We start from the raw sequence: 288,358 nt of genomic DNA on the forward strand, positions 1-288,358 counted from the left end.
CAGATATTTACATTACGATTCGTAACAGTAGCAAAACTACAGTTATGAAGTAGCAACAAAAATAATTTTATGATTGGGGGGTCACAACATGAGGAGCCGTATTAAAGGACTGAAACATTAGGAAGGCTGAGAACCACTCTAAAGAGGCAAATAAAGGATAATTTAAGCATTTAATTGAATAACAACAGTAAGCAATAATGAGTAATCTGAAGTAAACTCAGTCCTATCTGCTATACCTAGGAGGAGCACAAAGACACATTCCAAGAACAATTCCGTGTTTTGAAGAAATCACAAGCACTCAGAATTCTCCTCACACGACTCTATTCTTGGACCATGTCCCGATACATAATGTATATAAGAAACACCTATGTACTTTAAATATATATGCCTTTTATTTTTCAGTTATCCTACAATAAATCTTGGAAAAAGATTCCTAAAGTTAAAAATAGAAAATAATTAGCATTGGTTATCTCTGAGTACTGAGGTAGATGGTCTTAATTATTTCCTCCCTTTTGTCCTATTTTGTCTTATAAATTGCCTGTTATTTTAATATTTAATATAAAAATTCAAGCTTGAGGTGTAGTTCAAAAGTGTGTGCCTACATAGTATTCCTGAGATCCTAAGCACAATCTCCAGCACTACCGAAAATACATAAGAAAATAAGTATAAAATTAAGTAAGTAAGGCCTGGAGAGATGGCTCAGCAGTTAAGAGCACTGGCTGCTCTTCTAGAAGACCTGGCTCAGTGGTTAAAAGCAGTCATGGTTCTTGCAGAGGATCCAGTTCAATTCCCATCACTCCCATGGTAGTTTAGAGTCACCTGTAACTCCAGCTCCAGGAAATCCAACATCCTTTTCTGGCCTCTCTGGATACCAGTCAAACACATGATACACACATATATATGCAGACAAAACACACATGCCCATAAAACAAAAAATAAGTCTTTTAAAAAGAAAAAAGAAACATTTCTAATAAGGGTTCAATGGTTCTGATTTATTCCTCAGCACTTAAAAAGGAAAAACAAAACTACTGAAGTGTCTATTTCCGGTCACATACTCCATATCCCAACTTTGACTCCTTCAAATGGGCTGCTTTTCTGAACATCTGCTTCATTTTTAAGTTTTTTTTTTTTTAAAAAGCAAAACAAAACCAGGAAGTCAATTTTATATCAAAGAATAGTACACATAGAGCACAACTGAAATAAGTAATAATAACTATAAACTAATAAAAATAGGTATTAAATATGATTTTACTAAGCTAGAAAACAACTTTCATTGGAAGAGTTCTTTACAAGCACGGGTAAGTGTTCTTTCATGCTTACATCCTCTCCCCAAGCTTTTATCTCTTCCATCTCACCCAAACAGCTGTTTTAGCATCACCAGTGACCTCCATGTTGGTACGTTCAATGACTGTGTTGCGGCCTTCATCTTACTTGTCCTGTTTCCAGCATCTGAGCTACTGATGGGCTCATCACTGGTCTCTAGGAAACACCTGCTTCATCTGACCTTAGGGTCAACCTCACTCCTGGTTTCCTCCTCAGACAGCTCCAGCTCAGTCCTCTGCTGTTTCTCTTCTAACCACTGGGGGCATCTGAGTTCTCCTGACTGTGTGTGAGTGCACTTCCTGGAACACCTCATCCAGCTGAGTGACTTTAAGTTCCATGCCTACACTACCTCCTCCATCTCCAGCTCTAGCCCTGGACTCTTTTTATGTAACTCTAATGGGCATTGCACATTTCACATTTCCAAAGTGTGGTGATACTTTATTTGTGCTGAAATGTGGTGATGTTTTATTTGTATGTTAATAAATAAAGTTTGCCTGGAGATCAGAGGAAACAACAAGCCATTTTAAGTAACACAAAAGTCAAGTAGTGGTAGCACATGCCCTTAATCCAATCACTTGGCAGGCAGGGTCTCTGTGTTCAAGGCCACACTAGGGAACAGAACCACACGTAGTGAGTGACACACACCTTTAATCCCATAGAGACCTGGAGGTCTGTATAGACAGGCAGTGACAATGAGGTAGCTGGGCTAAGAGCCAATGAGAGGGCAGAATAGCAAGGCAATAAAGGCCCAGTTAGACAGGAAGTAGCACACTTTGGAAGCTGCAGCGTGGTGAGGTAAGGTTAGCTGGTGGCTATTCCTATTTCCCTGATCTCTAAGGCTTTCATCTCTATATTTGGCTCCATGTTTTTTATTTAATAAGACCGCTTAGAAATTTGTCTACACCAAAGCTAACTCTTAGCCTTCCCCTTCACTGAAGTACTCTGATGGCACACTTTCATCTCTTGACTCCCACTGGACTCCTCCAGGTGCTTAGGGAAACGCTCGGAGTTATCCTTAGCTCTTCTTACACCACGTATAATCTACTGACAAATCCTGGCAATTCCACTTGCAAAATACAGTGGATTCCACATGGTTAGCCCACTGTGGTGAAATCTGCAGTGTAGTTTCACCACGCAGTCAGAGGCTCCTCCTAGAGGTCAGGTCATGCTCTAACTCTGCCTCACTATTCCCCACTGGACTCCCAGCTAAAGGGAAATGCTCTCAACCTCACAGTGGCCTATGTACAGCCTGACCCTTGGCTCCTGCTCATCCCCATCTCCTTATGCTTCCTCTCACTCTGGCCACTGGCCTCCTTGCTTGTCCTTGACTATTCCACATACATTCTTATACTAAGGCAGTTGCTGTTGCTTCTCCTAGGATGTTCCCTCATGCCATGGTTTGGAAATGCAATCCCTACTGTGAGCTACTAGGAATGGGAACTTAATCTACTGTGCTTACAGCTGGGGCCTTTGGAAGATATTTAGGATAAGGTCATCAAGATGAATGAATCCTAGTGGCTTCCTGAGAGGCCAGGTATGAACACATACACAAAGCACACAAATCATGCTCATTGCCTCTTGCAATATTATGCCTGATTCAAGCTCAGCACACTAGACAAAATCATCAGCCCTGAATCTCCAGAACTGTGAGCCAATATAAGCTTCCTAACCACCCCCTGTAGGCGATTTTCCATTTTGTGTCTGAGATGATAGAGTGCATGTGTATACATGGGTATGTATGCCCATGTCTACGTGCCAAAGGTCACCACGGGTGTCTTTGTCACCGCCTGCACTATTCCCTTGAGAACCTGGAACTTGGGGCTTTGAGGCTAGGCTGATGGCCGACAAACCAGTGATGCTCTTGCTGTCCCTCTGCGCTGCCCTTCTCCCACTGAGCCATCTCCACTGCCTACTGTCTTTAGTTCAGCCTTCCCTTTGTTGTTACTGCATTAGATGTGGTCTCATGTTGGCCAGGCTGGTCTTAAATGATGAATCCTACCACCTCAGCTTTTCAAGTAACTGGTGCTGTATCATATGCCAACATACAAGGCATCCTAGTTTCACCAAGAGCAACTCCCAGCACTTAAAAAAAGTTGAGTATTTGCCAGAATGAATAACCTCAGTCCAAGTAAATGTATTGGGTACTAAAGGGAATTAAAATTAATGTCAATGTCTAATATCTGGTTGGAAGTTAACTGGATATTAGTAATTAAATTTAACTTGCAAATTAACCAATTAAGTTATGCCAAATCTATAATAGCCAATAGTCATGAAAGCTAATATTCCCTTTAAAAGTTCAAGTCATATTTTACAAAGCTACTTACTAGATATTGACTATTCATTAATTTAATAATACTTACTTGACGGCTAATATGCTAGGCCGTCAAGGAGCTTAGTTAATTTAGTTTACCTAGTCAAAACTTAGGAAAGGAATAGCATTTACCATATTGTTTTTATGGTAGTGGAGATGAAACTCAGGGAGCTTAGTTAATTTAGTTTACCTAGTCAAAACTTAGGAAAGGAATAGCATTTACCATATTGTTTTTATGGTAGTGGAGATGAAACCCAGGGCCTTATACATGTAAGGCAAGCTCTACCATGGGTTCCATCTCCAGCTCAATAGAGCTGATCTCATAACCTTTTCCTCCAGAGGTGAATGAACCAGGGAGAAGCCTGAGTGCTTGACACCAACCCTCACCACAAGACTCTAATGAAGGTACACACGGAACTGCAAGGCCATGATGGGGAGAGAAAAATAGGGGCTGTGGTGATATATTGTGTACCCTAATAAGATTTGCCTGAAAATCAGAGAACAGAACAAGCTACTAGATTAAACATAGAGGCCAGGCAGTGGTGGCACACACCTTTAGTCCCAATACTTGGGAGTCACACGCCTTTAATCCAGGCACTAAGAAGGAAGTGATGGCTAGGCAGAGAAAGGTATATAAGGCATGAAACAGGAACTAGAGGTTTTTCAGGCTGAAGATTCCAAGAGGTAAGACGTGGCAGTGGCTTGTTCCTTTGTTTCTCTGATCTTTCAGCATTACCCCAATATCTGGTTCTGAGTTTTATATTATATAAGACCTTTTAAGATTTGAGCAACAAGGGGCAATTGGGTCAGGCAGGAGGTAAGGAGGTGAGGTGAGGAGGTAAGGAACATCAGGGGGAGAGAGGGAGACTAGAAAGACAGACAAGGGAGGGTGCAAAGAGAACAATACAGCTTCTAAAAGACAACAAAGGGTGTGGTGCTGGGGATGTCTTTCTGTACGCTGTGAATGTGTTCCTCTGATTGATTCATAAATAAAACACTGATTGGCCAGTAGCCAGGCAGGAAGTATAGTATAGGTGGGATAAAGAGAGAGGAGAATTCTGGGAAGGGAAGGCTGAGTCAGGAGATGCTGCCAGCTGCCGCCGCCATGAGAAGCAAGATATAAAAGTACAGGTAAGCCAAAAGCCACATGGCAACTTATAGATTAATAGAAATGGGTTAATTTAAGATATAAGAACTAGATAGCAAGAAGCCTGCCACAGCCATACAGTTTATAAGTAATATAAGTCTCTGTGTGTTTACTTGGGTCTGAGTGGCTGCAAGAGCCGGGTGGACACAGGAAAACTTCAGCTACAGTGTGGTGGTACTGCCTGTGACGTCAGCATTTGGGGGCGGAGTCAAGAGGGCTGTAAATTGCAGGAAACTCAGGCTGTACAAAACTCTTTCAAAAAAGTGAAGAACAGGGCTGGTGAGACGGCTCAGCAGGTAAAGGCACCTGCCAACCAACAACCTGGATTCAATCCCTAGAACCCACAGAGTAGGAAGAAGAGCCAAGACTTCACAAGCCGTTCTCCAACCTCCAGATTTGAGCCATGGGAAACACACACACAATACACACCAGCCATTTTCCGACCTCCAGATTTGAGCCATGGGAAACACACACACACATACACACCAGCCATTCTCCGACCTCCAGATTTGAGCCATGGGAAATACACACACACACACACACACACACACACACACACACACACACACACGCGCGCGCCATTCTCCGACCTCCAGATTTGAGCCATGGGAAACACACACACACACATATAACCCAGAACTCACCTTGGTTCCTGGCTAGCCAGTGTAGACCCTGTGACACGAACTAGCTTTTGTTTCCCAACCCTAAATTATCAATTTGTCCCACCTTCAGAAATTACCCTTTACCCAGGTAATAAGTCTGAGTAGTTTTCTTCCTGTATCTTTAAACAGACTCAACTTCACTGTATATATTCCAAAGGAAAATATTTCAAAAAAGGACTTTATTTGTTTGTAAAAGCATGAATAAAAATCTTGACACACTAAGGAAGTTACAATTGTACAGGTGTGCTCAGTCACAGCTTTGGTAGACTGACTTCCACGTGCTCACAGTTCCACCATTCTGTTCCTCAAAGTGATCGTGCTCTAAACACACCCCACTGGTGAGTTAGTTCCTGGACTCAGAACGGGAAAACACTGGTGATGACACCACTCAGCCAAGAGTCCCCAAGATGACGACGAGACGTCTGTTCATATCGACCAGGGACACCAACATACCACCTCCTTGGCAGAGAGCTGAACCTGAATTTGAAAGAAGAAAGTCTAGGCAGTCACACAATATTAAAAAAAGAAGAAATTTCGTGTGTGTGGAGGTCAGAGACAACTAGTAGGAGTCGGCTCTCTCCTTCCACCCTGGAGACTGAACTCAGGTCATCAGGCCTTTGCCCTCTGAAGCATCTTTTTTTTTTTTTTTTTAAAGATTTATTTCTTTATTATATACACAGTGTTCTGTCTGCATGCCAGAAGAGGGTGCCAGATCACATTACAGATGGTCATGAGCCACCATGTGGTTGCTGGGAATTGAACTCAGGACCTCTGGAAGAGCAGCCAGGGCTCTTAACCTCTGGGCCATCTCTCCAGCCCCCCTCTGAAGCATCTTGTCAGCCCCTAAATCTTATTTTTATACTGAATGCAAAGAATAAAAATATGCTAGTATAAAAATAATAGTAACTTTAAAAATTAAGGAATACTAGCATTGATCTGTTCTATTAGAATTTAAAACATACTACAAATTATCAAATCATGTGTTAAACTTTTCATTAAAAAGTAGTAACTGGGGGCTGGAGAGATGGCTCAGTGGTTAAGAGCACTGGCTGTTCTTCCAGAGGTCCTGAGTTCAATTCCCAGCAACCACATAGTGGCTCACAACCATCTGTAATGGGATCTGGTGCCCTCTTCTGGCCTGCAGGCAGAACACTGTATACATGATAAATAAATCTTTAAAAAAAAAAAAAAAGTAGTAACTGCTACAATCTAATGAGCATTTTTTCAATACAATAAAACTAAAAATTACTCACTCAGAATTACAATTTTAAGTGTCTCGAGTTAAAAAATGAACTAAAAATATTAGGGCCTCTAGAAAGTTACAATAAGAACTCTATATAAATAGCCACCATCCCAGAGCCATGCCTGTCTGCTTCCTGCCATGATGATCACAGACTAATCCTCTAAAACAGTGAGCAAGCCCCCAGTTAAACGCTTTCTTCATAAGAGTTGCCTTGGTCATAGTGTCCCTTCACAGCCACAGAACAGTGACTAAGACAATAGATAATGCAGTGTATTGCACACTGCATCATTTATCAAAGTGGGAGGGGGGTGTCCTGGAGAGACGGCTTAGTGGTTACTAGCACTTACTGCTCTTGTTAGAAGACCTGGCAACTTATAACCACCTATATATAACTCCAGTTTCATGGGATCCAATGCCCTCTTCTAGTCTTGAGGGCATCAGGCATGCACACAGTACATAAACACACATGTAGGCAAAACCTCCAGACACACGAAAGTTTAATTTAAAAAGTGCATGTGGGGACTGGTGATAGGGCTCAGTGGCAGAATGTTTGCTCCCTACATGTGTGAGGCCCTAGGTTCAATCCCCACTGCCTCAACTCCCCACAAAAGCAGCAAGCCTGACTGGCCAGTGGCCAATGACACTGCAATTATCCTCAAACCCTAAACCAGATTCTAAACCAGTAGTGATACTGCGTATCTATAATCCTTGCACTCTGAGACCGAGGCAGGACAACATGGAGTTGAAGGCCAGCCTCAGAATCTTTTCTCATAAAGCATGTTTTGCCCACATAACCAAATCAACCACCAGATATTTGGGACATGACACTTTGTCATCATGAAAATTTAAGTGGGGATAGTTCAATATTTAATCTAATTTTCGGCAGTCTTTAGTGGGGCTGGGGAAAGAGCTCAGCAGTTAAGAGCACTTGCTATTCTTCTACATGACCTGAGGTCAGTTCCCAGCACCATGTCACGGAGCTGACAACTACATGCAACTCAAGCTCCAGGGGATCCAACACTCTCCTCTGGCTACACATAGACACACACACACACACACACACTTTTAAAAAATAAAACGTCTTCAGTATAGTTTTATATAAAACTTTTTGACATTTCAATTTTTAAATGTTCAAAACACTCATTTTCCACAAACTATGAAAGTTTTGCAAAGGTAACATTAGTTCTTACTTACTGCTTAATTTGTATGTGAGCGCTTTCCTTCTTTCTTATTTTGTCTGAAACCCTGTAAGAGCAAATGAAAAGTTAAAAGAACGGGACACACACTAGATAAATGTGAATAAACAGTTCAAACCAAGCATGAGAGCAAGCATGGGGCGGGGTGGGGAATGGGGGTGGGTACAAGAAAGGAGGATCAGCAGTCCAAGGCTGTCTCCAGTTTCACAGGAGTCTAAAGCCAGCATGGACTGCAGTAAACCCTGCCTCCTGCTGGGGGTGGTAACCCATGCCTTTAATCCCAGCACTCAGAAGACAGAGGCAGGAGGATCTCTGTGAGTTCAAAGCTAATCTGGTCTCACTTAAAAAACAAAACAAAAAGCCCTTAAGCCCAGCTTAGCGATGCACACCTGACAAGCCCAGTGATCAGGAGACAGGCAAGAGGATCTTGCCTTCAAGGCAGTTGGGCCAGTGCAAGGCTAAACTACACAGTAAGACCCTGCCACAAAAACCAGGAGACTGGGGACACAGCTGGGGGCTGCAGCATTTGCCTAACGTGCAAGGCTCTGGGTCTGCTCTCCAGCACTACAAGAACAACCAAATAAATAGTCTGTTTCATGTGAGATATCGTACTAATTTTATTTAATAAAATGCCATCAGAAAATAAGTGTATTTTAAAAAGTAGTCTATAGCATTCTGCTGTGGGATGTTCTGTATGGCGAATGTGTTGCTAATTAGTCAATAAATAAAACACTGATTGGCCTTTGGCTAGGCAGGAAGTGTAGGCGAGACAAGGAGGAGAATAAAGCTGGGAAGTGGAAGGTTGAGTCAGAGAGACACTGCCAGCCAACAAGATGAGAAACAGCATGTGAAGATGCCGGTAAGCCACCAGCCACGTGGCAAGGTATAGATTAATAGAAATGGATTAATTTAAGCTGTAAGAACAGTCAGCAAGAAGCCTGCCACGGCCATACAGTTTGTAACCAATATAAGTCTCTGTGTTTACTTGGTTGGGTCTGAGCAGCTGTGGGACTGGCAGGTGAGAGAGATTTGTCCTGACTGTGGGCCAGGCAGGAAAACTCTAGCTACAGCATTCCCATATGCTTTAAGGGTGACTGAGCCAAGCTGGGCATGGTGGCACACACCTGTAACCCCAGCAACTGGGAAGCTCAAGCAGGACAACTGCTACAGTTTGGAGGGCAGCCTAGGCTACAGTGATTCAGAGAAACCTGGGCTACAGAGTGGGACCCTGCACCCCCTGCCAAACAAACAAACAAACGAACCCCAAACAACAGAAACAAAAAGTGACAATCACCAAGTAAAATACTAAGTTGGAGTTCACCTTTCCTCCCTGCACTGTCAGTGATATCCTGACCAGTGACGTGACCTCACTCACTCACTCACTCACTAAAGCGGAGGGTGTAGCTCAGGGGACAGCACTCGCCTCCCAGGTGCAAGGTCCCACAGTCTGTAACCCAGCCCCCCATAAACAAAGGAACAAACTGAAGAACTCATTAAATTCCAGAACTCACTAAATAGAAAGTGCTAGAGTTTAAGAAAAAACTAAGTCCTCAAACATTTATTGTTTCCTGGTCAGACTAGCCCCAGAGCCCTCCTTTCTTACTTAAATGCCATCTACATTTATCCATATGTGCGTCTGAATTGACATCCAAACAGCCATAAGATGTAGCGAAGTGGATTGTTTCCCAGGAAGCCCACAGAGCCCATTTACATTCCTGCAATAACAACACTTACTCATTCAGGTCCTGCTCTGGTTTCTACAAATGAAGAGGTGAGCACTGGCCTCCAAGCTCAGTCAATACTCTGACAGGGCAGGAAGACCCTGTAGCTTGGGCCACACTGGGCAATGGCAAAGAATTGCTCACCTAAGTCAGTGGTAGCTTCAGAGGACTTGGGCTACTGTGAAGCCTGACTTACACGCTTGCTTACTCCTCTCAAAGGTATAAAGCCTTCAGGATGTCATGCTCCAGGAAAGCACAGGTCCCACACCTCTGAAGGTCACATGTTTATATTTTAAGTTAAGCAAATTAATCTAATGAAATTTAATCAATGCACACATACAGATGATACTCCTAAAAGGAAAACATTTCTCTGGCTAGCTCTAAATTTGGGGCAAATACTCCAAGGAACACTGCTATGCAACAACTACTTCTTAGAACCAGAATAAAAAAGTATTTTGAACAGGGTGTGGTCTAATTTCAGTGCTCCAGAGGCAGAGCCAGGAGAGTAGAGGCCAATCTAAACTATACAGAGAAAACTTACAGAGAGTGAGAGAGAGAAAGAGAGGGAGAGAGACAGAGAGAGACAGAGACAGAGAGAGAGACAGAGATAGACAGAGAGAGAGAGAAAGTGTTTAATCTCAGCACTCAGAAGGCAGAGGGATCTCAGTGAGCTTGAGGCCTGCTTGGTTTAGGTAGTGAGTTCAAGATCAGCCCAGTTACAAAATAAGACACTGTCTTAAGACAAACAAACAAAAACAAAACCTCTAAGCCACGTGAATTATATCTAAATAATGTTATTTAAAAAGAAAAATAGGGGTTGGAGAGATGGCTCAGTGGTTAAGAGCACTGGCTGCTCTTTCAGAGGGCCCGGGTTCAATTCCCGGAACCCATATGGCAGCTCACAACAGTCTGTAACTCCAGTTCCAGGGGATCCAACATCCTCACACAGACATACACGCAGGAAAACACCAAAGCACATAATATATATAAATAAATCATTAAAAAATTTATTTTAAGAAAAACAGCATATTTATAGCAACACACTTTTTTAATTTTTATTTTCTGTGTATGGGTGTTTTGCTTGCATGTATGTTTGTGTACCACATGCAGGCAGGCCAGAAGAGGACATGGGATGCCCTAGAACTTGAGTTATAAACTATTGGGAGCAGCCATGAGGGTACTGGGAATTGAACTTAGGTCCTCTAGAAGAGTAGCCAATGCTCTTAACTGCTATCTCATTTCTCCAGCCTCAGAAACATTTTTACAGCCCCAAATTGACAACATAGTCACTAATAGTAGAATGGATCAACAGATCACTCTCGTATTTATACAATGGAAGGTAACACAGCTACAACCACACACAAGAATGTAGATTAAGCTCTCCAACTAAACACTGAACTTCAAAAAATGGCCACGCTGGGGTACAGCTCAGTTGTAGGGCTTGGCCACCATGTACAATGCCCAGGGTGTGATCTCTAGCACTTGGAAAATCCAGTAAGAACCCAGGTACAGTAGTGCAACTATGTCCAGGAATGATGGTGCACATGCAGCCCCAGCTCCTCAGGAGCTAAGGAGATGATATGAGCCCAGGAGTTTGAGGTCAGCCTGAGCAATACACTAAGATTCAATCTCACAAGGAAAAACAAAAATTATCATCCCCAAAGCAGAAAAACTGAAACTGAAAACTACCTTAGGTGTCACTTAAATTTTAAAACATCATCAAAATGACCCGACAGCACCAAGTCTTCCTTTCCGCGGTTGCCTGGTTTGTTGCTGAGCCAGCGTCCCTGGGCATCCATGCTAGCCTGGAATTTATAATCCACCTGCTTTAGCTTTCTGAGTGCTAGAATTACAGGTATGCATGGCCATTACAGAAGTCTGAACTGATCACGTGATGGTGCACACCTTTAATCCCAACACTTGGAGGCAGAGGCAGGCAGATCTCTGAGTTCAAGGCCAGCTTGGTCTGCAAAAAGAGTTCCAGGACAGCCAAGGATACACAGAGAAACCCTGTCTCAAAAAAGGAAGAAAACAAAACAAAACAACAAAAAACCCCACATACACAAAAAAACCAGAAGTTTGAAATAAACTACAATCATCCTCAGGAGGGCGGATGAAAGAGGACTGTTCATCTTTAAACTCTAAGGTAGTCTGAAAACTACAAAACTACCTTAAACTTTTAGTCTCCACAAAACGAACCACATTTTAGTCACCCAGGAACTGGCTCGAGGGACAAAAGTTGTACAACTGCAAAGAGCATGCACATCAAGAGATTCCCAGGGAATCCTTACCATGTAATAGCCAGTATGGTAGCCACTCATGTACCATGAGATCAACATACTTCCCAGGGCATCAGTGTCATCCAGACAATCTGGAGATATGGGAGGAGGTGGAGGGATTATCTAGAAATGGAAAAATCCAATTAGGAAAATATTGAAATCCAGGGATTCATTTTACACAGATACTAGTAGATATTAATTGCACCCATTCCTACACCCCATGAGATGATTTCTATTTAATTTTTAAAAAAATCTAGCACTGGAAAAAAGCCAGCCATAATAATAAAAGATCAACAAATTTAACAAAGATCAGAAATAGTTCACATTTAATAAATAATATGGTTAGACTATTTTTGTTCCATTATGAAACTATACATGAGACAAACATAAGAGACTTGGTTTTTCACAAACCACGCACACACAGGACCACTATCACCACCACCACCCACCCACCAACCTACCCACCCACCCACACAGAGCATTTTTAAGGTCACTGTAAAGAACGATTTGAGATAAGACATCTGCCCAAATCCCACCCAAATACAGTCTGCCCAAAAGTATCCTTTTAACTACTATTAATATCTAAAAAAAAATCTACCATTAAAAATCCATTAAAGGGGTTGGGATTTAGCTCAGTGGCAGAGCGCTTGCCTAGCAAGCACAAGGCCCTGGCTTCGGTCCTCAGCTCCGGAAAAAATAAAAGAAAACACCAAACAAACCAAAAAAAACCTTCCATTAGGGCCAGTTGATGGTGATGCACGCCTTTAATTCTAGCACTAGTGAGGCAGAGGCAGGCAGATCTCTGTGAGCTCAAGGCCAGCCTGGTCTATAGAGCAGGTTCCAGGACAGCCAGGGCTATTACACAGAGAAACTATATCTCAAAAAACAACCCAAAAACAAAAAACAAAAACAAACAAACAAACAAACAAACAACAAAAAAAACCAAGGGGGGGGAAAACCCATTAGGATAAAAACAAAACAAAACAAAAAAACTCGAAACAAACAAATAACAACAACAAAACAAGCACAGGGCAAAGCGAAATTATAGGACCAGAAGCTAGCATCCAAGTACTCCAGGAGGGCACACAATCTCTTCTGTATCATGAAGCACAGGCCTTTCTAACAGAAGCTACCACCTCAGATTGGATACCAACTACTGCAGGAAAGAAACACACAACTGAGCATGGAGACAAGACCAAGAGAGCACTGGCTCTGGGTGACAGAAGGGTCTTCAGAACAAAAATCTGAGGTAAATTTTTACCCGTTAGAATATAATCTTAGGGCTGGAGAGATGGCTCAGCGGTTAAGAGCACTGGCTGTTCTTCCAGAGGTCATGAGTTCAATTCCCAGCAACCACATGGTGGCTCATAGCCATCTGTAGTGAGATCTGGTGCCCTCTTCTGGCCTGCAGGCATACATGCAGGCAGAATACTGTATACATAATAAATAAATCTTTAAAAAAAAAAAAGAAAAAAAAAAAAAGAATATAACCTTAACATACTCCAATTTCCTATATTCTGCAAACTTCCAAACTGCCTATAGAAGCTGTGGAGTTCTTCTGTACTTACTGGTGGTCCTGAAGGGAATGGAGGCATCCAACATGGCAGGAAGGGGGGAGGGGGAGGTGGCGGTGGGCCATTGAATCTCAGGCCTGGCTATAAAGAATATTTCAAAGGAAGTTAATATTTTAAAGGAAAATTCCTTCCTTCACTGAAAGGAAGAGTATTCAAAACCAAAGTAATAAAAATTAGACATGGAGAGCTGGTACAGCAGTTAAAATCACCTATATTCACATACACAAACCCACACACAGACATGCACACATACATACACATAATTAAAAAGAAAGTAACTCTTTTTTTTGGTTTTTCGAGACAGGGTTTCTCTGTGTAGCTTTGCGCCTTTCCTGGAACTCACTTGGTAGCCCAGGCCGGCCTCGAACTCACAGAGATCCGCCTGGCTAACTCTTAACTAAACGGTAGCCTCTAGGATTTTTTCCATTTCTTTTCTCTAAACATTTAGTAAGTAAAGTCACAGTAAAGATTTGTAACTGCCTAACACATCAGTATTTACCAAGATGATTTAATCCCCACTATCACATCATCTTTTTGTAGCTATCCTGTTAGTAGGTCCACAAAATGGCTCAACAGATAAAAGGTACTCACCACCCAGTCTGACAGCCTGAATTTGATTCCGAGGACCCACCTGGAGGAAGGGAACCAACTCCCACAAGTTGTCCTCTAACCTCCATATGTACACAGCACCCACCCAAATAAATAAATAGAAAAAAGGAGGGGGGCTGGACAGATGGCTCAGCAGTTAAGAGCACTGACAGCTCTTCCAGAGGACCCAGGTTTATTTCCCAGCACCCACATGGCAGCTCACAACTGTCTATAACTCCAGTTCCAGGGGACCTGACACCTCACACAGACACACACGCAGACAAAACACCAATGCACATTAAATAAATAAATATAGATAGATAGCTAGATAGATAATTTTTAAGAAGCTGTTAAAAAAAAGTTCTAGAGGTCATATTACTTATATAAGCTAATTTAAAGTACACTGTAAAAAATACCCAAAAGACAAGGAATATATTAAGATTCAAGAAATTCTACTACAAAAATGACCTTTAATTAGAAAGTTACCATAGAAAATCTTTTGTTGTTTTTCACATTTTCTAAAATATAATTTATTTCGCTGTGTGTGGGTGCATGAGTGAGCATGTGCTCACGTGGAACTTGACGAACTTTGCAACCAGTTTCTCCCCTTCCACCAAGAGGCTCCAGGGAGTCAAGCTCAGGTTAGCAGGCCTGCGGCAGATGCTGTCACTCACTCAACTGCCCTCTGTCCCTTGTTTTCATTTTGGGCTCTAGTTTTGTCTTGTCTTCCTTTTTTTTCTTTAATCTGCATCACTTCGTAGCCCAGGCTGGTTCCAAACTCAGTAATCCCCTCCTCCAGCCTCTCCAGTGCTGAGAGCTGACAGGCAGGTCACTATGCTCATCTCTCAGAGAATCTTAAGAAAAGTGTTGAAGGCTGGGCAGTGGTGGCGCACGCCTTTAATCCCAGCACTCGGGAGGCAGAGCCAGGCGGATCTCTGTGAGTTCGAGGCCAGCCTGGGCTACCAAGTGAGTCCCAGGAAAGGCGCAAAGCTACACAGAGAAACCTTGTCTCGAAAAACCAAAAAAAAAAAAAAAGAAAAGTGTTGAGTCATACATGATTTTTAAAAATTATTATCTGGGGGTAGAGAGACGGTTCAGCTGGGAGAGGGCATGCCACATAAGCATGAAGATCTGACTGTGGGCCCTCAGCACCCACAGGGCAAAACTGGACAAGGCAGCATACACATCTAGAATCCCAGCACTGGGGAGGTGGAGGCAGGATCCCAGGGGCTCTCTGGCAGCCATTCTGCTGAATCAGCAAGCGCCAAGTTCACTGACATACTCTGTCCCGGAAAAAAGGTGAAGAGTGATTGAGAAAGATGCTCAGTATAGAGTTCTGGCCACCACATGCACAAGTCAACACACATAATATGCACACATACAAACACTTAAGAATACACACACATGAATTATCTAAATATCGTACGCTCTGAGGAAAAATATAGCTGCTTGGTACCAAAGAACTAGCTAGTGAAGGTTCTAGCCATAACCTAGACTATAATAAAATTCTTTTTAAAGTGGACTTCTACTACTTACAACCAAAACAGCCATAAAAAGTATTAACATTTTAATACTACAATATAAGCTGGGACAAAGCAGGTGTGGTGGCTGGCACATGCCTAGGATCCCACAGCAGGTGGAGGCACACAGATCTGACATTTAAGGTCATCTTTAGCTGCGTGAGACCAGGTACCAAACCAACAACAACAACAACCAACCAAACAAACAAACAAAACCCCAGAAAACAAAACAAGAACAAACAACAATCAACGCTGGGAGCTGCCTGAGATGGTGTCCACATTACAGGACTCTTTTCCCACATACCTATTACAGGTGACTCCGAACAACAGAAGTCAGGCAAGTACAGAGCAGTCAGTTTCTACCTTAGGAAAGTACACCAGGGCTGGTGAGATGCTCAGGAACAAAAGCAGCTTGCTGCCAGGACTGATGAGCCCAGTTCTATCCCGGGACCCACATGGCGGAAGGTGAGAGCCTATACCTGCAAGCTGACTTCTGACTTCCACAGTAGCATGTGTGCAAATACACACACACACACACACACACACACACACACACTACATAAATGTGATAAGAAGGTTTTTAAAAATAAAGTGTACTAGTTATTAGTCTACTACCCCATGGCAATCTGGAGAGGTATTTACCCCCACTCTTCACTTCACTCTTGCATTTCCTTTTTATGGATTCTGGCCTGGGAAAAGCAGTTTCACAGGAAAGCTATAAATTACTTAATGGAAGAGCAAGGGTCCCAGGGGGAATTACTGCCTTCATAACTAATTTTCTGAACAGAACGCTTACCTTTCCTGGTCCCAGTCCTGACCCTGGCATTGGGGGTGGTGGAGGGAGAAACGAGTTCCATGGAGCAGCTTTGGACTTGCTGTGTGGTTTACTTCCGAGGGATCTGGAGGAGTTTTCACTGTCATCTGTTGAAGCTTGACTTTCATTCTTTATAAAGAAAAACAAACATTTTTGCTATGAGGAGGCAGAGTACTTGCCCAGCATTTGTATGGCCCTGGCCTTCTTTCTTAGCAAGAAGACAATGAGAAGAGAATAGGGAAAATGAGAATGTTATATAATGCCTCAGTGGGTCAAGTGACAACTGGTTATAATGCTTTTTCTGTATTTAGTCTCCGCCTTCAGGAACAGACATATTCATCACCTTACCTCCTGAGTGCTCTGTTCTGCATGATTAGCTACTTCACAGGTTGGGGAAAGGAGATCAGACAGATTTTGCTCCTCTCTGTTTCCATATCCAGTATAAACCACAACACAGGTTTCTCTCTTGAAATCAATGGAAGTAACAGTAGCTGGGTAAACACAGCCATCTTCTGACCAAATGGCAGAACATTTGTCACCAACTTTCCACTACGAAAGAAATGAAAGACACAGACGTGCACACGTTACTTCTTTGGAAGAGAACAAACCATCATCCAGCTCTCCAACTGCAATTCCAACCCTCCCATCTACTTAATTACCGACACTACTCTTAGTGCCCTGCATCTCCTTTTCCCAGACAGACGAACAGCTGTAATAATAAACTGCTGTAATGTACTCTACTGCCTAAATGTGTCATGAAGAACAAACACATCCAACCCTGACCAGAAAAAAGCAAGTGCTCCTCAAACGTCAATACCCTTCCCCTTTGGGTAAAAATGAACTGGCTAATGGGGCATCAAAATATTTACTTAAAAAAAACCCAAAAAAACCCAAAAACCAAAACAAACAAAAATTTTAGCTCATCTACAGGGCTTTGTTCTGGTTCAGTGTGGGTTTGATGCTGGGATACCCAGTGCTGGGTGTGTACTAGGCAGGTGCTCTACCACTGAACTATACTCCTACCTCAGACTTCTGCTTTTAAATTAGCAGACCTAGTTACCAAAACTCCTGTTTTTCCATAATAGTTTCTGGATTGTTGAATTGTGTGGAAAGAAGAGGGGGTGGGTAGAGTTACTGATCAGCTACACAACACACACTCAGCATGCAAGGAGCTCTGGGTTTAATACCTAGCACCACAGAAGGAAAAAAATATACATGATTGTATGTGTGTACATCATCTCTCCATCTCTATCAACTTTAGGAAACAACACTGCTGACTCAGTTTACAGCCTCATTCACTCTAAACAGCATCAGCAACCCTCTCCCTCAGGCTGGGCAAGACCCTGTTTAATAAATAAATAACCTGTTTCAAGGGAGGCGTGGCACTCTTCTTTTGGTTTTTATTCTTCTTAGCAGGTTTTCTTCTGGCTGTGCCTTTTGGCTTATCTGAAGTGTCACAAACGTCACCATTCTTCAGAGCATGCTATGAAAACAGTAACAGAAATAAATGCACGTGCTGTGGAGGAATACGTTGTTAAAATGTCACCATTCCTAACATGACCGTTTCCACTATAAGACGATCTCAAGGTCCCATCACCTAAGAAAGCCTCAATTTACTCAGGGCTCCCCCCCCAAAAAAAATGTATGACATGAGGAAATAAAGAAAAGAGTAGTTCAACATTTCATACCTTAAAGGAAGCCACAGCTTTATCATAAGCTTTTATCAATGCCGTATCATCCCAAATGTCAGAATCATCACTCTGAAGTGAAAAAAGAATACAAATAGTTTATGGGCAGATAGCTTTAATTAAAAACATATGATAGAAAGTACTGGGGGATGGGGGATTTTGTTCACGGCCCCCAGTTCAATCCCTAGCACTACTTGTAGTAATACATGCCGATAATCTGAACATTCAAAAGGTTGAGGCAGGAGGATTGCCAAGGCAAGCTGAAGACAAGCCTGGACTACACAGTAGATTCCAAGGCAGCCTAGACTACAACACAAGACCCTGTCTCAAAAAACAACAACAACAACAACAACAACAAAACTCCCCAAAACCATGACCTGCAAATTATAATGGCTCATATCTGTAATCTATAATCCCAACACTTGGGAGGCAGATACAATAGGGTCACCAAGAGTTCCAGGCCAGTCTAGTCTACATATTGAATTCCAGGGCAATGTGGCTACAGAATGCAACTAATTCCAAAAACAAAAGAATGAAACAAATTTTAAAACCAGGTGTGGTGGTACACCCCTTTAACTCCAGCACATGGTTGGCTGAGGTAGGTCAATCTCTTTGACGCCAGCCTGGTCTACATGGAGAGTTCCAGGCCTGCCAGGGCTACATAGTGAGATGTGTCTGAAAACAGAGACAACAACAAAATAGAATCTTCAATAAATAAGATTACCCTTGGGAGTACAGGTATGCACCACCACACTGGGCTTGAAGAAGATATTCAGATGACAAATAAGCACAGGAAACTGTGTGGCTTAAGGAGAGAACCAGACCACAGGGCTATGCTGAAGCTAAAAGGCAAAGGAACGGCTGGACTGTCCCCAAAGATGGGAAAGCAGCATTGCCAAATGTTGCCTTGAATCTCTTCTCCCACCCTACACTCCAGGCAGAAAGCACACTTAGCATGCTAAGAGGGACCTCCTAATGTTTTAAACTTTGTAGATGGAGTGTGTTCTGTTTCCCAGGTTAGCTTCAACCTCACAATCCTGCCTCAGCCTCTCAAGTAGCTGGGATTGTCACAGGCACGGTCCACCAGCCAGGCTCTCATTTTCCGTTATATTTAAAAGTCTTTATTTAGCCGGGTGGTGGTGGCGCACGCCTTTAATCTCAGCACTCAGAAGGCAGAGGCAGGCGATCACAGTGAGTTCAAGGCCAGTCTGGTCTATAGAGTGAGTTCCAGGACAGCCAGGACTGTTTCACAGAGAAACCCTGTCTCGAAAAACCTAAATAAATAAATAAATAAATAAAAGTAAAAGTGTTTATTTACTCTTACGGAGTCTCACTGTAGTTTAGGCCTCGAGTGCACTCTGCGATCTTGAATTCCTCAGCCTCCTGCCTCCATCTCCCAAGCGCTTGTGACTGTAAGCAAGCACCATGAAGCCTGGCTCTGACCTTCCGTCAGACACACTTGACACACCACAAGTCTTCCTTGTCTTCCTCACCTCAGTGCATTGCAGTAAGTAGCAACTTTTCAGCTATCAGTTACCCTTCTCTCTCAAATTTGCTTACCGACTATTATCTGGGAAACTTGGTCCTTCTAGTTACAAAGCTCTATCTAGAACGCAGTATTTTAGTCTCACTGCTAACGTCTGCGTCTTGACCTACATTTGGAGCACTGCAATGCCCCCTAACTGGTTTCATTGCTTCTGCCGGCCTGTCCCTGTGCCCGCACATCCCTCACAGTCACCCAGGACCAAAGCGCGGCTCCCAGCCACTCGGGCGGATGGGGAGCAGCATGTGGATCCTTCAGTCACCCAGGACCAAAGCGCGGCTCCCAGCCACTCGGGCGGACAGGGTGGCAGCATGTGGATCCCTCACAGTCACCCAGGACCAAAGCGCGGCTCCCAGCCACTCCAGCGGATGGGGTGGCAGCATGTGGATCCCTCACAGTCACCCAGGACAAAGCGCGGCTCCCAGCCACTCGGGCGGATGGGGGAGCAGCATGTGGATCCCTCACAGTCACCCAGGACCAAAGCGCGGCCCCCAGCCACTCCGGCGGACGGGGTGGCAGCATGGGGTCCGAGCGCGCACCGGTTCGGCCTCGGCCAACGCTCCGAGCTCGGTGGGTGCCGTCGCCGGGCCGCGCCACCCGCCGCCTCACCTGGCCGGTGCCACGTCGGAACAGCACCGCGTCCTCCTGCTCCGAGCCTGCACCGCCGCTGCCCATCGCCATGGCAAGTTACCGCGGACGCTGCCGGGGCTCGCCCCGTGACGACTTCCGTCGCGAGGGCTGCTGGGACCGGAAGAGCACGGTGGCCCGGAGGCAGCCGGGGCTCTTCCGCACGCTTTAGGCACGTGGCTAATGCGCTACCAAGTCACGCCTGTCACAGCTCTCTCCTCCTCGTTCTCCCCTTCCCTATCTCCTAGCTCTTTCTCTTTTTCCCCCTCTCATTTTCTTCCAACTTACTTTCTTCCCTCCACGCCCCCCCCATTTTTATTTTTTTTCCGTTTTTCAATCAGGGTCCCACACTTGTAGTTCAGCCTCGCTGTATATAGCCCACGCCAGCCTTTGCTACCTCAGCTTCCCGAGTTTGGGGATTACAGGTTCTGTGAAATTTGCTTTCCTTTTTCAACAATAGTTCTAGTATAAAGTAATGGTAATGGCAGGTAACCCGATAAAGCTGCACAATAAGGGCGTCCTCTGCTTGTTGGTTCTTGAGGCACGCAACAGTTATTACGGTATGGACTGGTATAGGGCCTTCCATTGCAGCGTTAGGTGTCCATTTCATAGTGGGTCCCAGGTGAGGGAGGCCGACCGTCCCTTGGTCTGGCATGTCTGGTGAGTTCTTGGGTCTGGTTTTCCTGATAGGATTTTAATACACCCATGTGCCCCCATAGTTTTGATTCATCCCGATAAGTTTACAGATTGACTCCCTTGTCTGTTCTCGGGAATAAGTCACTTATCAATCCGTACTAAATGGTTCCTGACAGATGGTGACACTTCTCGGTATACCCAGAGTCTGCAGTTTCTTCCCCCAAATGGAGTTAGAAACTGTTGGGAGGGTCGAGTTTCCAGAGGCAAGCAGGTATGAGTTTGGGGCCAGCCTGGTCTACATAGGAAGTTCAATGTCAGTCAGAGGTTCACGGTGAGACCCTGTCTCAAAATAAAATGGAGCCTCCCAGGGCAGAGCACAGCCTGGCAAATACCACTTGTTTTATACTATATGGAGCAACTTAGACTAGGGTATAGCCAATAGGGCAAACCAACAGGGCCCAATGAGATTTCTGGGTTCTTGTGTCCCAGAATAAAAAAAATCAGAACAGGAACCTACCAATAGTGATGGTAGGTTTGTTAAGAAAGAGTGTTCCGAGCTGTAGAAGTGGGTAAAATATCTGGGAAGGGTACTGTAGTGTCCTGTCAGAATCTTCTGTCAGTCCTGTCAGAACTGTGGTCCCAGACATCTTTCTAAGGAAAGATGATCAGTTTTCTATAAATTCTATGCTAATTAAGAAAGTAGTCTGTGCCTAAGAAGGACCATAACCCCCACCACCCAAATGGCTGGAGAGGAGCTTTTGGTTCCCTTGTAATAGGAGTTGGGATCCTTATATCATAAGGACTTTAGTTTGAAACTGTCATAGCCAAAAGGTAGGAATTTTACAAGACTGAAAATACAATGTTTAAGCAAGAGTAACACTATAATACTCCCAAGGGCATCAGAAAGGGCCAGAGCCAGAAAATCCATTTCCATGCTTGTTCCAGGAGAGCCATCTGCATGTAGCTTGTTTTCTGGGGTATCATCCCCCAAATGAGGGACTAAGGGACTGGTGACATGGAGAGCAGTGGAACCCTCACACATTCATGGTGGGATTGAAAATTGGCTTGGTTATTAAAAACAAACTAAAAACAACAAAACACAACTATTTCATGGTACCGTTAGTGTGTGACTCAACACCTAATATCAGGGATTTATGAGAAATGTGGCAGGCCATTTTCACATTGTGCAAACATAGTATACTTACATAAACTAAGAGGCCTACATGTTTCCTTTATTTTCTTTTGTTGCTGAGGCTGTAACTTGGGACTTCACCCATGCTAAGTACATGTTCTATCACATGTGCTGTCTGTCATAGGAAAATGCTACATAACAGGAGCTTTGTAGTCCAGGTTTATCTCAAGGTCATGGTCTGCCTTAGCCTCCTCAGTACTGAGATTACAGGAATAGAGTAGCACAGTGCCCAGCATCATGCAATGTAGATTTCATGAAATACCTGCCAAATATGTCATCTGTCACTGACTTCAAAGTCATTATATGGCAAATAACTGTACCTTCAGAAAGAATATGCACACCTCATGAAGAAGAAATTCCATTGCTAGGTATTACTTCATAATTATTATTGCTTATGACCACCACATTTCTATTCTGTAAATGCTTATATGGGGCTGGGTATTAGCAGTAAAATGCTTGTCTAGTATGCACAAGAACCTGGGGTTGATCCCCAGTGTTGCATGGAGAAAAAATTATGCTAGTATTATTCATAATATTCATAATAGCCTTATACTGGAAGCAATGCAAGTATCTGGGAAAAGCAGAGTGCCCCAGCTAACTTAGGGAATAGTCACACAACAGAACACTGTACAACAATGTCTCAATAACAAAAACCCATGATTTTTTTCTTGAAAGAAGTGAATGTATAAGGTAAAAGCTGTATGAAGTATTAGATAATTCTAGAATTTAGATCTTTGTAGAATTTAGGCTGTTTGTCATTCTGTTGCTTCAGTGGTTTTTGTTTCTTTGAGGCAGGGCCTTGATAGGTAGCCCAAGCTAGCTTCAAACTCAGGCTCATCCTACTGCATCAGCCTCCCAAGACCTGGGATTATGAGTATTCACCGAGACATCTGTTTTCAGTGGTACTTTTATGGATGGGCCATCTCTGAAATATGTTCCAACTTGTAATTATGACACAACAAATGTGTTAGCAGATAAAGTTTTACACTGCACTTTAATAAATGTTCTGAGTGTTTAGTTTTTGTGGTTGTTTGTTGTGGCACTTAAAACATTTTCATTGATTTTGTTATTGTTGTTGCTGTTTTGTTTTTCAAGACAGGTAGCCTTGGCTGTCCTGGAACTTGATCTGTAGACCAGGCTGGACTTGAACTCACAGAGATCCACCTGCCTCTGCCTCCTGAGGGCTGGAATTAAAGACATGCTCTACCACCGCCTGGCTTTGAATTTTAATGAAGTATTTTATTTTTCAGTCATGAATGTAAATTTTTTAATTTTTATTTTTAATTATGAGTGTGTGTGTGTGTGTGTGTGTGTGTGTGTGTGCATGTAAGTGAAAGTGCCCACAGAGGCCAGAAGTGTAGGAGTTACCCAGGAGTTACAGTTACAGGTGGTGTGAGCTGCCTGACATGGGTCCTCTGCAAGAGCAATACATGCTTTTAACTGCTGAACTATCCATCCTTCTGTTTGTGTGATATAGTGTCTCACTCTGTGGCCCCAAACACATGCTAATCATCCTGCTCAGGCCTCCTGAGTGTGAGATAACAGGCGTGACACACTATACCAGCTTGGTTTTTGTTTTTTGTTTTTATTTATTTCTGTATTTACTTATTTATTGGGCCTTTTGAGACAAGGTTTCTCTGTGCAGCCTTGTGTTACAGGATATTGGACACTGTGTGAAGGTGTGTTGCTGTGATTGGTGTAATAAAAAGCTGATCAACCAATAGCTAGGCAGGAAGTATAGGTGGGACTTCTGGGCAGAGAGGGGAAGTAGGAGGAGGAATCTAGGCATGGGAGAAAGACACAAGGAGACACTAACGAAGCAGAATTTGTAGTACACGACAGAGCGTAGATTAATAGGAATGGATTAATTTAAGTTATAAGAGCTATTTAAAAACAAGCCTAAGATAAGGCCAAGCTTTCATAATTAATAAGTTTCTGTGTTATTATTTGTGAGCTGGTGGCCCAAAGAATAATCTTACTACAGCCTTGGCTGTTCTGGAACTCACTCTGTAGACCAGGCTGATCTTGAACTCACAGAGATCCACCTGCCTCTACCTCCTGAGTGCTGGGATTTAAGGCATGCACCAATACTGTCTGGCTTTGTTTGCTTTTGAAATAGGTTGTTATCATCTAAAGAAATAATGGATTTAATAAAATAAGTTAACATCTGTTGTGGGATAATCTTTTTGTACACTGTAAGTATGTACATTGTTAATAAAGAACTGACTGGCCAATAGCTTGGCAGGATTTTGGGGGCAGAGAGAACATTAGGAAGAAAAAGGGCTAAGCCAAAGAATCTTGAGGAGATGTGGAGAGAAGGAGATGAACTTGCCATACTGAGAAAAGGTGCCAAGCCATGTGGCAGAGCATAAATAAGAAATATGGGTTAATTTAAAATGTAAGAGCTAGTTAGTAACAAGCCTTAGCTATCGGCCAAGCATTTATAATTAATATTAAGTATCTGTTGTGGTTATTTGGGAACTGGCTGGTGGTAAAGAAAAGCCTACAAATATCTGCCATGATTACAATGCATCACCTCTTGAAACCTCTGACAGAAATGGTAGTACTATACAAATCTCATAATCTGGCAAATCTATATTAGGGGTCTATTGCTCCAGAAATGTGTTTGTTTTCATTGTATTTGTATTTGTATGTATGCAAGTGTCTGTCTGTGTGTACACCACCCGTGGGAGGTGCCCATTGGAGGCCAGAAGAGGTTATCAGGTCCCCTGAAGCTGGAGTTACAGTTGAGTGTGAACCACCTGATGTGGGTGCTAGGCACTGAGGAACCTGGAAGAACCAGGGAACCATCTCCAACCTCCCACGCCTCAAAGCTTTAACTGCTCAAAGTTTATGTATCTTCTAATGTATAACAACCATCAAATCATGTTAAACTTTTATTTAAACATTTTTATTATATTTATGTATTTACTTACTATGTAGGTGGGTGTGAGGGAGTGAGTTCTGTCCTTCTACCATGTGGTTTTGGGGGATCTAACTCAGGTCATCAGGCTTGTGCAGCAACTGCAACTTACCTGCTGAGCCCTCTCTCCTACCCCAAATCACATTTTAAGTGTGTGTTCTTTTGTGTGTGTGGTGGTAGGGATCAAACTCAGGGCCTCAAGACCAGAAGGTGGGCCTAGGGATATAGCTGGTTGGTGGACTGCTTGCCTAGCAAGCATAAAGTCCTGTGTTCATCTCCATTCCCTATTACTGTGTAAACTGAGCATAGTGGGCAGCCTGTAATCTCAGGTTTTGGGAGATGTCAGGAATATCAGTAGTTCAGGTCATCTTTGTGGTGATATTCTGTTGTACTCTAATAAAACTCGCATGAAGATCAGAGGACAGAGCCAGGCACAGAGGCCAGGCAGTGGTGGCACACACCTTTAATCCAGGCACTCGGGAGGCAGAGATCTGTCTGGATCTCTGTGAGTTCAAAACCACCCTGGACTACACAGGATTAATCAACTTTAAAAGAGAAACAGCCAGGCAGTGGTGGCACACACCTTTAATCCCAGGACTTGGAAGTCACACACTTTGTTATTTTGTTTTGGTCTTTTCAAGACAGGGTTTCTCTGTGTAGCTTTGGAGCCTGTCCTGGAACTCACAGAGATCTGACTGCCTCTGCCTTTCAAGTGCTGGGATTAAAGGCGTGCGCCACCACCGCCCATCTTGGGAGTCACACCCCTTTAATCCCAGCACTAGGAAGGTTGAGACAGGAAGTCATATGGCTGGGCAGAGAAAGGAATATAAGGCAAGAGGAGACAGGAATTAGGCCCTTTCAGTTGAGGACTCAGAGGCATTCAGTCTGAGGATTCGTGGAGACAGGATCTACTTTTTCTGGCTGAGGAGTTGGCAAGGTAAGAAGTGGCTGTGGTTTGTTTCCTTTGATATTCCAGCATTTACCCCGTATCTGGCTCCAGGTTTTTATTATAAGATCATTTGGGATTTGTACAACACGTCTTCAGCTAAATATCAAGTTCAAAATCAGTCTGGGATACAGGTGACCTTATCTAAAACAAAGCAAAATTCCTATACCCAGCCCCAAGTCCCAGGTTTTTGCGTATGCATGTGTGGAGGTCAGAGGTCAGAGGATGATTGAACGAGTCTTCCTCAACTGCTATTTGCCTTACTTTTCAAAACAGTTTTTTTTAATTAAATTTTTAAAAATAATTATTTTGTGTGCATTGGTGTTTCGCCTGTGTGTATGTCTATGGGATGGTGCTAGGTCCCTTGAAACTGGAATTATAGGCAGTTGTGAGCTGCCATTTGGGTGCTAGGAATTGAACTCTGGTCCTTAGGAAGAGCAGCCAGTGCTCTTAACTTCTGAGCCCTCTCTCCAGTCCTTAAAACAGTTTCTTATTGAACCTGAAACTTGCTGATTATGCTAGCCTGGCTGCCCAGGAACCTCCAGGGATCTTCCCATCTCCGCCTCCCCATCACTGGGATTATAGGTGCATACCAGCATATCAAGCCTTTTATGTGGATGCTAGGGATCTGAACTCGGGTCCTTGTGCTTGTATGGTGAGCGTTTTGCTGACCGAGCCGCCTCTCCAGCTCCTCAAGTCCCAGGTTTTTGAAGACATTCAGAATATGACATTCATTTAAAATTTGTCTAGGTCTTAAGTAGAGCTCTCGCTGAGTCCTCTAGTTTGGTTCCTACCCATGTAGTTGATCCTTCTGGTTTGTGCCAGCGTAAATTCTTGAAGCAAACCATCTGGTTACAAAGTGAAAATTATATAGATGGAACTTCAGTTGGATCATAGTTTTAAACTAGGGCAAGTACTCTAATGTTGGCTACACCCCAGCCCTACCAGAGAAAACTTACAGATCAGGGCTCAGCTGGGAAGGCCCAAGCACACGCCTGACAATCTGCGTTCCATCACCAGTTCAGCTGCCCCATGTCAAAAGCTGGATGTGGGCTTGTGCATCTGCACTCTGAGCATGCATGCTGCAAACGGGGGGAGGGGGGTGGGGTGGGCAGAGAACTGCCAGGACAGCGGTGCAGCAGCAGACAAGAGACCCTGCGGCTGGCAGATGGAAGAACTGACCCCTCAAGTGACTTCCTCCAGGTCCCCCCACACACACACACCTGACACAAATTTGGGGGTGGGCAGTCAGATGGCTTAGTCCATAAAGGCACTTGCCCCTGAGCTCTGAGTCCCTAGAGCCCCATGGTGGAAGGTGAGAAGTGACTCCCCTGTGTTGTTCTCTGATCTCTACATGCCACTGTGGCACACATACACACATTAAATAAATATTTAAAACTTTAAGAAATTTTATAATGGACAAAAACCTAAAGATCTACTTTAGGCTAGCATTGTGGCGACACTTAATGATAACAGAACTCAGAAGGCCAAGGCAGGAGGATTGCTGTGTGTTTAAGACTAGTCTGGGCTACAGAATGAAATTGTTTCAGAAAATAACAAAATCAAACTACTAAGGAAGTGCATGACCTGCTGTGGGATGATGTGTATGCTGTGAATATGTGTTGCTCTGATTGGTTGATAAATAAAATGCTGATTGGCCAGTAGCCAGGCAGGAAGTATGGGCAAAATAAGCAGACAAGAATTCTGGGAAGAGGAAAGCTGAGCCAAGAGATGCCAGCCAGCTGTCCAGGGAGCAGCATGTAATGGCACACAGGCAAAGCCATGGAAAATGTGGTGACATATAATTAACAGAAATGGGCTTAGTTTAAGTGTAAGAGCTAGTCTGTAGTAAGCCTGAGCTAATGGCCAAGCAGTTTTAATTATTAAGCCTCTGTGTGATTATTTTATAAAAGGCTGCAGGACTGTGGGTGAGAGATTTGTCCTGACTGCCTTTTTTTTTTTTTTTTTTTTTTGGCCAGACGGGACACAGGAAAACTTCCAGCTACAATGACCATGATTCCAGATTTATATGAGATCATACTCCTGAATCACATTACCCATTGTTGCTTGCATCTGAAGTATCTCCCAGAGCTCATAGTTGGATGCTTCTTCCCCAGCTGGCGGGCCTGTTTTGGGAGACTATGGAACCTTTAGGAGATGGGGTCTAGTGGAGGAAAGAGGTCATTAAGGATAGGACTTTCAATGCTAAGCAGGTTCCTCTCCAGACGTGGATTCTTGGTGCGATGAGAACAGCCTCTGCTATGTGCTCTTCCTACCATGACCTGAGCTGCTCTGCTCTGCTCTCCTTTCTATGAAGGAGTGAAACCCTCTGAGACCGTGAGCCAATTTGTTCCTCCCTCAACTACTCCTTGTCAGGTACTGTGGTGCTAGCAATGCAAATGTAACTAATACCTAGTTAATACATCACATATTACCTATTAATGAACTACATAAATGTTCTCTGTTGATAAAAATAATATTCACCAGTATATTACATGCATGGTCAGTACTTTATTCTTTGAAGAATGGTCTTAAAACATCATAGTAAGTAAGGCTGAAAAGTAAAGTTTAAAACAGTCAGTTTTATAAGGATAAGTTATGACACATGTAACCATTAGTCACTCTGAGAAATTTTGATCTTAGAGCTTATGATGCACCCCACTGGCAATAGCACCCGCGTTTTCCACAAAGCCAGTCATCATTTTTCTCTTGTCTGCATCGATTTCTTCTCATTGGCTATCTTCTGCTTTTGCTGCATGATCTCAGAGTCCCTGTAATAGAGGAAAAGGTATTGAGTTTTCACAGGAAAACTAGTTTTATGCTATCATTGTTTTTTATACATAACCTTTTTGGTACATTCAAAGACAACTTAAAAGAAGAAATAAACAGTCATGTTTCCATTTTCATGGATGAAAACAAACAGAAGAGCAAAGACTGGAAAGAATTTGAACACCTTGCTACTGTTATCATGGCCTTGGGCAAATCTCAAAGCTCTTTCATTTTGATGGGGAGAACGGAAAGGGAGGAGACAAGAGTCCCACTGTGTAACCATGACTGCCCTTGAATTCACTATGTAGACCAGGCTGGCCTCAAACTCATGGAAATCCACCTGCCACTGCCTCAGTGCATTTAGGAAGTCTCCTACATTCGCTAACAGATACCTAGGACTACAGTATAAATGTTATAATTCTCTGCTGTTTAGTTCTGTTGTTTTTATTTTTTTGAGACAGGGTTTCATGTAGCCCAGGGATGGCCTTTAAACTGATACATAGTCAAAGAGACTTTCAACTCTTGATCCTCTTGTCTCCACTTCCTGAGTGTTGGAATTACAATGATCCAGCTTTTTTAAAGCCCCAAATCATATAATCAATCTTGAAATTTACTCTAAAGAAATTCGTGGTATTTGAAGAATTTTCTTGACCTTTGCATCTCCCTGGTTGAATCTTTACATGTTATGTAACTATGAACTACGGGCAAATTACCTTAGCTAGGTGATCCATGAGTTAGTAGGACCCAAATTTACACATATATTTTGAAATGCCTTTTTTTTATAGTTACTGGTTGCTGAATGTGGTAGTGCACTCCCATAACCCAAGCTCTTGGGAGGTAGAAGCAGGAAGATCAGAAGCTCAAGGTCTGACTCCACTACATGGGAAGTTCCAGGCTAACCTGGGACAGGTGAGTGCTTATACATCCTCTTCCTTTAAAAAAAAAATCCCACAAAACTGAACAAATAATATTTAATGACACTAGGCATCAAATCCAGGGCCTCATTCACAGGTGAAGTACTCCATATTTTTAAAATATACGACAAAGCTACATATTCAACATCCTTAGCTGGGTGCGGCAGTTCACACCTGTAATTCCACTACATGGGAGGCTAAGATTACTACCACTTCTAGGCTAGTCTAAGCTATGTATTGATTTCCAATCAAGCCTGAGATACAGTGTGAGGCCTTGTCTCAAAAGGAAAAAGAAATCAAGCCAAACCAAAAACACCTTCTCTGAGCCAAGCCCTACTTGCTTTTGTTTTTTGGCTTAAGTCCAAAAACTTCAGTTACTATCCCCATGTTTCTTATTAAAAAGCAGAAAGGGGACAAGATGGCTCAGCAGTTAAGAGTTCAGTTTCCCCGAGTTCAGTTTCCAGAACCCACATGGTAGCTTATGACTGTCTGTAACTTCAGTTCCAGGGGATCCAATGACTTTTCTGACTCCATGGGCATCAGGCATGCAGGTGGTACACATACATACATGCAGACAAAATACTCATACACACAAAATAAAAATAAGCCAGGTGGCGATGGCACACACCTTTAATCCCAGCACTCAGAAGGCAGAGTCAGGTGGATCTCTGTGAGTTTGAGGCAAGCCTGGTCTACAGAGCGAGATCCAGGACAGGCACCAAAACTACACAGAAAACCTGTCTCGAAAAACAAAACAACAACAAAAAAGTAAATCATTTTTTAAATTACATTTAAAAAAAAAAAAGGCACAAGACTAAATAATTTGCCTCAAATCACACAAATACCAAGGTCTGGCTAATTTCAAAATCAGGGACCTTTCCTATGTTGTTAACACCTAAATTTAGAATTAGATTTTAATTCAGTGTTGGCTACTTCTATAAGAGGACACGTCTACAAGCACAATACAAAGAAAGAAGGAAAAACTACAGAGGAATGAATTAAGTGGAATTAAGAACAATGAAAGTTCTTTTTCCTCTTCAAACCAAGCTCTGTGGGATTTGTTACATGACCTTAGTAGTTGTCACTCAAGTTCAGAGCTGCAGGCCAGACGTGTTGGTTAATGCCTGGTTCCCAGAATTTACAAGGCTGAGGCAGAAGAATGGTAAATTCAAGTGTGGGCTATAATGAGACTTTGGGTCTCAAACAAAATAAAACCAGAACTTTACTTTCCTATTCTTCACACTGGTGCAAATTCCACTTTTTAGGGTCATAATGGGTAGAGATATGTCATATGTCACATCTAGCACATTTTACGGGAGTATTAACTAAACAAACCATGCTGTTTCTGAACAAGCTAGAATAGATTCCCCAATAAGAAGACCGTTTCAGGGTTACTGATCTATACTCTTTACTCCAAGGTGAGATAACAGAAACCTAAGGCAAGTTTATTGCTTTATTAGTAACTGTCACTGGGGCTGGGGGGATGTCTCAGTCATTAAAGTTCCTGCTGAACAAGCACTAGGATCCATGTTTAGAACCCCCACAAAATCCATGTAAAAAGCAGAACATGGTGGTGTGTGTCTAAACCCTCAGTGGTGGAGGGGAAGGGCTTAGACAGGCACATCTCTCAAGTTCATTGGCCTGTCAGCCTAGCCAAATTGGTGAGCTTCAATATTCAGTGAGAGACCCTGTCAAAATAAAAGGTGGAGAGTGATGGAGGAAAGATCCTTGACACCAGCCTCTGCGCTCCACACTCACACACGTGTGTGTACCCTTATAAGTACCTGAAGCGAGTACACACACATAAACACAGAGTAACTATCATGAAATAAAAGAACCCCATATTTGTTTTTGTTCCTACAGTTTATAGGAGCTACAAGAGATTCTCTGCGAACAGATGACAGCTTCAGGGCTTCATCCACAGTTTGGGAGGATGACGTCAGCACATGGTTTTAGAGCTACACAGATACAGAGTGTTAGCCCTTATTGTAGGCGAGGCCCTCTTCCAGCAAGGGTTTAAGGATGTTCTTCATTTATTCTAAAAACATGGCAGTCAAACTACCACTGACTTGAAAATTCTCTTAGCAGTACTCACCTCTGCTTTCTCTGAGAGGTAGTCAAGCTATCCTCTTTTCTTTTCCCTTTGCTAATTTCCTGGGTCTTTTTCATATTTTTCTGGCGGGCAAGTTCTCTTTGATTTCCACCTACAATGATAAACAGTCATGTTCTTTTCCTATCCTCAAAATTATTAATAGCTAAATTAAAGGGCCTTTAATTATGAGCCTTAAAGTTTTATTTTTATTAGTACGAAAGCAGAGTATCTGGCCAATCCTAATGGAGACTGGTGTGATCAGAATTCAGTACTATCCACATTGGAATATACATGGGATAGTGAAAAACCTATGTGAGCAGATGAAATAGAAGCAGTAAATATTTTTATCTACATCCAAAAAAAGCACATTTTTATATTTACAAAACCATTGAAGCTGGTTTGAATAAAGACAAAGTTTGAGCACACCCAGCTGTAGAGGGGCCACCCACTATCTAGCTGTGGATTGTGTGTTTTGTTTAGAATCAGTAGCTAAAGAAAAATAGAAAATTAAAAAAGTACAAAAACAAAAAAAGAAAGCAGAGTATCCCACAGTTATTCCCAGGTTGGACAAGGAGGAAGCTTAAGTGGAAACACTCAAGAATTTAAGTATATTATCACACCAATATAGGTGTCGACTTGTCGCTTTTAATCCCAGCATGTGGGGAGGCCGAGGTAGGCAGATCTCTGTGTTCCAGGCCAGCCTGGTCTACAGAGCGAGTTCCAGGGCAGCCAGGGCTACCCAGAGAAAGTCTGTCTCAAAAAACAAACAAATAAATATTTAAAAAAAAAACAAAAATAGCCATTCCAGTGGTGGTGTACCCACGCCACACTCAAGATAAGGTCTGTGTGAGGAGAGATGGACAGATCCTCCCCCAGCGCCCAGATCAGCCAGTTCCGCCCACCGCAGTCCGCCGGGTCAAGGCAGCAGAGGCTGAGCTCAAGGACCGTCCGCCCCCTTGGGAGGACCAAACAAAAGAGCCGGAGGGCACCCCGGGCTCCTCCGCACGCTTTCCGACCTCGGGAGCCCGCTCCAAGTCGGCAGCCAGGTCCCGCGGGGCGCTCGCACACGCTCCCGGTGGGTGCGGTCCTCACGCACGCCCACCCACCCACACCTGCGAGGCGGGGACCCGTCCCGCCGGGAGCCAGCGTCCCGCCCGGGGCGCGCGCGCGCGTGCCTGCGTGCGTGTGTGTGCGTGTGTGTGCGCGTGTGCGTCCCGCCCTCCAGTCCGCCAGCTCCCGCTCCCCCCCCCCCACAACCCTCCGGGGCCCCCGTGTCCCTCAAACGGTCCGCACACTCACGGGCCATGCCGACCGCCGGCCGGGAGTCCGGAAGACAGCGACGTGGAGAAACACACCGGCCGCTCGCACGCTCGGCAAGCCGCCCGCCTCCCGGCGCTGAGGAAGGCCGAGCCCCGCGCCGGCTCTCGGTGCGGCGACGCCTCGCTCTGGCAGCCAGCCGCCCCGCCCACCGACCCACAACAGCCGCGGCGTGGCCGGTGAGCCACTGCGCGTGCGCGCCCGGGGGGACGGCTGGCGGACCGCCGGCGACCGCGTCCCGCCCGGCCCCGCACGCGGTGGGCCCGGGGCGGAGGGCGTCCGGGCATCCGGCGCCCGCGCGCCACGCGGGCTTTAATGACACGCAGAGAACACTGGGCGCCTCACTTTGCCACCGAGAACCCCAGCTTTTCTTTGTCTCCCCCGCCCCCCCCCGGAGGGCGGACAGGGCAGGAAGGTGGCTGAACCCTCCTCCGTTTCTAGCAGCCGACCTGAAGGTAGGCTCCTCTACCATCCTCTGCTGGCAGAAACGACCTCACCCGGACGGAAGAGACGGACGTCACCCCAAAGCCCGTTCAGTCGCTGCGATCCCGTTGCCCTCGGCCCGATGGGCGGAACTTGAGGAGTTTTAAGCGCGGTCTCGGGGGTCGGGTGGGGTGCATAAGACCCCGGACCGACTTCCCAAACTACACAAGAGCTGAAACAAGGGCTGAAAACACATAGGGGTGGGGGTATGGCTTGCCTAGCATGAGTGACAGACAGCCTGAGTTCCATCCCCTAGGTTCCCTTCCTTGAGCCTAGACTCGCTTTCTTCCCAGTCCGTTTTTTACAAACCGAGATAGTCTGGACACCCGAAATTTGCCTGGGTATTTAAAAGGGTCTTATTGTGGAGTATTTTGAATATCTACAAAAGTATAGATGATGCTATGGTGCACCACAACGTACATATCACCTAACTTTTACAATTCCTGGCGTGTAGAGTCAACTAATTAGAGAAAATGGGACAAAGTGCCAAGAGATGGAATGACTGGATTGAAAGTGTGGCCATAGAAGAAGAGGAGGAGAAGAGAAGGAAGGAAGGAAGGAGGGAAGGAAGAGAAAAAAGTAGCCCAGTTTTACCAATTAGTCTTGTCAGCTAGGGTATATTATTTCATTTGTATAAATCTCCTTTACCTATAAATGGGGGGGTGGGGGTGGGATTTTACTTTCCTTGCTAATGGATTAATATGAATCTGGTAAAGAGACAATGATATGAGTTCTCTCCATGTTAAAAGTGATACCAGCACTGGGCAGGGGAGTCGGATGGATCCCTAGGGCTCTGTGTTTTGTAAAAGGGGGGTGGGGGGGAGAGGGCGGCCAGGCTACTCACACCATGCAGACAGGGCACGTGGAAAGTTTTATTATTAAAGGGGGAGGGAAGAGAGGAAAAATGAAAGAAGAAGTGTGCACTACCTCAAGGCAAGAAAGAGAGAAAAAAGGAAGAAAGAAGAAGGGGAAGGGTTTTTTCCTTAAAGGGGACTTTATGTAAAATGATGTGGTCAGGACGCTGGGCAGGTCCCCAAGGGGCAGTTCTGAATGCTAACACTGGCCAGCCATCCTGGCCTAGTAGGTGAGTTCCAGGCCGATGAGAGACCATGCCTAAAAAAACATGGACTGCTCCTGAAGAGTGATAGCTAAGGTTGTCCTTTGACCTGCGTGTACACTTGTGCACACATGAAGACACGTGTGCATGCACATGTGCACTTGAGAGAAGTGCTCCATCAGTGCAGTATACAGTAGCTGTGGTGGTTTGAAAGAAAATGGCCCTATTAGGGGGTGTGGCCTTGTTGGAGTAGGCGTGGTCTTGGTGGAGTGTAAAAGGAAGTTTCTGTCCTGCCAGCAACTCCAAAATACCTGGCAGCTGCTTCCCAAATTACCTCATGGAGGCTTATATTAATTATAAATACTTGGCTGGTAGCTCGGCGTATTACTAACTACTCTTATACTTAAATTAACCCATAATTATTGTAGCTGGAGTTTTCTCTCTGGGTCCCGCCAAGTCCCCAGCAGTCCGACAGCCCACTTATAAAATAAACACACAGACGCTTATATTATTTAAACTGTTTGGCCTAATGGCTCAGGCTTCTAGCTATCTAGTTCTTACATCTTAAATCCATTTCTGTAAATCTATACCTTGCCACGTGGCTTGTGGCTTACCGGCGTCTTCACATGCTGCTTGTCATGGCGACACTGACAGTCTCCCTCCGCCTTCCTGTTCTCTCAATTCTCCTCTCTGTTAGTCCGGCCTATACTTCCTGCCCGGCTACTGGCCAATCAGTGTTTTATTTATTGACCAATCAGAGCAACACATTTGACATACAGACCATCCCACAGCAAATTATTATCTATGTTTAGCCACGTGGCTTGGTACATTTTCTCAGTATAGCATTCTCATCTTGTTTCCTCTGCGTCTGGCTGGTGACTCCTGACTCCACCCTTCTCCTTCCCAACATTCTCAGTTTGGCTTTCTCACCTAACTTCCTGCCCAGTTACCGGCCTGGCAGCTTTGTATTAACCAATGAGAGCAATACATACTCATAGTGTAGAAAAGAGTTATTCCACAGCTTTGGAGGAAGCTTGTCACTGTGGGGTTGAGCTTTGAGGTCTCCTATGCTCGAGCTATGCCCAGTGTCACAGTTCACTTCCTGTTGCCTTCAGATCAAGATGTAGAATTCTCAGTTCTTTCTCAGCGCCTTGTCTGCCTGCACACTGCCATGTCCCACCATGATGATAATAGACTGACCCTCTGAACGGTAAGGCACCCAATTAAAGGTTTTCCTTTAGGAAAGTTGCCGTGATCATGGTGTGTCTTCACAGCAATAGAAATCCTAAGACAGCAGCACTCAGTATGTTACCTATTATTTGTTGTTCTTTTAATCCCAGAGAACCTTGCACACTTCTTACCCTCCTCACATCATACCCTGTCCTGCTCAGAACTGCTTAAGGGTCAGGTGTGTGCTTCTACCAGTGAACCCTTTCTGAGTACTCAAGGAGAACGAAAGACTTTCTGGCCCAGTTGTATATAGAGGTAAGAGATCATCCATAGATCAGGAATATAGTGCAGTGGTAGATACTTGTTTAGAGTTTGCAAAGCTCTGGGTTTGAATCCCAACACCTAAAAATTCATAGTAGGAGGAAAGGAGGAACTCATTTTGGTGGAGTGTACTGTAATCCTAACACTTGGAAGACTGAAGGTCTGCACGTTTGAGGCTAACTTGGCCTGCACAGTGAGAAGAGTGCCTCACTTGTTCAAAAAAAAAAAAAATAAGAAGAAGCTGCCAGGCAGTGGTGGCACACACCTTTCATCCCAGTGCATGGAAGGCAGAGGCAGGCAGATCTCTATGAGTTTGAGACCAGCCTGATCTATGAAGCAAGTTGCAGGACAGCCAAAGCTGTTACACAGAGAAACCTTGTTTCAAAAAACCACACCTGCATGAAATATACATAATGGGTTTGGGGTTTTAAGTGTACTTGATCTTGTCCACACATAAGCTGCTCTTATAGCTGCCCCCTGAGCTTACAGGGCTAGCCCAGCCTGGCTCAGGAGCCACAGCTCTCTCTCTCTCTCTCTCTCTCTCTCTCTCTCTCTCTCTCTCTCTCTCTCTCTCTTTATTATATATAATTTAATTTAATTTTAGATGTATGGATGTTTTGAATGAATATGTGTCTGAAATTATATGTTGTGGTTACAAGGATGTACAGTGTGCACACAGAATATGTTGAGAGTTTCTGCCAGAGGGCCAGGAGCATGCCTTTAGTTCCAGCACTCCAGAAAGAGAGGCAGGCAGGTCTCAGTCTTGATGAATTTGAGTTCCAGGACAGCCAAGGCTACACGGTGAGATGCTGACCTGTCTCAGAGAAAAGAGGGGAGAACACTAGAGCAAACTAGAATATTAGTGTGTGTGTGTGTGTGTGTGTGTGTGTGTGTGTGTGAGAGAGAGAGAGAGAGAGAGAGAGAGAGAGAGAGAGAGAGAGAGAGAGAGAGCCCTTTGAAGCCAAAAGAGGATGTTGGCTACCTTGGAGCTGGATTTCGAGGCATCTGTGAACCACCTGACATGGGTACTCGGATGCCAACTCTGGTCCTCGGGATAGAGCAGCAAGTGCTTCACTGCTGACAATCTCTCCAGCCTACAAACTGTAGAATTTTAAAATTACTGCTGACAATAACACCTTACTGCATGACTTGTCTAACAACTGTCCGTAAAGATTAACTTGGGTGGGGGAACTGGGGAGCTGACGCCACAGTAAAGAGCAGTTGTTGTCCAGGACCCACAGGGTGGCTCACACTCATCCATAACTTCAGCACCAGGGCATTTGATGTTATCTTCTCACCACCCAAGGTGCCAGGCACACATGCGTACATGCAAGAAAACTCTCTCATACATATAAAATAAAAATAAACACATCTATAAAAACCAAGAAGAAAAATCTTCATAAATTTTTGTTTTATGCTTTTACTAGTGGGGAATTAAATCTAAATCAGTTTGATTTCCTTATCTACAAAGTTGTGACAACATCTTGGATTCTTAGGTGGGACACAGGATTTATGAAAAGGCCTTGCATAAGAACTTGCTGTGGACAGCTGTGTGTCCCAGCAGTGACTACAAGATTCATAAGATAACTTTGGAATGGTGTTCTTTCACAAGTATTTATTTATTGATTGTTGAAGTCTTGATGTGTAACCTTAGCTGGCCTGGAACTGGCTGTTCAGAACAGTCTATTCTTAAACTCAGACAATTCCCCGGTCTTGGCCTCTTGACTGATGGGATTACAAGCATGTGCCATCACTCCTAGCATTTTGCAATTTCTTGAACATTGTTATATATTTTAATACTGCTGACTGATCCCAAGACCTTACATATACTCAGTACTGAACTGTACTTTCAGGTTTCCTGCCCTTCTGCCTGCTCGCGCTCTCTCTCTCTCTCTCTCTCTCTCTCTCTCTCTCTCTCTCTCTCTCTCTCTCTCTCTCTCTCTGTGTGTTTGTTAGGGTCTCATGTAGCCCAGACTGTATTGGAACTTGATATACAGCTGAGGAAGACCTTGAAGTTATGATCTTCTTGCCTCTGTTTCTCAAGTACTGGGGTCAAGGCACTTCCTACCACACCCAGCTAGAATGTTCTTACAAAAAGTTTCTTTTCAAGAAGATAGAGCTTTATGCTTTTCTGTGTCATGGTTCAATACTGCTTCATTACTACAGGGTAAACCTTAGGGCTGCCTATTTTTTCTTCCCATCATAAAGGCCTTGTAAAACTTTTTTTTTTAAAAAAAAGATTTATTATTATGTATACAGTGTCCTGCCTGCATGCCAGAAGAAGGCACCAGATCTCATTACAGATGGTTGGGAGCCACCATGTGGTTGCTGGGAATTGAACTCAGGTCCTCTGCAAGAACAGCTAGTGCTCTTAAACGCTGAGCCATCTCTCCAGCCCTTGAGAAACTTTCTTACTGCAAGCAACCCAGGACTCTTATTATATCACCCTTGAAATCTCTTTCATTACATTTAATATTCTTTTTTTTTTTTAAGAATGTATAATTCTATCTGCATGTATGCCTGCATGCCAGAAGAGGGCACCAGATCTCATTACGGATGGTTGTGAGCCACCATGTAGTTGCTGGGAATTGATCTCAGGACCTCTGGAAAGAGCAGCCAGTGCTCTTAACCTCTGAGCCATCTCTCCAGCCCACATTTAATATTCTTAATTATCTTGTTCATTTGCTTTGCATTTTCTCATCTGTAACACAGAATGTCTTATTGCTCTGTTGCTATCTCTAAGCAGATTAAGAATACTCATAATGTGCAAAGTTTATAGAGTATAATAATTTTTGATAGGAAATATGTTTACATTTAAGTGTATAAAAGCACATACAGTGAATGTCTTCCTATAAAGTGTTTCATAGCTTCTCTTTCAATAGGTTACCATTTGCAATTTCTTCACACAAGAATTTCAAATTGTTTTGCTCAATTTAAAAGTTCTCGGCAGAGGTGGGGAGTTAGAGCAGTGGCTCAGAGGTTAAGATCATTTCCTGTTCTTTCTGTGGGTCCTAGTTTGGTTCTCAGCAGCCACATCAGGAGTCTAAGAAACACCTGTAATGCTCTGACTTCCCTAGGCACCCACACATAGCACACCCCCTCCATATTCATAAACTTCCTTTTTCTTTCTTGTAGAGTTTGGTAGCACATGCATGCCTGTAATCTCAACACTCAGCACATGAAGGCAGGAAGACCAAGAATTGAAGGCCAGTCTTGGCTATAAGAGACTGTCTCAAAAATCTAAAACAAACAGTTTCTATACTCTGGGGATGCACTGGTGGTAAGACACTGCTCTCATTCTTTTTTCTTTCCTTTCTTTCTTTCTTTCTTTCTTTCTTTCTTTCTTTCTTTTTTTTTTTTTTTTTTTTTTTAATTCGGAGCTGAGGACTGAACCCAGGGCCTTGCGCTTGCTAGGCAAGCACTCTACCACTGAGCTAAATCCGCAACCCCACTATTTCATTTTTGTTTTGTCTTATTTTATTGTCTTTTTGAGGTAAGGTCTTGCTAGATAGTCCAGGCTGGTCTGGAACTTGTCGTGACCTTCCTGTAAGCGTTGGGGGCTTGGACACAAAGGGATCCTGGCGGTAGGAGCCAAGGAATACCACAAAGTCACTGTAAGCATAGCAGCTTATAGCCCTGCTCCAGGGAAAGGTTTCCCCAGTGCAAGTTTAACAACTCTGATCAGTCTCCCAGCGCTGGGATAGTAGGCATGCACCACAAGTCTCTGCATTCTTGCACACTTTGACTCTTTTCGAGAACTCCTTAATAGTCCATAAAAGATTCAGTTAAGTGGGCTGGGGGTGAAGTTCCGTGGTGAAGTACCATGCATGCGGAGCATCTAGCGGTCCTGGGTTCAAACTCCAGCACCGCGCACGGGGGAGGGGGCATTACAAGTTAGAGCCAGAGGATCAAGCTGCTTCCGCGCTCCCTTTTCAGCAACACCTGCGGTCATACAGAAGAAAGAATATCTATCTTTGAGTTAAAAATCTCTGCTTCACAGGTAACCGAAGCTGCGGAGCGTTGCAGTTGCTATGGTTCCCGGCGCCCGCAGTGTGACGTCAGTCGGCGGCGCCGTGTGATTACGTTATGGTTTCCGGCGCCTTTTTGCCAGCCGGGACGCGGGGAGGAGAAACTTAGCTTTTAGTGTGGCGGGGTCATGAAGAGAAGACGGTGGCAGGAGAGCGGAGGAGGCGGAGGGGCCGCGAGATTGCGGTAGCCAGCGCCGTGCTGGTGACTGTGACTGTGTGGGAGGACGAGGGCAGCGGCCGGGGCTGTGGGCTGAGCGCGGCTGTGGAGCCGCCGCTCCCGGCCCCCTGGCTCCGCCATGTTCCGCAGGGCACGCCTTAGCGTGAAGCCGAATGTCAGGCCTGGTGTAGGCGCCAGGGGCTCCGCCGCTCCCAATCTCCATCGTGGACCCGAGGCTCCCAAGCCTCCCGAGCCTGCCACCGAGTCCGCTCCGAAGCCAGCGGCGCCCACAGATGTGCCTGCGGTGGATTCCGGGGGAGCGGAGCCCCAGGAAAAGGCTCCCGGGACCAGGTAAGGTCTTGCAGAACGAGTAGGAAGCCGAACTGTTGGATTTTTACCACGGAGTACCTTGTCTGCAGCAAGCCTTTGATTTGAGCTGGGTGAAACCACTCCTAGCTGCAGTTTAATTCCCTGATCGGAGGGTGCGACTACTTATTCTGTCACGATTCTCGATGAGACCATTTTTTTTTTTTTTAAACAGGGATGGGAATCCAGGTTTCACAATTCTGAAGTGAAGAATAGGCACACTATCACTTGGATACTTAATTAATTGTCCTGGAGTACTTTACATGGAAAGCAGTTTGGGATTTTCATTTTGTGAATATTTACTTTTAAAAAGGAGAGCACCACTGTTGCTTGAATTTTTTTTTCTCCCTCCACGCGGTGATGCGGTTGAACCCAGCGCCTCATGCGTGTTAGGCAAGCTCCCTGCCATTGAGCCACACCTGCAGCATTTGTCAAAAGGGAAGAGACTCATTGCTTATTTTGGTTTCAGTGTGTACTCCTTTATAGTTACTATGTTTCCCGAATTAAGACGCCTCGCGTCAAATGCCACCTTTGAATTTAGGACTCTCCTACTTAGTTTAACAACTCAGCGTAGGCTGTCCTCAGGGATAACTTATTCCTCTGTTAGATGTAGTTAGTAGTACCTCCTTTGGGGCAATATCGTGAGATCAGATATGATTATATAATAAACTGTTTTCAACATGACATGGGAGAGTAGTTCCCCCAAATTTACTGGTTTCAAAAAAGGTGACGAGAACCAAGTGTAGTGTCCTAGCAATAGAGAGGCAGAGGCAGGGGGATCTCTGTGAGTTCGAGGCCAGCCGGGTCTACATAGTGAGTTCTAGAACAGTCAGAGCTACGTAGTGAGATGCTGTCTCAAAAAACAAAACAAACAAGGAAAGATGATAGTACAGATTAAAGATGTGACAGATTAATACTGTGATTGCAGTTTTTATAATATGAAGCGGAAAAAGCCTGTAAACTACTAACAACATCAAGTGACAGGAAGATGGTACAAATTATGTTTGCATAGCAACATTTCTTCTGCTGATCTGAGTTGGTACTGTGTGTTATTTTGATACTTTCAAGGTTCTCCATAATTTCCAAGTTTCTTACTTGAATCTATTTGGAAATTTCTACATAGAATGAAAATACCAATATTAGTCACTGCTCAAAAGGGTTTGGAGATTTTTGCTAACTATGTAGGAATGCATGCTGATTGATATTTTATAAATTTTATAAATCGGCCATAGTCCTAAGACTAGATTATTTACACATACACACATATAAACTTGTTTGTTTATTTTGTGGGTTTTTTGTTTGTTTGTTTTTGGAGACAGGATTGCACTATGTAGCTTTGACTTGCCTGGAACAAAGAGATCCAACTGCCTCTGTCTCCGGAGTGCTGGGATTAAAAGCATGTGTCACCATGCCCAGCAATTTCCTTTTTTTCTAAGACAGAATTTCATGTAGCTCAGGTTGGCCTAGAACTCACTGTGCATGAGAAGACGCCCTTAAATTTCTAGTCCTCCTGCTTTACCTTCTGAATGCTGAGATGACAGATGTGTGCCATGATGCCTGGTTTATGTGGTGCTGGGGATGGGAGCCAGGCCTCTGCATGCTGACCAGGCTTGGTCACATCCCAAGTCCTTTTCCTTATTTAATGAGATCATTTTGTTCTGGGTTTTTGCTAGTTGTAGAAACCAACAGAATATGCATTTAACATATAAAATGTCAATGGTTGATATGTTATATTGTTTTAAGGGCCACAGTTTTGGGTAGAGAGTGCTAGGGACTGAACCCCAGAGCTTTGTGCATATTAGACAAGCAATCTACCATTGACTTCTATCTATCTTCAGCTCTAAGAAAAGAGCTTAAATTAAAAGTCTTTTTGGAGAGATTATTCCATAGATTAAGGTAGCTTCAATTTTTATATAGAACTAACGATAAAATATGATAAAAGTAGACCTTTAAAAATCTCAATTTATATGCCCCCTTCCTCCCCCCCCCCTTTTAAAATTTCTGTCTCTCTGTCCCTATTTCTATCTCTATCATCTATGTGCGTTGGTGTTTTGCCTGTATATATGTATGTATGTCCATGTGAGGGCATCACATCTCTTGGAACTGGAGCTATATGCAGTTATGAGCTACTATGTAGATGCTGAGAATTGAACCAGGGACCTCTGGAAGTGCAGCCAGTGCTCTTAACTGATGAGCCATCTCTCTAGCTCCTATACTCCCTTTTTAACATTAAAATTTTAACTGATACAAAGTAATAATACTTATTTATAGAGTACAATGTGTTATTTCAATATGTATTTAGATTGTATCACAGTATGGTATATCACCTTAAAAGTTTATTGTTTCTTTGTGTTGAGAATATTGCAGATCTTTTCTATAACCATCTTGTGAAAAAAAATTGTTGTCAACCATAGTTATTCAACCATGCTATACTATATTTAGAAATAGATGTTAATGCTATTTTAGAGCTACATCCCTGGTTTCCTTTCTTTTTTTTTGTTTTTTTAGACAGGGTTTCTCTGTGTGCCCCTGGCTGTCCTGGAACTCTCTGTAGAGCAGGCTGGGCTTGAACTCAGAGATCTGCCTGCCTAGTGATGTGACTAAAGGCGTATGCCATTATGTCTGGCTTTTTCTTTTTAAAAATTTTTATGTATATGGGTGTTCTGCCTTCGTGTATGTCTGTGCACCACATGCATGCCTGGTGCCCGTGGAAACCAGAAGACGGTATCAAATCCCCTGGAACTGGAGTTGCAGACAGTTGTGAGCCACATCTGGGTTCTGGGAATTGAACCCAGGTTCTCTAGAACAGCCAGTGCTCTTAATCTTGAGTTATGACTCCAGCCTCATTTCTTTCTTTTTTTTTTTGTTTTTTTGTTTTTTTAGACAGGGTTTCTCTGTGTAGCCTTGGCTGTCCTGGAACTCGCTCTGTAGACTAGGCTGACCTCAAACTCAGAAACAATCTGCCTGCCTCTGCCTCCTGAGTGCTGGGATTAAAGGTGTGCACCACCACTACACAGCTATCCAGCCCCATTTCTGAGTGACTTGTATCTAATCTGTACCACAGCCAATATGACTAGATCTTTTTTTTTTTGAACTAGGGTCTCATGTAGCCTAAGCTAGCCTCAAACTCAGTATGTTGCTGGGGATTATCTTAAACTTCTAATCCTTCTGAGTATTGGGATTTCAGACATGGAGCAAAACAACAATAACAAAAATGTCCAAGCCTCTCAGCTATGTAGTTATTAAAATTGGCTAATTAAGCCTTGTTCTGTGACTTCATTATTGTTGCTGTTTCTTGTACTCAGCATATTATTAGTGTTTTCTGTTGTGCTTAGGGACTCAAGTTTGGTAAAGATTAACTTAAACAGCCTGCCTTAGAATGTACATACACCAAAACTAATATTTCTTTTAGGTTGTTTTTTAGAGTGTGTGTGTATGTGTGTATGTGTGTGTATGAGTGACTCCCACATGTGTGCAGGTGTCCATGGAGGACAGAAATGTCAGATCTTTGGAGCTAGAGTTTCCAGGTGTTTGTGAGGTCCTGATGTTAGTGCTGGGAACTGATTCTGGTCCTGTGGAGGAGGAGTAGTACACTTAACTGGCTCACTAGTCCCACTTGGTTTTGAGACGGTCTTACCTGGTAGGTAGCTCAAGCTGGTTGGAACTCGCTGTGTAACCCTGACTGGCTTCATACTCTCGGCAGTCTGTCTACCTCAGCTTCCCAAGTGCTAGGAATAGAGTCTGAGCTAAGACGAAGACCACATCCAGCTAAGGGAGTTGTAATCAACATAAATCTGAAGTCAGTCGTGGTTTTATGTTTGTTTTCCTTCTGTTTAATGAGACTTTACTGTTTTAAAACTGGCATATAAAAAAGAAGATTCATGGGCTGGGAAGGTGGCTCAGCAGTTAAGGGCATTGACTGCTCTCCCAAAGAACTTGGGTTCAAATCTCAGCATCCACATGGCAGGGAACAACTGTCTGTAACTCCAAGATCTGACACTCTACACAGACTTAACTGCAGGCAAAAATACGAATGCACATAAAATAAAAGTAAATAAATAAGTAAACAAAAGAAGATTCATGATATCCCATTTTTTTAAAATTTCAGTAGTGCTGCAAAGACTGGTGATGAAAATAATGATGAAGAGTCCAGCAAACCGTCCTCTACTGCTGCTCAGAGAAGAAAGCGAGTGTCAGGCACTTCTGGTCCTGTTAAGCCTCCTGTCAGTGTTCCTTCACAGTGTCTTCCCTCACCTACAGTTCCTCACGAGGCTCCCCAGCCAGACCCTGCTCCAGCGAAAGAGAAACAGCCGTGTTCAGACAGATACCGAATATATAAAGCCCGGAAACTGAGAGAAATGCTGAAAGAAGAACTGAGAAAAGAGAAGGTAAGTGAGCAAACTCAAAGTTGAGATGTTGCCTGCTAGATTTCTGTATTTCGGTTAGTATAACAGGCTACCTTTAGAAGAAGCAGCAGCATGTGCCGAAATTGATGGGGGAATAATATCAGATAATGACTCGTGAACATAACGTCTTTTGTAGTACAAAGTAAACCTTGTGAATTTACTTTTTTTTTCAACTGACAGACTTTATTATTATTACTATTTATTCATTGTCTTTTTTTGTAGTGGGTAGGGGTGAGACAGGATCTTGTTCTTTAGGTCACTGTGTGACTGACCCAGCCACCAGAATCTTGTATCATCACGTTTGTCTTGATAGTCATTTTAAAATTATTATTATATTCATTTATATTTTCCACTAGTTTGAGTGACAGCAAAAAGGTTTTTTTTATGAACATGTGGATAGATACACAAGCATATGAAAATAGTTTCCATAAAAATGTCTTAAATGATATGGAATATTTAATTGAATTAAAATAAGTATAATCGAGCAATGTGAATTGGTAATGTTTTAAATTGAACTATGGCAAAAACCTTACGGAATACATACAGTAGAGTGTGTGTCCCTTTTAGTTGATGACAGTATACATGAGCAGTAGTAAAGCTGGCTTTGGAGCTAGAAAATTAGGCTTTATTTCTTACTAGCGGTGTGATGCTGGGTTGTGGTGATATTGTGTTCCCCAAAATATTGTGCACCCTAATAAACTTATCTGGGGTCAGAGAACAGAACAGCCACGAGATACAGAGGCCAGAAAATGGTGGCACACACATCTTTAATCCTAGCATTCCAGAGGCAGAAATCCGTCTGGATCTCTGTGAGTTCAAGGCCACACTGGAAACAGCCAGGCATAGTGACACAAGCCTTTAATCCCAGGAAGTGATGGCAGGAAGCAGAAAGGTATATAAAGTGTGAAAACCAGGAACTAGAGCTGGTTAAACTTTTAGGCTTTTAGCAGCAGTTCAGCTGAGATTCATTCTGGATGAGGACACAGGCTTCCAGTCTGAGGAAACAGGATCAGCTGAGGAATTGACGAGGTGAGATTAGCTGTGGCTTGTTCTGCTTCTCTGATCATTCAGCGTTCACCCCAATACCTGACTCCAGCTTTGATTTTATTTTATTTTATTTTATTTTATTTATTTTTTTTTTTTTAAATTTTATTACTTTATGCGTGTGCATGTTTGCTTGTATGAATGTATGTGCACCACATTTGTGCCTGGTGCCCATGGAGTCCAGAAGAGAGCATCGGATCACCAGCTTTGATTTTATTAATAAGACCTTTTAAGATTCCTGCTACACTGGGTGGCTTAGTCTTCTTGTATCTCTGTCTTTCCTTATCTGTAAAATATTACCAATAATGATACCAATGCCTCACTGGAGGGCTTTGAGTACTGGAGTTTGGATCCCCGCAGCTATGTAACAAGTTGGGCATCCCACAAATAGCTGTAATCTCAGCTCTGAGAGGGTCTAGGATCATTGGGTCTTGCTGGCTTCCACTCGAATAAGTAGAGAGTAATAGAGGGTGACACTCAGTGCCCTTTTCTGGGCTCCATGGAGCAATGCACAGACACACCTACACATGCCCACACATGTGTGCATGCACACAAGTCAAATTACATCATAATAAAACATCTATAATAAAATCTCTAATTCTAATTTTAAAGAAGCTACTAAGGTTATTGTATAATACAATATTCAAGTTATAAGTGATTTCTTAAAATTAGTCATAATTGTAATATTAAAGCACTTTAAGTCAGTGGGGTGTATATTTGAGTTTAGTGTGTCTGAAATTATTCTGTTTATAAAATCTCTGTATATAGAAACAATGGAAAAACAAATTTGCTACAAATGAAAGCCAGAGGCCACTAGATCGTTCAAAAATGACTATGAGAGACTTCATATATTACTTACCAGATAACAATCCAATGACGTAAGTAAATGTATCTATGTTTTTATTTCATACATTGGGTGTGTAGTGATAGGGCACTTTTAGAGTACAGTTTCTTGTTTTTCAGAAGCTTGTTGGTAGGATAAATTTCTAACAAAATGAGGATAGACACATTTTTCTCCTCTGGTGCTCAGGTCTAAGCTGATGTTCTTCTGATTTGAGGTACTCACAGCCATGTTCTATCAAGTCACTACTTTCTGGGATGAAAATGATGTCCTTCCTTTATCTCCAAGATTAAAAGGGGCTTCTGTATTGTTTTAAGTATTGGGATTCTATTTCTTACATACTACGATGTGATATAAAGGAAGGTATAGTTTTTATGCCCTATTTTATTAGTAATGGTGCAATTTGAGTAACAAGTTCTTCATGAACAAGCTTTAATTAAAGTTAGCCTGAGGTAGAAGCAGAAATCTTATAAATCTGCTCCTCGTGTTTTTGGTGGTGTAGGATGTGGAATTAGCATATTCTTCCATATGAACTTCTTTTGCGGTCACCCGGTCTTTGTTGGCCTCGCTGAAGGAAGGGCCAGAAACCCAGGTTTGAGTTTGACAACTAGCTGCTGGAGATGAGTCACCTAGACTGCTTCATTTCCCAGAACTGAGAGTCTCTCTTCACTAAGGAGTTAGAGGGGAGAAACATTTCTAGTCTAGGGCCCAGCAGATATTGGTACTTGATGAGTTTTTGACTGGAAAATCTTCTATTGATTTATTTATTTAGGTTGGGGTGTGTGTTGGGGATCAAGTTCATTCTCGGCCTTCACTGAGCTCATTGCCTAGGCGTAAGTGAAAAAGTGACTGCTGAACATTAGTCATGAAGTGTTATAGTATATTGTATTAAAAATGGAAGCTAAGGGAATTTTCTTCTTGCTATAGATAGAGTTGATAAAATATCAATTTATTAAAAAATATTCTTTTATTTGTACTTAACAGTTCTTCAGTGGAACTAGAAAAGAAAGTTGAACAAGAAAAGAAAGCTGAAAAGTCCTTGGCTCCCACCCCGACAAGAGAGTGAGCATCTTATCTCTTTCTTTTTCAGTCTGTTGTATGAGGTGCTTTTCTGTTGTTGCTGGCCACCATGTTGGGGCCACACACAGATGCCCCACCACTGAGTTATACCCAGCCATTGGATACACTTTTAAAATGAAAGCTAATGTCCTTTCTTCCTTTCTTTTTTCTTCCTTCCTCCCTTTCTTCTTCCCTTCCTCCCTCCCTCCTTCCATCCCTCCCTTCCTTCCTTTCTTTTTTTTTTGCTTATGCATTCGTTTGGCATACGTGTGTGTTTGCACGTGTGTCTTATATAGGCACATGTGTTTGTCTTTCTCAGTTGCTCTTTATTTATTGAGGCAAGGTCTCTTGCTGATTTTGGCTTGTCTGTCTAATCAGCTTGCTTCCAAAATCCCTTGTCTATGATTTTTGAGTGCTGGCTGCTAGGCCTGCCCATTTTTTACATGAGTTTTGAGGATCCAAACTCAATCCCTCACGCTTGTGGGCAAACATTTATCCACTGAACACTCCCTATCCCCAGCCCTCAAATGGAATTTTCTGTTGTACTATAATTACATTTGGTTGGTTCCTAAAAATGGACTCATTTAAGAATAGATGCTCTGAGGATAGCTGAGGCTACATAGAGAAACCCTGTCTCCAAAAAAAAAAAAAAAAAAAGGAAAGAAAGAAATATAGGAGCTCTAGCTGGGTATAGTAATTTATGTGTCTAATCCTTTCCCTTAAGAACCTGAGGCAGGAGAATCTCAAGTTCAAGACTAGCTTGGACTACTGATGTGCAGCATTTTTCATGGAGCAATGTGAGTAAATGTCTACTTGCCCCAGATAAGGTGCTGGTGACAGACCCATAAGGATACTACCAGAGTCCAACTTGGTGAACCATTGAGTTTTATGGGTGTTAATTATCAGGAATACAAATGAGAGGTTACTTACAAGAGCATAAGTTATTTCAAAGACAGCTGCATCACCAGAGCCCAACCCAGCATGGGTGATGACTCATGAAAGCTGGGAACCTAGCACTCTGCCCAGCATGGAGGCAGTTCAACAGGTTGGAGACACCACGTCTCAGTTGGCCTGAGTCTCCTCTAGTCAGCTTGGCTTATCTGAGAGTGTCTCAGTCTTCACTGCTTCTCTGCACTCAGAGAGGGAAGTTCAGTTTTAGGGACTTCCTGAAGCCTTTGAATTGTTAGCTCTTGAGCTTATGAAGCTTTTCTCTAGGAACATCCATGTCTTAAGCTTCTCACTCACACAGAAGGTTCTGTTTTGGAGGAAATTGTCACACAACAGCTCCATAGGGAGAACCTGTCTCAAAACCACACACACACACCACACTCTTTCAGAATGAAAGGTCTGCAGTATTTGTGTAATGAATATGTAATTGACTAATACTATGATTTACATTTACGCTTGCATATGCATGCCTTCGTGTCCATGTGAGTGCCACAGCTTGGGAGGTCATAGGACAGCCCGAGAGTCAGTTCTCTTCTTCCAACATTTGTGTTCCATGTACTGAACACGGGGTGTCAGGTTTGACCACAAGTTCCTCTCTTTGCCCGCTGAGCCATCTCATCTCACTGGCCTTATGAGTTTTGAATTAAAGATGTTCAGATTTTAAGACAGGGTCTCACTGTGTAGCCTTGGCTGGCCTAGAACTTGCTATGTAGATTAGGCAGGGCCCTGAACTTACAGAAATCAGCCTTCTCTGTCTCTGAGTGCTAGGGCTAAAGTCATGTACCACTATGCCCAGCAAATGGAGTTGTTTGTTGTAGTAAAATAGTAGCTTTAAGTGGCAAAAGATTCAAAAGGAACAAAGGGAATGTTGACAAATGTCTTCCCACCTTTGTTTCTTTGTGGTTTAAAAGTCTGTAGTTTCCCCTCCCCCAGGCAACATGTTACCACTTAAAAGAGCACATTTATTTTCATTACATGTGTTTATTGTGTGTGTGCAGTGTGTATTTGTGTGTTTATATGTGGGCACATGCATGCCACGGAGAGTGTGGAAGGTGAGAAGATAGTTTGTGGGAGTCATTGTGTGTTCTGGAGATTGAACTCAGGTCATCCAGCTTTGTGCAAGTACCTTATCCCACCAAGCCATCTCATCAGCTCACCAATTTTTAAATACATCATTCCAGATTTATAATTTATGTGTACTTCAATAAAATATTAAGCAGACATTGTAGTAGAATGTAAGATTTGGATTCACCTTTTGAAAAACTAAGTTATAATTGGATAGGAGCAAGAAGTTGTGCTGGAAGTTTGCCCCTCAGGCTGACTGACTACCTGAGGGCTGGACAAGGTAGTGTACCTTTGTGAGCCCAGCAGTTGAGGGCTGAGGCTGAGTCTAGCATGGAGCCACATAGTGAGGACCAGCCTACCTAGGGCTTCAGAGCAAGATCCTACTTCCTAGACTAAGCAACTCAAAAAGATCTATTAGTATAGATAGTTCAGAAAGCTAGGAAAATAGATTTTGCATATTTTTATCACAAAGCAATGAGAAATGTTTGACAAGATAGAAATATTTAGCTTAATTTAAACATCATACTATATTTTTATCAATGGAAACATCACATGATAGCATTACTGCAATTTTCATGTGTTTCTGTATGAGTTGAAGAGATTAGGGGCCTCCTTAGTGCCAAGATTACATTGTGTACCACCACGACTGGCAGGTCATGTTTGTTCAGTTCAGTTATAGGGAAAGTTTGAAATAGCTGGGGTGTTGCTTTTTTAATAACTTGTTTCGAATCTGGACTGTTCAGGAAGTACTTGTGTTTTGTTGCTAATCGACTATTTACTTTTAGTAGACAAGAAAGTCAGAGCACTCCTGATGCTGACAATAATGGAGAGGAGGAGGAGGAGGCGGATGATGGGCCACTGCTGGTTCCTCGAGTCAAAGTGGCAGAAGATGGCTCTATTATTTTAGATGAGGAAAGGTGAGTTAAGGGGATGGGGCGAGAGGGAGGAGGGAGGGGATGGCAGAGAACACCGGTTGTTTGTCTAAGGAGAGGTTCTGTTTCTGAATCTGTCAGTATAACTCTTTAACCCCACTGTGTAAATATACACAGTGGGGTTAAATATTGGAAACAGAAAGGGGGACTAAATTAATCTGTTATTGTAGCATGTTTTGCGTGAGATGTATCACTGTCCTATTTTCTGTCAACCTGACTTGGTTTTACTCATTCCTGTTCTGTTAACCCAGTCCAGCTGCTGAATCAGCTGTGCGTTATTATCCAATGAGGGTGGAATTCTAGGATTTACTCAGTCTTGAAGTTGGTATTTAGGTTTTATCACATTATTCACTAATTTCACTTTGTTCGTTTGAGTTTTTGAAACCCGGTCTCACTGTATAGCCCTGGCTGGCCTGGAACTCACTTTGTAGACCAGGTTGGCCTCGAACTTTACAGGGGTCCACCTTTCTCTGCCTTCTGACTGCTAGGATTAAAGTTATATGTCACTACACCTCACCCTAATTTCATATTTTGGTATATGGCTGTAATGGACGATCTCTTGGAATCTGAGTTATATGTGATTATAAGCTGTCTGATGTGGGTGCTGGGAACTGAATTTGAGTCTTGGAAGAGCAGCAAGCATTTTTTTTTTTTTAAAAACATACACATACACATATTTGTTTTTTAATCATTGAGAGTTTTAAATTTTGTACATGTTTTGATCATATTTCCAGATCCACTTCATTCCTTTTTAAACCCTTCAAGACCAGTGAGTGCTACCCAAATAATCTTGGGTGTATGGTATTCCTTTGGAGCATGGTCACCTTATTAGGAAATGCATTCATAGAGAAGACTTACCTCTCCCTTTACCAGCAGCTATCGATTGCTATTTGGTGCACAGATAGTGGTGGGGTTTTGTGCTCGACACTCCTCTCTGTGCTGGGATTTGTTCTAGTTCAGGCTTGCAGAGGTCTTTTGCATGCTGTAACAGTCACTGTGTGTTCCTCTGTATAGCTGCTAGCTTGCTCTGTGTCCAGAAGATGTCTCCTTGTAGTCATCCTGGCTCTTACACTCTTTCTACCCTCTCTTCATAGTGATTGTGGAGCCTTGGGAGGAGTACCTGTTACATATGTTGCGTTTAGGGCTGAATATTTTGTAGTCTCTTCTATTTTCTGCACTTTGGCCTGTTATCATCATCTCCTGCAAATACAAGTTTCCCAGATGAGGGCTGAGAGTTGCACTGATGTGTGGGTGTATATAACAAGTCATTAGGAACATCAAGCAATTCCTAACTGCTGATCCGTCTCCAGCTCTAAAGTATATATTTTATAAGGGATTAGTTAATAAAGAGAAATGAAAGGTTTTGAAAGTTTAGTTAGTAAAAATGTATATAACATTTAAATTTGACTATAATAAATATAAATGTAATATTGATAATACATTTTTATATGTGATGGTGATTTTATATGTCATTAATAGTTGATGTGATATTAGCCCAGGAGACAGTAGAAACCGATAGAGTAAAACAGTTGTGATGGCACATGCCCACAATCTCAGCATGTGGGAAGCAGATACAGATGAATACGAAACCTGTACTACATAAAGCCTGGTCTAAAAAACCAGACAGACAGACAGAAAAGCAAAAATGGCAATAGGTAGACCAAAGTTATTTTAAAAATGCTATAATGAAAACAGGTTGACATTTATTTCTGCCTCTTAGGAATAACGTTTGGAAAATACATATTTTGAATTTAAATATCATTTTTTCAAATATATCTTATATTTTTGGTATTACTGCTATGGTAAATTTTAGAATACGGCTAGTTAAATCTCATCTACTGTTGTTTTTCATAGTTGTTTTTAGTGTGATTCTATTTGAAAATGTCTTTCTTTCAGTTTAACTGTAGAAGTTTTGAGAACAAAAGGCCCCTGTGTTGTTGAGGAAAATGATCCTATATTTGAGCGAGGCTCAACAACTACATATTCCAGCTTCAGGAAAAACTATTACTCAAAACCATGGTCAAATAAAGGTAACTCATTCTCACTAAAAGTTGTATGCTGTTTTTTTGAAATGAACTATTTTATGTTTTCTATTAAATCAGACTTCTTGTAAAGAAAATGTGAACTGTCATGTTGTCTTGTGTCCATGTAATTTTATTGGTTCCCCTTCCTCCTTCCTCTACCATATCTTCACTTTACCCTAGAAATCATTTTAAATATTAGCATTTTGATCATTTTGCCTGGGTTCTTCATCTTTTTCAAATTCTATAAAGAAACAACCTTTAGATGACTAATTGACAATGTTCTGTATAAGCACCATACACTAACCATTTGTGCCAGTAGAGCATTCTGTTTCCAGTATTTCTAATCATCATAATGTTCTCCTTGAAAACATTGAATAGTAATGTTTCTGTAGACATTCCCCCAGCAATGAAGGTGTATAGCTAGAAGTCAAGTATTGAGAAGGCTTAGGCAGGAGGATCACGAGTCTGAGGCCCGTCTGGCCTACATAAAGAATCTTATCTCTCTGGGTGGTGGTGGCTCCCACCTTTAATCCCAGCACTTGGGAGGTGGAGGCAGGTGGATCTCTGAGTTTGAGGCCAGCCTGGACTACACAGAGAAACTGTCTCCATTCCTCCCCCACCCTAATAAATAGAATCTTAATAAAAAAAGGATCTTACCTAAAATAAACAAAAACAGACAACAGAACAAAACCTACACAGTACATATTTTATGGTGGTACTTAACTGCTTTTTAATATAAAAATAGAGTTTGTGAAACCCTTTTTAAGCATGGCAGGATATAGGGCAAAAGAAATGCTGTGTGCTGTTCTTCTCTGACTGTTACCATTTCTGTTTCTTCTGAGATAAGTTCCGTCCGGCTTGTCATATCCCCTCACTTCCCTCCTCCTTTGCTCAGCATGTTAGAAACCACCACAACCCCCAGGTCCAGGGGACATTTCTCTAAGTGCTTTTCTGGTTTTCTTTTCTTCTTTTTGCCAGTCACTGGGTATTTTATTTCCTACAGGTGGCCAAACACTAAAGCCCCATCAATTTATATTTTTACCAGTTGCTTATAAAAATTATTATTTTCCAACAGCTTTGCCAATAATAATTTTGTAAGTTTTATTAGCTTATGGAAATACAGTCTTCCAAATTACTCCTTTATCTTAATATACATTTATTTGCTTGATAGTAATAAAGTTCAGCATCTACTATGTGCAGTTTTTTTAAAATTTTTTTTTAACTTAAAACAATTTTTAAATTTAAATATATTTTGATCATATTCTTTCTTTCCCCAAAGTTCATCTAGATCTCCTCCTCCCTATCCACCCAACTTTTAAGTTCTTTGTCAAAAAATAAATGAAAAATCCAGTACAACAGCAAAACAGCGTAAGCCTAGAAAGCAAAATACAACATCACCCAAAAAGGAAAGAAAAAAAAAAACCAAAAAACCCGCCAAACTGTAACCAATAAAAGTACACACACACACACACACACACACACACACACACACACACGCCTGTGGAATTTGTTATTTGTTGGTCAGCTACTGAATATGAGATCTACCCTGCAGTGGTTGATAAACCAGTGTCATTCCATTGAGAAAACTGATTTTCCTTCTCCTAACAGATATAAATGACAATTCTGTTGATAACCTTTACCCTATTGGCTAGGTTTGCATTCATTCATTTTTAAAAAATGTAACAAAATATAATAAGGTCAAACAAAAACTGTCACATCAGAGTTGGAGAAGACAGACAGTCAGGAATCCTATAAGAATATGAAACGAGAAGCCATAATATGTTGAGGACCCAGTGAATACCGTGCAGGCCCTGTGCGTGCTGCTTCAGTGTCTGGGCGTTCAGATGAGCTTTGCTCCTGTTGATTTAGAGGCCTTGTTTTCTTGGTGTCCTCCATCCCCTTTGTCTCTTACCCTCTTTCTGTCTGTCTCCTCTTCCATGGATTCTCTTGAGCTCTGAGGGGAGGGCTTTGGTGGAGACATCCCGTTTAGGGCTGAGTGTTCCAAGGTCTGGCTGTGGGTCTTTGTATTTGTCCTCATCAGTTGCAGGAGGAAGCTTCTCTGATGATGGCTGAGCAAAGAAATGATTTATGAGTATAGCATAATATCATTAGGAGTCATTTTATCACTACATTTTTTTTTTTCCTCTTAGACCAGAATTACTTGATTTTGCCCTAGGTCAATGGGCTATCTAGTCTCAGGTTCTTGGTCACTCAAGCAGTGTTGGATATGGATTCCATCTCATGGAGTGGGACTTAAGTCAGATCAGTTATTGGTTAGTTACTCCCTTCAAATGCTTTTCAGTGTGCTGCTGGTAGCTGTGGAAGTTGTCCCAGGGCTGGTCCTTCATTTCTGTCTAGCAACTACATGGTTCAATAAACTCTATTTTCAGAGACCCCTTATCTCAAGTTTGGTTTATTACCTGGTTGGGTGGCCTTCTCTTTGTCCCAGCAGATACATGTGATGATCAAGCTTTTAGGGTCGCTTTGGAGTAGGGGTATGAACACTTTAGTTGTCTCCTGGGCCACCTACTTCACTTCCATAGTTGTCCCTGTTGGGTACAGAGCAAGAATCCTGACTTGGTAAGTACAGACCAAGTTAGAAGTATTACATGGGGCCGGGCACGACCAGGAAATCTGGTCCTGTCAGATGGGTTTCACAAACTGTGGCTTATATCCCACCAGGCTTGAGGTAGAGTCCAGGCCTAGAATCTTGCACCACACACATCAAGAGTTCTGGAACTCAGCAGTCCTTGTTCCCATAGCCTCCTGAGTTCTGGGATTATGGAATGTACCACCACACTTACCTATGGAGATTTTTTTTTTCTTTAAATGTATTAGGGTGTTTAGAATTCTTTGAATTTCTTTTCAATAAAGTTAAATATTGTATAACTTATTTTTAACTAATATACTTAGGTTATTTTGTCTGAACAGAAAATTAATTTTCAGTTAATCTTTTATTTTTACAGAAACAGATATGTTTTTTTTAGCCATCAGCATGGTAGGAACTGATTTTTCTATGATTGGACAACTTTTTCCTCACAGAGCAAGGATAGAAATTAAGGTAAAGTATACCTATAACATTTATTTGTTAGCTAGGGCCAAAAAATTACTAAGGCTTTTTTCTTTTAACTTAATTTATAGTCATTTGTTCTATATTGTGTGTGTGTGTGTGTGTGTGTGTGTGTGTGTGTAAAACATTGATTCTTGTAAGATTTCTCAATTTTAGTATAGTTATATCTCCTGAACTTTTACATGACTTTTAAAATATATTTGAAGACTGCTGATAAAGATACTGAAATTAAGAGTTAGTTAATGAGGCCGGGTGGTGATGGCGCACACCTTTAATTCCAGCACTCAGGAAGCAGAGGCAGGCGGATCTCTGTAAGTTTGAGGCCAGCCTAGTCTACAGAGCAAGTTCCAGGACAGCTGGGGCTACACAGAGAAACCTTGTCTTGGGGGAAAAAAAAAAGAGTTAATGAAAAGAGAAAGTAGATGTACCAGAATGCTTAAGAGTAAATGTAGCCGGGTGGTGGTGGCGGCGGCGCCCGCCTTTAATCCCAGCACTCGGGAGGCAGAGCCAGGCGGATCTCTGTGAGTTCGAGGCCAGCCTGGGCTACCAAGTGAGTTCCAGGAAAGGCGCAAAGCTACACAGAGAAACCCTGTCTCGAAAAACCAAAAAAAAAAAAAAAAAAAAAAAAAAGAGTAAATGTAGCTTTATGATTATAAAGTACCTTTTAGATTTACCTTTTAGATTTTCTAGAATGATATGAAAAGTGCTTGGGAGGAAGAGGTAGGCGATCTCTTAGAGTTTGAGGCCATCTTGGTCTATAAATTGAGTTCTAGGACAGCCAGGGCTACATACAGGGAAACCCTATCTTGAAAAACCAAAATTAAAGAAAAAAGTGTTGTATATAACTGAACGTCTATTGCTGTCTTAGTACCCCTTCACTTTGTGAGTGACCACTAGCATTGTGAGCAACAGAAGGTGCCGTCAGGTAGACGTGTATTGAACCGGAGAGGATGAGCTTTGTGGTTTTGCTGAGAAATTGTCTACAGGTTTCCTGGGTTGGAATGTATCTAGGTTCTGTCATACTCTGTTGTCAAAGTGTATTCCCAGTTAATAATGAGACATTTGCCCAACCATGTATCTTTCTTTTAATTCCCCATCGTCTCATGTTTGCTACATTGCTAAAATAACTGATCAGAAAGATAAAAATTTGTGTGTCCTTAAAGTAGATTAGATTTGATTGCCTGGGAGCATTATGTAATGGGCATCTTGTAGTATAATGCCATAGCCTCATGCATTTCTTCAAGAGGTGAGGTTCCTGCTTGTATGTATGTATGCATTTATTTATTTATTTGTTTGTTTGTTTAAGAGAGTTTCTCTGTAGCTTTGACTGTCTTTGAACTCACTCTGTAGACCAGGCTATCTTCAAACTTAGAGATTCACCTGCCTCTGAGTGCTGGGATTAAAGGCGTGCCCCACCAGGCCTAGCTCCTGCTTATATATTCTTTATGTTCTAGTGTTGATGTTGGTTAGAAAGAAAACAACATTAAAGTTCTGTGAAGGCTAAAATTTGATTAGAGGTAGAATTTTCTGATAATGTGATTAATTAATAGTTTGTCACTGAATTATTTCTTTCGAAAAACATTTAGGTTCTTTCCTTAAAAGGTTAGTGTAGTTCCAGTAGGTCTTTGAGTAGTGTGAAGAGTGAAAATGCACTATTTCTAATACTAGTGAAGTACATCTTGTTGATTTCTGGATGCTGAACTAACCTTATAATTCATGGGATCAATTCCATGTGGTTTTACTATATTCTATTAATGTATTGCAGAAGTGTGCTACATTTTCTTCTTTTTTTTAATTTTTAAAATTTCATTTTATTTTATGTGTATGGGTATTTTGCCTGCATGTACATCTGTGAACCACATGTGTGCCTGGTGCCCATGGAAACCAGAAGAGGGCATCAATTCACTTAGGACTGGACTTATAGACAGTTATGAGCTACTATGTGGGTGGTGGAAATTGAACCCAGGTCCTCTGGAAGAGTAGCCAATATTCTTGACCCCTGAGCCATCTCTTCAGTCTCCTCACTACATTTTTTTTGAGGAATTTTTATAACTTCATTCATGGGAGATATTGGCTTGCATTTTCCTCCCTCCCTCCCTCCCTCCCTCCTTCCCTTCCTTCCTTCCTTTCTCCCTTCCTTTTGTGTGTATGTATGAAACTGTTTAGATCATAAGTTAAAATATTTTTGCTGAGTGGTGGTGGCATTCATTATTAATCCCAGCACTTGGGAGGCAGAGGCAGGCGGATCTCTATGAGTTTGGGGCTAGCCTGGTCTACAGAGCGAGTTCTAGGACAGCCAGGAATGCACAGAGAAGCCCTGTCTTGAAAAACCATAAATAAATAGATAAATAAATAAATGTAATGGAAAAAATTCTTGTGTCAGTTTTGATGCTAAGCTGTGGAGTTCCTATCTGCAAAATTTTCTTACTTTTCTATTACCATTTTAACTTTCACAGGTTCTGTAGTGATAACCCTCTGATTTGTTTTCTTTTTCCTCCTGTCACTTGTCTGTCTTCTGTAAATTTGTTTTGGTTTATATTATTTTGAGACAGGTTTTCATTTTGTAACCCATGCTGACTTCCAATTTGTGATCCTCCTCGCTTAACCTCCTGATTCATCTTTCTCTAAGGCCTTATTAACTTTAAAAAATCTTTGTAATGAGCCAGACGTGGTGGTGCGTGCCTATAATTCTAGCATTCAAGAGGTGGCAAGAGAATCAGGAGTTTTAAGACCAGCCTTGGGTGCATGAGATCCTGCCTTAAACGACCACAAGTAAACAAACAGAACTCACTAAACAGGTCTGGGGCAGTGTCTTAGATGGGAAAGCCCTTGCCTTGTGAGCTGAAGGCCTGAGTTTGATTTCTGAGCACCCATGTAACATGGAAAATACATGGCAGTGCATGCCTGTGACCCCAAAACTCAAGAGGTAGACAGGAAGATTAAGAATTCAAGGGTATCTCGTAGTTGAATAGTGAGCATGAGGCCACAGTGGTGTACATCGGTCCTTGTCTTAAAAAATATATATATATCTTATATAATATACACTGTGTATAGATATATCAGGAACCATATATAAATGAGATAAACTTGGGTTTAAACTTTTGCTTAGTTGTTTCTGTATAGACTCCCTTCTATTACACTTAAAAACACTTTGGAATAATAATAATGCAAGAGGTTTAACCTTAGGAATATTTTAGGTTCGATAAAATAGTGTTAGCTTAATTGACTATATATTTAACTGTTTGGTGTAATAGTCAAAATTTTTTGTTTGTTTGTTTTTGTTTTTTTCTGACTTTTCAAGACAGAGTTTCTCTGTGTAGCCCTGGCTATCCTGGAACAAACTCTGTAGTCCAGGCTGGCTTGTAACTTAGAGATTTGCCTGCTTCTGCCTCCTGAGTGTTGAGAATAAAGTCATGCATCACCATTGCCTGGCTTAGTCAGCTATTTTTTTTTTTTCTTATTAAAAATCTATTTATTGTGAATGTATCTGTGTTTGTGCATGTGTGTGTGTGTATCTGTATAGGCCCACTCCTACCCAGTAGTATATGCAAGTAATAAGGTCACTCAGTGGGAATTGGTTCTCTCCTTCCCCCTTTCTATCAGTTCTGGATGTTGAACTGAAGCTGTCGAGCTTGGCCATTGACGACTTTCTGTGTGCTGTAATCTATGTTTTATTGTTCATTTCTGCTGTTGATGGTAAAGATAAGATTAGGAGAATCTGTGTGAATCTTTCGTTCTCATTATAAAAAAGTTTATAAATTATATTTATTGGAGTGTGTGTGTGTGTGTGTGTGTTTATGCGTGCGTGTGTGTATGCGTGCACATGCATCATGTGTACGGTACCCAAGGAGGTGAGAAGAGGGCATTAATTCTTTGAATTGGAGTTACAGCCTCCATGTGGCTGCTAGATAATGAACCCAAGTCCTTGGAAGAGCAGCTGGTGCTCTTACCCGTTGAGCCGTCTTTCTAGCCCTCAATCTTCATTTTTAAGAAACTAGAGCTTTAAGTAACTTAGCCTGTTGGCAAAAGTATACCATTTAATACAGAATGGTATGCTTTATAGAATTGCATATTAGTGCTCTCTAATTAGAAATAATCTTTGTTTAATGGCAGAACATTACTATAGATCTTTTTGTTGTTAACAGAATAAATTTAAACGTGAAGAAAAAACAAATGGATGGAGAATAGACAAAGCATTCCGTAAGTACTAAAGCATTTCTTCACAAAGTATTATTTGTAGAGGTTGAAAAATGATCAGCCCTTTGTCTTTGGCTCTAGTGTTTTAGATTTGTCCTTAGATTGGCATAAGAAAAATAATGAAAGCTTCCCCTTTCGGTTTTGTAAGAGTAAGGCCTTGCTATATATTCCAGGCTAGGCTGTAACTTTCGATCCTTTGCCTCAGCTTCCAAGTGCTGGGGTTGCAGGTATGAACCATTGTGCCTGAGTTGTTTTTTTTTTTTTTTTTTTTTTTTTTTGATTGTTTGGTTTTTTTCTTTTTCTTTTTGAGACAGGGTTTCTCTGTATAGCTCTGGCTGTCCTGGAACTTACTATGTAGACCATGCTGGCCTTGAACTCACAGAGATCCATCTGCCTTCCATGTGCTGGAGTTAAAGGCATGCATCGTCCTTCTGGTGTATGTCTGAGTTTTTTTATTTAACAGTGTGAGTTTGGTAATTGGTACAAATCTGTAAGCAAAGAATTAGACAAAATATCCAGAAGCAGGTAAGTAGAGTTTTGTTTTGTTTTCCAAGACAGGGCTTCTCTGTATAGCTCTGGCTGTCCTGGAATTCAGCTTTGTAGATCACGCTGGCTTTGAACTTGCAGAGATTTTTCTGCCTCTGCCTCTTGAGTACTGAAATTAAAGGCATGTGCCACCATTGCCTGGCGTTAAGCAGAGTTTTAAGTCCATGAATCTATGCAGGAACTGATCATGAAAAGTGGCTTTTTCAGTGTTTTATTTTGTATCAATGCATGTGTGGATGTGCATCAGCATGTGTATCACAGTACAACTTACAAAAGTTGGTCTTCTCCTTCCTCATGTGGTTCTGTGCTAAATTGAGGGTGTCGACATGGGCTTGGTAGTCAGTGCTTGGTAGTAACTGCGCCATCTCACTGTTCCTGAGTGCTTTGTCATTGGAAAGGAGCTGTGTTTAGGAGCTAGTTCTTGAAGTAGATTGTGACAGCTGGTTCATTTGTTGTCAGCCAGTCATTGAGTCAACAGCACTGACAACCTGCTGTGTTCTGGGTGCTCTCCAAGATGAGTTGGCAAATAAGGCAGGGGAGAAATACTCTTGGAAAGTCCTGAGTTTAAAATGGGTGGGGGATATTGATAAGCATATTCCAGGTAGAGACTGAGTTCTTTGAAGGAAGAAAAAGGAATTGGGTCCTAATGCTTATTGATCCTTAGTGAAGTTCTTTATGTATGGGGTTAAAGGCATGCATCGTCCTTTAAATTCAGATCCGATTTAAAAGAGCAGTAGGAACCATCTAGCTTCTGATACCTTCATTAAAATTACTATTTTTTTTTTCCTTTAGTAAGTCTACGGAAAGACTACAAGACATCTGTCAATAAAAACAAATTTATGTTTAAAATAGTTTTTCTTAAGTGTTTTGGAAGGTACATACTTTCTATGAAGAAATAATTATCAGCATTTCATAATTAATGTCAGTGTTCATTTAGCCATGAAATTAGCTGTAGTGCTACGTTTAATTACTTATAAGTAAAATAAAAAAAAATTATTTTTGAGACAAAGCCCCACTGTTTGGTCTTGGCTATCCTGAAAACTCTACATAGACCAGGCTGGACTCAAACCCATAGAGATCACCTGCTTCTGTCCCTCAAGTGCTGGAATTAAATATGTACACCACCTTGCCTGTCTAAATTTTTTTTTTAAGAATTGTTTTTTTTTTTGGGGGGGGGCTGGAGAGATGGCTCAGAGGTTAAGAGCACTGCTTGCTCTTCCAAAGGTCCTGAGTTCAATTCCCAGCAACCACATGGTGGCTCACAACCATCTGTAGTGAAATCTGGTGCCCTCTTCTGGCCTGCAAGGATATGTGCAGACAGAACACTGTATACATAAATAAATAAATCTTTAAAAAAAAAAAAAGAATTGTTTTTTTTTTTTAATTTTGTGTGTATATGTTGAGTGCCTGCATCTATGTGCCATGTGTGTGCCTGGTGTCCACAGAGGACAGAAGAGGGTATTGGATCCCTTGGAACTGAAGTTAGCATGTGGTTGTGAGCTGCCATGTGGTTTTGGGAAACTCAACCCATCCCTCTCCAAGGGCAGCAAGCTGAAGCCCTGATTGCCTGGAACTCAGTATGTAGGTTAGGCTGACTGACTTGTTACCAGAGATTCATCTGCCTCTGCCTCCTGAATTCTGAGATCAAAGGTGTGCACCACCATATCTAGCTCAAAATAAAATTTCTTAATGAAAGTTAGCCATAGTGCTGGTTTTAGGGGAAAATGACTCATGTGTGATTTAGAATATCCACTGTGTAGCGTGTGAATTTATTTTATGAGTGGACACCATGGTAGATGAGTGTGTCTGATGCGGAGTGTTCTGTCTTTAGTTGAAAGTATTTCCAGGAGTGGCTCCTGAAAGATCTGGAGTATTGTGAATAGAGGAACTTCTCCATTTAAAAAATGGAGAAACTTTCCACTGGGCTTAACAGATTATCAGAAAATAATTTGTAGATTTCATAGTTTTGTTTTTCTTTCTGATGTAGAAGTAACCATCTTATTAAATAAGAAACACAGAGCCAATGCAGAGATGAAAGCCCAGGAGGTCAGAGCTAAGAGCCTTACCCTTCACTGCTGCAGCTATCCTCTTCAGCAAGAGACCTACTTCCTGTGTGTTTGTCTTTATATAGACTTTCTGTTCTGCCTTCTCATTGGTTGAAAACCCAACCACATGACCTCCTCGTCACTGCCTGTCTGTACAGACCTCCAGGTCTTCTGTGGTTGGTATTGAGATTAAAGGCGTGTGTCTCCAATGCTGGCTGTATCCTTGAACACACAGAGATCCACCTAGCTCTGCCTCCCAAGAGCTGGGATTAAAGGCGTGTGCCACCAATGCCCGGCCCTGCTATGGCTTGCTATTAGCTCTGACCCCAGGCAACTTTATTTATTAACATACAAATAAAATCACATTTCAGTACAAATAAAATATCACCATATTCTGATTTTGATCCTTTGTAGTAGGAAATTAAAGAATTAAAGAAAGACTTCCGTGGGCTTTTTAAAGTTTTATTTTATGTGTATGAATGTATGCATTCATGTATGTTCACCTTATGAGTGTATGGTGTCAGAAGAGAGCATTCTTTTTTTTTTTTTTTTTTTTTTTTTTTTGGTTTTTCGAGATAGGGTTTCTCTGTGTAGCTTTGCGCCTTTCCTGGAACTCACTTGGTAGTCCAGGCTGGCCTCGAACTCACAGAGATCCGCCTGCCTCTGCCTCCCGAGTGCTGGGGAAGAGAGCATTCTATCATTTGGAACTGGACTTATGAATTGTTGTGGTTCACCGTGTGGGTGCTGTGCTGAGAATTGAACAACCTGCATCCTCTGCAAGAATAATAAGTGCCCTAAACCCCTGAGTCATCTCTCCAGCTCCCTTTATAGATTTGTTTTTTGTTTTTGTCTGGAAAGGGTCTTATATTGTAAGTCCTCTAGAATCACCTAAAGATTTGTTCTGGATTCCTTAGGTGCTAGTTCATGGGTGTGGAGAATCAGAACAGATTAGTATTTTAGTATATATCTCCTTTTCTGAGGCATTTTTGTGATCTTTCTGTTCATTCACCAGAGTTTAGATGTAAAGTTTAAGGAAGCATTCTTTTGTAGATTTATTTCTTGTTTTTGTTTTTTTACCTGACTACTCTCTTGCACTATTATGTAGTTCACAGTGGCAGTATTTCTGATTTCATTAGACTGGTTTATATTTACTTCCCATTTTATTGATGCTAAGAAGAATACATTGAAGTGGATGTAATGAAAAGAGGGCATGTTGTAATCATAGGCATTTGGAAGAGGTCTTAGTTATTTCCATTTGTGTTTGGGGGCTGAAAATTGACCCCAGGTTCTTATGCCAGCTAATGCATGTGCTTTACCACTGAATTACCTCCTGGCCCTAGCTTTGCCACCTAAAATAATTGATACAGTAGTTCAAAGTATAATTTGAATTTAACAAAGAATATATCCTAATAACCAGCACCCTAAGTTATGCATGGACTCTTTTCATCAACTCAGAAGACCCTTTGTTTGTCTTCCAGTCAAGCTGTGCTTTGGTAGTTCAAGGGCACTGCTGTTTCCATTTGAGTTACCATGGACTAGTGTGGCATGTTTTAATCGTCTAATTGAATCATACAATATATGATGCTTGGTGTCTGATCTCTTTTACTTTTATTTTTGAGATTCGCCCATTTTATTGCTCGTATAAATAGTTTTATCCTTTTAATAGGTTGGTACAAAAGTAATTTTGGCTTTTACATTGTTGAAATTACCATTTTATATTGATTACATTCTTAAATATGGTTATTATGCATCATATTAATGCAATTTCTCACTTTATGATCTTGTACTATTGACTTATTACCTATTTATATTCATATTATATATTTACTATGAAATCACATTAGACAAAAAGCAAAATCAAGATAGTCTTTAAAATTTTTTTAAAACATTTTATTTTTGTATGCCTGAATGCATGTCTGTGCACATGGGTGTGGTGCCTACAGAGGACGGAAGTGAGTGTTGAATTCTCTGGAACTGGAGTCACACATGGTTGTGAACTACCCTGTGGGCGCTAGGAACTGAACCCTGGAAGAGCAGTGTCTTAGTTAGGGTTGCTATTGCTGTGATGAAATACCATGACCAAGTTACTTTGAGGAGGAAAGGATTTATTTGGCTTATGCTTCCAAATCACTGTTCATCAAGGAAGGAAGTCAGAACAGGAACTCAAACAGGGCAGCAATCTGAAGGCAGGAGCTGATGATGCAGAGGGCATGGAGGGATGCTGCTTATTGGCTTGTTCTTCGTGGTTTGCTCAGCCTGCTTTCTTTTTTTTTTTTTTTTTAAAACTGAAGTAAGATTTATTTATTTACTATGTATACAGTGTTCTGTCTGCATGTATGTCTGCATGCCAGAAGAGGGCACCAGGTCTCATTACAGATGGTTCTGAGCCACCATGTGGCTGCTGGAAATTGAACTCAGGACCTCTGGAAGAACAGCCAGTGCTCTTAACCTCTGAGCCATCTTTCCAGCCCCCTGCTTTCTTATAGAACCCAGGACCACCATGGGCTGGGTCCTCCCACATCAATCACTAATTAAGAACATGGACTTGCCTATAGCCTGATCTTACAGAGGCATTTTCTTAGTTTGAGTCTTCCTCCTTCTGGATGACCTTACCTTGTGTCAAGTTGATGTAAAACTAGCCTGCACAAGCAGCCAGTGCTCTTAACTGCTGAGCCAGCTCTCTGGCCCCTCAAGGGTTTTCTTACTTGACTTCAGAGTGAGTCACGTATGTGAAGAAAATTTGCAACAATAGCAATGCATTTGGTCCAGGAACTGTTAAGAAGTATACTGTTACAATAATGGTTCAGTAAGGTTTGCAAAGAAGAGGAGAACCTTGAAGGTGAGGAATGTAGCAAACTGAGCAATTGGTGAATCTGCCCCTTCTACAACTCAAATGTTGCTGTAGAACCCAGTATGGACCATTCAGTGGTTATTTTGCGTTTGAAGCATATTGGAAACATGAAAAAGCTCGATTAAAAAGTCATCGCTTTGAACTGTCGTCCTGATTTCACACACAGCGTTGTACCATTTCTTTATTGGGTTGTGACATGCAGTGACAAGGGGATTGCGTTGTGATGTATAATAAAGCAATGCCTGACAGTGGCTGGACTGAGAAGAGGCTTCAAAGCACTTCTCAAAGCGTTTTATTACAGCTGAGAAATAGGTCCATCCAGTCCATGAACTGTGCAGCCAGCATTGGTCAACAGTCAGGGCCCGGTTCTTCACAATGCCCAACTTTCTACCACACAACCACTACTGCAGAAGCTGAAACTTGAACAAATTAGGCTCCACGGTTGTTGCTCACTTTAAACCCTGGCTGATCTGGAGCTTACTATGTAGACCAGGCTAGCCTTGAACTCACAGATACGCTTGCCTTTGGAATCAAAGGTGTATGCTACCACACCTGGCTTAGGCCACCAAGTTTTGCTTAATCTGCTGTGTTCACCTGACCCCTTGCCAGTTGACTATCACTTCTCCAGGCATCTCAATAGTTTCTTACAGGGCAAATGTTTTCTACCAGAAAGAAGCAGAAAGCGCTTTCCAAGAGTTCACTGAATCTCAAGCATGGATTTTACACTACAGGGACTAAAACAGAACAAAACAATTGGCAAAGATGCGTTGATTGGAACAATTTCTATTTTGATTAAGAAAGATGTATTTGAACCTATCTAAACCTATTTATAATGACATTAAAACTTGATGCTGGGGCTTTAACCCAGGGTCTGGTGTATGCTATAATTGCTGGACACATTTAGCCCTTACTTGTTAAATTACCTTTTTGTTTTGTTACTGGAAGGTGCTATATATTTACTTATCCATGCTCTGTCTAATAAATAAGTCCATTTGCTTTGGATGTTATACTACTTTGAAAACTAGAGAGCTCTTTAAAAAACAAAAACAAAAACAAAAAGACAAACCTAATTTTTTTCCCTTTTCTTTAAACAGAGGAAAAACGCCCTTTTGACTTCGATTTTTTTGCTCATTTGCTTCAGAAAGTTCTTGCTGAAGAAGAAAAAAGGAAACAAAAATCTACTAAATGTCAGAATTTAAAGGAAAAGGCCTCCAAGCCATGGAAAAATGTAAAAGGTATTGATTGTTCAGTTTCATCTAGTGGTGAGTTGACAGGATTGTGTCTTAGGAATTGAGAGTTCAGATGGTATTCAGGTAGTTGACGTCATCAGAGTGTGCAGTTGGAGGGAATTAGTATTATTATTATTGTTATAATGCTTACATGTACCGGTGTGTGTGTGTGTGTGTGTGTGTGTGTGTGTGTGTGTGTGTGTGTGTGTGTTTGTGGCAGAGGCCTAATACAGTCTGGAGCGATGGCTCAGATGTCAAGAATGCTTTGTTGCTCTTGAATTGGACTGGCCTTCGGTTTCTAGCACCTGTGCTGGTGTGGCTTACAATTGCCTATGACTGCAACTCTGGTGTTTGATGCCAACTTCTAGCCTCTCCAGATTACCGATACACGGTGCGTACACACACACACACATATATTTCAAAGGAAAAAACAGTTTCAGTCTGAGGATGTAGTTTAGTACTTGCCAGGAATGCAGAAGACTGCCTGGATTTGATCCCCAGCACCACAAAATGATAAGAAAGATGCGTAGTTCAGGCAAGAGGATCAGAAATTCATTTCTGGTTTCATTTATATGGTTTGAAGCAACCTGGGATGTATCAGACCTTGTCTCAGAAAGTCAACCAAACAACCTAAAATGATACAAAAGGTACAGTTCTAGAAGTCTTTGTCCTACCTGACATTCAAAGCAAATTCTTGAGAATTCCAAGGAATAAATCCAAGCCCTTTCCTGTGCACATACTGGTGTGCATGTAATTTTTTTTTTAATGAAAATGTAAGCTCATAAATATGCAAATATTTCTGCCACTTTAAGTTTTTATATAACAATATACTTTGAATTCCATCACATTACTACATATAAACTTATTTTATTATTGTTAATTGTTACATGTGTATCCTTTTTGTTTGGGGGAGACAGTACTGGGAGTTGAACCCATGGCCGTGTATGCTAAGAAGGATGTGCTTTACCACTGAGCCTGGACCTGCATGGATTTTTCTAGTGTAAATATTATAACTGATTTCTTCTTTCCCTCTTTTAGTCTATCTTCAGTTTTTGCACAAAAATAACACGACAGAGTATACTTTAGAGTATTTATCATCTTCCCTTTCAGTAAGTTTTCTGTAAGTAATTCATGTATTTATAACAATTTCTCTTGTTTTTAGCAAAAACAGTAACCAGTGAAGAAGTGAATGATGATCCAGACGAGTCTGTAAATAGTAACATTTCAGACCCAGAAGGATCTCAAAAGGATGCTCAGACAGTTGCTGAAGAGGAATCACCAACTCCATCAGGACCGGATTTAGAACAAGCTATGTTAGAGCAAGACCAAAATCAAGAGAAAAAGAGGAGGAAGAACCAAGTTGAAGCTGATAAACAAGAAGCAACAAATCTTGCAGGAAATGTCCCTGTTCAGTCGAGCCCTCCTGAAGCAGAAATACACAAGAGTAAGTTTTTTTTTTTTTTTTTTAATTTATTTATTATGTATACAGAAGAGAGCGCCAGATCTCATTACAGATGGTTGTGAGCCACCATGTGGGTGACTGGGAATTGAACTCAGGACCTCTGGAAGAGCAGTCGGTGTTCTTAACCTCTGAGCCATCTCTCCAGCCCCCAAGAGTACGTCTTAAACACATCCTAGGAACCTCTGTTTTACTAGAAAAGACATGTACGGTAATGTGTATGACAGATGCTATCGTTGTGAATAATAGCAATTACTAATCTTGATAAGTGGTTGTGTACTCAGTACTATGTTACATCTTGCCATCGTAGTTTTAGTTGAAGAGAAAAAACCTAACTGTAGAAAGCAAAAAGAGTGAATCAGGGAGAATTTTCTCCAGATTGTCCAAAGATGTATTATTTCTCTTGTATTCCCATTAACAATCATTGGTAATCACATATCTGTTAATGAAGCTCAGATTTTTATTGTCTGCCTTTATGAGATACATCTGTGAGCCTGTAATAGGCTGTTTAATTTTGAAAAGAGCTAGTAGAATTTGCATTTCTTTTTTCTTCTTGTAGTCTTAGAATGTAAACTGAAATTTAAGTGTAAATTTAATGTAAACTGAAATTTAAGTGTTGCTGGGAGATGAAAACCAAAACTGTAGAGACTTGGGTCCTTCTTAAGAGTTTGCTTTGAGAATGATTACAGCAAATAATAAGGTTGGAGGTAGTAGAGCATGTGCTTAGCATGTGCAAATTCCTGGCTTTACTCTTTAGGAACCCCCTCTGCCTGCCCCCTCAATCCCCTTCTAAACCCTCCCCAATGTGTCTTCCTCCCAGCTTCATTTCCTTTTTAAAAACAAAACAAAAACAACCTACTGAGTCCAGTCAGTGTTGCTCATCCGTGCATGGGTATGGGTCATTGCAGCATAGGCAACCTAACAGAGGCCATACCCTTTAGAATAGAAACTGACTCTTGGGCGTGAGGTGGCAGTGGCAGCCTTTAATACCAGCACTTGGGAGGCAGAGGCAGGCAGATGGCTGTGAGTTTGAGGCCAGCCTGGTCTACCAAAAAAAAAAAAAAAAAAAGGAAAAGAAAACTGACTCTCCCTTCCCCGGTGGCCATTCCCTGCCAGCAGCTCCTCAGCTGAGGCTACGATCTCTTTTGTGTCCCTCCACCACCCATGCTAGACTGTTGACTGGCTTTATCTTGTGTTTGTAAATATAGTTGTTGTGAGTTCATAAGTGAAATGCTCCCGCCATGTCCAGAAGACTGATTTTCAGCAGTCTTCCTCAACCTCTGGTTCTTACAGACTTTCTGTGACCTCCTCTGTGATGTTCCCTAAGTTCAGAGGTGGGGGTGGCTGGGTGCTTTAGTTGTTCATTTAGACTGAACACTCAACAGTCACTTCGCTTTCTGCATTTTAACCATTTCTGAGTCTTCGTATTGACTGTGTGAACTACAAAAAGAAGCTTCTCTAATGAGGATTGAGAGCTGCACTAATCTTCAGTTATGAAGATAAATATTTAAAAGGCAGTTGATACTGTGTCCATTTTGCAAAGTGGTAGGTTATCTCCTGTGGATCCTTAGGATGACACTAGCCGTGGTTTCTGGCCAGGGTTTTCCTGCCCAAGCATGGAGTCCTCCTGTGTGGATCTGACTATAACACTAACCGAGAAGCAGTTATCTCTGGAGCATCTGTGCCACTGTCGCACAGTGGACGTGGCTTGTCAGTTTAGTTGCTGTTGCTTGCGGGTTCCTAAGTGGTAAGACTGTTAATGACTGTCTCCCTCGGTGGCCTGTATAGCACCTTCCAGCACCATGAGAGCTAGCCGGAAGAGAGGGAAGTCAGTAATGGTTTAATAATCAGTTCTGGTAGTTGAAGTAATAGGACTTTTTTTTCTTTTGAGATATGGTCTGATGTAGCCCAGCCTGGCCTAGAACTTACTGTGTAGCCAAGGATGATCTCCTGCTTCTCATGTTTCCAGTCTCAGAGCTGAGATTATGTACATTTACTCTTATATCCTGTTTACTGGTGTCTGTTTTTTTGTTTGAGACAGGGTTTCTCTGTGTAGACCTGCCTGTCCTGGATCTCACTCTGTAGACTAGGCTGGCTCTAACTCAGAGATCCGCCTGCCTCTGCCTCCTGAGTGCTGGGATTAAAGGCGTGCACCACCGTACCTGGTCCATGGTTGTATGACTTATAAGCATTAGAATATTGTACTCTATTGTTGTTTACCATTACAAGAAATATTACACGTAGAGGCCTATGGGATAGCTCAGTGGGTAAAGATGCTTAAGTTTGATCCCAGGGGTCCCCAAGGGAGAAAACCAACTCCTGTTGCTTTCTGAGCGTTGTGGTAAAATACACTCTCATACACACACACACACACACACACACACACACACACACACACACACAGAGTAAATGAGTAAATAAATGAAAAGCAGTTTTTAAAAAAGAGATTATATATTAAAAGAAAACTGGGTAGAGTGGCCAGTGCCTGTAATCCCACCACTTAGGTGTCAGAGGTAGGTAGATAGATAGATTCAGAAGTTCAGGATTATCCTTGGCTATCTAGTGAGTTTGAAGCCAGCCTATTACATTAGCCCCTGTCTCAACCAAAAGAATAAGAGAGATATAAGCAGAATAAATTATCAGTTCTAGCTCTTTTACCGTCTAAAATAATTGGTGAGTCATTTGAGATGTTGGAACTCAGTGGTTCTTCTTTATCATAGGGTTAATATTAGTGCCTTTTATTACACGTATTTATTTTGTGCCTGTGTGCCTGAGATGACTCAGCAGGGAAAAGACACTTGCCATGTAGTCCTGACAACTTGGGTTCAATCCCCAAACCCTCAAAAGTGAAAAGCAAGCACTAGCTCCAGAGTTGTCTTCTGAACTTCATGTGTATGTGATGGAACATGTGGGCACTCATGCACATGACACACATGCACACAGATGATAATAATAAATGCAAAAAACTTTTAAAAGTAAAAGGGCTGAAGAGATGGCTCAGCTATTAAAGGCTAAGGCTTAAACAATAAAACAAAATTTCCAAGGGAAAAAAAACCCTAAATCTTGAATGCTAAGTGTATTATTAATATTTTGTAGGAAAAGACAAATGTTACATATAAATTCCTTATGCTTTAAAATATTGATATCTTTGCTATTTTTTTTGGAATAACATGTGTTTTATATTCCTAGATACATGCCCTGAGGAAGATGAAGGTGAATGCAATAAGGAACAGATACCTTCCTTCGCACAGAACACAGATGACATTGCAGGGTTAGCATCCACTGAGAAGGTGGAGATGAGCGCTGACTCCATCCCTTCCACATGGTATTTCCTGCCTCTTTACTGGCTTTATCCGCATCTTCTCTTGATTTCTGAGAGAGGATTGAAGTCTCCAGCTGTCATTGTGAACCGCACTTCTTTTTCTGTTTGCTTTATTGATTTATTTTCAAACCTTTTTGTTAGGCTCGTACATAGCTAGGATTTGTTGTACCTTTATTAACTTTTAAAAACTATTTCTTTTTATTATTTAATTTTTTTTTGTGTGTGTGTGTGTGTGTGTGTGTGTGTGTGTGTGTGTGTGTGTATGTATGCACATGAGTGCAGGTGCCCACACAGGCATTGAATTCCCCTGGAACTGGAATTATAGGTGATTGCAACTACCTGGTATAGGTTCTAAGAACTGAATATGAGTCCTCTCAAGTAGCAGTGTGTACTGTTAAGTGCTAGTGCACACCTAAAATCCCAGTACTGAGGAGGCTGAGGCAGGAAGATTATAAATTCGAGGTTAGCTTGGGCAACCTATCAGGTTCTTCTAGTAGTTCCTGCCCCCAAAACAAATAAGCACACACACATACAAATCCTCCTGCCATAGCCTCCCAGACACTGGGATTACAGGCATGGACCGCCATGATGTTCAGGTTTAAGTCCCAGCACCCATATAAAAAGCAAGGTTAGTGTTACCCACTGATAATCCCAGTGTAGGAGGCTCGCGCGCGCGCGCGCACACACACACACACACACACACACACACACACACACACCCCTTTTAGTGGTATGAAAATACATTTCTGGGTATCCGTTGTCTCCTGATACATTTTCCCTTCCTTAGTAATCAACAAGACGTCACGCCAGAGTCAAGGGTTGCAGAGTTGCCTGTGTCAGAAGTTGGGAGTGTTGCCTCCTGTGAAGTAAATAATGTTGGAAGTACTTGTACAGAAGAAAGAAATGTTGACCTAAAGAATAAACCACCGTAAGTATTTTATACAGTAGGATTTCTTTTTAAACATTTTATAAAAGTATTAAACATTTTCTTCTCTGATTTTGGGATTAAACCCAGGACATCACACATTTTGGACATGTCTAAGACTGGAAGGCTGAGCTAGCTCCAGCCTTTGATAAACTTAATTTTTAAAGATAGATATTCATTATTTTAAATTAGACATATATATGTGTGTGTATGTGTAGCTAGAGTTTTCCTGCCTGGCCCACAGTCAGGACAAATCTCTCACCTGCCAGTCCCACAACCGCTCAGACCCAACCAAGTAAACACAGAGACTTATATTGGTTACAAACTGTATGGCCGTAGCAGGCTTCTTGCTAACTGTTCTTACAGCTTAAATCAATCCATTTCCATTAATCTATACCTTGCCACATGGCTCGTGGCTTACCAGGATCTTCACATGTGGCTTGTCATGGTGGCGGCTGGCAGTGTCTGTCTCTCAGCCTTCCACTTCCCAGAATTCTTCTCCTTGTCCCGCCTATACTTCCTGCCTAGCCAATGGCCAATCAGTGATTTATTTACTGACCAATCAGCAACACACTTGACATACAGACCATCCCACAGCATGTATGTGTATATATAGAGATAGATACACACACACACACACATACACACACACACACACACACACATGTATGGTGGACATATGTGTGGTGTTATTGTGTCCCCCAAAATATTGTGTACCTTAATAAACTTATCTGGGGTCAGAGAACAGAAAAGCCACAAGATACTTAGGCTAGAAAATGTTAGCACACGCCTTTAATCCTAGCATTCCAGAGACAAATCCCTCTGGATCTCTGTGAGTTCAAGGCCACGTTGGAAGCAACCAGGCATGGTGACTCACGCCTTTAATCCCAGAAAGCAGCCTTTAATCCCAGGGAGTGGTGGTAGAAAGCAGAAAGGTTTATAAGGTGCGAGGACCAGAAACTAGAAGCATTTGGCTAGTGGCCTTTGCCTGGTTAAGCATTTTGGCTGGTTAAGCGTTCAGGCTTCTAGCAGCATTGGGATGAGGACACAGAAGCTTCCAGTCTGAGGAAACAAGACCAGCTGAGGATCCATCAAGGTGAGGTGGCTGTGGCTTGTTCTGTCTCTCTGATCTACCAGCATTAACTCCAATAACTGGCCCCAGGTTTGATTTTATTAATAAGACTCGTTAAGATTCATGCTACACATATGCCTGTGTGTGTGTGCCGGATCCTCTTGGTGCTGTAGAGGCAGTTGTGAGGCATCCCTATGTGGTGCTGGGAACCAAATCCAGGAGCTCTTAACTGCTGAGGCATTTCTCCATCCCCTTGATAAAGTTCTTAGATTACACTTAGGGAGTAGAAGTGTAGATAACTTAATAGGTAATTTTTATTTTTTTATTTTTTATTTTTTTCCGGGACAGGGTTTCTCTGTGTAGTTTTGGAGCCTGTCCTGTATCTCCCTCTGCAGACCAGGCTGGCCTCGAACTCACAGAGATCTGCCTGCCTCTGCCTCCTGAGTGCTGGGATTAAAGGCTTGTGTCACCACCGCCCACTTAATAGGTAATTTTATTGCAGTCTCTAATACACATCATCAAAAAATTTCACTTTCTGAGTTTTTCTTGGGATTTTTTTATTTTCTGTTTCATTATAGAAAGGAAATGCTGGTGGGCCTGTCAGCCTACCTATTAGCAAGCATTGGGTTTGGTTGAGAAACCCTGCCTTAAAGAGTAAGGGGAAAGAGTGATTGAGGAAGGTTCTGGAGGTCAGTCTTGGGTCTTGTATTAGTCAGGATTCTCTAGAGGAGCAGAACTTATAAAATGAGTATATATGTATGTGTGTATACACATGTACACACACATATACACGCATAGATATCAACATACACAGAACGGGACTTTATTAGAATGACTTACAGGCTGTGGTCCAGCTAGTACAACAGTGGCTGTCTATCAGTGGAAGGGCCAAGAATTCAGTAGTTGAGTCCGTGAGGACGATGTCTCAGGTGGTCTTCAGTATACGCTGGAATCCTGAAGAAGTAGGCTCCAGTGCCCAGTGAAGGAATGGACTGTGAGAGCAAGCAGGCCCTAGCAAAGTGCTTCCATCCCCATGTCCTTTATATGGGCTGCCACAAGAAGGTGTGGCCCACTATAAAGGTGGCTCCTCCAACCTCTACAGATCCGCATTAAAGGTGTGTCTTCCTACCTCAGAGATCCAGATTAGAAGTGGGTCTTCCCCTTCAAATTACTTAATTAAGAAGAAATCCCTCACAGGTGTGCCCAGCCCTTTGGGTTTTTGTTAAGATGTAGTGAAGTTCACAACCAAGAACCGCCATCACAGGCCTACACAGCCACCCACATCCACAAATGAACACGAGCACACACGTTCACTACATGCACATGGAAAGAAGAAAAAGGAACAAAACCCATTGAGCTCATGACTGCTTATTTTTAGTAAAGCACACCACATTGAGAATCAAAATTTTAAAAGTAATTTTTGGAATAAACTCTGAATTTGTTTGCTTAAACAGAGAAAGACAGCAGTCTCCTCACCGTTACTTCTTTCAGGGACTTGGAATGTATACTGAAACAAACCTGATTGCAGTGTACTCATACATAACATTTTGCAGGGCTCCCCCCCCCATACTTTTATGTAAAAAGCATATTTTTATAACTTAACAGTGTTTCATCATTTGAATGTACCCTAGTTTGTGTGGTTTGTTCTTTCTTTACTCATGGCCGTATAGATTGTTTTTATAAACAACAGTTATGATCTTATGCTTTCACTTTCATGCTAGTTTGCAGGTATGTTTTCCAGTGAAGGTTTTAAAAATGGAACTGTCTGCTTAAAGGATGTGCGTGCGCGTGTGCGCCACAGAGCACATACAAAGGTCAGGATAGTTGTGGGATTGGGGCTCCCCTTGCAGGGGTCAGCCTCTTGATGGCAAGTGCCCAGGCCACTGAACCAACCACCTCTGTAGTCCCCAGGATTTTATTTTTATGTTATCCAGTTTCTAGTTCTTTTCCCACTTTTTATGAAATCTTAGATTACTCCATCTAAAATTTATAAAGTAACTTTCCTTGTTTTTCTCTCTTCATTTAAATGTTTGATCCACTTGGAATACATTACCAGTACAGTGCAAGCGTTGCAGCTCACTCTGTTTTATTTGTTAACCAGTTTTCCCATCAGAAGTTAGTTTTGTGTAATGTTTATTTTATTTTTGTTTTTTTGCTTTTGTTTTTTTCAGACAGTGTCTTACTAAATAGTTTTGGCTGTCCTGGAACTTGCTGTGTATTCTAGACTGGCCTCAGACTTAGATCCATTAGCCTCTTCCTCCTGAGTGCTGGGTTTAAAGGTGTGCACTCTCAAACCTAGCATAACATTTATTTTTAAGAATTCTCTGTTACGGATTTCAACTCTTCTGTTTTGAGAAACAATCTTTATTATGTTCTAAAATCATATCTAATTTGGAATCACTTTTTGTTTTGTTTCATTTACATGTTTATATATCTTTTGGTACCACTATACATCTTAATTACTGATGTTGGTATATTTTTAACATCTAGTAGAGTAAGTCTCTCTTTCAGCTTCCTTTGCTGTGCTAATCTTCAGGGCTCTAAGGAGCTGTTTGAATTCCAGCTGTCTTATTTTCCAGCTTTTTAGAGTTTTATTTGATTGTGACTACGCGTTGGTTGCAATTCAAATAATATCCTTTTTTGTTTTCTTTTTTTTTTAGAGAGACTGAACAAGCAGAAAATGTTAAACCAAAATCAAGAAGTCGATTCCAGAGACCTAAACCTAATCTGTCAAGGGCAGTTGGGAAGAAATCAGTTGTTTCACAAGATAAACAAGATGAAAGGAGCAAGAATTCACCCTCAGAAACTTCAGCTGAAAAGGTGTGGTTTAAGAGATGCCTGGAAATTAAAGTTATAAAAATATTTTCTAAATAATTACAAATAAAATATTTAGCTTGTAATTTCAAACTCTGTTACTAATAGGAAAATACAAAAACGTAAAATTAGATTTGTTCTTATTAATCTTCGTTTCATGTGTTTCCTTTAGAGTGTGGGCTGTCTTTAGAAAATACTTTTTTTTATTATACTTTTTTTTTTTTTCCGAGACGGGGTTTCTTCTGTGTAGTTTTGGTGCCTGTCTTGGATCTCGCTCTGTAGACCAGGCTGGCCTTGAACTCACTGAGATCCACCTGCCTCTGCCTCCTCAGCACTGGGATTAAAGATGTGCGCCACTATTGCCCGGCTAGAAAACATTTTTAAATAATACTTTAGCAATGTAGTGTAGCTGCATTTACTTAACCATTGTTTCATTTTTGGAAAACTTATGTTAACAATGTAGGCCACTTAATATAATATTGTGAACATTCTAGTATTTTTGTTTTTCAATTACTTCTGTTAAATTTTTAAAAAATTACATAGTGTGTGTGGGTGAGATGGGGCTGGGGTCAGAGGATATCCTGCCAAGGAGTTAGTTTTCTCATTCCATTATGTGGTTCTTAGAGATTAAAGTTAGGCTGTAAGGATTAGTAGCAAGCCTCTTTTCCTTTGGACTCCTCAATTATTTTTCTTTTTTTTTTTTTTAATCAAGGTCTCAGTGTATAGCTTTGGTTTGTCTGAAACTCTATGTATAGACCATGCTTACCTCAAACCCAGAAAGATCTACCTGCCTCTGTCTCCCAAGTGTTGGGATTAGAGGCATATGCTACCATACCTAGCCTCTTCAGTTTCTTCCTTAAAATGGTATTAGTGGTCAATGAATATGAATGTTTTAAAGACTCTTCATGTTGGCCAGGGCCTTCTCACCATGTATAAGATTGTGTGTTTTGTAATACTTTGATCTGTATTTAGAATTTTTAGAAAATTGCTTTGTTATAAATATAAATACTCAAGATTACTTCATTTTAATTCTCATTCAGTGAAACATTTTATTTTAAGTAGCTTAAATGTAAAACATTATATTTACAGAATCACGTGGAAATGGGGAGAATGACTGAAATACCTGAAAATTTTGGGACAGAGAACACAGAAAGAGAGAACCTGGGTGCTGAAATGGTGTCTGAGTAAGTACTTGGGAAGAAATGATCTTCAGGATTGGTTGTAATTATTAGTTTTCTTTTTAATAAAGACTGAATTTTCAACTAGGGTACTTCGAGTCTGTTTTCATTATAGATAGTTGCAAGAAATTTTAATAATGCTCTGTATGCTTGATGTTATAGACTAGAAATGATGGTATGGGTAGGTCTAGGGCTCTATCTGATTAGTGTGTATGAAGCTCTGGGTTCAATCAGGAGCCTCACGTAAGCCAGGTGTGGTGGCATGTGCTGTGATGCCAGCAGTGGAGAGGTAGAGGTAAGAGATGTGGACCTTCAAGATTATCCTCATCTCAGAGTGATTTTTGAGGCCAGCTGTGGTACAGGAGACCAGTCTCAAAAATAAGTAAATAAAGTTTTGAGGGGTGGGATTGGGTTTTGTGTTTTTGAGACAGGTTTTCTCTATGTAGCTATCCTGGAACCAGGCTGGCCTCGAACTCATAGAGATCTGCCTCTTGAATGTTGGAATTAAAAGCACCACCCGAAATAAAATTTTTAAATGATCCTATAAATACATTGAGTTCAAATTTTGTGCTTCCTTCAATTTACTAACATTTTCTAATAAGTATTGTCAAATCAATGAGTGATCAAGATATGTTTGTGGATTGTATTTGTAGCAAGTGATTTTTTTTTTTTAAAGATTTGTTTATTTATTTTGTATACAGTGTTCTGCCTGCATGTATCCCTGCAGGCCAGAAGAGGGCACCAGATCTCATTACAGATGGTTGTGAGCCACCATGTTGTTGCTGGGAATTGAACTCAGGACCTCTGGGAGAGCAGTCAGTGCTCTTAACCACTGAGCCATCTCTCCAGCTCCGCAAGTGATTTCTAAAGGAATATTTAACTAGATATGGATATAAGACAGTCTGTCTCCAAATATAATTGTGAGCAGGAGATTCTGGGCTATTCAGTGAGATGCTGTTCTGTTAAGTCGGCACTGATTATTAAAAAGGGGAAGATATAAAAATAACAAAAGGTAGACTACTGAATGTATTATGAAAAGAAAAAAGAGAGAATATGGTTATGATAAGATAAAAAGGGAGATTATGGAATCTACTTTTAAAAAGGAACTACTTGTTTTAAATAAGATAAGTAATGAAATTTTTTTGTCTGAATTTGTCAAATGTTACTGGACTGGACATTGTTAATATATATAATGGAGTTTTTTAATCTGATCTGTCAAATGTTAATGGACTAGACATCATTAATGTAATTTTTGACTGTGTATATTGTATATACTTACTGGATATAGTTTTTCTTGTATTAGTTATAAGCTTTTTTTAATTTTAGACAAAAAGAGAGGAAATGTAGTGGTATTGTGTTCCTCAAAATATTGTGTACCTTAATAAACTTATTATTTTATTAAGCATTATGTAGTGATGTCCTGAAAGAGAAGTATAGTGTCACATATTGGATTGATACAGATTTTTTCCATTTTTAGAGTGAGATTTTGATGCTTTTTTAAAGACTTACAACTTATTATGCAACGTTAATGGATACATTAATGGGAAATGAGGGATGGGATAACATTTTTCTTGATTCTCCCAAGGACCTTAATATCACCTATTTTTTGGAGGATTCACTTTCTTTCAATGCCTATAATTATGTCTGTCAAGATCAACAGTGAAGAACATTTTGCTAAGCTGTTTATCAGGGTCTTTGCTTAAGGTGTTCATCTATTTCTTCCCATATGGTTTTTAGCATTTGGCCATATGTTTCTTCATTATTATGCACAGGATCTGGCTGGGAGATATATTTTATGTATTTATACGGAATGTCAGAGAAGTGTGGTGATAGCATATGATTTTCTTACCATCAGCTGTGACAGTGAGTTCTGCTTTGCAGTTACATTTTCATTGTCAGTGATAGGGAAGGCATATTGGCAGAGGCAGATTTGTCTGTTGGGAGGGGGATGAGGTGATATCTGTTCAAGAGGTTTTTATAGCTAGGCTTCCAGAATCGTCTGTTTGAAAGAGCAGGCTGTAGATGTATAGTGAATATTTTTCTAGATGTTCTTGAGGATACTTGAAAAATGCTTCCTATTTAACATGATTTACTTATTTATATAACTTTGTGACTTTGCTGTAATCATACTTTCATTTCTTTGTGGTTATAGTTTGAGTGAAAAATCTTGTGTACAGGAAGATGGTCAACCAAAGGTCTTAAGACCTGTACAACTAATGAGGGGCCGAATGCAAAGACTAAGGCCAAATATACAGAAAGCTGCAGAAAGAAAAGAAATTCTTACACCACAGGAAAAAAGAATAGAGAAGAATAAAGATGAATCCTGTGTTGATAGAGAACAAAATGAATCCTGTGTTGTGGTAAGTATGTTGATTCTGAGAACATTTATTAAGCAAGTATATAAGCCTTAATGTAAGCTTTCACTCTTTTAAAATAAGCTTATGTGTGTCATTTATTATATTTGTGGCCAAAATCTCATAGTGAGGAGTTTTGTTTATTGTTAAATCATTTAGATATTTGAGCATTGTACACATGACTCTTGGTCTGCTCTCAACTTACCTCATATGTGGACTTGGTTTTTCCTTGTGCTTCAGATTGAGCCCAGGTTCTCAAGCATGCTAGGCAAGCACTCTACCCTTGAGCCACATTCTCAGTCTCCTTCTGAAAAGATAGTCATATATGTGAGTTTTAACATTGGCTTAAACAAAAAAGTGCTCCTTTTAAGTATAATTCCAAAACCAGATAATGAAGTGTGTGTGTGTGTGTGTGTGTGTGTGTGTGTGTGTGTGTATGTGTGTATGAGAGAGAGAGAGAGAGAGAGAGAGAGAGAGAGAGAGAGAGAGAGAGAGAGAGAGGGGCAGACAAGAGACAGAGACACACACAGGTGTAGAAGACCAAACCTTAGGTCTCTTTCATGCTAAGAAAGCATTCTTGCTACTAAACCATATCCCTGACTCATGGGGTTTTAGATTATTTATATAGTCTTTGGAAGAAAGCAAAGAGTTAGCATGACTTAAGATTTCGTTTCTTTCTGCTATAATTTAATTTTTTTATATCTTAGACAGAGTCTCATGTAGCCCCAGCTGGCTTCCATCTCACTGTGTAACTGATAACCTTGAACTCCGATCCTTCTGCCTCCGCCCAAGTGCTAAGTGTGTGGGCATGCCCCACCATGCCCATTTTTGTGTGGTGCTGTGGAGGGAGCCCAGCACTCTCACTAGCTGCGCTATATCCCTGCCCCGTGTGTCGTTATTTTCTTAGTCTCTTACGTACTTACAACAACAAGAATTTAGAAGTGCAAGCACTGGGAAGGATTCTGACAAGTGAGATGGAAACGGTCGGAAGTAGATGAATCTGAAGCGTTGCTTTCTGATAGGACAGAAAAGAATAGGACTTTAAGACATGGTAAAGATGGGACTTATGGAATATTCAAGATAGCTAAAGGAAAAACGTTAAAATGTGCTTTTTGACTGTTATTTTATAATTTTGACGTTTTTTACCATTTTCTTTATACAAATGAGATAGGATATTTTGTAGTTGGGTTGTTCTCAAGTTCCCTGTGTAGCCCTGGCTTGTTTGCATCTTCTGCATTTACCTCCCAAGTGCCAGAATACGCATCATCATACCTGGCTAAGATAGATTTTTCAGTAAAAATTTTAAAAGTTTTATGTTTCATTGTGAAATCTAAAATATTACAAACTTTGTTACTAAGATTCTTCAACAAATGGAAAATGAGTCAGTTAAGAACTTTCAGTGTGAAGATGTCATACCACAGCCTGAAAAAAAGGATCCTTTGGAAAGTGTGCAGTCTGATGAGCCCAAGGTTCTTAATGAACATCCAAGGTAAGCATTGTTTATCAGTTATATAATTTAGAAATTCTTAGTAAGGCTTTAGAGCTCAATAAATTGTTTTAAACAAATAAAATTAATTATGTTTATTTATTCTGTGCTTTAAGATAGACATGGACTGTATGCGTGCCAGGGAGGTCTGTGGACAACTTTTGGGCATCAGTTCCCTCTTCCCACAGTGCGTTCATTACCTGGGAATGGAACTCAGGTTACCAAACTTAGAAGGAAGTGCTTTACCTCCTGAGCTGTCTCACTGACCCCCAGAAACAAACTAACTGGCCTCTGTGTCTGTGTATCAATTTCGATTATGTTTAGCAATATTTATGGTGCTAGAGACAAGGCTCAGCTCTTAAGATTGCATACTGCTCTTGTAGATGAGCCAGGTTTGATTCCCAGCACCACACCACCGCTCACAACTGATTGCAGTTCCAGTTCTAAGGCATTTGATTTTGATGCCCTCTGACCTCATTGGGCACCTGAATGCATGTAATATATGTATGTATATATACACATGCATACACACACACACACACACACACACACACACACACACACTTAAAAATCTTAAAAAAAAAAAAAAAAAACCCTAAAAAGTGTAAGAGGTTGGTGAGATGGCTTGCTGGGTAAAGAGGCACTTGCTGTCACGTCCGATCTCTGGATCCCACATGAGACAGCAAGAGAAGGAACTCCCACAGGTTGTCCTCTGACCTCCATGTGCATGTGGTGATGCCTGTGCCCCACCCTCACATTAAATAAATGTACAGGTGATAATATATGTATAGCTTTATTCAAAAACTGTGTAGGAATAACTTTGCATGTTAGTTCCTAAGTTAAAGATGATTTGAAGAAAGCTATTTAATATAAACTAGGATCTGAGTTAATAGGACTAGGCTTTTCATTTAACAAGCATATTAATTAGGTGTCTGTATCCAAATAGAAATGCTACTTTTGGTAATGTTTGATTTTTCTAAAATTAGATCTGTTAGATTGTAAAGCACATCCTTTTCATAGCCAAAGTTGCTGTTTATTATTTTACCAAACCAGATTGATGGAATTACTAGGATGTTTATGGTTTGGTACTATTTGAAGCATGTAGATGTAGAGATAACAGCATGGACTTCTATGTATCTGTTCTCTAACATTTACATGTAAAGTCTGGCCTATGATGTATTTTCATAGACCTGTTTAAATAGCATCTAACCTGAAAGGAAAGGCTAGGAAATGAAGGAATTCCTTTATTTCTTGCTTCATCTATTATTTCTTCTTAGTTCCCTTCAACTGTTTGACTACTACTGTGCCCTGTAGAACTTCCTTCCTTATTACACATCTCTGATAATAGATTTTATTTGTAGTTATCTGACAGATTGGTTTTGTATTTATATTATCTAGATTATGGTGTCTTAGAAGAAAATTAATTAAGTTTTTGAGTGTTTACTGAGTTCTAGAATCCTGGTTACTTTTAAAAATTTACTTATTTGTTTGTTTCTTTGTTTTATTTTTTTGAGAGAGGATCTCATGTAGCCTAGGGTTGCTGTGAACTCACTGTGTAGATAAGAATGACCTTGAACTTTTCCCTTTTTTTTAAACCAAAAAATACTTTCTTTAATTTGTATTTAAAATATTACATTTCACATAAAAGCAAAAATATAAAAACCAATTGTTATAAAAATTACACATTTTAATTACATAAGATGTAATTAAACATGATTTAATCACCCAGGTATCATTTTGAGTGTATTGAATATTTATTGCACATTTTTTTCTCCTTTTTATTTATTCTTTCTGTCTTTCACATCACACATCTCCATCCCATTCACTTCCTCATCTCTTTGTATCCACCTTCTGCCCTTGCAACCTCCCTCCCAAAATAAAATGAAATTTAAGAGAAAACGAAAAGAAAAAAAAGAGAGAGAGAGAAGGAAAAAAATCAGTGTCATCATGGAAGCTGTAGTGTGACACAGTGAGTCACACAGTGAACCCTTTTGTCCATGTGTCTTTACTTGCAAGTGTTCATTACAGAGAGGCATTGGTCTGGTTCGAGGTCTCTGGTTTCTGCTACACTATCAGTGCTGGCCCCTCACTGGGACTCCTCTTGGTTGTCCTGCTGTTGACTGTGTTGTGGAGATCCTGCAGCTTTGGGTACAGTCCCTTCATGTGCTCCATCGGATCACAGATGAGGTGGATGTGAAGTTGGCCAACACATAACCCTGATTCTAGGCCTGGGTGGTTGCGGGGTTGGTCAGCTTGCCAGCTCTCCCCTGTCCTCACCACCAAGGTGAGCTCTTCTGCATTGTCCTGGCGAGTTCACCCCTTGCAACAGTGAATAAGGGGTGGGCCAGGTCTCCTGTTTTCTTGGCGTCAGGGTCAGATCCCCTCACCTTCACCTTCAGGGTCAGCTCTACTGTGTTGCCCAGGCATGGCAAAGGGCCACTCTGCCGGTGCTGCAGCTGATGAGGGGCAAGGTCAGCTCTCCCACCTGCCTCAGGCATTGATGGTGAGGTTGAGTGTGGGGTGGGGTAGGAAGAAGGACATCTTTCCCCTGAGCATGGGACCACGGACAGATGAGATTGGATGGCTCTCCCATGCTCACAACATTGGGGCTGGCTCACTCACACCTCTACCAACAGGATTGGCTCTATTGTGCTGCCCAGGCAAGGTGCAGGACCTGTTCTCCCAAGTGTTGCAGCTGGTGGGGGACAAGGCCAGCTCTCCCACCCTTATGACTTCAGGGTCAGCTCTCTCCAGCTCATGCTGCCACATGACAGATCAGTAATGGGGATGGTTAGCCCATACTCACAAACTTCCTGGCTGGCTCATCCACACCTCTGCCAGTGGGGTTGGCTGTATTGAGCTGCCCACTCGAGGTGCAGGTGGTGGTGGACAAGGGCAACTCTCCCAGAACGTTTTCCTCACCCTCTGCCACCATCTCCCATGCAATTGGACTATAGGTGCATACCACCAAGCAGTTTCTGGATATTTGTAATTAATATCCAGCCTGACATTAGCAACTTCCCTCTGTAAAGGCAGTGTCTTTACTGTTTTACCATGTGATACTTCTGGCCTTTAAACATCCAGGAGCCTTGGAAACAATTCTGAGTTTCTGTGTTTTATCTAATTTTGACTTATGTATAGATAATAGGCAGTTTCCCCATTTTCTCTACTCTGAACACTCTGTCCTGTTCAAGATTCTATTGGAGAAGGGAAGGCATCTCAGAACGAAGAACACTTAAAAAATTCTTAGATAAAGTAGTAAGTATTTCTTTGAAACTTAGTCCAGGATATTTAAAATCTTGTATACTTCAACTAAGTATGTAGGTATGTATTTGGAGGTGATTTGAGACTGATGTAGTTCAGGTTAGCTTCAAGCTCACGTAGCTGAGGATGGCCATAAACTTCTGTTCCTCCACCCTCTTCCAGGTACTGGAATTACAGGTGTGTGCACACACACTTGACTTATTCCTGTCAGTTTGTCTGCTTTCATGACAAATGTATGTCCAGGGGATCAGGTCATCAGACTTGGTGGCAAGCGCCTTTACCAGCTAAGCTGTCTTGGGGCCCAGTAGTCTTTGATGGTTTCAAACATGTTTGCAATATATCTCGATCTTACCCACCCCTGACTCCCTCTTCCCAGTCCCCCTGTGACCTCCTCCCCTGTATCTCCCATCTGTTTTTATCCTTATGCCCTCTCCAGTTTTCTTTGTTGCTTTGGAAACCCTGAGTCCAGTTAGTGCTGCTGCTGGAATGTTGACTTGTCGTCTTGTTAGCTTACTCTTGGGCAGGTCACCATAGCTACAGTGCGTTCATGAGGACAGAGGCTGTGCCGTGTCCAGATGACGTGTTTTGCTGCACCCTTCCTCATCTTTCAGCGCTTACATTCTTTCTATCCCGTCTTCATGAACTTCCCTAAGTCTTAAGGGAGTTCCTATAGGTGTTCCATTTCGGGCCCAGCACTCAACAGTCATTTATTGTGAACACTTTGATCAGGTATTTCTGAATTCCCTGTTGCCCACTGCAGCAAGAAACCTCTGACCAAAGCGGATGGCAGCCTTGATAGACTCAGAAGACAGTTGACATCGTGTCCTTTTAGGGAAACAGCAGTGGAAGGTCCCCAGCTAGGGCCTATAACCTCCTCAGTGATGAGCTTTTGAGCAGGTTTCCAATACCAGACATGACTTCCCTCTTGTGATGTAGGTCTCAAATCCAATCAGAAAGTGATTAGTTCTCACACATGTGCATGTGTGAACACACACACACACACACACACTTATGACAGTGTTGCACCATTGGGCACATCTTGCCTGGCAGGTCAGTATTACAGCCTTCAAGGTTCACTGGGTAAGACCATACTGGAATGTAGTGGGTAGCCATTCCAGCTTTGATCTGGAAGTTTCAACCCCCATTGAGGCTTCAGTAACTGTCACGCCTACAAGGCGGGGCCAAGGGAGGACCCTGAAGACCCGAGGTCCAGATGTGCTGGCTCTCTCGGTTCCAGGACCCTGGACGCTGGAGGTAGACCAAGCAGAGTTCTCCAGAGAACACCGCCAGACTGCACCTTTCCCAGACCCTGTAACCTATCCCTTTACTTGTAAGTTACCCCACAAAATAAACCTCCCTTTTAACTACGTGGAGTGGCCTTAATAATTTCACCAATATCGGAATTTCTTCTCCCAGTGCCTGCATAGCATCTTCCCACACTGTGAAAAGTAGCCAGCAGAGAGGAGGCTTTCTGGTCAGTTCAAATTGGTTTCTCTATGTCCTATAATGAGAGTGTATTGTATCTTTAGCAATGGGGTCTTACCATCTAGTTATTGTGAGCAGCCAAGAGCAGTGGTGATAGCTTTAGTTGGTTGAGGGGCCTCTAGAACCTTCCTGACTGATAACTTCATAAAGAAGTATCTCATATCTGGCCCTAAGATGGTTCATTTAATAAACCATGTCCTTGTGAAAGCATTGTCTGCCCATACAAGGTGCCTGTGTTAAAATTCCTTAAAATGTATTTTTTTTGTGTGTGTATGTGTGTGTGTGTGTGTGTGTGTGTGTGTGTGTGCAGTTAGCTTACAGAGTTGTAGGTTTCCATCGGGCTCTTGATACATTTTCAGTTTTGGTCAGTCTGCTCCATTCTCTCTTCCTCCATCCCCCAACCCAATCCCCACATAAACCTTTAACTCTCAGTGTTCCTCCCCCACCTTCAGAGCATACTGTTTTGTCTTAGCTGCTGCTTAGAAAAGTGAAGAGAATCATAAATGACACTGTGAAATGAACATCTTCCATTACTATTAAATTTCCTTTTTTTGATTTCTAATAATTTAGGACTTAATATTATCATTTATTAAAGTTCATGATAGCTGTAAGTGTCTCAGTTAAATATAGTTCAGAAGGCTGTCTTCTTCCTAAGGATCTGCCTTCTGTTATCAAACTCACGTGAAAGGTAGTTTTTTTTTTTTTTTTTTTTTTTTTTTTTGTGAGCTTTTTTTTGAAAGGTAGTTATTTTAAGCAGGAGAAATAACTAATGAAATGTGCCCTTTTACTTTGTCTTTTTTTTTTTAACTTTGATATAGTGGCCCTCGACAGACATTGCTTGTACTGCTTAATGATCCCAGGCTCATTTGTTGGTGGGAGGTGGTTTGGCACTTGAGTGGACTCTGCTAAATTTTTCTTTACTTTTCATTAGCTATCATCTTCCAAAAGTGGACAACAGATACTGTTTAGTTACTCCAAATAGGTTTTAACATTTTTGTTGTTAATAAGTACCATGGGAGGTTGATCTTAATGCCTGTATTCAGGCATCTTTCCCATAGAAAAGTAAATATTGAAGTTCTTTTTCCTAAGAAGCAATGTTTGTCTTTTCATTAATATGTCTTTTCAAAAATATATTACTTTTAATGGACATAGTAATTATAATAATAGAGTATAGTGCTGACATTTTAATTCATATATACAAATATATCAGATCAGGGTAGTTGACATGTCTTTTACTATGGACTTTGTGTTAGGAATGTTCCTTTCTGTTAACTATTTTGATTTAGTCAGATTCCTGAGCCATAGCTATTCTGCTGTTGTTGTGTGACAGACTTTTACTGGGGAGATGCAACACATTCACATCCGATCACCCTAGATAGGGAGCTCTTGAGAGACCAAATTGTTGCACCAATGTCCAGTTTGGTGAACTGATGAATTTTATTGGAATTACGTATAAGAGTATAGGTTAGGGGTTGCTTACAGGAGCAGAAATGACTCAAAGACAGCTATGTCACCAAGACGCACCCCAGCATTGGTGACAGCTCATAAAAGCTAGGGATCTGGAGCACACTGCACGGCCTGCTGGTAGCTCAACAGATTAGACAGTGTGCATCAATTGGTCCGGGCTTTTCAAGGCAGCTCTTCTGGTCTCTGCTGCTTCTGGGGGGCTGGGCTTATCTGAGAGTCTTGTTTGCAGCTTGCCTTGTCTGAGGGTTAGACTAATCAATTTTTACTGTTTATGTACTGTGTGTGTGTGTGTGTGTGTGTGTGTGTGTGTGTGTGTGTGGTGAAGCTGGTCAGTTTCAGGTAGAGTTTATTTTTTCATCCTATTCAGCTGTACACCTTCATCTGCTCTTCAGATTCTCTTCCTGCAAGCTGTTTTCAATGAAACTTTGTAAAAACTTAACATTTATTTGTTCCTATTCAGTGTGTGTGTGTGTGTGTGTGTGTGTGTGTGTGTGTGTGTGTTGGTATTCATGTGCTATGGCATGTTAGAGAGCAAGTTTCACAAGTCTTTCTCCTTCTGTCTTGGGTTCGGGGAATCACCCTCAGCTCATCAAGTCTGCAGGGCGAGCTCTTTACCCTCTGGGCCATCTGTTGTCCCAAATCTTTTTAAAGCTGAGTATATGGTGATGCACTTGTTCAGCCTGACCTGCTGAGTAAATCTAGTTTTCATTTGGTGTAGCTTGTACCCAAGATGAATGACTGTTTTTTCTCCTTCTCTTTCCCTTCTCTTCTTCCTGCCTCTATCTTTCCAGAGTCTGGTTAAGTAGCCCAGGCAGTCCTCAGGTCTGTAAACCTCATGCCTCCACAGCCCAAGTGCTGGGATTTCAGCACACACAATTCAATGACCTTTCCTTTTTCTTTCATTTCTCCTCCTCTTCTTCATCCTGTCACTCGTTGTTCCCCTTCATATCCCCCCCAAATCCCCCCACTGTGTAGTATTGGCTGGCCTAGAACTGGCTGTGGAGACCAGGCTGAGTTTGAACTGAGTTTGATCCACTTGCCTCTTCAGAGTGCTAGGACTAAAGCTGTACTCTACTTCTCCCCACTAATGACCTTACTTAAAAGCTCCCTTTGTATATTTTACTGGATTTGCCATCTGTTGTGATGATTAAAATACAAATCAAAGAGTGCTGCTCTTCTGGAGAGCAAAGCGCTTGATGTAAATGGTTGATTGTATGTAAGTAGAATTCAGCAAAATACGTTTTCTATCCTTCTATCTTGAGAGCATGTGCTCTTAAACTATAGTAACAGAAATCTTCTTTTAAATTGTCTTATAAAAGTATAAAGGGTAGATCTTGTTCTTAGTCATAAGACATTTTCTTACTTGAGTCATACTTCCATCTAGCTATTGAGGTCAGCAGGTCTGTTGTGACTGTGTATGTCTAGGTAAAAGATGGTAGGAGTACAGAGGTCAAAGTACCAGATGCAACTTGAGCTAGCATGATTGCAAATTTCTGCAGAGTTTTTCCTAGCCATTATTTGTCTAGGATGAAGTAACAATTACAGAGGGGTCATTGAGGGTCACTATTCAAGCACAGTCAGCTGGTACTCTGATTGACCTCATTAACATTCTCTACATGTGTCTAGCCATAAATAGATACAAGTAATTATTGTAAAATTCTGTTGTAATTTCAACTAATTGGATTGTTTCTCTCGTTTATTTTCCAGTTCTATCTAGAGAGACATTCGTGAGACTTGATTAATTTTCTTCTTCTTCTTCTTCTTCTTCTTCTTCTTCTTCTTCTTCTTCTTCTTCTTCTTCTTTTTCTTCTCTTCCTCCTCCTCCTCCTCCTCCTCCTCCTCCTCCTCCTCCTCCTCCTCCTCTTCCTTTTTTTGTACTGTGAGTAAACTCAGGGCATAGTACATGTTCAGCATGTAGTCTACCACTGAACTACAACCTCAGTCCTTCTATATGCTTTTATTTATTTATTTTAAAAACATAAAACAAAAAAATCAGGGTCTCTCTGTGTAGATCAGGCTGTCCTAGAACACTCTGTGTAAACTCACAGAGCTCCACCTGCCTCTACCTCCTGAGTGCTGGGATTAAAGGCGTGTTCTACCATGCTGGGTCTTGTATATCATTAAAATTTTATTTTATTTTCATATTTTTGAGACAGAGTTTCTCCATATAACCCTGGCTGTCCTGGATATCACTCTGTAGACCCGGCTGGCCTCAGAGTCACAGAAATCCTTCAGCTTCTACCTCCTGAGTTCTGAGATTAAAGGCGTATGCCACCTCGTTTGGCAAATCTTGAGAGTTTTTAGTGTTTCTATAGGATTTCTTTAACTGTCATCTGTTCAACTGGTGTCTGGATTAAAATTTGTCTCTCTTCTTTTGTAGTATTCACGAGAGCAAGAAAGCAAGTAAACTGAATCTAGCTCCAGTTCTAAGGACTCGATTTCAAAAACCAAAACCAAAACCAAACACAAGAAGAAAAAGAATGACCTCCAGGGAAGGGGTACCAGAGGAGATTCCTGTTTCTGGAGAAATAGCAGTAACCTTGGAAGAAACTGCAAGACCAGACACTTCCCCAAGGGAGAAGATAGCAAATGTAACTATTGCTGCTCTTTCTGCTTCTCCTTCCACTAGGGAATTGGAATCAGATTTCAAAGACACTGGAAGAACTGACACATCTTCTAATATGGAGATGTCAGAGATGACGGATGTCACTGTGGAAATGGAGATAGGGTTGGAAACAATTGGAAGAGAGATTTCCCCAGGGGAGACGGCAGCAGAAATGATTGACATCCCTATGGAAGCAGAGACAGGTTTGAAAGCATCTTTAAATGAGATTTCTCCTATGGAGAAGGTGCCAGAGCTGATTGATACCACAGAGGAAATTTATACAAATTTGGAAGAAACTGGAAGAAGAGAAATATGTCCACAGGAAAATGGCCCCAGGGAGGTCGGTCCAATTAGTGAACCAGAGACAGGCTTGCAAGAAACTGGAAAAGAGTTGCCCACAAGAGACAGGACACCAGATATGATTGATAGCACTGAGAAAAGGGAGGCATATTCAGAAGAAACTGAAAGACGAAAAATACCTGCACCAATAAAGGAGGCAGAGGAGGCCCAAACCGTGGGTGAAGTGGAAACACACCTGAAGGAGACTGGAGGGGAAACTTCCCAAAGAGGGCCGGCAGTGGCAGCTGCAGAGCAGCTGGCTGGTGGGGTCTGTCCATGCGGCAGCACAAGCAGAGAGAAGGCGGGAGTGGAGGGGAGTGCTGTGGAAGAAAAGGAGCTCGACCCGAAAGACACTGGAGAAGGAGACGCTTCCTCGGTAGTCATGGCGTCAGGACAGACGACTGCCGTTGAGGAAACTAATGGAGATTTGAAGGGAGCAGGAGAGAGTTCTGTCTGTTGGGAGAGAGGATCTGGAAAGGAAATGGTGGCAGACTTAGAAAAAACAGAAAAAGTAGATGCTGCTCCAGGAGAACATGAACTAGAGGAGCATATCTCAAGGCAGCCCGAGGCAGAGGGAATTCAGAGCAGCAGTGACAACTGCAGCTCCGGGCCTTCACTGGATAGAAGAGTATGTATTTCTCCATCTTACAATGTTTGAAAACATTCCTCAGCAAGGTTACCAAAATAATTTAACATTGTTACCCTTAAGTCCAAAATACTTAACATCGCTACTAAAAATTTAAAATCTTTTCCAGCCCTAATCTTTTTGTCTCAGGTTCTTCAAGAACTGGTGTAGTCACTTAAAAAGTTACTAATCCTAATGGCAGTTTGAAGTTGCTCATTTAGATAAAAATACATAGAGGAAATTGGACTGAATTTGTAGCAACCTTAGTATAAACATAGGCTGCATATGTTTCTATTTTCTCTGACACTTTACTGTTCCTATTGTTTGTAGTTCATACACTTAACATTTTTGAAGATTTCTTCTTAACGTGTGTGTGTGTGTGTGTGTGTGTGTGTGTGTGTGTGTGTGTGTGTGTTATCTGTGAGATTTGGAGTAGTCATAATATACAATATGAAGGAAGGGATTTCTGGATTTTAAGTTTTCATATTTGTGATTTTTAATTTAACAGTTGAAAATAAGCCTTTGTATTTTTAAATCACTGTTTTGGAAATAAGCTTTTGTTTAAAATATATGAAATGCTTATAGGATTTCTGTTTTTGATGATGTGTTGTGATTCTTTTCTCTAGACTATCAGCAGTAAAATATCAGTGATGCCTACATTTGTGGAAGAAAAAGAAAATACTGACAAGGAAGTGTCAAGTCACTTAAGTCATGTGGAGTCTTCGTCACAGAGTTCTGGACACCATGAAACAGAACCAGGGATACCACTTCCAGATGTCCTAGAGCACTTTTCAGATACTAACTTAAGGTACAAGTGTGTAGGTCTGTGTGCCTTTAAAGAAAAAGAATGTGAAGTTCTCTTTGCTGATTATGTTAAATTAGCAAGTGAGCTTTCAAGCCATAACATAAATTGGATAGTGTTACAAGTTTTAAGATAGTTTATGGAAGATTGGAAGAAAGGATTAAGGCCATTCTGATAGATAGCCAGTGGTGAGATTTATTAACAAATTTTATGTAACACATACTCGTAAGTCAATATGGGTTTGACCAGTACTTTCTTCATGCAAAAAATGATAGGCTTGTACCTGGATTGTTTAACTCAATGGTTTTCAGAGTTTAATGGATAGTTCCATTTTTTTCCGCCTTAAAAAATAGAATTAGACAGATGCAGATATGAGGGTGCATGCTTGTAATCCCCACACTTGTGAGGTAGAGGCTGGAGGATGAAGGACAGTTGAGGGCCAGCCTGGCCTAATAGAGCAGATTTCAAGCTAGCCTAGGTTACAATGAAAAACCGTGTCTAAAAACAAAACAAAAACAATTAAAAGCTTACTGCCAGTCCCTAAGGTTGTCCTCAGTTCACTCACTTTCATACTTCAACTCATTCTAATCATTTGATAATCCTTGTTCCAAAAGCAAATCTCTTCCTCAAGAACAGAAGCCACTCGAAGTTAAACCAGCTCCTTTTCTGAGAAATCGATTCAAAAAACCAAAACCAAACTTATCAAGAGCAGCTTTAAAGAGAGCAACCGCAGAAGCAGAACACTGTGTACTTGGGAAGAAATCAGAAGCAGACAAAATGGAGACCATTGTGTTACAGCAGGACAGTGAACAAGCTGATTCTCCCTCTTCTCAACATGTGAGTGAAGATTAAGGGGGAGGTTTGTCTGTGGGTTTTGTTGTTTGTTGTTACTATGGTTATTAAACCATCAAAAGTTCATGTAGTTTTAATGTCTATAGTATTGTTCTATGCATAGTGTGCTTTGTTATTCCATATAGTTTATGTTAAAATATTGGTTATTTGGTAGGGAAATATGGGCAAATGTGTGTTTTGGAAGGCATCAAAAACATTTTAGGTTCTGCTTGACATTCTGGTGAGATCACCATAGCCAAATGATGTACTGAGTTCCTCAGGAAAAATGGGAATATAGTGCTTTATTTCACTGTTATTAAGGCAACATGAAAAATGAAATGCTGGGGGGCTGGTGAGATGTCCTAGCTGTTAAGTACACTGACTGCTCTTCCAGAAGACCTCACATGGTGGCTCACTACCATCTGCAACTCCAGCCCCAGGGGATCTAAGGCCCTCTTCTGGCCTCTGTGGGCACTGTATACATGTGATGCACAGACATACATTGAGGCTAAACACTCGTACACATAAAATAAAATAGGAAAAGTAGTTTAACTTTCACAAAGTTAGAGAAAGTACAAAAATACAAAGAATTATTCTAAAGTGCAAAATATGAATTTTAATTCTAAAAAGTACTTTAAAATACATTCAATTTAGCCAGGCCTGGTATGCAGACCTGTAATCCTAGTTACTTGGGAAACAAAGATCACAAGTTCAAGGTTTGCCTAGATTATAGTGTGAGTTCAAGGCCAGCCTGGGCAAACTTAATGAGAACCTGTCTCAAAGTAGAAGTTAAGAAGAAAGGCTGTGAGAATAGAGCCCAACAGAGGAAAGCTTTCCTAACATCTGTGAGGTCCTAGGTTTAACCCCAGGACTACAAGGACGAAACAAAAACTAAAAGCCAATTGGAATGGTAACATTTCATTTTAGAGTTTCTGACAATCTTGAGATTGTCAAGATAATCAAAACGTGAGAGCCCTGTATCCCATTCCTTTTTCCTCCCTAATTAATCTAGCAATTTTGAATATATACATATAGATGTATTAGTATTACATTCCACAATTGCCAGCATCCCTTAGCATCAGATATTTCTGCTTAACATAATATGTTAAACTGTTGGGCTCAGTACAAAAAAAAAAAAAGGATTTTTAATGTGGTTATATACTAGAGTATTTAAGGCTAAACTTAGGTGTGGTACGGTCTGTACTTTATAGTTCTAGCTGTCTAAGAGGCTAAAGCTGGAGAGCTGCAGGTCAAGGCTAGCTCGAAAATAGGCAGCAAAGTGAGTTCCTTTCAGTGTAAGGAAATTCAGGAGCCAGGTGTGTGGCACCTGTCTTTAATCTCAACACTGAGAACCAGAGGGAGTTCCAGGGCAGCCAGAGCTATACAGTGAGACTCTATCTTTAAAAAAAAAAAAAGAAAGAAAGAAAGAAAAATAATTAAAAGTTAGTTCAGTGATAGAGTATTTGCGTTGCATGCTTGAGGACCTGATTTCAATGCCCAACAATGTCCTCCAAAAAAATGAACTTAAAATTTAATTTCCTATTGGAATACAATCTTACTTCCAGTGCTTTATTCATCTTTTATATGTGGAGGATGACCCTGAGCCTTCTCCATGTGTATGCACATGTATGTTCTTGTTTACATGGTAGGAAGTAGATACTGCCCCTGTTGTCCACAAAGAATGGGCCAGTTTATTCTTGCACTTATAGCTTGTGAATTTTTTTCTTTTTAAACTTTCTGAAGGTACCTTCCCGAATGGCATCAAGAGAAAATGATAAATTGGGTCATGAGGAGGAGGCTGTGATACTACCATGCATGCAGACTGAAAAGGATTCTTCACTGCCAAATTCATGTGAACCTAAAGAGGATTCTCAGTTAACACAAAACCAGGAAAATGGCTTAGTTGTTCCTATTGGGTAAACAGTGATATTTTCTTAAAAATCTAAGATAAGAGATGCTTTTCTTTAAAACATTTATTTTTTTTCAAGTGCTATAGAGAATAATTGGTCTAATTCATAGGGGGGGGGTCACCTAAAATTGAAAATTAGATGGGATTGAACATCTTTTAATGCCATTTTCTTCCTTCCTTCCTTCCTTTCTTTCTTTCTTTCTTTCTTTCTTTCTTTCTTTCTTTCTTTCTTTCTCTCTCTCTTTCTTGTTAACTGTTTATGATTTATGGAAGGTAGAACACTAAAATATATATGTATATGTGGTAAAATTCCTTCCCTTTTAAAAAATTGGCAGAATACATACATAATGTACAATTTACCATTCTTAACCATTTTTAGTTGTACAAACCTAATGATATAAGTCATAAAGCATTGTCTCATTGTTTGCAGGCAACACCACCATCCATCCCCTGAACACTTTACTTTCCATAAACCTTTTAATGAAATTTGTATTCACTAAAGTGTAACCTCCACTTCCTGCTTCTTCCCCTTCCTTCTGTTGTTGGCACCCACCATCCCATCATCTGACTTTTATACATTAGGTTATTTTAGGCACATCATATAAGTTTATTAACATTTGAGAATTAAAATGAGGTTACTCCTGCTCCACCGCTCCCACACCCCCTTATCGTTTCATCTTTATTGTGCTGGAGATTAGCTGTAGGCTTTACCCTGGCCATGTCTACTTTCCATTTGGCTACATCTCCAAACCTGAAATAATGTTTTTCCCCCCCATGGCTCCCTGAACTTTTATAACACGTTTTTGTGATGAGAAGATATTTCCCTTGAGTGATTTGAAAAAAATATTTTCATGGGAGTTTACTGGAGGAAATTCAAGTTACATGTTCTTCTAGTTGTCAACTTTTTATAGTCAAGCTCTCTCTTCCTCCTTGTCCTTTTTTCTAGGACTCAGAAGATGAATGTGGTCACACAAGAAACAAAGCAAAGTGTTGTCCAAATTACTCTTCCAGTGAGAGGTCGACTTCAAAGACCAAGACCAAATGTACAAAAGGCCAGACAGAGGCAGATAGTAGAAAAAAGTGAACTTGAAGGCTCAACTAAGAATGAAGGATCAGAACTACAAAAAGATGAGACAAAATCCCTGATGAGGGTGAGAGAATTGATCCTTAGTGTGTACTAAAACAACAAATGATAGCTCAGCCTTGGCTTGTTCCTCACATTCTTATTGTTGAATCCACCCTTTGCTGTTTAGTATGTTCTGAAGAGTTTTGTAACTTTCCCTTAGTACTACAGTAGCAATTCTCTAGCAAGAAACAGCAGTTATATCATGTATATGCACTGATAATGGTATACTGTTTCGAATGACAGTTTAACTTTTCAAAGAACCTTTCTTACTTACCCTTTCAGAGAGTGTCTCATTATTTAGCTGAGACTGGCCTTCATCTTCCGGCCTCAGTCTCCTCAGTGCCGTAGTTACAGAAAATACATCATCGTTCCGTCCCGTTCAGCCAAGTTACTGCTTTTTCTTTTGCATTCAGTGTGTAGCTGAGACTGGCCTTGAATTTCTGATTCACTTGCCTTTCCGTCCCAAATGCTGCAATTGTAGGCATGTGCCACCATGTCCAGTTCTGTCTAGTCTCTTCTGTAACATTTACTTAATTTATGTGTGTGGGGGTGGTGGGTATGTGCACATATGTATGTACACATGCCACAGCACATACACAAGGTCAGAGGATAACTTGTGGGAACACGCTCTCTTTCCCATGTGTATTCTGAGGCTTGGAGTCAGGTTGTCATGCCTGGTACTTTTATTCTCTGGCCCTTAATCAATTTCCTAATAAGTATTTTGGTATTAGAAAAAAATAAATCTAAGCTGGGCAGTGGTGGTGCATGCCTTTAATCCCAGCACTCGGGAGACAGAGGCAGGCAGATCTCTGTGAGTGCGAGGCCAGCCTGGGCTACAGAGTGAGTTCCAGGAAAGCTGCAAAGCTACACAGAGAAACCCTGTCTCGCAAAACCAAAAAAAGAAAAAAGAAAAAAAAAAAAAAATCTAAGTAGTATAATGCCCCAAAATGTTAGTCTCAAGTAGTCTTTGGTTTTGCATTCTTTTCTCTGGGTGTTAATATAAAACCTAGATTAAAAGTCATTGTGATCCCCATTTGGACGGAAATATATAGCTAGAGTTTTCCTGCCTGGCCCACAGTCAGGACAAATCTCTCTTACCTGCCAGTCCCACAGCCGCTCAGACCCAACCAAGTAAACACAGAGACTTATATTGCTTACAAACTGTATGGCCGTGGCAGGCTTCTTGCTAACTGTTCTTACAGCTTAAATTAATCCATTTCTATAAATCTATACCTTGCCACATGGCTCGTGGCTTACCGGCATCTTCACATGCTGTTTGTCATCGTGGCAGCTGGCAGTGTCTCTCACTCAGCCTTCCACTTCCCAGCTTTATTTTCCTCCTTGTCCCGCCTATACTTCCTGCCTGGCCACTGGCCAATTAGTGATTTATTTATTGACCAATCAGCAACACACTTGACATACAGACCATCCCACAGCAGAAATACTTAAAAAAAAAAACAAAAAAAAAAAACAGTTAAACTTTTGGTGCTGGGGATCAAAACCAGAGTTTTGTGCATGCAGTGTGCATCTGAACTGCACCCCTAGCCCTAATCAGTGCTAGTTAATTCAAATTCTTTATTTTATAACAGATGGCTTTTAGAGTTGGTGTGTGCAGGTGTGATAAGTGTACATGTGTATGTAGGCATGGGTCAAATGGTAATATAGGGTATTTTCTTTTAGTTTTTGAGATATGGTTTTTCCCTAAACTTGGAGCGTATTGCTTTAGCTAAGCTAGAGAGTGCCAGGGACTCCACTGTCTACCTTTCCCCCAGTGCTGGGGTTACAGATGTGCTCTGCCACATCTGTGTCCCATGTAGGTGCTGGCAATCCAAACACTGGTCCTCTTATTTGTTGATCAGACACTCTTACCTACTGAGTCCTCATCCTAGCCCCCTCTTGGGGCTTTTAAAGTATATGTAAACATGGGATGGTAGTAAATCATTGCACTTCTTGATCTGAACTAGGTGACCTTGTGTGAGCAGCAGAACATGGACACTGGATGCCAAGTTGAGGCCATAATTTTAAAAACCTGAATGGCTTAGGCATGGAGCTCAACAGCAGGGTGTATGCAGATCTTTCAGGTTCAGTTCCTAGCATCCCAAAGAGAAGAAACAAACAGAATGCTCTTTTTATTGATTAAAATATTTTAAAATGTTTTAGTGTTAAAAAATAAATCATATGGTGGAGGGGGTGGTGACAGCAGGGCACGCCTTTAATCCCAGCACTCAGTAGGCAGAGGCAGGCAGTTTGAGGCCAGCCTGGTCTACAGAGAGAAGTCCAGGACAGCCAGGGCTGTTACACAGAGAGACCCTGTCCTGAAGAACATAAATAAATAGATACCAATCATACTCACTTAGTTGTTGTCTTTGCAGGTGAACTCTCACATTGAAAGTGAAGTTGATGCTGTGTCCTTTGGAGTTTCAGAGTCCAGAGTGAATGAAAGTCACAGCTGTGTGGTTCCTGTAGAGAACTTAAATGTTCACAAAAGCAGTGTTTTAGATGAACAGATAAGGTGAGTCTGGTTTAATGAGAAAACATAAACCTTGTCAAATATGTTTCTGATTGTTACATAATTGGTCTTATGTAACAGTGTCCTGAAGTTTGGTTTTCGTGTTTTGTGGTGCTGTTGATTGAACGAACCCACTGCCTTTTACATGCCAGGCGAGTGTTCCACTATTGAGCTATGCACCCCAACCCTTCTTTATTTTATCTGAGACAGAGTTTTGCTAAGTTTCCCACGCTGGCTTTAAACTTGCTTATAGGCCAGGCAAGCCATGAATTTGTGATTCTTCAGTTTCAGCCTTAGTAGCTGGATAAAGCTTGTGCCAGCAGGCCTATTTAAGTGAGGTTTAAAATGTCCTCATTCTGGGCCAGGTGGATGGCACATGTCTTTAATCTCAGCACTTGGGAGGCAGAGACAGGAGGCTCTCTGAGTGTAAGGCTATCCAGGACTATGAAGAGAAACCCTGTCTCAAAACACACACACACACACACACACACACACACACACACACACACACACACACACACAAATTATCTTATTCCTTATTTTTATGCCCATGATTTTGTTGCTTCCCTTGAACTTCGTGATATTTTATTCTTTTTTTTTAAAAATATTTATTTATTTATTATGTATACAGTATTCTGTCTGCACATATCCCTGCAAGCCAGAAGAGGGCACCAGATCTCATTACAGATGGTTGTGAGCCACCATGTGGTTGCTGGGAATTGAACTCAGGACCTTTGGAAGAACAAGCAGTGCTCTTAACCTCTGAGCCATCTCTCCAGCCCGATATTTTATTCTTAAATATCTTTTAAATTATATTTTATTTTGTGGTAGGGGCACATGTGCTACTGTGGGTGTGTGATTAAAGAACAGCTTTCAGGAGTCGGTTCTCTCTCTTCACCATGTAGGTTCTGGGAATTGAGCTTAGTTGGTCAGGCTTAATGGCAAGTGCCTTTACCCACTGAGCCACCTTGCCATCCCCTATACTTAAATATGTTTTCACAGTCATATGTCGTGACATTCTCTCTTGTAGATTGAACCTAATGACTCTAGTACTGAGCTACACCCTCACCCCGTGTGATAGCTTTTAATTAACTTGTTTTTCCAGGTACCTTTTCTGATCCTGAAATGTACTAACCAGCATCATAACCTTGCTAGAACTTACTAGTTTTTCTAACAGAATGCTTAGTAGGATTGGTACCTCTTTTCTGTGTATTTTGAGGGTTGGTTTCTAATGGATAAGAACACACACATATACATATACATACATATATACATACATACATACACACACACACACACACACACACACATATAGTTTGCTTTGTATCTGTGTGTTTGGGGTTGAACCCAGTGTTTTGCTTCTAGCACTAGCAAATTACCTGCCGCTAAGCTATATCCCTAGTCCTTCCTATATAAGTTTTTTCAGTATCCTAATTTAGGTCCTATCCATTACTGAAATACTTTCAGAAGTCCTTAGGTAGCTATTCCAGCTACTTTGATAGCTTTGGCTTTCTTTGAATGTTTAAACCTTGTTTTTGTCTGAATTTTGGTTAAGAACTTTGAGACACTGCCTGTCAATAAGACCTTTCCATGAGCTTTCAGGAATGTGGTAAGATAGACTTGCTGTCAAGCAAGACCATTGTGCATTTGTTCGTGTGTTATAACCCAGTTGAAGCTGTGTTTTAAAGTGCTGTTATAAAATCTGTGTTCAGCTTCTGTGGAAGTTGGGAGTACCTTGTTTTTTCTCTGAAAATCACTTAAAGTTATATGAAACCACTGAATACCATAACTAGTGAGTGAAAGTAAAGAAAGATTAATACTATAAACTGTTCCCCAGGCTATACAGAAAATGGAAGTCATAAAGCTTTTATGTTTTCTGTTTCATGTATAAAATGAGTATTTCATTTTACATGCTTCGTTTTATTTCCAATTTATATATAATCCTTTGAACTTAGAATCAGTTTGAATCAGAATTGTTTAATGTTACGTTGACAGAGAGTTCTGTTCTTGAACATAACTTGTGCTTCATTCTAGGCGTGAAAATAACCCTCCTGTGCCTAGTCCAACACAGCTGATGAGAAGGCGATTCCAAAAGGCTAAACCAAATTTAGGAGGAGCACATCATAAAAAAGAGCAACCAGGTGTAGAAAAAGACACAGCAGACCAGAGCACAGCACCAAAACCAGAAGACCATGTGCTGCAGGAGGGAGACTTGGACATGCAGCTTCCTCTAAAAGTAAGAGTTTGTCCCCTGGGTCAGGGTTGGGAAGAAGAGCAGTAGTCCTTGCTTTGTGCTGCACATATTTCCGTAAAAAGCTGTGATGTTACAAGCTGGTACACATTTGAAGACTGATCACCTGTGGCCTTTTATGTTTAGAGGACTAGGCCAGACTGCTAAACCGTATTAATAAAGATTGTTTCCATGGTAATATTACCTTTTTTCTCCCTCCCCCTTTAAGGAAAAGATAGAGGTTCTGACACCTCTGGAGATTTCAGCAAGAAAAGATTGTGTAGTTCCTGAAGAGTCAAGTTCTGCCAGAGATGATGCTCAGCTGAAAGCTGCACCATCAGGAGGTGCTAGGGACGAGATTGTAGAGGACCATCCTACATCATCTCTGGGACTTGACGAGCAGGGTCTCAGTAAACAAATTAGGTAATATTTTATTTTAGAGACTCAGAATAGGAAGTAAAACGTACTTATTCGTTAAAGAAGTTTTGCCTCAACGTACTAGTCTTTATTTACAAGCCTATTTTTTATTTTTATTTGTAGCAATGTGCAGTTTTTTCCTAGCAAATGATAGTGTGCATTACCACAGTAATAAGAATGCTAATTCTAGTTTGTAAACAATAATGAACAATAACTTCCATAATTTTCAAGAAAGTGGGAAGGAACATAAGTTCTTGAAAAACAACATTGTTTTCCTAATCTGTTTACCCAGTGAGATAAACCAGTACCACTGTTTGATCTCATATTCATTGTTGATTGGTTCCAGATATTTTGTCTTTTAGTGATTTCTAGTTTTGTGTTTATCTCAGTCACCATATCATAGGTATAAGGCCAGTATTAAAAACTTACTGTGCAACATTTATAGATATGTAACTAAGAATTCACTCTGAATTAGATACTAAGAAGTAGTTAGTTCCTTTCTTATTTTCATGGCATATGTTTTTAAAAGAATGGGTAGGGCTAGGGATATAGCTCAGGAGCACATTTATGTAGGCCCTTTGAGGCCTAGGTTCAATTCTAGCATCATAAAATGAGATGTATCTATCATTATCATCACCAGTGCTGGGAGTTGAACTTAGTGTTTCACATGCTGGGCAAGTGCCCTGCCACTGAACTATACTCTTAGCCCAGGATCTTTATTTTAAAAGTTGGAACTGAGATTTTTACTCTTAACAGTTAGGCTTTCATTGAGATGATCCTGGTGCATACATGACTATAACTGTAATTTTGGTTCAACATCCAGCAGTCCACAACTATTGAAAGAATCAAATTCCAAAACTACTCCGCATCGAAGAACAGCGCTCTCTTCTGCCTCTGAGTGTGAGACAGATCACAGTGGGAAAAGAGCATCTAGGAAGATGAGACCCAATGTGCCCAAAGGACGGGGATCGAAACGAATTCGAGGTAAGACTGCTAAGAAGGAACCTAGAGCTTCCAAGTCCGTGTTGGTGACTCTTCGGGCTTCCCAGAAAGAGGATGAAGATGATGCTGAGGATTTTGATTCTGACTATGAGGAAGAAACCTGTCATCTTGCCCCAGAAGAATTAAACAAAGCACCAGTGTTTGTACCTGTTGGTCTGAGATCCCCTGAACCAGTGTCTGCTCAGATCGAAGAAACAATGGAAGAGGTAGTTTGTGTTCTTCTGTTTTGTTGTTTTTTCAGTCTTTGGCACTCACCTCCTTTAGTGGGTGATTATTTCTGCTCTTAGTGATTATTAAGGTCTGTCAAAAGTAGTTTGTTTGGGGCTTAGTGAATAGCTTAAGGACATCAGCAGAAGTGGCCTGCATGGGCATCACTCAGTTGTCACTGTCCTTGCTCTACAAGGGACTCAGTTAACTATGATAGAAACTTGCTTATCTGTAAACTACTTGTATCTGTAAACTGCTTAATCTACCTTTTAATTAATTTGAAAAAAGTTTTAGCAGGTGTTTTTCTATTAACTCTATAATAGGCTTTCTATATTGTGGTTGGTAGAGAAGATAGAATCAATCTCTCTCTTTCTTCTTTTTTTTTATTTTTTATTTTTCTTCTTTTGTTTCTTGTGTGTTGTTTTTGAGGCAGGGTCTCATGTATCTCACATTGCACATTGGCCTTCAAACTTGCTATGTAGTCAAGGATGACCTTGAACTTCTGATCCTCCTGTGTCTACCTCCCCAGTGCTGGGATTACAGCCATGTGCTGCTTCAACTGGTTTAAGAAATGTTGAAGACAGAACCTACAGCTTCATATATATGAGGCAAGCACTTTACAGTAGAGCCATATCCTCAGTATCCTCCCTCCCTCCTTCCCTCTCTCCCTGCCTCCCTTTCTGCTTTCTTTCTCATTTTTATCATTACTCTCCATCCAAAAGAATTCCTCATCTTGCGAAACTGGAACTCTTGTTTCTGTATAGCTCCTGAATTTCAAATCCTCCTCCCTCTACCTCCCAAAAGCTGAAATCACAGGTGTGTGGTGCTGGAGATGGAACCGGGGCTTTTACATATGTGGCATGAGCTCTACCAATTGAGCCACATCCCCCAGTCCCTGCTTCTCTGCTCTTGGTTCTTTTGGAGATAAAGTCAGACATGGATTTGCTAGAATACATGGTAATTCTGTATTTAAGTTAAAGAAAGATGAGTTTTCCACAGTGGCTGTACCATTTTACTTTGTCACCAGTAGTGTTCTAAGGTTCCAATTTCTCCCTCTCTTCACCCCTTCTCACTCCCCCTGCCTCTCTTGCTCCTTCCCACTCCCCAGCCCCTCATTATAAGCGGTCATTCTACAGCTGCAGTATGCCCCACTCCTGGTTTTTTTTTGGTGGTAGTGCACACCTTTAATCCCAGAGGCAGGCGGAGCTCTGAGTTCGAGGCCAGCCTGGTCTACAGAGCGAGTTCTAGGACAGCCAGGGCTACACAGAGAAACCCTGTCTCCAAAAACCAAACCAAAACAAAACAAACCAAAACAAAACAAAAACAAAAACGAAAAAAGCCAGCAGCCATTCTAATGTGAGTAGATGTGAGGTAGAGTACACTCTGCTTCCTCGTCACTGTGGCCTCACAGTCCAACTCTTTGGCTTTAAATTCCTGTTCTCATTCATTTCTTTGTCACTCAGCTGGTTCACTGAGCAGAATATCTGAATCAGTTCTGTAGAAGGATTTAGAATACTTTCTGAGTCATTCAAGCAGAACCAGGAGTTTGCTAAGATGGTGGTAATGATAGAGAAAACAATTCAAGGAATAGTATGTGTGCTACTTCTGTTAAGAAATGATGCAGTTCTCGAGTCTGTAAAGGTGCATTTGTTAATGGAGAGGAAAACCTACCTTTAATTTACTTAGGATTAATAATAACATGTTAAATGTCTAAAGGTAAATGAGTTAGAATTCTTGAAATTAACTGAATAATATTGAAAGTTCAAAGTAAGTATACTGAGTGTAAGTTTTAGTATATGCCAAGAAAATACCAAAGAAAGTTAGTCTTGTGGAAGGACAACTGGTTAATACTGCATGGAGTTTGATCTATGAATCTCCCCCCCACCCCCACCACCACCACCACTTTGGCTGAAAGCTAATTGCTAGTGAAATTAGCTTCCAATAATCAAGCTTTAGGATATGTCTCTGAATTAATATGGAGTATCTTCTTAATGGCACTGTCTTTTTCCCTGTTCTGGCAATCAAAGTTAGGGCCTTGTAGACATGGACTCTGGACTATACTGAGCCTGTCATGATAACAGTTTTGATAGCTGAACGGGGAAGGTTTAAATTGTATTTCCTTTAAGCTGGCTGGAGAGATGGTTCAGCGGTTAAGGGTTCTTGGTGCCCAATCATGAGGACCATAGTACAGATCCCAGCTTCCAGGTCCAGCAAACACCTGTAACTCTAGCTCAGAGGGATCCAACACCTTCTACTGGCCTCTTTAGGCTCATAAATGTGATCATCTATACTGACCCCTACACATACTTAAATAAAGTCAATCTTTTAAAAAAATTATATTCCTTTAACCAGCTGTCAAGTGAAGAGTGTGAGTGAACCTGTTACCTTGGGTATCAGGATTCATGCAACTGTGGGGTGGGGAGAGATGGTTGTTGCACTAGGAGGATAAGGTGATCAATATTTTTAAGCATATTCAGTCATCTCTAATATTTATGATACTGTACAGTTTTAGTATTTTAACATAGTTAATCTGTGTTTTTCTATCGAGGGCAGGGACCAAGAGTATCTAGTTTGACTTTGTATCTCTATGTTTATATGCTTGTATTTTTTATGTTAGCAAATGGAGGAAATTGAGACAAAGTGAAGGGAATGGGAAGTAAAATGCCACCTACTCAAAAGATTAGCTGTAGAGATTTTGAGTACTTGTAATAGACTCTGACCGCTCAGAAAAGTAATGTTTTCCTTTTACTCAGTTGTTAGTCACTAAGAATTGCTGTCATTTAGTTTTTAAATTCTGTAATTGTGGCATATTTCTTCATTCATGTTTGTAATTTATCACATTGAAATGATAACACTTCTCACGACGACAGCTTGAGATAACCATGGATGTTGCAGACCTAGGATGTGTGACTGTTGTTGAACCCCAGCGTTCAGACACGGATACAACAACTCAGGATGTGCAACCAGAAAAAGATCCGCATTCACCATCATTTGTAAGTACTTTGACTCGTATTTTGCCTTTCATATGTTTACCTCCCTAAAGAGTACAGAATTATTTTCATAACTTTGTTTATTTTTTTCCTCTCCTGTAAGGAACTGTTTGTATGAATAGTTGAGACTTGTGAATTATCATGGATTTTAATTTTGATTGTAAAACTTATTTTTGTGTTGTTTGGTAAAGCTCTGAATATCATCATAGACTTTAACCTTAAAATTCTGAGGCGTAAGTCTATGTTAAATAAATGTTACAGCAACTACACAAAATTAACTACACTATTATAAATCCTTGTAGAGATGGATTTTAAAAACCACCAAAAATCCCATGTGTTTTTATTTGGGTCCGTGAGTGCTGTTTTTCCGGCATGTGTGTCTGTGTGTGCGCCATGCGAGTGCAGCCGCTTCCAGGAGGTTTTTCTAGTGGGTCTGCAGAAGAAACCTCCCTTTCCTGTCTTCCTGCCTTTCTAGAATTTACTAGTGTTTTGTCATTTCTTAGCATTCCAACCTTGGCTTCCACTGCCTTCTGACATTCTTCCTGCATTTGTGTTGGGTCTTTTATTGACATGTTGAATTACAGCCAACCCTACAGTTTTGTTTTAAACTGAGTACATTTATAAAGAACTTTTCCAGGGAAATTTTACTTACAGTTTTGGAAATTTGAAATTCAATTTATACTACTTTCCAATTTGAGTGTGTTTTATGTCTGTTTCTTGTATGATTGCCCTGGCTAGAGCCTCTATTGTAAATCAACTTCTAGACATAGTACAAGTGGACATTCTTGATTTGGTCACAGTCTTAGGGGAAAGCAGCCGATCTTATGTCATTAAGTATAGTGGTGGCTGTGGGGTTTCTAGGATGGTCCTTACCTCCTAAGGAAATTCCCTTCTGTGCTGGTTTGTTTTGTGTTTTGTTGTGAAAGGATTTTAGACTTTGTCATGTGTATTTTTTGAGGGTTTTAATTTTTTTTTTTTTGTACAATACAGATGTAAAAATATTTTTGTTACTGTATTTACAAGTTGTAATGGCAGTAGTTTTTGGCTGTTGAAGAAAACTTATTTCCCTGAGATATTTCCTCCTTGATTATCATGTATGGTTTTTATATGCTTCTATGTTCTTCACTAGTATTTCAAATGTATTTATGTTCATATTCGTAGCAGATATTATCTCTGGGTTTTTGTTGTTGGTGGTGATGGTGGTGTTAGGTGCTGAAGTCTTGCTCCTCCAGTACCTATGGTGGAGAGAGAGCGGAAGCAGCTTAGAGGACGTCTTAGCCACTAGGAGCTGAAGAGAGGCGGCAATGAGCAATTGTGGTTCACAAATGCTTGTTTCAGTTGCCAGTGTTTTATAGATCTTGCTGAATAGCTGTTTCCCATTTGTTTTTGCTCTTACAACCAATTCTAGAGGCTATCAATGTTTGCTTTTTAAGTCATGTTTGGTAGTCTTACTGGACAGCAGGTCATTGGTACTCCTCATGCTGCCTCTCTGGACAGCTGTCTCCTGTGCATCATTTATTAAAATTTGTTATATTTTAAACCACTCAGTGTAGAAAGTTTGTGTCCTCTCCCAGGCTTTAGTTTTTATTGGGTAAAAACTGGTAGCAGATCTGACTAGAGTTGAAGGATTATGACTGTGAGGATCTAAGAATAGTTAGATGTATACAGCAATGATGAGGAGACAGAAAATCAGGAATGAGATATAAAAGACTTTGGCCTTAAAGTTATTATTTCTGTTCTTATTTGTGAAGCTTTATGATCAAACGTAAAGTAAAAGTTATTATTATAGCCAAAAATATAGAAAGACTTATAAAATGTGATGCTTAACAACAACAACAAAACCAGAACATTTGTTTGGGGGATGCACTTAGGATGTTACTTATCTTTTCCTTTTTTTTAGGAAATGGTCATAGGTGAACAGACCCAAGAAGAACCAGGTAACTGTTAAAGAGTTGATTAAAACTGCTTGGTTAACTGTAGCATGATGATTAGCAGTGGCAATAGGTAAACAGGACAGCTTTCTAAAGTGTAGAACAATGACATTAAGCTGTTACCTTGATAGGAAGCGGGGATTCTCAGAACCTAACTTTAGAAGGTGAGCCTAGACTGGATAATGTTAAGTAAGGAAGTAGTGATGTTTCCTCTGGAGCTGCACAGTTGTTTAATGTGTGTTTTCAGGAACTAACAGTCAACATTGATGGTCTGTCTCTAAATATGTAGTATATGACCAAACTGCGATACTCGTACTGGGATGGTGGTAGGAAGGTGTTGAAACTGTTTATAGAAGATGAGTGTCTGAGTAGTCTTTCTAAGTGAAGAGACTTCTGGATTCACTGTTCTGTTGTAATGCTGGTCTGTTTCCTCCAGGTCCCAGTGACGGAAGTACGGAAGCTGCCATAACTTTACTTACAATGGGAGACATAGTTTTGCAGTCAGAGGTCATCACTGAACAGGGTGATGGTAAGAATGGAAGAGAGGCTCTTAGAGATCAATTTTGAGATGATGATGCAGTTGCCATATTAAGAATAATTTGGGGGTGGTACTGGAGTGATGGCTCAGCGGTTAAGAGCACTGGCTCTTCTTCCAGGGGACCTCAGAGCAATTCCCAGAACCCACGTGGCAGCTCAGAGCTGTCTGTGGCTTCAGTTCAAGGGTATCTGGTAACCTCACACAGACATACATGCAGGAAAAAGACCAATGCACATAAAATAAAAATAAATTATTTAAAATAAAATAATAATTTGGGGCCGGAGAGATTGGCTGAGCTGTTAAAAAGGCTAGGCTTATAACTAAAATACGTGAATAATTAGGCTGGGCTTGGTGGCCTTAATCCCAAGCCACTGGGATGCAGAGGTAGGCAGATCTCTGTGAGTTTGCAACCAGCCTGGTCTGCATAGTGAGTTCCAGGCCAGCTAAAGCTTGAGAGGAGATGGGGGCGGGGGAGGAAGGGAGAGGAGAGAGAGAAAATTTATGTTCATGGAATAGTTATCTAGTACATCTTCAGCCTGTGTACCTGTAATCATCATAAACATCATTGGATAATGGAAGTCAGTGACCACTGATCACTTTATAGATATTTCTTTAGCAAAGGGTTCCTGCCTGACATGATGATCATAACTCTGATAAATCTATGAATGGGGCAAATAGTAGTTACTGAGATGATTTATTCTAAACTCTTCTAGTAGTGGAAGGAGCCAAAGGAAATGCCAGTCTAAATCTTTAATACATTAAGCCAACTTAGAAGCTATATAGTTATTGTTATAATTTTTATTTTTGTGGTATGGAGTATGGAAGCCAGAGCCTTGCACTTGCTAGGCAAGTACTCTGTAACTGAGCTGAATCTCCTTCCCCAGAAGCTGTGGTCTTTACTCATTATCTTTAACTACAGCTAATTGTATTCCTGATAATTGTTTTGACTGGTAATAGATGACCTGCCATTCATTTTAGTTGTTAGACTTGTAAGTTCATAACCATGCATTTTTCGGGGGAATATGTAATCTGTGTTCCAGGTAGGGCATCTTTCTCAGTGGCAGAATATTTTAGTGGAGCCTGTCACAGATTTCTAGTACATAAAGTATAATTTTCAAAAACTAATAAACGAAAATGTCCTGTCTTGAAATCTATTTAGAGTATATAGTTATTGAAAGTAACAAAAGACTAGCTTTTGCTTAGAGTACTCCAAAATTTTAGTGATAAGAGTAATTATTAAGTCAAATTTTAAATGAAATGTGAGATAATGAATTTAAATTTGTATCCTACTAGAACAAACTTTAATATTGAAATTAGACCATTATTGAATGTTGAGGAATTAATTTTATTCAGGTAGCTATTAATATTGGGTCAATTTTAATTTCCTATTTTTTTCTGCAGTAGGAGTATGTGTATTTCCTGATGTTCATTCAAAGGATAAAAGTCATGTTCCTTTTAGCCCAGATAAAGTAAATCACAAAATTATTCATGAATATCAGGAGGTTTCTTCACCTGTGATTAGTATGTCGCCTGCATCGGTTGAGGAGAACAAGATTGTATCGGAGGAACAAAGTACTAGAGACGAAGCTGTACTGGAGGACGAAGTCCTGGAGGATACTGTGTCAACCAGGTTATTTTCATATTCAGTTCACAAGTACAGTTCAATAGCATCATTCCTTCAGTTATTAGCATCTATAGTGCTTCTACATAAGTTTAAAGTAGACAATGCTAAGTTTTCACATTAATTTAAAGATGAACCGATACTGATAATGGTTTATTGGTCTGCATATAAAATCACAGCAGTATGTTTTCTGTGTCTTTGGAACGTAAGTGAAATAGGTTTATATAAATGCGGTCTGTTTTACAAACATGGTTCTACTTTCTTAAGTCTCTTAGTAAACTGAACCACTTTATAATTTCAGCATTCAGAAACGAACATTTGCCAGGTGTGGTGGTACAGACCTATAATTTTAGCCTTCTGGAGGCTGAAGCAGGAGATAGCTTGAGTTTAGGGAGCCTCTTGTGTGTGGAGACTCTATCCAAACAGACAAGCGAACGATCACATATAGTCTGATACCTGGATGGTGGTGTGTCAACTGTATCAGTACTAGACATAACACTGCAAAGGGACTCTTGCACACTTATACCTTTCTCTTGTCCCTTTTCTTCTAGGAATACAGCTTCGACAATGACCAAACATTTGAGACTGGAGAGTCATTTTACCCCACCTGAACCAGATTCTGAGAAGATCCTAGGGGTCTGTGGGCTCGACGGTCATCAGGAAGTTGCCAGTTGTTGTGTAACCAAAGGGACAGACGTGGAAATTCAAAGAGGTGAGTTTCATTTTTCTCTTAAAAAATTGCATGGACAAAAGATCCTTTAGGGCCTGAGAGATGATGGCTCAGTGTGTAAAGGCACTTGCCACATAAGCCTCTAGCCCTGAGTTTGATCTCTGGAACCTGTGTAAAGGTGGAAGGAGAGAACTGATTCCTCTGACTTGTTCTCTGACCTTCACATGCTCGCTGTGACACATGCCACTCCTGTAATAATAGATAGTTTTAAATTTTATTTTAAATCCTTGTGTGTGGGAATATTTTGTTCACGTGTATTTTGAGAGGGAGGGAGAGAGAACACACCTATAATTCCAGCACTCTGGAGGTCAGGGCTATCTAAACAAAAAGTGTTGTGTTTGTTTATTTTAAACCAGTTTGATTGAGACACGATTCATATACAGTACAATTTACCTACTTAAAGTTTACAGTTCAGTGGTGTTCTGTTCACCAAACTGTATAATTACCACCATCAGTAGCTACTCTCCAATCTTAAGCAACCACTAATTTACATTTGCATATTCTAGATGTGTCATGTGAATAGAAACATACATTCTGGCCTTTACTTAGCATAATGTTTTCAGAATTCATTTATATTGTAGCATATAAAATACCTTTAAAAAATTTACTGTCGTGTATGTATAGAGTGGGGAATGAGTTTGTGGAAGCTGGAAGACAGCCTTGTGGAGATGTTTCTCACCTCCTACCTTTACAGGTTGCCATATTTTCTTGGTAAGAGTCTTTACTCACAGGCCCTTGTTTCTTTTATTGCCAAATAATACTTCGTTGTATAAATATACCACATTTTGCTTATTGTGTGTGTGTATGTGGGGGCATGTGTGCCACTGTATATATTGTATACATGTGGAGGACAGAGGGCAGATTTGGGTTTTCTTCATCTATGGATTCCAGGGATGGAACTCAGATCATCAGGCTTGCATACCAACTGCTTTTTTTTTTTTTTAATTTATATGTATGAGTGTTTTGTCTGTATGTATATCTGTGCCCTGCATGTGTGCCTGGTTCCTGCAGAAGCCAGAAGGGTATGTCAGACCCCTGGAATTGGAATAACAAATGGTTGTGAGCTGCTGTGTGGGAGCTGGTACTCAAACTTGGATCATCTGCAAGAGCAGCAAGTGTTCTTAACTACTCGGCCATCTCTCGAGATCCCTCGTTTTCTAAATGGACTTTTTTATTGTGATGTCCATGCTAATGCCTAGTGTCCTTCCCTTTTCCAAGTCCTCTCCCCGAAGTCTTGATTCCTCAGGGAAAGCCGTGGAAGTCATAGCTTTCCTAGATTGTGAATTCATGTTTAAAACATCTGGATAATTAGCATCATTCCTCCCTAGTTTTGGGTCCCTGATATCTGAGATTTGCTTTCAGCCAACAGTTAGTTAATGGAACTGGCTTGAGCAGTATCCAAAAGTCCATAGGTGGTCTATCAGTTTGTCCCACACCCACCCTCTGTCTAGGTTCACATTACTCCTTTTATTTAGCAGTATTTTCCTTCCCCTTTGTGATACCATTTACACTTTTTATTATATTCATTTTGTGTGGGGGTCATGCATGGGTGCACATACGTACCTGTACAGATGCCGTGGTGCACATGTGTGGTGGTTAATGTATACCTTGCTGGAGTCATCTCTCCGACTACAGTGTGAGGCCCAGAGGTTGAACTGGGTTCGTTAGGCTTGATGGCAAGTGCTGCTGTCCGCTGAGCTGTCTCACCTGTCGTACAAGTTACACCTCTCCAAGACGTCCGGTGTGGTGGCGTTAGACAGACCCTCTTGTGTTCACCTCTAATCTCCCTTTGGGTGTGGGTTTGTAATCACTTTTAAAATCATGTATTGCATGTGTATGTATGAGTGTGTGTGTGTGTATGTGTGTGTGTGTGTGTGTGTGTGTGTTTGTGTGTGTACATGCATGCGTGCCTGCCCAAATGTGTGGATGTGTGCGTGCGCATGTAGTGTGCATGTGCCACAGAGGATGTGAGACTATCAGATGACGACTTGTGGGAGTCAGTTTTCTCCTTTGACGTGTGGGTCCTGCGGATTGGACTCAGTCTTGATGGTGGGCACTCTTAGCTGGTGAGCCATCTTGCCAGCCCTTAATTTCAGTACTACTTTTGGTTATGATACTGTAGAGCTATTACCATAAAAGGGGATGCAGTTGCTTCGGCAGCCAGGATTGAAATATGTGCAGTACAGGTTTCATTGATCATGTTTACTTTTCAAAAGTCTTGGCAAACTCCATTCTTCTGCCATGTGGATAAGCTAATTTTTGAAGTATGAGAAACTTGGAGGGGTCACGAATCTCTTCTAAGAGAGGGTATGTTTCTAATATAGAGACTTAGCTGTACTGTTTTGAACTACATTTTAAATATATTTTTCTTGTTTGTTTTGAAAGAAACTGAGGAAAATGATTCCAGAGTAATAGATTTAGAAGAGAAAGGCCTGGACCCAGCAGAGGCTAAGGAGCAGAACCACTTGCCGTGTGTGCGTGCTGTGGAAGGGCCCAGAGTTTCTCAAGACGTTGTCCTACGAGCGAGGTAAGGGCAGGGATGCTGGCGTTTGTTTTATATGGTGCCTCAGCTCCCACCGCAGGTCAGAGCTGTAGGATTGTATTGGAGATAATGCTGTTGTAGTTAACATTTTTTAAAGCATGAAAAGGTCACATGAAATGATAATACTTAGTCCTTAAACTAATTCCATGTTTGGTTGACCGATTTAACATAATGTACTGAAACTGTTTCAGAAGTGAAGATGAAGATGAGACCTTGCAGGAAGTTCAGAGGTTGGGTGCTGCAGTTGCTTCATCTGAAATGGGGCTCCACACACGAGATTCAGGTCAGGGTCTTGGTGAGAGTCCAGTTGAAGAGCCTCTCAGAGAAAACTCTAACGACAGCAGCATGCTCATGCTTCATATGCCAGAGGTAAAGGGATCTAGTGCAGTAACGGGGGTATGGTTCTCTTTTTCTCCATTTAGAAAACTGTTTCCACAGAGTACACTTTATCCTTTCCAGTTCCGGAGGCCTTTCATAAATACATAAATTCAGCCTGGTGTAGAGACTCAAACTTGTAATCCCAGCTCTCAGGCAGAGACAGGAGTACTCAAGTTTGAAGGCAACCTGGGCTATGTAACAAGAACTAGGTTAGCATGAGTTACATAGCAAGACCTTGTCTCAAAATACAAAACCAAGCTGGGTGTGGTGTGCACACATTGATCCCAGCACTTGAGAGGGAGAGGTAGGCAGACCTCTGAGTTCCAAACCACGCTGGTCCACATGGTGAGATCCTGTTTCGAAAACAAACCAACCCCTAAGTATGTATGTTCACTTAACAGTTCCACCACTGATTCTGCAACACTCTTTGATTAGCTCCTTTCTGCTTCCTGCCAGCTCCTCACATCTGTGGTCCTGTGTGACCTTGGCAAGAGTGTACTGTGGACAGGGTGTGGTGACCCTTGCCTGTGCCAAGGGAAGAGGATCTTTGGAGCCCAGGAGCTTGAGGCCAACCTTGGCTCTGTAAAAACCTGTCTCCAAACCAAATACAAAAATGGCGTGATAGAATTTGTGCTGTGTTTTTGGTGTCTTGACCCCTCCAAGACCATAGAGCAGTGGTTTCCAACTTTTCTAATGCTGTGACCCTTTAATCCATTTCTTCATGTTGTGGTGACCCCCAACCATAAAATTATTTTGTTGCTACTTCATACCTGTAATTTTGCTACTAAATTGTAGCTACTATGAATTTTGCTACTATGAATCGTAGTGTAAATATCTGATAGACGACCCCTGTAAAAGGGTCATTCATCCTCCAATGGAGGCGCAACTCAAGGGTTGAGAACCACTGCCATGGAGATATAAGAGCTATTATCCAGCTTTGTTATAAAAGCTTGAGAAATTAATTTCTTGCACCTTAGCTCTAGTTCATTCAAAGAAGAAATGTTTACTGAGATATTACATGCCTGACACTGAGGCACTGGGATACGGAGCCTTGGGAAACATGAGTAAATGAATGGTTGGATTGGTTTATAGGCATTGGGGCAAGACTCTGAGTGGTGTCCCTCACTGGGAGTTTAATCTCTGGGAATGAGAATCAGGCCTTAATACTGTCTTTAAAAAGTCCCTTAGATAGGAGAGTGCTTGAGTTTTGAAGGACAGAATAAATTAGCTTGTTAAAGGGAATGGAAAAGGTTTTAAAAATAGGTATAGAACACCATGATTTGTTAACGGAAGTAGAAAGTAAGGAGTTTGTCTACAGCCAATGTTTAGAGATTTCTATTGCTTCCCCAGTTTTTTTTTTTTTTTAAATCTTTTGAAATAATTTCAGATTAGAGAAAAGTTACAAAAATCTTTTAAGAACTTTCTCATATTCTGTTTCTTGGAGTCATTGTTAATTTCTCTTACTTATTATTATTATTTTTGGACTGGCTCTACATGTTGTAGATACTTTAATTGTGTGTGTGTGTGTGTGTTTCCACACATAGGCATGCATGCAAATACCATATTGCTTGTAGAGGCATCTGAGGACAGTCTTTGGGAGTCTGCTTCTTTCACCATGTAGGTTCTGGGGATGGATGAACTCAGGTTGCCTGCTGAGCCATCTCATCAGCCTAGTTGGATACTTGTAAAAACTTGATTGATGGCTGGCAAGATGGCTCAGTGGGTAAGGCGCTTGCCACCAAGCCTCTCGACCTGAGTTTTTAACTAAGACCCACACAGAGAATGGGCTCCCTTGAGTCTACTGCTGACCTTTGCAAGTGCTCAAAACACCCACACCATAAGTAAGTTAAGAAGGGCTAGAGAGATGGCTCAGCAGTTAAGAATACGTACTCCTAAGGTTTCAATTTGGGTCCTAGTATCCACATCAGTTGTCTCTGGCCTCTTAAGGGCATCCACATGGCATATATGCACACAAACACAGAAGTAAAAAATAAAAATCATTAATTCAGAGAGTGATGAATGCTGATGCTCAACTAGTTTTCTCCTGAAAAATTAATAAATATAATAAAACTTGATCTGTTTGAAAGTTACAAATATGAGTTGTAACCATAAATAATATCTTTAATAAGAAAAAGATTTTGTCTTACAAAGAAGTGGCAGTGAGTGCTGCCTTCAGACTCAGTATGACCATACTGTACAGTTTAGGGCTAGATGACTACAGAGGCAATGCTGTTATCCCTTTTGTGTGGTGTGATGTCATGTAGACCTGTTATTGGAGAGGCTTTCTGATCACTTGGCTAGGGTAGTGTCTGTGAGACTTCTTGGTTATAAGGACCTTTTCTCTCCTTTTTGTTGGGAATTTGTCTGGTGAAACCCAACTTTTGTTACCCAGTAGCTTTGGTGTCCATTGACGAGCCTTACTTGAGTCAATTTTTGGCATTGTTTGTTTCAAAATGAAAGCCTGAAGATATCAACATAGAGAATTGCAATCTATCTATTGGTAGTTTGTGGAAAACAGGAGGGGACCACAGTGTAGGGAAGGAGAGTAGTTTATCTCAATTGAGATGTTCCCTACTCAAGTGTCGCTGCAATGGGAACATGGACTAAGTTGAGTTCAGATCACCACCCTGACACTTCAGAAATGATAGAATACTCACATCTAACAATTTAATCAGGATATTGTAAGATTGTGTAAATCAGTCAAATGTCCATTGACTAAAAATCCAAAACTAAAAATCTTTAAAACACTTAAAATTGTACATTTAAGATAAGCCTTTAAGTATGGAGACACGGTCTCTTTGCCATATGTCAAACTGTCAAAGTTTCTCAAGCTTCACTTTCTTTTCAATTTTTTTTAAATGGCAGAGTGTACCATCTAATATTCCAGAAGTCCAACAAGGAAATACGATCAATCCTCAAGATGTAACAGGTATGAAAAACTCCTTTCAGCAAGTGTCATAGATAATGTATAATTTGTATGTTTAACTTTTTTTTTAAAGACAGGGTCTCTCTCTGTGTAGTCCTGGAGCTTGCTAAGTAGACCAAGCTGGCCTTGACCTCACAGAGATACTGTCCCCCACCCCCAGCATTAAAGGTGTGCTCTACTACACCTGGCTTGTATATAACTGTGGAAAAACACAAATAGACTTACAAATAAGCCAGTGGCAGTGGCAGCCATAAGATACAAGTGTGACGTTCACCAGTTGTATTCAGAATTATAGGTGCTTCCCCAAAATAGTCTGTCTATGCTTTTGGGATTGGGGCTTGGAGGATGTAGTTTAGTTTTTTATTTAGTCTTGGTGTTGTAAGTCATTAGACTCTTCAGAGATGAAATAATGTTTTTCTGCTCCTTTTGGTTTAGCTTTTCATTCTTAACTTTTAACTTTGACAGTGAATCTATTTGCTAATCTACAGCAAGATGGAGAAGATGAACAAGCATTCATTTTAACTTTGGTGGAAATCCCAACTGATGCAACAGAAGGGTTCACTGATGCCTCCATGCAGTTAATGCCAAGCTCTTTACTGCCAGCTCCTATATTGGTCAAATCTGGAAACACGATAGAAAGAGGTGACCTGAGGTAAAAAAAAAAAAAAAAAAGTTAAACTGTTTTACCGGGAGAAAAGACACTTCATGAATCAAGCATTAAACAAGCTAACTAACTGTACAGTGCCATTTCCATGTCCGATACAGTGGTTTGACTTGTCTGTCTCCGTTCCACCCTCGTACACGTTCTGTACTGCTCCTCTCTCATTTGCCCTCAAGTCCAGCTGCTATTGCAGAGGTTTTTTCAAAGTTCCAAGTCTTACGTTGAGATTTTTGATTTGTTTGGAGTTGTTTTTTTGTGTAAGATGAGACAGAGGGGTGTAGGTTTTTTTGTTTGGTTTGGTTTGATTTTTGAGGGTTTTTATTTTGGTTTGTTTTTAGACTTAATGTATGTGTATGAGTATTTTGCTTATGTGTATGTATATGTACCTGATTCCCTCGGAGGCCAAAAGAGGGCATCAGATCTCCTGGAACTGTAGTTACCAGGTGGTTGCTTGTGAACTACCATGTGGGTGCTGAGAACTGAACCAAGTTCCTCTGCAAGAGCAATAGGTGCTTTACTGCAGAGCTCTCTCTCCCAGTGGTTCTAGTTTTAAATCTATATGTGGACATAAGTTTTCCCAGCACTATTTGTTGAAGAAACTGTCTATTCTACATTGTATTGCTTTAGCACCTGTGCTAAGAATTAGCTGTAGATATATGGGTTTGTCTGTTTGCTTGTTTATTTATTCATTCTGTTCTTTTGGCCTGCATTTCTTTCTTTATGCTCTGTCCTCCTGTTTCTGTCACTATGGTTCTTCAGTATATTTTGAAGTGGGTGTTTTGATACTTGTAGCATTGCTTCTTTTTCTCAGGGTTGCTTTGGCTGTCCAGGCTCTTGTGCGTCTGTGTGAATTTTTGTATTGTATTTTCTAGTTCTGTGGAGAACAAATGTCTTCAGTAGGTTCTGTAGGTTGCTGTGATCAAACACTGTGATCAAAACTAACTTGGAGGGAGGGAAGGATTGTTTTGTACTTTACAAATCACAGTCCATCATTGAGGGAAGTCGGAACAGGAACTGGAGACAGGAACTGAAGCAGAGGTCATGGAGGTGTGCGGCTTACCTGCTTGCTTTGTTTGCTCTCCCCGGGGGCACTGGCTCAGAGCTGGCACCACTCCAGTGGCCTGGGCCCTCCATCTTTAATCATGAATCAAGAAAATGCTCCACAGACTTGCCTACAGGCCAGTCCTGGTGAGGTATTTTCTCATTGAGTACCTCTTCCCAGATGACTCTGACTTGTGTCAAATTGACAAAAATCGCTTTAACTAGTGCAGCTGATTTAGCAATTTTAACTCTCCCATCCATGAACCTGGGAGGTCATTCCATGTTCTAGTATCTTCAATTTCTTCACTGTGTGGAATTTCAATCACTAAAGTCTTTTACCTGCTGTGAGTTTTTTGTTTTGTTTTGTTTTTGAGGCTCTTGTGAACGGGATTCTTTTCCTGGTTTCATTGTCAGTTAGTTTATTATTGGTATATAGAAATGTTGATTTTTGTCTATTTTTATATCCTGCTTAGTTGCATTTATTTACCTGTTCTAAGAGTCTTTGGATGGAATATTTTGAATTTTCAATGTGTAGAATCATATTTGAACATAGGGATAATTTGACTATCTTCCCTTTTTCTGTCTCTTTCCTTTCTTAATTGTTACAGCTAGAAGTTCAAATATTATGTTAGTCAGAGGGTGGAAATCTCTATCTTGTTTCTGATCTTAGATTAAATGCTTTTATTTTTGTTCCATTTGATGTATCATCTGTGAGTTTGTCACAGACAGTGTTTATTGTGTTGTAATATCTTTGTATACGTAATTATTGCAGGTTTTTATCATGAAAGTTCATTAAATTTTAGCAGAGACTTAATTCTTTATCTCTTGAGATGATTATGTGATGTTCTTGATTGTATTTATCTGTTCTGTTATTGATTTGTATATATTAAGCCATCCTTACTCTTTGGAATGAAATCAACTTGGTCATGATATGATCTTTTTGAGATACTTTTTTTTCAGTTGAGTAAACATAGGTTGAGGAAAAGTGAGAAAGAACTCAAGAGAGTGTGAGGGGTTACAAGGGAGGAATGCTTATTTAATCATTTCTACAAATATTTATTGAAGATTTCTGCATTGTGTTTAGCAAGGATGTTGGTCCATAGTTGTCTTTACTGTGTCATCAGGTTTTGCAAGGTGATTCTGGCCTCATAGAGTAAGTTTGAAAGAGTTTTGTTGGATAGAGTGATTTTCTTTAAGTGTGATAAAATTTAGTAGTGAATTCCTCTGGTTCTGAGATCTTTAATGAGTGACTTTTTATTACTACTTCAATCTCAATTCTGTGTTGATTATTAATCTTCTAAGTAGGTTCCCCCCAGGCCCCCCACCCTTCAATATCGTCTTGCTTCAGTTTTGGTCGGTCATATGCACCAGACATTTATATATTTCTTCTAGAGTTTCCAATGGATTTCAAAATATTCCTTAATGATCTTTTTCATTTCAGTGGTATTGTAATGTCCCCGTCACCATTTTGGGGGCAGGTGTTCTCTGTTTTGATAGGTTTGGCTAACTGGCAAAGACTCACCTGTTTATTTCATTCATCCTTTCTTTCACTTCCCATCTACCATGTTTGGATTCAGTTACTGCCTTCCTCGAGCCTTGATTGCACACTATATTTTGATATTTTTCTTTTGTGTGGGGCCTATGTGCATGGAGGCCAGAATGCAACTTTGGATGACATTCCTCAGGTGGCATTCACCTTAGTTTTGAGATAGTCTATTATTGGCCTGGACCTTATCTGATAGGCCAGTCTGGTTGGTTAACAAACCCCAGAGATCAGTCTTTGTCCACCTCCCTAACCCTGGGAATACATGCATGCCACCATGCCCAGCTTTTTTTAATATGTGTTCTGGACATTGGACCTCATGCTTTTGAGGCAATTACTTTACCAGCTTTATTTTCCTTTTTAATGTTAATTTTACTTTCTTAGCTATAAACTTTCTACTTAGCACAGCTTTTCTATATGGGAACTGGAATTACAGATGGTTGTGAACTACCATGTATGCAAGTGTCCCGACCACAGGGCCCCAAATAAACACACAGAGGCTCAGCCAATAGCTCAGGCTTATTACTAACTAGCGCTTACATTTTAAATTAACCCATTTCTATTAATCTACATTTCTGCCATGTGGCTTGTGGCTTTACCTGTCCTCTATCACATCCTGCTTTCTCTGAGGCTGACTGGCTGGCATCTCCTCTCTGACTCCACTCCCCTTCTTCCACTCATTCTCAGTCTTGCTTTCCCCCCTAACTTCCTGCTGGGTTACTGGCCTATCAGCTCTTTATTAACCAATGAGAGTAATACACATTCATAGTGTACAGAAGGATTATTCCACAGCACATGTAGGTGCTGGAACCTAAACAGAACAAGTACTCTTTCTCATTCTTTTTGTTCTTTTAATTTTTGGTTTTTCGAGACAGGGTTTCTCTGTGTAACAGCCCTGGCTGTCCTGGAACTTGCTTTATAGATCAGGCTTACTTCAAATTCAGAGATCTGCCTGCCTCTGCCTTTCGAGTGCTGGGCTTAAAGGTGTGCGCCTCCTCCTCCTTCTCATCTTGCTTTTTTTTTTATAGGTGTTTTTGTTTAGACAGCGTCTATGTAGCCTTGACTGTCCCAGAACTCTTTACATCGATCAGGCTGACCTCAAACTCAACAGAGATCCACCTGTTTCTGCCTCCTGAGTGCTAGGATTAAAGGAGTGCTCCATTACATCAGGCCAAGAACTCTTCACTGCTGAGCCATTTCTCCAGCCTCTCACTCTATAATTTTCTTCAAATGGGTGTCTCACTGATTTAGTTAGACTGACTGGCCAATGTCTCATTGTCCTCCTCCCCCACCAAAAAAATAAAAGCTCTGAGGTTGCAGGCACATACTACTGCACCTGGCTTTTTATGTGGCTCCTGAAGATCTGAACTCAGGCCCTCATTCTTAACGGCAGCACTTTACTGACCCAGCCATCTCCCAAATCCCTTGAGTCTAGGAATTTATTTTCCCTTCTGATTTCTTTAATCACATTTTTGTGGGGGTGGGGTGTATTATTAAATCTCTGTGTGTGAATCCATTTGATCTTAGTGCATCTTAATGTATCTGTGGTATTTTGTCTGTCTGATTGATTTATATTGTTGATAGTTGGGTATGGAAAGACACTCATTCTTACTGTATTGGGGTCTATCTTTTCCTTCCACATCAGTCTTCTTTGTTTTATAAAATTGAGTACTATGATATTCACTGACATTGTTGGTGACTGTTGTGGAGATCTTATTTAGTGATTATGTGGTAACTTAGAGAAGACAATATGTTTTTATATTTAAGATGCCATTCAAACGTACATACTTGGGACAGGTATGGTGGCATATGCCTTTAATCCCAGCAATCAGGAAGCACCCATCTAGAGTCCAGAGTGGCCTCTATATAGAGTTCCAGAACATCTAGAGCTACATGAAATACCCTGTCTCAAAAACATGAACAAAACAAACAAACAAATAAAAAACAACCAAAAGTGTATATGCCATACAATTCTGTTCTGCTGTTTTTTTGAGACATGGTCTAATATACTACTTTTCTTCATGTGACACATGTTTGATCTGTTATTTGAGAATTAAAGAGTTACAGACAAGGAAAACACTATACATATATTCCTTAGATTTAATTCAGTATTGTTAAAATTGAAGTTGTAAGTCTTTAAGTATGAGTGCACCCCAAACTGTTATTTTTGTTGCTGTGGCTATTATTTACTAGCTTGTATTTCTGATACTCATTAGGACTCTTAATTGGAATAGTTCATTAAATAGCTTCTAATTCACTGGTTTTGCATGTATTTTTTTTTTTTAATGTAGTGGGAGTTTACAAGCAGCTTCAGTTATTCAAGATGCTGTATGCTTATCTCCTTCTGAAAGTGGTGATTCTGAAAAGCTTCCTGCTAAGTTGAATCGTACATCTAGGAAGAGATTTCATTATAGTCCTGATGAAAACATTCTTGTACCTCCAGCCAAAAAGTCCTCAATTACTCCGGGAGTTGATTTTCAAGAATGTGCCTCTGAGGTAAGATTAGATTATTAAACAAGTGTCTTGGCCATATTGCTAAGAATCTATTTATTCTTCTCATCTATCCCTAAACTTTTACACATATGTGTACACACACACACACACACACACACACACACACACACACACACACACGGATGGATGGATGGACAGAAGGACGGACGCATGACTGATGGACATATAAAAAATATTTCTGATACTTCTCATCATTAGTAATCCAGGTTAAGCTATTTTGGGATGACCATTTGAACCAATTCAAAAACATAACGGATGAACATTTTTCAGGAGCCCTACAGTGGCTGAAAATAAGGCCAATAGCTTCATGTCAGTCTGGATCTTCACTCTGCAACCCACCTAGTAACTGGGGGCTGTAGATGAACAATTTCAGGGCTCTGAATGAATTTTCTGATGTGTGAAAAATAATAGTAATATCTTCCTCATCATGTGTTAACTTTTCCTTTGCTGTCAGGAGTAAAACCAGATCTTCTGAGGCCCTGTTTGTTCCATTCTGTCTAATGTCGTTTTTGCTGGTCTCCATCTCACTGTCCAGCCACATTGGCCTTCCTTCAGTTCCTTGAATGCTCTGTAGGTCCATCATGTCCTGAGGCGTTTCATTTGTTGTCCCATCTGTGTGGAGCATATCCTTATGAAACATTACAGACTTTGCTCAGTCATCACTACCTCAGGGCCCAGTCAGACCTTGTAGATGCAGTCCCTGTTCACTGTTAGTAGTTTCCTGGTACCCTCTTGTTTTTGTTATGTTTCTGATATTGTTTGTAATGTGTAACTTCACTGTTAAAAGTCAGTTTGAAATTATGTGCTGAAAAGAAAAGTTGAAAGCCAGCAGTGAAAATATCACTGTTATTTATCTGATAGGAAAAATTTGGTATTCCATTTTCTTAATTTTCCATGTTTATTGGCAAAATTAAGCATCTTTCCATGTGCTTAAGAACTACTTATTTCTGTCGGGCGGTGGTGCCGCACGCCTTTAATCCCAGCACTCGGGAGGCAGAGCCAGGCGGATCTCTGTGAGTTCGAGGCCAGCCTGGTCTCCAAAGCGAGTTCCAGGAAAGGCGCAAAGCTACACAAAGAAACCCTGTCTCGAAAAACCAAAAAAACAAAACAAACAAACAAACAAAAAAAAACAAAAAAAACCCCACTACTTATTTCTGTTTCTTTCTCTGTGAAATGACTTCTATATTCTTTACCTATTTTTTAAAATGTATTATTGATCTCTTTCTTTCTTCCTCTCTTTCTTTCTTTTTCTTTCTTTCATTCTTTCATTCATTCATTTTTGTTTTCGTTTTTATTTTTTGTTTGTTTGTTTAATTTTTTGAGACAGGGTTTCTCTATGTAGGTAGCCTAGTCTGTCCTGAAACTTGCTCTTAGACCAGGCTGGCCTTGAACTCAGAGGTCTGTCTCTGCTTCCTGAGTGCTGGGATTAGAAGCCTGTACCACAACACCTGGCATGACATTTTTCCTAATGGATCTGAAAGACTTACTTTTTTGTTTTGTTTTTGTTTTTAATGTGAATGTTAATGAGATGGAAATATTTTTTTAACTACCTTTTTTATGCAGATTTTTTAAATTAACTTTTTCTGCTTTGCTTTGGTTTTTTTTTTATAAGTTATTTGGCACACACTGGGCTTTGCATTAGAAGGTAGAAAGCAAAGCTAGAACAGAAATTCTTTTGTCTGTTTATTGCTTATTTGTGTATTGCTGGGAGCTATATCTAGGGCCTGGGTCATGCTAGCCATGCTCTGCCACTGAGCTGTTTCCCAGGTCTGTTGATGAACTTTTTGTTATTTTGTTTTTCAAAAGCAGAGCCTAGCTGTGGAACTCAGATTGGCTTGGAACTTGGGATAGCCCAGGCTGCCCTCAGACTCATGATTGTCTGCCTCAGCCTTGAGAGTGTAGTGATGTGTCATCTCCCTGGCTATTGTATGGTTTTATCAGAAGTGTGACTGTGTGAGCGTGTGTGAGCGTGTGTGAGCGTGTGTGAGCGTGTGTGTGTGTGTGTGTGTGTGTGTGTGTGTGTGTGTGCGCGCGCACACACATGCGCTTAATGTTCTTTTTACTGTAATTATTTATTTGAGATAGGATCTCACTATGTACTCCAGACTGGGCTCAAACTCATGAACCCCTGCTTCAGTGTCTAGAGCAGTGGTTCTCAATCTTCCTAATGCTGTGATCCTTTAATCCAGTTCCTCATGTTGTGGTGATCCCCAACCATAAAATTATTTCTCTGCTACTTCATACCTATAATTTTGCTACTGTTACAAATTATAATGTAAATATGTGTTATGTGACCCTTGTGAAAGGATCATCTAATCCCCAAAGGGGTCTTGACCCATAGATTGAGAACTGCTTGTCTAGAGTCTTTAGATTATACATACATGTCACTATTTGTGACCCATTGATTAAATTTACTTTGCTATAGGGGGGGGAAAAGCTTTAATTAGTACACTGTGAGGGAACAGTGACTTGGGTGGTAAATTAACTTTAATTTTAATTAATTTTGCTCACCACAACTTTATTTTTATTTTTTTAAAGCAATTCTTTTTATCCTTAGTTGTTTCATTTTGTGTGTGAGTGTTTTGCCTTCATGTATATAAATGTTCCACATGTGCATTTTGTGCCACAGAGGCCAGAAGATGGTGGGATCCCCTGAAACTGGACTTGTAGGTGGTTGTGAGCCACCATGTGGGTGTTAGGAACTGAATCTAGTTCCCCTGCAAAAACAATAAATGCTCTTAACCACTGAGCCATCTCTCTATCCTCCTTACCTTAACTTTCTAATGAACAATTTTAAAATTAGAGAATGAAAGACAGACTCATAGAACAGCTCACTGTCCTCAGTGGTTTGTTAGCATTCTCTTAAAGACAATCTGTTGAAAAACATTTCAGCAAAAGGCATAGCTCAGCAGTAGAGCACTTGCTTTGTGTTCAATGGGCCCTGGGTTTAATCCCTAGCAGTACACATACAATTCACCAGGTAACTGGCAAAAAGATAGTTTATATATGTTTGTTTTGTTGTGTTTTATTCTTTGGAGATAGGGTCTTGCCATGTACCTTTGGCTGGCCTGGAGCTCTCTGTGTAGATAATGCTAGCATGGAACTCACAGAGATCCACCTGTCTCTGCCTCCAGAACACTGGGATTAAAGGTGTGTGTCCTACCTTTAATGCATCACTGAACCTGTTAGAAAGTGATGAATGTGGGGGCGGGGTAAAGACTCAGTAGACAGAGTGCTTGAGTTAAAGCATGAGGAACTATGTCCAGTTTCCAGCATTCAAGTAAAAATGCCAGGCATGGTGGCGTGTGCTTGTAATCCTAGTGCTAGGCAGACAAATAGGAGGATCCATGGGTAAAACAGTCTAGGCTTATTGGTAAGCATCAGGCCATTGAATGACTTGTCTCCAAAGAGGTGATTAATATTCCTGAGGATGACACCAGAGGTTGTCTTCTGACCTCCACCCACATTCCTCCCCACTCATTTAAAACTGTAAAATGCGAGCCGGGCGGTGGTGGCGCACGCCTTTAATCCCAGCACTCGGGAGGCAGAGGCAGGTGGATCTTTGTGAGTTTGAGGCCAGCCTGGTCTACAGAGCAAGATCCAGGAAAAGGCGCAAAGCTACACAGAGAAACCCTGTCTCAAAAAAACAAAAACAAAAAAACAAAAACAAAAACAAAAAAACCCAAACCCCCCCCCAAAAAAAACCTGTAAAATGCAAATGAAAAATGTACATTGCTATCAGTATATTAAGAAAATATATATGGGCCTGAAGAGTTGGTTCATCAGTTAAAAGCACTTGTTGCTCTATCAGAGGACCTTGGTTTGAGTCCCAGCACCCACATGGTGGTTCACAACTATCTGTAACTCCTATCCCAGTGGCTCTGATCCCCTCTTCTGACCTCCAAGGGCATCAGACAATCACATTGTGCAGAGGCATACATGTAGACAAGATGTTCATATATGTAAGAGTAATAAGATTAAAAAAGAAAAGAAAATGCCTGCTGACCTTATTTGTCAATTTATTTTATAAGCTTTTTATTTTAACAATTAGGTATCGTGTATGCAAAGTTCCTCACTGACTTCTTTTTCTTTATTTTAAGACAAGAAAGATCTGGTTATGTAGTCCAGGCTGGACTTAAACTCTGGATTATTTTGCCTCTGCCTCCCAGGTTGGGATTAAATAAGTGCGGTAGCCAGCTTTCTCCTACACTGTTTTCAGCCCAAAGTAGCATATACTTTGTTTGCTTGAGTCCAAGAGTTTGAAATCTGCTTGGGCAACATTGCAAAACCCTCAGTCTTTTTTACTTGTTCCCTAAAGAATGGATAGTTGTGTAATAAATAGAATTTTTCTCCTCTCCAATTATATTAGACTTCGTGAAGTTATGAAGTAGGTTTTTATCATGTAGAATCATCTTTCCATTTCTGAAACAGACTACTAATTGACCATGATGTATTAGTTTGTTAATTGGCTCCTTTTAAAGGTGTTTGAGTTGAGGGTCATAGATGGACCTCAGTGGTAGAGCACTTGCTTAGCTTGTGTGAAGCCTTGACTTGCATACTCAGCACCATGAACATGAAAAGATTGTTTCATTTGATATCTTTTGGGATTTGGCAGCTGATATCAATATTATCCCTGAGATAAAAGACTGACAACTTTTACTTTTCCACTATGCTCTAGAGCAGTGTTAAGTATCAGCAGCAATGCATCTTTTTCACAAATGCTTAGTTGGTGGTATCATTCTGTCTGACTCTAGCTTTCACTATAGATGATGGAGGGGATGGAATTTTAATTTTACTTAATAAATGAACTTGTAAAACTTTTTCTGTTTTCTTGAAACAGGTATGTTCAAAGGAATTAAATGTTTTTGAGAAAACAGGTGAGTGAGATCAATTTAAATATGAGTATATTTTGCTAAGTACCCCTGATTATTTCTGATGCATCTTGGGCTTGAATTAAAGCCTTATTCATTTTTATCTTGTATCACAAACCACTGTAACTTACTCTCTAATATGGCACTAGCAATAATTTTTTAAAAAGTTTTTAAGAGCCATTACCGTGGGTAAAACAGGTATCTGATAAACCTAATATACACTAAATTTGAAGAGAAATAATATCATTTAAAAATCCCTTATCTTTGCTTGTATTCTGAAGTGTTTTTCTTACATTTCACTCCAGGTATTTCAGACTTACAGTGAGGTCTTTGATACATTTTAAATTGAGCTTTATACAGGATAAGAGATGGCTAACTAGTTTCATTCTGCATGACAGTAACCAGTTTCCTTACTAGGCTGTCTTTTCTCCAGTGTTCTAGTTCCTTTGTTGGAAATCAGGTGGCTATAGTTGCATATTTATTTCTGTTCTTTATTCTACTGCATTATATGTCTGGTTTTGTGCTAATACATGCTATTTCTATTACTACAATTCTATGTTATGTTTTTATTATTATCTTTGGGAGAGGAGTGGTCTGGTCTATTGTTAATGCTTTCCACCGTGGTTTTAATTTGGTTCACTTTTTGATTTCCAGCATTTTTATTTGTGTTCGATCCCTTCTGCCTGACCTTGCTCTCCCCCACCTCTACTTCCACCCTCAGACTCTCAGTTTGCATGCTTACTTTCATACCTGTGCTGCTGAGTCTTCTCTGGCTCCTGAGTTGATGTCTTTACTTCATTTGTTTACTTGTTTGTGTCTTTGAAATCGTTGATCCTTTTTACTAGTAAACTTGAGTTCTTCATCATGCATTTTCCCAATTCAGGAGGAGTCATGCTGACTTGTCCTTTAACGTTTTTTTTTTGTGTTTTGGGGTTGCAGTTTGCCAGTGTGTACATTGTGGGACAGATATAGGTCCTGTTTGTTTTGTTTTTTTAAGGCAGGATTTCATTGTCTATTCCTGACTGTTCTTGAACTTGTGGCAATCCTTCTGCTTTTGCCTCCCAACTGCTGGGATTCTGGGCATGTATCACCACACCCAGGGACACCGTAGGTAGCGCTGGCTGGCCTGGAACTCACTGTGGACCTCACAGAGATCTGCCTGCATCTCCTTGTTTTTGTTGCTTAGCCTTTCTATCACTGCATGCTTTTCAGTTGTCCTATGACCTCTGCTTGCTAAGGCTCTTGCTCTTTTTCTCCTTGGGATAGTCTATCCTGTGTTTTCCTGACTTTGGTCAATCCTGGTGTCACATGGAGGCTGTTGTTGATCCTTTCCCTTGGTAACCTCCATTTTCCCAAAGGGTTTTTCTTTTTTTTTTCTTTTTTTTAATATAGGGTGTCACTCTATAGGACAGGCTGGCCTAGAACTCTCTGTACAGCCCAGGCTAGCCTCAAACTCATGCAGTAGTCTTTCTGTATTAGCCTTTTGAGTGCTGGGATTACAGGCTTAAGCCACCATGCCCTACTTGAACTGCTAATTCCTAATAGTCTACTCCACTGATTATATTATAGAGTGTTCTTGCTGAGCTAGGTTTGTTTATACAACACTATGACGTTTTTCCTTCAGGTACTCCAATTTAATTGACTTTTTAAATATTTCAATATGCACCCTCTCTCTCTCTTCTGTTTTTTTCTCTTTGAAGAGGAGTCTTGCATTGGACCAGGCATTTTCCCTACCTCAGAGAGCATACGTGCAACCTCCAAACCTCAAAAGGAACACAATGAATCAACTTTTCAGAATGCAGGATTGAGATCTCCTGATGAAATAAAAGATGCATGTGTGGAAAAGATCATGACTCAGTTGCCTCAGGGTGAGACGGTGCCTGATAAAGAAGAAAAAACTGGTCTTGTTTCCAGTTCTGAACAAAGAAATAGCATGATGTCATCTTCAAAACCCCCTCTGATCAGGTATTATTAGAAACTCTTTAGTGCCTGTCCCTCTGTCCCTGGGTGGGTAGAAACTATATGTAATGTGCATAATAGAGCATGAAACCTGGTACCTAGTTGTTTATAGATGTAGCCTCCATCTGTTAAGGGAAGATGTTTAGCACCTGCAGAAACATTGCAGGTGTGCATTCTGTATGACTAGAGCTTAGCTTTACCAAAACTGACCATCTCAGATAGCAAAGCTTAGAACATATTATACTTCTTTTCTAGCATGTTCACATTGTCTTGGTGATTACATATTGTGTTGTATGAAACATAAACGTGTAGATGAGATGAAAGAACATAGAGTTGATGTCCAGTGGCTCTGGAAGTTGTTTTATTCAATTTCCAAATAATATATCATTTTGTTTCCTTATGCTTTTAGTATGGGTTTCTCTTTAGGTCCATACCTACTGCTGCCACTTTGTTTTCCCATACATGCTAGAAAGAAGTCTTTAGGGTAATTAGTTATTACTGGCTTGTCAGCTGCATCGGAAACTTTAACTTGGTAAGTTGAGGATAACAGGCACTAGCTTCCACTAAGTGGAAAAAACATGTATGTCTTTAAAAGGCTTATTTCAAGCTGAGTGTGGTGGTGCATGCCTTTAATCCCAGCAATTGGAAGCACACAGGTAGGTGGGTCAGAGTCCCAGGCCAGGCAGGGATGCACAGGAAGACGGCGCTTCATAAATAAATAAATAAATGAACGAATGAGTGAATGAGTGAATGAATGAATAAATAAATAAATAATGAATAAATAAATAAATAAAAATAAATAAAACTAGACAAATTAATAAATAATAAATAAATATAAATAAATAAAAATAATAAATAAATAATAAATAAAAATAAATAAATAAAAATAAATAATAAATAAAATGAATAGCCTAAAACAATGCTGGGTGGTGGTAGTGGTGAATGCCTATAAATAAAATAAAATAAATAACCTAAAACAATGCTGGGTGGTGGTGGTGGTGAATGCCTTTAATCCCAGCACTGGGGAGACAGAAGCAGATGGATCTCTGAGTTTGAGGCCAGCCTGGTCTACATAGTAAGTTCCAGAACAGCCAGAGCTACATAGTGAGACCCTTGTCTTGAAACAAACAAACAAACACTGGCTGGGCAGTGGTAGCTCACTCCTTTAATCCCAGCACTTGGGGGGGTGGCAGAGGCATACAGATCTCTGAGTTGAGGCCAGTCTGGTCTAGGGCTACATAAAGAAACCCTGTTTAGGGGCTGGAGAGACGGCTCAGCTGTTAGAGTACTAGCTGCTCTTCCAGAGGACTGGGTTCAATTCTCAGTACCTGCATGGCAGCTCATAATTGTCTGTAACTCTTGTTCCAGGGGATCTGACACCTTCATACCAATATACATAAAATAAATTTAAGTAAATTTAAAAAAAACTGTTTAAAAAAATCAAACAAACAAAAAAGGCTTATTTCATCTATTATTATTATTACTATTACTTTTATATTTAAATTTAGGAAGTAAAACCCATTAATACCTTTTCTGACCTTTAGGGTTTACTGAAATTAGAAAAGGGTAAGAAAGTATTATCTGATTTAAAACAAGTTGAGAAGCAGAAGGGAAGGCAGAATAATAAACCTTTATTGGAAAAAGCTCCTACAGGACAGACTTGGGCTTCAGGGGCCGTGAAGTTTCTGTTGCAGCTGCCCTACCCTGTTTGCAGCACGGAAGAGGCTGTACCATGGACACTCTGTGCATCCTGAAACTTCCAGTCAGAGTGCGACCTGCTTCCGATTCAGAGTTCCACCGGAATAGCACCCCCAAGTGATTTGTGTGCACTTTTCAGTGTAGACAACCTTGCCCCTGTCATAGATACACAGCATCGCATAGTGTCGGTACATAGTAAAGTGCACCACTTTAGCATTAATAGAAACAAAGCTATATTAAGAATGTCTTTTGTTTGTTCGTTTATTTTAGTTTTTTATTTTTTGAAACAGGGTTTCTCTGTCTAGCTCTGGCTGTCCTAGAACTTGTTCTGTAGACCAGGCTGGCCTCAAACTCAGAGATCCACCTGCTTCTGCCTCCCAATCGCTGGGGTTAAAGGCGTGCACCACCATGCCAGATAATAGGAATGTGCTTTGCTCAGTGTGGGAATACATGCCTGTAGCATCACAGTACTTAAGAGGATGAGGCCTCTTAACTACATGTAGAAAGACCCTCTATAAATCAACAACAAAAACCAGTGAGGGGAGGGAGGGAAGGAGGGGGAGAGAGAGAGAGAGAGAGAAATGGTAAGTTTGTATGTGTGTGTACATATTTGTTGAATATCTTTGCATTTTCATTTCTAGACCTGGCAGAAGACCTTTGGGATTTTTGTCTTTAATATGTCCAAAAAATAGTTTGGACTCTGATGAAGTGACTCAAACCCATAGTAAGAAGCGCCTGAAGCCTCATATACCTGTATCACGACGAAATTTGAAAAAGTCTAATCTACTTAATGCAAGTCAGAAAAAAAATGAAGAATCTTCTGATCCGCACCCATCTCCAAGTGTTACTGATACTCAGTCTGATAATACTGGAAGTTCAGCAACTCAGGTATGTGAGAACTGTTGTATTTTATTGTATCAATCTATACCCATACACACACACACACACACACACACACACACACACACACACATCATCTCAACTAGGGAAAATAAATGTAACAATTTATTTTCAGTTGTATGTCAGAAATTATTTTAGTACAACTTCCATTTACCACAAAAATGCAGCTAATTTAGTACAAGCTATTGAACTAGCTATGGATGGGATACTTAATTGCCATTCCTTCAACCCAAAAACTCTGCTGACCTGTAGCAGCAAAATGAAGGAGTGTCTGTAGTTGTATTTCTCTTAGGAAAAGTGTTCTGGCACATGAAAACTCAAAGAAGCACAGGTGTAGAATGTGTTTGCCAGTCACTTCTGTGCATTCTGAAACCATCTAACAGCAAGTACTAGAATGAAAAATACCCTCTACATAGTGATTTATCTCTGCTAAAATAGTATTACTAATTCTCTCACAGTGTTGGGGATTCAACTTGGGGCTTCATGCATTCTAGGAAAATGCTTTACCAGTGAGCATTTGTCCAAAGAACGCCAACAACAGAAAAACCCAGTATGTCTCAATAGACCTTTGTGGGATAGTACAGTGCTTACTCTCTCGCTCTCGCTCTCTTTCTCAAAATGATCATTTTGAGGTAATTGTAAATTTTGCAGGCAGTTGTAAGATATAATACAAAAAATAAAAATAAAAAAATTCATCCACCTCTTACCCAGTTTGCCTCAGTGCTAACATTTTGCAAAATGCTGTTCCAACTTTGACATTGGTCCAGTCAGGATACAGAACAGCTTCCAAGATCTTTTGGTTGTCCATGTATGTAGACAGGCCTGCTTTCTCCCATTTCCACTCCCTCCTTAACCGTCTGTTCATTACGTCTGTCACATTGTGTCTATAATATAAGTAGTTATATTATGATGTGTATATTAACATACTTTGTATATTAGTGATTTGTTGATTTTTCTGTTAGTTTTACTTCTTTTACTTTTATTAATTATTTTGAGATGGCATTCATTATATGGCTTGGACTGTCTTGTAGAACTCACTGTATAGCCCATGGTGCCCTGGAAATTGTGCTCTTTCTATCTCTGACTCCAGTAGCTTGTTATTTTTTGTTGTAAAATAGTTTTCTGTGGTGTGGATATATCACAGTGTGTTTTTGTTTGTTTTTATTTGAATGGGGGTTTTTAACACTGGCCTGGAATTCACTATGTACACCAGACTATTCTTGAACTCAAATCTGCCTGCCTGCCTGCCTGCTGGGATTAAAGATTCTGTTGGTTTTTTTTCCTCACTTCCCTATAGAAGGGTGTCTCACTTAAAAGTTTTAAGTTTTGGGGCTGGAGAGATGGCTCAGAGGTTAAGAGCACTGCTTGTTCTTCCAAAGGTCCTGAGTTCATTTCCCAGCAACCACATGGTGGCTCACAACCATCTGTAATACGATCTGGTGCCCTCTTCTGGCCTGCAGGGATATGTGCAGACAGAACACTGTATACATAATAAATAAATAAATCTTAAAAAAAAAAGAAAAGAAAAGAAATCTGCCTGCCTTTAAAAAAAAAAAAAAAAAAAAAAAAAGTTTTAAGTTTTTTACTATTGTGAGCAGAGGTGATGTCAACATTCCTGTATGTCTACATATAAGCATGTCTTTATTTTTTAGTGATAAACATCTAAAATTATCCTCATTGTTGATATGTTTTTGTTGTTTTGTTCTTTTTTTTTTTTTTGAGACAAAAATCTCAAGAATGAAGCTCAGTCAAGTTCTTAACTAAGTCTTCTGAATGTGGGAATTACAGGCCTGTGCCACCATACACTGGCTTGTCTGCAATGACTATATGGCATTTCATTATTGGGTTGTACTGCTTAGTAATACTAATTTTATATTAGGCTTCTAGGTTGTTCCTAATTATGCTCCATTTCCAACAGCACAGTAATAGCTGTCTTATAAATAGATCATTTTACCTGTTCATCTGTAGACTTAATAGATATTAGTAGAACCTTATAGAATACTGGACTATACAGTGAGTTCTACAAATATTTGTTGTATTAATAGATACAGTTAGAAATGCTGGTCAAAAGGAATGATGAATGATTGTTCTTTTGATAGATTCTACCTGCTCTGTCTCTATAGGGACCATGCCAGTTACTATGTTATCAGTTGTCACATTACCAATGCACCCTCTGCCCCAACCCCAGGACTCACATTTTTTTTTTTTTGAATTGAGATCATGATCTTGTTTTGTAGCCCCAGATGGCCTTTAGCTGCAGTCCAAGGGGAACATGTGCCACCATGCCAGTTCATTCTCTTTAGCCTTGATGAGCACATATTCTTACTGTATGAGCTGTAACTTCTGTGTGAAGCATTCATACTGTTTTCTGGGTATTGGGCTTTTTAGAAAAACTTGTCTCTCTTTACATATATATATATATATTGATTTGTAGAAGTTTTAAGAATATTAAGGGGGTACATTTTGTGATATAGGCTACAGTGTTTTTCTATATGCCATATATGTTTTTATTTTGTTTATTTTTGCTTTTACCATGCAGACATTTTTTAGTTTTGTTTATTTGTTTTTTAATGATTCATTTTTACTTCATGTGCATTCATGTTTTTACCTGCTTATATGTCTGTGTGAGGGTGTTGGGTCCCCTGGAACTGGAGTCACAGACAGTTGTAAGATGCCATGTGGGTGTCGGGAACTGAACCCAGATCCTCTAGAGGATCTGCCAGTGCTTTTAACCACTGAGCCAACTCACTAGCCCTCATGTTTTACTTTTATGTAGGTATATTTGTCAAAACCTTTTTGCCTTCTGATTTTTAAATCATTTCAAAAGGTAGCCCTCTCCTCAATTTAGGTGAAAATGTTTTGCTATGGCTTGTTACAGTAGATTTTTGTTGTTTCAATGTTTTTACATTTAATTTTTTTTTGTGTGTATAAGTTGTTAACTTTCCAACACATAGGTGTAGAGTCAATAATCAATATTTATTGAATACTCCCAACATTTCTTCTCATTTTTATAAAATGTTTTTTAATCTTTTGGAGATAGGGTCTCACTATGTACCCTTGACTGTCCTGGAACTCACTCTGTAGCCCAGGCTGGCCTCAAACTCATAGAGATCCACCTGCTTCTGCCTCCCGAGTGCTGAGATTAAAAAGTGTGCACCATAATTTTAAATAATATTTTAATTCTCACCTCTTCCCCAACTCCCTCTGAGTGACATATTTCCAACATATTCTCTCCCAGTTTCATGTCCTTGTTTTATTTTACCTCATAACTCACTGAGTCCAGTTAATCCTGCCCATATGTGCATGGGTGTGGACCATCTAAAACACTAACTTATGGAGGCTTAAAGAGAGCTTACTCCTCTTTACAGAGGGCCACCACCCATTAAGATGGCTCACAACTATCTAATTTCAGTTCTAACTATGGTGCACATAAGTTCCTGCAGACATACACACATGCACAAATTGTTTAAAAAATTAAAACTTGCTTGGTGGTGGTGGCGCATGCCTTTAATCCCAGCACTTGGGAGGCAGAGGCAGGGGGATCTCTTGAGTTCGAAATCAGCCTGGTCAGTAGAGTGAGTTCCAGGACAGCCAGTGCTACTCAGAGAAACCCTGTCTTAAAAATCCAAATCAATCAATCAGTCAATCAGTCTTGATACACATCACACACACACACACACACACACACACACACACACGTGTACACACGTGTACACACAGATGAAACTTTCATTGGTGAGTGTGTGTTCATGTGGCAGGGTTATATTTTAAATAGATTTATAAATATGCTAGTCTTTGATATCTGAGCTTCTCTTCTACTCTAGCAGTTAAATTGTTTTAGGTACATATTTAACAGTGATTTGTTCTGTATATTTAAATTTGTTTTCCTGAGAATCAGGATGAGGTAATCACAGTGTAATTTACTTAATAATAATGATGGGTATTAAGAATTTAGCTTGCTTCTATTTTTTTTTCTCGTGTATATGTATTTTCCCCTATATGTGGGCACACGTATGTTAAAGCCTAAGGCTGATCTCTGGCCATCATGCCTGTCTCTATTTAATGGGTTCTGGGTATCTAAACTGTCTTCCTTGTTCCTATGCAGCAAGTGCTCTAACCACTGAGATGCCCCCCCCCCCCTGGTTATGCTACAAATGTTACCTTATCATTAACTATTAAAGCCTTTCCCTGCCTTTTTTCCTCCCTTTCTTAGCTAGAGGTTGAGCCCAGGGCCTCATGCCAGCTAGGCAAGTATGTACAGACCTAGTCCTCACTAGTAATGCATGAACATTGTATTACATTTTAGTGTTATTCTCTTCCTAGGTTCCTTCTGATCAGCCACCGCTAAAAGAAAAGTGTGAAAATGGGCCAAAACGGGCATCTGAAGAGGAGGCATCCACAGTCTCGGAGTTTGTCTTCAACGACATCTTCATTGAAGTTGATGAAACAGAATAAAGCACTCTCCTGGGTCTTTCCTTTTTTCCCTTTTTCTTTGTATTTTTGTAATAACTTTGAAATATCCAGAGTCGCTGATGTTAACAAAGCAGTGTTTACAAAAGCACCACTGCCTGTTTTTATTTAGGTTAATTCTGAATATTTATTGAGCTTAATTTGAAGCTTTTATAATCAGTGGAAAACATTTCGTTCTGAAATACCAAGCAATTAAGACTGTTCTCTCTGACAGACATTTTAACTTGTTTACATTCGACTGGCCCTGTGCTGAGCACATCTGGACTTGTGGACTGTGTGGATCCACATCTGTATAAATCATAGTGCTGACATGCTTGGAGCTTGATTGTATTTAACGTTAGTGACCTTCTTTTTGTAAAGGTGGTTTTCTTTGTTTTATTTCTGTGGTTTTGTTTTTGTTTTTTGGGAGGGTGATGAAGGTCTGTTCAATTGCCTGTAAATATATGAAAGTTAGTTGTGAAACTACACTTTGGTATGGTAAAGTTAAAACTTTTCTATTATCAGCTATTTGACTGAAAAATGTGTATTTTTCTAATTCATGGTGATGTAACATTAGTTCTAATTGAAGATGTAGTATTTAAACTTGCTATTTATAAAGATGGAACATCAAAGAGATTATTTATTTTTAAATTTTTTATTTAAAAGTATATCCCAATTTAATGATTTCCACTAATCAGATTTGGGTAAGGAAAGCATTAACAAATGATTTGTCTCCTTTTCCACTTTACTTTTAAAGCTATTTTAAAATGTCATAATTACAAATGTTTAGGTAGTGTCTATATTTTGAATACTTTTCTCATACTTTAGTATATTGAATTTGTACTGTGATTTTTTTTCTTTTGCTTTCCTTATTTCTTCTATTATCTCAGGATTTTCATTGGAAGAAAAAAAAGTTAATGTAAGAGACATTGTCATGTAAAACAATCTTACACACACACACACACACACACACACACACACACACACTCCTTTAAAAAAAAAAAAGTGATAGATTTTCCCCCTAATAAATTCTGCTCACAGGATGTGTAGGCCTTTAACCACAGGACGTGATTCTGATGCTAAAGCAGAAAATAGGGCAGGAGGACTTTGCAAAGCCGTGATTGTCATTGTTATGAACTTAGGTGTTTTTAATTTTGAGACTTAGTGATTCATAGAAGTGTCTTATTTCTCTTAACAGAGTTTCCTTGTTTCAAATTAAACTCCTCAAAGAGCAAATTTATTTGATTTTATGGGAAAATCTCATAGACTGATACATTAGCTCGGTAGTTAGAAATTTTTCCCACAAGGTATTTTTTGAGACTGTAGACCGAGGGGTCCTGGTGGCAGCTGTGCTGCTGTGCTGGCTCACACAGGTGCCGAGGGAGGGGCAGGGTGCCTGTGCTTTCCTTAGGCCCTGCACGGTAGGCTATAGTCCCCCTCCCTACCCCACCCCCTTAAGACAGGTTTTCATGACCCAGACTGGCCTTGGACTCTGTAGATGAGGATGCTCTTTACCTTGTGACCCTCCAGTCTTCTCTCCCAGGAGTGCACCACCGTGCCCATTTTGATGTTGTGCTGGAGTAGAACCCACTGCTTCCCACTTGCTAGGCAAGCACTCTACCAGCTGAGTTTTTCCAGTCCTGGACTACGGTACGGTGGTTCTTGTCTGAAGGTGCTGATGTCTGGATGAAGGAGTTATTTGTCATAGAAGTTATAAAATGTGCCTGAGATTAAAAAAACTGTTGAGTGTATTATGAAATGATCAATACCTCAGTTGGAAAAGTATTTTCACATCTAGGGAAGTTTCATCTTTGTCTATTGATAAAAGGGTGCCCACTTTTCAAGTTTCTAAGCGAAAGAGGCTAGGACTCAATGAGTCTAGAGTGATGCTAATTCATTGAAACTTACTGTGAGCATATTTCTTGTTCTGTGGCTTAGAGTAAAATTTATGGTTTAACTCTTTGTTATAAAGGAAGATCTGTAAATTAAATGGAAATTCTCAAAAGTATGCATCTGTTTCATAAGATGTCACAAAATTATGTGGTAATTCACATTGCTATTTCAATGCCGTTTTTTTTGTAAATTTAAAAAATTTCATATTCTGTAAAGGTTTTTTTCTTAATATTACTTGGGTTAGATCACCGTGACTAAACTATTATTTATCCCTGTATAATATTTATTTTTTTAACATCTGTCTCTTGTTCGTCTGTAATAAACTGATTTTATGGAAGATGTAATTTATTGTATAAAGCATACAAGGGCATTTGTTGTATAGAGAATCAAGTCCGTCAACAAATAGCCCTGCTGTTACAGCCTCAAAACAGATGTTGGAAAGAGAAACATATAATCAGTGTACTTTGTTTGCTTTAAGGTGGGAAGATCCGTGGTGGTGTAAAGATGTTGCCAGGAATTTTTTCCATAAATCTTCAAGGATGTGATTAAAGGTCTACCTTTTTTTGACTTTTTCCTCCTGATCACTTACATCATAACAGGTGGCCAGTCATGGTTTAAAAGTCTAATTGTTGATAATGATTAAGGCATAGATAAAAAATTTAACATCCACTGTTTACCACCATATTATTCTGAATGCAAGTGACCATCTATACTGCCTTGCTTGAAGAGTTTTTGATAAAAGAAGCAATATCTGTCATTTGTAAATTTTCTTGTTCTAAAGAAAGCAGTTATGTTCTGTAGATAAAAATTATGTAAATAAAAGTTATTTTATACCATTTTGGTTTTGTCCTTTTCAAATAACACAAGATATTATGTTCATTTAACTGGTTTCTCTTTTCAATTATTGCCTATACTTCTTTATAAAAATATAGTATTGCCAAGTATGGTGGCTCGAGCCTGTAATCCCAGAACCCCCAAGCAGAGGCAGGAGGAGTTTGAGTTTGTTTGGGCTATGTAGTGAACCCGTCACCAAAAAAAGAAAAAAAAATGAAAATGTACATAGTATAGTTGGAAGGTTTGGGTTTTTTGTTTGTTTGTTTGTTTGCAAGAATAAATGGTAGGCTTTCCTGTGTATTTGAAGCTTTGTTTACTCTTTTATTTGTTCCTCGATAGATTTTTACATATAATAACTCAAGATCTTTTGCTCCTCCCTCCCTGACACACGTGCTTACTTACTCTGTAAGGACAGAAATTGAAGCTTTAGTCCCAGAGATAATAAAACCAGGATTTTTGAAGTGTTGATTGGCAAGTATCAGTTGCCCAAAAGTTTTTTGCTGAGAAAATTATCTGTGGGAATTTTGTTAGTGTGTCCATTTCTTCAGATTCATAAAAGTTGTCGTGAACTTTGTCCCACCATCAAAGAGATATGTATATAGCTAGACAGTTTTGTCTGTTCACTTTTAGAGACATAGTGAAATAGAAATTGTTGAAATAGTGAATAGAAATTTTGTGATGGTGTAGGCATTAACTATATCATCCAATATCCTACTTATGGGAACTAACATAGATGTGTGTGTGGTGCTACCTGAGCCAGGGTTTGAGTTCAGCCTGAATGCATAGCAAGATCCTGTCTGTGCTGATTTTTTTCTTTTCCAACTTGATACAAGCAACAGGTGTTTTGGAAGAGAGAACTTCAACTGAGAAAACACTTCCGTAAAATTGGCCTGTAGACGGGTCTTTTGGGGCATTTTCTTGATTAAGGATTGCTGGAGGACCCAGCCTACTCTGTGTGGTGCTACCCCAGGCATGTGGTCCTGAGTTATATAAAAATGCAAGCTGAGCAAGCCAGTGTGCAGTGTTTCTCCTCTGTCTGCGTCAGTTGCTGCCGTGAGTTCCGGCTGACTTCCCTTGGTAATGGACGGTGATCAGGACAGGCAAGCCAACCAGACCAGTGTCTGGAAAAAAAGCGAGCATAGGAGATTGCTCAGAGATCCCAGCACTCCTGTTGGCAAACTCACAACCACTTGTTGTAACTCTAGCTTTAGGGCATCTATGGCCCTTTCTGACCTCTGGGCAGCTGCACTCACATGTTCATACTCGGTTATAGTCACTGATGTATACACATAATTAAAAATAAGTCTTAAAACCCTAATAGTTTAATCCCAAATATTCAGTCCTACCTACAAACATGTAACATTAAACACACATGGCAGTTTGCATTTGTATATTTATTCACACACATACTTAAAGAATAAGACATGAATTTGAGAGGGGTTGGCATAGGGGTGGGAACTCATGGGAAGCGTAGGAGGGGCAAATGATACATATTTTAAATAAAAATACATATTTTAAATAAAAAATAATTTTTTTGGACAGTTTTGTGTGGTCCAGACTGGCTTCAAACTCAAAATATTAGCCTGGGATAACCTTGAACTTCTGATCCTTGTAGTTTACCTCGAGTACTGGAGTTACTAGAACGTTTTTCTTTGGCCTCAGTGCCAGGAATAAATGCTTCATTCAAGTCAGCTGCTCTGGTTCGCTTTGTTCTCTTTCACGTGGCTTGTATGCAGTGCGAATCTTTAGATTGTTTATTTCTGCATTGCAAGACCTTGTTTGGGGTCAACTTTTAGCAAAGCAGAATACCGAGAGCGGCGCAGAGGCAGGCAAAGCAGAATACTTAAGTCATGTGGTAAAGTCACTTTGATTTGACATGCCCACGTTTCCCTTAGATTCTCAAAACCTTGTCAGTTCTGGGGCTGTAGGGGGCTCAGTGGGTTAAGAGGAGCACTCGCTGCACAAGTATGAGGACCAAGCCGGGCGGTGGTGGCGGTGGTGGCGGTGGAGACAGAAGCAGGTGGATCTCTGAGTTCGAGGTCAGCCTGGTCTAGAGAGCGAGTGCCAGGACAACCAGGGCTGTTACACAGAGAAACTCTGCTTCAAAAAACAAAACAAACAAAAAAACAAGTATGAGGACCCAAGTTTGGATCCAGCAGCCACATAAAAGCTGGGGAAACTGTGTGCCTGTGTTAATGCCAGGGCTGTGCTGGGGTGGAAAGATCACAGGCTTTCTAGCTGCAACCCTCTGGCTCCAAGTTCAGCGAAAGACTTGGTCTCAAAGGAATAAGGCAGGGAGGGACAGAAGGATACCTGACATTCTCTGGCTTCCATGTGTGCATGTGCACATACATGCACATACATCACACAGCATACACATGTACATACACAAAAAGTGTCACTTCTTCAAAATAAGCACTGTTTCATATAGCAGGCATGTTCATTCCCCCCTCTCCTGTGTGTGTGTGTGTGTGTGTGTGTGTGTGTGTGTGTGTGTGTCTGTTGATGGAGCTCAGAACCTTTGCATTATACCACTTAGCTATACTCCTGACCCAACACTATTTCTGCAATGATGTGTCTTCTCCAAAATTCATGTTCAAACATTTTGTTTGTTTTAGACTGTCTCATTCTGTTGCCCATACTGGCCTCTAAATTCCTAGGCACACAGAAGTCCTCAGCATCAACTGAATAGGTTGCTGAGGGCCCCAGACTCATGCCACCAACCACGTGAAAATTTCCAGTGCTAGATTATTTAGAAGCATAGTCTCCCAGAGGGTAATTGAATCATGAGGACTCTGCCCACATGAGTATAACGGGCTTAAGGATGGGTGTTTTCTCCCTCCCCACTCCTCTGTTTGGTGGGGCTCGGGATGATGTAGCATCAAGGCATCATCTTAGGAGACTTGGCTCTCTGGAGGCACCATACTTGCTGGGATCTTTGTCTTAGATGTCCTGTTTTCCAGACAAATTTCTGTTTGTATAAATTATCTAGTTTCAGGTAACTTTTATTTTGTTGTGATGATTTTTTTTTTTTTTTTGAGACAGTCTCGCTAAGTATCCCTTGGCTGCCCTCTAACAGAGATCTGCCAGCCTCTGCCTCTAGAATGCTGGGATCAAAGGTGTGAAACTAGCCGCTATGCCCACAAGTGGCTAGTTCCAGACAGCCTCTTAGAGCAGCACAGACAGACTGAGACACTGCCTCTAAGAATACTAAAATGCACAGCTGTGACATAAACCATCTCATATAGCCTTCCTTCAGGTTTGGGGGAAAGGATGCAACCGTGCTGGTTATTGCATCCATGGCCCCAAAGAGAGAAAGTTAAAGTTAAGACACTTCGTATAGCGTTTTTAATCCTTATGGGTGTGTTGAGGGTCTCTTAGTGAAGATCCCAAGACTGGGGTCCACAATCCATCACATTCTAAAAAGTGATCAGACACGTTCTGCAGTGGAGGGGCTAGGGGCGTCTGCCCGCGTGGGACAGAAGCGGTTCACCTATGCAGTCAGTGAAGCCACTGGATTGCAAGGTTCTCTTTACTTAGCCCGGGGCTCCTGGGCTCGCGAGGGAACCGGGCCTCGCGGAGCTGCTCTTCTGTTTCTCATTGGCGGGGTCTGGAGGCGTGGCGCCCGGCGCCGACCAATGGGAGGTGGCCTGGGGTGGCACGTGCGCGGGGCCGGCCCGGGAGCTGGTGGGCTGGGACTGGGGCTGCAAGGACTCAGGCGGAACAGCTGGCCGGAGCTGCACATCTGCCTGGAGAGAAACGACTCCTACGTCGGCCGGCCGCCCTCGCTCTCCTAGCTCTCTCGGTGCTCGCCGCTGCCATGTGGGGCGCGCTGAGGTCAGCTCTGCAGCCCTGCGCTCGGGCCGCGGTCTCCCGGTCGCGCGCCTATCACGGGGACTCGGTGGCCCGACTAGGCACCCAGCCTGACTCGGGCTCCTCCACCTACCAGGTAGGTTGAGCGAGCTTTCAGATGGCCTGCTTGCCCTGCTAGTCCTTAGTCGCCAGCAGCCGGAGGGTGGGCGAGCTTGGATCTCTTCTGTCCTTTCCTCTGCAGCTCAAGGGAGGCATCATTCTGAGACGCGATAGGGTCCTGTGAAGTTTGCAGAAGAAAATCGTTCCGGTGAGATTTTAGAACTGGCATTGGCCTTTTGTGTCGCTAAAATCAGAGGTTCTCAAAACCCCACTCAGCATCGTCTCTTGGGCAGCTTGTTGATGCCTGAGCCCGGTTTGGCAACTTATTCCTTAGGTCTTAGAGCAGCCACCTTTAGGAACTAGTTTAGCACGGTGGGGCTGGGCCGTGTTCACACGCTTTCGTTAAGTAGTTATGTTAACAACAAATACATATCCTTCCATATCTTTAAATAGCTTTTCTTGGACTTGGGAGGCTTCCTCAGGCCAAAGAAGCACCTCCTAACTTGTGAAATATCAAAGCTGGAAATTATCAATCTGTTTCGTGGCTTTTAAGCCTAAACAGGTAACATCCAAATTGTTCATAGAACCAGCAGTTTTTGTCTGGGAAGAAGTTGACTCAGAAACACTAAGTTGTTTGTGCCGTATTTTAAGTATTTGGTATGGATGTGTAGGAATGGAACTCATTTTGAGCAGGGGGATGTGAACAAGAAGTCAGGTGGTGTGAGGCTGTGTGGTAAGTGGCTTCTAAACCCTGAAAGGCTGAAAGCACAAAATTGAAGTATGGATGAGATGGAGTTAGGTTGGGAGAGACCTGGAAGGTTCAAAGTGAAAGGTGGAGGCTAGACTGAAAACCCAGAGAATGTGGATACCCTTCTCCTTTAAAATTAACATACACTAGGGCTGGAGAGATGGCTCAGCGGTTAAGAGCACTGGCAGCTCTTCCAGAGGACCCAGGTTCAATTCCCAGCACCCACATGGCAGCTCACAACTGTCTGTAACTCCAGTTCTAGGGAATCTGGCATCCTCACACAGACATACATGCAGGTAAAACACCAGTGCACATAAAATAAAAATAAATAAATTTTAAAAAATTAACATATACTAGCTGGCTGTGCAGGCCCCAGTCTTTAATCCCAGCCTTAATCCCACCATTTGGGAGGCAGAAACAGGTGCCTCTTTGTGAGTTTAAGTTCAGCTCAATCTACAAAGCCAGTTCTAGGACAGCCAGAGTTACAAAGTGAGACTTCCTCTTCTAAAACAAACAACAAGTACAACAAAACAAAAGCCTACCACCGCCACCACAGAAAAGAATTAGCATATACTAATTGTACAGAATAATGGATTTCACTGTGATATGTGCATACATTACTCTCTTGTTGCCTTGCTACTCTTCTGCTGGTCCCTTTCCTTTTTCCAAATAGTCTTTCTACTTTCATGTCATATATATATATATATATATATATATATATATATATATTTTTTTTTTTTTTTTTTTCTAGATTCTGCATATAAAAGAAAATGTGGTATTTGTTTGTGGTATTTGTTCCCTGACTCTAGTTGTTTTACCTAGCATGATGAGCTCTAGTTCCATCCTTTTTTTTTTTTTTTCTTTGTGTAGACCAGGCTGGCCTCAAACTCAGAGATCTGCCTGCCTCTGCCTCCTGAGTGATGGGATTAAAGGCGTGGGCCACCACCACCCAGCTATAACCATTTTCTCCAACACAGTTATTTTACTATTTTTAGGACTATCTTATTTAATTATTGACAGTTTCATTCATAAATACAGTGCATATTTTTGTTTGTTTGTTGTTTTTTGAGACAAAATTTTCCTTTGTAGCCCTGGGTGTCCTGGAACTGATTTTGTAGATGAAGCTAGAACTTGATGTTCACCTGCCTCTGCCTCTGGGATTAAAGAAGGGTGCTATCATGCTCTGCTGGTGTATCTCAATGTTATCCATTCCCAGCTTCCCCTCCCAGTCTCCCTAGACACTTCCCAGCAAGTCCTACCCTCCCATATTCATGTCCTTTTAAACTCTTAAAAACTCAGTGAGACCTATTAGTGCTACTTGCTAGAATGTTGACTGATCTCGTTGGCTTGACCCTGTACAGATCTTGTTCAGGTAGCCATAACTGTAGTGAGTTCATGAGCACAATGGCTCCGTTAGATCCAGAAGGCAGGACTCTCATCCTCTGGCTCTTACAGTCTTTTCACACTCTCTGTGTGATGTCCCCTAAGCCTTGTGTGTAGGAAGTTGTCATGCAGATGTCTCATTTAAGACCGAGCAGCACGTCACAGTCACTTACTCTCAGTGCTGTGACAGTTAGGAGTCTCTGTGTTAACTGCTGCCCAAGGTTGAGAGCAGTACTAAAAACATTAATATTTAGAAGACAGTTTGACAACATGTCCATTCAGCAGAACAACAGTAGTAGGTTCCTCCCCTAGAATCCATGACTTCCCAAGTCACGGGCTTTTGATCAGGTTCACAGTGCCAGACATGAATGCTGTTTTGTGGAACAGACTTCAGACTCCAGTTGGAATGTGGTTGGTTTTCCCCTAACAGTCAGGCCCCTATAGCACCAGCGGGGACATCTTGCCTAAGAGATCGGTTTTGCAACGTGTGGGGCCCAGCACTGAATGAGACCATTGATTTCTTCTCTCCCCGTGACCTACAGAACACATCTGAGACACTGAAAACTAACTGGCCAGTGGGTCAGTTCCAGCTTGATTGTTCTATGTCATGCAATCAAAGTATTGAATATAAGTACATTAAACTTAGGATATGAAAGTGTAAACTAAGTATGGTGTTGCACACATAATTCTAGCAGTTTGGAGCGTGAGGTGGAAGAACCTCTTAAGGGTAGGAGTTTGAGGTCAGCCAAGGCAACCTGAGACCCTGTTTCAAAAATAAGGGCCAGGGCTAGAGAGAGCTCAGTGGTTAACCGCACTTGCCACTGAGCCTGTTGATCTGAGTTTTTTTTTTTTTGGTTTTTTTTTTTTTTGGTTTTTCGAGACAGGGTTTCTCTGTGTAGCTTTGCGCCTTTCCTGGGACTCACTTGGTAGCCCAGGCTGGCCTCGAACTCACAGAGATCCGCCTGGCTCTGCCTCCCAAGTGCTGGGATTAAAGGTGTGCGCCACCACCGCCCGGCGATCTGAGTTTTTGATGTCTGGGATTCAGATGGTGGAAGGAGAGAACTGACCCCTGAAAGTTGTCCTTTGACCTCTGTTTGTATGTTGTGTTAAGCACAAGGTCCCTCTCCCCCTTAAGCCACATTGAGATTTCATTTTTGCAAACCATCCTTAAAATATTTAAGTAGGCAATGGAATGATTCTGTGGACATGGGGGAAGAGGCCAGATTTAAGTAGTGGTGGGAGGACTTGAGTTTTCAGACAATGCAGGGTCAGAGTTACGTAGGCGATGGGAGTTGATGTTGGAGTGGAAGGAGAGGAAGAAAGTCATGGAGGATGTTGGAGGTTCACACTCCAGGAAGGGTATTGAGGTAAATGACAGTTCCCTTGACACAAGCCCGTGGCTGAGTTTGGTGGAAGAGAGAGATGGTGTTTGCTGATCGGTTTGTTTGAATCATCTGTGTTAGGATGTGCTTTATGACAGTTATCTATCAGTCACTCAAAAAAGCAAATACTAACTTCTTTCTCCCATCATCTGTTGATGACTTTGGGTCAGCTGTTAAGACTTGTAATAAGGCAAAATCACAGCAGTTTAATTTAAGTATCTTTTTTAAAATTTATTTAACTTTATTTTGTGTGCTTTGGTATGAAGGTGCCAGATCCCCTGGAATTGGAGTTAGAGACGGTTGTGAGCTGCCATGTGGGTGCTGGGAATTGAACCCGGGTCCTCTGGGAGAGCAGCCAGTGCTCTTAACCGCTGAGCCATCTCTCCAGCCTCAATATCTTTTCTTTCTTTCTTTCTTTCTTTCTTTCTTTCTTTCTTTCTTTCTTTCTTTCTTTCTTTCTTTCTTTCTTATTTATCTATTTATTTATTTATATACAGTATTTTGCCTGCATGCCAGAGGAGGGCACTAGATCTTATTATAGATGGTTGTGAGCCACCATGTGGGTGCTGCGATTGAACTCAGGACCTCTGAAAGAGCAGCCAGTTCTCTTAACCTCTGAGCCATCTCTCCAGCCCTAATTTAAATATATTAATTGACTTTATTTGCTTGTGATTCTTGAATCAGAGACCATCAATGTTTTTTGGGGGGGCTACTTTTGCATAGACCGTTTTTTCTTCTTTTTCACTTCTAACTTTTATATATCCTTATGAGTCATAGACAGTGTAAACTGAGAGACTTTAACATTTTATTTTTTATTTTATATGTACAAATGTGTGCCTGCGTGTATTTATATGCACTGTGTATTTGCTTGGTGTCTGTGGAAGCCAGAAGAGGGCATTAGATTCCCCTGGAACTGGAGTTATAGATGTGAGCATGTCAGTGGTTCTCAACCTTCCTAAAGCTGTGACCCATTAATACAGTTCCACATGTTGTGGTGACCCCCAACCATAAAATAATTTTTGTTGCTTCATAACTAATTTTGATATTGTTATGGATCTTAATGTAAATATCTGATATGCAGGATATCTGATGTGCGACCCTGTGAGGGTGCCGTTCAATCCCCAAAGGGGTCAAGATCCACAGGTTGAGAACTATTGCTCTGTGTGGTTTCTGAGAACTGAACCAGTGTCCTCTGCAAGAGCAGCAAGTGCTCTTGATATCTCTCTAGCTCCCTACTTTTTTCCTTTTTTAATGTAGAGTTTCACAGTATGGCCAAGGTTGGCCTCAAACTTTCATTTCTTCTGCTGAAGAACTTTCATTCTCCTCCTGAGTACTAAGATCATAGACAGGTGCCATCACACCCAGCTCTGAATCCTATATTTTAAATTTTTTAAATTTTGCTCTGTAACTCATTTTGTGAGAGGTGGGATCTTGTCGCGCCTCTCCCCAGACTGACCCAGAATGCCGAGGCTCACGAAATCCTCCTGCCTTGGTTAGCCTCCTGAGGGGGAGGTGCAGGGATAGGCCGCCATGCCTGGCCTAACAATGCATTTTGAATTGCTACAGATTTGACTCATCTGCAGACAGCAAATCTAATGCTTTCTTTCTTCTTTTGAAAAATGTGTTTTATTTTTCAGTGTGTGTGTGTGTGTGTGTGTGTGTGTGCGCTTATGCATGTGCATGCTCCCTAAGAGTCAGAAGAGCATGCTTCCTGGCTATAGAATTCTCTGACATTTATTAAACCCTCCCGCTTCTCCTTCCATCTCTTCTCATGTCCCCCGACTCCGTCTCAGATTCACAACTTTTTGAACTGTTGTTTTACACATACACACACACACACACACACACACACACACACACACACACACACACAGAGCTTCACGCGTCCACTTGGTGTTGCTTGTATTGTTGGGTTCCTCTCTAGACTGATACTCCCTCTCTCAGGAGCTGTTAATTGTAGCTCCTCATCTAGGGGTAGACCCCTGTGAGATACCCCCGTCCATGTTGGCGTGTTGGCTGGTGTTGTCTTTATGTAAATCTTGTTTAGGGGACCATGTTGTTGAGATGGTGTGGGCGCCGCCTCTGTGTCCTGTAGGGAAGACAGTGTCTTTGCAGCAGACGCCCCGGTCCTCCGACTTTACAGTCTTTCTGCCCGTTCTGCCAGACTACCCCTTTGTAGCTCTTTTCTCTATATTTATTCTCATGTTGTCCATATGTTCCTAATTCTCGTTAAATCTGTCTTCCTGTTTTTCTTTGGCTCTTGAGGCATTTTACAATAGTTTTAAAGTGTCTGTCTGATAACTGACGGTTGTATTTCCTCAGGGGCACCCTCTACCACATTATTTCCTGTGTGGGCTGTTTTAGGTTCCTTTGGGCGCTTTGCTGGTGGTATTACTAACAACTGAACATTTGAAAGGGTTGCCATCTCTTCCGTCTTTTCAGACTTCCCCTGACTCCCTAAGTCTTTGGTCATGTTTTGTGATTTGGAATGGCCCCTCGGGTCTTTTCTCAGCATGCATTTGACCTGGGCTTGTATGTGGCTGTTCAGCTCCCCTGGGCACACACTGCCTTCCTTAAATGTCTTCATTTCCCCAAGAGTTGTCCCAGCCAGTTGGGGTCTTGGTCTCCTCCTCCTTCCTTTCCCCTCCCCTCCTCCTCTTCACACCCACAGTTTCAGGTATACCAAGCAGGGACTCTACCTTTGATGTACAGTCTGGTCCTCCCTGTTGCTTTCTTGAGAAGAGCTCCTTGTTTCTTTATATCTATCTGGTTTTGAGTTAGGCAAAGCAAAGGCCAGCCATTCATGCGGCTTCTAGCCAGACTACGACATTATAAACAAAGTCTAGGTTTTTTTGTTTTTTGTTTTTTTTTTTTTTTTGAGACAGGGTTTCTCTGTGTAGCTTTGTGCCTTTCCTGGAACTCACTTGGTAGCCCAGGCTGGCCTCGAACTCACAGAGATCCGCCTGGCTCTGCCTCCCGAGTGCTGGGATTAAAGGCGTGCGCCACCACCGCCCGGCTAGGTTTTTTTTTAAATAAATACTTTAATATATATTACATATATATGTATATACGTACATATTATATATAACATTTTTATTTTTATTTATTTACTTATTTATTTAGTTTTTTGGTTTTTCGAGGCAGGGTTTCTCTGTGTAGCTTTGCGCCTTTCCTGGGACTCACTTGGTAGCCCAGACTGGCCTCGAAGTCACAGAGATCCGCCTGGCTCTGCCTCCCGAGTGCTGGGATTAAAGGCGTGCGCCACCACCGCCCGGCCAAACATTTTTATTTTATGTGTATGAGTGGTATGTCTGTACCATGTGCATGCCTGGTGCCAGAGGAGGCCATCAGGGGGCACTGAATCCCTGAGACTGGAGTTACAGACCCTTGTGATCCACCACGTGGGTGCTGGAAATTGAACTCAGGTCTTCCGGAAGAGCAGCCAGTGCTCTTAACTGTTGAGAACCGTCTCTCCAGCGCGGAAAGTCTGTTTTTCCTTCAGGTTGGGAGCAGGAACTGAGAACTGGGGGCGCTACCTCCTTCAGCCCCACACTGTGCTGTGTTTGAGGCAGGGACACCATGAGCAGAGGCTCTCCAAGGCATTCAACTGGAGTGACCTTTTCTTGATTCAGTGTTTTTCAGACCTGCCACCCCCCTTCCTCAGCCCTGGGTGCTGGGCAGGCATCGTGCCTGCCATGCCCCATGCCATGGTTTTTTGTTTTTTTTTTTTTTGGTTTTTCGAGACAGGGTTTCTCTGTGTAGCTTTGCGCCTTTCCTGGGACTCACTTGGTAGCCCAGGCTGGCCTCGAACTCACAGAGATCCGCCTGGCTCTGCCTCCCGAGTGCTGGGATTAAAGGCGTGCGCCACCACCGCCCGGCCATGCCATGGTTTTAAAGCTAGTTTTCTTTCTGATTTCTTCCTCTCTCCTTTGGTGTATGCGTGTATGTCAGCGGTAAAATGAGAGCCCGGGGCACCTAGACCACTGCCTTGCTGACATCAGGTTCAAACTGCTGATTTATTTATCTAAAATTATTATTATTATTATTTGTAGGGTGTGTGTGTGTGTGTGTGTGTGTGTGTGTGATATGCGTGCTTGTGCAGGTCAGAGGACGACAGCTTTGTGGAGTTAGTTCTTGCCATCCTCCTTTAGCTGGTCCCGGGGATAGAACTCAGGACACCCAGCTTGCGCAGCAAGCACCTTTGCCTGTTGGGCCCTATCACCCACCCCGAACTGCTGTATTTGATGGGGAGTTAAACAGGTAGAAGTTAGAATGATCCCGAGAACTGCTTCCTTCTCTATGGCTTATTTGTTGAGCCCTCGTCTAGTGTGTGTGCCCGTAATTAGAGCAGGGAACTCGCTGCGGCGTGGGGGCCAAGTGGGGGCCTCAGGTGTCACGTGTGCTTAGACTGACATAGCACATTTCCGTGGGGAACCCTGGAGGGAAGTCTGCTAAAATGTTAACAGTCGCCCTGGCAGTGGTGGAAAGAGGCAATGTGAGAACGGTGTCCAGGATATATTATGCTCTCGGGAAACATTAGCTCTGCTTCTGCAGGAGACCTGTGCATCACTGCCTGTGCTACAGCCTTATCTGTGGTCCCTGAGAACTTCCGGCGTTTTCAGGGTCTCAGTACCAATAAGACCTGGCTGAAAAGCACCAGCCTTCGCCCTCACTTCTGTGGGACATGCATCCTAGCGGTTCGGAGGAAAGCACACATTGGCCTCGCTTAAGAGGGCTTCGAACTCACCAAGAATGAGATGGCATGTGTGAGCCTTGCCTGGCAGCACCCCCACCAGTGTGAGACTCCAGACTGGTGCTCGGATGAAGGATGGGATGTGTGCCTGAGTTCTGACCAGTACAACAAACTGAATGCCTGAAGCAGCTGAAGAAGGGCAGGCCGTAGAGAGCTGAGCTGCTCAGAGGCCTTCATGTTTGAGGACAGCACACATAGACCACTGGCTGCTGGTTGGACTGTGTACATCCAAGAAGAAATAAGCCTTCGGGCCTTCCCAGTCCGTGGTTTGGATACCTCAGCAAACCCTAGCTGTGGCCACTCTTTGTCTCCTCAAGGTCAGCTCACCGTGTATTCAGCCGGTGACACGTTTCAGGTGATCCCAGATCGCAAGGCCAAATGAACTAGTATTTGCTTGGGCTCCTGGAGCTGTGGGTTGGTTGTGGCAGTTCTGTGGGAAGCGACAACAGGTGTGCTCAGTTGTTTCTTATTCCAGGAACCAGGCTGAAGAGGCCTTGGCTCCAGGGGGATGCTGTATGTCCTGCCCATATGGAGAGTGAGGGCATGGGAAAGTCTGGAACATTCAGTCCTGTTAGAGCCTCTGCTTGGAAATGGCACAGTGGTGACTTTGCCTACATGCCCTGGATGGATTCAGGGACCGTGGGATGCGGTGTTAGTTACCATGGCAAACCACACAGGGGAGAAAGTTTTTTTGGCTCACAGTTTAGGAGAAAGTCCTGGTGGCATGATCTTGGGGCAGCTGGTCACATGACGTCTGCTGCCAGGAAGCAGAAAAGGTGATGAATGCTGCAGTCCTCTCTCTCCCCTTTATCCAGTCTAGGAACTACCTAGGAAATGGTGCAGGCCACATTTAGAGTGGCCTTCCACCCTCAATGAGCCTAATCCACAAACTCCCTCACAGGCTTGCTTGGGCTCCTTTTCTAGGTAATTCTAGATACTATCAGTATAAACCTCCACAGATAGGGAGGCCCAGCTTGCTCACCGGGGAACCTGGAGGAAGGATTTAGGATGACTGCTCTAACACTGCTAGTCTGAGTCCCACAGTGAAGAAAGGTAAACAGGCCAGGCAGCAGTCACACACATGCACACACACACACACACACACACACACACACACACACACACACACACAAACATGCAAGCATACACATGCACAAACACACTCACACACTCGTCAGAGTGCCCATGCACTCCAGATGCATATGCAGGCCAGAGGTCAGCTGCAGATATCCTTCCTCAAAACTCCTCAAGTCACTGACTTGTCCCTTCCCAATGACCCCTTACGGCCCCGAAGCTTGCTAGTTAGGCTAGGCTAGCTGGCCAGTGAGCCCCAGGAATCCACCTGTTCCCACCTCCCCTGCACTGGGATCACAAGTGCACGCCATCACTCCTGGATTTTTTACGTGGGCTTTGGGAAGTTGAACCCAGGCTCTCATGCTTATAAGACGAATACTGTACTCAGGGAGGTATCTTCCAAGCTCCGGTTTGACTTCTTAAGGAGCCTTGGTGGGAGTCAGACTTCAGAACTTCTGTTTCTATTTCACTGGTTAAAATTAGGAACATGTGCCAGGCGGTGGTGGCGCATGCCTTTAATCCCAGCACTCGGGAGGCAGAGCCAGGTGGATCTCCGTGAGTTCGAGGCCAGCCTGGTCTACAGAGTGAGTTCCAGGAAAGGCACAAAGCTACACAGAGAAACCCTGTCTCGAAAACCAAATAAATAAATAAATAAATAAATAAATAAATAAATAAATAAATAAATAAATATGGAAATAGTGGTGGACACTGCTTAAGATGTGTTAATGGGCCAAGAGATTGGACAGAGTTCTTAAAAAGAAGAAAGACATATGGCCACTAAATACTTAAAGTGTTCAACATCCTTAGCTATCAGGGAAATGAAAATCAAAAATCCTTTGAGACTCTTATTTGCCAGAATGGCTGTTGTCAAGAAAAGCAATGGCAACAAGTTCTGATGAGGTTGTGGGGGAAGGGGACCCTTATTTATTGATAGTGGGCTGTGGAAATCAGTGTGGAGGCTTCTCAAAAAAATGAAAATGGAGCTTGGTTATCACCTAGCTTTACCGCTCCTGGTTATGTACCTGAAGGACTCCATACCCTACCACAGAGATTTACTCATACACGTTCATGTTGCTACTCTAGTCACAAGTAAGGAAGTGGAATCGGCCTGGGTGTCCCCCAGCTGATGAGTGGAGAGTGTGAATGGTGCATATTCAAATATAAATGAAAATAAAATGAAATTATGAAACTTGCAGGAAATGGGATGGAACTGGGAACTACCGTATTGAGTGAAAAAGCTCAGGGTCAGAAAATAAAAGGCTTGTTCTTGTTTATTCAGATCCGAGTTCCTATTTTGATATATGTGCATTAGTGGGGGAGTGAGTGTGTGTAGAGCCCAGGAAACTAGAAGGAGACCCATGAGAAGGGGGGGAGGAGGTGGGAGGGGTGGGGTAGTAGAGCACATATGATAAGGGGGGGGGGAAGGTTTGCAGGAGAGGAGGGCAGGGGAGGTGGGAGAGAGGGTCAGCCCAAGTGGTGCATGGAAAAGCCATAAGGAGAGATTTTTCCTCAGTGGTGTAGCCTGGTAAGGTCCCCATGCTCAGTCAACAAACCCTTCACCTGTGCGACTGTAAGAACTCTGCTGAGGCCCGTCAAGTTACAGACGAGCACTAACCCCCAAACTGTGGAAGGACAAGAGGGCTAGTCAGGGAGAGGAGTGGGAGAGAGGCTAGTGGGGTGGGTGAGCTGGGAGTGGGAGTGTGATCGGAGTGCATTATGTGTGTGCGTGAAACTATAACGAGACCCGTTATTACGTATAATAATGTAGATAATATAATAATATACAAATATCTGGGGGCCAGCAAGATGGCTCAGTGAGTAAAAGCGCTTGCTGTAGAAGCCTGCGACCTGCACTTGAGCCCCAGCATCCACGTGAAGATACAAGGACAGAACTGACTCCAACTCTCTATGTGCCCTGCCGTGCTCTGCCCCTCGTAGTAAGAAATGGAAAAAAAAAAAAAAAATTTGCTAGCCAAAACTCATTTTAAAAAAAAAATCTTAGGCTGTGCATGGTGGTATGTGCTTCTAATCCCACCGCTCGGGAAAGTGGAGGCAGGAGGATCAGGCGTTCACAGTCATCGTTGACTTGCATTGACTACATGGTGAATTCCAGGACAGCCTGGAATCTGTAAGATCCTGCCTCGGAACAACAGCAAGAGGCTGGAGGGGCGGCTCAGCGGTTAAGAGCACTTGCTGTAGAGGACCCAGGTTCAGTTCCCAGCACCCACAGGGTGGTTCACAGCCAGCCGTAAGTAACTCCGGTTCTGGGAGAGCTTACACCCTCCTCTGATCTCCGAGGGCACCGGGCTTATGTATGGTGCACGTACATACAAGCACCTCATCACACAAAAGAAAGAAACACATAAATCTAAAAGAAATCAAAGCAACCGTAAAACAATAAACAGTGTCTCATCTCCTGTGTGACCTCCGCTTACAGGCAGCAACTCTGAGGCAAACACACCCGTAAAAGGGAGATAATAGAAGCCTGCCAAGGGTAAGAGAGGGTGGACAGAGGTTGCGTAATATTCCCATGCCCTGGCCTCGGTCCCTGCTCCCTGCCCCATTTTCCTCACCCAGAGTACCCCTGTTTTTCCTGCTTCCGCGTCTCCCACATCTACCAAGCACTTCAGAAGACCTTGGCAAAGGATGGGCTTCCCCTTTTTAAGAAATTTAGCTTTATTTTCTTTTGCAGGCAAGTTTTCATGATGTAGCCCAGGCTGGCCCTGAATTCCTTATCTTGCCACAGCATCCCCAGCACCGTGTGTCACTGTGCCTGGCCCTTTTTCCGTGTTGCTTAATGAGAGGCTGGCTAAGCTAAGGTCAAGATCCAGAGCAGTGGTTCTCAACCCTCATAACGGTGCGACCCTTTAATACATGCACTTCCTCATGTTGTGGTGCCCCCCCCCAACCATAAAGTTATTTCCATTGCTACTTTGTAACTAATTTTTGCTACTGTTATGAATCATAATATATATATCTGTGTTTTCCAGTGGTCTTAGGTGACTCCTATGAAAGGGTCATTTGACCCTCCCAAGGGGGTCATGACCCAGAGGTTGAGAACCTCTGATCTAAAGGCCATCTAGCTTTCGTTTAGGTTGACTCTGCTCTGGATTGGGCTGCACGTCGGTGCAGAGATTGTACCTCAGGTCTGGGGAGCTGTGACAGGGGACCCAGGTTTCCCTGCATGTGTGTGAGCTGGTCTCATCAGCTCTGCACTTTAGTGTCTGTGGTTTGCAAAAATTGTAAGAGATTAGACTCCATGACAGATATGGAGACTGCCTTTGGCGCACTGCCCCGAGCCCCCGTCTGCTACTGTCAGGTTTGTGCACGTGAGGCTTGTCCTATGCCAGGGCTCTCTCAGATGACGGACCGTTTTGGAGAAGAGTTCCAGACACAGGAGCTTCTGAAAGGCAGCTAGCTGTGTGTGCCTTCGTGGGTTCCAGGTGACACTGCTCCACTGGTGGAACTGACATGCTCTAGTGCCACCTCTTGGCGACTGGTGGAACTGACATGCTCTGGGAATTGCGGTCGGTCTCCTGGGTTTAGTAATAGCAGAACTTCTGTTTGGATTTCCCAGCCTCGTGTTACTACCAGTAAGTACTAGACAGAGACGAAGAGTCCTGTGGGAAAGAGGGGTTTGCCACATACTACCTTCCCAGTGCTCCGTGAGTCAAGCCTCAGAACTGTGATTACTGTGTTTCTCCCATTTGAGTTGCAGGTTAGGATCACCCAAGGCACTTCAAAGCTCTGAACACTCAGGCTAGACCTACAACCCCCAAGAGACTATGGGAGCAGGCCAGGCATCAGTTTCCCTCCCTCCCTCCATCCATCCATTCATCCTTCCATTTTCTAGTTTTCCAATAAGCCCATGGTAGGAGTCCATGAGGAGAGAATGTTCCGTACAACTTCTTGAGCTAAGTTCCCAGCAGCCCCTTAGGGTGCAGGACGTGGGCTTGAAAGGGAGGTAGTGTGCGGGGCTGTTGGGTAGAGAAGGCCCTAGGCTTGCACCCTGCCTGCTGTAAAGCTGGGAAGCCAGCTAGCATTCTAGCACTATAAATAACTAAGCAGAGATGGAAATCACATCATGGGGAGCAAAATGTCTTAGCAGGACAACATAACTAGCTGAATAAATAATGTCCTAAAGTACTATGCTGAGTGAACAACATTTGAAAATGCAGGAGGGTGAAAAGTGTCCCTATTGTGGAATATTATTTTAACTAGGCAAAGATGTGTTACATTTGTTTATGCTGCAGTTTAATTATGAAAAGATGTGTTGCTGTTTCATCTTACCTGCCTAAGGCCCCTGATTGGTCTAATAAAAAGCTGACTGGCCAATAGCGAGGCAGGAGAGGGATAGGCGGGGCTGGTGGGCAGAGAGAATACATAGGAGGAGGAATCTAGGCTCAGGAGAGAAGAGAGTGGAAGAGAAGAATGAAGAGAATGAGAAAGAAAGAGAGGGGCAGTACCAGGGCTGGAAGCCAGGCAGCCGCAGGCCAGACCCAGAAGAATCAGGAAAGTAAGACATACAGAATGAAAGTAAGGTAAACAGCCCCGAGGCAAAACATAGATAAAGAGAAACAGATTAAAACAAGAGGGAAGATAAGGCCAAGCATTCATAATAATGTTTTCCTGTCATGATTTGGGAGCTGGTTGGTGGCCTAAAAGGAAACTTGTTATATGTCTTCCTTATCTTTTACTGCTTAAGATTAATATTTTCATCTGAGCCACTCAGAAGATATTTAAGCTTATGCAGGCATATAGTTTCGTTCTTATTGTTACCTTTATTTTTTTTTTCAATTTAACTTTTTATTTTTTTGAGACAGGATCTCATATAGCTCAGGCTGGCTTCAACCTGACTGTGTAGTTGAGTGTGACCTTAAACTCTGGATTCTCCTGCTTCTACCGCTCAGACTGTTTTTAAAATGTAAGACACGATGCATCCCTCCCCTATGCTTCATCTACCTCTTCCTGGTTTCTCCTTCCTCCCGCCCCCACCCTCCTCCACCCTACCCCTGCCACTGAACTTTGTTTTTAAGTATCCTTACCAACCATGGAATGTTTTTGCATGGGTTAAAAATCTCAGGGTAGTGACTGATGATGGTAGGGGCAGATAGGTGCTCAACAAAACAGATGCCTTCTGACCCTTACAAAGGATGCTATCAAAGCAGGATGTGGCGGTGCACACTGTAATTTTTGCACTTGGGTGGCAGAGGCTGGAAAGTCTGAAGTTCAATGTCATTCTCAAACTATGTAATGAGTTTAGGCCAGCCTGGGCTATATGAGACCCTGTCCAAAACAACAGCAACAACAACAAAAGCAATTCCTTAAATGGGAAAACAACCCCTCCCCAGAGGCAGGGAAACAGCTGGGCAGTGGTGGCTCATGCCTTTCATCTCTGCACTCTGGAGGCAGGAGCAGGTGGATCTGCTGAGTTCCAGGCCAGCCAGGGCTACATAGAGAAACACTGTTTCAAAAAACCGGGCGGGGGCAAGGGGTGGGGGGGAGCAGCTAGTGAATACCAATTAAATTCAGTAGATGTTTAAAGGAGAAAGAGAGCAGGAGTGGCCAGAATAGCACTGAAATGAAGTAACCACATAGGTGGGGTGGTGGCCCTGTGTGGAGGTCACACAAAGATGGCATAGGTTGGTACTTTCTTTTCCTTTTTTTGCAGTATGGGGTTGCACCCAAGGCTTCACATGTACCGCCCAGTTCTCCACCTCTGGCCACACTCTCAGCCTTTGTTATTGTTGTGTGTGTGTGTGTGTGTGTGTGTGTGTGTGTGTGTGTGTGTGTGTGTGTCTGAATACATTTATGTGCCCTGTGCTTGTAGGAGCCTATTGAGGTCAGAAGAGGGTGTCGGATCTCCTGGAGTTACGGGTGGTTTTGAGCTGCCCTGTGGGTGCTGGGAACCGAACCACAGCTGAGCCGTCTCTCCAGCTCCCGTGGTGTGTTTCTGGACTCTTGCTCTGGTTAAAGGATAATGACTTTATGATCCCTCCCACTGTGCTTCTGTTTCAGGAGAACTATGAGCAGATGAAAGCTCTCGTGAGTCAACTTCATGAACGAGCCCAGTACGTAAGACTAGGTAAGCACCGTTGCTATCATTCCCAGCACCCTAGCTGCTTCCCGAGTCCCATGGCCGCGCATGCGCTGTCAGCATTCAGGCAAAATGCCTAGTCACTCCTGGGCCATGTTATCTATGCACGTGTGTAGCATGCCTACGTAAGCCCCTATGCGCCTGCGCAAGGTGATCCTTAAAAAGCAGACTCCACCCGTCCCCTCCCCGCTTCCGCATATTTCTCTTTGGCAGGCCTGCTGAACTTGCCCCATCTTTCCTATTCTCTCCCCCTAATAAAACTCCTAAAGTGGGTTTTGTTGTATCTCGTGGTCCGTTCTTACGCCTGGTAAATAACAACCTTGTCTGTCTGTCTGCCATACAGCCTGATGCGTACCCCAGGCTGATCTTGCACTCATGATTCTCTCGCCTCAGTTTCCCAAACACTAAGGTTACAGTCATGTGTTACCATTCCCAGCTACAAAGTAAGATCCGTAGTCTATTACAGGTACCCACTGTAGAAGGAGCAATGTGGATTTTCTAGCCCTCACTAAAAACTCTTCTCCCCAGTGTCCTCTCAGGTAGAGGCTGTGCTCCGAGAATACTGTTGCATTGTTAGGTGTTACTATGTCTGGAAGACAGCTTTCATCGTTTGGAGTAACTAGAAAAGGGAAAGTATAAAAAGTATCCTATGCATTTGTTTTCTTTAAGGAGTTTATTCAAGGTGACTGACTAGTGGCAGGTGAACAGAGAGGAGGCCCCCCGCAAGGTACTGCGTTAGGGAAGAAAGAACCGCAGTGTTGGTCCTGGAGAAAGTTTCGAGAGGTGTGCCAGATGTTAGTTTTATTGCTAAGCACTTTGGTTAAATCGTTTACTTTTGAAACTAGACGTCTTGTAGACTGGACTTGGACAATGACCTTGAACTCCTGATCCTCCTGCTTCCAAGTGCTGAGGTCACAGCGTGCACCATCATGCCCAGTTTATGTGTGGCTGGGGATAGAAACAGCGCTCCACTAACTCAGCTACATCCTGCTCCCTTTAAATCCTTTAATTCTTCTTAAAAAAAAAAAAAAAAAAAAACCAAAACCAAAAACGGGGTTGTGGATTAGCTCAGTGGTAGAGCACAAGGCCCTGGGTTCGGTCCTCAGCTCAGGGGAAAAAAAAAAAGAAAACCTTTCATTTTCTGGTTTGTATCTAAGTTTTATACTTAGGAGTGAGTCTGTGAATGATAAGTACATTAAGTACATATTTCCATCTTTTAAATGAATAGATTATCCAGAATTAGCAAAAGGGAACAGACAGTAGAAGCAGATGAAATAGAGGTGTTTAGAGTGCACTGGTCTCTGTCTTTTTATGATAGCACTATAGCCAAAGTGAGTGAAATTTTTCCCACGAAGATGGCTGTGATTCACACTCTTGAAGCGCTATGGGAATGAGCAAGTCGCAGCCCTCTGTGGCCGAGGACAGCCACAAGTGTGGCCCATCACTAAATTGTAAACTTACTTAAAACTTGAGGGGGGTTTTGGTAACTCAGTTTATATATTCTCAAGGAACTTCGTAGATGATAGTGTCATGTCCCAATGCCAAAAGGTTGGACAGTACTTTACAAGGAATTGTCTCTAGAGAAGCTGGGTTTGTGGCTCAGTGGTGGTGTGCATGCTTTAGCATAACGCTCTGAGTTCGATTCCCAGCCTATCCACATCTACCCTAAAAAAGAATAAACAAAGACATAGATGAATACACTGTCTCTAGAAAAAGAACCTACACATTTGCCAAAGTAAACGCCTGTTTTGTTGGAAGAGGTAACTCCATGGTTACACCCATCATCGCTTGGGTTTGATCAGTTGAGGGTTTCCTGGGCCATTAGGACAGATGGCTTAAAATCAAGAGGTGTCCAAAGTCCTGCAGTATGGACCTGCTGAGGGTGGTGTGCTCTGGTGAGCTGCAGGGAGAGGCTGTTCTCCAGCAGGAGAGGACCGAGCAGGCTGGCAGGGGAGGGGGATGGGCTGGGAGAGAGGATGACTTCGGCCTTCCTGGTTTTGCCTAGAATTGTTCTGCCAGGAGAATAAGTGGACATTATATCAGCGTGTATGAATTTATGTTAAATTATTAAACCATATTAAAACATACTTATAGAAAATTTGGAAAATGAAGAAGTATCAAGGAAAAAAATCACCCATAAATAATCCCGCTCAACATACAATTTTAGCACACCTTTGGATGACTCCACGATCACTTTAGTACCACAATGTGTCTGTGCTTTTGTGCTGTGCAGGGGGGTTTTGTGCACGTTGGTCTGGACGTTTCTCCGTAGTTTGGCTCTGAGCGCTGTAGATTGACTTAGCAGGTGACTGTTGATGGTTAGGGAATGAGACTTGTCCCCCCACCCCTTTGTTTTGTTTTTCATTTTTTGTTCTCATGGTAGAATTGAGACTTCTGACTTTTAAATTAATGCAGTTTCTATAGAGTTTTCAAATGGAGGAGGGGCAGGTGTTCGGGGTTTTTCTTAGGTACCCCTTGAAGTTTTTCATTAGCAAGAACATGACATTTGCAAGACTGGGTATCGGGTGACTCTTGGGATCTTTCCCATTTTCTTGCCTCTGTCCACATCCTGAAAGGTTCCTTCTCTGGCTTTACTGTCTTTGATGCCCCCCCCCCCCAGCCACCATACACGCACATACACACACACACACACACACACACACACACACACACACACACCCCAGCCCAGACGATGACAGTGACTTGGTCATTTCTGTAGGCAGAGAATGGATTACCCCCGTGGTGCTTTCATAATAGCCAGAACCAAGTATTTTGATGAACCCACATCCATCAAAGGGCTGCAAGCGTTTTGATAAATGTAGAAGTGTTTTGTTTTTATCCTGGGGAATATCTTTATGGAGTGTTTTTATCCTGGGGAATATCTTTATGGAGGTAAACATCTCCAGATGGCTTTGGTAGTTGAGGCAGGGGGCTTTTGTTTTTTAAAAGACATTTAAAAATGGAAGACAAACTCCACTCATGGTGATCAGCAGCGAGTGTCCCATGGTTGAAGGGACATCGGTGTACCCAGAAGCAGGCGGCGGCTCCTGACTGGCACCTGGCAGTCAGCCTTTGAAAGGTGCTGGAATCCTGCTGTGAAATGTTTCCATGTTTCAGGGATGCTAACGTGTGAACATGTGTGAATCTTAGAATCAATGTGATTTAATGAATTGCACAGGACGAGAGCTTAATAAGAATGGCCTTAAGGGAAATGTCAAGATTTTTCCATCACAGAGTCTGTGGGAATGAAGTTTGTTTGTTAATTTATATTAAAATGAAATTTTACTCTATAGCCAGGGTAGTCTGGAACAATCCTTACTGGGACCACAGGTGTGAACGGACTTATCGAGCTAGTATAAAATTTGAAGAACCAGTTTTGGAGCCAGGGGTGGACAGACACTCCGTCACAGATGTCTCGGCTTGCAGGTTGGGTGGTGAGGTCTGGGTGCTCCTTTGGCTTCTAGAAGTCTTCTGACTGGAGCAGCTGCCCTGCTCTTGGGTTAGTGTAATTTTGTCAAGAGTTGGGCAATGTTGGGAACCACAGAAGACCCTCTCTGAGTCAAGATATTACCAAGGGGACCTGCTAATCACTGTGGCGGGGTTTCAGCTCTCTCATGTGCAGACCTGATGGCACCTTTCGGCAAGTCTGCACATGCCAAGCATGGAGGGGATGTCCAAAGCCAGACTTTTACCTGGTTCAAACTCAGAATAGGGGTGTTCACATGTACAGTGTGGTGCATGGACATGTGGTAGTGTTTAGTACATGTGGGGCAATGAGATGATATTGTAGTGTCTGAGTTCTAAGGAAAATAGCATGCCATCCCTTTGGACAGTTACTAGTGAATTTAGAACATGTATGATATATCCTCTAGGATCAGGGATAAATTAGTGTGTGTGTGTGTGTGTGTGTGTGTGTGTGTGTATGCACATGTACATCTGGTGTATGTATGTGTGTGTATGTGTGAGCACTCACATACACATGCACACACACACACATGTGGGGGGGGGGAATGGTGCACACGCATATTTGTGTGTGGAGGCTAGAGGTTAGCATCGTCTCTTTCTTTGTCACTGTCCACCGTAGTTTTTGAGACAGAGTCTTCCACTGAACCTGGAGTTCATCAGTTCAGATAGGCTGCCTTGCCAGTGAGCTCCAGGATGTATCAGCCCATTGGTGTGGGGTTAGAGGTCATGCTACTGTGCCTGGCTTTACACACATGCTGGAGACCCAAACTTAGGTCCTCATGCCTGCATGGCAGGAACTTATTGACTGAACCGTCTCCCCAGACCCGTGTGTGTGTGTGTGTGTGTGTGTGTGTGTGTGTGTGTGTGTGTGTGTGTGTGTTGTGTGTGTGTGTGTGTGTGTGTGTTTTATGCATATGCCACTTAAAAACTCAATTTACTGCAGAAAATTGACATCTGGTATATTGAGTGATGTAAAAAGAATTAGCCCTTTCTCACAGAACCTTTTGTATTTTTCCTTTTATTATTTATTTATTTATTTGTTTTTTTCCAGACAGGGTTTCTCTGTGTACCCCTGGCTGTCCTGGAACTCTCTGTAGAGCAGGCCGGCCTTGAACTCACAGAGATCCACCTGCCTCTGCCTCCCAAGTGCTGGAATTAAAGGAGTGTGTCACTACCACCTGGCCCACTGAACCTTTTCTAAAGCGCCATGTTTGGAGCGGAGCATTGTATGTGTTCCTAGCATTAGGTGAGATGGAGGCCTAGCTCATGTCTATCTGCACTAATGTAATCATGATTTTATTGCAGGAGGCAGCGAGAAAGCCCGGGCCCGGCACACATCAAGAGGAAAACTGCTACCCAGAGACAGAATCGACAATCTCATAGACCCAGGGTTGGTATTATTGCCTGCAACCTCAGCGTGTCCTACTGGACAGTCTCGTCAACAAATTTTTTTTTTTTTTAATTTTATACACATTGGTGTTTTGCTGCATGTATATTTGGGTGAGGGTGTTGGGTCCCCTGGAAGTGGAGTTATAGACAACTGTAAGCCACCATTTGGGTGCTGGGAATTGAACCCAGGTCCTCTGGTAGAGCAGTCAGTGCTCTTAACCACTGAGCCATCTTTCCAGCCCCCAAAAATGGCTTTAAATTGGATTCTTATGGGCTTCAAAGAGCATCACACATTTATTGAGAGATTGGGACAAATGAAACAGGGGATGACGTGGACAGACATCTCTGCCCTGCTGGAGTTCCCCTAAGGTCAGAGAGAGATAGGAAATAGCAGTCAACATCTTGAATTGTATAGCAATACTAGAATGAGACAAGTGCTGTGGGAAAGAGAAACATCGGTGCAGAAACCCTGCAGTGAGAGTGGTGGGTGTGTTTCAGCTGTGTCCAGGAAGCCCATGGAGCTGAAGCAGATGGTGTGGAGGGGAGAATAGTGGGGGTGGGCTCTGATTCGGGAGGACCTGGCAGCTATAGGTTCTGACTCTCAGAAAAAGGGAGCTCCAGTAGGGATGAAACAGGATTTGTTGAGTTTCTAAGTCACATGTTGGGCGATGACATTTCCGGTACTAGGTCCTTAAGGTTATATTGCCTGGTGACATTGCACTCTCTTAGTTTGTATTAATATAGGCTTGTTTGTTGTTTGTTTGTTTCTGCGAGTGACAGAGTCACCAAACTAAGCAAGAACGCTGTCACTGAGATAAGCCCCAGCCCAACCTTGAACTTCTGATCCTCCCTCTTCTATCTCCCTAGGGATGGATTATGTACAGGTGTGCACCACCACATTTGGTTAGTGTGGTGCTGGGCATTGAACCCAGGGCTTTGTGCATGCAAGGTAAGAACTGTCCCAGCTGGGCTGTATCTCTAGGTCACCAGATTTTTTTCTTATGACATCGTATTTGTATGAGAGCATGCATGGGTGAGCCCAGGTGCCTGTGTGTCCTGGCACATGTATAGAAGTCAGAGGACAGCTCTCAGGAGTCACTTCTCTACTATATGATCCAGGGACCAAACTCAGGTTGTCAGGCCTCTATGTAAGTGCTTCTACTTCATGAACCTTCCTTCTGATAGCCGCTAGCATGTATTCTTTTAGCCCCTTTTTTTGCAGATATGTGTCAGGCACCTGCGTTAGTAAAAGAAAACAGAAAGCAATCTTACCAAATCTAGCATTCTAGGCCTCTTTCCCCCAGTTGTATCTGGAACACATGTGTAAGTGAAAGGTGGACAGTTCAGTGTTGGATAAGAGCCTGGTTCCTGGGGACGGGCTGCTTATGGAAACCCCAGATCTGCCCTTTACAACTTGTGTGACCTTAGACTAGCGACTGGTCTTGATTTCCTCCTTAGCTAATGAGTTAGTGTGTGTGAAGCCCACAGAAGAGAGCCAGGCACATGGTAGATGTTCCCTGTTACTCCCGTTCTGTGGTAATATACACATTTGTACAGCACTTTAACAGTAAGTTCCAGTATTTTACTGTAGCCTGTTACCTGGTTGTACCATATAAATTCCTATGGCATTCTTTTTTTTTTTTTTTTTCTACACACAATTCTATTTTATTATGGTAAAGGTGAAAATGTCACCTTCTCCACAACAGCAACCAGTAAAATTTATCCCAAAAATAACTCGGTACAAAACAGGTCTGTTTCAGAATTAAAAAAAAAGAAAAGGAAAAAAAAAAGTCTTTACATGCGGTTTTAGATTCTATTTTAAAACAGGAGGAAAAAAAAAAAAAAGAAACAAAAAACAAATCCACCATTGTCTGCACAGTCCAGTTGCCAACCCTCCCTCTAGGGATCACGACGAGGCTTCTGAGTCCTGTTACTTGTGTGGATTTGCTCGGCTGTTTAACTGGTGTCCATCCTTGCATTATAAGCATCCAGCTGTGCATCCAGCTCCTCTGCAGAAAGTTGCTGCTTTGAGTTCCTGCCGGTACCTCTACCTCTTCCCCGGCTGCCTCCGCGGGTCCCTCTTCGGGTACCCACCACCACCGAAACTCCCAGAGCCACGGTTTCTTGTCATGCCACCTCTGTTTATGCTCTGTGGAGGTCTTCTTTGCGTATCAATTTGTGATGTGACAAGCTGGATGTTCATGGGACAGCCATCCAAAGGGACACCATTGTACTGTTTCATAGCCTTCAGGGCATCTGCCTTCCGTTCAAAGTGCACATCTGCTGTCCCTAAACTTCGTCCAGAGCGATCGTAGTGCACAGCTGCTTTCTTCAACGTTCCAAATTCCGCAAAGAGTTCCTGAATATCAGCGTCTGACACTCCGAAGTCAAGGTTCGACACCAGCAGCTTCCCACCCGTCTCCACGCCGGCTCCACCCCCGAAGCCGCTGTCGAAGAGGTCGTGCTGTCATTTGTCTGGAAGTTGTTTCGGCCTGCTGTAGGGTGCTGGCCGGTTCCTTCCCGCCGCCGCCTGCGGCACCGCGAGAGGTGGCGGGCCGGTTCCTCATAGGCCCGCCGCCTCGATTCACCCGCGCGGCGGCCTGCCCCGCACCGCCGCGGCCGCCCTGGGAACCGGCCCTGCCGCGACCCCGGCCTCCGCCGCGGCCGCCTCGCTGGCTCCGGTTCAGCTTTAATGATGTCGTCCAAAGACATATCCATTTTGTCGGCCATGGCGGGCGCGGAATCGGGCCTCGGATCCTCCTATGGCATTCTTGTCAGGTCTTATTTTAGAAATCTTTTTGGGTTTTTATGTGTAACATGCATATTGGATATACTGCCCTGTTTTAAAACAAAATGTAACTTTTAAAATACAGACATTTAATCTAGACAATATCCTTTCTTCCCTCTAGGTCTCCCTTTCTGGAATTCTCCCAGTTTGCAGGTTACCAGTTGTACGGCGACGAGGAAGTCCCTGCAGGTGGCATCATTACGGGCATTGGACGAGTGTCCGGGTGAGTATTCCACCTGTGCTCAATTGTGAGGGGCAGAAGAAGATGTTGCTAGAATGCAGGCACCTGACACTTGTTAAGCCCAGGTCATGAGCCCCGCAGAGACCACCAGGAGCCCGAGTTTGTATGCAAAAACAAAGAGCCTTTATTGCAAGGTCGAGCTTGGGCTCTCCGTCCATTCTAACACAGTGGTTGGATCAGAGAGAGCATCGAGCTCAGTCGAGGTAGAGTTTTTAAGGAGTAAAGGATGGGGGAGAGAATAGGGGAATTCCGGATTCAGATGGGGATTGAACTCCTGACTGGGCAGGAGGTGGGCAACAGATGTTTTGTCAAACAGGGATTGTTACTGGCGTTGCTATAAGGAAATTGGGAATTTATACACAAGTGATGTAAGCTATCCTTAATGTTCTGGAGCATCTAGTATTTGTTTGTCTCAATTCTGATTGGTCCACCGCAGGGTGCAGTTTGTGGCTTTTCCTGGTTATTGTAATGATGAGGCCTAGTCCCAGTATTGTTAGTCTGCAGCCTGTCATGGCTGCACTAACGTTAACCCTCACCCTGCATGTTGGCTTTGTGTTCTTTAAGACTTGAGTGTCTTATATGTATTAGGTTCATCTGTGGAGCTGTAGAAACCACACATTAAAGGGAGGAAAATCAAAATCAGCCAGAGTTTCTGTGTTCAATTTAGATTTCCCCATTTCCCTCAGGTGTGGACATTTTAATTTTTGTTTTTTCTATTAAAAAGTTGGGTTTTTTTTCCCACAATATATTTAGGTCATATTCTTTCCCCTCCCCCAATCCCTCCTAAGTCCTCCCCACTTCTCTACTCATACAACTTCATGTTTTTTTCTCTCTCTCTCTCAAAAAAAAGAAAGAATGAGTGAAAGAAAAGATCATGAAAAAAAAAACCCAGACAAACAAAAACAAAAACAAAACAAAACAGAAAAATTGTTAAAGCCAGGTGTGGTGGGACACGCCTGTAATCCCAGCACTCAGGAGGCAGAGGCAGGCAGAGCTCTTAAGCTTGAGGCCAGCCTGGTTTATAGAGTGAGTTCCAGGGCAAATTTAAAAAAAAAAAAAAAAAAAAGAGAGAGAGAGAAAGAAAGAAAAAATGAGCGAGACAAAAATCTATTTGGAGGAGGAGGCGGCGGCAGCGGCGGAAAGGTTGTGTGAGCCAGAGGTGGTGGCTGGCTCCCAGGAAACAGCATCTTCCAGACACAACCGAACTGTCACACATAGGAGCTCACAGAGACTGTGACAGCGTGCTCAAGTCCTGCACAGGTTTAAACCCAATCAAGTCCCAGCACTGAGAAAGGGAGTGAGCACAGAGTCACAGCCCTAACCCAGAAACTATTTGCAATTGATACCTGCCGAGAAAGGGAAGATAAATCTCTGTCGGCAAGCTGAGTTTCCAGAAGCTCTCCATCTCGTCTCTTGCCCAGCTGGTGAACACAGCTGTTTTAGAGAAGCAAGTGTCCATTGTGTTCCCGGGCAGCAGCGTCATGACCTGGGACTGGTTAGAACAGCAGGCTCTTGGGCCTTCCCCAGAGGTGCTAACTCATCCCTGTGACCTGTGTTTTAACAAGCCCTGTAGGTTTTCTGATGCTGATGTTAGAACCAGGTCGAGGTTGGGAATCTAGTCTAGCCCGTGTTAAACTTCTTCCCATGCTTATGTGTGATGACGAACTTACCATGTCGGTTCTGCGTCGGCGACTGTGTGAGCTCCTCTTGATCCTCACTACAGCTGAGTGAGGAGAAGGACACAGGCTCAGAGAGGCCAGTACCTTGCCCCACATCGAGGGACCTGGGAAGCCTGCCTTTGATCTTTCTGGCCTCTCCTGGTGCAGTTGTCACCGGCTCAGAGGCTGGTTTATGGCACGTGTTCCTCAACCCCATGACTCGTGACTTCAGGAGAGGTATAGAAAGCGCCATGGTTCACCAGTCACCATCCTTGCTACTTGACCTTGTGGTCTCTGCGCTTAATGTTCACCAGTGTGCAGGCAAATTGTTCCTGAGGGTCTTTCAAAAAATGAGATCTAATTCAAAATTCAACTGAATTCCTCTATCATGGAAACCCGTGATTAAGTAGAGTATTCTTTATCACAGCTCCAGGCACAGTGACCGTGGACACCTGGAAACATGCTCCCCCACTGTGTTCCCCCACACATGCAGTCATTATACTGTCGTCTTCCTGTGAAACAGCTGCCATCTTCTTCTGCTCAGCGGGGCCTGCTTGATAGACCCCTCCCAGTCAGATCTGATTGGCTGTCTCTCAGAGGAGGTGGGCGGGTCACTGGACTCTCCCCTGAGACTGCAGCAGCTCCTCCCAGCCGTTTGTATGCTAGCAGAGGTGCTAGAGCATAGGCCAAGGAGTGTCACCTGCAGGGGTGCAGCTGTGGGGAAGCATCATCCGTGCTGGGTTCTTTGGGGTCACCCACTACTCCTGTAAGTCGTCCCTCACCAAGTCCGACAAACTCATCGGTTCCCCGGGATGTCCTTTGGTGGAATTAGACTTTGGTTTATCACTGGGACCTTTTAAGGAGTGGGTAGATGTTGTTTAAGTCTCCCTGGTGAAAGAATGCTAGAAACAGATACAGCCTGTTGAGAACTGTGTCTGAGAAGATCAATACGATACTGTTACAAACTATACTGTCTTGAATTGTTCTCCATGGACATCGATATTCGGGGATCAGTATCGCGCATATAGATTTTTCCCAGACAAGCAAGTGGGAGGAAAGATGATGTTTGAGTGGACTATAGCTGCTCTAGTGTGGGTGTCAGGACCTGGAAAAGTCTGCTCATTTCATAAATGTAAAGTGAACGCTATTGTGGTTTAAGTGCCCTTACGTAGAAAGTTTGGCCGAACACTATATTGTCAGTCCTCTTTCTGTGGTGAGCACAGTGCCCATGTTTGCTCAAGACTACTTTGAGCAGAAAACAGACCTTGTTAGCTTTCTTTCCTGCTTAGTTTGGGCATGGCTAGGGCTCAGAGCTCAGACAGTTAGCACAGCTCTTCCTGGTCCGGCATGGCTCTGTTGGCTCTCAAACCCAGAGGCAGAGGTGGCCACAGGTGGCTGCAGCCAACAGAGAGGGCTTGGGGTTTGTGCTGCAGCCTATTGGCTGCTCAGCCAGAGCAGGAACACTGAGTAGGAAAGCCTGGTTTGTAGCATGAATCTTAAAAAAGTTCTTATTAGCCAGGCGGTGGTGGCGCACGCCTTTAATCCCAGCACTCGGGAGGCAGAGGCAGGTGGATCTCTGTGAGTTCGAGGCCAGCCTGGTCTACAGAGCGAGATCCAGGAAAAGGCACAAAGCTACACAGAGAAACCCTGTCTCAAAAAAAAAAAGTTCTTATTAATAAAAATAAACCTGGAGCCAGGTATTGGGGTGAACGCGGAAAGATCAGAGAAGCAGAGCAAGCCACAGCCACCTCACCTTGCCAATTCCTCAGCTGATCCTGTTTCCTCAGACTGGAAGCCTCTGAGTCCTCATCCAAATGGATCTCAGCTGAACTGTGCTGCTCAGAGCCTAAAAGCTTAACCAGCTCTAGTTCCTGGTCCTCATGCCTTAAATACCTTTCTGCTTTCTGCCATCACTTCCTGGGATTAAAGGCGTGTGTCACCATGTCTGGCTGTTTCCAGTGTGGCCTTGAACTCTACAGAAATCCAGATGGATCTCTGCCTCTGGAATGCTAGGATTAAAGGCATGTGCTACCACTGCCTAACCTCTATGTTTAATATTGTGGCTGTTCTGTTCTCTGAACACAGATAAGTTTATTAGAGTGCACAATATTTCGGGGAATACAATACCACCACACTGGTTCATGTGCTCTCTTACGCTGTGAGGTGTGCTGCTTTTGAACCATGTGGCTTAAAAACAGGAGTTTCTAAAAGAAAGTTTAGTTCTAGTACCAAATTATGGGGGATAGATAGGCAAAGCCAGAGCAGATGGACATTACAGTGTTTTTGTGAACTGAGTTTAGTTCTCTTTCTGTAACATGTCTGTAGGGATTGATGATGGACATATGCCACCATGCCAGCTGTATGTGATACTGGGAATCGAAATTAGGCCTTTAAATGTATCATGCAGTACTTTCCCAGCTAATCCATATACACAGTTCTTTGTGTTATACTATTTAAAATTTGTATTTGTTGTGACTTCAAACAACACAGATTTATTTTAGAAAGATTTTGTGTGTGTGTGTGTGTGTGTGTGTGTGTGTGTGTGGTTTCTTTGTTTCTTATGGTTGTAATAGTAATAAACATTGTTTTTCTTTTCTCTTGTGGTGCTGGAGTTTGAACTCTGTGCTCTGTACATTCAGGGTAAATGTCCACTGAGCTAGATCCTTAGACCTTGTTTTTTTTTTTTTTTTTTTTTTTTTTTTTTGAGACAGGGTTTCTCTGTGTAGCTTTGTGCTTGTTCTGGATCTCGCTCTGTAGACCAGGCTGGCCTCGAACTCACAGAGATCCACCTGCCTCTGCCTCCCAAGTGCTGGGATTAAAGGTGTGGGCCACCACCGCCCGGCAGACCTTATTTTTTAAAGACAGGGTCTTATTCTTCAGTCCAGGCTGGCCTTGAACTCACTGTGTAATTGATTTCAAACTTTGGATCCTCCTGCTAGCACTTTCAAGTGCTTGGATTTCAAATATCTCTACATGTAGCTATTAAATCACTTTTGAAAATATGAAAAACGTATCTTAGTACTCCTGGCAGCTTATTCTCATTTTTTCTACTTTAAAATTTTTTTTAAATTTTTATTTATTTATATTTTATGTATGAGTGCTTTGCATGTATACCTGCATGCCAGAAGAGGGCATCAGATCCTATTATAGATGGTTGTGAGCCACTATGTGGGTGTTGGGATTGAATCCAGGTCCTCTGGAAGAGCAGCCAGTGCTCTTAACCCCTGAGCCATCTCTCTAGCCCCTTAAAATTTATTCTTTAATTAAACAAAATATGTGCATGAATGTTTTTGACTGAATGTATGTTCTGTGCACTATGTGTGCGCCTCGTGCCTAGGGAGGTCAGACTGGAGTTAACAGATGCTTGTGAGCCACCATGTGGGTGCTGGGAATCAAACGTGGGTCCTCTCAAAGATCTGGCAGTGCTCTTTACTGCTGAGCCATCTCTCTGGCCCCATTTAGTTTCTTTCTTAAAAGGATACTTTATAATTTATTTATTTTTATTTTATGTGCATTGATGTTTTGTCTGCGTGTGTGTGTGAGGTGTCAGGGCCCCTGGAATTGGAGTTACAGACAGCAGTGAGCTGCCATGTGAGTGCTGGGATTTGAACCTGGGTCCTCTGGAAGAGCAGTCAGGGCTCTTAACTACTGAGCCATCTCTCCAGCCCCTTGAAAGGACAGGACACTTTAAAGATTTATATTAGAGTTCCTTGCCCTAGAAAATTGGATTTTTAAAGAGACATCATCATCTTATTAGGATCCTTTCAATTTCAAGAACCATACTGAGTGCTGGAGAGATGCTCCGTGGTTAAGAACACTGCCTGCTCTTCCACAGGACTGGGATTCAGTTCCCAGCAGCCACGTGCAGCTAACAGCTGTCTGTAACCCCAGTTCCAGAGGATCCAACACTTTCTTCTGGCCTCCATTTGGCACTACATTTATGTGGTGCACAGATTACATTCAGGCAGAACACCCAGATCCATAAAATAAAAATAAATAAAATCTTAAAAAAAAAAAAAAAAAAAAGGACCAAAAAGAACCTTACTGAACAGTGGCTTAGGTTAATGTCTCAATACTAATGGAGGACTAATGGCTCTTTAAAAATCAAATGTGAGTATGTAATCTTGTCAAAAGTGATCATTTTCTGTTGGATTAATGAATGTGAACCATGGTTAAAGCTTGGTTTTACTTTTTTTTTTTTAAAAAAGATTTATTTATTTATTATGTATACAATGTTCTGCCTGTATGTGTGCCTGCAGGCCAGAAGAGGGCACCAGATCTCATTATAGATGGTTGTGAGCCACCATGTGGTTGCTGGGAATTGAACTCAGGACCTCCGGAAGAACAGCCAGTGCTCTTCACCTCTGAGCCATCTCTCCAGCCCCCAAAGCCTGGTTTTACAACGTGAGGCCATCACCTAGAGAGAGGCACTAGTAATCAAAGGCTGCATGGCCTGCTCTAGTTATCATAAGCTTAATTGCCTTTAATTTTGCAGAAAGCTCACAGTCTCTTCCAATGGAATTTCTGCCTTTCAGGGTAGAATGCATGATTGTGGCCAACGATGCCACCGTCAAAGGAGGCTCCTACTACCCGGTGACTGTGAAGAAGCACATACGGGCACAAGAGATCGCACTGCAGAACAGGCTCCCGTGCATCTACCTGGGCAAGTCACAAGTGCACTGTGAACTGTGGTAGCTGGTAGAGTGGAAGCCCGTGTAGAGGGCTGTGTGCATGACATCACTACCTGGTGTCTAAAATCCCGCTGGTTCCTCCTGAGTGAGAAAGGAATATAGTGTTTGCTGAGGGGAAGGTGACTAAGAACTGCCCGTAGTACCACAGAGGTAAATTAACAGTTTGTTGTGTGCTAGCTTTACCCCTGGATATCTTATTTTTCTGTTAACTCTAATTTACTCAAACTATTAAAAAATAGCTAATATTTATGGATCTCTTGAGAGTCAGACAGTATGTTAAATACTTGAATATTATGTAATTTTAATAGATTTTAATTTAAGATGCAGTTAATTTCCAGAGAGAGTCAATTTTCATTTGAGAGTAAACTACATTTGCATTAATGGCTGTTTTGAATCGAATCTAAAAGCAAAGCAATTTAGATCTGGCAGCTTCTGGAAGCTGGTTTAGTCTGCCCAAACCCTAGCACACATTATTCATTTGTAAACAGGTCATAATATAGAGATACTTTTTTTTTCCCTTATTCTGGGAAAGTGAATTTGCCTAGTTGACTCATAGTGTGAACTTCTTTGTACACATAGGAAATAGCAAATGAAGCCAAGCTGCTTGCAGGCGCCTGCCGGTCGCTACAGGGGCGGGTATGCTGGAGAATATTAACATTGTCTCCGTCTTCAGGGAGGTCATATTTAATGGGAGATGGGATGCAAAATATTAAATAATGAAAGACAATGATTGTAGGCAATAATAGTAGGTGTAGGATTAGTTCATTTCTAATTGTTTCTCTAATTTTCGAGACACGGTCTGTGTAGCCTTGGCTAGCTTGGAGCTCACAGAGATCCTCCAGCCTCTGCCTCCTGAGAGCTAGGATGATAAAGGTATGCACCACCACACCTAGCTCCTGTTTTTCTTTTTAACATTTGTTCTGTACACTCAGAGTAGATGCTGGTCTAAAGGGTTTTTACATTCATAATTTCATGTCCTCCTCATAGTTATATGAAATGGTTGCTATTGTTCATTTGATAGCTAAGGAGGTGTTTAGAATGGCCAGGAAACACACCTCTGATCTCATAATCACACAGCATGAAATCAAAAATCTGTTTTGAGACAAAAGTCTCCCTGTATAGCCCAAGCTGGCTTCACATGCCTGGTCATCCTGAGTGATGGCAGGCACTCTTGTCCATTACTTCAGTCTGTAGTAAAACCAGTCTTGATACTTAAGAAGCTGAAGCAGGAGGATCATAGCATGAGCCATACAACTAAACCACTTGAAAAAAAAATCAAACCCAGACAAATGAAAACGAGAAATAGTACAAGAAAGCAACGTGCAAATTACCTATTAATCCTTTCGTGGATCTTGTGTTGGTCTAGGGAGATGCATTTTCAGTTCCACTGTCGAGTTCATGGTGTTTCTGGGTCTTTGGCTGCTCTTTAAGGGACAGTGTCCTGAGTGGTTGGTTCATGTGGAGTTTTGATTGAAGGTTGGAAAGCCTACTGTGTTGGGAGGAGACCTGTGGTTGTGTTGGGATCGGAGACTCCCGAGGGAGCGGGCAAGCTTTTGTGACTGAGAGTGATCTAGTTATCTTAGGTCTTAATGGATCTGATTAGCTGTGCCCATTCCTTGAGCTCTGCTCACTTCTCCTTTTCCTCATGCAGTTGACTCGGGAGGGGCCAACTTACCCCGGCAAGCAGACACCTTTCCAGACCGGGACCACTTTGGACGCATATTCTATAATCAGGCAATTATGTCTTCTGAAAATATCACTCAGGTAATTTCCCATTAGTCAAATATGGTTTTTGTTTGTAAAAAAAAAAAAACTCCAAATGTCGTCGCTTTGCTATCATGAACTCCTGATGAATTAATAATAAAGCAGACTTTGGTCAGGTGAGCTGGTTCAGAGAAGTAAATACTCCTGTCACCACGCCTGGTGACTTGAGTTCCAGCTCTGGGGGTCTGCAGGTGCAAGGAAGGACAGACTCTCTTGAAGGTTTGTCCCTGACCTGCATGTGCACGGGGTGACATCTTACCCCCTGCCATACACTAAATAAATAAATGTCATAAAATAAAAACCAGAATTGAATATGTAATATAAGAAAGTTTTATAATGTTGTCTTCAGTTTGAACTTTTACTAACTGTAGGCATGTTTCAAGATTATAACAAGCTGGGCGACGGTGGTGCACACCTTTTATTCCAGCACTCGGGAGGCAGAGCCAGGTGGATTTCTGTGAGTTCGAGGCCAGCCTGGTCTACAGAACAAGATCCAAGACAGGCACCAAAACTACACAGAGAAACCCTGTCTCAAAAAACAAAACAAAACAAACAAACAAACAAAAAGCAAGATTATAATGAATGTTAATTACCTAAGGAAAACCGGTTTGAAAAGGAAGTTTTTGTTTTTTTTGTTTTTTCTTTTAGGACTGATCTATTAGTTCAGGGAAAACTTTAGTGTATGGGTAAGGTGACACACAGAGATAAGCTCATTCTAACATTGCTTATTGGAGCGAAAGATCATGAATTCATGGACATCATTATCATTAGAAGATTCATAGTGGTGTTTTGTTGTTAAAAACCAATGAACTAGAATGCATGCATCAAGAAATAAACCCCCGAAGCTGTCTTGAGAAAAAGCTGTAAGGTGAATGTAGAGCCAGTGCACGTGGGTGTGACAGTTGAGTGCATGACCGTGTCATGCTTGTGTGTAAGCGTGCTTGGAGAATGGCGCACTCAGCTATGAACAGTGTGGCCTCGGAGGAAGGGAGGAGAGAAAAAGGGGTCCGTAAGAGGATTGTGGGGACTTCAGTTATAAACCTGAAATATTCTATTTCCTTGACATTCTCAGAGTGTGTGAATATAAAGTCATTATAAAGGGTCTTGTTAGATGTGATTACTTGAAGGACTGAGAGATGAGGTGAGGTGCTCCTAGGCTCCCCAGGTGGCCTTAAATCAATGGTAAGTGTGACATCCAGAGAAGGCAGCCAGCTAGCTGTGCACATTGTCCTCTGACGTTAGAGCACGTTCTGTTCTCGATTACAGCCTTCTTTTTTTCTTTTTGGTTTTTCGAGACAGGGTTTCTCTGTGTAGCTTTGGAGCCTGTCCTGAACTCACTCTGTAGCCCAGGCTGGCCTCGAACTCACAGAGATCTGCTTGGCTCTGCCTCCCAAGTGCTGGGATTAAAGGTGTGCGCCACCACTGCCAGGCGGATTACAGCCTTCTTAAGGGTGGCCAGAGACCAGGGTTTTCAGCCTGACCCCCACTCCCCTCTAAACCTCCCCACCCCAGAGACCTCTCACTGTGCAACTTCTTTGTGTCAGCTTTTGGTTCCCCAAATTCTTCAGCTTCACACTGAGTTCCCTTATTCCTCTTTTATTCTATCCTCCCAATCCTACAAGAACTTGTCCTCAGTAATTGAATAAATTTTCAAGTCATTGCCTGTCCCCTGGTGTGGGCCCTTGGCCCTCTGCATCTGTGTGTGTGTGTGTGTGTGTGTGTGTGTGTGTGTGTGTGTGGTTTCTGGTTCCTGGTTAGGAAAAGCTTGGGTTCCCATGTTTGGTCTCTATCCCATTCCTAAAACAGAACTCCTAAGACCATGGTCAATAAGGATGCCAGGAACATCTTCTGTTTTAATGTTTGGTCTTTGCTTCCTGGTACAAAGCTGCTAAATCCCTTGGGCTTTCCTGGGCAGTTAGAGCATCCTTTCTTCTAATGAGGCAACTTCTGATGGAGATTGGCAGCCAGAAAGACCAAGCCATGATCAGAAACTTGACGCTCCTCTCCCTCTGATCTTCTGGAGGAGAAGGGCTGGGAATAAAGATGCTCCCTCATGTCTGCATGGTGAAGCCGCCATACTAATCCCTCCTGCAAATCGCTGTAATTCTAAATGGTCTTATTTAATAAGGAAACAGAGCCAAATAAAGAGTTAAAAGCCCAGAGATCGAGCAGCAGCCAAGAGCTAAGACCACCTTATCTTACCACTTGCTGCCATCCTTCCCCTGAGAGAGAGACCTTCTTCCTGTGTCCTGTCTTTTTATTGCCTTTCTGTTCTGCCTTATTATTGGTTCTAAACCCAACCACATGACTTCCTTGTCACTGCCTGGCTATACAGACCTCCAGGTCTCTATGGTTTGTACTGAGATTAAAGGTTCGGGTCACCGCTAGGCTGTGTCCTTGAACACACAGAGACTCTACCTGCCATGTGATCGGATTAAGGGCGTGTGCCACCACTACCAGACTTCTGCTTAATGACTTGCTCTTAGCTGTGATTCCCCAGGCAACTTTATTAACATACAAATAAAATCACATTTCAGCACAAATAAAATATCACCCTAAATCCTTATGGGGCTTTCAAGAGCTTCCCACTTGTTACACACATCTGAATGCCCGGAGGATAGCAAATCTCAGCTCCGTGAGGACGGAGGCTCTTCCAGGCCCTGTCTGTGTACCATCCTCCAGCTGTTTTCTGTGGCCTTTATTGATGAACCAGCAGGCGGAAGTAAAGCATTCGCTTGAGTTCTGTGGGCTGTTCTAGCATATTAAATGCAAGGAGCAGGAGTAGTTAAGAGCTCCAGTTCGGGGCTGGAGAGATGGCTCAGCGGTTAAGAGCACTGGCTGCTCTTCCAGAGGACCCGGGTTCAATTCCCAGCACCCACATACAGACATATATGCAAGCTAAACACAAATGCAGATGAAATAAAAATAAGTTATAAAAGAAAAAAAAAAAAGAGCTCCAGTTCATAGTTAGGCAGCCTGAAGCTGGTGCTCCTGCCTGCGTTTGGCATTGGAAGTGGGGACAGTCTGGCAGGACGTGGTGCTGCCTCCCGATAGTGTCAGAACTGAACTGGATAAGGACACACCCAGCCGGTATCCAGGTGAGGGCTGATTACTTGGTGTGGGAAGATCGCCCTCCCTCATCTAATGGCAGAAGTGTTGAGGGACTGTATGAGAGAGAAGGCAAAACATGGTTTTCTAGGCTCTCTGGGTTCAACCAGACCTCAGCACGCTGCCGTCCCTGCTTGTCCGCTCGGTGCTGTCTTCCGAGGACTGTGTGTGTGAGTGCCTACGTGTATCTCTGCGTACCACCTGCATGCCTGGTGCCTCTGGAGGCAGAGAAGGCTGGAGAAGGGTGTGGGATCCCCAGCAACTCGAGTTACAGGTGGCTATGAGCTGCCACGTGAGTGCCAGGAACCAAACACAGCTTCTCGTCAAGAGCAGCACGAGCTCTTGCCGTGGGGCCATCTCTCAAGTTCCGGTCTTCCTTTCCTGTTGTGGAATTGGCATTCTGATGTCCGCCCTGATTCTTTGCTTTTCCCCTTACTTAAACTTTTTTAGGTTCAAAATGTTTATCTTTTCCATTCTTTGAATTTCCGCAGCTATTCTTAACTGTTCTCTCTAGATGGGTCCTGGCTGGTTTCTCATCCTTTGCTGTTGGTTCTTTGTGATTAGAGCAGTATCAGATGAATTTTCAGATCTTCACAAATTTCCCTGAGGTGGGACATGTTAATATTTGTTAAAGATGATCTCCTTGTAACTGTTAAAGCAGATGCCAACACATGAACTGGTTTTCTCTCCTTTTCTTTCTCCCTCCCTCTCCCCATCTCTTTCCCACCTTTCCCAATGCTAAGGAGCAAACCCAAGTCCTCATGCTGTACCACTGAGCTACATCCCCAGCCCCTTTCTTATAATTTGTCACTTAAAATTGTGGCTTAGAGTGATTAAAAGCATCTTTAATAATTGATTTTATAAGCTAACTGTCTGCAATGTCCATCCCTGTCCACCAAAAGACTTTTCTGGAAGCCTAGTCTTCAAAGTGACAGTGCTGAGGTGATGGATCTTTAAGAGGTGGGTCTAGTGGAAGGTTGGTCAGTCATGGAGCACTGCCCCCAAAAGGGATTAATGCAGGATTTTTGGAGTGTACTGATTCCTGTGAGAATGGATTTTAGATTTTATATTATTAAATTATGAGTATGGACCCCTCTGGTCTCTTGTGACCTATCTTGTCATGTGACCTTTCTTCCTATCACATGTTTCTGCCATGATGCCACCTGACATATTGTAATGTAGTTAGAAAGTCTTCACCAGGGGCTGGAGAGATGGTTCAGTGGTTAAGAGCTCTGGCTGCTCTTCTGGAGGACCCAGGTTTGATTCCCAGAACCCATGTGGCAGCTCACGACTGTCTTTAACTCCAGTTTCAGGAGATCTTGACACCCTCACACAGACATGCATGCAGGCAAAACACCAATGCACATAAATAAATAAAAATTATAAGAGGGAGTGCCTAATATTTCACCCTCCAAAACTTTGAACCAAATAAACCATTTTTTTCCTATGTAAAATGTCCAGTCTCAGGTATTATATTATAATAACACAGAACAGACTAAGATATGTTATTTATGCATTTTGACAATGATCAATAATTACCTTATTCCTGTTTCCTACCCCAAGATTTTTTTATTTAAAGTTATTAACCTTGCCCATTGTAGATCTGTTTATCCACTTATCTCTAAGAATATATCTCTTACAATCTTATCTTTGTTATTTCCTGTGTGTTCCTAGAAATATAAGTAATGTTGACAGATATCCATACCTTTCAGGTTTAACATTTGAATTTTGCTTTGAAAGAAAAGAGACTTTTTTTAGGTCAAAATATTTATCTTTTTCATTCTTTGAATTTCCACAGCTATTCTTATTTCTTCTCTCTAGATGGGTCCTGGCTGATTTCTTATATTTTATTGCTGGTTCTTTGGGATTAGAGCAATATCAGATGAATTTTTTTTATCTTTACGTATTTCCCTGAGGTGGGACATGTTACTATTTATTAAAAGATGGTCTCCTGTAACTGTTAAAGCAAATGCCAACAGACCGACAGGTTGCAGTAGGCACTCACCTTCATGGCCTCACATGGTGGGTGGGGAACCCCTAGTCTACTCGAGCTTAAAGACCTCCGAGGTTGGGGTCCAGCCTTTCTGAGCTGCTATCCGAAGCCTGTCCGAAGCCTCTCTGCAGCCGTGTGCACGCTCAGGCTGGCCTCACATGCCTGGCGTCTTATGTCTGGGGTTGCTAATCTGAGCAGAGGTCTCACTCTCCTGTTGCCTTTCATTGCCAGCCATAGTCCAACCGCTGTAGCTTGCTCTTTGGTGTAGAAAGCCTCTTCTCTCTCCCGAGTGCCTCAGCAGCAGGGTGTTTTTGCTTCGACTGGAAGATCTTTTGTGTTGAAAAGGCTTCATTTATCTAGCTGTGTGCAGGTGCAGTTTCTCAGGCCTCCCATTTCCCCCCTTCTTGCTTTTCCCTATTTGCTCTAAATTTTGAAGGTTTTTTGGATGATTATCAGGGGTCCCTCTCTTGTGTCTTACCTCTACCTTCCCTTCTCCTTGCGAGAAGCTCATTATTTTTGAAGTTGACCTCACTGTCTGCCTTTGTTCAAGCATCTGTGATCGTTCTGAAGGGCTTAAACCAGCTGACGTCATTGTTCTTAAAATGCATTTCCATAAAGATGAGTAGAAGCTGGGAGAGATGAAAGCGGTGTATCTGGTGACATCCAGGCTCTCTAAATGGAGGCTGTCTGAGGAAGAGGCATTCTGGGTAAGATGGACTTCCTGCATTCTGTGTGCTCTTCAGACTTGTTGGTGCAGGGTACCAACAAGTACCTCAGAGTTAGCAGTGTTGATCCAGCAACGTGGGTGACCATGACCTGAACTTCTGGCCAGCTATTCAGCTGGGATGTGCACCCTGTGACTTTTGTTTCTAATGAAGGTTCTTCAGGTAAAGACAGGACCAGTATGATACGGACAGTGTCTACTTTTCACAATTACTTTAAATGAAAAGGGGAGCAAGATGGGAGGCTGAAAAAGGAAACACATTTTGAGTGGTTTTTCCATTTAGTCCCAGGACTCTTCCCTTCTCTGTTGCATTTATCCCAGTCTCTGTTGCATTTATCCTCGTCTCTGTTGCATTTATCCCGGTCTCTGTTGCATTTATCCCCTCTCTGTTGCATTTATCCCCTCTCTGTTGCATTTATCCCCTTCTCTGTTGCATTTATCCCCCTCTCTGTTGCATTTATCCCCTCTCTGTTGCATTTATCCTGGTCTCTGTTGCATTTATCCCCTCTCTGTTGCATTTATCCCTCTCTCTGTTGCATTTATCCCCCTCTCTGTTGTATTATCCCCCCCTCTGTTGCATTTACCCCCCTCTCTGTTGCATTTATCCCCCTCTCTGTTGCATTTATCCCCCTCTCTGTTGCATTTATCCCCTCTCTGCTGCATTTATCCCAGTCTCTGTTGCATTTATCCCCTCTCTGTTGCATTTATCCCCCTCTCTGTTGCATTTATCCCAGTCTCTGTTGCATTTATCCCCCTCTCTGCTGCATTTATCCCCCTCTCTGTTGCATTTATCCCTTCTCTGTTGCATTTATCCCCCTCTCTGTTGCATTTATCCCGGTCTCTGTTGCATTTATCCCCCTCTCTGTTGCATTTACCCCCCTCTCTGTTGCATTTATCCCCCTCTCTGTTGCATTTATCCCCTCTCTGCTGCATTTATCCCAGTCTCTGTTGCATTTATCCCCTCTCTGTTGCATTTATCCCCCTCTCTGTTGCATTTATCCCAGTCTCTGTTGCATTTATCCCCCTCTCTGCTGCATTTATCCCCCTCTCTGTTGCATTTATCCCTTCTCTGTTGCATTTATCCCCCTCTCTGTTGCATTTATCCCGGTCTCTGTTGCATTTATCCCCCTCTCTATTGCATTTATCCCCTTCTCTGTTGCATTCACCCCCCTCTCTGTTGCATTATCCCCCCCTCTGTTGCATTTACCCCCCTCTCTGTTGCATTTATCCCCTCTCTGTTGCATTTATCCCCTCTCTGTTGCATTTATCCCAGTCTCTGTTGCATTTATCTCAGAATTTGTTGAAGTGGAGAATGGTGTCCAGCTTTGCAGGGGGACACAGGAGGTCCAAAGTTCACACTGCTTTTCAGAATGAGGCATAAGACCTCCCTGGGAAGCCTTCCTCTTTCCACTGAGCGGCCTGCTGGACTTCATTTGTAATTTATTTTGTTATAATGAGAACCAGTCTCTGTTTGCCCAGGCAAGACCTGGAGGGTAATGGATTTGTCTGAAGAGTTTGATGTGATTGTCTGTGGTTTGCAGCAGCTTATTTCTGTTACTCGGACACCATGCTTGTGGAAGCGACAACGGGTTGTTTCTGTGGATTACATGCATCCACGGCTGTCATCCATCGCCGCCTCTTTACTTTCTTGCTCTTAAGTCATAGAATCATGCTTGACCTCTTCCTCCTCTTTATCTCTGTCACAGAGCAGGCTCCCTCTCTGGTGGTGGGGGATTGTTGCCTCTCAGAGTTCTTGGAGTTCATCTTTGTCCTGATGAGGGTCCCATTTGGGCACAGTCCTGATGATGTGCCTACAACCCAAGCCGAGTCCACACCTAGTGTAGCCATGCATTTTATGGCATTTTAGTTCTTAGTGGAGAGTGGAGCAGAATTTTCTCTACAGTTCCAGATACTTTGGATCCCAGAGTGGCCTTGCATGGGACTTGCACAAGGACACACTTTGGGCTGGGAACTGCATCCCTGGGTCCTGTGAGCAGAAGATGGAGTGTCAGGATGCTCCTGTACATGTCCTCCCTTCGTCCTGTTGTGGGTGACAAGCAACTCAGAATGAAATGATGAGCCTGTGTGGTGCTGACTGGTCTAGCTGGTGACTTATCTGTGTTGTGTTCTTTCCATCTTTATCACGGTTATCAGCACCTATAGGCTCTCATAGCGTTAAAATTCTATTAATTTAAATACTTGTAATTAAGCAGCTGGAAAGATGGGTCAGCCATCAATAAACACCTGTAAGGCCTGTTCCAGAGGATCTGATCCCCTTTTCTGGTCTCCATAGGCTCTTGCATGCACATGGTGCACATAAAACTCACCCAGGCACACACATACACATTAGTAAAAATAAATGAATGAGTGGCTCACACCCTTAATCCCAGCCTTCAGTTCAAAGGCAGAGGCAGGTGGGAAGTCCATGGGTTTGAGGCTAGCCTTGTCTATATATTGAATTTTAATCCAGCTGGGGCTGCATAGTAAGATCTCATCTCAATAAATAAATATCTTTTTAAAATAAATTAAAAATACTTGTGACTAGAAAGGCTTTCTTTGTTATTGATGAAACATTTGAGAATTTTGATTACTGTGGGCATGGTAACTATAACTCTTGGAGGGTTTTTTGTGCTTTTAAAATTTTTATAAAAACTTATTATTTATTTAATGTGCGTTGAGTATTTTGCCTGCATGTATGTCTGTGTACTGTGTATGTGCCTAGTGCCCTTAGAGGCCAGAAGTGGGTGTCTGACATCCCTCCCACCCTGTGTTTTTAAATTATATAGCAGCACTGTGAAAATACACTCTCCATTAAACTGTGAAACGTTAGTTGTGTTTTGGGTATCACTGAGTTAGATCAAGCGTATTACATTTATATCTTCCCATTAGCAATCACTCTGTTCCTGCCCAGTCCTCCAGCCACAGATCTCCTTTGCCTCCATGGGTTGGACTGTTGTGAACATCTCCTGTAACTTGGTATCTGGTCTCCTTCATTTACTGTGATGACTGCATGACTCTCTGGGATGGTGCAGGATTCTACTTGGTCTTTGTCTTCCATATCTACCGTAGATTAATAGTTTAGAGATGGAGTCTTTGAAGAGTGGAATAGAAAGTTTAGTCATTCTCTCCATCATGATGTTTTGGTTAATGGTGGACTTCACAGGTAAGGTGGTCCTGAGGTTGTATTACATAGAGGCTTAGCCATCTGTTTGTGGAATCCCTCTCCTTGATATTTGCCTAATGATGAAATTGTCTAACTTTGCATTTCTCATCATTTATCCATACTGTTAATCGACACTCAACTACACTAGAGAATTCAGATGTGCCTCCATTATAGTCACTTCAGACAGAGTTCTTTTTTTTTTTTTTTTTATTTTTTCAGTACTGGGGATTGAAACTAGGGCCTCTTTCATGGTAGACAAGTCACTCAACCACAGAGCCACATGCCTAGACCAAGGTGAATGGTTTATCTATTGCTCTAGAACATACTATCCCCAAACTTGGCAGTGTAGAACAATGCACATTTATTATCTCGTTCCTGTGGGTTGGAGTCCAGGCCTTGCTCAGGGTTTCACAAGGTACAGTGACCTGAGAGTTTGATGTCAGGGCCCACTTCCTGGCTCACTCATGTGGTTGTTGACTGAGTTGGTTCTTTCCAGGCTTCCCTCAGTTCATCTTGGCTATTGGCTGGAGGGCCATCCTTGGTCGCTTGCCATGTGGTCCTCCCAGAGCATTTCACAGCTTGCTACTTGGCGTCATCAAAGCGAGAAAGGGAGCGGATCAGAGGAGTGCTTTCAGTCTGCTGTACTGAGGGATGGCACTGGATGGGGACACTGGGAGCAGCGGTGACTGGGGGCAGTTCAGAAGTTTGCCAGCCTCACCTGCCCTTTGCTGAGCATGTGCTAGCTGGTGTCAGAAGGATACATTGTTGATTCCCTTGGTGCAGGGGAACTGTGGAGAAGATGCACCTGAAATGCCCCAGGCAATAGGACAGAGGTCCCTGAAGTCAGGTGCTAGTACTTGGTCAGTTGCTCATTTAACTGGGAGTCGTCTGTTTCCTCAGTAGCTCTCCCCTCTCACCCTTCTACCAAGGGGGTATTGAAAGGGAAAAATCAGTAGCCATCTTGAGAGATGCTTCCCCCGCCCCGCTCCTCCAAAGGTATTTGCTGACCAACAGTTTTAGAAGTGACCAGAAGTTGAACTTAAGGCTGGGATAATAAATCTATGTATCCTGGACTTGGCAAAAACAAGATAGGGGGAGTAATGGACTCAACTGACCAGAAGTTGAACTCAGAGGAGAGTAGGACTGCAACAATAAATCTGAATGTGTCAACAAAAGCAGGACATAGGGAATAAAAATGTATGTCTCTAAGATACCCTGAATCCTGTTAGCAATTAGTAACTTCATGCTTACCTCACCCATAGCCCCCTCGTCCAACCCCAAGCTGCACGTAAACTTTTCCTATATAAACCCCTTGAAGTGAGTGCCAGGGCCGTCCTCCTCCACCCGCTGTGTCCTGTGTCGGGTGCTGGACTGCGGACCAAGCTGGCTTGTTTTGTTAATAAAAACCTCTGTGTGCTTGCATCGGATAACGGCTCTGTGGTGGTCTTGCTTGGGGGTCTTGAGACCTGGGCACAACAGTATCGTTAGCAATTGGTATGGACTGGCTAGTGTGAGCATTTCTTCCTCACGTCTCTGAAGGCTGGAAGCCGCCCCCCACCCCCACCCCGCCCCGACCAGAGTGCCGGCATGGTTGGCAGGGTTCAGGACTTGGTAAGAGCTGCCTCCTGGTTTTGTCCTCACTTGACGGACAGAGAGATTTTTGTGTCTCTCTTTACAGGGACCTTGATCACATCGTGGGCTCCACCCTCACGGGTTACACCCTCATGATCGTATAACCTCAGTCACATCTCTGAGGCTTCACCTCCAAATCACACTGGGGACATGAATTTGGGAGGGGAGACAAACGCTCCTTCCATAGCAGATGGTGTGATGGCATTCCGACAAAATAATCCCCCTCGTCTCCTCCCCACCCCCCTCTGCCCCGCCCCCTCTGCCTCCGCCCCCTGCCCCGGTCCTTGTCCTCATCCCCCATCCTCGCTGACAGTTGCTATTCTTTCCTCTCTTTGCTCTCTAGTTGTTTTCGTGGAACTCCACTCTGCCTGGTGGGGTGTTTTTTTTTTTAGGTCTTATTTTTGAAAACTGTTCTCTTTTAGAATCTGACATCACTGCGACTCTGCTCTAAGTTCCTGGAGCCTTTTCCTTCTGGAGCACTGAGATAGTTTGAGCTGAAGCCAGTGTTGTCGTGGAGAGGACAGGGTAAAAGTGTCCTTTGTTTCCTTAGAGCCGTGCTTCTCAACCTCCCTGGTGCTGCGACCCTTCAATACAGTTCCTCATGTTGTGCTGACCGCCCCCCGCCCCAACCATAAAATTATTTTTGTTGCCACGTCATAACTGTGATTTTGCTACTGTTATGAATTATGATGTAAATATCTACGCTTTCCCATGGTCTTAGGTGACCCCTGTGAAAGGGTTGTTCGACCCCAGAGGGGTCACGACCCACAGGTTGAACCTTACAGAAGGCCCAGAATGTTTCAGATATTCATAAAGCACAGAGATAGTTAAACATTCAGGTACACCGCACAGATTTAGTGTGTTGGCATTTCTGTTTTATTATTTTGCCCCACGTTAAAGGAACATATTTAGATATTAACAATGAGCTCATCCACGGTTCATTTCTCACTCAGACGTGGTGGGCCGCTGAGATCTGTCTACTAACGTAAACTCGGCTACAGTGCATGTTGCCGTGTGTGTATGAGGAAGGATTTTTGTAGCTGTAGCTATCTTGAAAGCACACTGCTGGGTGATTGTTAAACCAAAGGAGAAGGGAAAAGTACTGCTGTATTATGTTGACAATTAAATGTTGTAGACAGTTTAATAACAAACACAAAACATTTAATAAAAGGAAAAAGTCTTTGTTGATGACCATGTAGTTGGAAAATTGTTAGCTCACAGTCCTGTCCTTTGAGCTTAATGTTAGTGTGGTGTGGTGTTCACCAGAACAGCGTCTTGTGTGAATATAAGGCAAATCGATGAAATATTGAGATCAGAGACAAAACCTGGTTTTATGTGGTACCTTAAAAGATCCATTTTATACTTATTTTTCTTTGGTGATATTTTTATTACTGTTGATGAGTATTTAGCTAAGCTCTTACATTATTCTTTGTGCCATACTAATCTTTCAGCAAGGATTTTCTTAAGCTTTTTCTAAAATGGAAAGCTTTTGAACACCCACGTGTAAACATTATTGTTAACTCCTTGTATCACCCAGCTTCTATATAATTTTCTTTTTTAATTTTTTTAAAGAGTTGTATTTTTAAATTTTAAAAGTTGTATTTATTATCTCTCTGTGTGTGTGTGTGTGTGTGTGTGTGTGTGTGTGTCTGTGTGTGTGTATACATGCTCATGTGCTACTGAAAGGCCAGCTTTCAACAATTCAGAGAAACTGGAGAGGAGATGTGACGTGGATACAATTGTGTATACACACAGGAGACTTTTTCCTGAGGTCCAGAGCTTAATTCTTTATTTTATTTTCCTTTCTGTCGCTTGTTCTTACTCTTTTTTTCTATTCTGTTCTTCTACTCTGTTGTTTTTCTCCTCCTCCTTCCTCTCTCTCTCTCTCTCTCTCTCTCTCTCTCTCTCTCTCTCTCTCTCTCTCTCTGTCTCTCTCTGTCTCTCTCTCTCATTATTCTCCTTCTATATCTTTCCTGTTGTTTCCTTCTACTACATCTTATTTTTCTCTTATCCCTTTTATACCTCCTAAGACAAAAATTTCTATGCAAGAAGCGATTACCTCACAACCACAAGTTACATATTTTCCAAAAACAAATTAAAATCTTTTCACAGGAAGAAATCACATTATGGTCACAAGTGATTCTTTTATAATTGATTAACAAAGTTTTTTTTTATTGTTTCATATTTTTTTTTGTAGTCTGATTGTTCTTTATTTTATATCTAGAATCCACTTATGAGTGAGTACATACCATGTTTGTCCTTCTGGGTTTGGGTTACCTCACTCAGGATGATTTTTTCTAGTTCCATCCATTTGCCTGTAAATTTCATGCTTTCATTGTTTTTCTCTGCTGAGTAGTACTCCATTGTGTATATGTACCACATTTTCTTAATCCATTCTTCAGTTGACGGGCATCTAGGTTGTTTCCAGGTTCTGGCTATTACAAATAGTGCTGCTGTGAACATAGTTGAGCATGTATCTTTGTGGTATGATTGAGCATTCCTTGGGTATATGCCCAGGAGTGGTATGGCTGGGTCTTGAGGTAGTTCGATTCCTAATTTTCTGAGAAACCACCATACTGATTTCCACGATTAACAAAGTTTTAAGCAAGCTGAGTATATTTCAGCCAGTTCCTTTTGTAGTGGCAGGCAGCTGTTTATGGTTTCAGTAAAGCAGATTCCTATCCTGTTTCTACTCTACAAATCCTTTAAACAAGTGGTCTAGCTAAGCATCTATTTTTTTCCTTCACACACAATAGAGTCATTTAATTTCCTTTCACAACTTTGTTTTTTCAAGATGGATACCAGGGCCTGTGATTAGTTCTGTAAGTTACGTGACCAGGGAACTCCGGCCTAACCTTGAGTGGAGGGACATAATTGCTTTCTTTAATCATCAGGCCGTTTTTCCACAGACAGAATTCATGGGTCTATAATGCACGAAACTTCCTTGTTCTTATTTTCCACCTTCTGCAGATCTCACAGGCGAAGGTGACTTTTACCCTAATTTTGCCCTCTTTTGTACCTTTTATTGGAGCATTCCCCTGATCACCTTCACTGACTCTCTTAGCCATCTGTATCTTTTAGGCAAACTCAGAAAGTTCAATTAAATCATAGATCTAACTAAGCATCATTGCTCGTATAAAAATCATCTTCATTATGATCTGCAGGTAAGTTGCCCAGTGAGGAGTGGGATTGTTCCATGAAACAATCACACTATACTGGATACAGTGGGATCCTTTCACAGAGTAATCCCACCGTGTCAAATACAGCAGGAATAGGACAGCAGGAAACACAGAAGCAGCAAGGGGCATTCTGGGGACATTCCCCCCAGGGCTTTGCCTCTGAGGTACCCATCATAACTTTATCCGGTGGGTTGTATTCCATAAGCTCCATTGCTGATTGAAGCTTCCCTGACGTGGCCACGGACACTTAGGTGTTTGTGTGTGTATGTGTGCCCACTCATGTGTACAAGTGTGCATGAATATGTGGAGGCCAGAGGTCAATATTTGGTCATTCTCCATTTATTTGTGTGTGTGTGTGTGTGTGTGTGTGTGTGAGAGAGAGAGAGAGAGAGAGAGAGAGAGAGAGAGAGAGAGAGAGAGAGAGAGAGAGATGGGTGTCTGTATGGATTCATGCTCACACATGCAGAGGGCAGAGTAGGACATCAGGTCTTTTTCTGTTGTTTCCTTGACTTTCTGCCTTGAGATAGGATCTCTTACTAACTAGGAAGCTCACAAGCTCACCATTTCAGCTAGGCTTTCTGGCCAGCAAGTTCTTAGGATCCACTCCTCTATGCTGGGGTTATACACTATGCCTGGCTTCATATGTGGGCATTGTGAATTTGATGTGCTGGGAATTCACACTCGGGTTGAGCAGAAGCTTCTTCCTAGTCCTTGAGGAGAGGTCTTTCACTTGCATTGAATTTATCAGTTTTGACTAGACCAGTGGAGCAGTGAAATCCAGGGACCCAGCTTTCTCTGCCTCGCCATCACTGGGGTTCCAGGGATACGTACCGTGCCCAACTTTTTTTTTTTGTTTTGTTTTGTTTTGGTTTTTCGAGACAGGGTTTCTCTGTATAGCTTTGCGCCTTTCCTGGGACTCACTTGGTAGCCCAGGCTGGCCTCGAACTCACAGAGATCCGCCTGCCTCTGCCTCCCGAGTGCTGGGACTAAAGGCGTGTGCCACCACCGCCCGGCTTCCAACTTTTTTACATGGGTATTAGGGACCACTTTGCCAACTCAGCCATTTGAGTGAACTTTTTAAATGTTAACATTAGTTTTATATTTAGAAGGTATTATATTTGTGCTAGCACAAAATGTTAATAACATTCATTGAAAGAATTATTTCAATGTCCCCATGAGCTATTTATTTATATAAAGTGATTAGTTGGAGAGTACACTATTATCAGTTCCTCTCTGAGGAAGTTTTATTGAGGTGGGTGTGTGCTAGGTTTCTTTTCTCAGACTAGTAGTTTATCAGGGCAGCGTTCTCCTGATAGGCTCTTCGTCTATGTGTTTTCAAGAGTGTGGCATAAGCCCTGCAAAATGGTTTTGTACAAGGGGTCCAGACACTATTCTAGGAGTCAGGAGCGATAGCGCAGTGGGTAAGAGCATTTGCCGCTCTTCCAGAGGACCTGAGTTCAGCTCCTAGCATCCACATCAGCGTGCTCACAAACTTGTAACTCCAGCTCCATGGGTCTCTGCAGGTACCTGCTCACACACTTGGGATGCATACAGACAGACGCATATACATACACATAAGTTAAAACAACAACAAAAGAGATAATGTCCTAGTTACGGGCATGGTGTGTGCCTTGGAAGCTCTGTTTTCAGGAGATGGGTGGATCATGAGTTCTAGGCTAGCCTGGGCTACACAATAAGGACCATCTCAGGACTCCGTTTCTGAAGTGAAGCTCAGGGATCAGCTATTGGTAGCACTACAGTGTTTGTAGGGACATTGTGCCAATGCCATACTGTTTCCTGTTGGAGTCTCATCTCAGGGCTTGTCTGTGCCTCCCTTGCAGATAGCTGTGGTCATGGGCTCCTGTACGGCAGGAGGCGCGTATGTGCCTGCAATGGCTGATGAGAACATCATCGTACGGAAGCAGGGTACCATCTTCTTAGCTGGACCACCCTTGGTAAGAGTAGTATCTTGGTTGATTGATTATTGATTCATTGAAGTTAAATATAGACTCATAAGCTATTCTGTGCTTTAAAAATATGGTGAGTATAGTGCATCACACAAATTTACTGTCTAATAAATCCTAATCGCTTACTTCAGTAACATTATTTACATTATCATGTAGATGTTGCCATATCCAACTCTAGAACTTTTTTTATTTACTGCAACGTAAATCCATTAAATGCTTCCTAATGTTGTTACCTGGCAACCACCATTCTCTTTTCCTTCCTTCCTTCCTTCCTTCCTTCCTTCCTTCCTTCCTTCTTTTCTTTTCTTTTCTTTTCTTTTCTTTTCTTTTCTTTTCTTTTCTTTTCTTTTCTTTTGTTGAGACAGGGACACACTGTGTAGCCTTAGCTGGCTTAGAACTCACTATGAAGACCAGGCTAACCTTGAACTCACAGACATCTACCTGTCTCTGCTGGTATTAAAGGTGTGTGCCATATCTGGCTCTGCCATTTTCTTTTTTGACTCTTAAGAATTTGACCATGCCTGGCGGTGGTGGTGCACGCCTTAATCCCAGCACTCGGAGGCAGAGCCAGGTGGATCTCTGAGTTCAAGGCCAGCCTGGGCTACAGAGTGAGTTCCAGGAAAGGCATAAAGCTACACAGAGAAACCCTGTCTCGTAAAGCTACACAGAGAAACCCTGTCTTGAAAAACAAAACAAAACAGACAAAACAAACAAACAGACAAACAAAAAATAAAAAAAAGAATTTGACCATTCTGGGTTATATATACATAGTATTAATTTTGGACAAAATGTTAGGAAATATGTATTTGTGTGTCTCCATGTACATAATGAAATTCTGGAAAAGACAGAATAAATGTAGAGTGGAAGAAACATGGTGGGAGAAACCTCTTTGGCTTTTTGAGAATTTTAAATGCCTGGCTTATTCTAGAAGGTATTTTGACCTGGATGTCATAGCACACAACTGTACTCACTGCAGTTAGGAAGTAGAGGCAGGAGGATCAGAAGCAATAAAACATTATTCAGACATAGAAAGGAATGAAGTTCTTCACAGTGTGGATGAGAAACGTGAGACACACACACACACACACACACACACACACACACACACGTGATTCCACACCTGTGACTATTTAAGGGAGCCAAATTCATGGAGACGGAAAGTAGAATAGAGGCTGCCGGGGTCTAGGAGGGAGGAGTAACGGGGAATGGCCACTGCTGAGTGGAAGTTTCCTCTGGGAATGATGGAATGTTTTGGAATTAGGTAGTGGTGATGGCTGTACAATTTTGTGATTACCAGAAAAGCCTTTGAAATGTGTGCTTTAAAATGGTGGACCTCAAGGCATGTCCATTACTAGTAAGAACTCATTTTCATGGAAAGTAAATGTTTCCCATGTGATTCCTAATAACAGTTACGGAAGATGAGGTAGACCAGAAGGAGCTGGTACTTTAACTGTGTTAACTCCTCAGTGTTCTTTAGAATGTTAGTGTTCTTGTCTGTTACCATTCCTCTTGCTGTTGGTGATAAGCTCTCATCGGCTCGCGCATGGAAAATGTACTCGACTTTTACCTTTGCACTGTGAGGGGTACGAACCTTCCCAAATAAAGGTATGAGTGACATTTGAAAACTTCTATTGGGAGGATTCGTGGCATATAGTGCTGGAACAACACCCGATGTTTTAGAAGAGTTCATCCAGGTCTACCCATGGATTCAGATTTCACTTGACTCAGCGGCCATGGAAGCCGGAAGTTCTCCAGATCTGACCTCTGTCAGTGGTCCATGAGAGACTGTTTAGGGGAGGAAGACTCCGAAGCCCCATAGATTGGAGAAGTCAGTATCCTGACAGTCGTCTGTAGGCAGTTGAGAAAAGGCGTTGAAGAGGGGGTTCAGGTGCTGTTAGCCCAAGTTAGCGTGGTTGGAGCACATGGGGGTTGGAGGGACTCCTTGTTCTTGTAGTTCCTTTACCTGCCTGACCTGCTGTTTCCTAGAACGGATAACTTTCCTTGTTTCTGACTTTTCATCTTTGTGCCTGTCACAGCATCCAACATGTGGGTGTTCAATAATATTAACTGATGACAACCCTATTTACCCCACTGGAAATTAGTCAGAGCCCTGGAATAAATATAGTATATCTGTTGTTTATCTCTTTATGACTTTAAATATTCAGACACCTCTTATAATTAGTTATTGTGTGGACTGAAAGCCATTTAGCACTGAATTTCTTGGAAAAAGAAACAGTTTGACTTCTGAGAGTGGAATAATTGAAGGCGAAAATTTTAATTGCCTCTCTCTGTGGAAAGGTATTTAAAACAGAGCTTTTGATACAGTGAAGAATAGCCAGCCATCCCTGTGTGTATCTTAGATAAATTAAAATAATCCTCATTATTTTAATAAAATCTATTTATTTTTATCTCGAGAAACAGATTAGCCACCCCAGCGAGATAGGAATCAACAAACAGTTCCCACCAGATGAGGCTGGCATTTAGTTCTTAGTGATTTTCAATTTCTTCTTGTTGTTTCTTCGTCTATAATTAAGTCATTCTTGATTAATTGTTTGATTTTCATTCTTTTTTGGTTCCATCCTGTTGGATCTTAGATTTGGGTGACTTATGTAGGGGGATTTTTTTTTCCCCCACCTTAAAGATAACTGGATTTTTGCCGGGCGGTGGTGGTACATGCCTTTAATCCCACACTCGGGAGGCAGAACCAGGCAGATCTCTGAGTTCGAGGCCAGCCTGGTCTACAGAGCGAGATCCAGGACAGGCACCAAAACTACACAGAGAAACCCTGTCTCGAAAAAAAAAAACAAAAGGAAAAAAAAAGATAACTGGATTTCATAGCCTTGTTTATTGAGTATTTGAAGATGAATGAATCACAGTCCCTCCCCTGAGGAACCCATAGTATAGAGCTGATAAGAGAAATATGTACGGATTGCTGAAATATACATCAGAAAGTAGCAGGTGGACATGTAAGTGGAATTCTCTTCTTGGACCATGGATAGGCAAGTATCTTAGGGTTTCTATTGCTGTGAAGAGACACCATGACCACAGCAACTCTTCTAAAGGAAAACATTTAATTGGGGTGGCCCCATTACAGTTCAGAGGTTCAGTCCATTCATGGCAGGGAGCGTGGTAGTGTGCAGGCAGATGTGGTGCTGGAGCTGAGAGTGCTACATCTTGCAGGCAACAGGAAATGGTCTGAGCGTCACACTGAGCGAAGCTTGAGCAAGAAGACCTCCAAGCCCACCCCCACAGTGTCACACTTCCTCCAGCAAGGCCACACCTACTCCAACAGAGCCACACCTCCTAATAGTGCCACTCCCTTTGGGGCCATTTTCTTTCAAACCACCACAGCCAGCACTACTTGGTTGATACCATAGGGTGTCATCACCATGAGGACTCCTGCAGGCCAAGTGGGAGCTCTCATCCAGTAGGTGAGAGAAGAAGGGATCCCAGGAAATCAAGGGAGTGCTCACAACTCCAGCGCTTTAAGGTGTGTTGGGCAGTATCATGAAGAAGAGGGTGAGCTTCTAGGCCCCATCTTTTTTTTTTTTTTTTAAAACAGGGTTTCTCTGTGTAGCCTTGGTTGTCCTGGAACTCACTCTGCAGACCAGACTGGCTTTGAACTCATAGGGATCTGCCTGCCTCTGCCTCCAGAGTCCTGGAATTCAAGGCGTGCACCACCACCTTCCGACTCAGGCTGCATCTTTTGTATGGGAGCTGTGGGCGACTCTTAGTGAGTCTGGGCTTAGATTTCCCATCTGTAGGCTGGGAGAATATTCTCTCACTTTGCCTGGAGGTTGAATGAGAAAGTACAGTGGTCTTCAGCTCTGTGGAAGGATGTGGTGCAGTCAGGTTAGGCGATGTGCTTGTTAGTACCACATTTGATATCACTGGTGGCCCGGTCTCACTGGGGTTTTTATCCTTGTAGGTGAAGGCAGCTACTGGTGAAGAGGTGTCTGCTGAGGACCTTGGAGGTGCTGACCTTCATTGCAGGTACAGCAGGAGCAGGAGCAGTGTTTCCTCTCAGGATCGGTGGTCATTTTGTTAGTTTAAAGGAACTTTTACTTCGTCTACTCCCAGTCTGCATGCTGTTCTGGGTTTAGTTCTCTGGACTCTAGAATTGTGTTTCAAGTGGGAGTGTCAGCTGCTAAAAAAAAAAAAAAAGAAAGAAAAAGAAAACTTTTTTTCTTTTAAAGATGTATCACGTATTATGTATATAGTGTTCTGCGTGCATGTCTGCCTGCAGGCCAGAAGAGGGCACCAGATCTCATTATAGACGGTTGTGAGCCACCATGCGGTTGCTGGAAATTGAACTCAGGACCTCCGGAAGAACAGTCAATGCTCTTTAACCTCTAAGCCATCTCTCCAGCCCCAAGAAAACTTATTGTGTGTTTGTCCACATGCATATGTGGACACACTCATGTATATGGGTGTACACATGCCATGAGGGGGGCACATATGGGAATCGGAGGACAACTCGTGAGAGTCATCTTCCCCAATACCATGTGGGTTCTGGGAACTGACTCACGTGCTCAGGCTCAGCATCCTTATCTTCTGAGCCATCTTGTCAGCACAGGGGCTGCTCATCCTCTCCATATCATTCTATTTTTAGTATACATGTTGCCAAAGCAAGCACACTACCTCAGCTTTTCACTGACGCCTGAGAGGCAGTTTCCTGTTAACTTAAACCTTGCTTGGATGCTTGTTATATTCCAGGCATGATTTTATTTTCCGGGGGGTGACTGAGGGACTTGACAGATGACCTGTAAAGGATGCAGGAGATGAGATGATAAAGACAACGAGAGGAAGTGATTTCATCCCCCCACATTGAGACAATGGGGTGGGGGGAGCAGATTTGAAACAGGAGCAGGAGGAATCAAATGTTCTTGTAGGCCTGAGAAGCTAGAGGTGTTTGAGAGATTGCTTAGCAGGCATGTGGCTGTGAGGGGTCAGGATCTTGTTAGGAAGGATCTGCATAGATGTGGCACTTAATTCAAACTGTACAGTTCACCTTACCTTAATGCTTACAGAGAAGGAGTCCAGCTCTGTGTCCTAAAGGGCAGGTAGACCTGACCATCCGGTACAGGAAGTCCTGCCCTGTGCCACCATAACCCGAAGGAGCCTGGTGACTTTGGGAGGAATCTGGGGCAAGAGAAAGGATGGATTCTTTCCTATCAGAAGGAAAGAATTCTTTCCTATCCTCTCATGCCTGTTGACTAGCTTAAGGGACCTTCATCTCAGGCTTTCACTCATTCCTTTCTCATTCAGCACTTCTTGAGGATTGATTGATTGCATCATTATTAGTAATATAGAAAAAAATTCAGACCTAGCCCTTGCCCTCAAGAACTTATAATTTAATCAGGTAAGAGGAATAAATGAATTAAGCATTTACAAAATAAGTATGCAGACATGCGTCCAGTCTTACCTAAAGGCTAGAAGAAAAATGGTTCAAGACATCCTAGGGTGGAATTGGTATTGTCAGCAGTGTTTGGAGACCCACGCTGCCTGAGTTGGGGCAGACACTTGAGTGTTTCAGAGACCTCAGGTTCAGGAGCTCAGGGCGGTGCTGAGGTGTATCTGCCCAGTTTCTGACTATTACATGAGACTGTCAGGCGATCTGCTTGGCTGGGGTGATGTTTCTGTTTAGAGAAATCTGGCTGAGGGAAAAATAAGGGTGAGCTAGGGCATAGGACAAAATGGATTTGTGTTTGCTGGCAGGAGAAAGAGAGGAAGGTAGTATTTGCGGAACATTAATTTTTGTAAAACTTTGGCAGTTTTATAAGGGAAAGACTGTAAGCAGCCTGTGAGTTTCAGGGTATGGATGCTGGAATTTAGTTTGTCTCCCTGATTACTGTTGTGACTTAGATGAGGTGAGGAGCCTGTTTGAGGCCTGTCTGCTCATGAATAAGGTAAAGATGGGAATAGAACCTTCCAATCAAATATCTGTTAACATTACTTCTTGATGGCTCAGCAGGCAGTAGAACTTGCCTGGCGAGCCTGACAACCTGAGTTATGGAACCATGGAACCTGGAACCATGGTGGAGAGAAAAACTTCTCAAAGTCTGTTGTTTTCTGGCCTCTGCTTTCGGGCTTTGGCATGAGTGTTTTTGTACACACACATACACACACACACACACACACACACACACACCACAAATAATAATAATGAATAAATAAATAAAATCCACAAAACATAACAGTGTTAAAGCTGGGCACACCTGCAATCCCAGAACTTAGGAGGCTAAGGACTGATTGCCTGTCTCAATTGAAAAGGAAAACTGCTTTGAGTTCTCTGTCATCTTAAATGCACATTTATACCTGCTTAGTCATCATTAAGAGTTAATTTAAAACAGGAATTTATGTAGTGTCTCATCTGAGATGTCTCTTTCCTGTTCAGGCAAATTTTAGGCGTCTTTTATAGGAAAGCACTGCATTTTAAAGTTTGGCTGAATTAGAATCTTCCTTCTGCTGAGTTCTTCATTTCTACTGAGTCACGGAGCAGCTAGAAGCCAGGAGCTACAGTTGCCATTCTGTGTGAAGCACTGTGAACTAATTTGGGTTGTAAACAGTGCTTAGGAGCTGCAGGGGCTGCTGTGTGTGCTCTGGAGGAGTACATGTGGTCTCTGCTCTTATTTAGGACGCCAGAACGACTCCTCAGAGTTGGACAGCTTCCCTAGACAAGACATCAAGACAGCTTGTAATGGCTTACCCATACAATGAACCAAAATTCTGAGGGGTTGTTCCTGTTATGTATCTTTGTCTGACTTTACTGTTGTAGGTTTTTTTTTTTTTTTTTTGAGACAAGGTCTCTCTATTATGTAGCCCTGGCTATCCTGGAACTCACTATGTAGACGAGGCTGGCCTCAAACTCAGAGATGCACCTGCCTCTGCCTCTGGAGTGCTGGGATTAAAGGGGTGCACCACATCCAGCTTGACTTCACGTGTGTTGTTTTAACAAGTCTCTCTCTCTCTCCTTTGAATGTATATTCTCTCACATTTATGCGTGTGAGTGTGGTCGTGTGTGCATGATGCACGTGCAGATGAGAGAGGACAATGTTGAGTGTGGCCCTTGCCTTCTGACCTGTTTAAAAGGCCCTTTGTTGTTTTTCTGTTGATCTGCCAGGCTGGCTGGTACAATCTGCCAGGGAGATTCTCCTGTCTCAGCCTCCTGAGTCTCTTAGTAGGAGCATTGGGAATATGGATGTTTATATTGTTTGCTTTTTTGTTCGGCCTGGAGATTTGAACCCGGGTCCTCATGCTTGCACGGCAAGTGTTTTTATGCACTGAGCCGTCCCTTCAGCCTGCGACTGTCTTGTGGGAAGCCCACACGCACCCTTGGGCGTGTACTATCCCTTAATGTCTGAATTATACATCTTAAATGAAAACCTTTAATTAAAAAAAAATGATTTCATGTATATGAATGTTTTGCCTACATGTATGTCTGTGTACTGTATGCCTCCTTGCTGTTCATGGAGGCCAGAAGGTGGCATCAGGTCCCCTGAAACTGGAGTTAGACTGTTGTGAACTGCCATGTGGGGGCTGGGAACTAAACCTGGGTTCTCTGGAAGATCCTCATCCAGTGCTCTTGACTGCTGAGCTTTCTCTCCAGTCCCCAGAAAAACCTCTTCTTAATAAACTCCAGCTGTACGAAAGAAAGAAGAAGGAAGGGAGAAAAGAGAGCAAGCTCTAGTGTATCTGCATAACAAGCCACTGACTGGGACAGAACTGACCCCAGCGCCAGGCTCAGGCCTCATATGCCACACTTGAAATTGACTGAGAACTTCCTCAGCCTACACCTCAGAGCCGCTTTATCAGTTTCCGTTTTTTTACCTGCCGTCCAAGGGGCAGTGTATCCAAGCCTTTTTGTTTACTGGAAGCGAGAGCTGACTCTCCTGTGTGACTTGGAAGGAGGGCGGCTTGGCAGTCTCAGAGAGGAGACACCACTATGGACACCCTCACCCAAGGCTCTGCTGGCTACTGCTGCGTCGTGTAACTGTGCTGTGCAAGCCCGCTGGCGGTGGCTGGGCTCACATAGCATTCTGTTCGAGAATGAGCCTTCGTAGTCCTGTGAACAAGTCTTGGGGTCTGGCAGAAGGCCGGAGTGAGAAATCCAAGGCATGAGCGTCCTGCAGCAGCTGCTGCTGGTCCTAGGGCGGGACACTTAGTCTCTGGACCTCTGACTTTCCTCTTTGTAAGACGAGGATGATGCTCTTTGGCCGGGGCCATTTGAAAATCAAGTAGGTTGGCATTAATTATGTGTTTAAGAAGTAAAGGTGCCTGATCATCCTTAGATTAGGGGGGCTGTTTGGGACCTAGGGTATTTAATTACTTTCCTTTTCCAGGCTTTGATTACTAGAGTGTGCTTTACTCTGCAGAAAGTCTGGGGTCACTGACCACTACGCTTTGGACGACCACCATGCCCTCCACTTAACAAGGAAGGTTGTGAGGAGTCTCAATTATCAGAAGAAATTGGACGTGAGTAGGAAACCTTCTGTCTTTCCTTCCCCTGTGGAGCACTTTCGCCCGATCCACCCGAATCCTGTCTTTAAACAGTGCGATTGTCCTAAACGTCTCTAGGTTACCGTCGAGCCTTCTGAGGAGCCGTTATTCCCCGCCGATGAATTGTATGGGATAGTCGGTGCGAACCTTAAGAGAAGTTTTGATGTCCGAGAGGTATGTGGGGAGCGGGACCCAGGCCGCGAGTCCAGCTGTCAACCCTAGGGTTTGTGTCCCTGCAGAGGGACAAGTGTGGGTCTCAGTCACAGTACCTGGTGTCGCTGGTCTACAGTAAATACAAGTGAAGAAGGACTCTCGGTGATTTAGAGTTTTCACTGTACCACAAGAGAGCTTGGTTCATTCACGTGTGGGACTCGATGTTACTGTGGGCCATGCCAATGATGGAGGGCAATCACACCATTCTCAACTGTTTTTCCTCACGGTTCTTATTTTGCAAAATAGACAAAATGTCAGTAAGTTGTTGGAGCAGAAAAACATACCTTTTTAGATCAGTATGACATTAGCAAAGAGTCGACAATTATAGTGGGAGACGTTGCTATGGTGACAGGTTGTGACACAGCCTTCTGTAATCTAGAGTGACAGTTTTCAGTGTTTGCTTAGAGTGTGTAGGCTTTGATTTTATTCTCTTCTTCATAGCTGGCAGAATGAATTTTAAATTAGGAAATCATCTTAATGAGATTCTAAGCCAGAGGCTTTAATATCTTAAGGTACTTTCCCCCTTGACTATAAGACTAATTTTAATTTCTGTTGGATATTGGGCGGGGGGGGGGGGGGGGGGCTGTGTAGAAAACACAAAAAAGAAAATTGCTTGTTCTACCATTCGGAAAGAACAGCTAATATTTTGATATTTGGCTTGATCTGTATGTACAGTTATAGATCTGGGGACATATATATATATATATATATTTTAATTTATTTATTTATTTTTCTATCTGGGGACTCTGTGTATACAGATTCCACCAACCACACCTCAGAAATCCTTAAGAGGGTTATTTTGTCTGTACTGCTCACATACATATTTTTTTCTTGTTGTTATTCCCTAAACAGCATAGTACAGCAGCTGTTCATACGGAGCATTTATCTTCTGTTACTTATTTTAAGTAATCTAGAGATGATTCAAAGTTTACAGGAATATTTACATAACTTATATGCAAAATTAAGGCATTCAGTACAAGAGACTTCAGCATCTCTGGATTTGGGTATGGGACATAGAACAAGTTCTCATGGATGAGGCATGGCTATGTACATTTATATATAGTCTAAATGATGTATTTTTGGTATATGTATGTGTACATATGTGTTTAATTTCCCCATGTAAATAATTTTTTTTAAATTCTACTTTTTTCTGGTGTAAATTATGTATATTATTACTTATCTTAAAAAAAATCTCTTCAGTAACCATTTCTCTATGGCTAGGTCCCAATTTCCATAGTGGTGTCTAGCAACATGGTGGGCAGACTTTTTTTTTGTGCATGAATTGAAGGTGTTGTTGCACTGTAGAAATGTCTATAGATATTTTAGCAACACTTTGTTACTACTGCTAAGTCTTGATTTTATAGAAATTCCAATGGTACTCACTTTAGCAACACGACTCAGCTATAAACTTGAGCATTAGGTTTTTAGCCCAACTTTCAATTAAGTACAGACCAAGAAAACGCGGCACTCACCATCCGCTGAGAACCATCTTTTTAGAATAGCCCCTTCTTCACTTAACCCCGTAGCGTTACTGAGTACATATTCTGAGCATCAGATGTACAGAGGTGAGCAGCAGACACCAACTCCTGCTTTTGTGTGCTTTTTATTGCCTTTTAATGGCAGTCATGCCTTGGCTGCTGCTTGCTGGTCATTTGTGGTTTCCGTTTTTCCTATTATAAGTGAGCCTCACAGAGAGGTCTCCCTAGCACACAGAGATGCAGCGATGCTGGAAGCCGAGCTGCACAACTTGAGCTTTGGGGTTCGTTCTTTCAGTCAGATGCCCTGGGGACCCAGCCTTTCCAATATCGGTTTTTGCTGCTAGAATTGAGACTATCACCCTATTCCTTGTCTGTTCCTGAAGCTTGAGTTCTTCTGAAGGTAATTAATGGACTTTATGTATTAATTATAAAGCCAGTCTGAGGTTGTTTTATACTAAGTGGCCCTGGGTTGCTGGGGCCTCTGAGGAGCTCCGTCTTCCTGCAGAAGAACGACAGCTGTGATGTGTTAATTGCTTGTTAAAAGGTTCACCTGGACAGGACTGCAGCACCAAGAGTTGTTTTGCTCCCATAGTCAGGAAAATAACTAAAAAGTAATTTAAGGTAAGCTTTTACTTTCTGCGGAGAGAGATGCTGGGATGAGTCCCTCAGGTTTCAGCTAAGGGAGCATGAGCGTTGTGTAGTAATGCGAACCCTCTCAAAGGGGTTCTGGAGAAGTGTGGAATAGGCTTTGTGTGTAAGTCTTCTCTTTTGGTGCTAGGATTGAAGTCAGGGCCTCAGCGTGCTGAGCATGAGCTCTCCTGAAAGACTTGTGTGACAGAGACTCAAGGATAAACTCTCTAGAAATGTCTGCTCCTTTCAGATTAACAATATATGTACCCAGTCCTTCAGCTGGCTGATATTGAGGATCAATGAATATTTATTGAGGCTTAATAGTAACAACAGCTACTTTTTACTCAGAGACATTGTGTTCTAGTTATTACTTTTTAAAAGTTGTCCTCTATAGAGGGTGGGGTCACAGACAGGTTTACAGGGCATTATGGACTGTTTGGAGGAGGGAGGCAGTGCTGAGGCTGGAACCAGGGTTTCGAACATGCTCATCAAGGACTCTGCCACTGAGCTGCATCCCTGGGTCTATAAGGGTTTGTGATTTGTTTCCTTGTGGTAGAGCTGGAGTCAGAGCCAGCTGTTTGTCTCAGCATCATTTTTGCAGGTTCCTTTATTACCAGTTCACCCATTTTCCCAGCTGTCAGAACCCCTTCTTCATCGTCTCAGTGGCATTGAGTATAGAAACGTTTTTTTCTAATAAGTGACTTACCCTGGAACATGTGGTCACGTGTGGAGCCAACCAACATTCCTCACTCCAAGCCCTTCGTTATGCTCTGGGTTTTCATTGACTCTTTGAACCCCTGCCAAGGAACTGAACCGGCCCCTGGAGCTCTGGGCCTAGCTACCAGCCCCCAGGTTCTCTGCCTGCTTCTCTTGTGTGCAGTACCGCTGTGGAGTCTCTACTCCATCACAGTGTGGGATGACCTGGGGCACTAACCACGCAAGTCAAGGGAAATTCTGAAGAGATTTTCTGTGTAGCGTGAGATGGAGAGTGACACCTCACTGTGGATTGCCTTCCTTATAAATAACTCCGGTGCAGAAATGCTTTCGTGATGTAATTGCTCAGGAGCATTGTTATTTTTCCTCTTAGGTCATTGCCAGAATTGTGGATGGGAGCAGATTCAATGAGTTCAAGGCCTTCTATGGAGACACACTAGTTACAGGTACAAAAGCCAAGAGTTGAAAATAACAAACACTTTCTGTTGCGTCGGAAGTCAGTCATTGCTTGTCTCAAGGCTCCATTCTCCTGCCATGAGCTTTGTTATCCAGGAAGGCACAAACTTGTGAGTCAGTTGTCAGCAGACGCTGCCTTAGACAGATGATTTGTTCGCGAATGGATTCCTGGACCCAAAGAGCTCACAGTGATGATGGCCAGATACTGTGGTGTGGACTCTTATCTGTGACTTTGTGGCCTTGCAATCACAGGAGCAGAGAGTATCTGTCATGCTTTTTGTTCTCTGGGTAGCAATTATTTTCAAGCATCCAGCTTGTGTCCTGGCTGTTTACCTCTAGTGCATCTGGGGTTTTATGGAATGTGTAGTTCACCAAAGGCTGTGGAGTGAGTTCAGTCTTCCCACAGCCTCCCAGTAGATAATTTTTGTTTCCTAAGGTGTGTTTATTTTTTTATGTGTATGAATGTTTGCCTACATATGTTTATGGACCCTGTACGTGCCTGGTAACCATGGAGGCATAGGGCATTGGATACCCTGGATATCCAGGCAGTTGTCAGCCACCTGATGTGGGTGCTTGGAGTTGAACCTATGTCCTCTGCAAGAGCAGTAAGTGTTGTTAACCTCAGAGCCATCTCTCCAGCTCCCTCTTAAGGGATGCATTCAAACACCAAATTGAGAAGGCAGGACAGTGTGTTGTGTCAGGAAAAACAGGGTGTGTATACAAGTTAGTTCTTCAGTCTAAGGTGCTGGGGTTGTCAGCCTTTGAAGGAAAGGCTAGACTCAGAGTAACCTACCAGTGGAAAATGGCAGAACAATTTTTGTGAATTTTATTAGTCTGTAAAAAGCCTCAAAATACAGTAGTAACTCTGCATAAAACTTATCAGAACAGGGAAAGAGAAGCTGTAGAAATCCAAATTGCAGCCGTACGTGGAGGCTTAGGACTAAACCTTGGCAATTTCTCCCGGCTCAGTTTCTGAGTGAGAGGATGGTTCATGCGGAACGGGGATTTATGCTTTTCTCTTTAGGTGTTTAAGTGATCAAGAGCTTTTTGTTTGATATATAGACGGGATTTAGTCCGCCAGCAATGCAGGATGTGTTCCTCATTGTGTAGCAGTTTAAGACAAGCCAGGCTTCTCCACTTCCTCCAAGATGGATGGGCAGTTCATGTCATCTCCTTTTGTGTTTGCCTGGTACCTGCTAAAAGACTGCGGCACTCTTGTATCACTGCATCAGGGACAGCCAGTTCCCCCATCTCTTCTCCGTTCTACCGGAATTCATGTAAGGCTGGGGGAGTCAGGGGAGCAAGAGTTGAGTAGGAGGCTTGAAGGGGGAGAGTGGAGACCAGATGTCAGAGGCTCAGGTGTTTCTGCAAGCTCCTTAAGGTTCCCTCCAGCCTCTATACTCACGTGAGGCCCAGGAGGATTTCTGTAACACCCTGCTTTCCTATTTGGGTCAGTTAGTAAAGGCCCTTCCTCGATGGAGAGGTTGGCACAAGTAGGAGCATGTGCCCTACTCAGCCCGTCTGTCCGTGCCTCGACCTCTCGCCCCACGCAGGACCTAGGGAGGGCTGAGCATGTAAGTGGTTAAGAGTCTGCAGAGGTAGCATCATGCGCTAGATTTCTATCCTTTTGTGGGTGGGGCAGGACTCAGGGTGGATCACTATACAGACTATTTGGAAGTACCCCTCTTCAGACGCTTCTAAAGGGTCAATACACTCAGGATTTCATCATACATAGGCCTCTGGCTAGAACCTTAGGCCTGAAAACCACAGAGAATCCTACGTGGCCATCAAAGCGTGTTCTGTCACAATAAAAAATCATGGCAATAAAAACGAAAATCCAGGCAAGGCTAAAGAAAATAGCCTGTCAATCAAAATTCAGCATTCTGACTCAATCCATATGTTGACTCAATTTTTATTTGTTTTCTTTGTGTGATACTTAGAAAACCCGCTTTGTGGTGGGCAGCTTAGCTGTGCCCTGGAGCCTAGAGGCTGAGTCCAAGGGTAGACAGTGCCTTTGACTCACCGTCCAGGTATAGCCAGTAAGTTCTTGGGCTCTCAACACTTGACACCTATTTCTGGTTGGACCCAGGCTTGTTGAAAAGGGGAAGGAATTTTTTTCTAACCAGGTTCATCTGCTTTGCAAAATAGCCTTTTCTGAAATCACCTGAAGCACCTGCCTCACAAAATGGCAGGCTGGGTTTTCCCTCTTCGTGTGTGTGTGTGTGTGTGTGTGTGTGTGTGTGTGTGTGTGTGTGTGTGTGTCTCGGGGTGTTTGGAGTCCTAATGGAAGTGTAGTTGGTGATAGGGAGATGGCATCCAGGGACGAAGATAAAAGAAAAGATCAGAATATTCTTTTTAAAGATTTTCTTTTTAAAGTTTGAAATATTTCAAACTTTAAAAAGAAATATTTCAGGGCACCCTGGTCTCTGGTGCATTGGGGGCGCTCACGTGTGTTATGTGCATATTCCGAAAGAGTCATTTACTCAAACTAAGTAAACATAGATAGCCCTACATAGAGCATGGGTTTTCGAGATACATAGACAAAACAAAAACCTGGTACCTTTAGGAATAAAGCACTGTGACAGGAGCTGTTTTATACTGTAGATGACCTCTATTCACATTTTAGCATTGATCTCAAATTAAAGAATGTGTAGTATGTCTCTGTTGCAAACGAAGAAAACCCTGAAAAACCTAACTCTTTTTTTTTGCATTTTCTCTTGAGGATTTGCTCGAATATTTGGATACCCCGTAGGCATCGTTGGAAACAATGGAGTTTTGTTTTCTGAATCTGCAAAAAAGGCAAGTGCTGTTGAATGCAGTAAGATTTTAGGCTTTAACATAATTAATTTTGAAGGTAACATAATAAGTTAAAATGGATTTTATGAGAGCTTTATAGCATTACCTGTATTTCTTAGCAAGCAAAACACCTGTGTGTGCTTGTGCCTGAGTGCGAGCATTGGACACGGTTTCTATGGTAGTTGACGTCAGCATGGTGTGAGGAGCTGGTGACGCACTGTTAAAGTCTGTCGGGTTCAGGACAATCCCCGTGAGGGGCTGGGATTGTAATTGCTTACAGGGAAGTGTACCAAGGAGACAGGGAATTTCTTGCCCTGAGAGTGCCTCATTCTATAGGCCCTCCATGCCGGAGAGGTTCTGATACCCTGTGTGGGTGGTTCTGAAATGTGACCTCTTCGGTCATCCTTTATTTTTGCTTATTGGGGATGTGCAGTGCGTTTAGGATTGGGCTTCACATTGGTTGTCTCAGATTCTCCTAAGCGTGTGAAATGTAGCTCATGCACTTGGATAAAACATTGCAGCAACAACAGAAAAGGTGTGTCTTTCCTTTTCAGTAAGCAAAGCAGTTCCCCTTACTGATAGAGGAATGGGCTTGTAAGTTCTTGGGCTGATCAAGGATGAATTTGTCTTTAAAGAAATGTTTAGCAATAAAACTAATCTTTATATTCTGCTGTTCATATAGTTTCCTCAACTCAATTCTAAAATGAAAACAAACCCAAAGAAAAGAAAAATCAGCTGGGCGTGTAGTTTACTCCTGTAGTCTTACATGTGGGAGGTTGAGGTAGGAGGGTAGTTCAAGGCCAGCCTGAGCTGTGTGGAGAGACCTTGCTTCAAAAAATTACCCATAATCTTATTACGAAGGTCCTTTGGTGTTTTAAAAGATATTAAATATTCCTGAAATAACAGCTTGAAGAACACACACACACACACACACACACACACACACACACACACGTAAAAAGCTGGGTGTGGTGCTGGATGCTTTTGATCCCACTGCTTGGGAGGCAGAGACAGGATCTTTGTGAATTCAAGATCAGCCTAGTCTACATAGAGAGTTCCAGGACTACATAGAAATACCCTATCCTGTCCAAAAAAATAAAATAAAGAATACACACACACACACACACATACACACACACACACACACACACACACACGAATGTATAGTGTATTCATTTCTGTAGCGTAAATATCAGGCCAGAGCTAGACAGACAGTCTGGTCTGTCTGCCGCCTTGGCACAGGTAAACCCTTGAGAAGTCATATTTGGCCCCAGTCTGACATTTCATTTATTGAAATAGGCCCCAAAGGTCTCTGTGATTTCCTCATTTCTGTAAACAGTCATACTGAAGCTGAGCAATTACTTTGCAGTTTTGTCCCTGCCAGGGCCTTTCTAGAAGAGAGAAGAGGTAAAGGGATTTGTGAAAACAGAAGAAGAAAACACAAGGGAATGGTTAAAAAGATAGGTGAAGACTAGTTTCTTAACCTCAAGGCCAGAAGTCTCTAACAGTGACCTAATCTAAAAGTTCTGTTTATTTGGATTGTATCGGTAAGTCTTGAGGCGGAGGAAATATCAAATGGTCACCCAAATGTAAACATCAGCCTTGATGCCCCAGAGGGCTTGCACCCCACCTTTTGTGAAGTGGAGAACTGGAGAATGAGAACATGTTCCTGCCGTTCATGGTGACAGGGTCCTTTCTTTTTGTCATTTGAGCTCACATGCTGTTTGAGTGTGAGGTTGATTTCATCCTGACACAGCAGTTGTCTCACGGCTCCATGCCCCGGACCTCACAGGACTTTAGGTCAAGTGAGTGAAGGACAGCCCACAGTCGCTTATGTCCTGTTGGTGACAGGGCAGCACCGAACTGTTACTGTAAACAAGAGGTCAGCCTAGCCACACGGGCTGTGCTCTTCCTTGTCTCTGACTGGAATTGTGGGCATGGGGGGATGCTTGATAGGAGTGCATTTGCTTTTACCGAACGGGTATTTTGATGTTGTGTTTACAGGGTGCTCACTTCGTCCAGTTGTGCTGCCAAAGAAATATCCCCCTGCTGTTCCTCCAGAACATCACCGGTGAGCATTTCTTCGGCTTGTGTACATCTGGTCCAAAGCTTCACAGTCCATGGTGGCTCATGTTGACGCAGAGAGTATTCATGAATACGGAGTAGTCTGAGATTATCTCATGTGTTCTGAGTGGAGCACTTTCCGAATTGTGTGCATCACAAACTTTCAAATGGCTTCTCTTGACTCCTGTTCATATCTGCCTCTCAACCAGGGAGCAGCAGGGTGTCCCCTGTCTTACCCAACTCACTGCCTCAGTATCCTAATGATTCCAAGCACATGCTGTGGGCATCTCCTTACCTCTCACCATACAGTTAATTCTGTCTGAAATAATATCAACCAATTATCTATCTATCCTATGAGGTGTGCGCACATGTGCGCAGTAGAGACCAGTGTTTGACTTCAAATATTCCTTAGGAGCTGTCCACCTTGTTCTTTGAGGTTGGTAGGGTCTCTGGCTGGCTGCCCAGATCTCTTAGCTGTCCACCTTGTTCTTTGAGGTAGAGTCTCTGACTGGCTGCCCAGTGATCTCTTAGGAGCTGTCCACCTTGTTCTTTGAGGTAGAGTCTCTATCTGGCTGCTCAGTGTTCTCTTAGGAGCTGTCCACATTGTTCTTTGAGGTTGGTAGAGTCTCTCACTGGCTGCCCAGTGTTCTCTGAGGAGCTTCCTGTTCTGTCCTCCCAGCACTGGGTGTACACATGTACACCATACCACCTGGCATTCTGTGTGGGTTCTAGGGATGAAAATCAAGTCCTTGTGCCTCACGGTAAGCACTTTACTTCAGCACTGGAGAGATGGCTCAGTCAGTGATGTCTTTGGAAAAATGTATGTTTGCATTGAAGCCTGGGGTCTTGCATTTTAACCCCGAAGAGTGGCAGGACCTGTGACCAGAGCGAGTTCCTTTATGCCTCTGAACTTCATGTTCCATAGACGATCCTAAGCTGGAGTAGGTTGATTGTGAAGGCCTCTTGCTGTAGAGTTTAGAGATTCTCTGCTCTGACATTTTGTATGATTCATTGTGTTAATGTAGACACACATCTCAGATACATTGGCTACCCAAATCTTCCTTTCCTTGGGACAGAGAGACAATTTTTTAAAACTGGGTTTCACTGGGTAGCCTTGGCTTGCCATGAACACACTAACTAGACTGGCCTGGCCTGGAACTCACACAAATCTGCCTGCTTCCTCTGCCTTCTGTGTTCTAGGATTAAAGACATGCACTGCCATACCCAGCAACTGAGAGGCTTTTAATTAGTTGTAGAGGTAAGGCAGGCTCATCATGTATACCATCCAGGCCTCTCAACCTTGAGAAGGACCTTATATAGTAATGGTGCAAAAGCATCTTTCATTCTGTGTTATGTTCAAGTTCAAGGTAGGTTAGATAGTGTGTGTGTGTGTGTGTGTGTGTGTGTGTGTGATTATTGTTTTGTTTTTCCAGTGTTTGGGATAGAACCCAGGGCCGTAAACATGCTAGATAAGTACCCTGTCACTGACCACATCCTCAGCCCTTGATGAACTTTGACAAGAATGAGTTCCAGATGGGGACCTGAGAGTTCCCTACATGGTGACCTACTAAGAACAGACAGAAAGGTCTCTGAAGTTCACCGCTTTTAGGGACTTCGTTTCTGACAGTGACTCACCACCAGGAAGTTAAACATTTGCTAAGACAGTTTTCCCATTTTCATTTTGTTTTGTTTTGTGTGGGCTGTTTTTGGATCAGAGGCCGCATTGTGTTCTGCAGCATTGCATTTGAGGGACCTGTGAGACACTGGTGTGTGGATGGATGGACGCTATGCCACTGAATCAATCTCGGGCTCGGGAGAGGCCTCTTGGCTAGGAATGAAAGTACGTTTCGTCGGAATGAATAGAGAACACCTAGAGAGAAGGGAAGGCTCAGGGTAGTCTTCAAGCCACTCTGGTTTTCTCCCCATCTCCTTCCCTTTTCTGTAGTGCAAACGGATTTTTTTTTTTTTTTTTTTTAAGGGCAACTAAGAATTCCCGAGAGTGGGAAGGCTCTCAGGGAAGAATACTACCACTCTGTTTTGTTGTTGTTGTTGTTGTTTTCCTACAGAGTTAAGAACAGAGGGAGATAGGAAGCATGACTGTACAGGGTTAGTGTGTGTGTGTGTGTGTGTGTGTGTGTGTGTGTGTGTGTGTGTGTGTGTGTGTGTGTATTTACGTGGTAGGAAGGAGGACTTGAGAAAACCAGATGAAATGGCTTCTTCTCTTCTTTTGGAGGCAGATTGTAGAGTTGGTCAGGTGAGGGTCTGAAAAGAGCTGATTCTTGGGGGCAGCTGTGACAGAATGTTCTGGAAAGTCAAGAGGCACGGAGCAAAGCAATTCTGAGCTGCTCTGAAGGGTGGCCGGAGTGGCAGACCTCAGCAAAGGCAAGGGGCCCTGCTGTGGTCCCTCCAGTGTCCCAGCACGCACAGTTCCTCCCTCGGGATGCTGGACTGAATTTGATGTCACAAGGCTGGGGGTTTGCCAACCAAGGGCAGAGAGTCAGTTAGACAAGCAAGTCTAGATATGTAGGGGAAAGAAATGCCTCCCCCAGAGTCTCAGGCTGAGAGGGAGACCCTGAACCTGAAAGATGGCCCCTGTCCTGGAATGCATGCTACAGCTGTAGGGCACTTTTCCTCAGAGTTGGGGCTTGAGGAGACAGGAATCTTGTCGATACAAAGAAAAACCATTTTTCAAAATTTTGCTGTTCAGCCCCTGGCAGGGATTCAGCATCCCCATGAAACATTAATCTTTATTTCATCAAAGTTTTAAGCAGCGCTGCAAAAGGAACAGTCTCTATTTTAAACCAGGTCAGTGGCTATGGAAACCTTCCAGGCTGGCTTGGCGGGCGGTACCTTCCCGTGGCGACGTCACGGTCTCTCTCCCCGTCAAGCCTCTGCGTTGAGATGTTCTCTCGATAACAGATTGCTTCCTTCTGTTGCTCGAAGATCTGTGTGTGTTATTGAAACAAAGTGTTTTAAGGACATCTAAAAAGTGGGGAGAGGAATTTTTATTTCAGCCCTTTAAAGCACACGTTGGTTGGGGTACATACTTCTCATGTGACTGCTTTGTGAGTCTAAGAAGCTTTATAGTAAAGTCAGTGTAAGCTGGGACTTGACCGTACCTCGGTGGAATTGATTTCTGCGTGCGCACCCATTGCTCAAGGCTGTGTGTCTGTTCTCGCTCCTAGGATTCATGGTTGGTAGAGACTATGAAGCCGAAGGGATCGCCAAAGATGGTGCCAAGATGGTGGCTGCTGTAGCCTGTGCCAAAGTGCCCAAGATAACCGTCATTATTGGGGGATCCTATGGGGCTGGAAACTATGGGATGTGCGGCAGAGCCTATAGGTAGGTGGTCCCCAGAGCGTTCTTTGACACAAGCAAATGTGTTTCAGGTGTAATTACCAATGGCCGTGTTAAAGCCAGGCAGTTGGTGGCACAGGCCTGTAATCCTAGCTCTTAGCAAGTGGAGGTAGGGGAATCAGGAGTTCATGGCAATGCCTTGCTACACAGCAGATCTGAGGCCTGCTTGGGCTACAGAGGACCCTGTATACAAACAAAACAAACAAAAAATAACTTATCAGTTTATTCCAGGCTTGGGATATAAAATGACACTCTGCACACTCGATCTTTTAATCTGGAGTGGTGCTAGGCTTACAGGCCTTTGCCACCAGGCTTAACTGTCCTGGATGATGAACTTGATGGTTCTTGTCTTTTCTCCCAGCCCGAGATTTCTCTACATGTGGCCAAATGCCCGTATCTCAGTGATGGGAGGAGAGCAGGCAGCCGCCGTGCTAGCCACCGTGGCAAGAGACCAGAAAGCGCGGGAGGGAAAGCAGGTAAGTGACTTCTTTCTTCATGTGGGCTTGGCTGTCCCCAGCGGAGCCCCCAGGCAACCTGTGTTTCCATAGGGAGGGTGATTGAGGCTCCACTCCCTGGTGGTCTCAAGCCTGCCGGCTGGGCAAGCACGGTACCACTGACCCGTACCTGTGGCCCCCGAAATTCCCAAGCACCAGACACAGACACACTGACTTCTTACTCTTTTGTAGGTAGTGAGATCTAAGGAAGTCCATTTACTCCTTTTGAGCCCAAAGCAGCAGACCTGTATTTTCTGTCTTAGTTTTACGTTGTTGTTCAGGGTCCCTGCGAGAGATTCAGTCACCTACTGAGAGCTGCATAGCATTAGCGTTCTGTCCAGCTGTGGGAAAGTGGAAGGAAATGAGTGTGAACGTGACGAGAGACAAATCGGGGTGGCTGCCCTTCAAATGGAGTCTCTGTGTCTCTGTCAGAGTCTTCAGGCATTCTGTAGGTGTGTTTCGTTGATGACTTTAAATGGCCGTGTTTAAGCACCAGGTCCTGAAATGTCAGCTGTGTGTTCTTGATACGGCTTAGGCGGGCTACTGTCTCATCATAGGAAAGATAACGTGGACACCTCCTCGGTGTGCACCACAGGGATCATGTGTGGTCAGTGATGGGGTCTGCAGAGCTGGAGTGGTGCACAGTCACTCATGTCTCTCACCCCTCCTTATCTTTGTGTGTGTGTGTGTGTGTGTGTGTGTGTGTGTGTGTGTGTGTGTGTGTTGTGCATGCACACATTCATATATGAAAATGACAGTGCATGGGAGATCAGGATAATCTCTGGTACTGTCCTCACCTTTCACCTTGTTTGAGACAGGGTCTCTGTTGTTTTTCTGCTGTGCACACTAGGCTAGCTCTCTTGTGAGCTTCCAGGGAGTCTCCTGCCTCCATCTCCCATCTCCACATAGAAGTGCTGGGATTACAACTTGCGCTACATGTCCAGCTGTTACATGGATGCTTTAGGGATTTGAACTCAGGTCCTCATGGTTCTGAGGCAAGTGCTTTTACCCACTGAACTATCTCCTCAGCCTGCCCCTTGGTCCCAACCTGGCAGTAGGAACTCTGTAGACTTAAGTTGGTGTTTTAAATTCACCTTAGGGCCAGCTAGTATTGAAGCAAAGTGCTATCTCTGCTTTGTGTGTGTATGTCGAGGTGGGATAGGCCAAAGGGGGTGCTGTTGGTAGTGTAGGTGGTGGAGTGAGTCCGCCTGATGTTTTGAAGGCACGTTTGAACTTTAGCAAACAAAAGCAATCCCAGTCTTTGGTTCATTTGATGTATAGATATTTAAATCGTTGGTTTTCATCTATGCAAATGCTGTTCTCCCTCCAGCTGTTAACCTCTCTACTTAAGTATGTGCGTGAGGGAGGGCAAGGTTTACTTGAAGTAAGTCATGTGTTTCTAGTATAACTGTTTATTTACTTATTTATTTTGGAGGTTGAAGCCAAATGCTAGGCAAGTGCTGTACCACCCTACATCCCTAGCCCTCGAGTATTTCACAGTTGAAAAGTGAATTCTCCGATGAAGCGTTAGGATTAAAGGTGCACTCCACTGTGCCTGGCTTTTTCGTTTTTGTTTGGTTTGGTGTGGTTTTTCGAGACAAGGTTTCTCTGTGTTGCCCTGGCTGTCCCGGAACTCGCAGAGATCCACCTGCCTCTGCCTCCCAAGTGCTAGGTTTAAAGGCGTGTGTCACCATGCTCTGCCCATCTCCTTTTAAACTAGAGATTGTTAAATGCTTTTTAGCTATATAATATGACTCACATTCACTATTGTACCCTGCAGGAACACAGTGACGTGTGACACTGTTGGTTTTGGCTTTGTGTTGTGTGACCTCAGTGTTTTGTCTTTGACAGTTAAACCTGTGTCCCCAGCAAGACCCTATATGTTAAAGCATCATTTGCGATCTGTCACTGTGCAAATGTTAGGTACACCATAACTGTTGGCAGAGCGTGCCTTTACGAGGTTACTTAGGGGAGTCAGCACCAGTGACACTGGCTTGTTGTCTTTTTTCTTTCAGTTCTCCAGTGCTGAAGAGGCAGCTTTGAAAGAGCCCATCATCAAGAGGTTTGAAGAGGAAGGAAACCCTTATTACTCCAGTGCAAGGTGGGAGCAGGCCTTCTCTCAATCCCTGAGGGGTGGGGGATGCCTGGCAGCCAGGGCAGCAGCCTCAGAAACCTCTGCAGCTCTTGGGATGGTTGACCTTCATAGTGTCTGACTGGGCATTTGGGCATCTCTGGCAGGAGAATTGAAGTTTGAGGTCAGCCTGTGCTACATAGAAAGACCTTGTTTCAATGACAAAAGTATTGCCTGGACAAGCGGTTACTTTTATACTATCATTTGTTCATGCTAAACTGCTGCCCTCCTCCCAGGCTTCCTTGCTGCAAGTTGGGTGCCAAATGTAAATGTAACCAACCATCTTATTAAATAAAAAACACAAAACCAATACAAAAAAAAAAGCCAAGAGATCAGAGCTAAGAGCCTTACCCTGTAGTTAGCCTCTTAAGCCAAGAGACCTCTCCAAAAGAGACCTACTTCCTGTGTGTTTGTCTTTATATAGTCTTTCTGTTCTGCCTTCTCATTGGTTGTAAACCCAAACACATGACTGCCTCGTCACTGCCTGTCTGTAGAGACTTCCAGGTCTTCTATGATTGGGATTGAGATTAAAGGCGTATGTCTCCAATGCTGGCTGTATCCTTGAACACACAAAGATCTACCTAACTCTGTCTACCAAGTGCTGGGATTAAAGGCGTGCGCCACCACCGCCACGCTCTTGCTATGGCTCTAATAGCTCTGACCCCCGGGCAACTTCATTTATTAACATACAATTAAAATCACATTTCAGTACAAATAAAATACCACCATTACTTCCTTGCGCTGTAGTTCCACCTCCATTTTCCCCACATCCCTCCCCAGTTAGGGTATCCGTAGAGTGGTATGGCCCTGTAGCCAGAGGTGGACCATGTCAGGAACTGAGAAGAGGCGTTTTGATCCTGGTGTTACACCTTCAGGAGTTGATCCTCATCTCTGCTTAAGCACATGGATTTCTCTTGCCCCCCCCCCCCCCCCCGATGGTTTGTTTGCTCCCCTGTTTTAAGCGTGAGCTTGACTGATCACATATTGGCACTGGTTAACAAGTGTGCTTGCATACCCGGAAGGTGATTAGTCACAGCCAGGGTCCACATGTCAGTGCCGAGTAATTACCTCAGACACCACTGTGGCTGATGGCTGTTTGTTTTGTGCGTAGCCTGATCATAATGAGGTAATAAATTCTCTCTGCCTGTCCCAGCTGGAGACCGCTGGGGACGCGCTTTCAGATGGTTTTTCCAATAACTGTAATGTTCAGTGTTATAAAGACAAATCTAAGCCATGTCTTCTTTCTTCCCTTGGGCAGATGGAGAGAAGAATAAATACCAGTGTCTTTTAAAATTAGGTTACGCCTTGAATCATGCCCTTTACTGGTAAAGGCAGGCTGGAGAGAAGGGGGGAAGAAAATAAGAAAGTTAGAATCCATTTCAGTTGTTGGAATTCATCCCCCATGGCCAGCATTGCTCTTGACAGTAGAGTACAAAGACTAAAGTGTATTGTATTTTGTTTTGTTTTGGTTTTGGTTTTCAAGACAGAGTTTCTCTGTGTAGCTTTGGTGCCTGTCCCGGATCTCACTCTGTAGCCCAGGCTGGCCTCGAACTCACAGAGATCCGCCTGCCTCTGCCTCCCGAGTGCTGGGACTAAAGGCGTGCGCCACCACCGCCCGGCTTAGTATCTCCTGTTATTGTTATCTCCTGTTATCTGCCTCATTACCTGTTATTCTGGGGATCAAGCCTCACACATACTAGACCAGTGCTTCGATGCTCAGCCCCTGCCCCGCGTTCCCTTCATCCTCCGTGGCCCACGTGGACATCTGTGACTTTCCCGGGCATTTGACTGAACGTCTCCCTTGGACAGCCTTTAATGGCTGTCATTTACAAGCCCTTCCATCATTGCTTGGAGGGTTCTGCTGCTCCCAAGCTCCCAAGGGCTCATCAGTCAATCCACCTGTTCACAGTTCCAAAAACAACCTTCTGCTGATTGGCCATCGATACTGTAGGGTCCCTGTGATGAATGTTTTATGTGCGAAGATGAGATCCCTGGCTGCCAGTGTGTGATAGTTGATGTGCCGTCCAGACGCTAGAGGCAGTTTGTGTACAGAAGGCAAAACTGTTGTTTACTAATAACCCCCAAAGGATGGCATTCCTCCTTTGGCAAGGGGGTTCACATCTGCAGAAGGCTGAGGCAGGAGGATCACAAGTTCCGGGTAAACCTGGCGTATTGAGTAAGACCTGTCTTTAAAAAGAAAAACAAGCAACTTAAAAAAGTATTATTCCTTTATACATTTGAGGATGTCAGTGAGAACAAACTAAACTCTCTACTCAAAAGTTTCTCTTCAAAGCAGTTTAAGGTTATTTTTTTTCCATTGTAGCAAAAAATAAAGAGTGACATTTTAAGTTACTTATTTTATTAAAAAAATGTAGCGAGGCTTATGTAGTGATCTCTCAGCTGCTAAGAGTTTTGGGTAATTCGCCTTTAGCGGTAAGGTGTCTGGGTTGTTTAGGGGACTCTCCATGTTCATGACAAAAGCAGATCCATGTGATCGCTACATTTCTGTGAGTAGCAAGGGAACCGGAAGTCATCCTTCAAGCCGTGTGAGACCACTGCCATTCTTTTCTTCTTCCACTCAAAGATGACTTCCCGTCGGTGACTCCAGTGTGCAGGCACTGGTCAAGAGCTCTCTTGCACTGTGGGAGGGAATCCTCTCAGCGATTCTGAACACGACAAGGAGGGATGGCGGCTGGATGGTGAGTTCATAGTGACCGTTTCTGTCTTTCCACAGGCTGTGGGACGATGGGATTATTGATCCCGTGGACACCAGGCTGGTTCTGGGACTTAGCATCAGTGCAGCCCTCAATGCGCCAATCCAGAAGACCAACTTCGGCATCTTCAGGATGTAACCCAGATATGGAACGTGTTGACACATGTACACATGCCACATGCACACAAATTAACATGTGTGACTAAGTCCTAAAAGTTGAGATTGACTCGACACATAGCTGTCATGGAAATTCTTTTCTTAATTTTTTTAATTGTAAAAATCAACGAGAATAACTACTTGATGAGCTTTGGTTTTTTTAAAAATTTTGGAGACATTTTCCGTGGCTCATTTTTATCACCCATGAAATGAAGAGAGTGATTTGCAATTATCCTTGGAGTATTAAAAACAGTATGGAAAATAAAACTCTAAATCTATACATTCTATGGTTGTTGAGATGATTAATATAAAACTATATTACCCCTGAAGTGGTTGTTTTCTTGATTATATTTAATATTTCAGCACACTTGTGTGTGTGTGTGTGTGCATATTTGTACTTTGTGTGTGTGTGTATGTGTGCATGCATTCACGTATAGATCAAAGACCAGCTTCAGGCATTGTTCCTCAGGATTTTAACATTTATTTTATTTTTATTTATGTGTGTGTGTGTTGGGGGCGGGGGCAGGGCGGGGAACAACAGCCCAGGCTGCCCTGGAGTTGCAGTTACAGGTGGTTCTGGAGTGTGGGTGCTGGGAACCAAACTGAGGACCTCTGGATGAGCGGCAAGTACTCTTAACCGCTGAGCCATCTCTCCAGCTCGATCCACCGTGTTCTTTGAGACAGGTTCTCACCGAGCCCAGAGTTCACTGACTCAGCAAGGCTGGTTTGCCAGGGAGCCCCCGGAGCCCTCCTGTCTCTGCCTCCTCACCACTGCAAGCGTGCACCACCACACCTGGCTTTGTGGGGTCTAGAGATAAAATCGGGTCCTCATTCTTGTGTGGCAAACACGTTATCTACTGAGCCATTTCCTCAGCCGTCAGCACACTCATTTTGAAGAAGCAGCTGTTACTTTTCTTTCAGCCACCATCCCATCTCCTGTAGCAGTCAGACTTGCCACTGTGTGCGCTCTGGGCTGTTTTCCATCCCATCCTCCACTCTGTTGTTCTCAGGCTTCACTGCCAACAGCCTTTCCCAAGGTGGCCATTGGCCTTCCGATTGCTGATATCAGTGGGTTCTTTTCTCTGACCTCACCAGATGATGAGACTCTGTAGTGTAGCTAGAGTTTTCCTGCCTGGCCCACAGTCAGGACAAATCTCTCTCACCTGTCAGTCCCACAGACGCTCAGACCCGACCAAGTAAACACAGAGACTTATATTGCTTACAAACTGTTTGGCCGTGGCAGGCTTCTTGCTAACTGTTCTTACAGCTTAAATTAATCCGTTTCCATAAATCTATACCTTGCCACGTGGCTTGTGGCTTACCGGTACTTTACATCTTCCTTGTCCTGATGGCGGCTGGCAGTGTCTCTCTCACCCAGCTTCCTGTTCTCTCCCTTCTCCTCTCTGTTAGTCCCGCCTATACTTGCCTGGCCACTGGCCAATCAGTGATTTATTTATTGACCAATCAGCAACACATTTGACATACAGACCATCCCACAGCACTGTAGTGCCCTAGTTGGTTGAACACTGCCCACTGAAATGTTGTCCTTAGCTTTCCTGATGTAACACTGGGTTTTCTACCAACTTCATTAGTTCCCTTTGTTGTTGGATCCTAATGGCTCCCTCAGGGGAGGGGGTGAGAAGGAGAAGGCGCAGCATCAATGGCACAAACACCAGGAGTCAGTTGAACGCAAATAACGAACTCTTTTATTCAATAACAGGGAAGGCCTTATATACCCTCCTCCCAGCACCCAGTCTGCATGGTCGTCCCTCATTGGCTGGGCACGATCAGGAACTCTGACAGCATCTGTTGCTAGGGCCTTCAGGCAGACTCTGGGTTGGCTCATAAGGAAGTACATTATGTGCATGCCTTGGCAACTGGTCTGAGCCAATTTCCTCGACCCTGTGGGCTTGTCCTACTAAACCCTTTGTAGAATGTTTCCCCTTGAGATACATTCTTCCTCGCTTTCATTATTTATCTTGATTTTCTTTGTTAAATGCAAGACGTTCTTATGCTTAAACTATACAAATAACACAAGTACTCTTATTCCATTATGATAAGATAAATGTATCACTTCAGCTGTTTTTAGGTGAATAGTTCAGTGGCATTAAATGCCTTCACTTTGCTCTGCAGCTATCACCATCGTCATCCATCCATAGGGCCTCATCATCCCCAGCTGACTGTTGAGTAAGCAGTAGCTCCGTTTCCATTTCCCTCAGCTTCCAGCTCATCTTTTTTTTTTTAAATTTATTCACTGTGCATTGGTGTTTTTGTCTGCATTCATGTCTGTGTGAGGGTGTTGGATCTCCTGGAACTGGAGTTACAGACAGTTGTGAGCTACCACGTAGGTGCTGGGAATTGAACCCAGGTCCTTTGGAAGAGCAGCCAGTGCTCATAACTGCTGAACCATCTCCCCAGCCCTCATCTTATTTTTTTAAACAGATCTGTTTCTCATGTCTATGATTCATACCGGGCTCTTCCAATCTCATGACTTTCGGTTCCTATCTAGGAATCACCTGCAGTTCTTACCCACCTCTCCTGAGTTCAGATTTGCACATATCCAGCGGTCTACTGGGTATCGAGATGGTGGGGCTCACACTCATCATTAAGTCCTGGATTTTGCCTCCTTCACTGGCTCTTGGATCTCCCCACTCATTTCTGTCTTGCACCGCCGTTGGCCTTAGAAGGGGTCTGCTGCATCTGGTCCTCAGTCCAGCCTATCTACTATAAAGTAAGAGTGGCCCTCCTGACCTGGCCATGCCGCCACGCTGCTCCCTTGTGAAGATTCTGCAGTGGCTGAGGAGGAGCCCATACTCCAGTGGTCTCCACGGTCCTGCTCATCACATTTTAACTCATCTTTCAAACACCCCTTCTCATGGAAGAATGGCTGCACCAGTTTCACACTTCCAGCTCTTTGAACCTCCTTAGTCCTTCCCACCTGGGTTCTACCGGGCTCCATCTGACTGGACCAGTCCACTCTGTTTTTTAGCACTTAATTATTCAGCATAAACTCTTGATTCTTCCTAATGTCTGTGACTTTCCCAGGCTAGACTAAGCATTCCACTGTATGCACTTGTGAAATATGGTCTAATTCCTTTCCCACAAATCATTCAACCATAAACATTCTTTTATTTTGTCCACCTGCTAGAACGTTAACTCCTTGAGAGCGAGGATCCTATTTACCTGTGTCTCCAATGCCTAGTACTTGAAAGAATTCAGTATTTGTTGAATGAATGGGGGAAAAAAATTCTTCCTGTACTTGATGTCATCAGGCCACATATTTCTCAAATCAAGTGATCAATTGCATGACCAATTGAAATTATCAAGTATTTTCCTGATAAAATTTCAGAAGAGTTCAGGAAGTCAAACTAACTTGGGGGAGAGAGGCATAGAAATAGAAGAAGGTCATAATTCTGAGATAGTTGGCATTTTCAGAACACATTAAATTTAAAAAATGTGTATGTGCACATGCATATGTTTGTGTATGATTGTGTGTGAGTGCAGGTGTGTGCGTGCTGATAGGCATGTATGGTTAAAGGACAACTTTTGGGAATTGGTTCTCTCCTTCCATCATGGGATCTGGGGACCCAACTCAGGTTGTCAGTTGTGTGGTTTATGCTTTTACATGCTGAACTGTCTTACTGGCCTGGGAACAGAATTTTTGAAAGTAGGAGCACAGATCCATTTTTATCAATTTCCCTTAAATTCTTGAGGGGACAGCATCAAAAAGCTTCTGTGTCGGGTGGCCTCAGTGGGAAGGTCCCCTTGGAATTTAGAACGAGCTGTTTCCATGGGCACAGGTCATCTCTCCTAGATGACTGTTTTTGCCAACTTCGCTGTCGAGAGTTGCTGATTGTTCTTTGTTTTGTATCCGTCTGCACATCTCTCAACAAAGGAGAATCCACTTCCATCTTGGGTATCAGCACCTTCAACGTTAGGAAGAGGTATGTGCTCCAGATATTGCTGGAGACCTACATCAAGACGGCAGAAACTGCCATGTACTCTACCCTTCCAGACATTCCTGCCTCTCAGAATCTTGCTCCTGGGAGGCCTTCTCAGACTCCAAGATGATAGCTAAACCATATTAAGCTTTTCCAAATTAATTAATAAAACAAGTAAAATTTGCATCCATATCAGAAAGCAAAATGGATTTCCTGTTACCACCGTGCAATGGTCCCTTGTAGGAGCTGTCAACAGCTAGATGTTTCCTGGATGTTTAGGGGTGTGTTTGCCTTTCAGGCTTCACTAAACTCACATTTAAATGATAACCTAAGTGGAGAGATGACCATCTGACTGTGAGGACCTGGGTTTGGTTGCCTGGAACCCGCATAAAACCTGACACAGTAGTGCGTGTCCGCAATTCTGGCACTCCTGTAGCTGGATGAGAGAGAGATGGAATCCTCAGAAGCTGCTGCACCAGTCAGTCTGGGGTAAGCAGGACTGAACAGCAAAGACCTTGTCCCAAACAAGGTGGCAGATGGCACCGAGGATACCTCAGGATGTCCTCTGACCTCCACATACGTGAGTGACATGGCACACCCTCAAAGATAAATGATAACTAATGGATATAATTTTTATCAAAATAGATATTTCATTTTTGCATTGTGACTTACAAATTTTGGTTAAGGTGTGAGTTGTGTGAAACATTATGAAATATAGAACTAATTAGACTCCAAATTTGCCTCTCAGTACTTAGCAAATAGAAAGAGTCAAGATGACACCCCCCCCCCCAGTTTCCAAGAAATGTTTTCTAATTAGAATATGTCTAAATACAGCAAACTAATCATAGCCTGGTGCCATTTATAACAATTCTCTAAAAATATTACAAATGAAGTCCAAGTAATATGTAATGATGGCATGTGGGTTTGCATTATGACAAAAGCCTTTTCCTACAAAACACAATTAGCTCATTTTTATTTCACAGATATAGACTCAGAATATTGAGGATACAGTGGTCTCCTCTAGCTTTTACCTTTAGGTAAATGTGTGTCCCATATGCCAGCCCTGTATCAAAGGTAAAGATGTAATTCATCATCCACCTGGCACACTTTTGAGAGGAGCAGGTCCTTACTAATAATCTTACTGGGAACCTGATCTTGGGACTGTGGGATGTGTGGTCACTCTGCAGCTCATCATCATGAATCAAGTACTTTGGCTTCATATTAGCTTTCCATACTTCTCACAAGCCAGTGTGCAGGGCTTTGTAATTTCAAATGTAGACTTCAGTAGACTAGGAATTTAAAAAAAAAAAAAAAAAAAAAGCATCCCCATGGTAGAGACAGGCCCAGGGAGGAGTTTACCGTGGGACAGAGGTGACTGTTAGATTTCCAGACTCAGTGTCTAGTTTCTGAGGTCTCTCTTTCATAGAGAGGACCCAAATCACAGGTTCATACCTATTTTAAGGGAGAGAGGGAGGCATCTCTGAGGGAGAACAAGAGCTTAAGGGGTGGTGATGTCAGAGTGAAGTTGCTTGAGAGAAAGTAATGCCCCCATCAGCCTGCTGCAAGCCAACAGGAGAAGGAAATCGCAGAGTGCTGTTCATATGAGCATTCGGTGAGAAGGGAGCGCAGAAGAAAAGCGGATGGCATTTTAGGGTGCTGAGACCTAAATAGCAAGAGGTGTCTGCAGGAAAAGTATTCAGCACTTTCAAACCACAGTTCTGTCTTGCTGCATTCCCGTATCTGTAGCATAATTAGAAATAAACACTTCCAGGGGCTAGAGAGAGAGTGGTTAAGAACACTTGCTGCTCTTCTAGAGGACCCTGTTGACTGGCTCACAACCACCTGTGTTTCTAGCCCCAGGGCATCTGATGCCCTCTTGTGGCCTGTGAGGGCACCTTCACACGCTTGGCAAACAGTCAAACACAACACAAAACAAAAATAAGTAACTTTTCCTAAAGTTGTTTGTAATTTAAAAAATCTACCAATGTCAAAAACTTAGGAAGACAAAAGTAAATGAAGTGAAAAAAAAAAAATCTCCATAACACGCTTCCCCAGAAATAATTGCTGCTATTATTATTTTCTTGTATTCTATTTTAGTCTACCTGTAAGAATTGGTTTTGCAAAAATGATGCATTTCATCTTACTCTGTGATCTTGATGTGTTGTAGCTATACTGATATGTTTACAAGTAATTAATTTCTTCCATTACAATTTCGATATAACATGAAATTATACAGATGTCATTGGCTGTCCTCGCTCCCCCACTGTTGGCCAGGAAGTATTTCTGATTTCCTACTACTGTGATACAGTGCACAGCTTTTCAGTCTCTTCTCATACATGGTATTGTTTGCAATACTATATATATATATAAAATCCCTCTATCATAAATCCCTAGAAGTGGGTAGTTGAGTCAAGGTGCTCAGACCTAACAGGACATGTTGCTCAACTTTGCTCTGTAAGGGTATTTTTATTGTACCGGTATGATGACAACCAGATGCTTGCTCCCAGTAGAATTGAGTTGTTTGGTGTGAGGCTGTGTTTACTTTCATTGCTTCGCGGTTGTGTCTGAATGGCCGTGTCGGACCAGCAGGTTAAGAAGACTCAGTGAGAGTGCAGAGCAGTTGTGGTCTGGGAAAGAACACAGCTGAGAAACCCACACTGGTCCTGTGCTGCTGCTGACGGGTCGTGGGCACCAGAAGAAGGTGGGAGAGGACCAGAATGAGCAAGCCAGGAAGTAGCTTCCCTTGCTCCTCTCTAGACACTCAAGTCTCCACCCCTCAAATCCCTGTTTTCTTTTCTCCACTAGTCCATGGCACTGGGCTGGGTGAGGCTGAGTTGGGGACTTGGCGAGAGGGTGGGTGGGTGGGGGGTGTCAAATAGTGTGTACAAAGAGTTTTGAAATTTCACACACAGATTTACCGGAAGTTTTGGTGGGACTTGGGGGTGGAAAACACTTGAGTTTATTTTGTTCTGATGAGCAAACTTTTACCAAGGCAGACTGTGTGCCAGGCTTTTGGGTTAAGCACAAGTATGGAATGGTGCCTGCCCATTGTGGCATGTGGCCGGTGACTTTTGAAGGTGTTTCACTTCCTCAGTGTCCTCTATCTTTTGGTGAGTGTGTCCTCATTCCTTGGGTAGTTCCTTTCTCTTGTTCGGTACAGTCTTGGTGACTGTGTCCTGGCCTCTCATACTGAGTCTCTGTCAGGTGGTTGGTCTCCAGCAGCTTGACCCACACTAAAGACAAAGATGGAAGACTGGTCTGGAATGGTTCCAGGGGCCCCAAGGTTTGCTCCAGGCTCCCTGGAACTGCCCTGGCTACTTAGACTATACAAGCCTGAGACACCTTCCTTTTTCCCAATGCTACTCACCAAAGTCATCAGCATCAGATTTCAGTTCAGACAATGAACCCTAAGTGGTAGGGTGTCCTGTGAGTCAAAGATTTCAGTGAATGTCTGTTTTTAAACTTGATGAAAAATTTCTGTCTTTATACCTGCTTCACCCCAAGCCTGGCCTCAAACTCGTGATGGACCTGACTTCCGTTTCTAAGTGCTGGGATTATAGGCTGTAGGCACACACCACCATGCGGTGATAGTTTGTGTATGCTCTAACAAATAAAGCTTGACTGGAGATCAGAGGGCAAAGCCAGCCATTAGTTAGCCAGAGAGGCAGTGGTGGCACACACCTTTAATCCCAGGATTTGGGATCTCATGACTTTGCTCCCAGTACTTGGGAGGCACACACCTTTAATCCCAGCACTAGGGAGGTTGAGACAGGAAGTGATATGGCTGGGCGGAGAAAGGAATTTAAGGCAGGAAGAGACAGGAGCTCAGTCTTTTTTCAGCTGAGGAGTTGGTGAGGTGAGAGGTGACTGTGGCTTGTTCCTTTGTTTCTCTGACCTTTCAGCATTTACCCTGATATCTGGCTCTGGGTTTTTATTATATTTTATTATTATATTTATTATTACCAATTAGGATTTGTGCTCCACCACCATAGCCAGCTTTCTGGCATCTGCAGTTAAACAAACAAACAAAAAACAACAACAACAACAACAAAAAACTTTTCAGGAAGAAACCACTGGAACTAAATGTTTATTGTTTGTGTGTTTTTATGGTGCAGATAACAGTAGTCTGTAGGTGTTGGTTTCCACCACATGAAGCATTCATAAAAGGAGGCGCAACCATCATCAGTGAGAGCAGGGAGAGTTCAGATTGTCACCAAGGAAACTCAGTTTGCTGTATTGTCTGTCGCTGAAGTACACCACTGGACAAGGATGTAGTTACCTTTAATTGGAAATGAGGCTCTAAAAAGTTCGAATGTCTTCCACTGGGGATAATTTAAAGACAGCTAAGAGACAGAAGGTAGAACCAAGTGAATTCTTTTTTTTTTTAATTTTTTTTTAAATTTTACATACCAACCACACTTCTCCCTCCCTCCCCTTTTCCCACTCCTCCTTACCTCTCCCCCAACCCCCTATCCACTCCTCAGAGGGGGTCAGGCCTCCTATGGGGAGTCAACAAAGTCTGGCATATCAAGTTGAGGCAGACCAAGCACCTCCCCCGACTCCCCACATCGAGGCTGAGCAAGGTTTCCCTCCATAGGGAATGGGTTCCAAAAAGCCAGTTCATGCTCTAGGGATAAATCCTGGTCCCACTGCCAGGGGCCCCACAAACTGCACAAGCCACACAACTGTCACCCACATTCAGAGGGCCTGATTTGGTCCAATGCAGGTTCCTGGCTGTCAGTCCAGAGTCAGTGAGCTCCTACTACCTCGAGTCAGCTGTCTCTGTAGGTTTCCCTGTCATGATCTTGACACACACACACACACACACACACACACACACACACACACCCGCCTTTGCTCATATAATCTCTCCTCTTTCCCTTCTCCTGAGCTCCAAGCAATAGTGGAGAGGGTGCCTGAACTGGCCTTCTCGTGTAATCAGATTGGTGACTACCCTAACTATCATCATAGAGCCTTCATCCAGTAACTGATGGAAGCAGATGCAGAGATCCACAGTCAAGCACCAGGCTGAGCTCCAGGAGTCCAAGTGAATTCTTAGGCTTCAGAGATCTTTGAAGAGCTTTAAGGCCACAGTGAAGGTCTTATATGAAGGATTAAAAAAGATTACCCACAATTCCTTTGGGAATGATGTGTTGCTTTCATTCTGTAGCTATTGGGAACTATTTGGAAGACTTCTGCTTTTATTTTGAAGCTACTGATATTTTAACTTCCCCCCACCCCTGTTTTGGCTTTAACACAACCTGTTTTCCATTCCTCTCTCTTTTCACTGTAAACAACAGAATCAGGTTCCTGGAGCTGGGCACTGAAAATAAAGACACAATGAAGTCTTCGACAAGAATTAGGTTAAATCCATCCTAGACCAGATTTAGAATCTCTGAGTAGACAATTGGAAGTGCTTGCTAGAAAGAGAACTCAACATGGAGTCAAGAGGTCTGGGTTCTTTGCTAGGGCAGGGATCTAATCATGGGCAGCCCCCTTTCTCTTTTAAAATGTTAATTATTTATTTATTACATATACAGTGTTCTGCAGGCCAGAAGAGGGCGTCAGATCTCATTACAGATGGTTGTGAGCCACCATGTGGTTGCTGGGAATTGAACTCAGGACCTTTGGAAGAACAAGCAGTGTTCTTAACCTCTGAGCCATCTCTCCAGCCCCCTCTTTTAAATTTTATTTATTATTATTATCATCATCATCATCATCATCATTATCATCATCATTATTATTCTGGATGTGTGAGAGAAAGAGAGAAAGAGTGAGAGAGAGCACGCCCACATTCCACAGGATGTGTCTCCGCCCTCACCTTGGGTAGGTATTACACTCAGTTACACTCAGGTGATCAGACTGCCCAACTGGGCCAGCTCACTGCCCTTAGCTCTTTAATGGAAAGGTGAGAGTTGTTTAGAAGTCTCCCATTTTGGGTTCTCATTAAAAAATCAGCTACGGAGGTTTAAAACTATGCTCGAGTAAGAATCTTTGTGACGTGATGGGATATTTTAAAAACTCTTAACTGCTTTAGAACAATGAATCTCAAATTTCGGTTTACATCAGTCCTGAAGGGCTCTAACAGGCCCCAGCATGGCAAACACCACAGACAGGTTTTGGCTGTCCACTCCTTTTCCTTTTCCTTGCTAAATCTGTTACATCCCTAAAACTATTCCCTTATCGGCCATTCGCTTCTTTGACCACTGACTCATTCCTGAGACAAAACACCAAGGTTCAGCGATCAACATTCATTATTTAGCTAATATGCCCAATCAGGATTTACCAACTCAGCCTAGCACAGACCCACCCCCCATCTTTTCCCCCTTAAAACCCCACCCTGCAGAGACACCCTCACTTGCTTCCCTGCTTGCTTGTTCTTGCTGCTGCTGCTGCTGCTGCTGCCTTTGCAATCTTTCCACAACCCCACACCCCCAAAACCCCTATCTCCCTACCCCCACCAACCCTGCTTGCCCTTCTGGGGTAATAAATCTTTGTGCTGAGAATTTGGTGTCTGGGTGTGTCCCATACAGACTCAGGGGAATGGGGGCTTCCTTTCCAGTATCATCTTGGATTGTTTTACTTTGTTTCTTTCTCTTTTCTGTCATTTTATTTATTTATTTAGATGGTGAACTTGCCTCTGTGTCCTGAGAACTGGGATAGCAGGCCTGTGTGGTCAAGCCCAGCGGGGAAGGCTTCTTAACATGCAGGTTGCTAGGCGACACACCAGTCTCTCAATCCCAGGTCTGCAGAGGGCCCCAGTGTGTTCATTCCTGCTTCAGTTTAGGACTCCATGAGACTTTTGCCTCGGTAATATCATTTACATATACTGCCTGTTACATAATTGTGCATTCTCTCCTCCAGGTTAAATTTGTCTTAACATCTCAGCAAATGTTAATTAAAATCAGACATTTGGGCCAGTGATACGGCTGAGCTGCACAAACCTAACTACCCCAGTTTGATGCCTGGAACCCATGTAAAGATGAAAGAGAGAAGCGGTTCCATGAAGTTGTCCTCTGACCTTAACATGGCCTTGGTGACAACTTCCCTGCCCTATACCTTCACATACACACAGCAATAAATAAATAAAAAGGCCAAACATTCCTATCCCGAGCTATGTGTGAGGATCACTGAGGAACTTTCATTAAGAAAAACCTGTGAGGCTGGAGAGACGGCTCAACAGCTGAGGGTGTGTGGTCTTCCAGGGGGCCTGAGTTCAATTCCCAGTGTGGCTTGAAATGGCTAGAACTCCAGCTCCAGGAGATCCCGTGCAGTCTGGCCTCAAGTGACACCCACACACGGCACACACACCCCCAACACACACACACACACACACACACACACACACACACACACAACACACAACACACACACACACCACACATACCACACACACACCCAACACTCATACACATACCCAACACACACACACCCAACACACCTAACACACACACACCCCCAACACACACACACACCACACATATACACACACACACACACACACCCAACACACACACATACCCAACACACCTAACACACATACACACCCAACACACACACCCCCACCCACCCAACACACACACACACCCAACACACACACACCACACACCCAACACACACACACACACACACACACACACTAAGAGAGAGAGATCTTCTTTAAAGCCAAAACCAAAAAGAGAAAATAATACTGCTGCCTTCCTGGAATAATTGGACATTTTCTCATGTTGGGACTCATCACTTTTAAAGCATATTAAGTGGCTAGTATGCAATCAACACCAACACTGAGAGACGTTAACCAGAAGGACAGCTACCTCCGTAGGTTCCAACCTGTGGCAGATGGTGAAGACCCCTCCCTGAATTTAAATTTGTAAATTTAAGATCATGCACACATCAGGTGCCACTCACAGCCCCAGGAAAGGTCTGCCTTACTTTGACTCCCTACCCCATTTCTGGTTCTCTGCCAAGAGTGAGTATCATGGGCTAGAAGTTTCTTAGGAGATTTCTCCACAAGTGATGGACAGAAACCAGAACAGAGCAAAAGTGAGTGTTTTATGTAACGGGCCTAAGAGCAGCAGACACTTCACTTCCCTGGGATTGCTATGAGTCATCTTTCTGCTCTGGTGCCCATGTCTCAGCTTCTCTGTGGGTTAAACAGGGGTTCAGGTCTCTACGGATTCCTGCCAGTTCCTCCTTTCTGGTTGACTGAGTAGACGCTTTAAAAAGGGAAGATTCATCGCCCGCATGGCTGGTAATTGGAGATCATTATTTTTGAGAACCTTTCTTCTGGAGAAAGGTACGCAATGTGAGAGTCACCACATTGTAACAATCTTAAGTTCCGTGGCTTGAAGTGACTTCATGTTGCGGGACCATCTCAGCCAGGGCTGTCCCTCTCTAGATGTCTCCACGGGGAAACTGAGTGAAAGTGTGTCTGTGAAGCAGGGATTCCCTCAGTCCCGTGTAACCAATATTCTTCCTTGTGGGTTTCTGTTCCAGACGCCTCAGGATGTGGGATCCTATAGTATTCATCTTTCTGTGTCTTGCTTATTTAGTTTAGCTTAATGTCAGCCAGGGATGACCTTTGCTAGTCTGGGTCACGTGAATTCAACGCAGCTGCATCCTCCGAGATGCTCTGTCCAGAAACGTGGCTGTCTTTATGATCCCTCCCCTGCCCTCCTCTGATGTTCGTTCAGTTGACCAATAAATCTTACTGATCCCACCTTTCAAAAAGCTCCCTAAATCCCCCTCTTTATCTTCGAACCCGCCTCACCTTTGTGTGGGGCCTTTGTGACTACTCCAGCTTCTGAGTTCCTCGCCAGTCTCCCCGACTCTCTGCCATTAGTCATTATTTCACTAGTTCATCCCCCAAATATTTAGCACGAGCATTTTTTTGTCAGGCACTGAGCTGGCTTCTGTGGTGACAAAGTGTTCCGTGTAGCTGTTTGAGCCATTTGTCTAAAAAAAAAAGATTTTAGCGAAGTGTGTCAGACTCCAGAGCCTTGAGTTTTTTCCTGACCCACTCATGCCTCTCAATAAACGGCTGGAAGGAAGTTCAAAACTCTTGATAAATGAAGGTTCCAGACAGCATGAAAACTGAGAGTAATAAATACAGGAAAATAAAGAGTTGATGTATAGAACGGGGAGGTCTGGTTTTGCAGTCATAGTTAATATGGGAAGACACTAAGATTTAGAAATTTTTGCTTTCGCTATGCTCCAGAGTGGGTCAGGAGGCCCTCTAAGAGCAATCTGCATTAGACTTACTGGTTTTAAAAGCCTGAGCATGGGCCATCATAATCCCTATTGTTTGGGCTGACCCCTGTCTTCCATCTACACACTGGATTCTAGGAAGGATATTAACTTCCTAGAGAGATGTGCAATGCAGCAATTCTGTGGCATGATAACTGGACCCTGGCCACACTTGGGAACATGCAAAGAATACAGATTTCAAACACAGCTACATGGAAGACTTCATCATCTAAAAAGCTGGCTCAGTACCTGACAAAAAATGCTCACAATTGGTATTTGGTGAATGAATTCATGAAATAATGAGTTTTCAGGTGATTATGATGCCTGTCTGTACATACTAGGTTGGGTACCACTGACCTACAAGAGGAAAGACATCTTAGAAAATGTTCTTGGGATGGAGAAATGGCTCAGCCTTTAGAGCATTTGCTGCTCTTACAGAAGACCTAAGTTTGGTTCCCAGCACCCACATGGTGCTTCATACCATCCATAACTTTAGTTCTAGGGGATCTGACAACCTTTTCTGACTACCATAGGCACTGTGCATGTGGTACACATACATACAAGCAAACGAAACACTCATGCACAAAAAATAAAATAAATCTAAAAAAGAAAAGTAGTTCTTGAGTTCAGAGAAGGAGGACGAGGACACCAGGGCCTGAAAGTCCACCACATGTATGTTGAGATGGCAGAAGAAGGGGGACATTAAGAAAATAAAGAGGGTCGTGACCATTTCCTGCCCCACCCATCTCATCCTTCCCTTATCCAGAGAGGCAGTCACGTTTAACCATCTCTCTATTTTATTCTTTGATGATTTCCACATCCATGTATAAATGCTTATATTACTATTCCACTGTCTTTCAACATTAGGAATTATCTATTTATTATTATTATTATTATTATTATTATTATATGTAAAATAAAATGTAGTTGTTAGTGCATGGATTCAATCAACACCATCGCCTCTCCTTTCTCCCTCAATACAGTTATATTATCACAGATTAGTAATATTTCAGCTACACTTAAATAATTTTAAATTATCATGCTGGAGAGATGGCTCAGCAGTTAAGAGCACTGGCTGCTCTTCCAGAGGTCCTGAGTTCAGTTCCCAGCAACCACATGATGGCTCACAACCATCTATAATGGGATATGATGCCCTCTTCTGGCATGCAGGCATATATGTAGACGGAGCACTCATACCTAAAAATACATAAATAAATAAAATTGAAAAAATGTTTTAACTATCAAATAGGAAAGTGTGTGTGTGTGTGTGTGTGTGTGTGTGTGTGCGCGCGCGTGCCTGTGTGCTTGTGTGGGTCTGTGTGTATGTTATTATGTTTAGTGTTGAAACCCATTTGGTGTCAAATTCAATCTGTATCTGATGTCACACATGGTTGGTTGGTAAGCATTATGAAAGCAAGTACCCAAGTAGCTACTACACTTGACCATTGTGTCAGCAATGATGGCCCCAAAGAACACAATTCTGGGTGGGTTCTTCTGGATTACCTTGGAGCACTCACAGAAAGAAAATCATAAGCTTAGATGTTTAAGTTCTCAGCTCTAGGCTCAGAGAATGAGGGAGCTTTTAACCTAGAGAGCTTCAAAAATAGCCTCTACCCACAGTCACAGTGTCAGTCCTACCAAAGAAAAAACACAAAACTTAGCTGAACTCCCAGCCCTCCTATACCTATCATGGGAATTAAGACATTGATTGAGGAGGAATGGGAAGTTAAGATACAGAAATGGGGGCTGGGGAGATGGGTCAGTGGTTAACAGCACTTACTGTTCTCTCAGGGGACCCAGGTTTGATTCCCAGAATTCATGTAGTGGATCACAACTGTCCATAACTCTGGGCCTAGGGGATCTGATCTCCTCTGCTGACTTTTGTGGGCACTAGGCACTCACATGGTGCACATACATATATTCGGGCAAAACATTCATACACATAAAATGAAACAGATCTAAAAAAATATTTAAAAAGAAAAAGATATGGAACAGGGCCACCTGACAGGCCCAGATGGAAGTTCAGTGTCTTAGATCGCTGGGTCCCTACGAGCTTCCCTTGGTGGAGGCAGACTACACTTCTGTGTTCTATCCTTTCTCAGATTTGAAGACCAGAATAATCTTTCTCAGGGCAATTGCCTCATAAGAGAATGTGGAGCACCTTCAAGACACATTCCAGCTTCCACGTGTCCCCAGATCCACATCTACAGAGACTGATTAGAAGTCTGACGTGTGGAATGGTTGCAGTACCACAGCTGAAGATGCAAGGTGCTGATACTTCCCACGTCCTCACCCACCTCACCTTCTCAGAAGGTGTAAGAATCCTGGGGAATGACTCTGAGCAGTTGTAAACTGAACTCCAGCCTCTTCCAGGTGGACGCTAGAGCAAATCAAGATTCTTCTGGCACCTGGTTTGTCTATGGACATGAGAGTGCTTTCCCCCAACTTTCTCAATCTGCAAGCACCACTAGAAGCAACCTTCTTTTACTAGTTAGAACTAATAGCGTATTTTCAGTCTTGCTTCAGAACGACATTAGCTGTCCTGTCTTAACCTAATACAGTTTAGAAAAGCCCTGGGTCTTTAGACATTCCATTCAACATTACAGTAGACCACTGCTTCCATGTGCTCATGAGAGCCGATGAGCAGAAAGTGGCAAGTCCTTGACCAATATCTTATTTTTATGTATGTAAATGTTTTGCCTGTATGTATATAAAACACATGCATGCCTTTGGAGGTCAGATGAAGGCATTGGATCCCCTGGGACTAAAGTTACAGATAGTCATGAGCTCCATGTGGGTACTGGGACTCAAACCCAGGTCCTCTTCAAGAACCTCTGTAAGTGTTCTTAACCTCTGAGCCATCCTTCTAGTCCATGTTCTTGACCAATATCTTACTAGCTGTCTCTGAGCCAAAGGGCAGGTGACAAGTCCCATACCAGTTTAGGAGTTTGTCTCCTCAGTGAAGTTTCTTTTTTCCCCAATATTAAGACTTGCGCCACCACCGCCCGGCTCTCTTATTTCACTTTTCAACCTTTCAATTTGGGACAAGTTGGGAGAGAGCAAGAAGAGGACCACCGTCAGGTGTTGAACCTGCCGCACACAGGCTGTAGATGGCGTTAACCCGTGCACTGAGTGTCTGTGGACTCACATCCTGTGTCCCTGGCTGCTCTTCACTCACTCTGGACACTGAGTCTAGAGCCTATTGTATCAGAAGCTGTCAGGCCAGGCACTACATCCCTGTAAGCCCACCTAAGAGCTGCTCCCTCCCCCAGGTCTCTAGCTCTTTGATTCCTTGCTTAGAGGCTTTCTCCTGGGTTGGAGAAACCTTGTTCAACACGTAAGCAGCTTGGGAGTGCAGGGAATTTCATGTCTCAGGGGGAAACTTAGCCAGTGTGGATGGAAGTTTCTGGTCTCCATGGGAGACAGCTCAGAAATGAATTCTGCGTTCCCTAGTGACTCGCTGGCCACAACAACAGCAATTGTCATGGTAATACTCTTTAGGTTTGGATTGCTTTCTTCCATCTCTGTTTGCCCACACCTTGAGTATGTTCTTTTGGGATTACCTCCCCAAGCTTAGAGGCCTGTCCATAGCACTCTCTGTGGACATTGATTGGCTCCTGTGGTTGTTTGAATGAGAATGGCCCCCATAGACTCATATGTTTGAATACTTGGTTGCCAGTTACTAGAACTGTTTGGGAAGGATTAGGGGGTGTGGCCTTATTGGAGGAGGTGTGTCACGGGGGGGCGGGGCTATCAGTTTTCAAAAGACTTGCACCATTTCTAGTGTGCTTCTTTGTTTCCTGTTGGTGGACCAAAATGTGAGTTCTCAACAGCTGCTCTGGTACCATATCTGTCTGCCTGCCTGCCTGCCTGTCTGCTGCCATGCTGCCCGCCATGATGGTGATGGACTTCTATCCCTCTGGAACTGTAAGCCCCAAATAGACTCTTCCTTCTACAGGTTGGTTGCCTTGGTGTTTTTCACAGCAGTAGCAAAGCAACCAATGCAGCTTCCTTATTGTTCCGTGTGTTCACACCCTTCCCGGTGCTTTCCGCCAGATGACTTATTTTGTCGCTCATAAACAACCTCCCTCTTTCTACTCCATGTTTTGTTGATTTGTTCCTTTTGTGCTCCTTCCTGTCACTGTATTGCTGTGTAGATTATGAAGAAACACACCTCTCAGCTTAGTCAGCCTTCCGTCAAAGCCTGCCTGGTGTCTAACGTGATGTCCTACTCTTCCTCCTCACAGCTCCACAAACACAGAAGCCTCACACACCTTTCCTTTCCTTTCCTTGGATGTGCCCCTCCCCTATTCAGAATTTCGTTCTCACTGACAAACAAACTCCTACTTTTTCTTCGAAATCTGCCTCAAATGTTAGCTCTTCTGTTGAATTTCCTCTTATTTTCTAGCCCTCTCTTCAAGCTGTTAATCACCATGAGTTCAGTATGGACTTCCTCTTCAGGCTTACATGTCCTGCAAAGGCAAGGTCTCTTATTTGTTAGGGGATGGGAAGGGACGATTTTAGAGTCTGTATTGCAAGAGCACACTTGCTCTTCATTTGTAGAAGTAGCCTGTACACAGTGCTGGTGGTTTGGCTGTTCTGAGTTAACCTTTGATCTGGATGTAACTCAGATGGATTCAGGATGGATACAAAACTGTGAAAACAGACGGATGAGAGAGGGGGCTGTAAGGGAAGAATCTCTGTCATCCATGGTCTGGGTCTGGACCAGGTATTTCCAGATTCCTAGCACCTTGCTGGAAAGAATTGAAGAAGTGAACGCAAATAGCAAAGCAGTGAGAGATTTTACTCAGAAGCAAAGTGAAAGCCCAGGATTGATACAAGAGGCAGCAGGCTCTGGGCAAGGGTGCGGTTCACAGGAGTCTAAATATTCTGGGAGGAGGTAAAGGGTGGGTTTCCTTTGATGGGTGGAGGAGGAGGAGTTGGTTAGTAGAGGTGGAGTATGTGTGGTTTTGATTGACAGGCGTGGGTACTGTAAGCTTCTGTTTATTGTACATGTCCTTTCCCATGATGCACAAGATGATGAATATGGATTCTCCCTAATTTACCCAGAGGACAGTTTGCCTTACTACACATGCACCTAAAACCGGTCGAAACTGGACTGATGCGCTATCCCTGGTTCTATCTAGGGTGTGCTTCAGGATGTGTTTGTCACAAAAGAGAGTTATTAAGGGTTGGTTGCTAAGGAGCTGTAGCTCAGATGTTTGGCTGCTTTGTTTGGAGAGGGGTCAATTGTAGGCGGGAGTTGCGGGTTGCTGGGAACTTTGTTAGGAAAGGAATGTATGTGTGCCTCAAGTTGAGTGGGGTTCCAGATTACCAAGCTATCCCTATGATTGCCTGCCTTAGTACCAGCACTGTAAATCTCAGAGACAAGACTGGCCATCTGACCAGATGGACAAGACTTAACTTTGGGATGATCAACTGCTTTTGTTTCTCCTTGTACAATCTGCTGACTGACAGTATATGTATGACAGGGTTTTTGGTTTTTTTTTTGAAGCAGGGTTTCTCTGTGTAGCTTTGGAGCCTGTTCTGGATCTCACTCTGTAGACCAGGCTGGCCTTGAACTCACAGAGATCCACCTGCCTCCACCTCCCAAGTGCTGGAATGAAAGGCGTGTGCCACCAGCCAGCATAAGACAGGTTTTAAAGATGCTAGCCCACTGTCTTCTCAGTTGGTGGTTCTCTGAATAGAACAGTTTAAGATTTAGTTCTTGTCCCTGCTCATTGGCTTCTAAAACAGCAGGTAGCAAGGACTGAACCCTGACTTCACGTCTCACTGTTTTTCACTGAATTTCCACACATTGATACATAATACACACTCAGCAAAGCCTGGTTCAACGCACAGATGACTACACTCTTTAGGGATGAGAAATTCGGTTTAGGCTGGCATATCAGACCTCAAACAGACCTGGTACACAGACCGAACTCCAAGAGTGACCACAGGGGCACCACCTGTCTCCAACCACACTTTGAGTAAAGTGCTTTTCCCGGTGGACATCCGGCATCGTCAATAGAGGCTATGGTGACAGACACGGTGGTAGGAACACGGAGAAAGCTTTATTTTATTTTAGTTTTTTACATTTTGCTATAGTTTCTGACTATTTGCGTTATTACGATATAGATGTGAAATATTCCCCCAAAGGCTCATGGTTGAGGTCTTGGTCCTCAAGGCAGCAAGGTTAAGAGGACATTTGGAAAGTTATTACATCATGAAAGCCTTGAACAAATCAGTGTGTTAATCCGTTGATAGACTCATGATTTGATGGGCTATTGGAGGGCGATAAAAATATAGGGGGGTGGAACTTAGTTGAAGATGGTGGGTCCTTAGGTTCTTGGGGGGTATAACTTAGGAGTTCCTCCCCACCCCTGTTCACTAGGAGGTGAGCAGCGGCTTTGCTCCATCCCCGCCAGGCACAGTGGAGCCAAGGGAACATGGCCTGAAACCTGTGAAACCACGGTACCCAAATAAATCTTTTCTTTCTCCTTTGCCCAAGGCTGTATGGTGTGAAGGTTAAGAGCTGGAGTGTGAACTTTGACCTCTGTCTCTTGCCGGTTTTGTCATTTTGGAGTTCCTGGAACTCTCTTCTGCAGCCTCCTTACCTGTTGCACAGACCAGGTGAATATGTATATATGTATACATATATATTTGCATTGCTGTGTATTTTAGATATGTATCATGTGTGATCACTTGGAGTCTGTGAAGGCCACATCTAAATCCTATGTGTCAACTATGGCCAAGAGACCCATCACTAGCCGACGGATGCCGGGTTTTCAGATGGTTAGGTAGCTTGCTCCAAATCACTGAGACAATGTGTGCGGTGGGTCGGGGCAATGAGCAACACATTTTGAGATTCAAGGACTGTTTGGAAACCTCGATCTCTCGGAGACGCAGCTGCTGGCTAAACCTCACTAAGCATGGGGAACTCGTCACAGCCTCAGCTCAGCGCCTGGAGCTAAGCAACAGGAGGGATGATTCAGAAAGTCTGTGTGGTTTCCATCACTGGAGTGCTGACGTGTGTCTGGCATCAGACATGTGTCTGTGAGCCCCTGAAGGACTTACTAAAGCCAAAGTCACAGTGGTTTCTTATTTCTTCTTATTATTTTTGTCTCTGTGGATATATAGATGTGAAAAGGAACCGGATCTCTGAAAAATCGATCCCTTGGTATTGCAAATGCCAAAGCATTCATCCTTTGATTTTTAACGTCAAACTACAATAAAAAGGGATCTAAAAAGATCTCTTCAGTGGTGATGCTCTCTAGGTGAAAAGAGAGGTGGTCAGTGTCAGAGCTTAGGATCTGTGATGCTCTGGCCAGGTCAGTGCTGGTGAGGAAGCTTGGAGATCACACACTCCGGTCTCCCTAGCCCCCTCAGGATTACTCACCTATGTCCAGTTCTTTTCAAGTGGACTTGGGGATGCCATATCTTCAACATGAAGGGTGAGATCAAGACACTGGAGCAGAATCAAAGTGTCTGAAATGTTTTTATTTCTGGAACAGCAGTAGGTTGGGTGTGGGGTACTGGAGAAGCTGAGTACTCTTCAGTCCTTTTTGAAGACCTGTGCTCTGGAATAGCTTTCCTTTGGCCAGAAGAACTTGTGTGTGTGTGTGTGTGTGTGTGTGTGTGTGTGTGTGTGTGTGTGTGTGTGTGTGTGTAGAACTTGTGTGTGTGTGTATGCACGCGCGCGTGTGTGCATACTCGAACGCTTTTGTTCTGGCTCCATTGCTTAGCTGCTTAAAGAGCTTGTTTAGTGTGATTTGTTTGTTTTGTTTCTGTGTATGTATGTGTGCAGTGCCCTTGGTGGCCAGAAGATGGTGTTGGATCCTCTGGAGCTGGAGTTACAGGTAGTTGTGAGCTGTGTGATGTGGGTGCTGGGAACCGATCTCAGGTCCTCTATGAGAGCAGCAAATACTTTTAAACCCTAAGCCACCTCTCTAGCTCAAGAACTTGCTTTAATTTTTTAAACATTTATTTATTCGTGTGTGCATGTACACAAGTGTGGGGCCACAAGCGTGGGGCCTTATGGAGGTCAAAGGACAGCTTTTGGGAACTGTTTTTTCCCTACGGTGTGGTCTCAGGGATTGCACTCAGGTTGACCAGCTTGGTGACAAGTGCCCTTACCTGCTGGGCCATCTCCAACCCCAGAAGAACTTTCTTTAACACTTCTTGGTGGTGTAAATCAGCCGGCAACAAGTTCTCAGTCTACTTTTTCTCCAAAAACGTCTTTATTTCACCTTATCATCTGAGAAAGGGCAGAGGCAGATATAAATATGTGTGTCCATGGGATAAAATCTATGCACTGTTTAAGATAATTCAGGAGTAAATGTAAAGACATTTGCTGGACATTAAGTGGCAAACAGTTGATGATATTCCTCTAGAAAAATTATGTGTCTTGAACCATAGCTTCTAGAAGCAATGGCAGGCCTAGGGAACATGTCTGTGGGCTAACTGGGATTTTCTGAAGTTCCTAAAATACATCTGTATAAAATTTTGTAAGAAAATATAGTTTGTTTTTTCTTCCTAATCGTCTCACACTATTGAAATGTATAGCTTAGTTTAAAAAAAAACCATCGTTTCAGCTAGGTGTGGTGGCGCACGCCTTTAATCCCAGCACTCAGGAGGCAGAGGCAGGCAGATCTCTGTGAGTGAGAGGTCAGCCTGGTCTACATGTGATTTTCATGCTGAGCTACATAGCGAGACTCTGTCTCAAAAAGTAAATAAATGGGGGCGAGAGAGATGGCCCAGTGGTTAGAAGCACTTGTTTGTGTAGAAGAACTGAGTTTAGCTCCCAGCACCCACATGGTGGCTCATTTGCAACCGTCTGGAACTCCAGTTCCAGGGACTTCTATCCCCTCTTCTGATCCTCATGGGCACCAGGCACACACCTGGTACGAAGACATACATGCAGGCACACTCAACCACACAACAAAATAAATCTAAAACATTTTTTTAAAGTGACTTAAATGGTCTCCTAATGATGCAAATGTTAGCTTACAGGATTAAAATTAAAGCACTTTTATGGATTCCAGGACTTTGAAAATGGAAATTAAAGGGAAAATGGGCACATTGTTTTAAGAATCTGGGGAAACCATGTACTGTACACTGACTTCATATACTCACTGACACAGCAACACCACCTCCCAGCCTGTGCTGGACGGCTTCATTCTGTAGGAGTGAAGCCTAACACACCTGAGCCTCAGGCAAGTCCAGGACTGCATCTTCCCATCCACGTCCTCTCGAGCAAGCATCCCCATTGCTGCCCAAATGCTATCTGGTGTCATAGTCAGCATACAGCGGACTCTTTCCACATCTAGGAACTGTAAGACATGGTTCTTCAGGGAAACCCGCAGCCGGGGAAACGATGCATTTCCCATCTTACATAATATGTTCTCCAGCCTCGTTCATTCATGTTTCTAGGGTACAGTGTTGCTTTTGTTTTTAACAGGCTCCCATATATCCCAGGCTGGCTTTGAGCTTGCTATGTGGCCAAGGATGATCTTAAACTTCTTTTTTGTTGTTTTATTTTTATGTATGTGCGTGTTTGTGAATCTCTGTGTGTGCCACGTGTATGCTAGTATCCCCCAAAGGCCAGGTTCCCTGGAGGTAGAGTGACAGATGATTGTGAGCCATCAAACACAGTGCTGGGAATTGAACTGGGGTCCTCTGGAATTTCTAGAGGAATACTTCCTGACCTCTGAGCTGTTTCTCTGGCCCCAACAACCTTGAACTGTAATGATCCTCCTGCCTCCCGCTCCGGGGCGCTGGAATTACATGTGGGTTCTACCACACACAGTTTAGGCAGTGCTGTGGCTGGAACCTGAGATTTTGTTCATGCTGGGGAAGCTGGCTATCAACTGACCTACTTCTACAGCCCTGTTACCGGATTTGCTCCCCTGAAATCTTGAGGGGTGTTTTCATGCACATAGGAGATCATTTCCCCTAAGGCACACCACGGCCTTTTCCCTTGGGGTGTTTCCTATGATAGTGGTAGCCTTCACCCTGCCTTAGGTATATACAGTTTCGTAGGCTATTTGTGGATTTTTCTTTTTATTATTGTAGCTTTATGTTTGTAATGTGTGGAGTTTGTTGAACTTCTTAAAGCATGGATTGATATTGTTTAATATAACTCAAACTTTTTGACTATTATTTGCTTACTTTTCTGTGGTATTGGGGCTTAAGCTTGGGGTCTCATAGGTTCTAGGCAAGGACTAGACTACAGAGATACATTCTCCCCTTTAGATATTTTTTTTTTTTTTTTTTTTTCGAGACAGGGTTTCTCTGTGTAGCTTTGCGCCTTTCCTGGGACTCACTTGGTAGTCCAGGCTGGCCTCGAACTCACAGAGATCCGCCTGGCTCTGCCTCCCGAGTGCTGGGATTAAAGGCGTGCGCCACCACCGCCCGGCCCCTTTAGATATTTTAAAAATCATTTTAATATATTGTTGGTGTGTGTGTGTGTGTGTGTGTGTGTGTGTGTGTGTGTGTGTGTATGAAGAGGGAGGCACATGTACGCTGTGATGACAGGTTAATGGTCTAAAACAAAGAACCTTAGACTAGCTGAGAAACTCCCAACTCAGCTTCCTGTTAGAACACCTGCCTGACAAGATCATCTGCTGAACTCACTAGGCTGAACTATAAGGAACACATCCATTGATAAAACCTTCCTCCCCAAAAGTCCCCTTCTCTGCCCGAAAAGCCCAAAGCCTCCTGCACCCAGGGACAGTCTCTCCTCCCATGGAGAGAATGCTACCTCACATTGTTCTGACTGAAGGTCTCAGCCCCGGTGGAGGCCGGCCTCCTCTTATTTTCTTATCGCCTTGATCAATACCGATCTAACAACATATGGCACATGGGCGGATGTCAGAGACCAACTTTACGGAGTTAGTGCTCTCCTTCTACCTTTACGTGGGTCCTGGGGATCAAACTCAGGCTTTCCTGCTTGTGCAGAAAGCATCTTTATCCACTGAGTCATCCCACTGGACCCCTTTAAATACTTTCATCCTCCCTGCCTTCTTCCTGAGACCCCAGCTGTCTGGGCTAGTCTGCTCCGCATGGCCCCTCCAGTCACTGCGGCCACTCACATCTGCCTGGCTCTTTGGGCGTGCAAGTCTTCCTCGCTTTAGCTTGGATAGTTTAAATAGTTCAAGCCATCCTATCTTTTAAGTTCACTGAGTTTTTGGTAGTGTCATTTTTAATTAAGCTCGGTCAATTTTTCATTTCAGATACATGTTTTTCTAACTAATGAGAACATGTTAGTTTTTTTTAAAGTAGTCTTACTTGTTTTCCTTTTAATCATATTTATAATACTGCTGTAGAGTTCTTGTCTGCAACAGGGTGGTGTGAATACCTTAAACATACTCCCTTAGCATTTTTCAACGATATAACAATATATCATTGGTAGCGATAGTCACCACTTTGGGGGGTGGAGGAAGCCCCGAGTGAATATGTAAGGAGTAGATGAAGTCCTGAGTAAATATGTGTCGTTGACACAGGCACAGCCATGTCCAGGGCTCTAGTGCCTCAGAACCATCGGAAGTGGCAAAAGCCTTCCTCTGGGTGGGGCTCAGAGGAATGGCGAATCCTTCCTCTGATCCAAGGGAAGAAAGACTAGTGTGTGCAAAAACTATCAACTGCTGCTTTCTCCTCCCCGTGACTGCAACCCAGTCCACTTGCCTACAGAGACCTCCCTCTGAGACCAGTTAACCTCTTCCTGTGCTGTACATAAGAAACACTCTGAGGTTCTGAGTTGTTACATAGTTGGTGGTGTTCCAGCAGAGCAAGCATAACCCACCTTCTCTCAACTTTTCTGTACATGTGTCTGTCCATTCTTCATTCTCTGGTTGCCCCAGTGAAGTTTCCATAACCAAGCTGTGCTGGACAAGGCAACCACTGTATACCTTCAGAATTCTTAGTTGCAAACGATGAAAACTGCATAGACTGGTTGGTTGATTCTCAGAATTGTCAAGATCCAGGAGAAGCAAGCCTGAATGAGGATCTAAGGAGGCTCTGGGGTGCCAGCATGGTGTGGTTGTTGCAGTCACTCACACACTGGTTGCCATGGCTGCTACCAGTAGAATCAACCATGAGTGGTCCTGCATCTGTCCAACTCTTGTCTAGAGTAGGGATCCCTGTGGGTCCCATTCTGTCACCTGCCTATGGCCCAAAGGCCAGATATCCTAGGGAACAGGTGCTTGACATTATGGCTTCTACAGAAAGAACTGGAGTCCCGCCTTCCATTGAGACTTCCACAAGAGTAAATTTCCCAAGTACAGGAAGAGGGTTTAGATGTTGAAATGCTCTTCCAAGGGCCACATACTTCCTGTTGGGTTGAATTATTAGTTTAAAGTTGGATTCTTTTCTAGATTTATATTTTAAAAAATTAATTAATTAATTAATTACTAAAGTTAGAGTCTTGTGATGTTGTACCGACTAGCCTATAACTTCTGGTCTCAGTGATCCTCCTGCCTCGACCTCCAGAGTAGCTAAGACTACATACAGAGAGATTCCACTGGCTTTTCTTTTCAAGTAGATAAGACATTAGAGAGAACAGCTAAATCTCTCCTATTACCTCCTTCCTGTCTTTTCTTAGTGAGCCGCTCTGAGGAGTTAGAAATAGCTTTCCCCAGTCCACTTAGAAATACTCCACCACAAGGCAATTCTATATTAATAGTCAATACCTGGGATTATCATAATCTACACATGCTTTTAAGGCTCACATATGCACTATCTTACATAAAAGCGTGCATCCCACTGTTTCCCGGACCACTGTATTTGATGCCCATCTGTGTTGGCTAAGATCACCTATAGGCAGAGTGTGAATCCCAACCACAGCATCACTCAGGTGATGCCCATCTATGTTGGGTACCTCTAGATAAGATCACCTCTAGGCTGAGTTTGAATCCCAGCCACAGCATCACTCATCATTTTTGCTGTGTGACCTTGGGAAAAGTTCCTGTCTTAATATTTTAATAGTTCTTTTAAAAGTTCCTGTCTTAATACCCTGATACCGTAAATTCTCCACCCAGGAAAGGTGGATTTTAACAGTGTCTGGTTCGTTGTGTTGTTGGAAGAATTTATTGATATTGACTTAAAGCGTACAAAGCATCTAGGGCAGGGCCTGACATGGAAGTGAGTACTCAGTAACTGTTGTGTGTTGTTATTAAAGACGCCCCTGGCTGGTCACCGCAAAGGCTGAGTTGTTTGCACACATCAGTGATGTGTATTTCTAGGCGGTAGACTGGGAACACTGGCTTTAAAACTTGAAGTCACTTCTTTTAACCCTTCTATAGTATTCTGTCATATTATACATTTCCACAGGGACAGGTGTTTAGGTTGTTTCCCGTGTTTTTCCACTAAGAACAGTTCTGCCATCTTCATCCATATCCATGACTCTTCATGTACATCTGAAGTGTGGAATTGCTGGGCTGAAATTCAAAATTCAATCAGGCTGGCCTGTTGAATATCAAAGCACTATGTCATTCTTTCTCTTACAGAGTCATATGTAGAGACAAACAATGAATTCCTAGGGTGGTGATGATCCATGGCTAATGGAGAAATTCCTCAGATATGCATTGTCCCCAAGAGAGAACAGTCATTCATAGGGACCGTTGGGAAGGGAGCATTAACACTCTCCCGACTCTGTAAATGAATCCACATTGAGCATTTAGCTCAATTCGATGAATATGAAAACAGGAAAGAAAAAAAAAAGATTTATAGGGATGTTGTCAACATGAAGTTTTTACTCCATTAGAAAAAGGCTTTTAAAGTTATTCTTTAAAATTTATTCAATGAGCACTTAATCACAGACATTTGTCTCAGCCTTAGGGAGTGGTGATTTGTGAGGGTGAGAAGTACCGAGACAGTATTTCTTTTTCAACCTGACACAGTAAGTCTTATTAGTGAGCCAAAAACAACCGAATTGTCTGTATATCAAAGAGCTTCAGACATTATGGGATGACGGGATGGGGTTTTGGAAAAGTGGTGGAGGGGTCCAGGATGTTAAGTTGCTGAAGAATTGTAGAAGAGAAGGAGAAGGGGCACTCAATGAGAGGAGAGGGAATAGAACTGGGGGTGGGGTGGGGCTGCAGAGACAGTGCTGGCTGGGAGGGGCCGGGCTCAGCACCCAAGATCCAGGACATCAGCTCTCTCCTGTAAAGTCTGTCTCCAGGCCTGGACTCCATCCCCCTCACCCAGACCTTTCTCAGCTTTCTGCAGCTGGAAGAAAGGCATCTGGAATGCAGAGTTAATCCCCTTTCTTCTCCAGGCAGGGCTCTGGGGACCCCCAGGAGAGCACCAAAGTCAGCTGAACTCTGGGATGCTTTTATTTCACCTTCTGAGGCTGAGTCTGGAGCATGCATATGTGGACTGGATCCTTTTCTCCTTGACCCTTCTTTCTGCCCACCCCATCCTTCCAGACACACTGCCAGGGGTGTGGGACCCATGGCTATGTTGTCCTTGGTAGTGGCCTCTGGCGCCAGCTTGCCTGGTTTGGAGGTTCCAGCCTGAGCTCCCTTTCCTGCCTCTTGAGAAAAGGAGCAGGAGGCTATTAGCATCAGGGTGTGGGAGAAGGGCTCAGCAGTGAGGTGCGTTCGACTCTGTAGGGGGAGAAACACTGATCAGATTGAAGAGGAAGAGGAAAAGTGGCCGGCCTTTCTCCGACCCTGCTTCAGTCAGCCCTTAACCCCAACCTTAACCTGAATCCTTTGTCTTTAAACTAGTTTGAGAGACAGTACGTAATCCCCACAAGAGGGACCTCATTCTGCCCCAGAGCATCTCCTGGGAAGGACAGTGTCTAGGAACAGTAAGATGCTGGACTCCTAATTCCCCACTCCCAAGCTGTCAGACCCGGCCTGACTCCAGGCTGCTCAGAGTCACTCAGAACCGCCTGGATCTTTAACCTTATCAGTAGGTTCTTTCCTGTGTGTGCAGTGACATTTGGGAAGTTATCTTAAGTGGCCTCAGGATTAGCCAGCCAGTCAGCTGAAGCAAAAAATGAAGGGTAAAGAAACTTGCCTCAAAAGCACAGTGAAAGGCAGAGGAAAACAAATTGTACTTTTAAATTTCCATAATGCATTCCAGGAAGCCACAGCTGATGGACTTTTTGTTCGGTGACCCAGCTATGATGAGATCTAAGGATTCTCCTCTTCTTCCCGTGGCTCTCTTGCCCATTCTGCACCCAGAACCCTCTTGCAGTCCCCACTGTGATTGAGATCATTTCTATACTACTAGCAACAGTCAGGAACCGGATTGCTGAGTCTGCAGACACGTTTCTCACGACAACTCTTGGTTTCAATTGTTGCTGTTTTAGTTTCAAAGAACATGTAGAGGAAAAAGGAGAAAAAGAAAGAGGATGGTGACAAACCAGTAGGAAATATTGTAAAATATGAATTCCAAGTCACAGATGAAAGACACAGCTCTCACCACAAGGAATAACAGAGATGGTTTATCCTGGGAACGCAGGGTTAGGTCTGCCCCAATACCATGTTCCAGTGAGGTGGTAATTTCATGAGCTTTATATAGAAACAGGACAAAGCTTTTGTGAACTGTCACCCATGCTGGGGTGGGCTTTGGTGATGCAGCTGTCTTTGAATCATTTCTGTTCCTGTAGGTAACTCCTCACCCATATTCCTGTAAGTAACCCCAGTAAAACTCATCATTGGCCAAGTTAGACTTCGGTGGTATCCGTACTTTGGTCTTTCGTGGGCTCCTTATCTCATGTGATTGTGTGTAGCATCTCCCCAGAAAAAGTTTTATCATCTAACATACTGATAACTGAATCTAGGGTCTTGCACATGCTAGGCAAGCACTCTGCTGAGTTACATCCCTGGCCCCCTTTCTACTTTCTATTTTGAGACAGGATGTCACTAAGTTACCCAGGGTAGACAGGAACTTGAAATCCTCCTGGGTCAGCCTCCCTAATACCTGGGTTTACAGGCTCGTGCCATTGGACTCAGTGTGTTTATCTATTGTTTTGATAAATTGCTTTTCAAATAAATTAAATGTTTCTTGCAAAAACACACTTTCATCATTTCTTTTTCTATTTTTTTTTTTTTTTCAGAATGGAAAGGTAGAGAGTAGACGTTACATGGGCTTCAGACCTGGTCTGCTTTAGGTTCTGCATCTATCACCGACACTAAGTAGTGTTCACCCTACTAGAGTGGCCTGTTTTTCACAGTCTCTAAATCTCTGCAAATCACTGTATCGTGTGTGTGTGTGTGTGTGTGTGTGTGTGTGTGTGTGTGTGTGTGTGTGTGTGTATGCATGCTTGTGCATGCGAGCATGGCATGCACACACACGCACACACACACATACACAGTGGGAGAGACAGAGACAGAGAGGGAGGAAGGAGAGAGAGAGAGAGAGAGAGAGAGAGAGAGAGAGAGAGAGAGAGAGAGAGAGAGAAGAGGAAGAGCCCAGCTGAATTGTTTGGGTGTCTCCCAGGTGGGTTGAAATGATTGTCTATTAACTTCACGAACGTCCAGTGGACACGCTGTGAACTGTTCCTGTTGGCTTGTAGACAGTAACACAACAGGTTGCCTTTGGATGCTCATAAACGCTGTAAGAATTTTGGTCTTTCCTTAGTCTTAATAGAATTTCTGTCATGACATTAACACTTATTTTGATCCCAGCATTGTGTAAAAAGGTTTTCATGAATCATCCGTAATTCTAACTGTCAAAGGCCTGACTCTTGCTAAATTCATTTTGCTTTTTGACTTTTAAATAACTGCTGTATACTTGGCTTTACTCTCTTGAGTTCAGCTCTGGGGTCATAAAGAATCCAATGTAGCTGGTGAGCTGGCAGCAGGTAAAAGTGCTTGCGGCACAAGTCTGGAGATCCGAGTTCAATGCCCAGAACCCACATAAAGGTGGAAGAGGACTGATTCCATAGAGTTGTCTTCTGACTTCCAAAGGTAGCACAAGTGTACACACACACACACACACACACACACACACACACACACACACACACAGAATTAGGTGCAGCGGTAAATATGCCACAAAATTGGACTCTTACATACAAATACTTAAGTAAAATCTGATAGAGTATAGAGGTCACGAACTTGGCTTCAGACATTCAGCAATCAGAATTTTCATCTGAATGAAGAAATGAAAAACCCAACTAAAATGGATAAATAATATATTTTATGCTTGTATGCATAACTGCTACGATACTAGTATCAGTAGGTTGGGGAGACGGCTCTGTTGGTAAAGTCTTGGCTACACAGATGTGAGGACCTGAGTTCGATTCCCAGACCTATACATTAAGAAGCTGGGCATGGTAGATGGCTGAATTATGAGTTCCAGCTTCAGTGAGAGACTGTCTCAGAAAATAAGACGGGAGTAGACAGATGGGTCACTCATCTTCTAAAAGACAAGAATTTGGTTCTTGTCTGAACTGTCAGCCCCGGTCTCTCTAGCCTCCCTTTCAGCCAGAAATGGTGGCATAAGCCTTACATCTCAGCACTCAGGAGGTAAAATCAGATGGATCTCTGTGAGCTTGAGGCCAGCCTCATCTATATAGGGAGTTCCAGGCTATTCATGGCTACACACTGAGACTGTCTTAAAGTACATAATACACACACACACACACACACACACACACACACACACACACACACAGTAGACCTGTCAACATTTCATCACAGAAAGGGGAAAGGGCTCATGAGGCCCCACCCCTCCTCTAGGGACTATTGACAATTAATGGTGACTAGATGAAGGGCCGGGAGGTCACTCTCTTCAGTGGGGTAGCCACTGTTAAGTTGACCAGAGTCTAGTAAATAGCACCCCACCATCCATGCAAACGACACTAAGCTCACTGGTTGACACACCCCCAAAGACCTGGACGTTGGAGGCGGGAAAGGGTTCAGCAGGAGAGGGACGTGCATGCACACACACATTCACGTGCACCTCCCATGTGCAATCAAAAGCACATGCACATAAAAAGATACTAGAGGGGCTGGAGAGATGGCTCAGAGGTTAAGAGCACCGACTGCTCTTCCAGAGGTCCTGAGTTCAATTCCCAGCACCCACATGGTGGCTCACAACCATCTGTAATGAGATCTGGCGCCCTCGTTTGTATACATAATAAATAAATAAATCTTAAAAAAGAAACTAGAAATAACTGCCACATTAGTAACTATTAAATTGCAGGTTAGTGGTCCTTGGTCAGCTTGACACAAGCTGGAGTCATCCGGGAAGAGGAAACTACAATTGAGAAGATGCCTCCACCAGATTAGCCTGCAGGCAGGTCTGTGGGAGCATTTTCTTGAATGCTGGCTAATGTGGGGGGCCCACCAAGGTGATACAGGAAAACAAACGGATCGAACCATGGGGAACATGCCAATCAGCAGCACTCCTTGGCGGCTCCTGTCTCTGATCTCGGCTTGAGACACTGCCCTGACTTCCCTCAACGATGGACTGGGATCCAAATGTGTAAGCCAAAGGAACCCTTTCCTCCCCAAGTTGCTTTTGGCCATGGTGGTTATCGCAGAGACCAAAGTAGGACAGTGTGTACATTATGCTCCTGATACAGCTTCTTAAGTATCTATGGACAGGACCTGACACCAACTAACCATTTGGTGAATGAGGCCGTTTGCTGTTATTATCTTACTAGGATAGAAGCCTATGTTAGATTCTATTAAAGGTCTTCATTAGAGCCCACTCTGTCTATGGAGCTTTGAAAATGAGCTTTTTTTTTTTTAAGTGTAACTCTTTGGAACCTGGTAAACACAGGATGACTAATGCTGAGTACTGTGAATGGGTCAAAGCCACGTCATCAGTTGTCTTGCACATGGGAGGCACTGGCTGGGGGCAATCGGTGCCATGTGAGGAGGTGCAGGAGTGGTTTGAAGATCTGGGACTGTCACCCCCCTGCCATTAGTCATGATTTCGGGTACGGTAGCTGCTGTGATTAGGCTACCTGGATGTGATGGGGCTGTCAGGGTGCTGGAGAGTGGCCCATTTCGAGTTGTCTTTTCCTCTGGCTTACTCAGTATCCTGTCGTTAGGAAGAACTGACAGAACCATGTGACAAAAGACTCAGGCCTTACCGCCCACAAGCTGTGTGACTGTGAAACCTTTCCGATTCTTTATTTCTTCATCTGAAAACGTGTGAACAATTCTTTCAATTGAGAAAAGCCTTAGTCTGGGCCTAACGGTGCACTTAGGAGACAAAGGCAGGATGAGAGTCAATATGAGGCCAATCTGGATGTGCCACGAGTTCAAGACCAGCCTGGCGCACATAGTGAAACTCTGTCTCACAAATAAACAGGTAAAAAAGTAAGGACTGCATTGGTAGTAACTCTCTGTTCTCAGTATACCCAGCGGGGTTCTGCATAGGCAGGTGTATGTGTATGTGCTTGTGTGTGTGTGCATGTGTATGAGTGTGTGTGTGAGCATGTGTGTATGTGTATGAGTGTGTGTATATGTGTGAGAGTGTATATATGTGTGTATGCATAGGTATGTGTATATGTGTGAGTGTATATATATATGTGTGTGTGCATAGGTGTGTGTAAGTGTGTATGAGTGTGTGTCATATGTGTGAGTGTTTATATATATATATGTGTGAGAGCATGTGTGTGTTGCTCCCAGGACCTCATACCTGCTATGCTGAATCAGAAACGCTGAGTCTGAACTCTTCTAGAGATGAGTTATTATGCTCTCCACCTCTTCATACAATCGTAAAAGCTTTTTCCCATTTCTTTAGTGCCATGTATTTTAGGACTACAGTTTGCCAAGTAGATGCCTTTCTAAAGGAATAAGCTCTTTGATCACAATGCCTGGCTGAGTTCAGGGAAATGGTCCTTGAGATGCAATCAGTGGGTGTTAGCAAGACCGTTCAGCTCCATCTGGCTGATCCTCAGTAAGAGGTCATTTCATCCCAGGGCATCAAACCAGAGTTCTTGGCTCTTAGGATAAAGCTCTGGCTGTGTTGTATTGAAAGTCCAAGGCTTATGATGTCACCCAGCCATCCACAGGCACTCACTGGCCCTGCCTATAGCTCTGGTTCCACTCAGAATCCTGGTGGCAATGGTAATGCCATTGCTGGGTCTGACTTGCTGTGGGCTTGGGCAGGTGTCCCAGTTCCCTTGGGAAACAATGTGGGAATGAGGTAACAGGACAAATCCAGAAGTGTACTTCCCAGAAGGTGATCTTGGGTGAGTGTGTAGCACCTCATCGGGAACTCTCGGTATGCACTCCCAGGGAGGTAGGGTGCGACAGGAAGTGGGGTGGAGAGGAAGAGGCCATTTCTTCCTCCTAGGTCATATTCACGGGCTTTCCTGAGAGTGGAAAGAACAGGACCACAGCTGCAGAGGAGCCTTGAGATACTTTTGAATGGGCCAGAGATTTATGGGACCAGGATGACCGGTGCTATCTGGCTGCAGGTAGCACAGCCCTAGTACAAGAAGAGGGGGTCTGGTCTGCCTCCCCAAAGGCTGAGCTGCTCATCTCATCCCGTGTACACTCTGGTACTGGCCTAGTCTGGCCAGGTCCTCACCTTCATTAAGTTTACAGCCCAAGGAAGAATATCAGCATTTAAATTAAGTAACTGAATCAATTCTGGAAGAATAAAGATATCGAAAGATAAAATACAGATATAAAAATGAATAAATTCTAGAGGAATAAAGACTAATAAAGGGCAAAGGTTCTGAGCAGCTGGAGAAAGCCTTTTAGAGATGGCATCAGGCCAAACGTCCTAAAAGAGCTGGGAAATAGTATGAATAAGATGAGCAGAGGCCAAGAGCCTGGGAAATGTTCAAGACATAAGCGAGGAAAGAGGAGAGGCCAGCAAGGGCCAGTTCATCCTGTTCGTGTAGGACATGGAGGAAATGCATTCCAAGTGCAAAGGGAGGCACTGAGGGGGTTTGAGGAGAGACTGCCAAACTCAGTGCGTGTTCCCAGAAGATTCCCGTGGCCAGGTGTGGTGGCGCACGCCTGTTACGTCAGCACACAGGATTCTGGGGCAGGAAGACCGATGCTGGCGGTGGGGCTTGCAGGAGCCACACAGTGAATTACAGACTCGCCTGGGCTACATAGCATGACACCATCACACACACAGGCATGCACAAAACATCCGTGTGGTACTGTAGGGGAAAATGGGATATGGAGAGGCTAGAGCTTGGTGTATTTCATATTTTTCATATTTTTCAATTCAAAATACCTTTATTATGTTTGTGAGTGCGTGCATGCGTGTGTGTGTGTGTGTGTGTGTGTGTGTGTGTGTGTGTGTGTGTGTATTGGGCATGCAGATGTCATGACATTTGGAGGTTGGAGGACAACTGGAGGGAACCAGTTCTCTCCTTCTGCTACGTGGGACTCAGGATCAAACATAGATCATCAAGTTTTTTGTCAGGTGCCTTTACCTGCTGAGCCGGCCCACTGGCTCCTTTTAATAGTTCCGTTGATGGTATCTTTCACACTGTTCTGTCCCCCTATATGACTTAGAAGAGTATCCATACTTAAAGGCAAAGTGTTTGTAATTCTCCATCAGCAGCCCTGATGTGCAAGGCCTTAATAACTGGCTGCTCATTTGAGGAATTACATAAACTTTCATGGAAACGTCTGTAGGGCCTGAGGTTTTGAGTATAAGTTTACTGTCCCCTAGAACACCTGCTTCAAAGGAGATATATTTAGGCATAAAAGTTCTGTTTCATAATAAATAGTTGTTTACTACTCCTGAGCCAGAGGACCTCAGTGATGGCACACAGACATGTTAAATGGGGTCCCGTGATCTACCCAAGGTGGGAAATGTGATCTCTAAGTGGACAGTGGGTGCCAGAAGCAGGATGGGATTTTGTATGAAGCAGCTGGGATAAGGCCAGGGTGATGGCTCATCAGATAGAATGCTTGTCGTACCAGCATGAGGACTGGAGTTGGATCCCAAGAAATCACAAAAAAAAGCTGGGCAGATGTGGCAACTGCCTAGAATCCCAACACTCAGGAGACAGAGACAGGGGATCGCCAAAGTGAGCTGATTAGCTGGACTGCCTGGAACTGGAAAGCTCCGTGTTCAGCAGGAGACCCTGCCCCAATGTACATAGAGGAGAGAAAAGAAAGAGGAAGGGCCCCTGACATCAATTTGGGGCTCCCACACATGAGCTCCCATATACTTGTGAACCTGCATGAACAGCACACACACACACACACACACACACACACACACACACAGAGTCTAGAAGAAAGTGCCATCACTTGGTTTCCTGGGAGACATTTCTGCATATGAAGAAAATTGGAAAAAAAAAATGAATACCATGCAGTTTCTTCCCTAGACATCCCTACCCTCCTGAAGAAGGGTAGTTAGAGTACCTTCATATCCTAGTGTGCTGAGTGGCGGCGGGTGGTAGTCGGGGGCTGAGGCCTGTGGACAGGGGGGTAGAACTCAGAGGGCAGCAGGAATCACGAAGTGCCTTACCACAATGACAGGTAGGGACAGAACCCTGGCTGAAGGCAATCGCTGCTATCTTTGTCGCAAATGTTCTGAAGCTGTGTGTCCGCTGCTGCAGACAGACACCAGGAATTTATGATTACACTAGATATTTGAAGGAGTCTCAATCTGTAAGGACTCTCAAAGGTGTTAAGAGTATTACCAGGGGAAGATGGCCCTGGTGTTTTCTGAAGTATACGCTAGTACTTTCCTTATGTCTATCCTTGTACATGGTGGCAAGTATTTTGATGCCCATTTTATGGATGTGGAACCTGAGGCTCCAGATGAGCTGGTTTATCCAGTGCCATGAAGTGGGTAAGTGCCTGGCTTCAGTGGCTGTGCTCATGAATGAACCCCAGACTCTCTGATTTAGGGTGTGTGTGTGTGTGTGTGTGTGTGTGTGTGTGTGTGTGTGTGTGTGCATGCATGCAGAAGCTGGAGAAAGAGGTTGGATGTCATGTCTTTCTCTATTGCTCAAAGTCTTACTGCCCTGAGACAGGGTCTCAGACTGAACAAGAATCTCCTTGTTTGGAAAACGCTGGCTGGTCATCCAGTTCCTGGGATCATCTTGTCTCTACCCCGAAATGCTGAGGGCATAGGTGTGAACAGCCATACTCAGCTTTTTTACATCAGTGCTAGAGCCTTGAACTCAGGTCTTCAAGCTTGTATAGCAAACCTTGCTCTTACTGGGCCATCCCCCCAGCTCTGGTTTAGTTCAACACAATAACAGGGATTATTTGGGGGAATGGGCAGACACCCCCTCCTTTTGCTTTCTTAGGTTTCCTTTAAAGTTCTGGTCCTTGTAGCACGACCTTAAGTGGTCCTAGTGATGCGTCTAAGGTCAAGTTGCCTATCTCAGTCACGGGGATGTGACTCTACCCTCCCTGCAAGCAAAGTCTCATGGAAGGTCAGTTAAAGATGCATGCAGATGAGAATTGGCCCCAACGGCTGCCCAGGTCGCTCTGGGGCTAGCGGGGAGCAGGGTTTGCCAGACACAGAGGCCAGCTCTGCAGATGTGGTACTTCTTCCCCAGTCTTTCGGGTTCTCCTCGGGCAGGGAGGGTCCAGATCATCCTGGGGCCTAGTGTTGGGAAGGCTGAGAACCAAGGCTGTCCTCTGCACCCTCCAAGAGTTTCATTTGAAGTCTGGTGTCAACATTCTTAAACTGAGAAGTTTCACATAAAACCCCAAATTTCTGTCATCTTTTGAACAGCCCCAGTTCCAGCTCTCTCTGTTGGATCTGGTGTTGCTCATCTTTGTTGTCCTCGTTGGTGCTTGGAGGCATGGGAGTTTGTAGCCCGTAGGCCAAAAGGAAGCTAACTGACCCAAATGCCCAACCAATGTTCCCTGGGCAGGCCCCAGAATGATTGTGCTCACCGAGAAAGCAAAACAACAAACCAACAAACCAACAAACCTTCTAGCTTCCACCCGGGGAGTTTTTAAACTACCTTTCCCTGGGTACCACCCTACGCCAAGTAGGTCAGGATTTGCAAGGATGGGGCCTGTATCACTATTTTTTGAAAAGCACCCAGGCAGCTTTACTCTGCAGCCAAATTAGGATCCTCCACTTTAGGGTTTCCCCTAAATAGCACTCCTGGCTTCAGACCTCTGTGTCAGACAAATGGGCTGCAGAAGCTTTGCAGGAAACATGGCTGTTTCATTCCCCGCCTCATGTCCTACTCCTGATGTTCATGTGAGGCCTTTCTGCCTTTCCTGTCGGGGCCTGTAGAGCTAAGAAGCATGTTTACAGAGTTCTGGGTGGGGAGATGAGAAAGGAACAGATTTCCGTTGAAATGCTTAGAGTGTCAGGATGCTTCTGCGGCAAACCGGAAGACTCTTAGGAAACCCGTAATGGTGTTTAGAAGATATTTGTTGTTTTCTGCACACCCTCCCTTCAGGAATAAAACATGTAATACGAAATAAAGCAAACTTGACAGCTTCATTTGAAGTCTTTTCTTTTCATTCCTAGAGAGGAAATTTTATCAGTGTGTACTGGAAGAGATTAGCTTCTGTGGTATCTAATGGCTGCCGTGGGCAAAGCGAGAATTGCTGTCTATCCCCATGACGGAGCACTGGGTAAAGGTCACGCCTACAAGTGATGCCTTCAACCAGGGCCACCCTGGCCAAGAGTGCAGATGGCAGAAAATGATATTTGCATCCAGGCATGAAGCACTGTGACTGTCTACAGCTGTGTGTCCTCAGGCGTCTCTCCTCAGTCGGGCGTGATGGAGTAAGTGTCACACGGGCTGAGATCTTGGCCCTTCCACCAACTGAAGCCCTTGAAGGGGCTCTCCTGCCTGTCCAGGGAATTGATCTCTGATGAGCAACCGGGCAGCTGGGAGCCCCAAATTTCAGATCTTCAGGTTAAAGTAGCCAGACCTGTTTAATGCTCAGAAACTTGATGCTCACACTTGGAAATACAACCTGACAAACCCTGAGGGAAAACAGCTTAGAATTCCAAGGATTACCAAAGAGTATTTTTTTTTACAGTACTTTTTTTTTAGTTCAAGATTTATTTTTCTTTGTCTTTTGCTCCCCACGTTTTTTCACTGTTTTACAGATAATAAGATAAGACAAAAGGCTGATGCAGAGTTTAAAAAACACTTGGTTTGGAGTAAAATGCTTCCTGTACAGCGTGAGGACTAAGTTTTACCCCCAGCACCCATATGAAAGTAGGGCATGGGGACTTGCTTGTAATCCCAGTGCTGGGTAGGTAGGTGAAAGCAGGAGGATCCTAGGGCTCACTGACCAACTAGCTTAGCCAGTGTAGAGCCCCAGATCCTAGTAAGAGACTCCTGAGGATCAACAGTCAAGATTGACCTCTGACCTCCGCATACAGAAGCATACACACACCACACACACACACACACACACACACACACACACACACACACACACGCAGGAGAACTTAAACACATACACATACATATACCCATACATGCAGCAACCCTCCCTCAACACAATCAGAAAGCAACAATAACTTGGTTTTCAGACAAGCTAGACCTAACCATTTTCAGGTTTGCTCCAGACCTGGACCTCGTTGCTCCAATCTCTGCAGAATTAGTAGCTCAAGGTAGGTAGGAGTAAGCCATTCATCAGGATTTGCTGACGTATGATTCGGGGGCGTGGCTTCACTGCATGACAGGCACTTTTGGGAAAACCATCAGGGCTTGTTCATGACCACTCACGTAAATGTGGGGACAGTGGAAGCTTCTGGCAAGCTAAGGGTGACTTGACTCTCTATTTACGCTGGCTCAGCTGTGGAACTATTTATATTTTGCAAGAGAAGTGTATTGGAATCCCAGAGAAGATTGGCTTTGGAGATCTTTGAAGGTCAACCTGTGTGGCCTGGCTCTTTACTGGATACCCCTCATGAGATGACCAGACCATCTCCTTGAGTGGCGGTACTCAACCAGGGTGTTACAGCGGTCAGCTTCTAGCAGAATCACTTGGGGGCAGCTTTTCAAACTGTACAAGTGGACTCCTCCTCAGAGATGCCAGAGCCTCACTCAGATTTGGAGAGTGGAGCATAAGCACATTGTAGTCTGTCCCACCAAATTTCCAGTGGATTTTAGTGTTTCTATTTCAAGCTAGGAGCCAGTTTCTGAGGGGGAATATAAAGGGGGTTTTGCCTGGCGTCATACTTAATGCACAGTGTACTGGGGAACCATAGTCCTGGATGATGTCTTCTGGTAGGTCTAGACTGGAGATGAGCGTGGCCTCAGCATTGCCTTTTGACAGCGGGGCAACCCCGAAGAAAGAAATCTCATCTTGGCCTGTCTTTCTGGTGGTGACACCTCTCTTCTCTGCTCAGAAGCATTCCACTCGTCAAAGCCTATAACACCGTTTACTTTTTACAAAATGACTTACCTTTCTGATTGCGCCAGCTTGAAGAGCTTGCCTCTGCACTTTTAATTCACTCACTGTCTAGATGATTTATTTAATTCAATTAATGATCGACGCTCTCACTTCTGCTGCAGATGAGTGCAATTCGTCTTGTATTGCTCTTTAATTTTTCACTTATCTGTCTAGTGGAAATAGCAGTTCTCTGGGGTTTATTTCTAACAATGCACCTCAGGCAAGGTGTTTAACCTTCTTGGGCTTCATATCTTCACTTACAAAAATCCCATGTTTCATTCTCTCGCCACTGAGGTTTAGTCTCTTACATGATTCTTGTTGACTTATTGTAGTTTGTTTGGTTGGATTTTGGTTTTCCAAGACAGAGTTTCATTGTGTAACAATAGCCTTAGCTGTCCTGAAACTAGCTCTGTAGACCAGGCTGGACTTGAACTCACAGAGATCTGTCTGCCTCTGCCTCTCAAGTGCTGGGATTAAAGGCATACACAACCACCACCTGGCTTATTGCAGTTTTTTTGAGACAGTGATTGTGGTAGGTAGTTTCCTATGTGGGTCCACAGGACACCTGGGCCCTAGTACTCACACTCTTGACCCGAGTGTAGGATGGACCCAGTGGCTAGAACATGGGGGAAGTGATGAGATGTAACTTCTGTGATTAGTTTAGAAGTCTATGACCTCTGCCTTGCTGGTATTCATTCCAATCTCTCCTTACACGTTTTCTCCAGTGGAGAAAGCTACCTCGAGTGGACTTGAGAACGGCCTTGGGTCAGGAGTCCCCAGGTGACTGGGACTCAGGTCACCAGCGTCTGTTAACAAGGAGTGGATCCTGCTCTAGCAGAGCCATGACATTAACTGCAGAGCCAGTCAACGTTTTGCCATCACAGTCTGTGTTCCCAGGCTGGTGCCGTGACAGTGGCCTCGTGACAGAGTCTACAGAAGGAGATTCAGCAAGCCATGACAGGATTTCAGATCCATAGAGATGTAAGACACTCAATGTGTGTTGTTTAAGTCATTAAGTTTGTGAAGTAACTTGTCATATAGCAACAGACAATCTTGTCTATGAGATGGGTTAATGGATACATGTCTCCCTGTGTTGGTCACATTAAATTATTCTGCAGCCGTAAATGACCACCACATCTCAGTGGCTCATATCCCCAAAAGTTTATTCCTTATTTATAGTACATGTCCATTGACAGCTGGCTGTAGCTTAGTATTTTCCCTCTGTCAGACTCCAGAACTCCGACTGACAAGCTGCCCACACCTGGAACATTGCAGATAATCCTGGAAGGCAACGGGAAAGGCCAGCGCAATGCTTTCTTGGAAAGCATTTCCATGGAAGGGCACTGCACATGTATCCTGAACCATCTGGTGAACGATGTACATCCTCAGCTGTACTTTGGGTTTTGAACAAGTGTATAACAAGCAAAAGTACAAAGAATAAATAGTAAATAAATAAGAACAACAGATAGAGAGCAAAGCATTATCGAATCAGGCACTCACAGCAGGCAATAGACATGATCAGAGTAGACTAATTGAAAGCAAATAAAGGTAACACCATCAAATCAGGAGGTTCCAAACATACAGTAGAAATCAGCTGGGGAAGTCGAGGCAGTTGGCTGGAGTTTCCAACTGAGCTGTCTCTCCATGGACAGGCATCCCCTGGCTGGACCTCAGCTTCTGGTTCCCAGTGCATCATGGGATAAACAATAGTAGCCTCTATTGGAAATGGTTTGCTTCCTAGCTGCTCTCAAGGACACGGTGTTGTTGCTCTCTGGCTGTTTTGCTGCTCTCTTCCCTCATGTGTCGAACAGTTGGGAGTGGGCAGCCCATCCCTGGACAGGGGGTCTTAGAGGATACTTTGAGACAAACATGCTTGGTATGAAATGGTGGGGGGTAGGGCGTGGGGAGAGACAACCCAGCTTCTTAGCGAGCTCAAACAGCACATGACAATTTACTGATACAATGAACATTACAATATGTCCGCTTGTATTTTGTTGGCCAAAGCTAGTCCAGAGGAGTTCCAGGGAAGCCATCAGGCACCAAGTGTGATGGACCATGTACTCATGCACTGGGTCAGAGGCATGATCGTCACAGACTACCATGATGTACAAAGAGAAGGACCAGCTTGCATTTCATTTGGATAGATGTAGAGGTCCCAGAGCCTAAGACAGTATGACTGAAGAGCTAGCTTTCCTAGAGGAGGGTCAAAAATTAAGAGGGGCTGAGGCAATAGAAAAACTGAGGTTTTACTATCCCGATAATCTTCACTGTCTCCTCCCTGAAGTGAAATGAAAACAGTGCATTCTCATGTCAGTGGCATCTTCAAGACACGTCCCCTGGTACACCTTCTGATTGGTTGAATTGCTTCCCCTAAACCCTTTAAGCTTCTTCTATATAGAAAGAATAATCCCGTTCATAAAGTTAAACGGGGCTTTCCAACTGTCTCACAGCAATAGATTAGTAGGAGAAAAAGGTTAAGGACCTCGGGCATTTATCCAGGCTTCCATCTTTTCAGAGTACACTCAAATCCCATCTTACTAAGGTATAAACACAGACCCCAGGGACTTCCTGAAAAGGTGGGAGGGGCCAAAGGAACTGCCCCTGGTGCATCCATCCCAGAGGTCTTGCCAGCCTGGTTTTGGAGAGGCTAGTGATGAGAAGTACAGAGACAGGAAAGCTAGCACATTTACATGCAGAGCAGAAGTCAGGACTTCTTAATCAGGTAAGCCAAACCAACACGATGAATCCATTGCTTAAACCTGAACCACACTAACCTGCCGAGGCACAGCAGACATACATCAAGGCCAGATCCTCTAAAAAAATGAAGGAGAGACTAGTTGGTAATCTCTTTTCCTATGAAATATACTTTTGCCCGTAGGCCCTGGGTGATCTTTGCATCATGCCAGATGGTATTCGGTTTCTCTTGAGGCTATAGTTTATGTCAAAAGAAATAGACTTCATTTAGATGAGTTCTGAAGGAAGCACAGGAGAGCCCCAGAGCTGTGGTTTTAACACTGGCCTCAGATGCCTCAGCAGCCTGACCCCTGCCCAGCACAGGAATGGCTTCTGTCGGGGCCATCAGAATAGTCTGGGGTTTGCTGTCAAGGATGCTCTTGTGCTGGCTTTCTTCCCATACTGTACCACGGAGGATGTGAGAGGAGCTGGGACAGGCCTGGCATCTGTGAAGCCCCCTTACCCCACAAACAAAAGAATGTGAAGGAAAAGCAATGGAATAGAAGCTTGAAACAGGGCTGGAGTTCTTAGTTCTCAGGGACGGCAATTTGTGCCCTCGTGAAAATGTGTCGATCCTGTCGATAACTAAATGAAATGCATTTAGTTATCACAGGAACCACTAAGCGAAGCCAACATCATCATCTGTGCTCCTGACACTTTGCTGTGGAAGCTGGCTAGCTGTCAAACAATTTTAGCCCTTCTGCTGCACATTTTTCCCGATAGAAGGTCAATAATGCTGTTTCTAAATGGTAACATGGCCGTGCTTCCGAGCTGCCTGTGAATCTTATCGGTGATAGCCTGCTTACCTCACTGAAGCTGTCATCTCATGCTGTCTGCAGGCTGTCTCCCACCTCCTAGCAGCTGACTTCCCATGACACACCTGTGTACGGGCACTATCACCAATACTGGGAATACAGAGGCAGCCAGATGCCTTCTCTGCCTTCAAGGAGCTCCCTGTCCAGCGAGTGAGTTAGACAGACAATTGCAGGATGTAATGCGTGAGATGTGTTACTGAGTGTCTATTCAGACATCTCTGTTATAGGCAAGGCAGACCCTTAGCATGAGGGAGCAGGAGATACAGGAGAATTTAGGAAAGATGTGTCTTGTCATATGTTTATTTTTTTAAGTGTGCAAAGTATAGCAGGTACGTGTGAGACACACGGAGGGATGTACAATAAGGCAGAGACATATGGTGGTTATATTTCTGTCACAATGTTTGCACTCTGGACACATGCCAACACTGAATTTCTAAGCCCCCTTTACTTGAGTGAGGCCACCTGACTAGTTTGGGCTCAGGAATAGCAGGCAAAATTGAAGAACCAGGGCCAATGAGGTGGCCCAGTAGGTGAAGACACCAAATTTGAGGGCCCACGTGGCAGAAGGAATTCTTACTAGTTGTCCTCTGATCCCCAATTGCTCACTGTGGGACATCACACATACACACACACACACACACACACACACACACACACACACACACACACACGATAGATAGATAGATAGATAGACAGATAGATAGATAGATAGGTAGATGACAGATAGATAGATAGATAGATAGATACACACACACACACACACACACACACACCATAGATAGGTAGATGACAGATAGATAGGTACATATATATATACATATATATATATACACACACAGATAAGTAGGTAGATAAATAATTTTTTTGAAGTGAAGAATCACTTCTGAGCCCATTCTAGCCCATCCAAGACTGCCCAGCATTTCCCTGAGACCCCCGCCCCCTCCCACAGCAAACCCAGCAATTTTTAGAGATGATGCATTGCTGTCCTTGCATGACCATGATGAAGGGAACAATGAACTCTTGGGACACATGTCAGTTATACAAGTGAAAATGTCTTTGCATTTTCCCCAAGTCATTGAGATTTGAATTTTCTTTTTAAAAGTTCTATTTTTTGAGCAGGATGACATAATCTGTTTCTCAAATTCAGTGCAGAATTGGCTGATGTACCTTCCTTGTATCCATCAGGGGCTACTTTCCTTAGGCTAAACATCTTAGGTGAAATCACTTGCTTTTAGTGTTAGCATTTGACGAGTGGAGTTCTTTGACTCACCTACGCTCCTGACTCCTATTCACTGGATCCAAGTTTGATGATCTAAGATAAGGAGAGAAAAAATTATTCCATTGTTCAGAGCGGGGAGTTAATGCAGCTCCATGCAGCTGGGGGTATTAGGTGGTTAGCAGGTTGTTAAATGCACTGTTCGGATTGGGATTTGGGCACATAGAACATTAGATAAGGGGTGTGTACCCAAACCAAGAGCCCAAACCAAGTGGAGTCCCAGGCTACTAAACAATTCTAGGTTTGTCTTCCTCACTTGCGGATTATTTTCTTCCAGGTAGTGATACAGATGTTTGGACAGAACATAGAAAATAACAGTTCCTTTGGGAAGTTGTGAATTGACGGTTGGTAAACAGAAGATGCGTGTCAACGACCGTGAATCTGTAATGGGTGCAGGGTAAGTGCAGGGTAGACAGTACAGAAATAGAAGTGGGTGCCACCTTCGAGCTTACACAAGTCTTCCAGGGAGAGCAAAGTGATGCTTAACTTGGAGGGAGTTAAGCTAATTCAAGGGAAGACAAAGTCTCAAAAACAAGCATTTAAGAAGTTAGCACAATCAAGTTTTGCTGTTGAACCATTGGAAGAATGAGTGGAGAGAGGGTTAATGAACAATGAGGTGGTCTGACACTTAAACAGTATGACAACCTATCCTGATCTGTATGGGAAGAGAAAACACTCAAACTTTAAGAGAGAGAACTACAGGAGCTTGGTGGTGAGGGAAGCCATCATTTTGGTGTTTTTTTTCTACCATGACCTCATTTTATCATTCAACCTCTGGGGACTGTGGGGCTCTCATTTAGTCACATAGTTAGTCTATACATTTTCACTTAAAACAAAGCAAAACAAAACCTAGGCAATCTGTTTTCTTGCCAAGTCACATCACAGATAATCAATGCTTTTCATTATTATTATTGAAAAAATGGTTAACAACTCTAAGAGATAGAGATGAATAAGAAGGGTCTCAAGTTTGACATTTTCTTCTCAGAATGCAGTGTGTCCTAAGTAGCTCTCTCTGGTGCTTGCTTCCTTGCTCTCTGCTGATGAGATTTCTGAACTTGAGGCTTCAGTGAGCAGACCTCCAGGCCTTCTCTATCTCAGGATAAGAGACTGGCCCTGTACACCTCTATAGACATATGCTGTTTATTGCTTTTCTTTTGTGAGGCGACCTGCTTTCTTTTTCTGTATTTGGGATGAGAAATAATGATTAATGCCAATGATCACTTTAACATTATTTAATCATCAAAGAACTATAGGCAACCAAAGATGAGAGAGAGGGAAAAATAGTCCTCCCCAAGGATGAGCCCTCTAAAATTGATTATTCAATATTAAGTGGTAAGTCCTAAAATCATGTAACTACAAGTAACACTATATGGACTGAGCAGTTTGTGTTTATATATTTAGGCATCTGTAACTATAACACCTCAAGAAATAGAGGATATTACTTCAAAAGGGAGCCAAAGCGGGGTGTATATGGGAGGGGTTGGGGAAGGAATGGGGAAAATGATGTAAATATATTTTAATTAAAAATGAAAGAAAGCTTTTTCTTACCTCGCTCCACAAAGATTTTCTTCTAGAAATATTTTCTTCTAGAAGTGATTTTTTCTAGGAGTGTTATAGTTTTAGTTCTTAAATTTAGGTCTACAGTCTATTTCAAGTTAGTTTTTATGTATGATGTGAGGAATAAATGAGGTTAATTTATTTCATACACATCTTAGTTTGCTCCAGTACAATTTAGACACTATCTTTTTCCTCTTTGGATTACTTTGGGCTGAGAAAGGAATTGGCTTATTATAGGAATACAGAGGAAGTCGGTGTGGCCTGAATACAGTAAGGAAGGAATAGAGTGTTGAGTGCTGGTGCTGGAGAAGAAGTCAGGGGCCAAATCATAAATGCATTAGGAACCGGGATACGAAAATTGTATTTTATTCTAGGAAAATGAAATTGCTTCAAGGGTTTTAAGCAGGACATTGCATGATCTAATTACCTCTTTTAAATATATTTTTTTTCTTTTTTATTATTTTGGTTTTTCGAGACAGAGTTTCTCTGCACAGCCCTTGGCTGTACTGCTCTGTAGACCAGGCTCGACTTGAGCTCATAGAGATCTGCCTTGCCTCTGCCTTCTGAGTGCTGGGATTAAAGGTGTGTGCCACCGCCACTGTCCAGCCTAAAGATGTGTTTAACAAATCTGATAAACTCACTCCAATACTTACCCATGCAATAGTTAAAAAAATATTTATTTGTTAGTATTGTGTGTCTTCACATGCATGATGTACATGTGGGCACATGTGTCATAATGTATATGCAGAGGTCAGAGGACAATGTTGTAGAATCATTTCTCTTCCTCCATCTTTGTGTAGCTTTCAGGGATTGAATCAGGTCACCAGGCTTCCTTGGCAAGTGCCTTTACCTGCTGAGCCACTAAATCAGCCCCAGTTATTACCAGAATATACAGCTTTTGGATATCAAAAATGGGCCTTACTCCTTTAATGGAGTCATTACAAAATAATCACACATAAACTGTCTTGATGCCTTGATATAAAGGCTACAGGACATCTCATTCTTTGTTCCTTCTCTAGTCAAACCAACACAAATATTTTTGGGAAGAACATTGCCCAAGCTTCACTATACAGTGCTTCTTCAAGCTACTCTAGAACAGTGGTTCTCAATCTAGGGATCATGACCCCTCTAGGGGTGAAATGACCCTTTCACTGGTGTCACATATCATATACTTACATTACAACTCAAACAGTGGCAAACTAGAGTTACGAAGTAGCAATGAAAATAATTTTGGGGTTGGGGAATCACCACAATGGTATTAAGGGGTCACAGCATTAGGAAGGTTGAGCACCACTGCTTTAGAAAGCCATTCTTCTCAAGAAGTAAAAGGCACTATGATTTGGAAATGACCCTGATAGGCCTGACTTGCTTCACAGCGTGGCTCAAGATTCCTTCCTCTAACTGTTCAACTACATGTGGTGTTTTGCTTACATGAAGATGACGACATCAACCGAGTATCATTAGGACTTGAAAATTTTTTTTGTTTTGTTTTTTGAGACATGGTTTCTATGTGTAGCTTTGGAGCCTTTCCTGGATCTCGCTCTGTAGACCAGGCTGGCCTCGAACTCACAGAGATCCGCCTGGCTCTGCCTCCCGAGTGCTGGGATTAAAGGCGTGCAACACCACCGCCCGGCAGGACTTGAATTTTTGAGTTGCTTTCCTAATATAAAAGACACAAATAGGAAAGTTATTACTTGTACTTGGGGACAAAATTTGAGAGATAGCGTTGCACTGGGGAAGTTCACATCATTGTGGAAGGACGAGCTAAGCTGTTACTTGAAGTTATTTTTCTTCTGAAATGTAAACCTCATCTAAGATCACTGGAGACATTTTTCAGTGAGCGCCATTGCACCTGTTTAAGGTTTAAATGGTGAAATGAGCTGCTGTTGAAATTTCATGCAGAATTAAAAAGCATATGTAAAAAGTAGATATATGTTCGACATACTTTCAGGTAGACTTACCCCAAAGAAAATATAATAAATATAATATGCATGCTATTTATCAGAGGAAATATTACTTCTTGAATTTCACCCAAATACACAATATTGAGTGATAATTAAACTCTTAATAATTGAAGAAAACAGATGCATATTCTGTGTTAACTATTTCAGCGATCCATATCATGTGTTAATCAATAGGGTTGTAGGAGAATAAATTGAAGAATGCCTGAGACTGAGTAGCCATGGAAATTTACAAATTGAAATTTATGTCACAAGAAACAGAGAGCCATTAAAAGATGGAGGAAGATGACGTTTCCAGGTAAGGGAAATGCAAAGATGTCAAAGTAGGAGAAAGATTGGCTTATTAGAGGATCAAGGAGAAGGCCAGCAAGAGTGGAGTGGCAGGATTTCGGGCAGGGGGTGAGGTGCAGATAATGCAATAGTTTGTAAAGAGGGTGGTGGGGGGGGGAAGGGGAGGAATGCAGATTCCTACTAAGAAGCTGTTAGTGTATTTTAGGACACAACACTATGGCTGGCGGTGAACTGTGGCTAGAGGAAGGCAAGAGAAGGGGGTGGCAATAAAGAAACAGACTGTAGGCAGGCTGGGGCAGTTGACCAGGATTGTGGTGTGGTGATGGGTGGGGGAGAATGGGTACATTCAGGGGCAGTTGAGGGGAAGAGGGTGTGATGAAAGAAGCCAGGTCACCGAGCCGATGGGAGTGCTTCTAGGTCTAAGTGGGAAAGCATCGTTTCTACAGGAACCGTTGTTTGCACTCAGGGTGTAAGGACCTTAACTTCCCCAAAGCACTACTGTGTCTTCCTAAGCCAGAGGACCTGGCTCACCGTTGGCTTCTGATCTCTTGGAATCTTTCCAGAAGCAGGAAGCTGCATTTTTTCCACACCTTTCTTTTCTGGAATTCTTGGGTACCAGAGACAGTGGGAAGGAGGAGTTCTCTGGAAGGTTAAATTTGCCCCGAGTTAAAGTTGAGGCAAGGCACACACAGTCCTCGGGTGGGTTCACCTTTCTAAGCAAGGAACCTGGAGATTTCGTGTTTATTGTGGAGAGGACAAGGAACTTGGCACACAAGAGCTGTCCTTCCATACTTCCAGGGACTATGAGGTACAGTCTTCCAATTTCAGTTTTACAAAGCAAAGGTAGAGGTTCAGAGAGCTTCTTTAAGAATGGTTATTATTTTAGTTTTAATTATGTGTATATGTGTAGGTACCTGCGGAGGTGGGTACTGGGAACTGAACTCAGGTCTTGAAAGAGCAGCACGTGTGTAACCACTGAACCTATCTATCAGGCTTCTCAGCGAGATTTACTTCATTCTAAGGCACTCAGTTTGGAAATGTTGGACCCGAGTCGGATTCTTTGACTCCCACTCGGTTCCTGAGCTGGGTTACTCTCCTTTCCAGGTTATCAGCATCACTCGGTTTCCAGAGCCCCTGGTGCAGGAGGACACAATCTCCCTTTGTCTAGTATGCGGACTGTCTCCCTCACCTCCTAGCTTGCCTAGAATTGTGCTCAGCAAGCAAGCCTGCTGGAGGCAACACATCCTTCTGCCACACCCGGGGCTTGGGGATGAGAGAGGCAAGCAAGGCAAAGCCAGCGAGCAAGCCAGCGGGACTGTGGTGCATCCCCCACCGCGACGCTAAGGGAAGCAACTCTTGTGCCTGTTCATTGCCCCGAAGGCATTTTCCATTTCATGGGCCCTCCCGCTCCTTACCCCTCACCCTCTGCCCCTCAGTTTCAGCTCTAGCCCCTCAGGGAGCGTCCCTGGCCTCAGGGCTGACAGCATTTGGGGGCACGGGGTCTTGTTCTCTGCGCTCTAGCCCATCTGTGCGCAGAGCCTCGTTCCCGGGCTCCCGGAGCCCGGCGGGCATTGACGTCAAACGGCAGCGGAGCGCTGCCTACAGACGGCTGACCCGGGCCCTCCTCCACACCCCCGTCCTTCCTCGCCCCCTCCCTCTTCCCGGCACCCGGTTCAGCCGGCTATAAGAAGCGGGAGAGCGCGGTGCCTGAGCAGCAACCGGGTCCAGCACCATGGAGAGCTCCCGCCTGCGGCTGCTGCCCCTCCTGGGCGCCGCCCTGCTGTTACTGCTACCTTTGCTGGGTGCCCGTGCCCAGGAGGATGCCGAGCTGCAGCCCCGAGCCCTGGACATCTACTCTGCCGTGGAGGATGCGTCCCACGAGAAAGAGCTGGTCAGTATTCCCCTCGCTTCGGGTCCCCCCTGGGCTGCTGCGGGGCTCTTGCTTTGAATGCGTCCCTCCTCCACCCTAGTCCCACCAAGAGGGCAAAGCCCCTGGAGCCCGATTTAAAAAAAAAAAAAAAAAAGCCCTGGGACTCTCTACTAGACAAAGATGTTTGAGTCCACGGGCTGCGGGTTGCATGTCGAGCGAATCACTGGTTGTAGCTGCCCTGGGCACTGTGCGCCTTGGAGGCTCTGGGAGGTGAGGTCAGGACTGGGGACTTCGCCCGCAGCGCTTCCTCTCCATCACCATCTATCCCCATCACTTGTCCATCCTCTGAGTCTCGCCGCTCTGCTGTTGTGTGTCTTGGGCTCCTTATAACTGGGCTGAAAGTGAGCACCTGCGCTGGGCTCGCAGCCAAGGCGGCAACTTCGGGCTCCCGGCGCTGTGTTGCAGATTGAAGCGCTGCAGGAAGTCCTGAAGAAGCTCAAGAGTAAACGCATTCCGATCTATGAGAAGAAGTACGGCCAGGTCCCCATGGTAAGGCTCTGGATCACTCTTCCCTTACTTTTCCAAGGGAAAAGACTGCTTTGAATCTTCCACATGCTCTTTACTCTAGCAGGTGGTGGAGCAGCTCAGGTGATGCATTCCTCTGGGGCGTCCACTTCGCTTCTGCTCTGACCTTTGCTCCCTGGTTTCTAAGAGTAAGGGAAAGCAGGCTTTTAGAGCCAGAAAAGAGTCCTGTGATCTGAGTGGGAGTATTTCCTGAAACGTCTTAGGTGGACGAACCCTTGAATCTACTCAGTTTGTCCCTGAATTCCTCCTAGAGCATGACGTGATTTTTTTTTATCATTGTTGTTTTGTTTCTTAAATTCCGTGATAAAAAGTTTTCAGGATGGTCACCTTCGTTGGAACAGCTCTAGGTAAAATATCACACACACACACACACACACACACACACACACACTCACACAGGCCTTCCGTTTTCCTTCTTTGGGTGAGGAATTGGGAAAGTAGAAAACAAAGGTTATGGGAAAGTATATTGTATATATCTTAGATGCAAGGGTCTGGGTGATTCTATCCCCTTTAAATAAACAAGAAAAGGAAGCTGAAAATGCGGTCCCTTAAATTTCTTCCTTTGAATATTCTTCGTCTGAAACTGTACGCCCTGGGCTTCGGGCTCCCTGGGCTTCGGATCTGACTGTACTTAGACTGGAGGTGGTGGTAGTCGTCTAGTCCTTTTCTGCTCAAGAGAACGCTCCTTTGGGGCCCCTAACCACGGGTTGTGTTGTTGACAGTGTGATGCTGGAGAGCAGTGCGCAGTGCGGAAAGGCGCCCGGATCGGGAAGCTGTGCGACTGTCCCCGAGGAACTTCCTGCAATTCCTTCCTCTTGAAGTGCTTATGAAGGGGCAACAGCCTCCACCTTAAGTTCCCATATTCCCTCTTCTCCCCAAAGGAGCACTCCTTTATCCCTGGAGCCTGGCTTTAGCAACAATAAAGTTTGCATTCCCCTCCGAGGGTGAGTGGGCTCTTTCCCTGCTGTTTCAAAATAAAAGAACACATTTGACGTTACTGTGTGAAGGATAATGCCTTGCATGGTGTTGGTGTGTGTGCAAAGTATTCTTTTCTCATTTTATTTATCTGACACATTCTTGTGAACCTTCCTGGGAAGAAGAGGAACTTTGCTTTAAAACTGTATTTTTGTATGTGGCGTGTCAGAATGAAAATTAGATCTAGTTAATTTTGGTAGATGACATCACAACCTGGAAAATAAATTACCCTAAGCAACGCAAATTGACGCACGTACAAATTATACATAATAAAGCCTTTTTTAATAATTGCTCACAGTGCATGGCTGTTTCTACATAAGTGATTTAAGTAGGAATAATGGGATTAATCATGCTGTTGTTTTCAAAGAGAAATATTTTAAAAATAGCTGTCTATTGGGAGAGCAGCACCTCAGCTCCAATGAGTTTTGATCATTAATTAGGAGTATGCTGCACCAGTCTCAGTGTGCTCTGCTGTCTAACTACAGTGGTGTGGTGGTTGGTGGTGGTGATGGTGGTAGTGTTGATAGTGGGGTGTGTGTGTATAGTGAGTGTGCGTGTGTGTGTGTGTGTGTGTGTGTGAGAGAGAGAGAGAGAGAGACAGAGACAGAGAGACAGAGAGACAGAGACAGAGAGAGACAGAGAGACAGAAAGACGGGAGGGGGTAGAGACCATTGGACTCAAGACTATACAGTTTTCTTCATTCAAACCTTTAGCCTGACTCCTTAGTTTCAGAAGTGAGCCTTGTCAGGAACACATGCACTTCCATATTTATTGTTGCACTATTCACAATAGCCAGGACACGGAATCAACCTAGATGTCCACCAACCAAAGAATGAAGGAAGAATATGTGGTGCAGACACAATGGGATCTTATGCAGCCGTAAAGGTAAATGACATGATGTTTGCAGGAAAATGGATGGAACTGGAAATCATTACGTTAAGTGAAATAAGTTGGACTCAGAAAGACAAACGCCACCTATGCTCTTTTATATAGTGAACCTATTTTTAAATGTGTGTGTGTGTGTGTGTGTGTGTGTAAACCAATAAGTCCTATCTATATTCAACAAGGACCCTGCTTTAAAGGAAACAAATGGTTTATTCTGAGACAAATCCAAGTGTCTATGTTCTGGGATCATGTATTCAAGTTATCTGGGATGATGTTCTCTGAAATGAAAGGGGTTTTATGCATCTATAAACTTTCATAGCCACAGAACAAAGAATACCACAAATCAATACATCCAGCAAGTAATTTTTTTTTGGGGGGGGCTTTAGGTAGGCAGGCAACAGCAAAGTGATAGATTTTAGCTCCCATCAGACAGCCTTAGCTTTAGGGTTGGTCAAGGTTAGAGGCCTACCAAGCTTAACGATATAGTCCAAGGGGTTACCTAATCGTCACTAGAATGTTAAGCTGGAGGCAAGGGTTAAACAAGAGTTTACACCAAGTAACAGTGGTGTTATTTATCCATGGACTCCACACTTAGTAGGTTCTACGTAGTGCAGGAAGCACTTAATAAAGTGTATTCAATCAGAAAAACAAGTGGCTATTTTTCTTAAAGACAGCCCAAGACAATTTTGACTGTGCATACAAAAAAAAAAAAAACCTTTAATTTTTACAACCATGATGCTCTACTCAGCAACGGCCTGACAGCGTGGGTGTCTTTATAGGTGTGACTTCTGAAGAGAAATTCAACATCACAGGCCAGTAAACAGTTCTTTCACACCTTAGCCACACTAAAAACAAGATGAAAAACCAGAACCTTTGTTAGGGCAACTCTTTCCTTTTTGAGACAGGGTGTCATGAAACGCGGTCTTGTCTCAAGCCTGTTAAGTAGATGGGGCTGACCTTGAACTTCTGACCTTCCTGTCTCTGCCTGTCCTGGGATTACAGGCATGTGCCACCACAGTTTGCTTATATGGTCCTGGGGAATTAAACCCAGGGCTCGATGCATGCTAGGCAAGTCAAACACTCTACTTACTGACCTACATCCCAGTCCTGGCAACTCCTTTATTGGAAAGTATGCACTGATTTTTAAAAATGGACCCTTTGGAGGTTGTTCATTCTAAGAAAGGGGGGTTACTGTGCCAGACTCTTGAAGCATGTGAGACTAATTCACTTTCACAGGCAGTTTACCTATGGGGAAACCTATCTGTCCAGGAAAAAAAGAGTCACTTAGACAGTTTTTAGAGAAACAAGGGAAAATTGGTAGGGGCAATTTCAAACCAAGAAATAAAAAAGAAAGCTAAGTGTTACATTTCAGAACTTTTAAACATGGCTCTATGCTTCCCTGAGGATACCTCTCCAAAGTTTAAACAAGACTAAGTAACACACACAGACTCTCCCCGCTCCTCTCTGTGTGTGTCCTGTAGCCCAGGCTGGCCCTTAACTCCCTAAGTAGCTTGAAGCAGCCCTTGAATTCTGGATGTTCCTGCCTCCACCTCCTGGATGCTGAGATCACAGGCATGCACCACCACTGACGGCGCAAGTGACTTTGAAGCAGCAGCATTAGGAGAGGAGCAGTTGCTAAGAGCTTCCTAATCCAGACTCAAGAGGCACATGTAAAATAGCAGAACTAAAAGCAAAGCTTCTTCTCAGACTCGCAGAGAGGTGGAGAGCGCAGGTAGGAAGCAGTCTCGTGGACAATGGCCATCTGCTGTGCTGTGGTGTCCTTATTGTTTTGATTAGCATGCCTAATCTAATTAATCTTGCAAATAGATACAGTTACTAGTTTTCAAAGTACAAAACAGAAGCCACGGGGAGATGATGGGATTTGATCATACAATCTTAAATTGCGATTTTTTTTTTTTTTTTTTTTTTTAGCTTTGATCTCTTTGAATGCTCTTTATCTTTTCCTTTCATGTCTCTCTGGGTATCAACAGGTGATTGATTTCATACAAAAAAAAAAAAGAACTTTGTTCAGTAGAAATGAGCTCAGCGGTGGCCAATGTGTGATTTAGAAGATACATTTCCATTCGATTCCCCCGTGACAAGCCTATTGGTGATTATAATTTGGTATGTTTTAATCCTGAAGCCCTACAAATGATTGGTTCATCGTTTTACAGTCTGCTGCTTCTCCAGAAATAATTTCCGTTCAAACCCTAACTTTCTCGATTCCCTTAACTGTATCTATTCATGCCGATCCTAACTAAGTCTAGAGAGGACATAACTCTAGTCACTGATTAGTGCTCAGGCTGAACTCTTGGGGGCAACGACACTTAGAACTGCCCAGAACGTTTACCCCAAAGCAAGAGACCCTGGAGGAACGTCAAGTTTAAAGAAAGGAATACAAAGTGCTTCAGACACTTGAACTTGTCCCCCTCACCTCCAGCTCTACGGCGTCATCCTTCATTCTTGTTTAATAAGACCGTGATGGCTAACCCTGGTTGTCAACTTGGCACACCTGGGAATAAGGAGCTTGGGTTGGGGCATGGCTTCCATTAGGTTGGCCTGGGGGCATTTCCTTTATTGCTATTTGATGTTGGAGGGCACAGCATACGATCACAGTCCAACACTGAAGGAAGCGTAAGCTGAAATAAAACTCTTTCCTCACCAACTTGCTTTTTTTTTTTTTTTTTTTTTGGTCAGATAGCAACAGAAAGAGTAAAGAGGATTGAAAATGGGATGAGCAGTTGATGATAGAGACTTTGTAGGTTGGATGTGAAAAGGCTTTTTCCAAACATTTCATCTGGGGACTCAGCTTTCAAGTTCATGGTGTGAATGACATTTTGCACTGATGGAAAAAAAAAAAAGAACATTTAATTTTAAATTACTTGTTAAAAGTAACTTTACCTTTCTATCTTATCCATCTTACAGTTCCTCTTCAAATAGAATATTTCATTATGTTTAATTATTGAAAGTCTCTGTGATACAGGAAAAGAAGATTGAAGCTTAAGAACATTTTAATGAGAAAGAGAGTCAGTCAACTACAAGGGAGGCCCAGGGTCTGCATGATGTTGGCTGGCAGATCTAGCTGTAGACGATAAGAAGTCTCAGTAGCAGAGATGGGAGTGTTATAAGGTGTAGGAGTAATGCATCCAGAGAAGTGGGCCTCACAGCAGCTGATGGGTCGAAGCCACTGGAGAGCGTTCCCTTTTTGTGATTTCTCTGCTTCCCACAGTGATTATGGTTACACTGTGCCAGAATCTGGAGGGCCGTGTGGGGCACGTTGTGAACCCATGGACCTCTGCCCCTTTCCAATCTTGACACACTGGAATCTGACTCTGGGGACTGAAGTTAGGAAAGGGAGTTTGGGATTCTGTAGTTTATTTGTTTACTTAGAGACAGTCTGGTTACATAGCCCAGGCTGGCCTTGAACTCAAGATTCTTCTGCATTGGCTTCCTGAATGCCAAGATGGCAAGTGTGTACACAATGCTGAGCTGAAATCGTGTGGTTTGAGTAAGCTCTTTGGGCAGCTCTGCTGGAACCTCTGGAACACTGAAGCGGTTTGTATACAGCTTATGTCTTCATTCCTTCCACTTCTCTGCCCTCCATGTATGAGGTGTTGAGAACATAATGGAGAGCAAGACAGACAGTCCTTCACAGAGTTTATAACCCAGGGCTGAGACTAGACAGAACAGCAGCAGCAACAACAACAACAATAACAACAGCAACACCCCCCCCAAAAAAAAAAGTGATGTCATGAGAACCGTTACAGAATCCATAGTGGGAGCAAATGGTGCTGTCTGCTCTCAAAGCAGAAAGAGAAGGAGCTAGACATGATCAAGGCAAAGGGTTGGGAGAAGAAGAAAGGGAGTGCTCCAGCCAGAGGGAGGGATGAGCAGAAGTTCAAAGGCAGCAGAGATGTTGACATAAAGAACCAAAAGATGACCACTGCAAGCGTTTGAATGAAAATGTCCCCTATAGGCTCATGTGTCTACACACTTGGTCCCTAGTTCATGGTGTTGTTTGGTGAGGTCTAGGAGGTGTGGCCCTGTTGGATAAAATGTGTCACTAGTGGCAGGCTTTGAGAGTTTAAAAACTGGCAACATTTCCCGTTGACTCTCTCTGCTTTATGCTCGCAGTTGAGGACATGAGCGCTCAGCTTCCTGTTCCAGCTGCCGTCATGCGTAGTAAGTGGCCGATGCTCTGCTGAGGCTGCTGCTCTTGTGTCTCATAGGAAAGCTTTTCCTATTCGACCTGACTTTTGTTCACCTAAGGAGGACTGGTTTAATACATAAGAGAACCTGGACATTTGAAGTACCCAATAAGAGTTAAGTTATTTTGAAAACCAGCTGGGCAGTGGTGGTAGTTGGGTGGTGGTGGCATAGGCCTTTAATCCCAGAAAGTTTTTTTACATTTGTTTTCTCTGAGGTGCCCCTTGTGGACACTGTGAGAACTAACTAGGGGTTAGTTAACTGACCATTCCTGTTTTCTTTGCAAGGAGTAGCTATGAAAATGTACATCCTGAATCAACAGGAGCTTGAGGATAACTGCTCTGAAAGTGTTACCTGTCCTGGGTCTGGTGTGCAATTACAATCAGACCCTGAATTTGTTTTAAAAGTCTAATGGTTGGTTTGAATAGCTAGAAAGACATGTACATTCAACAAGAATTTGAGTAATAAGCATTCTCCTCTTATGTCATTTCATCCTATGTGATGAAAATTTCTTTCTTGTTTACCTTTCCAGTCCCAGCATGATGACTACTATTCACAAACATTGAATCAAAGCAAAAATGAGAATAAAATTATGCTAGTTAGCTTTCTCATCCCTCTGACCACAATCCCCGACAAAAACAACCTAAGGGAGTGTGCTGGGTGGTTCTTGTCAACCTGACACGTGCAGAGAGGTCTCTGTGATCTTCACAATCCTGCAAAGGGACAACCTGCTGAACGCAAGAAGGCAGTTGGGTTCAATGTGACTAAGTAGCCGGTGTTGATTCAAACTTCCGGAGTCTGACACCTAGTAGTTTATCTTAGGCATATTTAACCACAGCACAATTGGGTGAAATTTTATTCTGTTGATAATTAACTCAAGCCTGTGTTCCCAACAAAGCATACATGCATCTCCTTGAGGAACAAAGTAAGCTAAATACATGTCAGATGTGACTATGTTGAGACTCTTTGTTAGGCCCATGAAGGTAGGTTCTATAAATTGACTGAGAAAAACAAGCTTACTGTAAGGGGCCAGGGGAGGACCTGGTGCCCAAAGATTCTTTAACCACACAGTGCAAAGGTCATCAGAATAGAAAACATGTCCAGTCCCAGCCTTCTAGTGGATAGCAGGCTATGAAATCCCTCCCTCGAAGGAACAACCCTGTGTGCTTACAGTCCAGGTTCTCTTAGTTAGCATCTATGAGCCCAAAGACCTCTGTACCTCCTACAGAAACAAACTAGAGTCACCTGGGAAGAGGAATTGCTTCCATCAGATTGGCCTGTGGGCATGCGTGTGGGACGTTTTCTTGATTGCTAATTTATGTAGGAGGGTTCAGGCCACTGTGGTCTATGTCACCACTGGACAGGTGGACTGGGTTGTGTAAGAAATCAGGCTGAGCAAAACCATATCCCTCTATGATCTCTACTTTAGTTCCTCTACTTCAGGTCCTGCTTTGAGTTCCTGCCCGGGCTTTTCTTAGTGATGGGCTGGAAAGTGTAAGGTGACATAAACGTTTCCTCGCTAAGCTGGTTTTGGTCAGTGTTTTATCACATCAACAGAAGTATCAAGAAGCATTGTATTCATATATGAAATTATTAAATAATAAACAAAAACAAAAATGAGGGGACGTGAATGTGGAATGTGATAGGTGGAATCTGGGTCTAGTTTTTGAGGAGGTCAAGGATCCCTCTGGGGACCAGAGTAGGTGTATTCAAAGCTATACCCTGCCGCACAGACACACTTCTTGGGGTAAGGCCATCACAATGGTAAGCAGGACAGACACACTTCTGGGGTAAGGCCGTCACAATGGTAAGCAGGACAGACACACTTCTGGGGTAAGGCCATCACAATGGTAAGCAGCACAGACACACTTCTGGGGTAAGGCCATCACAATGGTAAGCAGGACAGACACACTTCTGGGGTGAGGCCATCACAATGGTAAGCAGGACAGACACAAATGGTAAAATCTTTTGAGAACTAGCATTAGCATTCATTTATAGATCTGCAGTGGGGATCTCTCAAGCTAGACAGGGCTTCTTAGCTTGGTATCAGGTATTTGGCCTTAACTTTGTCTTGTTTTTTCAAAATATTCTTCCTTGTTTTTCTGAGTTTGATAACAGAGGCATCAGCAAAATCGAAAAAGTAAAGAGAATATTTGTGTTCATAGTGTCACAAAGATGTACTACACTGATAATGCATAATATGGACTCTGGTGACACGAATTTAAATCCTAGCTTCCCTGTTGTTTAGGTAGGAAGCCTTTAGTGTCACATGAAAAATGGAGATATAAATAGGGTTAACAGGGAAGTAAAATATCTGTGTGTGTGTGTGTGTGTGTGTGTGTGTGTGTGTGTGTGTGTGACACACTTAACACTGCCTGCTTAAGCATTTGCTTTTACATTTTAGGGCAGATTACTACTTCTTTCCCTCAGTGGCTTCTCAAGGACAAGGCCAGGGGATAATTTGCTGGTACTGAATCTGCAGGGATTAAAGCACAGTGCCTGGAATGTAATAGATGCACAGTAAATATTTCTTGCACGAGAAGATCCTTACAAATGGCTCCAGGCTCTTCACGGTCAGAGGAATAAAATACAGGGCTAAGCCTTTGGAGTTGAAAGCATCTGAGCGAGGGCATGTGTTTCTGAGTTCCTGAGATGGAAGCTTGGCAAACAGCAGCAGCTCCGAGGATGCTTCCGTGTTCTGTTCTGTTTGGAGAAACAGAAACAGAAAAGCAAAGGAAGTGGAATTGTTGGGAATGCTTCATAGGAGGGGGCTTGTCTACAGCTCACAGGAAACATGGGTTATGTTTCCAGGCAGAGTCTGAGAACTCTGGAAATCAAGTTTAAAGGGGGTAATGGTCCTAAAGACTTTAAATGAACAAGATGGGAGCCAGACAGGGTAGTACATGCTTGTAATCCCAGACATTTGGAATTAGGGGTAGGAGGATCAAGAATTCAAGGCCAGACTTGACCATATGGTGAGTTCAAGCTCAGCCTGGGTGACATGAGATCCTCTCTCAAAAATCCTAAATAAATATGTTCCTAAAGAAAAGAGTGCCACAGGGATGGAGGCATCTACACTGTGCCTCCCTCTGTAGGACTGACTGCGATACTCTGCCAGGGCATACTGTTTACATGGAGAGCAGGTCTTCCTACCCCACAATAAGAGAATCACAGCGTCACAGACTTTTGTCAGCAGTATCTTCCAAGAGAACTTTCTGATTATACCTGTTGGGCTTCAGAGCACAGACATTGATTAGCTGATATCCTGGGGGAGAATTCTATTTGATTACGCAGCTCACCCCTATTTTATTCACCCCCTTTTCTTGGAGATAAACACTGTTAATATTGTGACCTGCCCCTTGAAATCCCACCCCTGGGCACCACCCTGCATCCTGATGTAAAAGCCTCCTTCTAAGGAAAAACTCTTCCCCTTCCTCTCTCTCTCTCTCTCTCTCTCTCTCTCTCTCTCTCTCTCTCTCTCTCTCTCTCTCTCTCTCCCTCTCCCTCTCCCTCTCCCTCTCCCTCTCCGTCTCTGTCTCTGTCTCTCTCTCTCTCTCTCTCTCTCTCTCTCTCTCTCTCTCCTCTCTCCTCTGTCTCTCTCTCCTATCTTTCTCTTCATCTCTCTATTATAATAAACTCTCTACATGGATGCAGCATCTGGGTTGTGAATCACTGGCTGCCTCCTCCACCATGCCTGCATGGCATGCATCTGCCCAGCCTGCTGCTGCATCTGCCCAGCATGCCAGCTTGTTTCCCTGCACACACGGGATACCCTCAGGGTAGCCCTCCACCCCGTGCAATAATTCATAACAAACACTGATTCTCTATTCTAGCTTGTGAAGACCCTGGCATGGGCCTAAGCTCTGGGCAGCTATGATTGTTCCTTGGGAACATTAGTCTTAGAAATGTGTCCATAGGTTTTAAGGTAGGAGTCTGCTACAGGTTACTTTCTTTGCTAAATTATGATTGAGGGTCTAAATCTGGATATGATTGGGAACTTTGGAAAAATTAGACTCAAGGGAGGCTTAGGATGGGTAGGACAAAATAAGCTACATTTTGGAAGATATCCCAGGTTGCACTTTGAAAGAAAAGGCCCTGCACCTGAATGTCATTTAGGTAGAGACTGGGCTGAATTAAAGGAGTATGGGTCTGGAGAGATTTTTCTTTTTAGATGAGAGTTTAATTTATTTAAAAAATCACTTATTGAGATATAATTAATATGCCATATATCTTTGTCTATTTGTGACACAGCCTGAGTTCAGGTCTTGAGACAGGGAAGGGTCTTAGTGTGAAGAAATGAAGTATCTGACCACCAGATGGGTTTTCACACAAGTGGCCGTCTTTATTTATACATCGGAAACAAGCATGTTTTTCCATACTAACAAACATGTCTTTCCCACCCTCCAATGTTAATCTCTGGCAAAAACAAATATGTCAAACATTTTTTTTTTCAACTTTTACATCAAAGCATCTTTTAAACCAAAAATAAGGCTTATCATTTTGCTAACTTGGCCAAATATCGAGCCAGGTACATCCTGTCTTTACAAAGCTAAAAAGTGATAAACATAGGCACACATTCTCAAGAATAACAAAGTTGTTCAAAACTTAACAAAACATATTTACAGAAACGGAGGGTGATCCTCCTTAAGCTGCCTGCATACAGTTAGCTTGCATTTCCTCAACTGCCCATTAACTTTTATTGCCTCCGATCCTGTCAGCACTGAATCAGAACAGCTCCCAGGGTGGAGTAACAGCTGGTATTTCCAGATCGGAAACCTAAGAAACATCAGCTCCCAAAGAATTTTAGGGGAAAATATTTGAGAAAAAAAATGATGTTTCTGGGAAAGCACATCTGTCCCATGCATGACTGACAAAATGGCACTAAAACTGCCAAGAGAATCATCAACATTACGAGAGAGAGGAGAGCCTTCAAGTCTCACAGTTAGAGCAGTATTCTGCACTATCCCGAAGTCCCACTGGTCCTTGCCAAGTGAGACTGTCTCCATGGACTTTGCCTCATGGAGACCAGTTGGACGAGCACTCATATACTGGTCTGAAACTAGGCCGCACAGCGCCCAACATATTTGTTCTACCAAATACCTAAGACTGAATAACTTATAAATATGGATTTTTCAAGATGGCACTGGTGTTAGGTCCTCTGCAGGGGACCGTTGCTGCACTCTTATGTGGCCGAAAGGTGGAAGTGGGCATCGGCCTGGCTAGTGTGGACCTTCTGTAAAGACACCCATCCCATTCACAAGGGGGTAGCTCCTATGACTACTCAGACAGTGCCACTTCTTAGTACTGTCTCATGGCAATTAAGTTTCATCACATAAACTTTAAGGGACAAATTCACATAGCACTATGAAGTAGATGCCTTTGAAGTGGAAAATGCTGTGGGTTTTTTTTGGTGTATTTGCAGAGCTGAGCAACTATCATTATGATAACTTCTTAAAATATCCCCCTGAAGAAAGCCTGCGCCCTAGCGGTCTTTCTCCATTCTCTTCTCCCCAGCCTTAGCCTACTTTCTGCCTCTACAGTTTGCGCATTTTCTTTTTTCTGTTTTTTTGTTTTTGTTTTATTTTTCAAGATAGGGTTTCTTTGTGTAACAATCCTAGCTGTCCTGGAACTCGTTTTGTAGACCAGGCTGGTCTAGAACTCATAGAAACAGAAATCCCCATGCCTCTGCCTCCCAAGAGCTAAGATTAAAGGCATGTGCCACCACCATCCTGCCAAGTATTTTCATACATGAATGAAATCATATGGTATGTGGTCATTTTGGATTCTTTTACTTAGTTTAATGATGTTAAGGCCCATTCATGTTATAGCATGCATCAACCCTTTCAACTTCATCAATAACCTTTCATTTTTGAATAACATTCCAGTATATGGATTTAACATGCACAATCCATCCACTCTTCATTAACAAACACTTTGATAGCCAGGCATGGTAGTACACACCTTTAATCCCAGCACTCTGGAAGCAGATCTCTGTGAGTTCGAGGACAGCCTGTTCTATGGAGTGAGTTCTAGGCCAACTAGGGATACATAGTGAGACTATGTCTCAAAAAAGCAATAAGAAGTAAAAAACAAAAACAAAATAGTTGGACTGCTTCTTTTCGAGCTTATAGAAAGTGTTACTATGAGACTTTACTTAGGTTTCCATTGCTGTGATAAAACACTAACCAAAGCCAGCTTGAGGAGCAAAGGGTTTATTTAGCTTAAAGCTTACAGTCTGTCGTTGAAGGAAGTCAGGGCAGGAACCTGGAGGCAGGAACGGAAGCAGAAGCCATGGAGGAGTGCTGCTTTCTGGCTTATTCCCCGTGGCTTGCTCATCCTGTTTTCTTATACAGCTCAGGACACCTGCCCAGGGGTAGCACTGCCCACCGTGCCCTGGGCCCTCCCATATCAAGAAAATGCCCCACAGACTTGTCTATAGGCCGTTTTGTTGAGGCAATTTCTCAGTTAAGGTTTCCTCTTCCCAGATAACCCACGATTGTATCAAGCTGACCAGGATAAGCTGTCACATACAAAGTTTTGGTGAGCCGGGCGGTGGTGGCGCACGCCTTTAATCCCAGCACTCGGGAGGCAGAGCCAGGCGGATCTCTGTGAGTTCGAGGCCAGCCTGGGCTACCAAGTGAGTCCCAGGAAAGGCGCAAAGCTACACAGAGAAACCCTGTCTCGAAAAACCAAAAAAAAAAAAAAAAAAAAAAAAAAAGTTTTGGTGAACATACATTTCAGTTTCTCTTAGTTGTGTATACAGAGTAGAAGTTTTTATCTTATCGAGGGACTGTTTTCCAATGTGGCTGCACCATTTTATAACCTGCCAACAACATTTGAGGTTTCCAATTTCTACAGATCCTTGTCAAAGCTGGTGCCTTAACAACAATAAAACTATAGCTATTACAGTGACAATGAAGTAACATTTAATTGTGACTTTACTTATATATTCTTATTAACTAGAGATGTTGAATACCATTTCCTATTCTTACTGATCATTTATATATCTGGTGCTAATTTTTGAGAAATCTTATTAAGAGTTTTTAACTATTTAATCAGTTGAGTTATTTGTCTTAATTGAGGAGTGGCAAAAGTTCTTTATCTGGATAATAATTTCTTTTTTACTTTAATAAATTTATTTATTTTACATCCTGGCTGCAGCTTCCCTCCCCCCCTCTTCTCCCAGTTCAGCACCCCCACCACCATCCACTCTTCCTCCATTTCTATTCAGAAAGGGGTAGGCCTCGATAGATATCAACAAAACATGGCACATTAAGTTGTAATAAGACCAAGAGCCTCTCCATGTATTAAGACTGGACTAGGCAACCCAGTATGAGGAATAGGGTCCCAACAGTCAGTAAAAGAGTCAGAGACAGCCCCTGCTCCCATGTTAGGAGTCCCACAAGAGGACCAAGCTACACAACTGTCACATGTATGCAGAGGGCCTAGGTCAGTCCCATGCAGGCTCCCTGGTTGTCAGTTCAAACTCTGTGAGCCCCTATGAGCTCAGGTTAGTTGATTCTGTGAGTTTTCTTGTGGTGTCCTTGACCCCTCTGATTCCCACAGTCCTTTCTCCCCCTCTTCTGCAGGGTCCCCCAAGCTCTGCCTAATGTTTGGCTGTGAGTCTGCATCTGTTTCCATCAGTTGCTGGATGAAGTCTCTCTGATGATAATCGGGCTAGGCACCAATCTGGTCACAGGAGATGGCCAGTTCAATCTATGTGGATACTAATTTCTTATCAAACATATAATTTTTAGTATTGTTTCCTATTATCTGCCCTGCTTTTTCATTTAGTTGATCAATGATTTTAATTTTGAGGTGACTGAATTTAACTATTTTTCTTTATAGCTTATGGTTTGGGATCATATCTTAAAAACCACTGCATTTAATAGATGGGAATTAACACAGAGACCTGCAACTGGACATGTGCAGATGAGAGAGACTATGTACCATTCAGTCCTGAACGTGGTGTGTTCTCCAAAGCCGTTACCTCCAGGGTCAGGGATTGTGGGAGCCCACTGAAGTTTCCTAGTGAGATCTGAGCTTGCTTTTTACCCAGCAGGGCTGCATAAGGGGATGGATTGACCACATGTGTGGTCACCAGGTGTTTGGAAGGTTCTACACTTGGCTGTGCTAGGGGGAAGTCTTTTGTGCCACCCCTTGGCATTCTTTTAAAAAGCCTTTTAGAAGAGACAGAAGGGGCCGGTGGATAAGGATCCAAGCCCTCCCGAGCTATCCTGTGTTTCTATCTGTCTCTCTCCTCTCTGTATTTCTATCTAAATCTCTTATCCCTCACTCCTTAAGAGTACCCTGGGGAAAAAGTGGGAGCGGGTCCCCCACAAGGGATCTATGTGGAAGAGGCGGTGGATGAGTCCGAAGAAACAGTGTCTCCCAGGCAGCACAGGACTGATGTACACATAAACCCACAGAGACTGTGGCAGCTTGCATAATACCTGCACAGGTTCAAGCCAGACTGGGCCCCAGCACTGAGAGGGGAAGTGGATACAGGCTCCAACCTCCAACCCAGAAGCTCTTTGCAGTTGATAGCTGCTGGCAAAGGGAAAATAAGTCTTCTCCAATGAAGTGTCACTGGGTGTATCAACCACATCCCAGGGCAGGCTCCATGGGGGGGGGGGGAGGTATGAACTCCATGGTTTATTTTTCTGGGCTTTTTGTTTCGTTTGGTTTTATTTGCACTTTTTTTTCCTATTTGTTTTTTGTTTTGAATTTCCCTTTTTTAAAAAAAATTTTCATTTTGTTGAGAGAGAGAACAAAGTTGGGTGGGTAGGGAAGTAGGGAACACCTGGAGAGAGTTTGGGGATGGAGAAACATGACCAAAATATATTACACGAAAAATTTTTTAGTAAGAAAATTAAAAAATGCATATTCACAAAGAGTTACTACTGAGTTTTCTCCTGAGTTCTACTGTTTTCCACTTGCACATAACAAACCTTTGCATGAGTTTTCTGTCGCTGCCATAATGAATTACCACAAACAATGACTTAACCAGTACAAGCTTCTACGACAGTTCTGAACATTGGAGGGCTGCGGTGGCTCTCACTGAGTATATAAACAAGGTGTTGGTGGCATGGTTCTCCTCGGGAGGCTCCGAAAGACTCATTTCTTTACCCTCTCTGGCTTCTACAGCCAGCTCACGGACTCTTCCTTCATCTCTAAAGACGGCAATGTCCTCTGCGTGTGTCACATGCTGCCATCTCTTTTCTTCCCTCTTCAATTTCCCCAAGGCCTCACCATGTAGCTCTGGTTGCCCTTGATTTTATTAGATAGCCCCAGGCTGGCTTTGAACTTATGACTGTCCTGCCTCAATCTCCCAAGTGCTGGTATTGCAAGTGAATGTCACCACACCCGGTTCCTTGTCCACTTTTAATTACACAGGGCGTATCTGGAAATCAGGGCCATCTCCCATGGGATCCTCTGCTGTTGTGATTTTGTTGATGTTTTTCCAGTTTTCCAATCAATCTTTCATTTCCTTTTCTCTTGTTTTCCATTGTGAGTGAGCGATTTTCTTACTGTTCATATTTTATTGGCTCATTTCTTTTGTGTGTGTATCTACTATACACACATAGGTTTTTTGTTTTGTGGTTGCTGGGAGGCTAAACTATCTTATAGACAAAACAGGTTATTTTAAGCCGATGTCAACTTAATTTTGATCACATACACACATACATGAAAACTACTCTGTGCTTTTACCCCATGCCCCGTTTTGTGCTTTTGATGTTATCATTTACATTTTTCACATTGTGTATCCCTTAATGAACTATTGTAGTTGGTAGCTTTAGGTATGTCTTTTGTATAAGTGGCCTTTTCATCTTTAATTCCTTTTAGCATTTCTTACAAGACAGCTGTCGTCCCCCCCCACACCCCGGGGGGTGGAAATTTTTGGTCAGCAGTGCTCTCCGTCCATGCGTTGAGTCTATCAGCTGGCTTTCCTGGCCTGGCTCACTTCCACTGAGAAGTCCAAGTGTCTTCGAGCTCCTGTTAGCTGCTTCATTCTTCCTCATGCTGTGCCAACACCCCTCTTTGGCTTTGGTCGTGTGACTCTAATTCTTACTGGAGTAGCCTCGATTGCCCTGGTTCTGATTTGAGACATATTCTTATCCTTAGATATTTAGACCTTTCTTGAGATTTGGAAAGTTTTCTGCTGTTGTTTCTTTAAATAAACTTTCTATCTCTTTGTCAGGAGGATCAAGCTCTCTTCAGAAGATGATGATCTGGTCATTTCTTTCTCCCTTTCCCTCCTCTGACTGCCTTTTTATTATCCAATTTCTTTGGACTGTTTTTGTTTACCTTCCTGAGGCTTACTAGGCTTCCTTAAAACAGTTGTTTTTTAAATTCTTTGTTAGGAAGCTCATATATTTCTACTTCTTTGGGGCCAGTGACTAGTAATTTATTTTGTTTGGTGGCATCATTTTTTCTTGTTTTGGCTTCTGGTAGTTTGGCTTCATGTCTGTGTGTGATGGTGATGTGGGTACTTGCTCTAGGCCACTGTGGGTGGTGCCAACCCAGGGCAGCTGATCCTAGATTGTGTAAAAGACAAGTTGAGCAAACTGGACAGAGCAAGCCAGTCAGCAGAGTTGACTTACCACACAGTCCGCGGCCTCTGCTTCAGTTCCTGCCTTCAGGTCCTGCTCTGCTCGAGTTCCTGCTTTGAGTCCCTCAGTGAAGGACTGTGATCAGGACACGGAAGCCAGGTAAACCCTTTCCTCCACATGTTGCTTTGGGTCGAGGTGTTTTATCACAGAAACAGAAACTTAACTAGGACACTTACATACCTGAGAAGAGGCAGAAAAGCGATTTGATCCAAAGTGTTTTAATTACAAAGCCTCTATTTACAACCACTGAGCTCTTCTCACACAGATTTAAAAAAACAAAACAAAACAAAAAAAAAACAAAAACAGAAACAAAAACAAAAACTATGGGCTTTGCGTAGTTAACATGGTCTTTCAAGCCACTGTGAGAACTGAAGGTGATACCGACGTCTACGTTCTATGTACTCTTCTGGTGAGGACTATGAGTCTTCTGGTGAGTTCTACATAGTCTTCTGGTGTTGGTTTCTCTGCCTAGACTAACCCTTCCTGTCCAGTGTCTGGACTACAGTGTAGCTCTGCTTTCCCAGAGGCTGTTCCAAGCCATCAGCTTAACCTAACAGGACTTGGATGACCTCTATGGACACTGGATACTTACCACACAGCCAGGCTCAAAAGCACACCAGAGTTTTACTACCATTACGAGTTTGAAATTTTAGTTTTGTCAATAAGATGCAGATCTTAACTGACTTTTTGAAACGAGAAGTTGATTAGGGCTTCTGTGGTGGTTTGAATGAAAATGGCCACTACAGGCCCATAGGAAGGGGCATTACTAGGAGGTGTGGCCTTGTTGGAGGAAGTGTGTCACTGGGGGTAGGCTTTGGGTTTCAGAAGCTCAAGCCAAGCCCAGTGTTTTGCTCTCTGCCTACTGCTTGCTGATCCAGATGTAGAACTCTCAGCTACCTCTCCAGCACCATGTCTGCCTGAGTGCCACCATGCTTCTTGCCATAACAACAATGGACTAAACCTCTGAACTGTAAGCCAGCCTCCAGTGAAATGTTTTCCTTTGTAAGAGTTGCTGTGGTCACGGAGGCTCTTCACAGGAATAGAACTCTGACTAAGACAGCTTCCAAAGCAAGGATGAGGAAGACATGAGGGGAAAGGAAGACAGAAGCATGGACTTCTCAAAGGGCCGTGACTGGTAGCAGGACTGGGCGATGTATCTGAGAGTTTTATTAGAATAAAATTAAATAACTCACTTGCCATGACTCAAGCTGCTTTTGTTTGAAAATCAAGGTCTAGGGAGTGATGGGGCCCCAGTCTCCCAGCATTTCAGCTGCTTCAGAAAGTCAATACCTCTATTTGCTATTGTATTTTACTGCCTACATGATTGATTATCTCAGTATCAGAGATGAAAGATCTACAAACACAGAAAGCGGAAGAAACAGTCTCTGCAATTTTCCCCAGCAGTCAACAACACAGCTAACGAGTTTTATGCCCTTTCTCTGAAAGGTGAGCTGAACTGTAGGAGTCCCTGGGGCCTGATGAAGCCGACAGGTCCTGTGCCTCCCATCATGCTGATGTCATTTGGGTTTCTGCTTCTCTCGATTAGACTGAGAATAGTCAAACACTGCTCAATGAGACCGATATGGATTTTCATCAGGAAGTTCTGTCATTTGCAGTAATTACAATTGCTGTTTTCATTTATTAGATCAGGAAACCTAATAAATTTTCCATGAGTCCTCTCCCCATTTTTGCTTTGGTGTGGAATACTCTTGCCAAGTCATTCCTGAGAAAATGGTCTCTGAAACGGGATTTAGGTGTGAAATGCACACTGCTTCATTTCTTGTTACTGGTTGATTTTTTCAAACCACTCCTTTCGCTGTGTGGTCTTGAGCAAACAATTTAACCAGTCTGCTTAGTAAGTTCTGTCCTTCTAAGTTTTCCCATGGGTAAGGTGAGAAGAATTACAATTCTTTTGTAAGCCTTCGACAGATGTGTCCACTAAATACTTAGAACATAAGAACACTCAGTATGATGTCAATACATTTCAGCTGCCATGGCTATTACCATTAACAAGACCATAGATAGGCACCCGAGACTTACATTACAGAGCACAAATGCGTTACTTTCCAGGTTTACAAGAAGATGGTGTAGTAGTTGCTGAAGATAGCAAGTTGTATTCCATGATAGTGAAGATAAAAATAATCAGGCTTGTCTAATTATTCAAGCATTGCCTGTATTGAAGAAAAACACAATTACAGAGAAAGACAAAATGACCAAATTCTGGAACCCACTGCTTACACTGTTAATGTTTTGAGGTTTGCCTCAGACACTTTCTTTGTATTTACGTGGGCATAGATTTTTTTTAGCATATTTGGCACTATGCCATATGCAGTATTATAATTATTAAATATTTGTAATAAGATTTAATATAATGACCAATTGAATGCCAACTCTGATTTCTGTACCTCTCTCTTCCCCCATCTCTTTAGGTAAATGCTATCTAAATTCTGTGCTCTCCAATTTCCTTGCCTTTAAAAACAAAATTTTATTGTTTCTGGGAATATAGTGTTAGTTTTTGAGTTATCAAAAAAAAGTATGTTTTTTGTAGCTTTTTGAGAATTTCTTCACTAAAAATATCTATGCATTTTACCATTGTTTTGACAGTAGTACACTATTTTCAGGTTTTTAAAAATCTTTTCTGTGTTTGCACAATACTTTATAAAATAAATTTTTTCCTGCTCATAGTTATGAAAGTTATGTTTAATTGTTGCCATCATAGCAATAAATATTTCATATTTTAATTCAAAAGGCAAATTCTAAGCCTCATGTCTGATCTATTAAGCAAACAACTTTGGATGGGTTCCCCAAATCTATATTTTATTGATTTATGATTGATTGATTGATTGATTGTTTCCATGTTTAGACAAGGGTCTCTCTATGTAGCTCAGGCTATCCTCAAACTTGTGATTCTCCTGCCTTGGCCTCCAGGGGCTGGGATTACAGGCCTGTGCTACCATACCTAGCTCCACTTCTGAGCATTAACCATCATCCCTTTAGGTATGCAATTTGAGAGCCACCTCTCTAGGGAATTTGCTTAGGAGTGATACTATTGGGTCAAAAAATATGTGACTGTTCAACCTTATAAAAGTACTACTGTTCAGCACTGCAGCTACATGTGTACTCAGAAGGTTTCTCCGGTCCCGCCAAGCCCCCATAGTCCCATGGCCCACTTATAAAATAATCACTCAGAAGCTTATATTAATTATAACTGCTTGGCCATTAGCTCAGGCTTATTACTGACTAGCTCTTACACTTAAGTTAACCCATAATTTTTATCTATGTTTAGTCACGTGGCTTGGTACATTTTCTCAGTTCTGCCTTGTCATCTTGCTTTCTCTGTGTCTGGCTGGCAACTCCTCACTCTGCCCTTCCTCTTCCCAGAATACTCCTTGTCTGCTTGCCCTGCCTATACTTCCTGCCTGGCTACTGGCCAATCAGCATTTTATTTATCAACCAATCAGAGCAACACATATTCACAGAGTGCCAAAAGACATCCCACAGTACACATGTAGCTATTGACCACCTGGAATGCAGCATCAAACACGAGGAATAATTTAATTTAAACACAAACTTAATGCAGTGATTGATTTAAGCATATTCAGAACAATGCTAGCACATGAATCACTTTTTTAAAAATAATTTTTATTTTAATTGTGTGCATGTGGGGAGGTATGTGAGTACAGGAGGTATGTGAGTACAGTGGAGGCAGGAAGAGGGAATCATGTCTGCTGGAGCTGGAATTATAGGCTGTTGTGAGCTGCCTGATGTGAGTTCTGGGAACCAAACTCTGGTCTTTGGCAAGAGCAGTATGTGTTCTTAACCCTCCGAGTCATCTCTCTGGTGAATCACTTTTAAAAACCACCAATTATAGAAAAATAGAGAGATCAAGTATTTTTAGAGCTTATTTACCTTCTGAGTTCAAATTTGCTATATGTATAAGATGCATCTATGATGTTGAAGCTTACTGTGAAAAGCAGAATACATGCTGAGGGTTGGTGGCACACGTCTTTAATCCCAACACTCGGGTATTGGTTTAAATATGAAGGCAACTCCACGTAGTTAAAAGAGAGGTTTATTTTGTGGGGTAACTTACAAGTGAAGGGATAGGTAACAGGGTCTGGGAAAGGTGAAGCGCAGTCCAGTGGTGTTCTCTGGAGAACTCTGCTTGGTCTACCTCCAGCGTCCAGGATCCAGGAACCAAGAGAGCTGGCCCATCCAGATCTCTGGTCTTCAGGGGTCCTCTCTAGGCTTTGCCTTGTAGTCGTGACAGTTACCGAAGCCTCAACGCGGGTGGTATTTCCAGGTCAAAGCTGGAACAGCTACTACCCACTACACTCAGGAGGCAGAGGCAGGTGGGTCTCTGTGAGTTTGAGGCCAGCCTGGTCTAAAGAGAGTTCTAGGACAGCCACCAAGTCTACACAGAGAAACCCTATATCAAAAAATGAAACAAAACAACAACAAACAAAACAAAAAACCCCAAAACCAAAAACCAAAAACAAAACAGAATGCATGATACCTCAATAATTGTTATATTAATTCCACATTGACATGACATGATGATATTTTAAATATAGTAAATACAATACAATATGTTATCAGAATTAACTTCATTTGTTTATTCTTTCATGTTGCAGCTAGTAGGAAATTTAAATATTTCCTTACAAAACAATGCCAAAATACTTTAAAAAACTGTTGCTTCTTGGAAGGACAAATGCTACATGTTTTCTCTGATATGTGGGTCCTAGCTTCAAATTTTTAGACTTGTGTATTGAACTTAGAGCACCCATAGAGGCCAGGAAGCTAGAAAGAGCCACAGGGGTGGTTAAAACAGGAAGGCATTAAGAGATGAGTAGAAGAACATATGGGACCTGAAAGTGGAGACAGAAATTATTGGAGGTAGAAAAGTTTATGTTGGATGGGGGTGGGGATATAGAGGAGAGAAGAGGATGGGGAAAGGATTAATTAAAAACTAAGGACATCTGAATAAGCTATATGTAACCTATTGTTTTGCAAGCTAATTTGAAAACACCACCATCATCATCAATGTTGAACTGATGGAGGTACCCTGCACGGGTGGAAAAATGCTAATCCCAGAAGCCATAGGTTATTCAATGAAAATCCCGGTGTCAGGTTTAGGACACCTCTCTGTGACTTGTTGGTCAGGGAGACCCCATAGGCTCCCCCAAACAGTACAGCTTATTGTTTTTACTCTTGGTTGTCCATCAGAACCAGATGGTAGGACCCTGTTGCGGAAGAGACCCTAAGTGTCCACTGTGAGACACAGAGAAATCAAGCTGGAAGTAACCAGAAAGTTCCTTTTCTGTTGGCCAGCTCTCGTAGTGCTGAGCTGCTCTGGCGGCTGTAGGCTACCATGACCTTACCCAACTGTGGATCTCAAACGCTCCAATGCTGACTGCCTAACAAAATGTGCCCGCTGGTACAGCAGCAGCAGACTGCTACGGGAGTGACTGGCTGCTTTATGATCGAATGTGAGGCCTTTTCCACAGGAGGGAGTTAACGCCTGGAACTGTAAGCCTGGTCAAAAGCCCATGACTAGGTCATAGGCTCTAGCTAGAAACCTGCTACCATCGTTTTTCTAAATGGACAAGTTCTCCAACTGTCTTCTGAATGTTTATATTTGTGGGCATAGGTCGATGCTTCCCTCAGCCTTGCAGGGTGTTGGGGTCTGAGAATCTGCGAATAATCCACCACAAAATACTGGGTTCAGGCAAGCCAAAAATTTATTTAGAAAAACTGTTATCAGGGAGGTGGTAGGGTTCAGGCTTCAAACTGCATTCAAGGGCCAGGGGCAGCAGCCAGTTTAAAAGGGGAAACCCACAGAGACAGTTCCTGAGTCCCACCCAATTGTAATGTAATGCTGAGAGAAACTTTTCACAGTGACACAGGTTCAGCCTGTCTGGGAGTTCTGTGGTTTGGTGGTTCAGACCTGTAGATGTAATTCTGAATGGTTTTATTAAATAGGAAACACA

The 288,358-nt window shown here is 42.9% G+C and overlaps 5 protein-coding genes and 1 pseudogene across 7 annotated transcripts; 3 read left to right on the top strand and 3 right to left on the bottom strand.

Moving 5' to 3' along the window:
- Positions 1-5,603: 5,603 nt before the first annotated feature.
- Positions 5,604-20,337, bottom strand: LOC131921856 (survival motor neuron protein). The gene is made up of 9 exons (XM_059276615.1): positions 20,219-20,337; positions 18,067-18,138; positions 17,742-17,861; positions 16,727-16,927; positions 16,361-16,507; positions 13,451-13,537; positions 11,895-12,005; positions 7,881-7,931; positions 5,604-5,920 (listed from the first exon to the last, which is right to left on the bottom strand). The coding sequence occupies exons 1-8, from the start codon at positions 20,288-20,290 to the stop codon at positions 7,884-7,886; spliced, it is 858 nt and encodes a 285-aa protein (XP_059132598.1). The 5' UTR covers positions 20,291-20,337; the 3' UTR covers positions 5,604-5,920; positions 7,881-7,883.
- An 8,087-nt stretch (positions 20,338-28,424) lies between these two features.
- Positions 28,425-33,497, bottom strand: Serf1a (small EDRK-rich factor 1A). The gene is made up of 3 exons (XM_059276293.1): positions 33,008-33,497; positions 31,712-31,820; positions 28,425-28,704 (listed from the first exon to the last, which is right to left on the bottom strand). The coding sequence occupies exons 1-3, from the start codon at positions 33,495-33,497 to the stop codon at positions 28,632-28,634; spliced, it is 672 nt and encodes a 223-aa protein (XP_059132276.1). The 3' UTR covers positions 28,425-28,631.
- A 6,561-nt stretch (positions 33,498-40,058) lies between these two features.
- Positions 40,059-137,230, top strand: Bdp1 (B double prime 1, subunit of RNA polymerase III transcription initiation factor IIIB). Its single transcript, XM_059276294.1, has 39 exons — positions 40,059-40,592; positions 44,716-44,995; positions 46,826-46,935; positions 47,883-47,960; positions 50,756-50,887; positions 52,799-52,932; positions 55,893-55,987; positions 60,142-60,196; positions 66,730-66,870; positions 68,027-68,308; positions 71,513-71,648; positions 72,433-72,573; positions 76,303-76,462; positions 77,546-77,640; positions 79,787-79,994; positions 81,347-81,477; positions 90,071-91,262; positions 91,886-92,067; positions 92,676-92,898; positions 94,636-94,808; positions 95,748-95,952; positions 98,300-98,439; positions 100,471-100,672; positions 100,896-101,089; positions 101,907-102,291; positions 105,163-105,285; positions 107,183-107,219; positions 107,650-107,742; positions 109,153-109,381; positions 109,924-110,084; positions 112,488-112,629; positions 112,836-113,013; positions 115,888-115,951; positions 116,414-116,600; positions 121,485-121,689; positions 126,548-126,584; positions 128,279-128,543; positions 130,877-131,123; positions 135,459-137,230. Exons 1-39 carry the CDS (start codon positions 40,381-40,383, stop codon positions 135,588-135,590), a joined length of 7,386 nt encoding a protein of 2,461 aa, XP_059132277.1. The 5' UTR covers positions 40,059-40,380; the 3' UTR covers positions 135,591-137,230.
- A 4,774-nt stretch (positions 137,231-142,004) lies between these two features.
- Positions 142,005-215,452, top strand: Mccc2 (methylcrotonyl-CoA carboxylase subunit 2). 2 transcript variants are annotated; one of them, XM_059276230.1, is made up of 17 exons: positions 142,006-142,260; positions 157,582-157,648; positions 162,431-162,515; positions 165,424-165,525; positions 171,737-171,864; positions 173,544-173,656; positions 189,297-189,410; positions 193,351-193,415; positions 197,798-197,897; positions 198,000-198,095; positions 201,330-201,402; positions 204,135-204,211; positions 206,213-206,279; positions 209,458-209,614; positions 209,991-210,105; positions 212,139-212,224; positions 214,989-215,452. In XM_059276230.1, the coding sequence occupies exons 1-17, from the start codon at positions 142,132-142,134 to the stop codon at positions 215,104-215,106; spliced, it is 1,692 nt and encodes a 563-aa protein (XP_059132213.1). In that variant the 5' UTR covers positions 142,006-142,131; the 3' UTR covers positions 215,107-215,452. The 2 variants fall into 2 exon arrangements, with proteins under 2 accessions (XP_059132214.1, XP_059132213.1); XM_059276231.1 differs by lacking the exon at positions 198,000-198,095 and having other exon boundaries at positions 142,005-142,260.
- On the bottom strand, positions 164,188-165,244 carry LOC131921495 (THO complex subunit 4-like; annotated as a pseudogene).
- Positions 215,453-264,966: 49,514 nt separating the features above from the next.
- On the top strand, positions 264,967-266,536 carry Cartpt (CART prepropeptide). Of its 2 annotated transcripts, none has more exons than XM_059276706.1 (3): positions 264,967-265,125; positions 265,531-265,653; positions 266,412-266,536. In XM_059276706.1, the coding sequence occupies exons 1-3, from the start codon at positions 264,967-264,969 to the stop codon at positions 266,517-266,519; spliced, it is 390 nt and encodes a 129-aa protein (XP_059132689.1). In that variant the 3' UTR covers positions 266,520-266,536. The 2 variants fall into 2 exon arrangements, with proteins under 2 accessions (XP_059132689.1, XP_059132690.1); XM_059276707.1 differs by having other exon boundaries at positions 265,570-265,653.
- Positions 266,537-288,358: the final 21,822 nt, after the last annotated feature.

Source organism: Peromyscus eremicus, chromosome 11 (genome assembly GCF_949786415.1).
Source record: "Peromyscus eremicus chromosome 11, PerEre_H2_v1, whole genome shotgun sequence".
Taxonomy (NCBI): Eukaryota; Metazoa; Chordata; class Mammalia; order Rodentia; family Cricetidae; genus Peromyscus; species Peromyscus eremicus.

Bases quoted from the DNA above. Each gene is read 5' to 3' on its own strand.
- Cartpt (XM_059276706.1), top strand. From the start codon at position 264,967: ATGGAGAGCTCCCGCCTGCGGCTGCTGCCCCTCCTGGGCGCCGCCCTG. The intron at 265,126-265,530 runs GTCAGTATTCCC...CTGGGCTCGCAG, and splicing joins CGTCCCACGAGAAAGAGCTG to CCAAGGCGGCAACTTCGGGC. The intron at 265,654-266,411 runs GTAAGGCTCTGG...TGTTGTTGACAG, and splicing joins AGTACGGCCAGGTCCCCATG to TGTGATGCTGGAGAGCAGTG.
- Bdp1 (XM_059276294.1), top strand. From the start codon at position 40,381: ATGTTCCGCAGGGCACGCCTTAGCGTGAAGCCGAATGTCAGGCCTGGT. The intron at 72,574-76,302 runs GTAAGTATTTTA...TTTTTTTTTTAG, and splicing joins GACCTAAAGAATAAACCACC to AGAGACTGAACAAGCAGAAA. The intron at 101,090-101,906 runs GTAATATTTTAT...TTCAACATCCAG, and splicing joins GGTCTCAGTAAACAAATTAG to CAGTCCACAACTATTGAAAG.
- Serf1a (XM_059276293.1), bottom strand. From the start codon at position 33,497: ATGGTAGAGGAGCCTACCTTCAGGTCGGCTGCTAGAAACGGAGGAGGG. The intron at 31,821-33,007 runs GTGAGTGTGCGG...TTATCATTGTAG, and splicing joins GCCGGCGGTCGGCATGGCCC to GTGGAAATCAAAGAGAACTT. The intron at 28,705-31,711 runs GTGAGTACTGCT...CCTCTATTACAG, and splicing joins ACCTCTCAGAGAAAGCAGAG to GGACTCTGAGATCATGCAGC.
- Mccc2 (XM_059276230.1), top strand. From the start codon at position 142,132: ATGTGGGGCGCGCTGAGGTCAGCTCTGCAGCCCTGCGCTCGGGCCGCG. The intron at 189,411-193,350 runs GTAAGAGTAGTA...TTATCCTTGTAG, and splicing joins TCTTAGCTGGACCACCCTTG to GTGAAGGCAGCTACTGGTGA. The intron at 198,096-201,329 runs GTATGTGGGGAG...TTTTCCTCTTAG, and splicing joins GAAGTTTTGATGTCCGAGAG to GTCATTGCCAGAATTGTGGA.
- LOC131921856 (XM_059276615.1), bottom strand. From the start codon at position 20,290: ATGGCGATGGGCAGCGGCGGTGCAGGCTCGGAGCAGGAGGACGCGGTG. The intron at 18,139-20,218 runs GTGAGGCGGCGG...TTTTCACTTCAG, and splicing joins TCCGACGTGGCACCGGCCAG to AGTGATGATTCTGACATTTG. The intron at 7,932-11,894 runs GTAAGGATTCCC...TTGCTCTTACAG, and splicing joins ACCATACTGGCTATTACATG to GGTTTCAGACAAAATAAGAA.